General features: G+C 41.0%; 1 protein-coding gene across 1 annotated transcript; it reads right to left on the bottom strand.

The window, feature by feature from the left end:
• Positions 1-43,251: 43,251 nt before the first annotated feature.
• SLC35F1 (solute carrier family 35 member F1) lies at positions 43,252-267,741 on the bottom strand (the record flags this gene model as incomplete). The annotated part of the gene is made up of 8 exons (XM_084201618.1): positions 43,252-43,476; positions 61,006-61,160; positions 65,668-65,720; positions 69,920-70,076; positions 75,347-75,506; positions 88,120-88,247; positions 136,108-136,283; positions 267,539-267,741. 8 exons carry the CDS (start codon positions 267,739-267,741, stop codon positions 43,252-43,254), a joined length of 1,257 nt encoding a protein of 418 aa, XP_084057744.1.
• Positions 267,742-274,706: the final 6,965 nt, after the last annotated feature.

Here is a 274,706-nt window from a genome sequence, read left to right as displayed (position 1 = left end):
TCTCTTCCTGGCCTTATGTTTTGGGTGTTTTTTTTCTTAAATCGAGGCCTTGATATTAAAAATAATATTTCTGTATGATAAAAGGATTTTAGAGCAGCATTTTCTGATGCTTTTTTAGATAGATGTGCCTGTTAGCCATCTTGGATGCTGATTGTAGATATCACAGGTAGGTATGTTTAAAGACTAAGCACGGAATTGTAGGCAGAAGTCTCCCTGCTGCATGGAATACTGCAGGTCAGAACGGCCCAGCACAACCAAGCAGCATTGACTTCCATGTCAAGTTACTCTGAGGAAAAGTCAAAAGGTAAGGATTTTGGTCAATCTGACAGGAATCTTCACAAGTGTAGAGGGAAGTGGGGTCACCCAAAAAGGGTTTTTTTCTGGCAGTTCCCTGTGATAAGCCTGTTTGAAGCATCAGGTGCTGAATGAGCTTTGCATGTGGAGTGGTCGCCTCCTCCCTTCCTCACCTCCATCGTGCAGAACACAAAAGCTGGCACTAGCTTTTCTTTCCAAAGGCACTGAGAAATGCACTCCAGATAGGTAATGCATTCTAGATGGTAGGCATCACTTGCTTTTCTCCAGCATTGTGACTGAGGGTTGCACGATGGGTTTCTAACTCAATTAAAAACATCCTGTGCCCTGTGTAAATACGTGTAACAGGCTGCACAGATGCCAGCTTTTTGCAGATTGCTGAGGGTGGCCTTTTGTGAGCTGCTGCTCAAAGTCGGGTTTTGTTTCAAGGTACAACAACTAAAGCACTGCTAGCAACAGTAGAGGTAGAAAATGTCCTGTTGCCTTTTATTCCACAAACAAAATACAACTCCACATGTGGGTAAAAATGAAGCCTTAAACAATAACGCTGCAAATAACACTGCAGCATCTTGAATGAGGACAATTTGCTACAGGTAAATGTGTGCTACATTGCCTTCCTTATGCAAATTAACTCTGCATGCCGGGTCGTTTGTTTTGTAAATGAATGGGTTCAGTATGTTGGAAAATTTCCAAGTGGCAAGATATGAACGACGTTTTTTAATTACATTTTAGTACGTGCATATTTCTTTTCCAGCTTTGTGTCAGTTACTCCCCCTTTGGGGGCAGCTGCTGCTTTTCTCCTCCTTTTCTTGGTGTCACAGGTTTGAATTTCATGGAGATAAAGGCACACTTCAAGTCATGGAGTTGGAGCCTGACTGTGGAAAACCTGATAGGTTCAGCTCATGTTTCGAGGTGCTTTGATGAGCAGTTTGGCAGCACTCCTGAAGAATGCAACCTGTAGGTATTAATAGACCAGAAAATGGATTTAATGGCCTGTGTGCCTGCGAAAGCATTTGCCTGAAGGAAGGCAGAAGGAAGCCATTGTATAGCTCTGGTTGGGAAAAATGGTGTCTCCTGCTGAGACAGAATTGTAACGCTAAAGGTGATTGTAAGAGAGTTTTCTGGCTGAAAACCCCTCCTTATTTGGGACCTGAATAGAATTTAGTATCAAAAAAGCTTGTCTCCCCTGCTTTAAAACATGGGAATACAGGTAGCCCCTGACTGCAGCCAGGGAGATGCCAAATCCCCTGCCAGACCACTTGGGTTGTACTGAGCTTTGAGGTGGCCCCAGGTGCCGAAGGAGGGAATTTCTGAGCCCTGCTGCTGCCAGCCTGTGTGTGCTGGGCTGGGCAGCCATAGCCTGTCCCAGTGCTGGGCCAGCTCGCTGCCAGCCCGGCTCCCAGGGCCAGCTGTCCCTGGGGAGCAGCAGGAGCTGCTCCCAGCCCCAGAGCCGGGCACAGCTTCAGTGTGCACTGGGCAGGAGCTGGATTTCCTGGTGTCTCAGGCAGCCCCCTCACCCTCTGCAGCCCTGCTGAGATGCATTCGCAGGAGCCAGGCGGTGGGGACAATAGGACTTAATGGACCGATGCAGTTTTTAACCTTCTGCTATTTTTGATCTCATAATAGTTAAATGAGATGATGCCTAATTTATGGTAAGTTAATTGGGGGCAATCCAGCAACAGGGAGGAAGAGAGCTCTAATCAGAGTGAGTGATGACACAAACTTAAAGATGATCTATCTTCCCTCTACACAGAGACACTTGTGCTGTTCAAAAGCTGTTTTAAGGTGGCCTGAAAGTAATGCCTGGGGCAAGTCCAGACCTGCATGGCAGCCTGCAGCAGGACAAGATGGGCTGGTGAGGACCCTCTGTCCTGCTGCAAACACATCCTGGCTGTGAGATGGGCCCTGGAGTCTGACACACCCCACACTGGTCCTTGAGAGCCCCACGCAGGTGCTGTGGTGGTCATCGTGCTTTGAGCCCAACCAAGTCTGCATTCAGCTGAGCTGCTTGAAAGCTCCCATGGGATTTTCAAACTGAGCTTTCTCCTCAGGAAGCTCAGGTGTGCCACACCGAGTTAATGGCTGTCACCCTCCTGTTCGTCTGGACAGTGCCTGGTTATCCTCTGCATCAGAGCTGGGGTGGCAGGACCCAGTTTCTGGAACCTCCTTTGCTCAGTAGCTTTTTCAATAAATGGTTTACTGGCAAGTTAAAGCTGCAAAGCAGCCACCTCCCAGAAAAATCACCCCTGGAACACTACAACCATGTGTAGAAAATCATCCCAGTTTTCATCCCAGCTTCTGCACCCCTCGTGGGAGCTCCTCACTTTGGGGAGAGACAATAAAGGTCACAGCTGGGAGGGGGCTGGCACAGGCATACACTGTCCTGCTGAGAGCTCTTCTGGAGGAGGGAACACTGCAAAGGGCCTTGATGGATGGCATAATCCCATCAGCCCCCAGACACACCTCATTATACAAGCCAGTGACAATCAGGTCATTAGTTACATTATCACCCACTGCCTTGGTGCCTGGGAAGTAGCGAAGATAAGTAATGGGATATTTTTAGTTTAAATTGTGGTTTGAATATTTTAATTAAAATCCTATTATCATCAATCTGTTTCTAACATCCTTTCCCTCGCCCTCATTCATAAAAATTAATTATCACCATGGAAGGCCAGTGAGTGCATATATCCTGCTCCTGGCCAGCAGCAGCTTCAGAGCCTGAGTTTGCCACTGCCTGGGTGGCTTTGTGCACTGAGCCAGCCCAAATTGTGTGCAGTCACCAGGCAGTTCACCAGCCCAGTGCTGGCCCAGTATGGGGGGTGTTGCTAGTTTGCTAAGCAAAAGTGATGATCTGCTCAGACCTGGCTCTCTCAGACATCCATTTGTATCTCAGAGCTGAGCAGAGCTGAAAACACCTAGACTTTTAAAAAGAAAACTGTCTTCTCAAAAGGCTAGCATTTTTAAAATATCCCAAATCTTCCCCAAAGTTCTGATGCAGTGGTTATAAAGGTCAGCACAAAAAATGACCCCCCCAAATGGCTGAGGGAGCAGTTTCATGCCTTGGGTACCAGGCAGATTAACACTATGTATTTGCAGTGTCACTCCAAAATACACTGAGAGTGTAAGAATACGTACATAATTGTTAATTTAAAAAAAAAACCAAACTAAAACATTTTACCAGACTTTGCCTTGACCTTCTCAAGGCTCATCACTGTTCCCAGCCTTTATAAACAAAAGGAGACTTAGGCCTTTAGACACCTCATTTGGGCATTAAACTTTTTCCAGCAGCTCTGGAGCTCAGAGCAGAAAAGCTTCCCCTGCCAAAGAAAAATCACCAATTTTAACCGAGGACTTTTCTTAATTGTTAAAAAAACCAGTATAAAAAGAGTGTAATTCTAGTGGCATCATCTCCTGGGAAATCCACACAGTGTGGTGTATCTATCAGCAGGGCTCATACATTGCAAACTGTACTGTTTTCTGAAGGCCCAGTAGATTGGTTTGTGCAATGTAGAGTCGGCCACAAACTATTTGCACAAATTAAATAAAATCGGGTTGTTTGTAACATACATTGCAAGTGGTGACTTTGCAAAGCAAAAGAGTAAATCAAAGACCTTGATCACATAAAGTAAGAACATCTAGTTTGGTAGAGAAATACAGTCTCTTCTCCAGTAAGAAAACAACTACACTGTTACAGGCTTCCAGATAAATTAACCAACAGCTGCAATAGGATCCATAATTCATCAGTTTGTCCATGAGGATGTTACAGTGCTGGAAGGCTTCCTAAGCTCAAGGTGATATCATCCACTGCTCTCCTCTTCTCCACCAAGCAAATAATTTTGTTGTTTTGTCATCTGTCAGGTCAGTCACACATGGTTTCCCCTTCATAAATCCATGCTGATTACTCCAAATCACTGGTCTTTAATGTGTTCAGAAACAGCTTTCAGCATAATTTGTTCCATCCCCTTCCTAGGGATCAAGGTGAGACTGACCAGGCTGTAGTTCCCTGAAACCCTCTTTCTTGCCCTCCTTGCAGATGCCAATGACATTTTCTTTCTTCCAGTCTTCAGGATCCTCAGTGTACAAAGATTACCAGGAGTGGCCTTGCAGTGACACCAGGCAGCTCCCTCAGCACTCCTGAGTATTTCCCATTGGACCCAAAGGTTTGTTTAAACACCCAACCTGTGCCTCCTCCACAGTGGGTAAATCTTCATTGCTCCACAAATCCAAATCTGGGAAATGGGCTAATTTCTGCTGGCTACACCTTTCATTTACTCACATGTAAGAGTCTTTCCCCAGCTCCTGAGCAGGCACTCCTCACTCGGTTAAGGGGGTTTGATTTAGCAAGTGATGATGCTAACCTGATTTTTTTCCATCTTTCAAACAACCTGACCCCCAAAAGTGAATTACAACACTCTGAAGTTCACTGTTATTCTGAACTGAAACATATGTCAAGCAAAAAAGCTGTTAAATTTGTAGAGCTGTGGAGGGTGGATATGCCATTTCTGCACCTACTCACTTTTCCCTCCCCATTTTGCCAGCTCCCTGTTCACCCCTCAGTTCACTGCTCAACACTGGAGCAAAGCCTGTCTGAACCTTTGAAGGAGGCACGCCGTGTCGTGGGGCACTCCTGACAGGATTTTGAACAACTGTGTTTCTCCAAGGAACTTTTCTTCCTTCTTTTTAGGGATGGGAGTTGTGCTTATGAGGCACTACAAAAACCAAACCCCAGTGCCACCTTCCGCTGCTGGGTGCTCACAGGAGGCAGCCCAGCCTGCTAGGTTGGATATACAGGAAAAAGGTGAATTGTTGCTTCTCTCCCCCAGCCAGGGGTGGAGTGATTAAGGAAGCAGTGAATCAAGTGCTCCAAGCACATTTGATTGCTTGTCATGGCCTTGTTACACAGGTCCTTTTGGAACATGGCTTGATGGCTAGAAGTCACACACAGATATAAACACACCCACAGTGCCTGCTTTGCAGCTGGCATCCCTACAGTGATCACATTATTTGCATTTTGGTGGTGCTTAAGTAACGTTTCTCCCTGGTCATCTGTGGCAGGCTGATCCCTCTTGCTGTGTGGCAGGGAACAGGAGGCTTGGATGGATGCTGGAAACAGAGCCAGGGGAGCACAGAGGGTCCTTACCCAAGGAGAAAAGGGACAGGGAGAAGTCTTCACCCATGATAGATGGGTTCCATGAGAAGAGCATGGCGAGAAGTCAAAGCCGAGCCCTGCCTTGGATATTTGGAAACAAATCATTTATGTGACAAGTCAGTCTCAAATGATTAAAATGGGGATAAAAGGAGTTCTCATGGAGAAGTCATCTGAGGCAGCAGTAGTGACATTTTCTGTGTCTTAGGTCTAGGGTTTCATACAGATGTCCAGAAAGAATATCTAAAAATATCACACCAGCACAGTGCAATAATTTATGTGCACATTAATATGGAACACAACACGGTCCCTGTCTAATTAAAGCAAAAAAATCTATTACATAAACTGACCTTCAAATAAAAAGAAATTTATTAGCTCTGCACTTACATATTCTAAATCTGACTCTGGAATGCTTTGAATTGTTTCAGTGTACACAGTGAAGAAATTGTTTCTTCTTGACACAAACTAACAAATCTTACATCTGTGGCATGCCTGAAATGTATTTCAGAGGCACCACGTCCTGGAAAATAGGCACAAAATGTGCAAATGCAGTTCTGGCTGTTCTGGTTGGGCTGAGCTGGACAGTTTTGGGCAAGTAGCTCCTGTCAGTGCCTGAGTGTATGTCAAGTGGCAATAACACAGCTTCCCCTGGAAAGCACCTTGACAGCCCTGGATGAAAACTTCCATGAGAACTAGACAGCATCTCCACTAATGAGCATTCACACGCTTGTCTGGGCGAATGAAATACTAAAAAATTAGATGCTAAAAAAATTAGTGGTTTTCAACCTGACCACAAAACTGAGATGCTACGCCTCCTGTCTTGAGTCCCCTACCACTCCATCTGGGTAATCCAGGAAAACTATCCCACTTCCAGAGCTGAGATTACTGGAGTTGCACAAAACTAAACCCATTCCTCATACAATGAATGGGAGGAAAAAAACCCAGGCTTTAAAAACATTCCTGACTAGTACCCAAAAAACTTGTCATTTTGTTTTGATATTTTCATGATTTTCCTGAATCCACAGGTTGCTTTGCAAGAAGACCTGGGATTTTTTATTTCCTCCTGCTGTAGAGATAGCACAATACTCAGGTTTTCTTTCATCAACTACCGGAGCAGCCTGTTAGCCATTAAAATCTCTGCAGGATTCCCCTCATTAGAGTCTGCTAAACCGTGCTTTGGAGATTGCCACCTGTGCTGGTGCATCATGGTGGAGTGTTGCTGCCCCAAGGGTCTGCAGAGTCATGGCCAAGGGAGTGGAAAAAACTCGTGCTTTGTCCAGGCATCTGGCTTTTTTGGGAACTGGGAAGGGAGCATTGAGGGAGAGCATCACTCAGCATCTCGGGGCTGTGTTACAGGGATTTGCCTCCTGCCCACTGCAGGCAGCTGACACTGCCTTGCCCACCCTCCCTTTCTCTCCATCCACCCCTGAATTCAGAGAGCAGCAGCTCCCAGCACCCCTTCCCAGCTGCACCACCACGGTGCTTTTCCTCCCCAGTGCCAGTGGTCAGGGAGAGAGCCGGGAGCTCCAGCACAGCCATGGCTGCTGCTGCCCGCTGGGGCTCTCTGGGATTCAATTCTCCTGATGGAAAGGCCCCTGCTCGCGTGTTCCGTGCTCTGGCAGTGCTTCAGGCTGTGTGTGTGTAAATGGAAAATGAACTACAAGATAGAATGCACAACTTCAAAACAAAAGGGACCTCCTTGAGATGTCCTCTGTCATTCCGGGAGTTGTCACCTGCAAATGAACACACTTCAGGAGAGGAAGGGAGATTAAACAAAGGGAGGAAAACCCCAAAACACCAAGAAGAACCTTCAAAAATTTAAAAAGTGGATATTATGGGTCTGGTGTTTGGAAAACCTCCGACTAAGGCTGAATGTGTGTGCGTGTGTGTAGCTTCCTTTCTGCCTGGCATTTTTCTCTGAGTACCCACTAAAACTGTTCAGAGGCTGCACTTTGCAGTAAGAAAAAGAGGGATTGGATCATCACAGTGGCTTTTATTGTTTTTGCTTAGTTTTAATTGTCTCTTTTTCATTTTTAGAATTTCATTTTTTCAATTCCTTCTCCTGTCTCTTTGTTTACATTTCTTCCCTGATTTTGGAATTTTAGTGGGAATAATTTTGGCAACTTTCAATCCTTTTCACTGCACCTCATTTCATTTCAGTACATTTGGTTGCAGTCAGTCCATTTGCAAATTTTCTGGGTTTTTTCAACTGAATTTTATTTGACCATATCTCCTTGCCAGAGTTCCACTTTGTTGTCACTTTGTCCAATTTGGAAGAATTTCCTTTCAGGAAAGGGAACACAATCTTGCCATTTCAATGAGGATCAGTTGGATCACCTTTTGTCTTGGGTGAGCATTTCTCTTCATTAGGGATTTATCACCAGTCACTGTTTAATCATGAACAACATTTACCCTAGCAATGGGCGCATCAGTTACTTCATTAATGTGGGAAGAAATTTGGTTCCCCCACCCGCTATTATGTTTCTCTTGCAATGACAAGAAAAAAAGTTTTTATACCCAGTCTTTTGTCTTTATTTATCTCCATAAAAACAGCTGGGAACTTATTTATCCTGGCAGCAGAGTGGGGTGCAGCTGGCCAGGCTGGTGTGCCCCACGCAGCTCGCAGGCCCCTGCTGGTGTCTGGTGCAGAGAAGGGATACACAACTAAAGCTTTTTCATTATGACAGCAAATCAGCACTTCAGGCTGGGAATTTCTCATGGTTGAAGGTGGGCAACACAAGAAGTTGACATATTTCACTGGATCATATATAGGAGAATGGTCCCATCTCAGTTCTCCACGAGGAGGTGCAGTAGCTTGGCAACTTGCTCGAGAAGTTTGGCACCAACCACCATCCTTTCCCACCACACACCACAACCTCTTTTCTGCAAGCTCCTTCAGGGACTGCTATTGTTTAGCAGTGCTGTAAAACAATCCACATTTAATTGCAGCAGGCTATTTATAGACCTGTGCTTTCAAAGGCAGGTGTGCAGCAAAACAAATGATGACTTGTTGCTGGGAGGGTTCAGTCCCTCCTACCTTACACTTGTGCAGACAAATATTTGGAAAGAAAGCCACACCAGCCTCCAGAGACCTTGGAGGGCCAGGAGCTGAACATCCCACCTGTGGCTTGTGCAGATTCTCTTCATGCTGCCCTGTTCCCCAGTGTCCCAGCCCTCCTGCCCACCCCTGGGCTGAAGGGCAGGGCCCAAGTCCCCATCACTGCAACCACACCACCTGGCCCTGGACACAGCCTGCCTTTTGGGCTTTGTCAGGAGGGACTGGGAGGAAGAGAAGAGAAGCAGCTTGTGAGGAGTAGGCACAGCTCATACACATCTGTATAGCAAACACTGCTTTTCCCTCACTCAATTTTTGACCCCTCTGATGAGGCAGGGGATGAAGAAGGATGGTGAAGGACAGAAAGTTCTGTTCCTCCCATGGGGGCAAGCACAGTGCTTTCTCCAAAAAAATAAAAAAAAAAAAGAAAAAAAAAAGAAAAGAAATTCAACATTTGTGCAGGATGACCCAAATTTCTCTCTTTTAAAATATGCATGAAGCTTTTATCTTGTTCTTTCCCCTGACATATCATTTAAATTCAGAGCAATGAAGGTGTCTATATCCTGGCAGACACTCAGCCCATTTCATTTCAGGTATTCATAAAATATTTCACACACTAAGGATGTCTGACACTACAAAGAGCAATTCCCACATAACTGTAGAAGGTATTATGATAGCATTGACATTTGTATATTATTTGGCAATATTTTTTTTTTACTGCCAGGGCAGAAGATGATAAAAGGAAAAAAAAATAGTATTGAACACGAGTACAAACAAGTTCACGTGAAGTGCCTAAGCCTTCGCCCCGTAAGCTACTGACAAAATATAATCTCTTTGCTCTACACATTCATGACTGACATTTCTCTTTTTCAGGCACCACTTGACTAGCCCTCCTGGGGTTGCAGTAGCCCACTCTGCCTGTCTCAAAGCACTGCCAAGGCCACAGAAAGAGCTTACCATAGGATAAACCACCCCAGTGGGACCATGAGATAAGCACGGAAGGGGGGAATTTGTAAGAGGAAGGAGCTGATTCCAGGCCTGATGGTGAGATCTGAGGGGACCACATGAGGCTCTCCATCACTCCTCGTAGCTTTCAGGAACTCTTACATTTCTCCACCTACTACACACATTAGCTGGGCAGCACCCAGGTTTTTAAAGCGGAGGAGAGAGGAGCTCTGAACTGGTAAGACTGTCTTGACCAGTCTAAGTCCAGCCCATCTAACCCCCATAACCATGATCAAAAAGGCATCTTAAATCCATTAATTGAAAATCTGCTCTCTTGCCTCAGTGTCATTGAAATGCAAATCTCAGCAAAAGGTGGAGGCTAAACTGATGATTTCCCCTTTCAATCACACAATGATGCCATTCTTAGAGAACATTTTGTTTGACACAAAGCACCCAGGCTCTGGAGACTTCAAAATCTACCAGCACTTAAGCTTATGAATGCTAAAATTGTCACATCAAAACATGAGAAATTAATTGCTGCTAACTGCAGGACTTGTCTGATGCACTCAATTTAAATATCATTAATTGCTCATTTAATAGAGTTTTACATGGGGCACCCTTGTAGCAACATCTTTATGACAGCAAATATTTGCAGGAGCTTCAATAAAAAACACACCACTGCTGAAATAATGTTTGGGACAGCACAGAATTCATGAGATGGGATAATTTTAAACTAAATTTCCAGTCTAAACAGACCTAGAAAGAGCCAGCTATTTCATTTTTCAACACATAACACGCAAAACCTGAAGTGTCTGAATTGCTATATATCAATATTTCAAAAAGTCCCCTGCATATAAGAATAAAAAATCTGCCATAAATAATACAATTGTAAGATATCATGTATAAATATATAACATAAGTGCATGTATATGTACACGTATATATACGTAATTATGTAGGCACAAAAATGTCTAATCAAACAAAAAACCAAACCAACAAACCAACCACTTGGGACATGATCTAGAGATTCCTGGCAAAAAATACAAAGATGTTTAAGTACTACACAAAAAGCACATTCCAGTTTGATTTTTGATCGTTCTGTATTTGTTATCTATATACTTATATCTAATAGAGTTTTTCTTATTTTAAGGACAGCACTTCTATAGCTCTTGAGTTTCTCCAGTGCGAGTTCTTTGTACTTGAATCTTTGTTCTCAGTTTTTAGATTCATGTGGTACAAAGTCCCTAACCCAGATTGCTTCTTATCACTGTGGGCCTTGGAGTTCCAATAAGCTATTACAGTGTTAGGAAGCAGCACAAATGTGTCCCACAGGCAGGCTGAATGCTGGACCTAATGCTCATCGTCCCTTTTGTGAGGACAGGGATGAAGCAAACAGATAGCAGTAATTCCAACCTTCCAGAAACAACCTGCCACAACAACAGAAAGCTTCTGGGTGGAACTGTGACAGTGCTAAAGAAATACAGAACAAGACCAGTGAAAAGTTGCCATAGAGTTCCCAGCCAATGCCACCTCTGTTCCCAGAAAAATAGGACAGCTGTCAATCTCTGACTGATGACATCTCACATCAGAGGGACAGTGTAATTCTTTAAATTCTACTTCAAAACTTCTGGGACTTTTTTTGACTTCTGAAAAGCAGGAAGTAGATCAGGGCAAATTCACCTATGGCGTAAACCTATTTATTTCACTCGATTTAGATTAGATATGAAATTGGTTCCTACCAGGATTTTAAATTATGATTAGATTTGAAATGTCACTATCAGGCCTCAGAAAAGCGAGGAGAAAGGAAGTGGTGCTGAGCCACCTGGAGAGCAGCCATCCATCTTCCTGAAAGAAAATCATTAAATTCTTCGACCAGAAACCTATCAAGGTAGAAGACTTCTAACAGAAGGGCTTCTAAACTTCTGGGTGTCATACTTTCTCTCCTTGAGGGTGTCAGGACTTGCCAAATTTCATTCTGGCCGGGATACAAAAGTTGGACCGTGTGCCCAAAGATCTGTGGCATCTGTAGGAGACCTGTAACAGCCGCTGCTCAGAGCAGGGCAGTAATTTCTCTGTTCAGTGCTGCAGCTGGCTGACGAGCTTGTGACACCATTCCAGCTCTTCAGCAGCTCTCCAGGGAGTATAAAATGTGAAGAGGTTCTTGTGGCTTGAACATCTTGAGCCCTGACACCAACCTTTGTCTAGTCTCAGCCAGGTAGCTCTCACCACTTCAGTGGTGCTCATCAGTGGCACCAGGGGGAAGGAAATGCAATTTTGACTTATTTAGAGAGTTGCTCAGCATGATCTAGACTGAAGCATCCTTCTTTGCATTGTAAATGAATCATTGTGGGGGGAGGAAAATGGTAAGACCTAGCGACTGCCTCCCTGTACCCCTGAACCTTGTCTGCAAACATGTTCTACTCTAACAGCACACAGAAACAATGATAAATCTTTATAAATTTGATAAAACTCCTACCCTTAAAGCCCTATGAAACCACTACACACCCTAAGCTTTTCTGACAGGCAGTATTGGAAACTTGGTTTCAGCAACTCCTTTGACAAAAATCAAAATTAATTGCCTTTCTTGTGCCAGCAAACTGCTACATTTACTTCCCACACTGAGCAAAGCTTAGAAGTGCTTTGGTGTGGACACCTTTCCCCAGGTGATGCCATTGTGGATTTGTGCTAAGCTGCATGTTTCATTACCAGTGTCCAGCCTCACCTGCAGTGCAAAGTACGCAAGTGCCCAGCCATGCTCCACCTTCCCTTTCCGACAAAACAGCAGCAGGTGCTGCACAGCGGCTCAATGAACTGTGGATTCACATCTAAGCTTACTCACAGCTGGCTTGTGGGCAACAACAGAGATGTTTTTCTTGCCTGAACTCTATTTTAACCTTGCAGAGTGCTGTTTGGTGGGTGCATCTCCTCCGAGCGCTGGGTGGATGGTAATGAAATGGGTGGATGGTAATGAAATGTTCTGCAGGCACAACTGCCCCAGAAGGCCCCAAGGGCAAAATGGATTGTCTGGGAAAGAGTGCAAAGTGGGCACGTGGGAATTCTGGGGGAATGGCAGTAAAAGGGGAAACACTGTTCCATCAAAGTTTGGGTGAGTAAGTTTTCAAAACATATTTAGGGAGTGACAAATTATAGGATCAATATTTGGGCTAGATGTTTTTTAAAATTCCTTCAAAATTTTTCCAATTTGGCCCTCATAAAAATGAAAGCTTTCCCATAATCCATGATAGGAGAAAATTTTGAGGTTAGTGCTTAGTGATGTTTTGAAACAGTCCAGCAGCAATGTCTAGTACACTGAAACAGTATTATCACACTCTCTCAAAGAGAGAGTTATGAGGTAGGTAAAAGCAGGGATAAATTCATATCTGGAGTCATGTGCGGCTTTCCAGGGTGGCAAGGAGAGCAGTGGAAAAGTTAAAATCAAATCCACAGACAAAAGGCAATACCATTCTACCTCATTACATTTAAATTTAAAGGATTAGAATAAAGATATTCACCTAAAGCGTCAATATTGTAGGGAAAATAAAAAACCTTATCCTCTCCTCTAGGCATCTGCTCCTAAAAGCAGGAAACCTGGCTATGTGTGACTTTGTTCTGGCTAAGAAAAGCCTCTCTGATTAGTCTAGCAAACAGGAAGTGAAGGACAGACCTGTCCTAAGAGGAAAATTAGAAGATGCTAGGTCAAGTTAAAGAAATCTTTTATCAAAGTGCAAGACAGCAGTTCCTATTGTAGCTGTGTATGAAATACCATGTAGGCAGTTTCTGCTGGCTTTTAATCTGATCCATTTTCATCTTTCACTTTGGAGTCTCAAACCCATCACTAAATTTCAGACAGGGTGCAAATCACTGGAATGAGGCACCTGTAAGCTTTTTTTCCCAAAAGAGATCAGAAACAAGCACAGAGAAGGCTAGAAGTTGAGATGTGTTAATTAGTCCTTCCAGTGGCAACCTTATCCAGAAGATGTCACCAAAGCACAAGTAGTGCTCATAGTCCCTAGAACAATGAACATAAATGGAAGAACTTCAGATTTGTACAAAAACCACTGAAAAATCAAGAAGAATGCTGAGAAAACGCTTCAAAATGTGTGATAGGTGACCCCAAGCCACAGCAAAAACCAGGTGGCTGGGCAAGGTGAAACCAGTGCCTGGAGCAAAGGCTCTCAGTGCTTTAGAGAGCTTGGTCTAGCATGGCAGCAATGTGGACACTGCTGCAACCACAAGCAGATCAGCAATTACCAGATGATATCTGAGAGGTTTAACATCATTTCACTTCTTTGTGACAGCTGAGTGCAGGTATGAGCCAGCATGACTCATCCTGATTAATGCACTGTGGTTCAGAGCAGATCCTACTGCGGGAAAAAGTTCGACGTGAAGAACACAGACCAGGACATCAGCCAGCAGGAATTGTCCTGAGTCTTGAGCCTCGTGTTTAGGGGTTTTCTTGACCCTCTCTGGCAGCCCCATTCCATCATGTTTATTGTTCTCTAAGAAGAAACCAAAACAAATCCACCTGATAATGGTGAAATCCGCAGCTGCTCTAGGACTGACAATGTGTTAGTGTGCATCACCACCTGAGTACCTCTCTCCTCCCTGACAAACGTGATCTAGGAGCAATTAGAGCATGAATAACAAAGCTTTTAAACTCAACAGACTTTTATTCAGATCTTGTTTACACCATTTTTGAGCAGAGGGTTAAAAGTAAGACTTGCCTCAGTGGTATTTGTGCTATTATAGGAAAAGACTTTGTAAGAGGTACTCCTAGGAAATGGTGCATAATAGTTACATAATATGAGAAATCACATTCTCATATCATTTGGCTGGTTTTGCCTTATTTCTAGGAAACAGGCTAATGGAAATGGTGTCCTTTCAGATTCTGTATTAATCAAAACAATGTAATGAGACCAGGTCTAAACTAAAAAGTAATCTGAAGGTATATATATATGGATTTCCAGTGTTCTGAAGCAAACTGTAGTCTAAATAAATTTTGTTATATTATATATATACACACACACTATTAGGAACAATCCATATCCATAATTAGATTTTCAATCTACCCAATGCTGTAAGGAAGTCTTCCATAAAAATTAATGCTACTTTAAAGTCTGTACATCTAGCACCTGCAACCAAAACATTTTTCAGTTTCTAAAAATTTACAAAGAATAATTCAACAAGTAATGAGGTAAAAAAATAACTTCTTTAAAGGCAAAATTAATTTGGGTTTCAAAAAATGAATAGCATGCTTCTTGGCTGAAGAAATTCAAATTACAGACAGGGGTCTAAAAAAAAAAATCAATTTGTGGCACCTAGCCTTGCTGCTCATGTCTGAACAATCAAGCCCCTGCTTTGTTTCAGATAAAAAGAAACAGTTTCCTTAGCAATCTCAGAGAGTTAAAAAACACAGCAACAGAAGAAGAGGCTTAGCTGCATGCACATGCTTAAAGCAGTAACAAAACTGCTGTTCTACTACCTTGTCAGATCCCAAGTAATGCCAAACAGACAGAATCAGCATCTTAGACACCACATAGTCCTGAAGTGCCCTACAGGGTGTAGGCTCAACAAGGTAAGAGGGTCAGGAAGTTAAAAGCACTCCTTTGGAGAAGTCAGTTCTCTGGTAATTCTCCAGTCTTGTGATAAGGACCTGCCTGCTTCAGAGAATCCTTTCCAGAAAGCTCCTCTGATTTGCCTCTCTCTGTAAAAAAGGGATTTGCTTTCTATTTCTCTAAGTGAGAATAAGCAGAAGTGGAAGGAGTGGAGGATTTTTTTAGCATAAGCTAAAACTGGACATCAGGTCCAGTTATGAACAAAGATCCTTCTCTTTGTCACACATTAAGTACGTCATAAAGCTTTGCTTAAGGGTAAATTGACATCAAAAGCTAATGCCTGATTAGGCATATTTTGGGAGATTAGGCAATGTAAAGAGGCATCCAGCCTTTCTGTGTAGAGCAAAATGAAAATTTCAGCCTCTGGGAATGGCTGTCTGCAGGTCTACCAGCCAATAAATCACTGGAAATGCACAGGCTTTTTTTATGACAACAATCCTCCTCCATTACATAAACTCATTTGTTGCTCTCTTTGTCATAAACTAAAAGAGCATGCTTGACAATAAACACTCAATTCTCATTAATTTGTTGCTGTTTGTGCAAAACCTCCCTGGTTACACACAGACCTGGACAACCAGGATGATTAGGAAGTAAGATTATATTAACCAGACAGAATCACAACAGTTCAACTAGGTGACTGAAGAGATATTTACAGCTTTCAATGTGAATAAGATTTCATTGTATACTTCTGTGAGCAAAGATACTTACAGAGGAATTAAAACCAGTCAAGTGATGCTAAAACCCACTTTTCCCTCTTTTGGTAATTTGCAAGTAGATCCAAATTCTAGTCTGTGTAGACATCACAGTTGGCCTTGATGGTAGACCCCAAGACTAACTTTTTAAGTACTTCCAAATGCAACTGGTAGCTACTGTAAGCTATGAAACTGTCTGCAATTGAAAAGTCCCATTTTATTTCACATGCTGATCAATTACTCTACTGTATTTTCAACCTGTGCTTAGCAAAGTTTGCAGGTTGTCATAGCATTTAAAAAGAAGTCCTAATGAAGAGAACATTACTAGTTCTTTACACCCAGTTTTATATTCTGTTCTGTGCTGTTGTCTATTTTTCCAGAGGATACAATGTTACATACTGCTCCTTTATGATGTTTTATCATACATAGCTGCCTGTTCAGATTTCTCATACTCTAAGGAGTTACAGTCCTGGAGTTTCTGTAGCTGATGTACTCACAGGGCAGCTTAAAAATGGCAAGGAAAATGTAAGTAAATCAGTGTACCTTGAATTTAACTCAGAGCCCTCCTTCTTGAGGAGGATACATTAGCTGACCTCGGTTTCTTTTCTGAGTGCAATTGAAATCTCATTGCAGGCAACAAGAGAGACACTTTAGTTCAGAGCCACACTATCGTGGTGATGGTGATCTACCGCCAAATTTGGCACCAGTGCCAGGAACAGAGATTTGAGCTGACACTGCCACAATCCCTTTTAAATTAATTTGCCATCTAACATCAGAAAGGTTTGTCATCACTTTCCTGTAACATGAGTACAGCAATCTGACAGACACAGTAAAGGCTGTGGCATTTTTCTCTGTCAGCCTGGCTTCTCAGTGTTCATTTTTCAAGCATACCTCCATTATCTATGTTGCTCTGTTGGAGCTCTTGGAGGGTGCAGAGACAGCTCCTACTCAAAGCAGAGTGGGTATGAGGCTGGGTGGGTGAGTTCTGCCTCCTGGTCCTGGCTGTACAGTTTGCTCCCTTAGCTGAGACATCATAGCAGTGATCAGAAATAGCAGAATTGAGGGTGATATGAGAAGAATCTTTCACTGGAGAAGAATATTGGCAGTGTCTCTGATGAGATGTGGCTTTGACAATTGTCACCTTAACAGCAGCTGTACTTCTTTCTCCAGACTTTTGCCCCTAAATCAGGAATTTCTCTGGGACAGGTAGGTGTTTTCTCTCAAAGTGCAGTGAGGAAAAAGAATTCTGTGCAGCACCATAACTAATTAGAGACTACTATTAGGAAAAATAGAAAAGAAGGTTAACTGAGGTCCTGTGACCATTCAGATGCTTAAGGACTGGTAATTAGGATAGGCTGTGGATAACTCACAGGCTTAACCTGAGGAATATAGTTAAGTACATGACTGCATGGAAACCTGCATTGTCAGCCATGGAGACACTGGAGCATTCTAGTATTTAAAACATTTTGTGGTACAGAATCCTCTCTACTAAAAACTGGAGTTTTTATAGGTCTGAACCTGTAATTTGCTCTATAAGCAAATCAATGAAGAAATTTAGACTTCATCATTTTCTCTTAGCACGTGTGTAGGATGCTTTGAAATAGATCACAGTAAGCAGGAACATACTAGACAACCTTTAGACTTTGACATCTCAACTTACACATCTGTCTTAAAAAAAAAACAAACAACGAAGCAGAAATATGCATGATTGTTACTTTTTAATTTGGTAAATGACAGCATCATTTCATATAAAACAGAAAAAGAACCATGCTGATCAGCCACCCACACACTTTCTTTAAAGCTCTCATGAATTGGATCAACATTTAGAAAGCACAGCAAGTACTGGCATTTAAGGGATATTATAAAAACAGTCAAGCTGTGATAGTGAAGGCCTATCCAGCCTTTGTACATTGGCTTCCCTACGCGCACACAATGTTATGAAACACTGCTCAGAAATACAGGAATATGATTTTCATGGGAATTTCACAATTAGAAATCACCTCTTCCTTTACATACATGAGCAAGACAGTTAAGCTCCCCCTCTCCCCAGCAGCAGCTATTCATGGAGCTGCTCCTTCCTCCTGTCTCTGATTACACAGTTGTGCTTCGAGCCCAGCATCTGCATCTTCTAACACAAAAGGCTGGCCCCAAGCTCCTGTGCACAGTCTACTTGGTCCTCCCACACCTGAATTGAAACTGAATTTAATCCTGACATAACTTAGGAACAGCTAAAGCTATTGCCATGCTGCATCCCTGCCTCTGCCAAGGTTCTTTTCTTTTTAGGTGATGTCCTCTGCTTACAGAAAATGACAAATTAAGTACTATAAATACTTTGCAGGATTTGCTCAGCACCAAAACATACAGTTGCCATTTCATCCTTTTTCATTTAAAAGGCAGCTGCATGAAAACAAGCTTGGGTTGGTTTTGTATTCTGGGTACCTTCAGAGCCACTGTTGTGGTTTCTCATTCTGAGCTCTGGCTCTTATTTAAAATTTATGTAGTGTTTACATTCTTCTACACTGATTTTTTAATGTAGCTTTATCTTGAAACACATACATACACACACTCAGACTCAGCTTTTAGGCTGGTTGAGATGCATTGTTATCCTTTGAAAGAACACCAAGTGTTTAATATTTACCCTTTTTATTCCTAGTCCCTCTTTAGCACCAGTCTGATCTTCTCCATTCAGTGGGATGTTGGGGATGTGAAGGGGAGGAGGTTTTGCCCTGACTTTTCAATAGAGATTAAATTCAGTAAGTTATTGTGACACCGTTACTGGTCCAGCTGGACCTCTCTGAACCAGCGTGGGTAACCCTTGTGAGATGCATTGCCCAGGGGTGTGAGCTGGCTTGCCTGCTTCTGAGGCACCTCAAGGAGGGCACAATCTTCCCAAGAAGCCACCTCATGCCGGGCATAAAACCTGAGCAGGAAAGCTTAACACACACAGCAGCATTAGCATATGCAATCAACTTGAGTCTTCAGCTCACTCATATTTCAAAGCTGGGATACTCATCTTAAAAAATGACCTACTGCAATTGTTTGGGTGGTCAGCTTCCCACTGACATCCCTGTGCTCCCTTCTGGAGCACACTGGCTCCTAATGTGAGGTAATGATCAGGCTTTTCAGTGAAATCAACCTTACCTTCAGTTTGCATCCCAGTGTCATTAGCATCAGAGCTGTTGTTGAGCTGTAATTCTGATTTCTTTGATCTGTATTGTTTGCCTGCATAATCGAGAGACAGGTAAACACATGCTTGGTGAATGAGCAATTGCAACATACAACCATTTTTTTATTTTGCCAGGGAATGCCGTGGCATGAAGCAAGGTCTTTGTAGCCCCTCCAGGATGTGGGAGTAGCACACCCTTGGCTGGCTGAGGAAGGAAGAGGAACCCACCTGATGCTGAGGCTGGGAGGAGAATGCCCAGGACTGCAAGGCTTCCCAGGGGGCAGAAAGGAACCCCCTCTTCCCACTCCCCAAGGGTGGCCAGCGGGTCTGGGTGAGAACATTTTTCCTCCACCATCCTAAGAGGTGCACAAAGGCTTATGTGTCTTATAAAGCACATCTCATGGGAGTTTGGGAATGGCTGTGGCCATGGCACATTCTCTCTTTACACAGAAGTGGTGATGCCTTCAGTGGGACACCAGATCCTATCATCTGCACTCAGGGCAACATCCATCCACCCATTAGGTGACCCAACAGGTTTGATCTACTTGGGCTGAGCAGGGACCGTGCAATTCCTTTTGCTCAGAAGCAGAATTTAAAGCAGTTTAAAATTGCAGACCCAGAAAATTGATCTTAAAAAACCACTCAGCTCTGTGAAGAGCTCATAAACCTAAAATTAAAGCTTTAAAATAAATGCAAAAGCCATCATCTACCGCATTATGTTTCTCAGTTATACCAATTTAAAATTTTCACACCGAGATAATCCAAGTAGCCCAATTCCATGTCAGTAATATCACCTACACTAACACCCTGCAAGCACAGCAGCAAACTCTCCCAGGCAGGAGGCCAGCTGCCAGCACCAGCCACTGAACTTGAAATCAATTTTGTCTCTCAAGTGTAACTTTATTCTTGTATTCTATGAATATATCACTGTGTACAGGGACAGCTATACACATACTTTCCAGAGATAAGTAAGATGAAACCACAGACTTAATAAATTCATTTTTATAGATGTACCGTAGTTCTGTGCAGCTGTGTAATATGGAGTGGGACTCAACCAAAGTACTGCAAAGCAGGAAGAAAGAAAAGATGAGGAGATCTTTAAGATCTTTTAGAGCTTCTTTCTCTGAAATGGAAATCTCATTTCTGTCATGTGAGCTTTATTATCTCATTGAGAGGTTGCTTTGAGAGTTTTAACCAGTGCTGCCTGAAGGGGGTGGCTTCAGGCTTCACTTGTCATCTGTCCCCTTTGCAGGCAAACCATTATTTGCATCCCCAGTTCATCCACGTCACCAAAATTTAGATTTACCTGGTCTTCAAAGTGTCTCAAGATAAGCTGAACTTGGAATACTCTTTGCACCTTCCACAAACAGGGCAAATTACATTATCCTCCTCTGAGTTAATAGATGCAACTAATTGTTTCCATATTGAACAATGGCATATAAATTCACTGAAATATTTACTTGGAACTGAAAAAGAAGACAATAAGGAATCAAAACAATTTTGAGAATAAAGATAGCTGACTGCAGAAGCCAGAAGGTACTACTCAGGTGGGAGCAGGCTGAGGTATCTGCATTTATTCTAAAAAAGTGGGAACTGCAAGTCTAACATAGCACTGAAGTAGTAGAAAATGCCCTCTTATCGCCTTCTGTTTACAATCACACTGTTAACAATCTGAACACCTCTTTTTCACCCATATTAGACATTTTCTAATTCCCCACAAGAGTAGGTTAATGTCTCCCTCTAACCCTGGGGTCACACATCCCAGCTTGAGATCACACTTTCAGCGGAGGCATCCCTCACAGGAGGCAGATCCCTCAGCATTTGCTGGGACCATTTGATACTTTTGGAGCAAGCAGAGGCGTTGTTCAGGCAGAGGTGCTGTGGTCGTCCTGCTCTAATGGCGCTCTTATCTGGCACCGTGCCTGGCATCTTTTGATGCGTCGTTATCTTGTAAAAGCAGAGCAGACGCACACGTGGTGCAGTTTTTCCAACGAGCAAGTCACAAGACTTTCAGAGGTACAACTCGTGAAATGCTGTTGAAATGCTCTTAGAATTATAATGACAACTTATCAATGCTTGGAACAAAATCATCCTTTTACTGATTAATTTGCCGGCTCCAGGAAGAATGTTTGCTTGTGAAATCTCTTCTGCCTTTTTAGTGTCATTTCTTCTTTATTTTCTACTGGTGATCTCTGAAAGAATAATCTTAATAACAGCAGAGTGCAGACTCTTCTCAGTTTAGCTTGTTATCAGATAGCTTTCTTGGGAGACTAACAGATAAGAGCAAAGCGTGACTTTTCTCACCAAATAACAACTGCTTTGACATGCACAGTTTGAGAGATAAGCTGCCTGTGCTCATCATCTGCAGACCTGTGATCTTTCTACTACAACTCTGCTGCCCGCTGGGTAGCCAAGTCTAAAATGTGGGCGTCAGCCCCCCTATGACCATGCAGAAAAGGAAGCTCTTTATGTATCTTCAGCTGAGTAGAGATTTCCTCATGTGAGAGCTGGTAATAAAGGAGAGCTCCAGATAAAACTGCACCCAGGTTTTATCCACAAGGAATAGGGAGAGTCTGTATTTCAACCAGCAGCCATCAATTAGAGATCTCTTACTCAGTGCACTCAACCGCAGGAAAAAATTAAGGTCTGACCTGTGCTTCTTGTTGGCAGATACTCAGCTGATGGACTACTGCCTTTAAAAATTACATTCCAAACAAAAAGACATGATGAATAAAGGACACTCAATATTAGATAAATTTACATAAGAACTTTTCTGACAGGCTTGAGTCACACTGTCCGAGGACAAACAACTCCCCATCTTTCCCAAGTAAGCTGCAACACAGCTTGCTTCAAGCAGAGGAATGACACAGAGGGTGCCACTGTCACCACGTCTGGTTGTGAATCCTTCAGAAGTCACAGTGACACCCTCCCTGGCTTTGAACTCTGGATGTTGAAAGCCAGAACGAACTTCACACTTCAGGGTGCTGGACAGCAGGTGATTTTCATATGTATTTAACCCGAGAGGTACAACAATGGGGTTTATATATGGTAATTAAAAGGTGCTCCGTGGTAAACCAAAAAGTGCCCAGAAACCACCCCTCTCTGTTCAAAACCCCAGGACAGGGGGTTGTTGCAGATTAACTCCCTCATTAAAAAAGTCCTGCATGCTGAGACCTGGCCAGTGCCCAGGCTTGTTCTGTTTGCAAACCAACCATTGACAGAAGAAAAGGACACAGTAACATGTTTCTTGGAAGTCAGATTAGAGGCTAGGAGCACTGAACCAACATTTGTCTTGGCTGGAAGAGGAGGTGTGCCCTACATACAAGTGCCAAGTTTTATCTGTGGCACTTGTATCCTGCTAGGGGAAGACCCTCAGGCCCACACTATGTGATGACACCACGGTGGCCACCAGGTTATCAGAAATTTCTTGTTTTCAGGAATGCTTTTCTCTCCAGGTCTGGCTACAAGGCAGGGTGAAGGCTGGCAAGACATCACAGCATCTAGAGGAACTGACCTCTTTGAGGAAAGAAGGCCAGTACACAGTTTGTCGGCCTTTTGAAGATACATTTCTAGAGGGGCACAGAAAGCACTTTGCACTGTCTTCCTAGGACAGGGATGAGCATTTCTCAGTGTTGAAATCTTTGCATCACTCACTGCTCTGGTTACAACCTTCCACCTTTTACCGTAGCTGAATCTGAAATCATCTACCATCTTCACTTGTCCTTCCAGTTACAAATACTGAGCTTTATATTTTGGTTTCTTTGCAGAATACCCTCTGCTTACTGACCATTATTTATCAGTGGTAAATTGTCTGCAGATGCCCAGTATGAGATTATGAAAGATTAAGCAGTGTGGACACAGCTTGCAGAATCCCAAATGCCAGTGATGACGATGCACCCAGTCGTGGGTTTATCATTGAAGAGGGCACATCAGTAATGCAGCTGGTACTGCAACTCAAAAATTCTCTGGTTATTAAAAAATCCTGGAAGTATCTTGGAAGTTTTGGGAATGAAAAAAACCTGTAAAAATATTTCTTGATGATACCATTCCCTAAATTTAAAGGTTTCTTTAATTTCTAAATTCCCACTAATCTTAAATAAAACCAATGTCTTTCTCAAAATCCAAACCATGTCCCCAAAAATTGAGTAACATTCTCAAAAAAAAAAAATTTCCCACTCATATATAAGAAATAAGTAAGCAAACTGTTGTCCCATCTCTAGGATGAAGGAGAGGAGTTTCTCCCTAACTGGTTGGATCATTATCTTTCCTGGCAGCCCGGTAACATGGGAAGCACAATCAGTGCTGCTTTGTGCTGAGTTCTGCAGCAGATGATTGTTGACTCACTGCTCACCTTCCACTGGTTTCTTTGACATTTTGGCCAAGTGGATTTTATGGAGTTGTCTGCAGCTTTTCTGTTTATTTTGGGTTTTTTTGTTTTTGTTTTTGTTTTTGCCTCCCTTCTCCTTAACCTTCCTTATGCAGCCTTTGAAAAGGCTATGATAGAATGATGCCACACTGGTAACAACCATTCTGTGGTTGTTATCTGTAGTGAGCTCTTTCATCTCAAACCTGTTTCCAAGAACTGAGGTACATATTGATTAAGAACATAAATTGTACACTCTCATTTGAACACTGACTGTGCAGTTGAGAAGACAAAGGAGGTACTTTATATAGTGAAGATTGATTTTGTTTGCTCACACTGCAAAATACTTTACTCTAAAGGATGTCTTGCCGGTACCCATAGGATACTTAGGCTTTTAGTCCCATTAGATCAGGCACTGGCTTCTTTCTAAAGAGATAGTGTTGGAAGAGTCCAGAATGAAAGACTCAGTGTGTAGTTCCAGAAGCAGCTCCACATGTTGGACAGATGCTCACTAGAGTCTAAGCCTTTTTTTTCTTTTTAGCAATAATTGACCTCAATTAACTGCAGGAGTTTTCCAGCTTGGTAAAACCCAGAAATAGTGAGGTGGCATTACTAATACACAAAGGCAAATATTATATTAGGATATGAAATACAGTGAGCACTGTGCACATAATCTGAAAATCACAGCTCAGCGCTGACTTCTAATGAGATTTTGCAATTGTGCCAGAAGAGGCTTCCCCAACAAGGGAGTAAAAACCTGAGCTGTTTATCATTTACTAATGCATACTACAACTGTTAGAGACAGCTTCTTCAAAATCTAATATTGCCATATCTATTTTGACAGCTGTAATCTTGGGTAAACAACACTGAACATAATGTGATTAGCAGTTATAATTTCCGTTTGATGTGAATGTAATAACCTTAATTCAAATCTAAACCAGAAAATTAGGAACTGTGAAATTTTTACCCTGACAGCCCTGGAAATAAAGTTAAAGAGACAACCCATCTCCATGGTGGGAACAGTCTAGGGCTCTTGAGACTGGATCACTTGAACCTCAAGAAATACTTCTTCCAATAAAGCCAATATAAGCATCTAACATGAATTTGACTGTAAATTACAAAGGGCACATGTGTTAACTGAATAATGAATTTTTTTACACTGCACTAATTAGCATAGGAAGAACTGCATTTCCCGAGTAACAAATGTGTTATTATTGCCAAACACCACTCTTGGAAATCAGAAACAACAGGTAGGTTATTGACAATGTGGTCTAATCAAAGAGAGTTTTTTATTGTATCTTTTATTCCAATTTCTATTTTTGGTAGTTTTTCTTGTGTTGCTTTAAACAACCTTCCTAAGTAATGCAGCTTCTTCAGCATGTTTCAGGAAACCATTCTAATTTGATAGGTAATAATCACAAATCTAGCTGCAGGCTAATTTTTTTGCAAATTAGTTTAATGCTACTGATTTCAGAATCTCTCCCTTCCTTGACAGTCAAGCATTTCAGACACAGTTATGGGTAGAAAATGGAATATTACCTCCTTGTAGAAAGACTTTTTTTTTCACAGAAGCAATCTCTCCGCATTTCAGACATTCCTGATAATCCCTCAGAACTCTTACCCTTCCTGCAATTACACAACTTTTCCAGAGCCAGTTATTTGTAAGTCAGAGATCAGAGCCCAGTCTTAGTGCAGTAGTACATAAACCAGCCCTGGCTGAACTCTTCTTAATCACAGAAGGCAGCACACATCTGAGGAAGACAAAAACCTTTACAGAGATTTTTTTGTTAGTATTCTTTTTCCAAAGTGAATAACATTTTTGCCCTCCCTAGTTTTTCACACAATCTGAAATTAAAGAGCAAATTTACTCCTAGAAAGCTGTAGTTGCTATTGGAGAGTAAAATAAAATAAGCCACAAAACTGAGGGGTGTATCCTGGAAAAGAAGATAAAAAGTACGTGCAGAGGTTTTTCCAGTGGTCTTATATGATTCATTATGCATGTAATATAAGATTGCAGATAGAAGTTCAACCCTCAACCTCAGAGGTCCTGTGAGAGCATCAGCAAAAGATAACTCCTCCACGTTCTGAATATGCACTGTGGGAAAGTGACAGTAATGGCTATGACAAATTGTTATCTAAGGAGACTGTAAAAAACCCTGACTCAGGACCAAAGCCCCACACAACCCTGCAAGATACTCTGTACACATAGGCTAAATTAATCTTTATTTAATAAAGTCAAGCAGACAGCTCCACTAACACCTCATTCCTATGTGTCAGTCATTAACCTTTGCAGCAAGCCAGAAGCATGGTTAATTAAAAGAAAAAGAGCAGCATAAGAATTTAGGAAGAATTCCACTGAGCTGTTCGGGTAGCAGATGTGATCTAGCTCCTGCCACCATTCCCACAACACATATCAGATATCTCTTGCTAACAGTGGTGTGCATGTGCCTACAACTTCTGCATTGCACATTGTGTCCAGTCCCTTCTCTTGCTTGTAGGGGCTCATTGTGCTGTGTTTTGTGTATCCCATTCCTTGTGATCCACGAGCACTTGGGGAATGATTTGTGGAAATCACAGCCAGAGAAGACTGGTGCATCCCACACCTTATATTGGTGTGAGGTTGATGTGTAGGAAGGGCACAAATGCAGCCAAAGCCCTTCTGGCTCCCAGGTCAGGGGTAGCCTCCATACCTTCCACAGTGTCCTGGTTTGAAAAGGAAGCAGGTTTTTGGGATGCTGTGGTGAAACCAATAGGTGCTCAGGTTTGAATATTGGCACCTGGTGTGGCCACTGAGGACATGGATACGCCTCTGAGAACACAGGGGGTTAAAAGCTGAGAACTCCCAGGGGAAAACTCTCTTGGTTCGGGTAGTGGAAGAGCTCAGAGCTGCCCTGCCCGGCTCCGGGCTGGGTGAGGGAGGGGAGGCCATGGGGGTGGCTGAGGTAGGCCGGGGCCTGGACAGAGAGGGGAGGAGAAGGCCCTGCAGGATGGAAGGGTGGAGGAACCCGGAGAGACATCGGGCAGCACCCCCCGGAGGGGAGAGAGAGAGCGAGAGTGAGCTGGTGTCTGTGCCTGTGCCACCTTGAGATTTGATAGCACGGCCAGCGAGAAGGAGAAGGGGGGGAGTACGGGGAGAAGGGCCCGGCAGGGCAGCCGTGGGAGTTCTGGACAGGCCGAGCCTGAGACTTTTAACCCTTTTCTTGGATGATGGGAACCTTACAAATGCTGATTCCTCCTGGAGTTGAATGAGAAGAGAGATGGAGATGGAATAGCAGGAAATAGGCAAGTGTGATGAAAGTCCGTGCAAGTGAAAGATGTCAGAAGAGTTGAGAAGAATCCTAGGTGGGAGGAGATGATGGAGTGGCCTCTGGCTGGACTTTTCTGGTATAGCCATGGACAGAACCATTTTTCCTGTGCCACAGAGACTGCATTAGGGGGAGGCAATGGCTTGGAGCCAAGAGAGTGCAGTGATGTGATGTGAAGGAGTGGTGTGAACAGAGACAACGGGTGAGGAGGGTGGTGGTGGTGCCCTCCGTCTTCAGGGAAGAAGGAAGATCTCTGTTCTCGAGACCCCTCGGCCCCAGAGGGTGAAAACTGGGGGGGACAGGTGTTCCAAAAGTGAGAGACTGTGCTTTTTTTGGAACTGGGCAAAGCATCCTTAAAAGGAAAACCCTAGAAGCAGCTCTGGTCCATGGGCAGTGGTGAGAGCACTGGGCATGGAAGGAAGATGTCAGGATGGCAGATGATCTCCAGGCGATGCCGTGTGTGACAGGGAAACACAAGAGGTCTCAACTGTGTTTCCAGGGGAAGCCTGTGGTACAAGAGGGACTCCTCTCTCCTTGATGAACTGAGAATTGATTATCTGAAGGGTGGTGATGGACTGAGAGTTGGTTATCTGAGGGGTGGTAACTGAATTGAGAATCCACATTTTTGTCCTACTGTGGTGTATTGGGAATTTGGTGGGAGGAGGAGGAATGTTTTTGGAAGGTTTTCATTCTGAGTTCTGTGTATGTTTCTTTTTCTTAAGTATAGTTGTAGATTAATAAAGGGTTTTTTCCCCTTTATTCCTAAGTTGGAGCCTGCTTTGCTCTATTCCTGGTCACATCTCACAGTAGACACTAGGGAGAAAGTATTTTCATGGGAGCACTAGCATTGCACCAGGGTCAAACCATGACACACAACTTCTTCCCTTCCATCTCTTTTTCCAAGGCATGCACCCCTTCCCTCCTCCTGTTGTTGCTCCTTCCCCTTCATAAACAGCTGTGAGGTGTTTAAAGTGTCCAATTTGAGTGTGTGGGCTGCTACACATCCTTGCATGACAGCAGTGAAGGAAGGGAGATCCAGATACACACACCCTTTTGTGTGAAGAATATACTTGGCTTATCCTATAAGAACCAGGTAAAAAGCTGAGCAAGAGATGTTGCATCATATATGAATGCAAGAGGCTACGTTTTCAAGAGGTGCTGTGTAGGTCTCAGGTTTTCATACATATGTAACACTTAAAGTCAGACAGAAAAACTTTTCTTCTGACACTTTTCAAATGTCAATCATCAGAAAGGCTCTAGCCAGAAATGATTCTGCGCCTCAGTATTTCAGTTTTCTGCTGCATTTCTATTAAAACCAAGTCATGTCTATAGGGCACGAAGGCACTCATTCATGAACTTCTTAAGGAACAAATCCTCTGTTTGAATAATTGCAAATGAAAAGTTAAATCCTGAAATTCAATTGCAATCTGAGTTTTCACTGCAGGCCACAATGTCCTAATAACCTAAACATTAGAAAAATGAAAAATCTACATAGCAATATAATCTCCATGGAGAAAGAAAATTCCAGATTGAGAACAAGTGCTTTTCTCTTAATATTGGGCACATCTTATTGGAATTTGTAATCCCCCATCGTAACCTTCTGTTAACTATTTTGACAGAATGAATAGTGTTTTCAAGCCATATAATTTTGACATCAAAACAAGACTATTCAAAACTGCAACAAAGAGAAAGCAGATGAAAAGCCACCATTTGATCTCGTAGTGAAGAATGGTGTGCTCTTAGCTGGTAAAGAATTAGAAGTGAACAGAGATAAATTAGATTTAACCCTCACTTGTCTGCCTTTAATCACAGGCAAGGTGGAAATGTTTCAGGCTGAACAGCTGATGGACAGAAGATTACAGAATTCTTTCATTAACCCACAACAATGTCCTCAAACTACATCTTTTCCCAAAGTCAGGTAAGGAAACAAATAGATATTACAGTAAGAGAGCTGAAAGCTATTGTTTAGTAGCAGGAGCAGGAAAAGTGTTTTGGATGGAGTAACTGCAAGAAATTTAAAAAATCTAAAAACTCAGCGTTGCTGTATAAAATAGCCAAAGAGTAAATACACAGTAACAATCCCACACATCATGGTAATTTATCCTTTTGGTTTGGTTTGGTTTGGTTTGGTTTTGGTTTTGGTTTCTTTTTTTTTTTGTTTTTTCTTTTGTTTTTTTTTTTCTGTTTGTTTGCTTTTTTAACCCCCAAGCAGATAGTTTGGGTGGAAATAGGGAGTTCTGGAAAGAGAGGTAAACATGTAGAGATTTCCTGTATTAATGACTTTTGCTTTTAAACTGTTGGAGTGAAAAATGAAGATGTTTTACTGCTGTTGGGACTGGAGTCCAATTCTTTCATTGTTTCAAAAACAATACAGATAGTTGTGAGTTTGTTCATTTGTTTGAATTTGTAACCCTCAAATCAGTCTAGTGAAAAGGGGCAGAGAGTACTCTAAACTGATTAGGTGAAGGTATAAAGGACTTGTGATGCAAGAGACCTTAAATGCTTATGCTTTTAATACTTCACTTATTTTTTGCTGTTGTGTTTAATAGCTGGAACTTCAGGTTTGCACTTTAGTACAAGGGAAGGGTAAAAAAATCAGGTATTAAGACTCATGCAAACAAAATTCTTCTGCATCTTGGAACATTTAGAGCTAAGGCACACAGGAATGAGGGCTTTAAATGATCTTTCAGTCCCTGCTTTTCATATCTAAAGAGCAATATTAGAAGTTTTGTGTCTGAGAGGAAGACTGTACTGTCCTTGCAGAAGTACAGCTTAAGGAAGCCAAGCTGGAGAGAGACCTAGAATATATATTTTCCACCAAAAGCAGTAATCAAATTATTTGTTTGTTGTGGAAAATAATGTCAGAACCAGACTTTCTTTGTTGGAGGGAATGAGGGAGTAACCCTGCACAGGACAGGACACTAGGTAAGGAATATCTTCCTCTTTGCCACACATGAATGAATGCCTGTGGTACACAGGTCTCTTTTTGGTGGCAGTTACTTCATCTATTTCAAACAATACAGCCAAAAACTTAATCTATTTGAAACAAAACAGCCAAAAAAACCAGTTCTTTGGGGACCCATGCCCTGCTCAGCGCTGAGTATGGTCCTCTTCTCCAGGCAGGCTCAGTGCTGTGCAACTCCTGCACACAGACAATTGCAACTGACCTGCTCCCAAGGGATACCAAGCGGTTCATTTCCAAACTAGCTATCTACAGAAATGTCTCTCTGCTTTTATATTTCAGGAAAGAAAAAAAAAATAGTTGTATTGGAAAATTGTGAAACAAATGTTATAATTATTTCTGCTCAAGAAATAACTTCCAGCATTTCAAGTTTCTTTGCTGTGGTGATTTGTTTTGTGTTCATGTTGCCATCTTCAAATTTTTAATAGGTCCTTGCAACAGAAGAAGTACAACCCAGTCATGTAAAAACCCAAACAGAACTGAAACCCTGTACATCTGGTTAGTGTCCTGTAGTTTAAATATTCACATACCAGCAGAAGGCTAAATGACCAAAATAAATCACCATAATTGCAAAATTCAGCTCTATTTCTCCTGTTAGACTTTAGGAACAGAAATAATTGTAGCAGAAATACCAAGATTTTTCTGAATTTGTTAGCCCATGTGAGGGCACCAGAAGAAAATGAAGGGTTAAACCAATAGGACATAGCATTCAATAACCAAGTACACAGACACACACAGAGCAGTCAGCCTTGTAAACACAGAGAAATTTGTTGCTGTTGGGACACAGGTCTTCTCATCTAGGTATAAACAAGATGATGTCAACAAGGCTGCATCACATGTGCCATTCTCACCCCTCTCACACAACCAGAAATCAAGTTGCAGCCAGAAAGACAACCAAAATGAGGAAATAAAGGCAATGGGTAGCAAAAGTGCCTAAGAATAATGGAAAAAAAGATAAACAAGGTTCAGAGGAAAAAGATCATCCTGTAGTCATTGTTGAGTTCTCAGAGCCACATCAAGTCTATCCAGAAATGAGTTTTCTTTTCCAAGAGCCCTGTGAAATCCTAGTTTTTGGTGTTCTTCAGTTATGTTTGTGGGAAGCTTGTGAACATCTGGTGTGAATAAGTGCAGCCCACGAGACAGTGAGTGGGACTGGTGACAGTTGTTATTTAAGGTATATCTTTCCCTTTCTGTACAGTCTTACACAGACTTCTCTTCCATTAATTTACTACAGGATTTCAGGTACTAGGGGATTTCTCTATTTGAAAGGAAATAAGTGACTAGCTTCCTTTAAAAAGAACCCCAAAACAACATCCATTTGTCTGGTGCCAGTTGAATACACAACACTTCAGTGATACACAGCGAAGAGCCTCTGCTGCTGGAGACATTTGTGCTAATTACTTTCCCACTTCTTATCTGCAGTGGAAGTGAAAAAGAAGTGGAATTGATCTCTTAAGTGCTGTGCCCAAAGAACAACCTTTAAGGAGAAACTACCTTAATTAAAACAAGATGAGCAGCAGCACTTCAGGACAAAACTGCACAGCCATCAAACAGAGCAGTGGCTTCAGGACTGCAGAGTTCACAGTAATTAAGAACAGTGATGAGCAGCTCCGGTGGCAAGAGCCTGAGCAAGGCTTTAGTCACGTTGTCACCCACTAAATGATGTTAGTGAGACACACAGACAGTTTAGTCTGGACAAACAAAGCTGATCAGCACTTGAGAGAAAGGACTGGGAGTATTAACTTGGCAGACAGTATATGAACAAGTTTAGTAATGGATAAGCTACAGAAGGAAGAGAGAAAGTGACCAAGAATTTAAATTCTCTAAGATTTAGAGGAGAGCTGGAGGCAGCACAATTAAGAGCATTCAGAGGATAAGTTGTAAAGCTGAGAAGGGCCAAACCAGAAAGACAGATTTCTAGATCTCAGGGGAGGATACAAATGCCAGACTGACAGATTTTCAAGGTGTTCGCCAGTTAAATGAAGGGGGTAGGTGCAGCATCAGAGATGTGTTCAGAAAGATCTCCCCAAGGGCTGAGCAGGAGCCATCCTGAAGCTTCAGCAACATCTGGCAGCTGGGAAGAAGGCAAGGGGATTTGCTACTGCCCACTAAACATTTGCACACCATGCCTCCAGAAAAGGTCAGCATTTGAAGCTGTTATTGAGTAGTTTCCTGTAGGAGTTTTTTCAGGTGTACAGATGCCTGAAGGCATCGTCCATCAGGGGATTGAAATGGGATGGAAACATCCAAAATGAGAGAGCTCATTTACAGAGAAACATCACTTGACAGCTCAAGAGAGAAATGCATTTCAAGAATAATTTGTCTGTGCATATTTGCCACAGTTCTGTTTCCTGCTAAAATGCAAAATCTATCTGGTTGCTCCTATTTTTAAATACAATACATAGAACATCATACATTCATTGGAGAAACTGGTGTAAATGTGGAAACGTCAGTAAGAGCAATACAGCACTTTGGCATTAGTTTGTACCTCAACAGCATGTTTAAATTTTAAAACCTATGTCATGTAAAATAAGGAAAAGGACAAACATATTTCAAATACTTACTCCCTTTGACATTTTCAATTGTGTCCTCTAGGGGCTTTTAAAAGTGTAGGACTTTTACATCTCAAGTATATTCCAAGCAGAGATGTAAATATACAGAAAAAAAAGTGGTTGTTAAATCATGGCAGGTTAAATTATTAAATCACCAAAGTGACAACACCCAGAAACAAGACTTGGCCCTGCCATCACCCAGAATTAGAACTGATCACTTCCATCAGCAAAAAGATGTATGAAGGCCAAATGGGCACACTACAAATGCCACCCAAAAGATACGTGGAGTGGCACTTTATATACAGTTCTGCAAGCATAATAGAAGCATTCAGTTATATGTTTCTCCATGTGAAAATTCAAAGTCAGTCTTTATAAGAAACAAAATCTCTCTCTGGAAGCCCTGCTGGAAAGCCCAAACATCTGCAGAATGCAAATGAGCACCACCTGCTGTGGCCTCAACAGGCTGAAAAAAATTCTGCTTGCCTCTAGATAATATAAATACAAATAGTTGCATGTTAAATTGCTAAAGTGAAAATCACTTTTTCATATAGAAAAGCCAGGTTCAGCTGTAAGCAAGACCCCTACAGAAAGATTTGTTCTGTGAGGCTGTGGATAAATGCCATTGCCTCAAACTGCAGCAGCTCCCAAGGAAGATGTGTTATCCTGAGGACAGTTCTGCATAAACATCTTCCATTTGGGGATTACACCTTCTGCCCTCTTCAGTGGATGGCAAGATCATCTGGGTCATTTTCTGTGCACAACACCTTTCATTTTAATGGAAATCAGAATGCTGAGCATTTCAGCTCTGCTGTTTGTTCAAAATGCATTTAGTGACATTTGCTGATTGGAGTAGTTCTTGGTCAGTGACTAAAAGCTTTTGTTCAGTGTGCTCTAATATGTTCTGCTTCACTCTTTTTTCTTTATTTGCTTTATCATATATGAGCACCCTTAGGTCTGGTGTTAAACACTCTGATGCATCACTAGGCAAATGGAGAGGAAAAGATCAGAGGAATTGAGGCTTTACTGCTTTATGAACTCACAATTATAGAGGTTAAGCCATCACACAAGATGTCCAGCAGTTTTTTTGCCTTTATTTCTCTCCCCCCATCTTTTCTCCTTCCTGATAACTGAGCAGGGGAAGAAGTGACATGCTTATTTCCTGGCTCTGATGCAAGCCAAGTATGAGGCAAGCAGAGGAGTAAATGTTGAGCATAAGATCTGGGAGTTGTTTTTGTCCAGAAATGTTGATATAACAAGACTGATTTATTTTATAAGTCTTAAAATTGTTCCAAACAAAATATTTTGAAATAACCAACAGAAGGTCCCTGGCATTTCTCATTAGATTAAACTGTCAGTGGCAAACTCCAGACACTGCTCTTACAGTGCCTCAGACACACTTACCAATTGCCATTCAGCTTGTGCAGAGAACAGTCAGAACACAGCCAGTACCAGCACTGGGAAATACAGAAAAAACAAACTAGGATGGGTTATATCTCTCTGCTCAGACAAATTACCCATCTTTCATGCTCAGAGATTGCAAACACCCCATGCAGCAATAATTCTCCCTCATACACTGATAGACTTTTTACAAGTCAGTGTGGGGTCGTGGCTATTTGGAGGAAAAAAAACCCAAACCAAAAAGCAAGACAACAGCAATATCTTGTCTGACAATCCAAATGAAGCCCTTTTTTTTCACACTATCCTTCTTGCTTGAGGAGTTTTTCTTCCATGTTGAATATGTGGGAATGGTTGTTCATTAATGGGCTTCAGCAGTGTCTGCTCTACGTTCACACACATCCCACAACAGCACCCCAAGGTGCAGCTCCGAAGGAGAAGGCACCAATTCTATTTTCATTGTGCTGTCAGAGCACGTCTTCCTTGCAGATCCTGCTGATCAGGAGGAGAGCTAAAGCCTTGGACTTGGTAGTGTTTTGGCAGCAGGTGAGGTGATGAGCCCCTCTCCCACCCCTCTCTGACCTCTTAAATAACCCGGGGTCCAGGCCATGGTCCCTCTATCCCAGCCTGCCTTTCCTTCACAACTCTTGTTACTTCTCCAACCCTTCTCCATCCCAAGAGACTCTCCTCTCTTTCTCTCCCTCTGTCCAAAATCACCACTTTCCTCTCTTTCCCACTGCCACATCTTTACCTTTCACAGCTGTGAGTCTCCTCCTTCACTATCACAGGGGGATCCAGGAGAGTGGAGCTGGCTTGCAGACACCTTCTTGTTTAGAACACGTCCATGTGAGCAGGGTGCAAGGTGAATTTCATGTGACTGAAAATCTCTTGGGCTGCCAAAGCCTTTTTTTGGCATTTCTGTATCTGCATTTTGCTCCAAGGCTCAAATTCTGGTGTGGAAGAAGTGTCTTGGCACCATGTGAGGTCAAAAAGAATGGAAAACCCACAAGGAAAAAGCACAAGCTAAAATGGGAGTGCTAGGGTATTATTTTAATGAATGTGTAACTTCTCCCTGGTATTTCATGATATGTGTATCATGAATGTAGTCCACAGACTGAAGTCCATCAGTATTCCCTTGCCATAATGAAACTCCCGTGCTGGAGGTGGCAGGGATGTTTACCCCTCTACAGCAGCAGAGAGAAGCCTGTACCAGTGCAGCTGCTGCAATTACTTTCTTCAGATCAGCAGCTTAGCACAGTCACTCCAGTTAAAGCAGACCTGTGGCAGGTGTCAGGCTGCTGGCTCTGCAGAGCACGGCCCTGGATCTAGCAACTAATCTGAGCTCAAGTAGCTGGACAAGCTTTCTCGTGCTGTCTTGAGCACACATCCTTCCTCCTACACCCAGGGGAAATAAAAGGAGCTCAGCTGGATCTCTCCATCATCTCACAGAAATGAAAGTCTGTGGTAGAGGTGAAGGTTGATGTTTGGGGCTGAGGACTCACAGTCATCCTCTCAGCCTGTGAAGACAAATGCCAGCTCAGCCACTGTTCATGTTTGCACCAAATGTAGTTCAAAGCAGGCATTTGTACAAGGAGGTAGAGAAGCAGTTATACCTTGGATAAACCCTTCCCTTTATTTTTCTCTCTTTTCTTATATTTTTAGTGGAATTAATAATTTCCTTGGTCAGACCAGAGGCAGAGAAACTGTAAAGGAAAACAAGAGCTGCAGAGAGGAAGCCAATCTCTATATATGTAAATAGATCATCAATGCCATCTCTGTTAATAATTTAAATAATTACAAGCTGGAGACACATGTTGCTTTTTTTGTTTGTCTTTTCCATGGGGACAGAATGATGTGGAATACCCTCCCTTGCTCAGTTCAAATAGTAGAACCATTTTTGTTGCTGACTTGTTAGAGCCAATGACCTGAACAGTACCTGTACCTCATCCTCCATCAGCCACTCTTCTTTCACCTTCATTGTAAATCAAATGACAAAATGTGTTTTGAATGTCCTGTGACTGGTTTCAAACCATACTAGTATGCCATTGCCTGAATATCATATAGTAGAAGAGCAGGGATTTTATTATTTTTTTTTTTAATATGTCCAGTTGCAATGGTTGCAACGGAGTGAGGCTGGAATCTGACATTTGTACTGAAACTCCTGTTCAAATATTCTGTGGCAAGTAGCCTCTGTGTTGAGGCCAGGAGCCCCTTTGGCTGGACTACACCAGCAATAAAGCAACAAGATGTTTGTATGCAAGGCCAGTGAGGAGGCAGAAGACCATACTATGGGCCAGACTGGGAGGGAGAGGCAGGGTAGCTAAGGACCTTGAAGCTGTGAATGAGTTCATTTAGGTCAGTAATTCAGAAGGCAGTGTGAGTAACTTAGACCAAAAAGGTGAAGATGATCTTAGTAGTTGTTTTGGTCACATGAAGATTGGTGGATGGTGACTTGGGGAAAAAGACTGTCAGGCAAACTGGATGACAGAGGAGTAGGAAGCTAAGTGCCGTCCTGCTCTTTTAATATGTGCCTGTTTCACTTTAAATCCGTGTTTGCTTTTGTTGTATGTTGCATTAAAGCTCAAGGCTAAAATAAAAACGCAAATTTTGCATTTTTCAAATGCTTTTCTGGCTGTTGTAGCAGTACACATCATCCAAAGTGGTGGTGGTGGATGCATCCACCTGAGGATGCAAAGTCAAAGCAGGTCCTGCAGCACCAATGTTCCTTGTCAACTTAGTCATTAAATCAATCCTGCTGCAACAGTTTTAAATCAACAAAAATGTTGTGTACAGTTTTGTGGGTGGTCTCCCTTCTGTTTAATTACAGTGTAGGCTCACAAACAGTGTATGGGGACACAAAGACTCATAAAATATGTGGCTGCATGCATGTGCGACCTATTTAGCATCCAGAAATCTCTTTAATGCCAAGATCTGCATTAGATAGTTCAAGCCACTGTTCACAGTGAGTCATATAATGAGGTTCTTCAGATTATTGTTGTCATTAGTCCATTCCCTTCCCCCTTCTCTCTTAGGAAGTTCATTTAGGCAAGCAGTCATTTTAAGAACATGCAAATGCTGATTGCTGATTTCTATGGATCTGGCAAGCAGCCAGGCTTCTGTGATGCTGGCTACTATAGGCAGTGGGAAGTTAAATATGCATGACCTCCCATAATGTTGATCCATGGGCTTGCAGGCATTCTGCACTTGTAAAAATCCCAGCTGTTCTGCATGCAAAGTGTCTCTGGTGTTGTCATTGAATCACTTTGTGCTTCAGTGCTCAGTGCTCAGGTAAACTCAGCACATGTTCATTATCTTTCTCTGCTTTGGTAAGGTCTAGAATAAAAAAAGTCATTATTTAATCATGGTAAATCCAATGTTTTGCTCCTGACAAGGATGTACATATTGCACATGGGAAGGAGGAGCTGAATTCATACTGACAACTTTGCAGTTACGTTAAAATCTGATGAGTTCGCTGCTATCAAGATGTGGGGAATAAAATGCAGTAGTTAATATAAATAATTTATTTAGCAGTAAGGAATTAATAATGCATTATTAAGATCAGGGTCGCACTAGGAAATTGCCTGAAGACATCGTACACAAAAAAAGTCAACTATAGCTCAAGGTTATAAATCAGAATCTAAGTAGAATAAAATTCAAAAATCTAATAAAATCAGGTTCACCTAGTCTCAACCTACAAATATTTGTATAGCATCTACGACTGACAATATCTGTGTTCTTAAAGAGATTCCATACATTAGACTATTAATAAAGGGCCAAATTTTGACATCATGAATACCAGAGGAACTTGGGGCATAATTTCCAATTAAAAGTGGAACTTCTAGGATAAGGGGGAAAAAATATCCCCAAAAAATAGCAAATGTATGGTTTTTACAGCAGATAGGACAGTACAGAGTGCTGACTTTTCACTTCAGACCTCAAGATTTACTTTGAGCCAGTTTATTTCCTCCACCTGGTTGCTGCATCATAGAAATGGAAGCAGGGGCTCTTCCTCATGGAGGGACATTCCTCTGTGAGAGGCAGCACAATGGTAGTGGTTCCTCCCTGCACCCAGCCAAGCGCCATCACTGGGATCACAGGGCACCTGTGGTGCTTTCTAAGGCTGTGGAGGGTGCTCTGAGCATCAGAGTGATGTGGTCTGAAGAAACACTGTGGGCCTTTAAGTGAAACTGAAATAACAGTAGTGCAAGTTATCTGAGGGTCACCACTGGCTTTTTGTGGCCAATCTGTAGGGTTTTGTCTCCTGGTGGTGGCTCACAGCCAGTCTGATCACTGATTAGTGATCCCAGCCCTGTAGAATTAGTATTTTCCATACAGCAGGATTTTTGTTAATAAATACCACAGTGCATGAGCCTACACTTCAGACAGGAGGAGGAAGATGACAAGGACAATGCTCTACTGCAATATTGTCATGATTGCTGCATCGCTGGCATTTGGTATCCACTTTGCAATTGCTGAGGGAACAGGTCAATGGCTGCACGAGCAGAGGTGCTCTCTTTCACAAGGGTTTGGCTTAGTTACTATTTATGTGACAGTTACTATGTTTATAATTGCAGAGCAAACATAACAAAACTTTTCTAACTGTAAAAGCACTGCTTCCTTGTTTGTATTCCAGGACATATTGCTGCTAAGCATTCAGCTTTGGGTTTGTAATGTTTTGGAGAACAAGTTCTAAATAAACAAAAACAAAGGGAGACCAGAAGCTTTAAGCTGATTGAGTGTCCTTCAGTGATAAAATGTGTTTTATTTAAGAACAGAAAGATTCATTAATGCCTATTTATGATCTATTTTTAGGGTAATTCATGCAATTACTATTCATATGACTCAAGAACCCAGGCTGAATTTTAGCCAGGCAATAAAAGGATAATTTTGAAATGCCAGTCTCTTGAGAAGATTTGGAGGAAAATGCAAATCAACGGTTAGTGTGATCAAGCTGTGGACACTAACTCAGTTTCTGGAGCTCTGTATAACTTAGGACACATTCACAGTGGAATATCAGACATCAACCAGCACGTGGGTGCAGCACTGCCGGCTTTGTAACATCTGGGCTCTGTGCAGTTGCAGTGCAGGGAGTGGCTGGAAATGAGCTCACCATTCTCCATTCCCTTTTATACTCCCAGCAATGAAGTATGTGAGAAATACTAATGCAAAGTTTCCCAGGGAGACATCAGAGAAAGAGGGATGGAGAGGTGCATATGCTGGCAAACACTCTTAGAAGTGAATGAATACATGTTTATAAAATGCCTTGCTCTCACACACTAAAGATCTTCCTTTCCGGTCCCTGTGAACTTTCAATGAGTCAAAGTTACTCTGCTCCTCCTGACACTCCTTTTCCTCCAATATCTAAACTTTGTCTCCATCCTTTCTTTCCAGGATGCAGCTGGGTGTAGTGTTGCAGTGTAGGGCAGCCTGGGAGGGAGAGCTGGGAAAGGCAGCTACAGGCACTCCATAACCTCTACCAGAGAAGCCCTTCAATACACTTGACAGATTAATTCTACACCGATTAATTTCCCCAGATTAATTCTAGACTAATCAATAATTTCTGGAAGGCAGTGGAGAGAGTGTTTCTGTCTCCAAATGAGGGCAGTGACTATCAGGATACCTGAGCTAGCCCCAGGGAAATGGCAGGTTAAGACAGAGGGTATGCGGGAGTACTCTTATCCTTCTGGACGAGCGCTCTGGTGCCAGGCAAGATACTTGAGGATGCCTGATGGCATTTATTCTTAGACACCTTGGAAAGAGTCCTGGGTTAACACCTCACAAGGGGAAGAAGCCCTGAGCACAGTGAAAAACTATTCCCTGCAATTCAAGATTTACACTTCTGAAAAATCGTTTTAAGGCTAAGACAGCAGAAAGGAAACAGTCAAGAAACCACTAACCCCGCTTTCATAAAGCATTTATTTTTTTATTTGAAAACATTATACAGGCATTACATTGCCACAGCCAGTCCATATAGGTGCATGCAAATATCAAAATGGAGAAAGATTTATTCAGCTTCTCAATGCAGGATTTGGGGTTGGGATTTTGTTTGCCTGGTTTTGGTTTTGGTTCATACTTCCATCTGCGGTGTCAAGATTAGTGTGCTTTATTATGGCATTTAACAATAAAATCCTACCCATGGGGTAAAATTTATATTTGTAGCTAGCTCAGGAATACTAAATGGTTTTCAAAAAAAAAAAAAAAAAAGAAAGGAAACGATACTACACGCTTGTCAAAATGTTAATAGCACAAGTTAGCAATCTCTACACTATACATTGAAACTTCTTCTTATGACACAGTGGTGCAAAATTTTCAATTGCTTGGTCTATCGTTGTGTGTTTTGAAACTTTATAGCTGGAACAAAGACCAGGTCTGTCTCCCAGTGAGGGTTTTCATCTGGTATCAGAAAATTCCATCAGTCTTGCTAAGGGCTGCCCAGGACCAGCAGAATCAGAGAGTTCCAGTTTGTTCAGGCAAGGAGCTATGCAGAGAGCTAGAGGCGTCCTATGCGCACGGAGAGTAGCTGCCGTTAGATAGCTGAGCCTTTGCTGGTGCACACTGAGGGCTCCAACTGCAGAACACAAGCAGGCAGAAGGAACATTTTCCTCCAGTAGACCTCAGTTTTTCAGTCAACACAGTTCTTTGTAAAGCTATACTACTGTTTTCCTTCGAGGTCCATCCAGGACTAGCGCACTGGCACTAATCCAAGCATCCACCTTGTTTATGGGGTAACACAGACAGCGAAGCAGCCCTGCTTTGCACATCAAACTGCTCCTGCACCAGAAGCACAGGCATGGTGGCTGGCTGCAGAGCGCTCACTGAAACATCCATAACTAATTCCTGTACAACAGAGCCTTTCAGAATAGCCTGGTGGCACCTCTCAGCCACCCATGGATCGCAACCCTTCGTAAGAAAAATCTCCCAGCCTCGTGACCTGGCTGGGAGCTGCCTCCTGCCCAGCTGTTTCACAGAAGACTCTAACAAACGTCTACAAGTTAGTGTCAGAAAAATGAGGAGGGGGAGGCTGAAGGACTACAAACATTTGGCTTAAAAATAAATACTAATAAGGAAATTAATCAAAACAGTTATGCAAAAGGAAGGAACTGTAAACATGAAACACACACGCACACAACCCTCAAGGTTCTCAGACCAACACGGGGACTAATGCTCAGAGAAAGGTATTTAATTGGTACAAAAGGTAGCAAAAAAGACTGAGATGACAGGTGCCCACCAGTGTGCCTCTGGGTACCTGAGGGAGCCATGATTGTAATCAGACCCCTTCTCCTGGAGAATGTACAAAATCCACCTTAAGTCGAAGCTCTCACAGTGCTTGACCCAAGGATCTTACCCTGAAGTGTCAGGTACTCTTTCTTCTGTGTTTTTTATTTTTTTCATTTAGACTTTCCTTAATATCCCCAGAATACAGACTCTGTTTTTCTGCAGGAATCTAATGCGTTTTTTTCATTTGTTTTTTTAATCCTCAATAGTTTAAGAAAAAAAATGTTCAGATACATGAGTGCTAAAAAGATTAAAAAAACAAAATGCAGGGAAAAAAAAATCATACTTTTGTTAGTTTAGTGCCAAAGCATCTTAACCACAACTTTTGGGCTAGTTTTGGGCATGATTTGGCAATACTGCAGAACTGTCCCTTAGGTGCAGCAGGGTTGTGGCAGACAGCCTAAACACAGTGGGAAAGAAATGACCTCTTCTCCACAGTAAGAATAAGATACAGCATACTTCTGCTGTTCAAGAGCATTTTAACATTTGCCACTTCATGTCTGTTGTGCATATATAAACTTCCCTCAGTCTGCTTCAAGGAAGTTCCTTCTGTATTAAAGCAGAACAAGGCTATAAAAAATGAATGTTACCTCAGCAGAAGTTCATCCTGCTTAGTTGAACTGTGTGACCTTTCCAATATCCAATGTATAGATTGACATTTTTCTTCTTTTTTATATAGAAATAGGTAATTTGTATTTTTCAAACATGAAGGCCTACATTTTTGCTTGAAACAGTCTTTTTCAGGAGAATAACATTCAAATCAAATTCACCTTCTATGCCCACAAGCAAAATATTCATCAACCATGCCATAAACTCCATTTTCAAATACGATGAATGTATACAGACTTTTACAGCACTGTTATGTGCTTCTTAAACTCCTTCCTTCTGAAGATCCTGAAGTGTTTTAAAATAACTTGGTCCCATAGAACCTCTGTGAGGTAGGTAAAATTTCATTATTTCCATATATACTGATTGGGAAACTCAACCACACAGAAGGTAAGTCATGCCCAAGGATTCATGTAAAGATGTGGCAGATTGGTGAATAAAAGATCTCTCCTAGATTCCTCACTTATTGTTAGACACAGGAACACCTCGTCTTCCTTAATTTTAAATTACAAATAGATAAAGGATATTGAAATAATGATTTCCTTGTACTGGGCTCTCAGAGGAGCAAACATACAGGCAAAGATGGATTTTTCATGGTGGCGACTAAGGTTTTCCCCATTCTGGTAAGGCTCCTGAGGCAGAAGTACAGTTGTATACAGAAGTGTGGAGCACACCCTTACTATTTTCACACATCCCCAGGAATATAAGAAAACTGCTGAATTCTTCTGCTTGCTTCACAGCTAATGAAAAATAATTGGCTGCACCCTGCCAGTAAAATGCCTTTGTGCTACTGCAGCAACACCAGCAGATGGTCCAGTCTTTCTGCTCATGAATTCCTCCCTTAATCTTCCTGATTTTTACAATCTGTGGGTTTTGGTGAAAAACTGACACATTTCTAAATAGCTATTGTTAGAACAATGAACCATGGGAGACTAAGCAAACTGGAAGAGCAGAAGGCACCCTTGATGCGCTGAGTATCTAAAATAAGTGCCCTGATCCACATGATATGTCATCTTTCCGTGGAGAGGTACAATACATAGGAAACTAGAAAATGTATTTTTCTTTCTACAGGTTAAAATTTTAAAAGTAAGAAATCTGTGTTGAGTCACGACTACAGAGAAATTGACTCCCTGTCACCTGATGCAGAACCTTGGCCATCAGGAAATCTGCCATGGATCATAGAGAGGTCAATGCTTGAGTACTTCACTTCTGCAAATATAGAAAGGCTAAAATGCTCGCCTTATACCTATTCCTAGAATAGAGACGGATATTCTAAGTTGTCCCTTCTCTGGATTCATGGATCAGATTACCTAGAAAGGGCAACTAGACAGAGAGCACAGAAGAACTCATTGTATTTCCCTCACCAAATCCAAGGTACTAGCAAAAATGTGTCAGGGGGTTGTTACCACGACTAACCCATCTGTTTTGCGCAAACAAACAAATTTTAGAGAGAAATTAACAGTGACTGCACAAAGTGTATTTGCTGTAAAAAGGCATTTTTCCACAGCTGGTGTGGCTTAGGCATAACATCACTCCGTGTGTGTAAAACACCCTTCTATTAATTCCTTTTTTTTTCGTAATTTCATCTTACGTATTGAATATCTTTCACAGGTAGTTTGGCATTAACTGATTCCTACACAGCAGTTTGTATGGCAAACGTGCTGCTCATTCCGTAAACGAGGGACCGGCATCTCCTTGCAAGGAACACCCTGGAACAATTAATTTGTGTTTGCATGAGCTTTCCTTATTTGCTACCTTGCAGCTCACCAGTGTAACTGCACCTGGTAAATACCTTTCTCTATGTACAATACAGAGATAATGGATATACGAGCTCCACTGTCAGGTGATCAACAGCCCTGGGTTTAAGCAACTCTAACGTGAGGCTCCTCTTCTGTCTCCTGCCCCAGGCTGGTGTATGTCACCGAGGGCTCCATCTGGCTGCTGGCTGGCAGGTCTACAACAGGTCCGGAGGGGTTTCGGAACTGCTTGTACACCCGAGGATCCTGGGCTACGTAGGTGGATGTGGAGGAGTAGAGCATCAGCCCAACAAGGATCGTGAAGAATGACAACAAGTAAAGTCCTGAAAACTGAGCAGAAATAACAGCAGAGTCATTAGACACAGCCCCAATTACCCTGAGTTCATGAAGGCACAGATCCTTGTTTTGGCATCTGCTGCACAGAACAAACTCCCTATCATTTGGATGTTGAATTTTTATGGAAATGACTCTTTGAAAGTTAATTTACTCCCCCCAATTCCCCTGTCCTCCATAAACAAGAGCTAACTAGCTAACAAGAGTTAGCTAGTTAACAACTAGCTAACTTCCCCTGGGCCAGGCATGTTAAGTATTGACTGTCTGGGACTTGGGAAAGCTGAATTTTGGTCACAGATCCAAAGCTGATTTTTTTCATGCTTTTAGACAAGCCAGCTACTTTTGTGAGTCCAAGTTTCTCCAGCTCCAGTGTGAGGTACCATCATTTACAGTTGTCAGACTGGCAGTGGACAAATCGGAAGCCAGTTACAACTAAACCACATCTGTGAAGTTAACATGCTGTTAGAAATATAAAAATACAATTAAATAATAATTTCAATAAGAATTTTAAATATATACACACACACACATATATATACATACATATATATATATACACATACATACATATATATGTATAAATAAAGGCACTTAAAAATTACCCTGTCTGCAGTATCTCTTGCTTGTGAATAGAAAGCAGGTGCTAGAAGATCTAATGTGAGTTTGGACAGGATGAACTTCAGCTGTGAAACGTGCTCTGGGTCAACATCATGAGGTTTGAAAGTACACATGGAAGGCAGTTAACTGAAAGCTCAAGTACACATATTTTGGCACAAGGCTTCACTAGATCAGAGGTCAGCCTGAATTTTTTGACATATACAGACTTGTGTCTGAACTAAAAATACAACACAAAGAACCTTTCTGGCAATTCTACAGCCCTTGCAGATAAAGCTAAAGGCAAAGACAGGGTTTCAAAAGCACAGACCATTGGGTACTAGCTTCACATACTGGGGTCTGGCTACAGGGGACACAAAAATGGCTTTAAGCCCATATGACTTGTCTGCTGATCCTAGACTATAAGTTATTCCTTCATGCAAGCTGTGTGTGAGAAACCATGAAGGACAAATTGCACAGCCACCTTGTTGAGGATATAAATGATTTGTATTCAGTGGAACTTCCAGAAGTGCCTGTATTCTGCAGCTGTCAGGAATCTGTACCTGAACGCCATCAACTACTTGCAACCTGCTATTAGCTGCTCCATGAGGTACTTCAGGATTTTATGTAAAGGTGTCTGCAACTCTGTTTGTTAATCCTGCCTGACTCTGCTTTGATGGATACCCATCCTCTGGATCACCTTGGCACAGCACAAAATAGACAGAACGGACTATATTGTCTTGGAATTTTTTGAGCAATTCTGCTTTTTATGCTTAAAGGAGTTATCATTGTGGAGAAAACAAATTTTACTTAAACTAAATTTGTAATGATGTTAATTTGTTTCTGTTTCATAAACCCACAAAACCTCCATCCAGCCTCCTGCCTGAGGAAGCATTTGGACTTTTTACAGAACCCTCAGTATCTCTGAAAGCTTTGCTCATATAACCCATGGTGATATGTCTGAGTCTGTGTTTCCCACATCCAGTGGGCATGTTTGACAGGGAAAATACCATAACAGGGAAAGTTTTTAAAGCATGTGAGAAGGATTGGAGGGTAGGAAGAGTTTTGCTTTTCATCAGCTTTTGTTTTTTAACATGTATGCCACCAGGCCCTCACATGTTGTCTGGCAGCACAATTTGATGAAACCACCCAGCTGTCACAGAGCCACAGAGACACTGTTGAACTGTTGAGCCTCACCCAGCATCTTCTGAAGGATTTCTTCCATGTGACACAGCTCTGACCGGACTGTTTAAGCTTAGATCTCCCCCACGTGGCAATCAAACACAAGTCAATAATTTCAAACTTCTGGTTGATTTCTCCCCCTCCATTTTCAGTACAATTTTATTCCCAGCACTTTCTTCCCCTCTTTCACTTTGTATTTGAACTTGAGCATCACTTGGCAGCAGTGAAGCTGACTAAGATCAAGGAGATCTCAGGAGCCAAATGCATGTAGTTTCCCATCCCTAGTTTCCCACTGTCCCTTATTCCCACCTTATGCTTGAATTTCTCACCCCAGCCAGCCAGTTGGCTTGGCCCACTGCATAGCCAGAGTGCCAGCCAGATCTGTGATTGCCTCTTGTCCTGCTGTGAGGAATCTGTGGGGCTTCCAGCAGCTAAATGTGCTTTTTTTCTTGTTCTAGGAGCTGTCCAGACAAAGTCAATTCATTTTTGCTTTGGTTCATGGCTCCAGCTCTACCATATCCCCTTTCTCCTGGCCATACCTCTCATTCCTCTCTCAGGGGCTCCCTGCCAGTGGGTTCTTTTGGCTGACAATATTCTTTCCATGGTAGTGTCCTCCCTCATGGCAGCTCTCCAGCCTGGGGGAAAGGTTTGTGCAAGCTGGGGAAATCTAAACAAAGATCTGTGAAACATTTCTCTCTGGAATCTGTGCACAGCTACTTCAAAGAGACCTGGACTCTGACAGTCCTATGACAATTCCTTCCTTTTTACTATCCTTACAAACAAGTTCAGGCTGAATTCAGGCTGCTGTTTGTGCAGCAGGTCTCTGCAACACTGAAGTAGAAAGGTAGATAGTGAGGTTAATATAGGAATATATACTGAAGTACATGGCAAATTTCTGGTTTTTTGTCAATACCCTGTCAGACTGATCCAAACCCCTTTGAAATAAATGGGTACTTCCTCCTATTAAAACAGCAGTGAATCCATCAGTGCAATGGAAAGATGCAGACCTAGTCCCCAAAACAAAAATTTGTTGTTCACTGTACTATGCTACTCTGCCCCAGCTGAAATCTGCAATTTATGGAAGACAAGATTTCTAGGCACAGTCTACTACTATGTAGGTTTTGGAGGTTTTTCTAATATTCATCTGCAAACCTCATCTACTGAGATTTGCTATTAATAGGCAGGAAAAAGAAACACATTTAAAAGCAGAAGAAAAAGCCATTCCTAAGAAATGAAGTGAGGGAGGATCACTTTTCATTGCCACTCTCTATGCAACTGCAGTACCAAACTGTAGGTTCTTGGTAAATGTGTAAGTCCTCTCTCTGCCTAAAAAGCTACTTGAGAATGATACTGTGCTTCATTTTATTGACTTATCCCTTCCTACAGAAACATATTTCCTCTAAGAAAAAATATTTTTAAAATATTCAGATCCTCTCCAAATCCTTCCCTCCGTGCTAAGCAGGATAACTGCACATGGTGAAGAGAAACTGGTTAGCTCAAATTAGCTAATGAGTGTCACACACCCTAAACAGACTAAAAGTCAACTCATGTTTCTGTATCATTATACAGTTTTACTGTGGATTTTGTATCTATGTTTATAGGTACATATGTATTACATATGTAAACTTGCTCATCCATGAAGCTTATTGAGAGACCAGATGGCTTTGTGGTGGGGTCGATGATCTAATAGTGTTGAGTCCCTGGATTTGATTTTCAACCTGTGAATTTATTTTGTGAATCACAATGATTTTAGATGATCCTCAGTTTCTTACCCATTTGAAAGAGATAATAAGACTTAGTTACTGAATAAAGATGAGTTTACAGAATAAAAATGGGGAATAGGGATCCTCTGAGGAGAAGGCAGAGAGCTCCTTTGCAGGGAGAGTGCTTTACTTACAACATTTCAGATTTCATCACTGACATGAAAAGCATGTGCCAAGGCTTTTTTTCCAGTCAAATCAAATAGTTAAATCAGCTCTACAGATCTGATCATGTCTGCTCTCCCCTGACATCTGTGTGTCTATAAATGCTTCCCCAATCAATAGTATTCTATATCGATCATACAATAATATTCATAAATGTTAAAAAATTATGAAAACACCAAAAAGTATCTTCTCTAGACACCATTTAGTACCTGTGGTAAAAATAGCCTACATTAAACCAACATTACCTTTCAGCATGTAAAAGGCACATCTTTGGTGCCTGTCAATTTGGAGATAAACACAGAAGACAAAACCTAGACAAATATGACAAGATAACATGCTTAACAAGATTTGGTCAGCCTATCAAAACAAGCTCAGATTCTGGTGAGACGACATTTCTGGTATTTATCTGAGTTGTTCCTTAGGAACGCAGTACTCGACTGGGTCTGCTCAGTCAGGTTCAGCAGATGAGCTCATGGAAGCACATGGTTTGGCTGCAGGAATAGGGGCATCACTCCAGAGTGGGCAACTGCAGAACCCCACCAGGAAAACCACTGCAGCAGCAAGCTCCAGCTGATCACAGCAAATGTAAGGTGAAATTACTCCTTCTGTTATCTATGCACAAAGTCTTTGATTCTAAAAATGAAAAGAACCCAAACGTATCTGCAGTGCTACATACACGTGTAGATGAAGTTCACAGAACAAAATTTAGCTTATATATATAGCATTTTTGTGGCAAGAGAATCAAAACTATGAGTAAGTCAAGCATCAGAAGGTTCCTAAAATAAAGAAGATGAGTATAAAGGCACCTGAAAATTTAGTATTTTTAAAAATCCAGAATAAACTATTAAACCTTTCAAAATTTACTCCCTACTGGTTTTTATCCTCTACTTTTTACTGTCTGTCCATGTGAAACTTGTCTTTCATTTATCCTGAAATAACTACAGTAAAATGCTTCTACTATTTCTTCTTGAGGCTCTTATACTTCAAAGCAATCCACTTGGAAAAGTGGGAGAAAAGGAAGCTTCTTAATGGGCAAATGAGTGCATCTGATTTCATTGTCTTGAACAGTGATTAGACAGTAACAGGAGAAGAAAAAAATGGAAAGAAAAACAATTTAGAAGCTGGCAGATTCATGCCTTGGTCTGGAGAGAATGAGCAGTTCTTCAGTACACAGGTCATGTATTTAGAAAAGAAAGCCCAAAGAAACATGCATGGAAAGATCACATGGAAAAATCACATCTAGGAAAAGCTGTACTGACTGACTCCTGCAGAGGGAATCTGCAGACAAGTAGTTCTGGCTGTCACAGATGTCCATGTCCATGTTACCACTGACACCATGGCAAAGCAGTATCCAGAGTGACAAAATGAGACAGATGTGAGCCTGCAGAAAAGCCCACGCAGACAAAGGAAATTCAATGATTTGCTAATTTTGGGTTTTCGCTCAGCCATCATGATAATGATCTTGAACATTATTGCAATGGTTATGAAAATGCTAATTCTGTTTTACTCAGTCCATTGAACTGGAAATAGTTGCAGGAACAGACTATTTGAGCTGCAGCACTCCAGTGCTCCATTTGTATTTCAAAACAGCAGCCACACACTGAATCTTTTGGTAGGTAGTATGAACTCCAGCTCCTAGCCTATGGCAACTCAACTGTGCTTTTCAAGTCTTTAAAAAGGTTTTTTTGCTATTAAAGTACTAACTGAAAATTTATAATTATCATGTTTCACATATTCAGTGATAAAGTATGAAATGGAATAACTACCTTTTTCTCTACCTCATCTGACAGTTCTCCACATTTTGGCATAAATGAATAAAGAAATCAGGTCCATTAATTCAAGTTTTAAATCTCAGAGCAAAGTGACCTCCTCAGAATTACACTGATGAAGAGGGGTAAAAATGTACATATCAGGTGAAATTAATCTACTTCCATATTTCTGCTGGCACCATCCATGCTCTCCAGTTCCACCAGCTTCTTCCTTCCCATCAATGGGTCTGTGCAGTGCAGTGAACTCTGCTTTCCAGATTGATTCAGTTTGTAGCATACGCTGCACAGCCCATCAAAGCTGAGGCCAATAGGTGTTCTTTCACTGACTTATGGCTTTTTCCCCTGGGTAATTTCACACATGAATACCTGAGCAGGCTGAGTGAAGGGAGTTAAAACCAAATTTCTCTCATTATCTTTTATATAGCAAACAGACATTTCCACTCTGTTTGATAAATTGATCGAGAGGCTGAGCTTCTTTCCACAATTTTCTATTTTCGCCTCCAACATAGCAAATGAAGCTCACCGTGACCAAGTGCAGAAGTTGCTCTGTGGGATGCACACACTCTCCAGCCAGCAGCAGCACCAGAAGGCTGAGGGCTCTGAGAGCTAGGAATTCACACAGTGCTTTCACTTGCGTGGCTGGATGCTGCAGCCATATTACTTTATTAATAGTAACAGGAGCCAGCATCCCAGTCATAGCTCACAGCGCTCTTTGGCGACCGCCTTGGATCACACCCAGGAGGATCTGACTGAGTCTGTCTTGGATCAGCACTGTGACTTAAACTACTGCTGACTATTTTTGTCCCAGCCTATGAGGAAGATACCTCTTTGGGATTCAGAGCTTGAGCTGCTCGTCAACAGAAACTGAAGCAACCCCCAACAGCGAAACACCGTATTTTGTAACCCCAAATGGCACCACACACCAGAAGGGTTGCTGTGAGTTTTCCAGACTGCACTGAAATGGAAAAAACAAACCCACCTGAACCTTTATGTGTCCTACCAGTTTTTAAGAAATCTCCAAAGGGACCCAAACCACTGAGATATGGTTTAAAGCGCCTTCCCTGCTCACCAACTGCAGAAGCTGGAATGTCTGAGCAGAAATGCTGGTTCTCTTGCTGACAAGGGCACCAAGGAGAGCTGGACAGCTTCAGTAATGATGATAACTTAGGGACAGCAAGTCTGTCCACTACCAGCAGGATTGCCTTATCTTCACACTTAAATGACCTCCAGCTACTTCTTAAGCAAACCATGAGGATAAAGTCTTAAGTGATGACTTAAAGTCCTATCTTGCTCTCTGAACACAGCTGGGATGAAAAGTGGAGTGTGTAGCTAGGTACTCCACATCTTTGATCATCCCTGAATGACAGAGGTTTGTCTCAACACATCACTCATGCCAGCAGAACCCAAAGCAAGAAGCTTCTGGTTTGCCTGAACGACAGTGAAAACCTGACACTGCCCTTGTTGCCATTTAGTGAAAACAAAGAAGCCAAAGGAAGATATCCCTGTCATTTCATGCAGGGCAGAAAGGCCATACTTCTCAATTCCTGATGCTTGTTTTCACCCTCAATATGATCTAACTCAGATGAAATGCTGTCCATTACCACGGCTTATGCTGAATTGCAAATGTTGCATAGAAACCGTGATGACAAGGAGCCAGTTGACACATTTTCTGTATTTTCCAGTTGATTCTATTCTACTTCTTGCATGTTTTACTCCATGTAAAAGATACTGATCTGTGCTTTCTGTAACACAGCAGCACACTCTTTTTCTTCCTTGAATGATATTTGCTGGTGGGCACAGTTTAACTGGTAAGGCAGTGGTCAGTGGGAAACACATAAGCTTTCTTACCTTTTAGATGCTGAGGTTATCTACAAGGGAAAAAAATTAGGAGGGTTTACTGGAAAACTGTCACCACAAATTCTATTAAAATTTAGGAAACTTAATAGATTTCCTGGAATTCATTGGTGGAATGAAACAAACTTATGGAGAAAACTAATAGCATTTTGGGGAAAATCTCTGAGCTTGACATAGGGAGCTGTAAGGCAAATACTGATTTTGCACAAAGCTGCACAATTTCATGCTTCTCAAATGGCATCCTCAGAAAAAAATAATAATAACCTGTCATTTCTAAATACATGCCTGATAGGGCAAAATGTTTGTGTGAAATGGCTTATCTTCATTTCCTGAGTGCCAGGAGAGATGGGAACACTGCTTTCTCTTCTCTTTCCCTTTGTTGCCTCTGACATCAGACGTGGAGAAAAAAGGAGCCTGTGTTCAGTACCCCTGCGGTACCAGCAGTCTGTCTAATTAAAAAGTGCAAGGTAGAATGAGTCCTGCAATCTGTTTTAATCTTATCTATGTAGGAAGGAGATTTTTATGTGTAGTTAAAACACTTCTATTACATTTCTCTAATTTCCTGTGAGCATCCTTACTATGGCATAAGGGGGCTTCATTTCTGGGTTTTTTATATCAATTACTTGGCAAAAATGTGGTAAAGGACCTATCCTTTCAGATGTTCTTATTACAAAAAGGAGAAGCACAACAGAATAGCCTATAAAATCAATTTTCCCTCCCCACTTTTACCTTTCAGTATTCTTTGTTGGCTTTCTCTATCAGCTGCCAGTTGCCATGTGTCTTTTTGGGTTTGTGTGCAAGTATTTAATATAGCAGCAGCTGTCTGCTGTAATGATTCTCAATTACTGTACATGAGGCTAATTGTGCTCAGTGCATTCAAAACCACAGTTACAATAGCTGATTCATCTTGGATTCTTTGTTTATATTTTTCTGCTGAATCTAACAATACATTCCTGTAGAAATTCCTTCCCAAAAGGTCTTCTTTTCTCCTGGCAATGCAAATGGAGGGCACTCCTGCCCTGACAAACAAGGGCTATGCAGCTGCAGTTACTCTTAGGATGAGTGACCACGCCAGCTGTCTGGAGGGAGTGTGACATGGCTGTTTCATGTCAGGGTTCTCTGCAGTGTGACACATTTGCTGCTGGCAACGAGAGGCCAAACTGCAGGAGCTCCAAGAGCTCTCACTTGGGTTGACTCTCAAGGCAGGTGCATGAGGGAATCAGAGTGGAGGGCATGTCCTAAGCTGTCGAATCCAAACCCCCATTACTGCTTACAATCAGATGACATATTCCATCTGGTAAATCCTTCTCATGCAAGCATTATTAGGGATTTTTTTCACTTCCCACTAACCTATTTGAAATTATCGTGGGACCTCCCTGCTATGATAGCAAAATAATCGTCCTAATTTCTATACAGTCTCAGTTTCCACCCATATGTTGTTGCATCATTAGATCAAATAATTCTCATTTTCTCCCTGTGAATTTATAGATTAATTCATATATGTTGAGGTTCCATAGTCCCTCCCAACCCATCAAAGCTATGTTACATACAACAAAGATTTTTTTAGGGATCTGCATATTCAGTACATTGTTAGGGGCCATATGGTTACTCTGTCAAGGCTCTGGAGCAGATAAGAGAAAAGCTGTGTTTGCAGTCTTGAGCTGACAGAAAAAAACTCTAGAGCTACAGCTAGAAAAGTGCTGTCCCTGAGATGGTAAGTTGTCCTGTCCTATGGCATTAGCACTTCTCCATCAATACCAGAAATACCTAGACAGACTCATTTGGAAACAGCTTTGTCACGACCATGCTCAAATTCTTCCCATCTGTTGCCACAGACACTGCCTCGCACTTTGTGCTTCACAGCATTTCTCAATGTCAGCCAGTTCCAGTTGCCTGATTATTATAATTCTTCTTCCTACTGAGGGTGCCAAATCTATTACTACAGTCACTACACAAGGCTGGTCTTCAGACCAACTCTTTGGGACCTCCATCAGCGAGTTCCTTCGAGCATGCTGTTTCTCTCTCAGCACATTGCCTTGTCCTTTATCCTCATTAGCCAGTTTCTCACCTGGCTTCCAATCTTTACATCAATAATCCTCTTCTTTAGCTGATCATTTTCTGTGCTGCACTGTTCAAAAGCCTTGCACATTAGATCTACCATTTGACTTTTCCCTATAAAAATCTGTTAAATTATCGGACAGACATCAGATTTAGACAGGATTATCTGTCTTGTGTGAATAAGCTTGCATTTCATCCAATTTTCCATTTATCTCCACGTTCCTAATTATGTCTACTTTTGATTTTATTGTCTACTTCATATCAAATTTGAAGCATTCAGATTATTGTGTTCTGTTTCTACTTCTGACATAGTAATTTCTATTTCTGTTAAAGATGGTGCATTGTCTTCACATTAAACTCTCATCCTTACTGAATATGACAGAAGGTCCCAATTTTGTTTTGGAGCCAAGTGAAAGGTTGTTTAATTTCTGCCTCCACTGTCCTTGCACAGCAAAACTATTTCTTCTCTTAATATACAAGAACTATTTACTGCTTGTTTCACTTTCTTCTTCATTGCCAAGTTTGGTTTATCTTTTACAGTAACTAGACTTCACTCATTCTCTTTTTTACCGGCACAGTATTAGTTTTCTTTTGTGATTCCTTGTTTTCTGTTTATTTCTAACAGTTTTTTAAACAGTGTTTTTGTCCAGTTGCATTTGGAGTTCTCCCTTACAAATTTTCCTCTTGTCTTTAAAATATAAAATTCATATTACTGTAAGTTAAAGCTATTAAAAATCTTCTTCAGATCCATTATGAGCCTTTTTAACAATGTTCGTTGCTAAACTTAATTCATGCAGGTGGTGGGACTAATTCCAGAAGTTCAGTCTAGCAAATAAAATTGCTTGTCAGCTGATGTCAAGCATCTATCCCATAGCATGGGTTTGAAAGCTTCCAGTTTAGTGGGAAGGGGCAGTTTAGACAAAAGAAGATGTTTTTGTAGATGTTATAGAAGCTAATAAAATACTCCACTGCTTAGATTGAAAGCATGTAAAAGTGATGTTTTCTAACTGATTTTTTTTTGGTGTGTTGATCCATTCCTCCATTCTGGTAGGAAAGAGAAGGTGATGTGGATGTTTTAGCCCTGTATGCCAGTAGCACTCACTGATTTGGCTGGTAGGATGCACAACTGGAATAAGCTCTTCAATTCCAGTTGTATACCAAAACAGATTTTATGTATGTTCCTTCCTGGCAGCTCATAGACCATGGCATAACTTGTAGGCCACACATAATTCTTTGTACACTTACTAAATATTCTACCTTATTTTCTGGTCACTTCTTGAAATGGAGTTTACTCAGTTTCATAACAAATTTACAATGAAATTATTGCATTTAACCCTTAGCATTTTCTTTTAAAGATGATTCTGTCTACATCTCTGAGGAACTTCTAGTCTTTGTTTCCCTATGCAAAGGTGAAAGTAGCATCCAATTCAAAGAATCATAATTTCAAAATCTTGTAGATTTTCAGTAGCTGAACCTTGTTTAAGCTTTTGAATGCAACTGCTGCCTTGCTAATTCATTACTTTTTTATTTTTGGCTTTCTCTCCCGGGTTGAAAATTATTGCTGAGATATGTAACTCAACACATTCATTGTACTCCCTTGTCTTCAAAACATGCTTGTCTTGGGAAATGCTGAGATTTTTATTTATACTGATTTTTTCCTCCACAAGTAATTATGAAACTTAGCCTCTTGGTCTTTGCTTTCATATTCATTGAGCATCATTTAGAAAAAGCATGTTGTCAGTAAGATCCATCTTTTTAGACAGGATGGCTTCATTACATTTTTTCTGTCTGCATTTTTTCTTGTGATAAAGAAAAAGATAGTTATTTGCTACAGTATATTTTGCTCTCTGCAGTTTGCAATCCATTTGCTGGTTCTTTGATATTATGCATCTTTATTGCTGTGATCCCCCAGCTTTCCTTTTCCAACCCATATTCACCAGCACCTTTAAAATCAATATGGTTTTGTTGAAGATTTATCATCCAAGAGTTAATTCCAGTAACAGGAAGAGTTCCTCTAATATGTTTGAGGTAGGAATTAAAAGCTACTTACTTCCTTCAGATTGTAACAACTATACTTCACAATGTACTCTGGTTGTATGCTTAAGAGATCTCTGAACAATTCCAAAATAATTTCTTCACTAATTCCATAAATTTTACATTTTAACACTTGAGGTATGCAGGAAGGTGTGACAGAGATAGAAAGACGTGATTCAGAAGCTACCCAAAATAAAAAGGGGGTGGGCGTGGTGTTTGCTTTGGAGTATTCTAAGATCAAGACTCAAGTTCACTTAGCGTTTCTGTTTTGATAATTAGGCATTTTCAACAAAAATGCATTTTTCTAGAAAGCTTCAAATAATTTCTTTTGTATGCAGTCTTTTAACATAAGACCAAATGAAAAAATCCCAAGATAAAAGCACTGAAAACAAGCTAAAAAACTTTACATTTAGATGGGCTAGTGTCTGAAATATATATTTGAAATCAAAGCTTTTATCATAACTTCTGCAATATGAATGTCACATCATTTACACCCTTCTTGATGCCTTCCAAAGAGGGAGTATCCACGTTTCACTATTCATGCTTTGCAACTAATGAATCTATTGCAAGATAGCACTGTGAAAAAAAGACAGTATTTTGAAAAAGCTTCCATATCCGTGCTGTGCTGTTAAAAATCTGTCAGGCTGTGCAACATCTTAGTGGAAGACACTTTGTTTTCCAGCTTCTGCTCTCTTCTGTCAGTTTACTTCATAGCTTTTTTTATTGTATGCCATCCTGCACCATCACAAAAAGGGGAGTGGATGGGGCCCTTTCTGTCACAGGAATTTGTGTGACCAAAGACACATTTAACTCCTTTCCACCTCAAGGCAGCTCTTTAAATAGAGACACCTAACTATTTTCTAATTGACTAGAATTTGGAGGAGGAAATTCAAATAGCTAACCAATGAAATAAATACATTTAAAGAAATCTGAAAATGCTACTTAGATGAAAGGCATGTAGACAGTAGAGCTTCAAGGGAGCAGAGCTGTTGAGAGGGACTCCCACTGTAAGAAATTTAGTACTTTGGAAAATAAAAGGAAACATGAACATAGTTTTTTTGCACATTACCAATGACATAAAGAATTAACTAGTAATATGACTTACCCTCATTATTACCGCAGGCTTAGAAGTATTCACAAGGATAAAACCCCTGTGCGATTAAATGACATTAAAACAGAAAGTTTATGGATCAGCAGCCTGCATACCCAACTTCATCCTGAAAATACCTTTAAGTATATGACTGAGAAAGTGATAGTGTCAAAAACAGCTTTTTAGCCTGCACTGCCTGCTTCCCTAGAAATAATGATGCACCACTGACAACACCACTGTCAAAGTTTAAAATAGGTAGGTGTTATTTCCCTAACAAGTGGAAGCAAAGAATAGGATCTTACTGACTTCAGCTTATACTTTCAGGGAAGTTAAAAAAAAAAAAAAAAAAAGGTGAGAACATAAACTGAAGTATTTCTCATTTAGGTCAGAGGTCTCAGAAAAGTCTCTCAGATGTTTATGGATGGCTGCCAACTAAAAATCAAAGTAATAAACAATTGTCCCCCAAACCTAACCAATTCTATTTAACTCCTGCTGTCAAACCACAGACTTTGTATCCACCCTGTTCCAAGAAAATCCAGGACTGCCTAAAGCATATAGAGTCAAGGTCAAAATAAGGTTTCATCTGCATAGTCATGAAACTGTGAATTTTTTTAAAGATTATTCCTTGAGTGGCAGGCTTTCCTAATTTAGGAAAATGAACTGAGGTGCACCAAAGACAGCAGAAAAACTCACACTTGCTTCAATACATATTTCTAGCAAGGGTAAAATTTTCACTACATTGAAGACTATGTAAATCCCAAATTCACATGCATTGCTCAAGATCTGTGCTGAACAAAAAAAAACCAGGAACCCCATTCCCCCAATCTTCACCCTCTCTTCTCCATCTGGAAAAACTCCAGTCTTCATGGCTTGCTTCTTGATGTAAGGGGAAGATTGTCTTCCCATTGCATGGATACTGTTAGAATTAGCATTGAAAAGTAATTTTTAGAAACACGACTTAGTATCAGCAAAGGAGGTCTCAACTAGCATAATATCAGATTTCTGGTCCCAGAAGGTTTTGAGTATCATTTTTATCTGCCTATTCAAGTCCTTCGTCACAGATACTCTCTGAGATTCTAAATCAAGATATATGAATTGCTACTATATGCAGAAATTGGGAATTTTTATAGCTGCATCTTGGATAAAGTCATGAATGAATTTGCAAAGGAATAATATAATTGATTGTGCTTGGCTTGCTAGGTAATGATATAATATAGTGCAACTCAACCTGCTGGTCCAGAACACAATCAGTATTCATGCTCTAGCTGCTGGAAAATATAAAATAAACTGCTTAGATTATTTAGTGAGAATCTAATTTGCTTAGAATGACTAAAGACAACATAGAGCTTGCCAAGGAAGCTAACAGAAAAAAGCTAACAAAAGAGCTAAGGCTGAGATTAAAATGTGAAAGAGTACTCCTACATAAAAATGCCCCCATATTTGTATAAAAGTTCTAACTCTGTGCACCCAGAGAGGTGGCTCTGAATTTTTTAGCATCACTGGTGTCCATGTATCCATAACAAAGAATGGCCAAGGACAATCCTGTTACTTGTGCTAAAGAAGGTAAAATGAGAACAGACCAGCTAGAAAGGTTTTGAACATAAAAATTGTATAACATATCTCAATATGGTGAGAAATAAAAAAGAAAAATAAATTGAAGATATGGTGTTGTATACGCTAGGGCAATGATGGATATTCAGCTACCAAAGAGGCCAGACACATTTCTCCATCCACTGGAATATTTGAAATCAATTTTTGATTACAGAAGAACTAAAAAGACATCTTTTATTTGGGGGATGCAAGAACTTTTAGGAATGATGCATTACAATCTAGTAATCTATTTCCAATTGAAAGCTACATATTTTTACATTTTAATACGATAAAATCTTGAAAAATTAACATCTTGAATTACACATATATCACCAGAATTGTGTCAAGTTAACAGGCTGAATTTCCAGCTTCCATGGGCCTGGGAAGTGTTCAGTGTGCTAAGAAGATGCGTGCATGTGGGGTAAGACTAGAGATGCAGCTGTTTATAAACTCACTCGTGTCCTGCATGCAATGATGTTGCAAGGCTGTATTATGTAAAAATGAAATGCTAATGAATCAAAACACTTCAAAGACAATCTTCTCTTCAGTTTGGTTTCAAAAGCTCTAAAGCTCAGTTAAACTAATTTTCTGCATTTTCCATGGATTTTCATAGATCTGCTGCTATAGGTGCAATAAACCTGTCTGGTGATAAAAATAACAGCAGAGGGAAAAATCACAACTGTTTCTTGAAAGCCTCATAAAATTATATTCTGCAAGGGACACTAAACCACTCCGTTGATCCTACTTGAACATAAACCCATTTGCTTCCCAGTGAAGAGGGGCTGTGCCCATTGGCCAGGGCAGAAAAAAGCAGAAGGAGCTGCAGGAGATGTACAGCTGGGCTAGGAACAAAACAGCTCTTTAAAAGCTAGGAGACAACCAAGTGTACACAGTCCTAGGAGGGAAATTAATTTGGATCACTTCATGACAACATATTAGACGTCATTATTGAGTGCAAGTCACACATTTCACAGTTCCACTTCCTCAGATAAAATGATACCTGATAGCAAACCATAAAGAAAAGAAGGAGGTCATCTGACTATGAATAAAAATGTGATAACTAAAGAAGAACCTAAATAACTAAGTGGACTTTTAAATCTACATGATCTTTGCATATAACCTCTCTCTTCAAATTTCGTCTGCAATGTAAGTTTGAAGGGTGTGAAAGGAGACACTGATAGCTGGAGAAATTGATGCTGCACTTCAAGTAAAGGTCCTTTCAAAAAGCCCTGTTAAAGGTCTTCTCCTTTTTAACACTTCAGCTGGGAAGAAGAAAGGAGAGACAAGTGAGTTATATGGAGTGCAGGATGAGGATAAATTACCAAAGAAATGCAGTGATGAAAAATGCCAGTGCTGGCTTGCTATCTATGGGGTAACTGGCTTCCTGGAGAAACAGAGTAAAAAGCATTGCAGCAGGTGCTGGAGGGACCAGGACCTTGAGCTGAAGGGGCTGTCTCAGGGAGGATGAAATCCAACCAGGGGAGGTGCAGAGAAGGGCTTCCCCTGATTATTGAAGGCTGAGAGACAATATGATTCCTCTCTACTGTTGTACCAATGGGGTAAAATGCCATGGAGATGGCCATTCTTGCTGCTAGTGTCTACTCCTGGTAGAAAGATCAATGGACCAAAACCAGGCACAAGTAAATTTATGCTGGAAGTAAGGGGGTTTATAACTGTTGGAGAAGTAATGTTCTGAAGGTCTTCCAAGGACAGCAGTGGAGGTAAAAAACCTGGATAGGTTTAAGTAATTAGGTAAGTGTTTATGAAAGCAACAGCATGACATACAATAACCATAGGAGGATGAGACTTTCAGTTTTCTAATAATTAGAGCAAGGGGCAGAGGAGACCATCAATTACTTCAGATGTGGAACTCAACCAGTTTACCAGGACAGGTGTTGAGATGGATGCTTTCAACCAGAAAACCTCCCCATTCTGAGCCTTCTACTCTTGAACACTTTTTCCATACAGGTCTTGAAGGGAGACCAAGATGCCATTATGGATGGCGGCTGACATGCACTTACTATAGAAAGATGGGGATCAGTAAAGCTGAAAATTCTGCCTTCCTGGCTCTGCTAATGTATCCATCAGACACAAGGAAGAAATTAAACCTTTAACTCACCTTTCAAGTGTCTGAACTTTGAAGTTTGTGTTTGCAAAATTGCCTTTTTTGTCAGGTTTGAGCAATGCTGAGCACAGACCTGTTCACCCTCTGCTGCCTTTTGAGTCTTTCCCTCTCTTGGAGTTTGATTTTGGTAGTACACCATCACCACCACTGTTTTCAGAATAACATTTGTCTTTCATTGTGTAATTTAGTAATTTTTCTCAGAAACAGTGCACTAACACCACTAAATATATTTGTCTATGTGTATCAAGTAATACACACAGTTTTCAGATAACACCTAATATCAAACACTTGGGGTTTGAAGCACGAGGCAGAAAAAAGGAGAAATTATATCACCATGAGACAGAGCTGCAAAGCAGCAGGAAACCCCTACAGTGTGTTTTCAGTCAAATTTTTGTTTCTATTCTTTCTTTTCTTGTGCCTGCAAAATTGTCAAAGCCACAAAACCAAAATAAAAGACAAACAATTTTGTGTTGAACTCTGAAGATTTGAACTTTCACTGTCACATTCAGATTAATTCAGGTACTATTACTACCACAAAATCTGATTTAAGTTGATTAAACACTCAGAATTTTAAGGCTTTCTTTTGCCTAACACTTCTAACACAATTTAGCCATCAAGTAACCTCCCTCCAATGAATAAATGATGGTAGAAAGCAATTGCTTCCAGCACTGCAATTTTATTTTCACAGGATGGAAACTGGTGGGGAATACTTGTGAATAATGAGGTGCCATTCCTCGTAACTGGAGGTCAAATGTGGTCCTGTACCACATGGTGTTTTAAATATTAGGGGACCTGGGAAGTCAAAGTTTCTCTTCAACACAAATATGCTGCACATTTTGGCATTTACAGTAAGAGGCAAGCCACTGGTATGGCCAAGAGAAAGGTGTAATTTATGAACAATTTAGTTATGAATTCAGAATCAGTATGAACAAAACAACCTTGTTCCCAGGCAAAAAAAAGTCTATGGGAATTTTGGAAGAGTCCCTCCCTTCATGCTGCTACCTTAAGTCTGCTCAGTTGAAAGTAACCTTTGATAAAAACATGAAATTAATGATACAGTGGCTGATGAACAGGTACTCAAATCTTAAAACTTGTAACAAAAAGACTAAAGGAGAGCTCTCTTAGAAAAAAATCATAAAATAAAATTTGTTTTAGTGTAGGAAACCTGAAGTAAAAAAAAATCAACTTCCACTTGAACTGTTTAGATCTAGCAAAGCTTGGAGGCTTCTTTTGCTTCCTTGTCCTTAACTGATGTTTCTTGAGGCATACTGCTATTACCCAAACACATCCCTCATTTCCACGTACCTTGTAGTGGAAGAGGAACAATCCACAGAAGAGGCTGTACAGGTCAGCCGTGAGCAGGGAGAGGTTGACGGCAGTAGCACTGGTTTTCTTGATGACCACTGGCATGAAGCTGTAGAGGCCAAACATACAGGCACTAAAGCCAACGTACAGCAAGCCTGCAGAAGAGAAACAAGAGGAAAAGTGACCTCACAGCCTGCAGAAATGACTTTGTTGGGAGGAAGAGGGTTGTGCTTTTAGGAAAAGAAAAAAATAATGCTTTTTCAAAGAAAAATTCAAATTAATAAGGTACACATATATAGAGAGTGAAAACCATATCAACACTGGACATAAGGTCCTTTGGAATCTTCATAATAGCAGAGTTGTTTCAAATTGTTGTCTTATACTACCAGGGACTACCTCATGTCCTAATTTGGACACAATGATGCATTTGAACACATCAAGTCCAGTCTCGGTGGGAGATGAATGTCCCCAGCACCAAGGGAGTTCAGCTGAGTTGGATGGAGCACACAACGTTTTCTGGGAATGGACCCAAAATATGAACACAATATATTTGCAGAGGAGTTAATGGGCAAATGGATGAATGCATGAGGGCAGCACTCAAGCCTCAGAGGTCCTAGACCTATTTTGCCACCAAAACTGACAAATCACTTCACAGTTTTGCACCTCTGCTCCTCTACTCCTTTTTTTCTGCCTTCCTCAATAAAACTATGGTGAGCTGAGACTCTTTCCTGCTACATATTTACAGAGTGCCTCGCACAAATTAAATTGTTAGACGCTAATATAATAAAAATACATTACAGTAAAAATCTAAATTAATTTAAAAACCTAAATAACTTACTGGGAAAGAATTCATTGCTTCAGTTATTACTTGATAAATCCCAAAGCAAATTAATCAATATGAAGTTAAAAAAACAGCGAACACTTTACTCATCTGCTCTCATGCAAATGATATTTCTTAGGCTGCCGTATGCTGCAGAATTCCCAGCTGACATGTGCATAAACCTAAATTTAGACTCATGCCAGCTCTTTCAGAACATGTTATTGACTAAAAGTTGTAGAAAATCTGATTGCCAAAGTCCTGAAAGGGATTAGAAAGGATAAAATAAACAAAAGGGCATATAATGGCCATATATCTGCATGTGGATCCATTTAGTTAAAAATTCTTTAGAAAAGCTGTCTAAAGGACAAAATCAGCTGTGACAGATCAAGTCCTCTGGAAGCACATGAACTGAAGTGTACATTCAACTGAAACAAACACAGCAGACACAAACTATCAGTGTCCATACATGTTATGGCATGCTAAGGAATTTGAATTTATAATCAGAATATGGACAATCGTGGCAAAACCGATTTTACCCATAGGTAACAAATTTATAAGGGGTGCATTGTATACTGGTAACAGAATTAAGTTTTAGGCAGGGCTTGAAAGCTGCTTTATTTAAACTCTGTGACTCTTCTGTAGCAGGCAAATAAGTGCACCATATGGAGTGCAGTTTTGGTCAATGGGAAATTGTTTTGCATACAGGAGCATTAAGCCAGCTTTTCTTCCAGGCTTAAGAAGAACAGGTCAGGCACCAAAGCCATTCTGGATCAGAAGTCAGCATTGTCAAAGTACAGTCTGCAAATCACCAGCTGGTCCACCAAGTCTCTGGCTGTCTGGATTTAACACAGCTTTGCTGGTTTATGCACTCAACTTACAGTATAATTTTATGGTACTGCCTTGGTGTTCACATTATTTGACAGCCAGCTTCACAGGTTGTTTTTCCAAAGGGCATTTCAGTTCCAGTGGAAAATTGCTTAAACTGTAGCTGTCCTAGCAGAGGTGAATATAAAGTGGCATTTCATTTACAGCTTCAAAATATATGTAATATCCACCAGTTGGGTGGCATTTAGTAGTGACAATAAACAAGTGAAATTAACATCATATGATTTTCAGATATATATGCTTTTTAGAGGGCCAATTTTGAGACTGAAAATATGACTTAAGTCAACAGCTTGAAGCCTCAGCCTCCTCAGGTACCCATGCAGCACAAATAGCAGCTTTGGGAATTGCCTCTAGTGCTGCAGTCCCAGCAGACTCCAGAACCTCTCTGGGCAACCTGCTCTGCTGCCTGCCTGCCCTCAATGTGAAGGTGATTTTCCTCACATCCAGTCTGAATCTGCCACTTGAGCTTTTGGCTATTGTCTCTCATCCTCCTGCCATGCACCTCTGACAGTGCCATGCACCAGCTCTGTCCTTTTGATGACCTCCTTGCAGGCAACTTCTCTTCCAAGGCTGAACGAGCCCTAGTCCCTCAGTATTTCTGCATTTCTCTTTACACTTGGTGTCTTCACACAAATAGGCAGGATCTGTCCCTGGAGACCACTCTGATACAGCCCAAGTAGGACAGAGAACAACATGACTTGAGAACTTCTGATCTTGTTCCTGAGCACGGTGGTTGAATGTTGCATGGTGCCATGATGTACAAATGTTGCTTTTGTGCTTTTACTCCAAAAGAAAATGTTTAATTTCAGTTATGATCTTCCATCCTGCCTTGTAACAAAGACCATTCCGAAATATTCAAACCCCCGGTAACAAAGGACACCTCCTTGGAGCTACAAACTGGCTTTTCTCTTAAATAAAACTGATGTTAGTTTATTTGTTAGTATTTCCTCTATCACTATAAAACTTGTCATGCTCATGTGAAACCACTCTCTCAAAACTGCAAAATCATCCTCCTTTCAGTCTGGTTGTCTGCAAGTATTAATACTTAAATCTTCAAGGATACAAACAGAGCTACAGTGATTCACACTAAGTGTGAAGATGAGATATGTATCAGGGCAATTTCCAAAATTAACACCAGGAGGGACACAGCCTGTTTTAAACATGATAGACATAACAGATTGGCTTTAGATCTTTATATTCAAAAGTCATTTGCATCAGTTAAAAGGCAGCTCATTTGGTCTTAAAAGCACAATTATGGCAGATGGCAACAGGCCACCTTGATTTATTTGTTAGGTTGCCTGCTGTGACTTTATCACCACCATTCGGAAGGCTGATGATTTAACTCTGCTGGACCGCAGGTTTGAGCCTGTCACAGGGGATAACTACCCAGGACAAGGCTGTGAACTCCCTGATACAGATTTGTCAATCACTTTTTGACAATCTTGTATCACTGCCAATGCAATGGAAAGTACACCAGGTGCAGCAGAAGCCAGGGAAGAACTACAGAACTGTCACCATTTAATCCATGTTCAGCTACACCACATTTCCAACTATTGCTCTAACAAAACAAGTACGTATCTATGATGCTTTTGCTAAGATGATCTCAGCCTTGTGAAGCACAAGGACTCTTCAGAATTAGTAATCAACTTTCAGGGACATTTTGGCAGCATCACAGATGAAGTAAGACCTTATTTTAATAGCACATTTCACCGATACTGAGTTTGAACAGAAATCTCACGGAAGTATATATGACATTTACATGGACAGTAGATTAATTCACTATGACCACTGGTACCATCAGTACCAGATTAATTATGTCCCTAAGCTCCTTCTCATGAAATATAAACAAACACTGATGCAATTATGCTAACTATGTCAGATTAAAGAAGGCCAATACACTTATAGTACACAGTTGAGTGTGTTTCTCCATGGATACTTTAAATTGATTTGTCACTTAGTTTTACAGCTCAACCATCAAATTTCCAAGATTTCTCTGTGCAATATTTTGTGAAAAATGTGCTGTAATTATCAAGGTTTAAGATGATGAAAGGAAATTGCAAACCAAGTTTAAAGAAACCAACTGTATTCCACAGTTTGTATCCCCTCCCCTCAGGGATTCCCCACATAATCAGTTGTTTTTGCACACTTCTGAGTTGTCATTTTGATGTTCAGTCTGAAAGTAGGTAAAGAGCTGCTGTCAATGGATTGCCATGGAGCTTGAATCCTCTGCAATCGATCAGCTCTGTGCTACAAGTATTCTTTTATTTCTTCTATTGTCATAAACAGTGAAGGAGTGATTATAGGGACTCTCCTAAATATTGATTTAAACCAAATAATTCATTGGACTAATTAGAACGGAGTCATAAACTCAGCTTCCAAACTGAAATGGGAAAATGCAATCCCCTGCTTGGCAGAACACCATAACTGCTTCATTTGGCATGATGCTCCCAAAACTTGTCTAAAAGGACACATCTGCTTTATTTCACCAAAACTATTTGGAAAGCAATTAAAACACTTCCATACAGAAATGCTCCTCCTGGAAGTGAATTTATGAGGCTGTAATATGCACTGTGAGTACTTTTTTAGGTTATTTTGTGAGGTTCCATTTTCTTTCCTTGGCTTTCATTGAAAAGGTTTGGCTCTTAATGACTGCCTCATTTATTGCCCCAGTGTTGCATTGAATGTTAGAACTGGAACCCACTATTGTTTTACTTCACACTGTCTGAATGGTTCTCTTACAGCATTCATATGCTTAACCCAATTGTGCAAGGAAGGCATAACACAGCAATGGAGGACAGATCATTTAAGAACAGTTATGAGGCTCAACCTTTGGTAGTAACCAGTGGAAAAGTCACAAACATTGGCTCCCCTCAAACTCTGCACCCGCCTCCCCAAACGCTGGCTGTCTCCACAACTCCTTCAGCAACCCTCTCCCATGAGGTGAAGTGTGTTCTTACCTATCTGCCAATCCCAGGGGACTTTCAACAGCTCTTTGTGTTCCATGATTGCACTAGAAGAGAAGAGAAGAGAAGGCAAAATTCGATGTAAGAGAACAGAAGTTAAATTACTTCCACTCATTGAATTCAAATGCTGGACAAAACAACACAAATAACTTTATAACAAAAAATCTCTGTAGGAACCAAATGCAATCAAGAGTTTACTAATCTACTCTGGCATTATCCCTGTGCCTGTGTATTTGAAAGATCTTCAGGGCAGTAATCAGATGTGATAGCATACAATTTCTCCTGCTTTATTTCCAGCTCTCTATATACCTGCTCTACATGCCCATTCCCCTAAATGTTCAATACTCTTGTACTTTTCTGACTTAATATTCTGAAGCCTTTTGAATGTTAATTATTAATAATATATCTATCTGAGTTATTCACACTTCAGAGTAGCTCTGCAGTGTAAAATAAATGGATATCACAGGCTGGTTTTGGAAGCATACCGTGATTTGTTACACACTGAGAGAAACCAAATAGTCACAGCAGTGAAAGTCAGGATAATAAGAAAAGGATGGGCAAACCTGCTAAAGTCCACTCTCAGCATCTTGTAAATCTTGCACTGTACATTGATATCAACGTCACAGATCCATAAAATTCTAATGTGGCAAACAAAGTCAGCTCTTCCCAATCCAGGCAAACAGACCCTCTGGAGATAAGATAGCTCTCAAGCTAGGTCTTCGCTCAGCTAACTGCTTTCCCTGTCTGTGTGATTTCCACATAAATCCAGCTGTGCAGAACTCTGCATGCTGGTCTGGACCCTATTTTAAACAAGTATAAAACATGGAATTATAGAGATTGAAAAACAAAGTAGCTGGTAGGAAAGGTGGCATGTGGAAGACCAAATCTAATAGTAAAACTACAGGAGCTCAGCACCTTCCAGATTAATCTAGTCTAAAGAGTTGCATCCTGGAAATTTTAATTTGCTTGCTGCTGATGTGAGGCAAATCTAATACTGTGTACAGAATAATAAGACTATATTCTCTGCAAAATAACTAAATTATAGGTGTCTTTGCATGCATAAGATATATGTCTTTTTTATCAGTAATTCCTGAAGAAAATAATGAAAACAAACTGCAGCGTCACTTGGTCTGGAAAAAAAAAATCACATAACTTAAACGTAAGAACATTGCATTCATATTATTGCTTAGCCAATACAAAAGATACATAAAACAATATGCTATGGCTTGTGAATCCTTATGATCTGTGAAAAAAGAGGGGTGAGAGAAACTTTGTCAGAAATGGCCATTTAGTGATGCCAGAGGCGCTGAAGAATCAGAATCACAATGATTTTGAAAGGTTGTGGGAGTTGGAGGAGGTCCCTGGTGATTGAAAAGAGACAAATGCAACGTTCAGTTTAACACAGAACAAAAAGCATAGCCTGGCCAGCCTTATGCTAACCTTTGAGAAGATTATGGAACAAATCTACCCAGAAGCCATTGGCAGGAAATCGAGAAGATGGTTCCAGTGGGAAGAGCCAGCACAGTGCTCTCAAGAGCACTGCCTTCTATGATGAGGTGACTGGACCAGTAAATAAAGGAGAGGGAATGTATGAGAGTATGTGGTGTAACCTACTGTTACTTTAGCAAGGTTTCCAACATGATTTCCTTAAAGATCTTCAGAGACTCAAGAGGTATGGACTAGATGGGTGGACTATGTACAATGTTGGCTAAAGAAAAGGGTGAGAAGAAACTTCTGAGGTTCAAGACAAGCAAGTATTAACTCCTGCACTTGGGGTGGAGTGACACTGTGAAACAGTACAGGCTGGGAGCTGACTGGATTGAAATTGTATTCCAGAAATAAACCTTAGAGTCCTGGTGGACATCAGCCTGGACCCAAGTCAGCAATGTGTCCCTGGAGCAGAGGAGGGAAACAGCATCCTGAGCTGTATCAGTAAAAGTCCGGCCAGAAATCTGAAGGATGTGATTTGTGAGACAGCAGCTGGAGTCCTGTATCCAATTATGGGCTGTCCAGAACAAGACAGACAATAACAAATTGAAGGGAGTACAGTGGAATTCCATCACAATGGTCAGGCAGGTTGTAAGAGGAGATGCTGAAACAGCAGGGTTTGCTTAGCATGAAGAGGAGAAGGCTAAGCTGGGAGAAAGGAGGATGCAACAATAAATTTTCCATCTTTACTATGCAGTGAGTAGTTACAGACAAGGTAGTCATACTTTTCTTGGAGTGCACAACAAAAGGATGAATGACAATGGACAGAAATTGCAATGTGGAAAAATGATTAAATATCACGAGGAAAAAAATTGTCAAACACTGGAACAGGTTGTCCAGCATGACTGGCAGTTCCATTCTTGGAGATACCAAGAAATCACTGAACAAGTTCCTAAGCAACCTGAAGTAACTTTGGAGCTAGCTTTGAGTAGGAGCTTGAACCAGATGACCTTCAGGGGGCCATTAGAAAATAGGCCATGTTATGATTATGTGATTCCATCAGATAACCTTATCTCCATTCGCTGAGTAATTGTGATATCTCCAGCTCTCATAAACTAATCTCTTATTCTTCCTCCCTGCTTTAATCATACTCAACATACTAAACTCTTTCCACCATGTCTGGGTAATCAGCCAACTCATTAATTCACGTTTCCCCTGACAGCTTAGCTCTTCCTCCTTTGCTGCACAACAGGCATTATGTGTGTTTATTTTATGTTACAGTCTAAGACTCCTTCAGTTTAGAAGATCTAAGGGTGCTATATTGCACCAAAGTGGACAGTAGTTTTTCAAAGAAAGAGCCTGCAAATTTAACATGAGGAATTGGCCTCTCTTTGAAGTAAGTGTTATATCTAGTTAGATTAAATCTCTGTGACTTCTGCTATTCATTACAGATAAAGGTAAGAAAAAGGCACAGGTATGAACTAAGTGTGGTTGGGTCTCAAAGGTGTCCAAAAAGCACCATCAGCAAAAAGCTGCAGAGGCTGGTGGAGAAAAACCTGGGCCAAAGTTTGAATAGAAAAACCTTAGGGCTTCTTATTGTTTCTTTCCAGTTGTGTCTTCTTTATACAAAGATGCCTTATTCCAAAACCAGATTCTCACCAGCAGAACAGCTCACAGACCCTGAGTTGTGACTAAGTGCTTGGGTTAAGAAGGAGGAATGGCACAACAACTGAATTCTGGAATAAGAGACATTTACATGACAGTTTACACACACAGAGCAAGACAAGGGCACTGCTTTGATGTCCTCAGAATGTTAGTATTACTTAATCACAAGCATATAAAAAATGCTTTAGCCAAAGATACTAGGCACATTTACATGCTCTTAAATTCCATATTTTTTAAAAGGGGAACTTCTTGTATGGCAACAAGTTAATATAAATAATTTAAAGACACTTGTTCAGATCCCTTATAAATATATTAAGCTTTCTAGCTAAAAAAAAAATAGAACTATTGAAATAGGAATTGATGGGCTGTGGTTTTTTTGATCAGTCCCTGTTCTTAGAAGCAGAGTAGCTTAGATCTGTAGAGAAGCAACTTGTTGTGGACTAATAATCAAAAGTCATTCTGTGTTACAATCATCAGAGACAAAGTGCACAAAATGCAGCAATCTTGCAGGGCTACTCTTACATCAGTCCCAGTACTGCAACACTGGAAGCCACCTTCCAACTATTAGGCTTGCAGTTGAGATGCTCACTAGCTACATGTAGGTATACACCAGACTCTGTAGATCCTGAAATCCATGCAACAATATCCTATGTGCTAAGTATTTTTGAAGTGAAAAGGCCATTTTCTTAAAGGCTTTTTCATTATTTCCTCCATATCATAATGCAGTTACACAGAACGAGCAAACCAGTAAAACACTTTCTGACCGGATGAGTTTTCTACCTCTTAAGAAATCAAAGCAACTTTTTAAAATACAAAATAGAACCAGAAGAAGCTGTAGATTTTGTTATTCACAGTTCAGAAAAGCACATGAAGCATCCACTTGTCCTCCAGCAGCAAGATGGTGCGACATGTCTTCTCCCTCTTTATGTGACTACTCAAGGACAATGGTCCTTGAATTAGAGTACTTGGCTAAAAATTTGTGTCATTATTCAAATCACCAATTTGGAATATGAAAACCAATGCAAATTCCAAGATTAGAGGACACCTGCTTTTCACAGGAAAGGGCTAATTTTGAAGGGGTGGTTAGTGTATCTCAATGGAGGCCACAGCTGCACTTATCTGAGCCTGAGTGAGCTCCAACCTGCCCACTTACAGCTGAATTCCGCTGAAGAAGGAGCCGAAGAGCCCGATCATGCCCAGGAATTCCACTCGGCTCAGGTTGCGGACGATGTACTCCTCACAGACGTTGGAGATGCCGTACAGCGTCGCTCCGCCAAGCACTAGGAGGTCCCCTATCAGCTTATTTTCACCTAGGGATAAATAAAAAAAAATAAATCAGAATGCCTCAAAACAGCCATCTTCTGTCCAAAACCACTGCATGTTCTTCCCTAGAGATTTCATTCCTCGGTCACTATGTAGCCCTTATCTGGGGTAATAAAATGAATGTAAATATTCTGTCATTTGAACGGTTTTCATTCAATACACCAGCCTCAGTCAGACAGAGGGAGAGCATATTCATTTCTGTGGAAAGAAGAAGCCAAAAAATTCTGAAAAACTTGTAGAAAAAAAGTATAGAATCCAAGTGGGGCTCTTCAGAGACTGATCCTTTAATTTTATTATTACTACCTTCTTTTTTCTTTGCAGAGAGAATGTGACTCAACTCTATAAAGCAGTTTGCATCTCATCTTGAAATTTAACCAGTCTACAACATGTTCAGTACTTAGATCTGAGGACAACTGAAAAATTCTGTGTACCTGTGAAATGAGTGAAGAAATCATTACAACCCAATATTGACCTCATTCTCACATGGAGCTGTTTGACAAGAAAGGGAGGAGGAAGGATGGGGTGTAGACAGGGTGATGATAAGGACAGACTTCTAAAAGAGGTTCAATTAACATAGCAGTACCTAATGCATGCAAAGAACAAGAAGATGTATTTTCAATACCTCCAGGTATACAGAATTACTAAAACATTTTGTTATCAAAGACTGCTTGAAATCTTTTTAAGTCTTGGAAGATTTTATTATTGGGTGTTGGGGAGAGCTGCAGTGACATTTGATCAAGATCAAGTTCCAGCTTGAAAACTGAGGCCCTAGTCTTTGCAAACTGGTGCATGCAATTCCCTCTGCACATATGGCTTGTTAAATTATTTCTACAAGAGCTACAGCTTCACAAAGCTGTCAGATATCGCTGCAGAACCATATTCTGAAATGCTGGATTATAATGGATTTTTCTTTGAAAAGTTTCAGCAGAAATGCTGAAGTACTACACAGTATTTTTTAAAAAAGAAATCCCATTTTCTTTTAAAATACCATGATTTATTTTTTGTGTCCCTGTCTTTCAAAGTTTTGTTTCAAATGATTTGCAAAATATACACTGCAGTAAATAAAAATGGAAACCAAACATTCTAATTGGTTCAAAATTATCTTTTCAACATTTTTCTTTGAGGAGTTCTTTTAAGCCTTCAGTTATGTTTCCAAAATGTAGTGCTGAAATTTCTGTGGGGAAGGAACTTATGATAATTAAAACTGTCATAAGAGGACAGACCAAGGGTTCATTAATCCTGTCTCCAACACTGGTTATAAGTACCAGAAAAGTATAAATTGTTTAAGGACAATAGGAATGGAGTAAAGTTTAAAATATTTCCAGTAATACTCTCTAAGTTTCCAACATTTTTCAGTTCAGATGAGATGTGGCTTCTGTGTATTTAGCCAATACTACAACAATTGTTTTTCATGTATTCATCCAGCCTTTCACTGAATTTCTTGACTGGCAACATGTTTATATCTGACCATTTATCTCTTTAGGATTTGGTTGTTTTGTTGTTTCTTGGGGTTTTTTTCTTCCTTTATTTTAGTCTTCTTTTGCAATCAGTAATGGAAGATGTTCTTAATTTAAAATAGCCATCACAACTTTACAAAACTTCTTCATACCCCTGGTGCATTTCATATTTCACAATGGCTCCATTGATTCCTCACTGAGCTCACTTTTTTGGTATTTATTGCAGCTACTCACTGACACTTTAGGGAAGTATTGCTGAAAAAGCTTTTGACCTTAGAGCTCCTGCTGGGACAAAAATATCATCCTTTTGCATCTGTGAAACAAAAGCAGCTCAGAGGCTGAGCATTTTCACACAGATGGGATGGCCTCAAGCATCACACCCTGATAGCTCTTCCCAAAGTGCTTTCATGCTGAGTGTGAGCCTCAGCCTCCAGGGCCCTCCCAGAAGAGGGAGCCAAGATCTGTTCAGAGCACCAGAATGACACTGGAACCTCCTCTGGTACTCAGCAGCACAGGGTGGCTGAGGAGAGCACAAACAAACAGGGAAGTACAGAGGGACTGCTATCAGCCAGTTCTCAGTAGATCAGGCATTTTCTGAGACAGAAGTTGCATTAGACCATCACATTTAATAAAGCTTGAGGGATTCTTCATCAATTTGTGTAAAAACCATATAGTTTTGGCCTCCTATTAAGAACTTCATGCTTTTAACTTTTATTCTGAATACCTCAAAATCATATTAGTCATTTCATAATTTTCTGAGAAATATTTAAAAATCACTCTGTGTTGACTCTCTCCATATCACTGCAGACTTCATATACCTTTACAGGTCTCTTTCTTGCCTTTTCTGAGAGATGGAATGTCCCAGTCTGGCTACAGTCTTTTCATCTGAGTCCATTTTATGTCCTTGAACAGCTTGCTCACCTTTCTCCATAGCTTATACAGGCTTATTTTCTGGTGACTTCTTTTTGAGATTCAGTGACTAGAGTAGTACATGGTACCCACGGAATTAGTGCACCAAAACTTTATATGCTGGTGTAAAAATGTTGTAAAATATGTATTTGCTTTCTTTCTTAGCCATTACTATTCTGGTTGTCAACTGCCTTATCTTTGCTTCCTCGAGAGGCTGAGACTTTGGAACTTTCCCCCAAGACTGACATATCCCTATAGACTTATTTTCATGCATGCAATATCCACATGCATCTACTGGTTTCATGGCTAAGGAATCATGTGTCAACTAACTAGAGGCATTCTAAAGACTTTTAAAGTTGTATTTCACCAATTAAATGGTGTAGGTCATTCTTCAGAAGACACACAAGGCACAGCCTGGCAAAACGAGCTTTACATTAATGACTGCTACCATATTTAATATTCTGTGGAGAAGTCATATGGTCCAGAGCAGAGCTAGTGTTTTGGGAACTATTTATAGCCTTATGGTGTAACACAAATCTTTTAAATGGGAATTGTGTTCTGGCACAATTTCTTTTCACACTCCCAATAGACCTCTTTGTCACATTTTTGCCCTAGCCCCTGCCATTAAGAGGCGTTTCTCTTTGCTTTTGATTATAGTTACTGATGAACATGATACCTAAAAATCTCTTTCCATGGGAGACTCTCAATGTGTCCCACTTTAAATGGAACACTGATATATGTGTTAGCAGGATTGATGGGACTGGTTCCAGAGACTGTTGTAAGTTAAAGCAAGGAAGTGCTTTGAAAAACCCGGATGAAACACTGACCTGTGTGGTTGAACCTGTGCATGGCAGGAGCCAAAGTATGAAAGTAACTCATAGTTCAGAATAATGTTTTTTTCAGGTATGCTTGGCATGTAAGATGATAGAGCTCTAAACACCTAATAGTATTGTTTTCCCATCGAGTAATGTGCAAAATATCAGTGAGGATACAACTGAAAATTGAAAGCATGTGTGCACATTATACCTAATTCCTGCAGACAGTTTGGAAAATACCTATTAATCTCTCAGTGATACATTTTAAATTCATGTTCCCTTACTGTAAGAGTTGGCAGGCTAAATTGCCTTATGCTGTGGGTACCTAGCAGAGCCTTATGGCTCTTCTAATACGGGAAGCACTGTGGTCAACAGGGGCACACAGGTATCAACAGTTCTTGTCCCCTAATATATAAATAAACAGAGACATTTACTGAGGACTAATGAAGTGTCATTGCTTTTGGTGTCTTCCTTACTTTAGTCTGTCCCGTCCTACGAAACATCCTATAAACAGTGTACAAGCTCTTAATGAGAAGTTTCAATAATTTTCTTCTTTTCTTCCTGCCATTAATTCTTTTTTTATTTGTACATTTTAATGTGCAGTTTTAGCCTTTCAAAGAAATTAAACTAGATGATCTATTTTTCTCTGTTAAAGACAGAATCATTAATAACATCATTATGCCACTAAAAAAAATTTTAAAAGCTGCAGTCTCTCTGCATAGCAATAAGCATGGACACAGTTTTTCATGTGTAGGTCCAATTTAAAAGGCAATAATGCATGTTAACAGATTTTTCTGGACAAATTTACTTAACAGCTATACCCATGCTTCAATAATGAACATGGCAGATAACATCTAATTACTGCATTTGGATGGCAAAGTGTCAGTGCTATTCAATCTGCTCCTTGTCTGCTTGCCCTGCCCCACATGCTCCTGCTGGTCCACAGCTCACCCGCTCAAGCATGTTACTCTCTGGACTGCTGGGACACAGGATGTTTCTTCTGGAACCCTGGTTTGAAATCTCAATCCCTCTGAAATCAGCCATTCCCAACACAGCCTTGGCTGGCTGGTTACATAGTACAGAGTATATTATTTCATTTTTAGCTGGGGAAGGCTACTTCTGGAGAAGACCAGTAACTGAAAGTCTCCTTTCAGGATTAAGTACAGAGATAAAAGGGGGTAGGGAGATATGGTGAGCACTGTCACAAACTTCATTGTTTTATTTAGTAGCATTCTGGCAAATGCAGTTTTTACAGAACTTGCATTTGTATTCAGAAAGCTGAGTCAAGAATTTTAAATCCCAGTGTATTATGCTCTGCTCACAATTCAGTGCTTTTAATTAAGAATGAAAACTGTGCCTAATTGACAATCTTTGAAAAGAATTTCCAGCCTTCCCACATCATTTGGCTTGGCACTAGAGAAATCAATGTGACAGGGGAAGTTGATCGATGAAATCTAACTCTGTCTAGTCTGCATTAATAGATACACACACATTATTCATATGATGCCACACAGGAAAAAAGAACATTTTACACACAAGGAGGTTCTTTTCAAAAACGTTACAGTCAAGTCCCAAAGCTTTAGGACAAGACTGTGTGCAAAACCCAACTGGTAGTATACAGGTTCAGTGTGCTTTAGCACCTACCAAGTGACCCCACCTCTGTAGAAAAACAAGCCAAGATAAGGAGAAGTAAGAGGACACAGTGGATGTGAGATGTGAGAGGTGCTTACGACTCAGAAATGTATCTAACTTGGAAAGGAAGCTGTTGAGGTTTGCAGTCCAACAGCTAAGCCAAAATAGAACAAAACTACAAATATTTAGCTTGTCCCCCCAGCTTGCAGAGAGTTGTAAGACAGAGGGCCCAATAAACCTGTTTGCAGCACTGCTGACTTGTAAGTGGTGACCCCTTTCTGCCCTTCTGACAGAGACAACTCTGAATAGTGCAGTGCTTTGGATACATGAAGGTACAGAGTTTCTTGCCAAATTCCCCCTTTTTTTTGGCCCCAGTCTGACACACACTGGTCAATGGCTTCTCTGAACAGAACTTGGCCACACAACCCATTCATTCTTACTTACCTGCTCCTTGCTGTCTCCCAACGAGGACATCTGCTCCTGCCATGCAGCCCATGCCCAGAATGCAGACCACAATCCCAATGAAATGAACTGCCTTGTATCGTACCAGCAAGAAGAACCAGGAGAGGAGTATCACCACTGGGATCACAAAACAGTCTAGGAGCTGTCAAAAAAGAAGAAAAATCAAGAACTCATCAACCTGCAAATACTTAGCCCTGAAGTACTAGGATAGATTCCAGCTGAGGGAAGCAGGGTTATTCAGTGTGTGACAGCACTTTCTACCAAGAGAAAGTGTATTGAAGTGGCTCTTCATATATCAGACACAGGGTAAGACTGTCCATGCCAATTCCACGAATTCAGGAGAGCTGTGCTCTATGATAACACTCAAACACACTGCTCTTGGATTCAGATGCATATTTCAAAGCCATGGGAAGAAAATCTGGGCCAAAAGAGAGTCACACCTCTCCATCTGGTCCTCACCTCCAGCGATTAATAGACAAGGACTGAAGGTAGTTTTCCTGCAGTCTAGACATACACTTTAATTCAGTCATTTCAGGTCAAGATATGAGGAATGTTCATAACACACAAGTTGACTGGATTTATTAAATTTGTCTATATAAATCAGGGGTTTTCTGCGTGCAGAATGCTTATGAAAAATCTGGCCCCTGTGGCCACTGCTACCTCTGTGAAAATAAAGTTCCATACGCCTTTGAAGGAAAAAAAAACCAAACTCCATCTTGCATGTGGTGCAAGAAACTCACTCTTCTTGTCAATATACACTTGGAAAGAGCTTTCTCAAAGAAATGTGAAGTGCAATTTTTAATGGTTTGGTTTTTTTCAGAGACATCAAGCAATAGGTCCAGAGAAGATGTGATAAAAAAAGAAATGCACCAAATGTTTGTGAGAGGACCATCAAGTTTGCAAACTAAAATATATTTTAGAAACCAAACTGCAAGTCACCAGGAAAGAAGAATCCTCTGTAAGAAACACCCAAAGAAACTTGACTTTGATCATACTTCCTAAAAGGATACAGGTAACGAAGAGTTGCAATTCTGAGGACTAATGATGGGATTTAACAGATTGTGAAGGATACACTACTGTTCATTGCCAATTGATACAGCATGCACCAAAGCTATATGACATGCATTTTCTTAATGAAAATGTCTGGAACAACCAAAGAAGGAGAACTATGAACTGTGTCCATGGCTCTGGAAAAAACACTCCAGATATTGTTACCTTTATTTTAGGTGATGTTGTTTGATTTTTCCTCCCTTTGAAGCCATCACATGTTACTTGCTTTCTCAGTGTGATTTAGCACTAAGGACACTGTTATCAAATAAAGATCAAACCCCTTTTAACTTCTTTGTCCTTCCATGTGTTATTTGAAGAAAAAAGATTTTTGGATTATTCCAAGAATTTTACTGCTTAGAAAAGTATTTTTTGTATATGGGGTACCTATGCAATAAACATTCTATTTGTGGGAACCAATTTTTGGACTGAGAATAATTTCCCTGAAACTTCCTTTGAAAAACAGGAGCATGCAGTAAAAACCCTTCCATTTCAAGATTTCCCAGACAGTGAGACACAAAAGGCTTCAGAGGAAAGCCAGTGTATCAGTAGGACCATGCTTCTCTTGGCAGGCTTAAACAGTCCCAAAGAGCCGCAGAACAGACGAGGGAAATTACAAATGGGACAGTTGATGCTAAAAGCAGGTTCTGCATTTCAAATGAGAGCTCATCATTTAAAAGTCATGGTCAGGCCTCTCTACAGTGCAAACGTTCTGCAGCAGTCCTCCATCCTTTACTGACAGAACACAAAAAGGGACAAAGTCTGAAAGAACTGGAACAAGCTTCTCTGCCTGCCCCGTAGCACGCCCGGCGCGTACCCAGCTCACACAGGGCAGCTGGGCTGGGCAGAGACACGAGCAACACTCCACATCCACAGCAACAGCTCCAGAAGCTGTGCTGCTGGGAGCAGCCAGCTCCTGGGCCAGGGAGGGCTGCTGGCAGGAGCACTGAGCACACACATCACATTCTGGGCACCTGAGGGAAGGGCAGCCTTGGGTGTAACCTACGGGCACTGCTCAGCAGCTCCTGTCTCGCTCCACACTCACTCACTGTGCTGCACTTCGTGGGTGTCTGTCCTTCAGCAGCTGCACTGGCACACACTACTCCCATCTCCTCTGCCAAAGGTGGCACCAAGCAGCAAGGAGGCAGGCACTTCTCTTGCTCACAGCTCTCCCTGAAGGTTTGAAGGCCTCTCCCACATTCCCTCCTAGAGCAGCATTGAACAGGTGAATTTAATTTACCATTTTCTGACCTCACCACAGATTTCCATCACTTAATGTGTGGCTACAAAGAAGATGGAGGCTCTTTCTTTAACAGAAATCACATGGAGAATTATAGAATCACAAAATTATAGAAGGATTTGGGTTGGAAGGGACCTTTAAGATGACCTGGTTCCAAGCCCCCTGCCATGAGCAGAAGCGGCTTCCACTAGACCAGGTTGTGCAAAGCTCCATGCAACCTGGCCTGGAACACTTCCAGGGATGGAGCATCCATAGCTTCTCTGGGCAACCTGCCTCACCACTCTCCCAGGTGGTAAGATCTGTCTACTGCCTGACCTAATCCTGCACTCCTCCAGTTTAAAGCCCTTACCCCTTGTCCTGTCACTACATGCCCTTATGAAAAGCCCCTCTCCAGCTCTCCTGCAGACCTCTTTAGGCACTGAAATGCTGCTACAAGGTCACCCCAGAGCTTTCTCTTTTCCATTCTGAGCAATCCAAATTTTCTCAGCCTTTCTTCAGAGGAGAGGTGTTTCATGCCTCTAATCATCTTTGTGGCCTCCTCTGGACTTGCTTCAATAATTCTATGGACTTCTGCAACGGGGGCCCCAGAGCTGGATGCAGTATTCCAGGTGGTGTCTCATCAGAGGGGAGTAGAGGGAAGACAAGGGGCCAGGAGCACAAGTTACACTGGGAAAGATTTCATCTCAATAAAGAGAGAATTTTTTTTACAGTGGGAACAAACTCCACAGAGACATGGTAGGGTCACCAGAGATTTTCAAGATGTGGCTGGGTGCTAAATAATCTCATCTAGGCTCCCTTCCCACAAAAGGCTGGACCAGTTTGGAGGGCTCTCCTTAGCTGGGCTGTTCTGAGTCTAAATTGTTCTGTGAGTTTAAAAATTGCTCGTACCTGCTGCATGTGTACTTCAACATGCAAATTCCCACTAACAGTCATCTAGAGGAAGATTTTAGAAATTCCTCTCGTTCCATAAATATTTAAACATACCTATGCTTTCAAGTATGTGAATAAGTGTCTTTTAAGCAGTAACATGAAAGGACGCGTGAACAGAACCTTTCACAAATAAACAGTGCTGATAACAGCCAGAAAATGCCTCCTTGGGCTGGCAATCCAAAGTCTAATTCACAAATTGTTATTTGGAATGCTGCAGAATCAATAGATACAAACATGAAATGTAGGTAATGTTCACTGACATGATGCAGTTCTTAAATTGTGCTTAGTTTATACCTTTAATTAAAGAATAAGGTAGACAGAAATAAATTAGGTTACTAGAATGTAAGCAATAGGATAACCTAGAAAATATTATTAACTTATTAACTTTTTTTCAGGGATTGCTTTGAATTTCACTTCTCCAGGACTAAATTCACCCTGCCTTTCTTTTTTTCCTCAGATAAATCTGTCTAGTAGAAGAAAAAATGCATATTTATTCCACAGACATAGGATGTGAGATTGAGGATTACCTCATCTGCAACAGGGCTTTTGTATTGATGGGGTTTTTGCCTTTTTTTCTTTCTTTGTTTGTTATTAATTATTTCAGCTATTAAGAAAAAATATTACACCTAATTGCAATTTTTCTGTCTATAAAGCTTTTACAGTAACAAAGACAGATTATGATTAGCTGAATTTCATTTATAGCACATAAAGTTCAGTTGCTTATCAATATTTCTCAAATAATTATCTCCAATATTTTCCTTCCTTTTAATTGTTTATTTAAAAGGTATTACCTATACCCTGTCGTTACGGCAATTTAATGAGTGGTCTGATTTTAATCAACATTCCTGTTAATCATAGCAGTTGTTATATCTCACTACCCTAAAAGAAAACATATTTCCTGCATTGCCATGGGGTGGTGCAGACCACGTTCTTTGACATTGCTGTGTTTGTCTGTGGCTTTCTTCAGTCACAGGTATGGGGCTGCTTTAGAAGGCAGGATACAAAAATATGTAATCTATTGATATACTGTCCAATAGAAACTTCTTTTTACTATAAGAATGTTATGTTGTTGTAAAAATTGAAGGTTATTATTTGACTCTAAAAGATACCACACTGCATCTAAGTCTGTTGATGAAACACAGTGCTGAAATCTATTTCCTTTGATTACTTGTTTGTTAAATTATTATCCTTGTGAATCAAAGACAAATACTCTCTTGCTAACAGTAAAAATCCAGTCTCTGGGCTCACAAATTCAGCATGTCTCTGCATATCTACAGCAAGAATGTTCTGTCAAATCATTGGAAGGGAGAGCTGGCAAGCTTTAGAAGAGAGGTCTGTAGTACAGTGAACTGCTGATCTGCAGTGATATCAAAAAGAAAAAAGCTGGTCAGCAAACTCCCTATGGGAACAGCTGAGCTGAATCTTCCTTTTTAAACATTCATTGGATTTTTTCCCCCCCAGAAAAAAAGCCCTTTTTTTCACATTAGGGGTTTCTCATTAGTGCTGCCCTCCAGCAAATCATGCGGAGAATCAGCGGCAGCCTCTACTTGCCCTGCTCTCCAGAGGGATCAGTAAAACCAGTGTCACATCCATCAAACACTGCATGGTCAAGCACACATGATGGCCACAGAACTTCAGCATGTGACCTGGAAATTTTAATACAACAGCCAGTGCTATAGCCAGGGAGAGACACAGCTTCTGTTATTTTGGGTTTTTTTCCAAAGGAAAAAAGGGTTTGCTGCCTGTTCAAGTGCTTTTTATCCTCCAGTTTTCAGACCACCTTCACAATATTGCACAAAAGCAGATGAGATGTGAACCCTCACAGAGCTGGATGCCAGCTGTCAGGGAATTGCAATTGTGCTGCCCTGCAACCAAAACCTTCTGCAGGAAAGGTGTGGATGCTGGCAGCATCTCTGACAGGGTAATTTCAAACAATTCAAATAAAAAAAGGAGCACTGTTTTTTTCTTTCATGTTTCTATTTGATACATCATCACAACTTCACCGCTTTCTTGCAGGCCTTTTATTTAATCACAAAATTAATGTGAAACCATTAACTTTTCATTCAGTCAAAATATAAAGTACTTCAGGTATGGAGACTGGTGAAAGAACCAGTGATGTAATTTGTTTTCCAAAAATGTGAAAATGTGTATTTCCATGATGTGGAAAAAACAAAAGCCAGAAGAGTGCTCCCAGTCTTCTCCACTTTGCCCACAAAATCTCCAATTTTTTTCTTAATGCTTCTAGAATTTTTCCTATCAGTTTCTTTAATCTTTAATTCTTTAATCTGTTCTCAGTGGTTTCTTTTTCCCTGTGGACACAGAAACTCACTTAAAACTTTGACTAATGAAAGACCTTTACCTCTATTTGACTTGTATGTATCAAAACCCGAGATGAGGAATCTCACAGCTTCAGCTTTCTGCGCACATAGAAGGAGTTTAGGGGTTTCTTGAAGTTACATTAAATGAAAGGTGGTGGTCACTCCCAACCCACAATTCCTCTGCTCTAAACTCTCTACACAAGGACATGCCTTACTGCCAACATGAATAATCACATTGTGACTCCTTTAAAAAAATACCTCTTCATCATTCTGTACATGAACTCCAGGTGTGCTCATACAGATCTACAGAGCCCCAAGATCGTGCTCTGAGCAGCAAGGGAAGGGAAAATAGATGTCCATGACATTTTAGATTTGTAGACCATGGAAGTGGTCTTTCCTTTAATTGACTTCTTCCTCTGATTCTATATACCATTGTCAGAAAAAGATCATTGTAAGAGTTCTGCCAGCAGGCATGTGTTTCTGCAGAATCACCCCTCACCCACTTTTTCTGTTTAGCTTCTCTCTAAGTAAGCTGACTGGAGAAGAGCTGGGCAGATCATTTTCTCAAGGTTACTCGTTAGAAACTTCTCCATGTCACCACCTCCTTTACCCATGTGAGGCATGAGATCCCGGCCTAAGAAAATTCATGGATCCCTCCTACAGGAAAACCTCTGCTTTTGCATGTCACCTGCCAGACTATGCAAAATGGGCACAGGAGGCCAAAACCTCTGCCACTGTAATGGGCACAGCTACACTGAATTTAATGAGATTTTGCATATTTATGTTAGTAAAAAGTTTGGCTCTGGGTGAATTTTGCCAGTAGAGGCAGGAGCTCTGGATACTGAGAGCTCTGTTGACTTCAAACCCACATACAGAGACTGTGGATACTGTAGGACCTGGTTTGCACACCACAGATATGTAATAAGTTAAAAGACAGAAGAGTAACTGAAATGCTGATAATAAATCAGATACAAGATAGCCTCTCACAGTATAAATGTGCAGTATGCAACATTTCCACAAAATGCTGATCTGCAAACCTTATTAACATTGCTCTATTTCCTCACTGCCCTGAAGCAGAACAGGAAAGTATGGTCAATCTCGCATTCATAGGATGGGAGGAGGAAGGGAAAGAGTGGAATTTATCTCCTGCTTTTGGGATAATTCACATTAGCAGCCACCAGAAAAAGTGGATCAACAACTTCAGCATTGCACATCCCCTGCTCCCTGCCTCCCAGATTTGCTTCAAACCCGTCTCAAACCTTCTGCCTCAATGTACTTTGAGTCCACAGGGACCAAGAACAAAGTAAAGACTATTGCCATCCAGCTCTCCTATAATAAGCACTTACTGCTGACTCCTTTCCTTTTCTGGTGGCTGTTGTTGAGATATGAAAACTGCCAGAGGTAATTGGAAGTGTGATGTACTGCTCAGCCTCACAGTGATCTAAGAGTTGAGAACATCAGCATCACAGCTTTATAGCCTGTCTCCTGGTGTCTATAAATCCCAGCTTTTACTACCTTTGTTTTCATCATGCCAATCAAAGGCTTGATTGCCCAAGGAATAAATTACCAGATAAATCGCTATATGGAAACATCTCTCTCTCCTTGACAGTGCCTCTCTTCTTATGACATTGTATGTATGCTCTGCAGTACTATTATGCAAGGTGTTGCAGAAATAATCCAGATTTCTGTGTGATGTCATAATACAGAAAAAGGATAACCTCCAGAAAGTGCAACATGAGTGTAATATGGAGATGGAGCAAGGAGAGCTAATTAATTTGTGGTGAGGGTGAAGGAGGAGGGCAGCCTGCCTCCTAACACAGCTTGATATGATGAGAAAGCAACTACTGGCAGAAAAGATTGCAAATTTTAGTATATAACAGGCTTAGTGGAAGACGTTATGGATTTGGGAGGATGTGTGTGTGCGGTACACTGTAAATGCAGTACAGGTAAGTTGAGGTTAAAACACAATTTCAAGGAAATTCAATATCTAGATCTAAGTAACTGCAATAACTTCTAAATCTTTTAATTCCCTATGGGGGACACAATTTTATCTGCTGTGTAAAACTATCTCTAACAGTATTTAAAACATCCTTCTTGAATAGTTATTAAACCTTCCACAGGCCTACACCAGGGCTGTTTTAAAACCCATCAGGATAAATACGACACACATTACCACAGGCAGTCTGAAAGGTAAGTACTTCGCTTTTAAAACAAGTCCACGGGGCCAGGTGCTGGTGTCCAAGGGAGTGCTTAGTGTACCTTCTGTATCTGGTACAGCTGGCATGCAAGAAGGCTGCAAAATGTTCTGCAAGTCAGAGTAAGACAAGAAACAGAATTTCACAAGTTTGGGCCATCTGGGAATCAACACACGTATGTCTGGTAACATTAAGTGTGACTGATCTCTGGTACTTCTTGAAATAGGTGGGTTTGGATAGCAAATTGATCCACTTATAAACTCCTGTGTCTTTCACTTGACTCAGTTTTTTAAGAGTACCCTCTGGGGAACAGTTTTCACGTACTAGCCTGAGCATTTTCATGGAGATGAAAGCTTGAGTTGCCATGCCCTCAGCTGAGATGGGGTTGAGTCAAGCCCTTTCTGTGGGCCACTGCTTTGAAAGCTATGACTTAATGAAAAAGGTGGCTCCACACTTACAATTTGGAAAGCACTCCAGGCTTTCTGCAAGCACTTGAGGCGTGCTAAGATCATATCTAACAAATTGAGTTCCTTAGGATGCTTTGATGCAGCAATACTTAGCTTTCAGGGTTTTTAGTAGGGGCAGGTATTCAGGCTTCTCTCTGCATCAATACAGAATCACTCTGGGCATGCAAAGAACTAGAGCTTAAAGTTACCAGAGAAGAAGCAACCTGATAGGCTAGAACATGTTTTCATGCCCCAAGATCGTGCTCTGAGCAGCAAGGGAAGGGATAATAGATGTCCACAACATCTTAGATTTGTAGACAGTTAGATGTGAGTTTCTTGCATTGTTCCATTGAACCGAGTCTTTGAATTGCACTGCTGGTGCTTAAAAGGGGTAACTTGGACTTTATCCTTAGCAAATGACCTGCACTGAAATGACTGAAACATAAATAGTGCATTGATTTTCAATCTAAATTCTATGTCACCTAATTTGTAAGGGAGGCATTTTAGTTGTTTGTTGGGGTTTTTTTAAAGAGGAAAATTATGTGTTTCTGGGCTTCACAGTACTTTGCTTTCATCTTATGATGAAACTGACTGCCACATTCTCTGATAGTAATTATAGAGTACATGAGGATTTGAAATAATCAGAAGCATGTCCAAAAGTAAAGGTTAGGTACCACATTCATTTCTGATTTGTGCCTACGTGTTCTCATTCACTGTGATTCTGAAGGCATTTGGAGAAAGATATGTAGGAAGGTTTAATGGAAAATCCTGTTTTCCCAGATCAAAGCCAAAAGAGAATCTCAAAATATAGGAAAATTTGGATGCGAAACACTGAACAAAAGTAGGACACCATTTTCAGTCTTTTAGTGGAACCACGATGAAATAGTACCGAATATTAAAAACCAAAAGGACAGAGTAAAAACTAGAAAGTCTGACAGTCCTAAGAGTTTAAAGCTACTTTGCAAACAAAACTGTTGAATGCTACGAGTTTTTTGGTGAAGCTGAAATCAAAGCATTTGGAATAAAGGTGTATTTTTACTGTTAATCTTTGGCTTTCTGCTGAGACCAGTGTAATGTATTTTTTGCCTAAAAGCACCACAAGCACTGCACACTTGCATGTTAGTTTTGCATGACGGAGCAGAGATGTCATGTGGAAAAAAGGATATGCAGTAAAACTGACATCGTACCAAAATGGTCCATGTACCACCACTATAAAAATACTGCAAAATTTCTCATTTATTCCAGTGACAATTTTCAAAAACTCTTACATTTTCTCCATCAAAAAAGCCTTGATGTACTCAACATTATCCTGTTGAGTATAAAGTCTATAAAATGGAATTGACCTGAAGAGCTCAATTCTCAGCCCAATGTGTACACAGGCATAGCTCCCACAGCCTTCAGGCAGACATGCTGATTTGTGGCAGGTAGCAATAGCTTCTTGGGTCTCAGTTCTGAAAGAATTTGAACATTTTTTGCTATGTGCCAGCAAGAATTTATGGCCTTACAGGTAGAGCTCCTGCAGGATCAGGCCTTCCAGGACAGAGAGTTCCTTTCTCTTGAGCGTTGTTCCCTTCTTGAAAAATCAGATTCTAGGTAAAGTTATCTTTTCTTCATCTTCTATTGTCCATTTTTTCAGTCCTCATTTCATACAACGAGACACTTAGACCAATGCTGAATAATTCCCTGAGCTGCTTCTGTTTCATCTTTAAATGAAATAGGGTGTTTGGCCACATTTCAGAAAATGTGTCATTTGATTCAACATCTTAATGCATTACCTCATACTTGACCCATTCTCATTGTATCTTTGGGCTCGTCACTTAGAAGCTCATTCCTATTGGGGCATGAAGTTTATTTAAAATGCAGCAGGTATTCCCAGTCACTCCATATGTATCCCAGCAAATAAGGACACCTATGGGAAAAGGTGACCCTGTATTCCCTCCGTGCCTGGAAAAAAAGCTTGACAATGTTTGAGTTCCTACCTGTTCCTTTTTTCAAGCTACACAGGAAAGAAACCTGAGCTCTGCTGTAATTTTGATGTGGAAGAGGTCTAAAAATGGACATGACATTGTCTGTGCCCTCTGACAGCTCTCCTGATCCACCACTCCTCTCTCTCCCCCTCAGTTTAAAAGGAGAACATGGATGATTTCAGCTAACAAATTCTCTGTTGAGGCACAGGCAATGCTCTTGAACTCTCCTGCCTGCTTCCCTATCACACTGTAACTTTTGATCTGTTGACATAATACACTAAAGGCCATGCTCATTGCATGGCTGGCTCCAGGATCTGCATCCTCTGGAAGTGGGGGGTCACAGGTCTGGCCAGATGAACCTTTGATACGTGCTTGTTGGTGGCTTTGGGAGATGGGATTTAATGACCCAAGTCATCCTGCTCAGTCCTCTATTTATACTTGTTGAGAGTGAATCACACAAAAGAAGCAATTCAGTTTGCTTTTCTCTTTGAGGCTTTTAGTGGCTGTAAAATCAGAGAATATGAGATTTATGTGGATTTAAGCTTTATTCTATACTAAGTAATCAGATTTGGAAAAGTGTTAAAAACAATATTACATTGTCTGGGCATGATTCAATGAATCCTCAAACCCGGATTCTGATGCCAGAGGCACTTGTGAATATTTAGCATAAACCTCATTCAGATTCCTTGAATTCATAGTTTTCTTCTATATTCGCTTCTTATTCAGCTAAAGAAGCTCAAGATTTTCCAATACTGCTTTTCAGCTATGGAAGAAATATACTCTTAATTAGCTTTGATCCTGCAAAACATTAACTGGCGCTCCTTTATTTTATTAACTCTATTGCAAACTTCAGGTAAGTAAGGTGTAAAATGCATTGAACACTACCTACGGTTACTCAGTTATTTAAAAATAATGTAAAGAGGCACTAGGCTTGTTTTAGAACAAGTAGCAATTAAGTATTCAATGATTTCCCAAGACAGACAATTTCCAGAAGCTTAAAAATGTTTCTCTTATTCACTTTTCCACTTAAATTGAAGGAGCCTGATTCTTTGTGGTTTTATATATAAAATATCCAGATTGTATCTTTGAAGAAATCGGTACCCTAGCTTTTGCACATATAATTTTTTAGCAGGGACTATACTTTTTGATAGCTGCAGTTGAGCTGTTATATAACACATCTAAAAGCTTGCACTGAAGTCTGACTTCTTCATAAAAAACTGCATTCATTTTCCTTAATGACAGCTCTGGCACTCTGATCTAATTACAGGATCCTAAGCATCCTCTAGCTGGTTTGCTTGGCAAGGCTGTGACAGCAGTGGGGGCTGCAGGGGTGGCTTCTCTGAGAAGCAGCCAGAAGTTGACAGAGCCAATGGCAGCTGTCTCCAAGATGAACCCGCTGCTGCCCAAGGCTGAGCCCATCACTGGCAGTGGTAGCACCTCTGGGATGACACAGGTAAGCAGGGAGGGAAAAAAGCAACCCTGTGCAACAGAGATTGGAGCTGGAGAGAGGAGTGAGAACATGGGAGAGCAGCAACTCTGCAGACACCAAGAGCAGCGCAGAAGGAAAGGGAGGAGGTGCTTCATGTGCCAGAGCAGAGATTCCCCTGCAGATCATGATGAGACAGAAGGGCCCTCTGCAGCCCATGGAGGTTCACAGTGGAGCAGAGATTCACCTTCAGGCTGTGCAGAACCCCGAGCTGGAGCACTGCCCAAAGGAGGCTGTGATCCCATAGAAGCCCTGTGTTAGAGCAGGCTGCTGCCAGGACCTGTGGACCCATGGAAAAAGACTCCCGTGCTGGAGCAGGTTTGCTGGCATGACTTATAACCCCAGAGGGGACCCACTCTGAAGCTGCTGGTTCCTGAAGGGCTGCACCTGTGAAAGGGACCCGTGCTGGGCAGTTTGTGAAGAACCACAGCCTGTAGAAATGACTTGCAGAGGACAAGTTGGTGGAGAAGCGTCCCACACTGAAGGAGACGTGGAGAAGGGATCCCACACTGAAGTAGGGGAAGAATGTGAGTGATTTGACTGGTAATAAATTAAACTAATTTTCCCAAGTTGAGTCTGTTTTGCTTGTGATGGTAACTGGTGAGTGATCTGTCCCTGTCCTTATCATGACCCACAAAACTTCCCTTATATTCCCTTTCCCCTGGTCCAGCTGTGGAGGAGAATAACACAGTGGCTTTGGTGGACACCTGGTGTCCTGGCAGGATCAGCCCACCCTGGACCTTTAGAAACTCAGATCTAATTAAGGAATCCTAAAGGAAGTGCTTGCATTTTCTACAAGTATAACATAAAGTGAGAAAAACATTTCAGCCAATCTGAAAATATTTCCTCAAAGGATTAAATTATGCAGATAATGACAAAAACGTGGTTATGAATGGTTTAGCACAGTGAAATAAAATGAAAGAATATTTTTGTACAGTTTGGAAAATATTGGGTAATAAAAATAGTCCAATATGAAAAAATGTGTCTTACAAGTCAGCATTAAAAAGTACAAAGAAGTCAGAGGCAGTAATTAGCTATTGGTTCACTGAAGCCAATGGATACTGCACCCCTGACCCCACTGAACCTATTATCTTACCTCAAAAGAGGAAATCCTTTGAGTCCTTACCTGTACACTGGTAAGAGTTGTGTATTGATAAGCTTTGACTACCAGGTAGTTGGCTTCTATATCTATTATCCCCAGGATCATGTACTTCCACCATCTCCTCTTCAAAATTGCCAGCAAGTTTTCTTCTCCTGTGGTAGCAAATAAGAACAATTATGTAAGAGTTAGGTTTACATACCCCAAATACCTTCCTGTCCAGAAAAATTATCTAGATCTCTCGAGTTTACACTAAGCAGTTGAAAGCCACCATGTACAAAGAGGTACTGCAAGGAAGTGAAAACTAACACACCTCTAGCAGATATTAAACGAGCCAGCTTGGCAAAGTAATATATACACATATATGTGCACATATAAAGTGCTAAAGAATAGAATAGACTAGTTATGCTTTATATACTTTACATTTATATACTTTATATACTTTACATTTATACTTTATACTTTACATTTATACTTTCCATACACTCTGATAAAATGTTGTATGCTGCTCATATGATGCAACAGGTTTTTGCCAGGGTGGGAGATTATCAGTATTTTTAACTATGATGGAATATTAGAGCAGGAGAGTAACAGCATCACATTGGGGCATAGGACAGATCCGGTTCCAAGGACGGTTATTCTGATCCTAGAGGTTCAAAGTATCAGACTTGTTTTGAGAAAGGCTGCACTGAGACATATTTTGGGTGGCAGTTGCTCTGCTCCCAGAATCTTTTTTTCTAAAGCAGGCAGGTTTGCTGCCTTCTATGGGAACCCTGTCAATCACCCAGTATTTAATCTTCACCACTTGAAAACTGACACGACAATACAGCCTGCAGATCAAACCCACAACTTTCAAAAGGTCAAAGCATTCCTCATGGTAGACTAGGGATTATTGTTCTCCATTCAAAAGCAAACAGCTCATTAATTAGGGTGGGCAAACCTGTGACTTATTTGCATTACAGTAAGTTCCACACATGATGAGACTTCACTGTGAAAGGGGGCAGACTGTGACTGAACACTGTAGGACTGGAGGTCTTTCAGAGTCTGTAGCTTAGAAAGGAATCTAAGTGGGGTTTACTTGTACTGCCAAAGTACTAAAGATGGTATTTGAACTGTCTTGAAACTTTCAAAGCAAGCCCCACTATTCTGAGATTTTTCATATTGCTGTAGCTTTTCTAAGTGCCTGTGATCATGAAAACGGGTGATGGAAAACACAAAAGAAAAGGATCATTATTGCCACCAAAGGATCATTATTGCCACCAACACTTGCTCAGGGTTCCCAATTCTCCTTCATAGTTTTCCTTCATCACAAGGGTGTTCACTGTCTGGTTCAAATGGAACTGGTGATATATGGGCTGCTATACCATGGCAGAAACAGCAGACTCTCTATAGCACAGGCACCTCAGATCTTATAAGACTCAAACACAGCAAAGCAGATAACTTCTTCAAAAGTTAATTCAAAAATCATAGCTGCTAAAGCTTGGCCCTGATGAGTGACTTGAATGGGTGTTTACCTGAATGAAGCATCTGAATAATTTCATGTTTGTTCATTAACAGATGCTCACACATACACTCTTTCAGTGGGATATTATTAGGTAATAGCCTAATTATTTGTTACAGTGATAATGACATTGAGTGCAAATCTGTAAATGCCTAAAGTTTTCTTTCCCTTTCCTTCCTCCTTCCTTGCCTCCCTCCTTTCTCCTCTTTCCCTCTTTCTTTCAGTAAGCAGCAGAAAAATAGCAGAAACAAGGTGGTGAGTAGAGCAGTACTTAAGACAACGAATAATGAATAAATACATTTAACCATACCACACTTCCCTGTTACACTTCAGACATAATTATGACTACATTTATGTACTTCTATGATGATTTGAGCATGTAGAATTATTTCCATTATTTAAAAAATATATTTAGGGGGAGGTTTTTAAAGGGAATTTAATGAATTAGGTGTCCTAATTCATACTGAAATCAGCATAAACCACACTAAGTCCTTTACAAGTATTGTAAGATAAATCCTTTACAGGTACTGAAACTGTATCTCAAGATTTTATGCTGCCCAGACAATGCCTCTAAAGCATCAGCTGGAAAACAACAATGCAATGGAAAGATGCGGTTAAAGTTGCAGAGTGATTTTTCATTTTAATTGTAAAGATAAAGCCAAAAAAATCGAAGAGATCAAGCTGCAGTCTATTCCAACAGTGGAAATCCCACCTGAATCCCTTTTTGTTACAATGGGACCTCGATGGTACCTACAAAAGCAGAGAGAAGCAGCAGGCTCAAGAACTGCACTGGCAGTAGTTGCCTGAGCCAGGACTATGGACACAATTTAAGGCCTCTTGGTGCCTTTGGCTTGCCAGTGCTTTCTTCAATTTCCAGCCACAGGTCACTGTATTGCTCAGATGTGGCCTACTAAGTCAGCTTTCAAAATAAATGTATGGCTATGACTTCTGGCTACTGGGTAAAGTTAGAGTTTCCAGTGATGGGAATCAACTCTTCTACAATTTAAACTGGCACACAGTTCTCTCTTTTTGCTTTCTTGATTCTTTCTTCGCCCTTGATGAAAATAAGAAAAATACTTGATATATGGTAACCTATCTTTGACTTAGATCTCTGAGATACTCCAAACTGCAAAAGAGCAGTTTCTGCTGAGAATGCTGGGCAGAGCAAAAAGCTCAGGAATCACTTCCAAAGTGGGAGACCTTTTGGGGAGATAGGCAGTAGGAAGATGATCATCTGCAGTGACTGTCAGTGCAGTGCTATGGACAGATCAAGGCAGAGGCAGTGGAGTCCTGGTTTAGACAGGCGGCTGAAATGCAGTCACCATACTGAAATGTCCCAGTTTAGCAAAAAACACCCAATAAAAGGCAACAGTGGAAGATAACCTGGAGAAGGTGTGGGGCTGCCAGCAGTACAGGACCTCTGAACAGCAATCACAGATTGCAAACTCAGTGAATTCAGAAAAAAAAGAGAATGGAAATGGGAGTCAAGGAGATAAGTGGGAAGCCTTGACTTGTGAAGACTAAAAGGAGAAGCAGAGATAATCAAGAATTTTATTCTAAGACTCACATTCTGAATAGAAATAAACATTGCCTTTGTGTAAAAACAATGATGGGAACACAACCATCACACTTTATTAAAAACAAAGCAAAAAGAGAGAATCTGAGTTTTTAAAAATATATTTCCCTTGATGACAACTCAAAGCAAACTAATTATTCATGTTTTTTGAGTTGTAAGCGCAGTAGACCAGAAGGACTAAATGTAGATGCCTACACCTGAACCAACTGGTAAAGAATTTTAAAGGGGTTTTTTCATCTTTTTAAAAAATATGATTTGATTAGAATGAGATACAGTAGGAAGAGAGATTATTTCAGATCGTGTCTTTTTGTTATTACTGCAATACATCTGTGACTAGGAGTTTCAGCCAGTCATATAAACAAATATTAAACCATAAAGTGTGCAGGTTAGCTTAAGGGCAACATTTCCCATGAGACAAAGCACATATTGGTGCCAGTGAACATGCATTTATGTAAGTGCACACAGTAATGCTGTCTTTAGAGACTGCCTTCTTTTGATGAAGGTCCTCCTTCAAAAAACAACCCCCAACTTCTTTCAGCATTTGAGCTTCTGAAAATGTAAGTCTTCATATTCAGTCTAATCCAAATGTAATGCAGATTTAAAGGTAAGTTGCCTGTTAAGAATGTTTCAAGATTCAGAAGTCCACCATAGTCTTATTGCAGAGAAATAAAAACCTTATCTTCTTGCTCTTTCTAGAATTATATTTTAAGTTTTTAATTTTTTTACTAATTTTGCAGTGAGACACACTTGACAGCTATATATACAAAGAAGGTCTTAATGTTTGGAAAAAAGCTACAGCTTCACATCTGCTGGCTTGAATTAAGAATCAACAAATAAGCTGCTTTGTAGAAGAGATGGTTTTATATCTTGTAATAAGGATTTACCCCTGGGGGGGGGTTACAAAATTAAAAATAAATTAGAGAGCAAATTGAAAGAGGTTTTAGCTGTGCAGTGTCTACCAAATATACAAATACACATGTACAAAACCCTTTTTACATTCATCCACACAGCCACGGAGGTACAATTAAAAAACCCAACAACAATTAAGACAGCAAATTCCCAATTATTTGTGTATGGGCTTGGGACACAGGTAGAATAACAGCACTGCTAGACCAGAAAATCAGCATATTGCTTCTCTTTCATCCACTGCAGTCTCTCTCTTTTACTTTAGATGACAACTTGCTTTTTAGATCAAGATCATCAAAGGAGCTGTGCTCTCCTTCTTTCTTACAGAGTTTAGCAGAGAGATCTAAATGAGTGCAGGAGACTTGCAAGGGGGAAGGCAGACTGGGGAGGGCTGCCAGGCACTCTGCTCCTCCCCTGCCTCTCACAAGACTGCCAGAGTCAAGTGCTGCGTGGTAAAGAAGGAAAAGTCTCACAAAGGATCAAGATTACACCAGGATTTACTTATTACCTCGCTGTTTGAAAAACAACCTCAATTACAAATCAAAATTACAGGATAATTGTTTCTTTTGAATTTTTGCCCATTATAGCCAATCTTGCAGACACAGAACCTCTTCAGTACAAATGTTATTTCTCTATAGACTTTGTAGACATCCAGCCCTGCCCAGGACAGGGGGATGGAGGCAGTCAAATAGGGTTACACTGTCTAGGGGTAACACAGATTTTTTTACAAAGCCAAAAGGCTCCCATGCATGAACAATAAAACTTTGCTTGTCTTCTGCTTGGTCAAGTAGCTGGTTCAGGAGGCTGAAGGCCTGCTGTAGGAGACTTTAACCTCTGCACAAAAGCTCAAAAGAACTGTTCCTCTCCTGTGTGACTTTACATCCTCTGATCCAAAAAGGTTTCTTATTTCCTCCTATCCACTTGTGTTACTGATGACTACTTCATGGGAATACAGATGCCTAAAGTCAAAACATCAACACTGCTAAATTATTTACACAACAGAGAAAATACACTCTTACAGGAATACTTCACTAGTCTGGCTCCCCAAAGCCCCTGAAAACATTCTGTTCCCCTCACAGATGACTGCTTGCAGGCTGCACTGCTTTTGTCCCACACCACGTTTTCAGCAAGCCTTTGGGAGACTAGATGGCATCATTTCCCTTCGCCTCCTCAGAACATCTGATCTTATCCAACCTGTTCTTATTCACAGCTCCCTCCTGCTTCCTCTCTCACAGTGGGAAAACTGCGTTGGTGTAACAGCCCTGAGCTGCTGCTGCTGCAACTGGCTCTCACATGTTCCTGCTCCTTGTCCTGTGCCAGCCGGTGCTCCTGGGGCTGTGCAGCAAGCTAGGGCAGAGACTTGCCTAAAACCAAAGATTTGGGATTTTCAGATTCATTTTCAGACTGTGTCCTGAGCCACCTGTGACCAAATCCATATTACTCTTGTGGGAGGTGAGCGCCAAGTTAGCAGACCCAGGCAAGGGACAAGTTTCTCCTTCTCTGATACAGGGCTTAGCCTATTAACATGACACAACACAGCATTCCCTTTACTGAACTACAAGCTCGTCTGAAGTGTTTTGACTTGTTATTTCCTTTTGGAGATTTTGCAGAACAGTCTGTTTTGACTGTGGATGTAGATCATAATAGTTGAAGTCAGATCCAGGAATTTGAACGCGCATTTTCATAAAACATGAAAGGATCAATTTTTGGTGCCTTGATTTTGATCCAGCCTAAGCTCTGTTGTTAGATCTTATAATCTTCAGATATTTTATTTAATGAGGTTACTGGTTGTTACTTTAAGGGGTAAATTACAATTTAAGCTACACAAATAAAGTAGCTGATCGTGCCTCAGTTTCCTCTCCTCCTGCCCACACACTAGACTACATATGGTTTTCCCTTTGGTGGCACACACAATGCTTGGTGTCAATACCACAGGTTACTGCAAAGACCTGTCCATGTCCAGAACCATGAAGGATCTGAAGAAAGCTTGGAACAGTTCACTGTTTCAAAAAAAACCCCACCTGCTAAACTCCCAGCCTTTTAATGTGTCAAGATAAAAACCACTATGCTATTTCTAATACAGAATTTTTTTATTCAAGCTGGCTTATCCCCTAGCCTAACTTAGGTAAGCATTTTCCCTGAAACGGCAGAATGTGTCTCATTCTGTAATGCAGAGGGACATGAACACACTGAGAAGCTGCAGCCTTCCCCCAAACCTAAGAGTTGATTATATCTTTCTGAATGAAATCTTCAATATTGATTTCTGATCTACAATACTCTCAGTCTTAAGTTACATCTGAGCTAACACTGTAGTCTGTCAGCTTTTGGCTCATTTTCACACAGAACTACTTCAAAACAGGCTGCTGGACAGATGATCATCATAGATCCCTTCCAACTGTAATCCCTTCCCTTCCCTTCCCTTCCCTTCCCTTCCCTTCCCTTCCCTTCCCTTCCCTTCCCTTCCCTTCCCTTCCCTTCCCTTCCCTTCCCTTCCCTTCCCTTCCCTTCCCTTCCCTTCCCTTCCCTTCCCTTCCCTTCCCTTCCCTTCCCTTCCCTTCCCTTCCCTTCCCTTCCCTTCCCTTCCCTTCCCTTCTCCCTACTCCTGCTCCTTTACACTCTAAGCTCTGAAGTCAGGCCTTTTTTCATTGCTCATCCTCTTGTATCTACTATGAAACTACTTACAGCAATACAAAGGTTTTCAGAAGAAAAAAACCCCTTCATTTTCAAACTTACTAGGGTGTAAGCCAAATGCTCAAATGAAAGAAATCTGTATATATAGCTCTGCATATCATTAATAGAGGTATCATTTGCATTAATAATTTATCATTCTGGATAAACTTGGGCATCTTAATAATATTCACAAGAGTAATTAAAGTCAAATAATCTTAAAAGAAATAATATTCATTGTTTAAGGCAGAGGAGTCAGTTAGAATGCATGACTTCCTTTTCCCCACCTTAGGAGTCAGTTAGAATGCATGACTTTCTTTTCCCCACCTTTCATAGACTCATTACACAATGTTGGTCCAGCCACCTACCCACTCTGTGACATTTTTTCCCAGCAGACAGATATGAATAATGAATTACCTACTTGTTATTCATCATTCCTACAAATCTTATTTCCCAAAGCATGAGATTTGACTGAGATAGTAAAAAAAAAAGACCCAATGCAAATTTTCGTTACTATTAACCATTCATAGATCAAGCAGACCCAACTGAAATTTAATATGTACCCTTTCTTTACAAGACAGTAGGATAAGAATAAGGAAGTCAAGGAGTGTGTATCTTTCTCCATTCTCCATCAGTAATGTCTGAACACACTGATCCAATTTAAATCTAATCTGACAGAGAGTGCGAGGACATTACTCCCCACAGATTTTATAGTTAACTGAGCAGAAGAAAGAAAAACAAACATTGCCACCACTCTGTACAGGCTTGGAGGTACTCACTCTACTCACTAGGCACCAAAGTTGGGAGTCTGCATCTTCTCACACCCCAGCTACAAACCCCTAAGAGATCAGGGAATGCCCCTTCCGGGGATCACCAAATTGCTGCCTAGTAGCAGGCACTGGCATGAAATATGACCAAGGACTGTATACAGGATATGGCACACATGAAGGAGAAACAGGTATTTTTACAGGCTATGAAGCCTAGAGGTATCTAATGAAAAAGAAACCTCTCTGCTGATGACTACCAAGAGGCCAGTACTGTTAAGAGACTTACTATCAATAAGGCTATTGGTGAACATTGAAAAAAGGATTGTTTTTTCTTGTGGTACATACACACGTCAACCGTGAAAATTCTTTTTATTTTTGCAACAAATTAATTGACATTGAAAGGAGCATTTCCAAGTAGAATAGGATGGGAAGATGATGATAAAGAAGCAATGCTGGCAGAAATAAAACTTCATTGGGAGTCAATAGTTTTAACCAAAAATATGTAAAATCCTAATAGCCAGCACTGTTTGATGCCATTACCCTGGGCCAAAGGGAGAACTGAAGAGTTCAGAATACATTATGGCTGCCTGGCTCTAGGCATATATGGCTTTATAGATGCATCATGATCAATAGAAATATTCCAGCATTCTTCTGCATTACAAGTCTGCAAACAGACACTCTCCGCTTGGAGAATTTATTTGTGGTACAGCATCTAGGATAATTATCCCCCTTCTGGAACTTTCCTGACACCACTGTTGGTGAACTGGAATAAAGTTTGCTAAACTTCCAAACTGCATATTAAATATTATCCCTGGAGGAATATAGAAGCTTTGGGAACTTCTCATTGCCATGGGTAAAACCCTCACTTTAGAACAACCACAGATTATTCAAGAAGCACCACTAATTACACACGAAGCAGAAAATGCAGGAGCTGCCACTAGTTAAAGCAATTGTGAGGCCAGTCCAGGTCTCCAAGGTGACCAGCAGCAGAGGCCCAGGAGAAGCATGCAAGACACACCAATCCATTGTGGCTCCTTCATTGTTGGCCACAGCATGAGCACCTTGTTTTATGCGTGGCAGTAATTCCAAAAGGCTTATTCAAAATGAGTAAACCCAGTTAAGTAGAGAAAATGCAGGCATGAGCATAAAGAAATATGTGAAATACAATGGCTTCATACGACAGTGAGAGCCAGTGCATTTATTTGCCTGTGCCATGATACTTCCAGGAGTCATACACACCAGAAATCTCAATGTTCCATCTGTAATGACCAAAACTACTAAAAAGCCCCATTGTTCATATCCTTTGCAGCATGACTAGTGAAGTAGGATACCAAAAGCATGAAACATCACTGAACCATGCTAATTAATTGGCATAAAGCATCACATTGCCGCCATGACAACTTGACATCTACAGGCAATTCTGCTGAAGAAACTTGCTATTCTTTATCACAAAATCCTGAATGAGTTCTCAGAATTACCATTAAGACTAGATATGAAGCCAGATATATTTTTAGATGACATTTAGGTGAAATTTTGTTGCATACCTGTTATGAACCTAAATCAACAGGGTCTTGATGTGACCCTTGAAGATTTAGCAATATCAGTATCAGATAAACAAATCAGAATTATACATCCATACATCTACGTAAAGGAGAAAGAGATGTGGGAGACAACAGGAACCACAGAGAGCAGCCCTCCATCCTGCACTCCTTGCCTGCTGAGCTGGCAGAACCAGACTAGAAAAACTTTACAATGGGATCAGGACTGTAACGTTTCTCACAAGAAAAATACAAATTTTCCACAATTCAAACTCTACAAAATGACAACTTAGTAGCTTTACTAAGTTGAAAGGTAAGAGGTGCATAATCTTTAAGAGGTTCATAACCAGAGTAGTCAACTTTTGTGTATTTTTTGCCATCTTTCACAAGCATGGTGGTCATGACCAGCATGTAAGTGCAATCATACCCAGTAGGTGGTGAAAGTTGATGCAATACAGTTCAGGCATTGTTTTGCTCCAGCTAGAGCACTAAATGTTAATTGAACAACCAGTGTGTACTAGTTGACCTTCACTAAATTGGTCAAAGCATCTCTGTGTCAGGGATCAAAACATACCTGCTCCTGGTCTTGAATAAAATAATGGCTGGAATACAAAGCAAAACCCAAATCTACAGACAAAAGAAGTGTTGTGCCCCTGCTTAGTGCAGTCTTGAAGTCTGAAAAATACAGAATCTAAATCACTGTAGCTGTGCTACTGAAACAATGAAGAGTTTGAGAGTGAGACTGATAAGATGATGCACTAGCAAGCTGGAGGTCTGCAGTCCTCTAAAGTCTGACAAAAGAGTACCTGCAGTGTGATGTGCAAACTGAGAGATATTCCATCAGTGCTACTATAAAGTGAACTATGCATCTGATAGTGATATTGATAACTGGAGATTGTGCTGATGCTTAAGGTATCAAAACAGTAATTAACTGAAGATAACATGCATTATCTTTCCGTGGAAGAAAGTGATAGCCAACAAAAGTATGACAGGGAAATCCAGGATCTCATAAAATATGTACCATAAAGTTGTGTAGTTTGGATCCAGGTGTCATAGACTAGGAGAGCTAATGCCAGTATGCTGCTGCTTAATCAGCAAAAGACTAGTATTACATCTGGCACTTGTTATCCTACTGCAATAAGAGAAGCTCCACTAATTCGTCCAGAAACTGAGCTGTGCATCTTGGAAAAGCCAAGCATGGTTTTAGGAAGAGCTTGTTCTAGGGGCAGAATCTGGAGCCAGCACATAAGCTGCTACTTCCCCAAATGATGGTTTGGTGCCCATTGGGGTTCTGATCCAGGAAAACAAGCAGTTCTGGGAGGACAAAAAGAGATCAGTGTGGGAGGCAGCTACTGGAAGATGCAGCCAATACCCCCATTTTGGTTTCAGAATAAATGCAAGTAGATCACCATGGTATTAAGAACACTCTGAAATAATCAGCTCTTGGTGTCTGTCATCCCTGGAAATCGCAGTCACTTTCTGCACACTCTTCCCTAATGTGTGTTACTGAATCATGCAGTGCTCAGCAGGGTGCACTGAAAATTAAACATCTCCCACTCCTCCTCACCAAGAATTCAAGAGAATGTGCATCTGAAAACACTGCTGAGAAGTATAGAAACTTAACACAGCAGCTGTGAGGAGTGATTGCGCCTCTCTTGATTCCAGCTGATTGCCACAAAGTTCAAAAAATCTCCAGTAATAAAAAAGCAGTGATACAATGAAGAAACTTATAAAAAACTGTTTCCTTTACCTGAATCCTGATTTATAAGCAAATTGCTGAATGTCCCACTAGCACTTATCCTTTCTTGCCTGTGTTTTACAGGTATTGACCCTGTAGCCATTCCCCACTAATGAGAAGTAACACCTAACGAGAAATATGTCCAATTCATTTATTGGAGAGGAAATATTAATGTGCTAGGAAGATATTCTGGCTGATAAGAGCAACATGAAATTCTATAATGTGAAATTCAGGGTTAGAATAAAAGGAACTTGCATCCTGTGCAATTAACATCCAAGCAGAAATTCATCAACTGATGAGGTAGCCAACCATTAATGTGTGAATTATGGCCAGGTATCACAAGTAAGGGATGCCCCCTCACACTTCCAGCTGCTCACTTACACACCAACAGAACGTTTGATCTTGTCATCTATCAGTTCATTCAGGAGCACATCTTTCTATGCTTACAAGCATGCATATCTGACTCAGACACGTCTTTTGGTATCAATCCAGTTGTGCAAGAATCATGATTTTTCTTCATTTCTCTGTTCCACAGCTGAGGCCCAGTGGCAGTTCCATCACACAACAACTGTTCAGCACATGCAAGAAGGGAGTCAATGCACCTTCCTTGCACGAGCTGCTAATAAAAGTAACAGAGTGCTGAGGGCTGGGAAGCACAGACAGAGCATTAGCTCAGTTGGTTGGAGCTTGGTGCCAGTAATTCCAGGGTTCTGGCTTTGGTCCCTGTAAGGACCATTCATTTAAGAGCTGGACTCAATAATCCTTCCAGCTTGAAATATTCTGTGTCTGACTTTTTATATTCTATAAATGAGAGCGATGCATCCAATGCTGAGAAATGCATAAGCAAAATGATTCAAGAGAAGGAAACCATTCCAGATGCAGCGGTCACCTTAGCAATCCCATTTCTCAGAAAACCCATCAGCACAGGCAGAATGAAGGTATAGCACACAAGATCAGGGAGCCTGAAAGGGTGAACAGGCTGTCTGACCCTCTCAGAGAAAAGACGTGTCAGTGTGGAAGACTCAAACTTCGTCATAAAGGCCATGACAGGTAAGTAAGAAATCTCATTTGTCAGCAACAGTAAAACATCTCCTGTGAGAAAAGTAGAATAATAACATTTCAGGAAATGCAGTTAATAAAATAATTCCCATAAAACACTGGGTGGCATCTAGCGTCAAGAAAAGCTTCTTGTAAGAACAAATGGATGGAACTTTTTTGTGAAAGAATATTTAAAGCTGAGAGTTCTGTAACCCATCAAACAAGAGTGAAGGTGCCATTAAACATCCCATAACTATTCCTCTTCTTTGATACTCAAATATGCATTCACATTTTTTTTAAAATCATGGCCCTTATTTTCTGCAGCCTTGCGCCCAGGGAGTGTAATATGGTGAGGATGAGTTACATCTGCTTTGTTCAGTGTGGCAATGGCTCCACAAAGAAATGTTGTGCAGAAATTTCTGCACAACAGCAGGGCTGGGGCCTTCTGTGATGTGGGAGCAGTGCTGGGTGTCCCCAGTTTACACCTTCTACACTGAAATGCATTCCTATGTGAAGGCTCAGCCCTTTCAGCCAACTTTACCACTGACAGTAAGACAAGCCATATACAGGAAATGTGAGCAGGGGTTTCAGGGGAAATTTGTGCAGGGCAGCCCCGGTGAATTAGATCACCTGAGTTTTTCACACATTTGTGTGTTTTTAGTTGCAAACACCAGGCTGAGCTCGTATGAAACTCTGAAGAAGCAATTAATGTTTGAAGGCATAAAATTCGAGATGCCAGCCAGATGGCAAAGGAAGAGGGAGAGAATGAAGGTAGCATGTGGACATAACTGTGCTGCTTGGACACATGCCTTCACCTGTTAAAACTATACATTCAGTATCTGCATAGGAATGGTGGCTTATCTACTTTGCTGGAGCTGATATGAGGCTAATGGAAGTAGAAACATCCCCAAAAGATCTGGGAGCCACCAGAATTTATTGGCTGGTCATGAGATCTCTGCTGATCTCCCAGCAAGTACTGTTGCCAACTATAACCACAAGTGCACCCAGTAGGAGGTCAAAAAGCCCTTCTTTTTATTTTGTTTTCTTGCTCTCTGTTTCTCTCTCTCTCCCTCTTAAGACTTTCATGGGAAACCACACAGCCTTTCCATGGTCTGATGGAATGTATCAATTTATTCTCCAGATCTTTACCGTCTTCCATTCATGTGTAGTAACACTCACATATTCCAAATAATTTCATCCTGGTAATATTCAGCTTTTGCATAGAAGATCTTTGCTACTCCTAAGTGAGCTAGAAGACAACTCCAATGGGATGATTTAGGTTGTTAATAACAATTTGGTTTGGTTTTAGGCATATAGATTTAAATTTGTTTTCTAGATAGGGAAAAGTAACAAGCCATTTTTAGTTCAGAAAACAGAAACCATCAGTGCTATCTTGTGTTGTGACAGCAAAAGACTGCAGAGCTCTCCTGACAACCTCTCTATTTTTTGGTCTTTTCTTATGCCTTGCTCTATGTAATATTGCTGAAGAGGAATGCATAATATCTGATCATAAAAAATACAAAATTTCTCCTTTAGGAGAAAGAATGGGCTAATATAGTTCATTTGTATGATATGTACGTCATCCTTACAGTTGCATCCAAGACAGAAAACATCCAGGAAAAATAGCTTTAAATAAACAAAGAAACAAACAAAATCCTTCAATATGTAGGTCCAGGAAAGCATATGCTTCAGCATATGTGTAGTCAAGATATTGAACTACATAGGCTCATTTACTGCCAAATTCCGAGTTTCTTAAATGCACAAGATCCATAATAACTATTCAGGTCTGCCATGATCTGTCTTATGCATCTCCTCTAAAAAATTCCTTCTTTAAAATAAATGACTGTATTTCTAACTGCTTTCTTGTTTACATAATTTGCAAATAGGAAAGGCTAAAAAAAAATCTTCCTGGGATTCAGACTTCTCCATCAATTTCACCAGTAAAAACCCAATAAAATTTGCTTAGATAAAATGAACATATTTTTGTGAAAATTGATTACAATGGCCAGTGAGAAGAATGTGTAAGCATTTTTGCATTAGAATTCTCATTTATTTGTTTAATAAGTTTGGGGGTTCATTTTGATTTTTAGTTGATTGATTTTGTACGGTTTTATTTTATTTACATAGCTTTTAATAATTTCAGAGAGGGTCAGGAGAAGCAATGTGGACTCATGTCCACATGTGATGGACTCACGGTCTGATATTTGTAACATAAAACCTGTCAGAAGAATAGTTGAAATACTTCGGATTTTTATCACGTTATTTTATTAAACCATATAATAAATAGAGATTCATTGACTTCAAAAAGACGGTAAGATGTCTCAAAATAAATAATATTGCAACTAATCACTAGTCAGAATATATACAGAATATATCCTGAGATGTGGCTTCATGTTCTCTGTTCTTGCTTCAAACCTTTTGCCCTCTGGCATGCAGGCAGATGGATGGCTTCATCCGGGCAGGAAGCATATAATTCATGCACTATTCTTTATCATCTTATAGATATCATTGCAGGTACAGTGTTAGGTAGAGAATTTACACTAAGTATTGGAATGGAGTCTCTTTTGAAGGAGAGTTTGATACCAACAGGCCTTTAATAGCAATCAGTATTTTGTGAGCTGGAAACACATGCAGATGCTTCCAAGTTTTGGTTTGATCTGCGGTCTGAAAAACTCCAGCATTCAAATGCAAAATACTCCCCAAAATAATTATGTTCTCTCCTTCTTTTTCCAGTTCACCTTGCATATTACTCCCCCATTTGTACCTTTTTTCCCTACACGCCCACTGCAGCTTTACCTTTGCTTTTTCAAACTATTTTGCTACATTCAAATATGAATGTATCCCACATTCACACGCCTACCCTTGTGGTTTGCCTGCAGCAACCGAGGCTTACACCTTCCACCAAACCACCATTTGATTGTTTGGCAAGGGGCATCAGCCTTGAGCCTGCTATTTCACCTTCTGTGTCAGGAGCTGGCACATGCCTTCATAGTCCTGCTCACCAACTCAGCAGTTTTACCTGCCCCCAAGAGAAAAGAGCTGTGCCCAACTTCTACAAGAGAGCAGCAAATCCCCTCTCCTCTGACAGTTTAATTGAGAAGCATCTAGGACCCTTTCCAACAATTATATAAAAATAAAGTTTTCCAGCCAGCAGAAGTTATGTGGGCATGTCTCTGAGCAACTTGATCAAGCTGAAGATGTCCCTGATCATTGCAGGGGAGTTGGACTAGATGGACCTTTAAGGTCCCTTCCAGCCTGGACTGTTTGATGGGTCTATGGTTCCAAATGACTCAGCTGTTCACAATTTCCTCAGCACCTGGAGCATGCAAAGGCTCTGGCTACCTCTTGCCACCCCCACCTTCCTCACCAATGCTGCTGCTCTCAAAAGCCAAGAGAAAGCTGCTCAGCCCCAGCAACCAACACACCATAAGAATTAGCATTTTGGTACGTAATTTTAAAAGCTGCTTTACTGAACACGAGTTAACACTCACCTCACTGCAAAATACCAGTAGGTGCTCAAAGAGCAAGACAAAGGACCAGACAATATCCTTTCCATCACGAGCCCTTGTCTGTCACAAAGAAAACGTATGCTGAGAAAGAAACTGCAAGACCAAGGAGTTGCAGTTGGGACTGGACTTGGAAAGCACTAAGGGGGAAGGAAAGTTCCTGCACAACTACAGGACTACTGAAATCCTAATCTGGCATGCCTTCAGTATTTTTATTCTTTACATTTCTATTCCAGGTAAAGATAGCGGGTTTTCCTTTTCCCTTAATCGTTGCTTCATGCTGTAACAAGAAAATCTGGAAACCTGGGGTTTTGCACATAAACTTACTTTAGATGGGAGTGAAAAGAAGTGAAGGGTACTGCCTGTGATCTGAAAGGTGAGTGGAGTGGTAATTATACAGAGAGAACTGAAGAACCACATATTAAACACCACAGTGCATTAGTACCGCTACCTTCAGCTGAACCACTCTATAATTTCATCACATGAGATGAATGCAAGCTTTCCTATGCAGCTATTCCTGTTTTGCAATCCTGTTTTCTTTGAGGCTGGTCTGGTTATGAGGAAATCAAGCAAGGGGGAGACCAAATTCCCAGGCTTCTGGACTAAAAAGGAAAGATTGCTCGTTATATGGGTTACATAGGAAATCCTGATTGGGAATATGCAGGTAATGAATGTCTTGCCAGGTGAATTTCTCAGGTCATCAGTCTTCTAAATATGTGAAAAAAACACATTTCAATTTCCCCTTTGTATCTCCTTGCACAACAGCCCTTCCTGTGGAATTGTGTCATTCCTGACTTCCCAGCAGTGCCTGTATGAAAAGGCCATCGAGGCCCAAAGGCTTGCACCCGCCCAGGGTTTGAAAGGCTCTTCTGCTATTTCCTGCAGGAGGTGGAACTTCTACACTAGGCTGTCAGCCTAGTGTGTACTCTGACAGGGTTTGCTCTGCAAAGTCTCCTGCTCTTCCTCCACACCTGTGCCACTGTCACCTGTCTGCTGGAGCTGCCTGGCTCCATGCCCTGCAAAACACCACTCCTGACAACTGCCCCATCCAACCCTTCCCTGATTTTATAAATGACGCCTCAAAAAATGCCCCCTGCTCATATTCATGTTTAATTCCTCCTCCTTAGACAAGCCAGGCAGCTCATGGGAGCTCCCACTGACATCCCCTGAGCTCTCAATTCTCATCCACTACATGTCTAGCACTTCAGCACAAGGCAGAGGCTGAGAAAAGGAAGAAGTGTCTGCCCAAATATTGCTATGCCTCCTTTATAGTTTTACTTTCTATGTATCTGCTTGACCATCAGCCTGAGCAGCAAGGTGCAATTTAAATGAACTGTTGTCATTTATACATGAGCTGCCATTTAGCTGCTCATTAGAGGAACACAGCTTTAAAAGATTGTGATGAGTCTGTTAGCTTCCCTTAATGACATCTTTCAAAACCAGCAGTGATATTGTTCTAAAAAAAACCCTTTTGTACTTCAAATTCTCATCAACTCTATCAGTTCTAAGAGCATTAGCCAAGGTTTGAGCAGTTCATCATCTCTATTACATTCATTTACATGCTATTGTGCTTGACACTGGATAATAAGAGCTTATTCAGCAATACTTCATTTTTTGATCTGGTAAATTTACTAGAGGCCTTATTCTCTAAATTGATTTTATTTTATGCTTATTTTTTTCCCATCACTTGCCTTCTTTTCTTGCAGCTTACAGCAGCACAGGCCTTTGAATACAAAATAGCAGGGGTAACATTGATCTTCTGGTTATTATACTTCCTGCTCTGGTTCTCTTGACCAAAGGCTCCCACTCCAATAGCAAAAGGACCTTCTGTTTCCTTCAGACATGGTGTGAAAGCTTTTATACATAGGCACCATTTACTGGATGACAGACATCAATCATATTTCTAGTGTTGGGTCTATTGCCACCAAACACAGAAAAATAGCAGTGGGACAGGAAAAGATAATGTTTTCCCACTGAGATTCACATCCATGTATGGTCCAATTTAGCAGCATGAACTTGCCATGACACATGGGTCCCCTCTGGAAAATGTTCATCTGAACCCTTGGAAATGTTTGTGATCTGCTTGTTGTTTAGCAGCTGCCTGCACTGTGGCCATCACTAGCCTTTGGGGGCACTACAGGCAATTGCTTTGGCTCTGAAAATGAATTTGGTAGAAATTTGGTTTAGGCATATGGCTGATATTCTCTTCTCCTCTCAAGATAAATAAGAGATATTTATCTTTATTATAAGATAAATAACTATGCAAAAGGCAGTTAAGAGCTTCCCTTTGGGTTTTATGGAAAACAAACCTATTTTAACATCACCATAATCATGGTAAAACCTTTCCATAAAATGCACACCAGTGTATTTAATTACAACAGGTCATTTGTCTAGCTATATTTGCAAAATTCAAGTGCTAGCTTCTCCAGAGTAAATATATACAGAAACACTGAGCCTGGGTAGGGGCAGTAATTATTTTTTCTGACATTAGTCTGCAGAGCCATGCATGTGACCAAGAAGTGGCTTTTGAGGCACCTTCATCCTCTTTCCCTACAGGTATGTTTGAAGGAAATGGGAGTGATCCCACACTCATTACATGCTAGAATATGAGATTGAACGGGGAAGAAAATTACCTGGTCTTTATGATTACCTCTTCTTTCACAGCCAAGAATTAAAAATACATCTAGATTACTTCACATTTGGAACGGTCCTGCTACAGAAAATAAAGGCAAGCGGATTGCATCTGCTAGGTCAAGCTTCCCATCCCCCATCCCTGAAAATCACCAGCCCAAATGTCACTTGTCTGTGCTGGCTCTCACAGAAGGCAAACCGTATGCTCCATTCCCAGTGTCCGTACCCTTCTGCAGCTCCCAAACAGCCGACTCCCCCCAACGGCTGCTGGCCAGACTTTGGTTCTCTTCCAGCACTGAAAGGCAGAGAGGGTAGGAGATGTCCTGCTGCTACTCTCCTTTCATTTAGAAAATGGAGAGGCTGTCTGGCTGCCAACTTGTCAGTGCAAATAAGTCCCCTCTGCAGACTTTATCAGATGAATCTCAATGTGAAAACTTTTTACATATGAATTGCTTTGCAAGGAAGGCTCCACTCTTTTCAGAACAAATAAGGAAAAGAACAACACAAAGGAAGTGAAAAAGTAAAGAACCTGCACTGAAAGGTCACTTCAAAGGAACAAAAGTCCACATGGCTTCTTTCTCCTGTTTTCTTTCTTTTTTTTTTCTCCACTGTTGGCTCTCCAGCATCTACATGCTGCTCCCCTAACTGCAGCACCTTAGTCACCACAAGCCTCATCAGTGTACAATTAATTACTCCTGCTAATCAAAGCTGAAAGGCTGAAGGAACTACAGTGCCCAGCAGATCAGTACTGGCCAGAAGCCCACTGACAGACCACTAGGTGAGCAAAGACAAGAAAAGCTCATAGCTATCCAGTTTTCAGCAGCCTAGGCAGAATGGCCAGCTGAAAGGAGTACCAATCTGTAAAAGACAAACACTTGTCCTGGAAAATCACCAGCAAATGGTAGCCAGGACTGTGGTTATATTAAATCAATATTGTCAGTTACATTATTAAATATTAATCTAAGATATTAAAAAAGGGAGCATTCCTCTGCCTCTGCCAGAGACAGCTTGTGCAATCACATGCAAATCACTTCATTTCAGTTCCTCTCAAATTCCCATCTGTAAAAGAGATAATAATGTTTTCAACCACTTTAAGCAAGCTCATCTCTCTGGGCAGGCTCCCTGGCCACCTCTCATAATGCACATGCACATCCTCACAGGGACAGGCACCTCCAGAAGCCACTGCCATGCTACAGAAGAGACACAGCACTGAAGCTCCAGGGTCTCACAAGGGGAAGAGCTTGGGCTAAAGAGCAAAAGGGTAGATTGGAGTGCTTTAGGTAAATTTTTTTGTCTTAAAATAATCTGACTCCAAAAAGCACTGTCCTCAGCTACTGAAAACAGCTGTTGAGACAGACACTGAAGTGTTATTAGCTCTCTTGGAGGATTCACAGCACTCAGGGAATGCAATGCAACAATGGGTGACAGTGACACAGAGTTGTCCAAAAAAACCCCATGCAGGAGTACACTTATTTCTATCACAGAAAAAGGAGTGTTAAGGACAGGAGAGAGGCACCAGATATCACATTTAGAGGTTCCCTGCTCAAGCAGGGGCTTGCTAGACCATGTTGCCCAGACTGCATCTAGATGGCTCTTGGGTGATATTCTGGTCTAACAACAGTTATATATGAGAGAACATAGAGAACAAGTGCAAGTAAACCACAAAAATACCATCTCAGCATATACATCCTATTTCTGCCACAGTTATTTTAGCACCCCAGAATACTGCTGAAGCCTAAAGTCCTTATTAAAGTTAAGGACTTGCCTAAATTGCCTGCTGAATTGAGATGAGCTGATAAAATGTGATCCCAGAATATAATAACTGAAGAACAAGGAAATTTTGAGCCTAGACAGTCATGAAGAAATAATGTTCTTTATGCTCTTAAGAAATTCCTCTACCATATTTATTTCTGTCTTCCTAAGAACATGCTGTGGATGGAAAGCCAGGTGAAGTGACAGTGGCTCAGCAGGAGGACACTAGGTGAGGGGGTGCCCAGGCGTGACTGCACATGACCCAAGCAGAGTCAAGCTTGGATATCAATGCACAGAGTAACTCTACAATAATGCCTGTTTGTGGTGATAATTACAATCCTCTAGGACAGGAGTCTGTGTTTTCCAAGATTTTGTGACTTTATGGTGGATTCTTACCCATATATTAAGAATTTGTCAAGAAAGAAAACATGAGGAAAAAGGGACACTGTTGATGGTTTACTGCTTCTTTCTTTACTATGGCTGATCCTGTTCATCAAAGTAAACCTGAAGCTGAACAAAAACAAGCAAGATAATGCCTGTAATACAGTAATTGCCAGCAGGGCATCTACTTCATAAATCAGCATGTGAGGATCTAAATCATAAAAGACAGATTAGTTTTCACTACTTCCCTCCTAACCTGACAATTTCAATGGCCAGTTATTTTCTAACGAGTTTGCCATAGGCATTGCACAGAATTTATGTCACTTCTTTAAGCCAAGACTCTCACAAACACAGATGTCAAGGTTTGTACATGTTACTGCGTCTCATCTGAAGGCCAGGATCAGTAAGAATAAAGCTTTCAGAAATAGCTATTTATGTGGGCTGCTAAAGCAAAAATAAAGAGGTGCATAGTTGCAGGTCAGTGAAAGAAAATTTTGGCCACTGAAACAATTAGTTGAACAAAAAGGCCTGAGTGCAAGATCTGAACTTCAACTGGAAAGTCTCAGCTATTAATGATTCCACATCAGACAGGGTCAGACTGGTCTCAGTCTCTCCTAGGGGGAGAATGGACTTCTCTTCTTTGGGGGGCCTCCGTAAAGGACATGTGGGAAGTGCAGGACTGATCTCCCACCCTGGGGAAAGACAGCAGGAATGAGAAGGGCTGTGGGATGCCTACTCTGCTTTGAAGCTATGGATCTGGTATTCCAAGCCATGGTGCCGACACTAACTGGGAAAACACTTGTGCCACTGTCTTCAGAGGTGGGCTGTGTCATAAGGATACAGCACCCTCCAGCAAAGGGCAGCTCAGCTGGTGCTGCCCAAACACAGCTGCTTACAGGGCTCTGCACCCCTGCTGCCACTCAGGCTGAGGTGAGACTCTCATGGCTTCTGGGACACAACAGCAGGAAAACAAAGGAGAAGAAAACAAATTTTCTTTTGAGAGGGATTGGCTGGAGAACTAGAGAGGAAGAGAGCAGGGAGCACCAGCTGAAACACCTTCACATGCAGACATCAGCTAGCAGCCAGCCAGATTCTGCTCTGGTTTTGCGAGTAGACCTCGCCACAGTTGCTCCATCTGTACTTCTTTCACTGCCCATTTGGCTGATCCCAGCATCGCTTCCCGGGCTTGCTGCCCATCACTGAGGCCCAAGGGCTGTGATGGGAAAGCACCAGCCTAAAGGGGTTTTATTGAATTGAATAGAATTACAATGGAGGTTCCAGAGGTGAGTAAGGTGGCTCTTATTTCTGCCATTTACTGTGTTTTATTTTTTCAGTTCGCCTCTGTCCTACCTGTAACTGTACTATTAAGATACACCTACAAATGCTGGCCCAGACTTTCAGTGAGCCCTTTAAGACCTAAAGGATTATTCCAACCTAATAAAATCCTCCTTTCTCTGCAGAAAATGACAACCTTCTACCTGCTCACCTGACAGTGGCACCATAAGCCACTGTAATCAAAGTCCAGGAGCAAGCCAGACAGGGAGATTGGGGGTTTTTTCTTTGCTGCTCTCTATCAAAACAAACAACAGAACCAGAGACAGATTTTGCTGCTAAGAACTAATGTCATTTATCCACAGCTTCCTTTGTTCTGTTCAGTGCTATGTTTCCTAAACCTATATTAAATTGTTCAACAGACTTCTGACTTTGAGAGGCATCTGGTAGGTGACTCCTGCCCAGACCAAACTTCTCTACAGCCCATAATGACAGCATATCATTGGTTCTAGTACCCAAAACAGGTAAATTTCTGAAATTAGGGAAACCTTATGAATGTTCTGCATTGAAATTAAGTGGTGAGATCCAGCAACTACTGTGCAGTTTTTCCTTCCACCATCTCTGGGTTATCCCCAGCCTGGAATGCTATGAAAGGCAATGGCCAAATTGGTCTCCTGTGGGACTGCAGTCTTTCTTGGGAATGGGACTGATTTCCCTCATGGCTGCTCTCAGAGGAGGGAAAGCCCCAATTCAATTCCTGCTTTTCCCCAAGGGAGCAAAAAAAAGAAGGGAGCCAGGGTAAACAATAGCTTCAATCAGCCCCACACACATGAAACAAAGGGAATTTTTTTTGCTGCACAGCCAGAAGAGGAGGGGCCTGACTGGCATTCAGACTTTGCAGCATCTCACTGTGGGAGAGAGGTCTTCTGCAGTCATTACTCTCCTACGGTGCTTGTTATTGACAGCGCTTTCGGCTGACTCTGGCAGAGAATAAAAGTACCCCTCTCAATAATATCATTCACTTTCCCTGCTTGCTTTCCCCCTCTCTGTGCCTCTTCCAGAGCACATGTGCAGCTGACACTGAGTGAACATGGTGACCCCCTCTGAATATGCATAAATGCTAAGGATTGTCTGATTTTTTTCTCTGCTGCCATGGCTGGCTGAAGCAATAGCCTGGCCAGCATTTTGCTGATGAAAGAATGCACCCGTTTGCAACTGTTAGCCCACAGATGGCCAACTCCTAAGTCTGGCATCCAGGCTTGTATTTAGTCTCATAAGCAATTTAGAAAGCATCTAGTTAAAACTGATGAGACATTGATGGTCAAATAATGTGCATCTACTTTTATTTTCTTAAAACCGTTGATAGATACATCAATGCGCTGAGCATGGACTAGATAGCAGGGAGAAGAAAATTAATGTTACCAAATAATTTTTTAGAATTTAGCTCTGTAGTGCTTGGCAGTCAGAGTGGGCATGACTGAAGTGTACTGGATGCAATTGCAGATTAAAGAACAGGCTTTATTCCCACTGGAGCTATGCAGATCCAACACTGCTGAACTTCTGTTAGGTTATACATACGAAAAAGGCAGATTCACCGTGTCCATTCCTTTAAAACCAAAATTTGGGTGTCCTCACAATGATGAGAGCAAACATAATTAATTTTGCTCTTGATTGTTGAGCACAATGCTCGTTAGTTGCTTTCTGCTTTTTAGCACTTCAGATTTTTATCTTAAAGCATTATCTTTACCCATGAAAAGTTAAAGGCTCACTTTTTAGTTTTAATAGAAAATGATTATTATATTATTTACACTTTAAGACCAGAATATCTAAAACAAACATAAAACTGATTAAAATACCAGAAGAAACAGTACTGAGGTCTGCTGAGGCTTATTTGTTCTTCTGATAGTCATTGCCATGAGGAAGACAAAGAAAATGAACAGTGCCATTGTCTGATGAGTGCACTTACACTGAATTTGCTTCAAGGACTTAATAGCACAAAAGTAAGGGTTCAATTAATCACAGACAAAATTTTAAGAAATCAATAAGTCAGTGAAGTATTTGGGGTTGTCACTGTGCATTCATTACTCATGGTCTGCCTCCCTTGTAGGATAAAGTAATTCTTAAGTCACCTTTATATTGCCTTCCTCCTACTTTTATCAGTGAAACTTGAACAGCTCTTATATTCCTTTCATTTGTGCTTATATTCCTACTAGTAGGCTCACACAACCTGTTTGCCACTGACTCCTTGGCTGTTCCAGCTGTAATAATACTTCCAAATGACTGCAATCCCCAGTGCACCAGCAAAGAGACCTGCAACAACTTCACTCTTCTTGGGCCTGTGATGCCTATCACTTGCAACAGGTCTCCTGTAAACCCCACCAAACACCCAATTCTCATCTGATACAAACTTGTAGCTAAATTAGAGTAACTGCTGATTTATACCATGTAATTCATATCTGTCCTTAAATCCTGAACACAAATCTTGTAAGCAGCCAGAGTAATAACAAAACTTTCCTTGCAGAAGCTTTAAAATAATCCAGGTTTCCATTGTAGGTTGCTTGTCATTACTGTTGATTAAAGTCTTTCGTAACAAGAAGGTAGTTTAACAGAGTCAGAGTCAAACACAAGAATATCATGGCAGGGATGAAGGATCAGAAATCATCTCTGGTGGTCAGTATTACTGCTAATAACTGCCATGTCTTAAGCCAATGAAAATAACTCATTTGCCCAGTAAGAGAAAGCAGATAAAGCAGGCAGGTGGAGAATGGGAGGAAAAGAGGCAAAAAGAGCATTTATAAGGACTTGTGGCAGGAAACAGAGGTAAGGAATTCATCAGCACTGAGGTTTTTAGTGAGCTTTCAGCAAACTTGCTATTATACCATATCTAGTTAGATAAAGCAAAAAAAAAACCCAGCTGAAAATACCCACCAAGTTTGTTTGTTCTACTAACAGTACAGTGAGAGAAGAGTCACTGGCACAGATTTGTTGTCCAGGAAGAAGTGAGCATCTGAAATGCTGCTATGACCCCAAGAGACACTTGTCCTCTTAGAATCTGCACTGCAAAGTCCAGATAAGATGCCTGAAGTGTTAGCCATGAAAGAAAGAAAAAAAAGATTGAAAGGCTGGGGAGCTTGGAAAGAAAGAAAAAAACAACCCTCTAATAAAACTAAATTAAAAGTAACAGTCAAAATCTGATCAGAGTGCTCATTACCAAGGGTAAAATTTATTGAAAACTGTAATAGATAATTAGCATGTAATCTTTTTTAACTGTTAAGCTGCCTTAAAAATTTGTGTGGCATAGCAGCTATGTAGAATTCCTCTGTTTTGTGGCAAATACAGACAAAAAGTGCTAGTGACAAGTTCTGTAAATAATCCTTGAGTAGTGGTAAGAAATTAAATATGTCATGCTTTATTCCACAATTAGATATGTAATCCAAGGGCATGGGATGTTACACCATGCATGGCTGCATAGTATGTGACTTGAAAGAACCAACTTATTTTGATGTAAAAATTACGTAGTGCAATTCACATACAAACCCAAACAGTTTCATTTTGGAAAATATTGAAAGGGTAATCTTGGACTTTTAAATAATGAAACAGTGTGAAACATTAGAGAAAAAGAACAAGTTCCTAAAAACATTTCACTGCTGCTGATCAATATTTCCTTTGTAAAACAGTGCATGCACAAAGCCATCCCTTAATTTTACTTACAGTATCTGATATTTTCCTCAACATTCAGTTTTTGGCATAAATTAGTTTTACTATTACTGGAACCTCTATCAAAACTGGACCCAAGACTTCACTTCATCAATATTTGAAAATGTGGCTTATATATATCATAAAAGTTAAAACTTGTCATGAGTGAAAAGTTATCATTTTTCTTATTCGTATCTTGTTCCTAGAATTATTCTTTTTTAATTTGATTTTATTTTTTTTAAGATCAGTTTCACAGTGTTTGAGAACTTCAGGCTGAAAGATCTGGTACCATAAACACAAAAGAAATACCAATCCTGTTTCCTTGGGCTATAAATAAGAATTACCCTGAAATTTGTAAGAGAAACAAAAAGAAGCATTGCTTTCCTAGAAATCATGTCATTTGGGAACACTGAGGATTATCATTAACATACTGACAAACTTTCTGTACAGTAAGAATATTTTCAGGGGAAATAAACTCTGTTCAAACCCAAATACCTTTGAACTGAGGCAAAGCTAAAGTTCAGAGTTTGTTTTTCAATTCATATTTTAATTAAAGGACTCAACAAAATATAGAGAAATTCAAAACAATTTATATTTTTAGCAATAACATTTGAAAAAAAAAATCTTGCAAGCAGCCAGAGTAATAACAAAATTTTCCTTGCAAAAACTTAAAAATAATCTAGGTTAAAAGTAACCTAGTAAACAATACAAATCAACCAGATCTATAAAATACATCTTCTCCTACAGAATTGCAAAGGCAATTCCGGGTTTCATGAGAGGAAGATGAAGGACCTGCTATTCAACACACCTGCTTATATCTTCAAGTGCAATTTTTCATTTGAATTGTTTTTAGTAACAGCTGATTGTACTCAAGCACACAGCAGTAAATTAAACAGGTGAAAAGAAGTAACCGAGCCTTCAAAAATCAGTATGTGCAAATTGTCCTTTTAATTAGTGTCAACTGAAGACAAAAAGAGAAGGTTGGCTGAGGTTGATTTTTAAATCAAGGGTCAAATCTAGTTGTTGCCCAATGACAAAACAATCCTTATAGGATAACTGTTATCACTTCATCATGAACATGTCTAAGCCAAAACCCTGAGTGATCTCTGTGGACAGAGCAACTGCAGAAAACTGGTATTAGTAATAGTTTTTAATGAGTGATAGCTTTTAATGTTTGGTAAAAATCCCAAGCAAACAAATGTAATGTTCTTTTGTTTTCTTTCATTTCCTAAAAGGGACAGTTTTCTCTGCTGAACAGGTGATTAATAGGTGATTAATGCACTCACACTAGAAGGCAAAGGATGCATTTTGACAAAGGATTTGCAAACCTGGCCTGGTCCCAGCCTGGGGCTGTCTCCCCTGCTTCCACACTGCAGGATCCTGCTCACACATATATCAGATAGAAGATGAAGCTTCTTCTTGATAAGAATAACCTTAGCTGATCCCAGACTTCATGTAGGAATAAAAGTGCAAGAAAAAGGAAAGATCGAGCAATACTGAATCTGAGGTGGGACAGATTATTCTGCAAGGAAGGCACCTTTCTGTCCTCTTATGCTGGGAAGCAGTAGGTACTGCTAGAAAGCTCTGGAAAACTCCTTTAATGTGAAATTATGGATTCAAACATCTACAGCCTTAAAACCCTCTTATTGAACACTATTTTGCCTGATTGGTGTTATGTGTTTTATAGCTCAGGAAGTGAAGGACTATATTGTGCATGATTTCCTTACATAATTACATTATATAAATCTGCACTGCACTAACACAGAAGTCAAATGGTTTTACAGTGTTATTTGAATAGGCCTCTTTGTATTTCAGACATACTTTCATTCCTTGTCTGTGAGATTACGACACAATAATCTATTTTTAATAGGGGAGTTCCAGTTTCTTGGTCAAAAAAGCACTTTTAACATCCATTACATAAATAAATGCACTTTAAAAACAAATTTAGTATTTATCTTTTGGTAGGCAACATTTCTTAGCTGCCTATGTTCTAAATTTTAAATGAGGATAGTAATTTTTATTGCTTTCATCTCAAAGAGCTTTAACTGATGAGACAGCTGTGAATGGAAACCTACCCATGGAACCTTATGTTGAGCCAAGTATGTCCAACAATCCACTACACAGATGAACAGAAAATGCTTCTTCTCTCTCCTCATAAAAAATTCATTGTATATTGAGCAGCTATTCTACAACCAAACTCCAAAAAGAAGCTGCCAAACTGCAAACCCCCGATAAACCTCAAGGAAAGTTTCAGAATATTCTTTGCAATGCAGATGTGGATGAACCATGTAAGTCTCAATTACAGCAATTGCTTTCACAGAATACCTGTCTGAGAAACTTGGCCAGTTTTAATAAGTATTTTGTCCTGGAAAACCTCAGTGGGCTGCTCAGTTTTGTTCTTTGTTTAATTTCCTCTCCTACATTTTAATCTCTCAGCGTAACTGCATCACAAAAGAACCTCATAGGCAGAAGTGACTCTCTCTCAACCACAATTTGTTGACTTTTGTATTGGAGCACACCAGGAATCCACTCAAGATGTTCTTAAAAGCAATTAGGGTATTGGCTATATTGGGAGGCCCTCAGGGTTTACAAGCTCTCTTAGCATGAGACCAATTTATGGATGCTTAAGTTGTAATGAAGCAGAAAAAAGCATAGAAAAATAAACAATTTAAAAATATTTAAGTCTCTGGAGCATGCTTCTGACATATTTTCGAAGTAGCAGAGTACTCTATGATTTAATAATAGTATTTTTTCTTGAGAAAAAAACTAAAAACTTCTTTAAAATTAAACAGTAGCATGTAAAAGCTGAAAAGGCATTATGATATTAAGAGGAAACAGCAAGGGACTTGACCCTTCATCCAGCCCAGAAGCAATAATCCATAAATGCTAAGAAACTCTGTGTAATAGAGATGAAGTCCAAAATTTGATCTTTAGAGAAGCTGTCAAACAAAATCTCATTAGATGCACAAACACTGAAAGTTCTTGAATAGTAGACATGATGCTATAATTTCAAGCATTCCAAAAATGTGATGAAGTCAAAAGTTCAACTTTTCCTTACAAATTGTGCTGTGATAACTCTGATTATGGTGCTCAGAAGAATAGCAGTTTTGTGGGCAAATATATTTATGTTTTTAATTCAGCTTTCTAATTTTTTTTTTTTACAAGGGCAAATTGTGAAGACATGATGCTTTTAAAAAACATCCATTAGTAGTTTCATGTACCAGAACAACAGACTGGGGAGTTATAAAAAAAGCCTCAAGAATGGAAGATATTGGGCACAAGAAGTGTTGAGAAAGCACTTACGTAACTAAGCTGTAACCCTGGAGTCAGAAATCTTAAAGGTAGTAACTATGTTCTTTGGTATTAATGTTTATCACAGCTTCGTGAAAAATGCTGCAAAGGTGGCACTAATAATTATAACAGAAATTGAATTCTCACACAGATATGATTTGGTTTGGAGTCTTTTTCTGGAAGATATAGAAGCAGTCCAGAGGGGACTATGATGAAAACTGCTAAAAAGATGACCAAAGACAAAAGCCAGCTGCTGGGGCAGTGCTGTCACCTGAGATGCAGCAGGGGTTGCTGTCAGGGTTGGTGCAACAGGCTGGGTCATTCCCTGCCTCTCACCTTCTACTTTGTTTAAAACATGCTTTTAAATTCCTTTTTGAATTGAGTGATCAGTACCGACTTCTTTTCCCTCTCTAGTGCATTTATATTATTAATGTGGGAAGAATGCCCAAGACTGATACACAGTCATTGTAGGCCACTTAATTAAATTTCATTTTATTCTGGTTGGATGATGAGTATTGACCAATTTGCTTGCAGTTAGCTCCCGGCCTATTTGGTTCCTTTCAAAATCCTGCTCACCAGCACAGTGAATCTCCTTCTGGCTATTAACACTATAAGGAAATATCCCATTTTGGTTTTGTGAACAGTATTCTCACCAGAGTCAGACTGCAGAATTGAAGTTATACCAGCTGACTTGCACTAGAGATACAGCAGAAATATCATTAGATGGTGGTATAGGCCAGCTGGGAGGGAAGCTGGAGATGTGGAGTGATGCACAACAGGAACAGCCACCCAGTCTCCTTTACAGGGCACAGAACAAACCTGGCAGCAAGTTGCAAAGCCAAATGGACTATGCTTTCTACTCAAGAAGGTACTATAAATTCAAAGTTGCATCTTCTCCAAAATACTGCCCTATTTATAGACTAATATTAATTCTATAAACCAGCACAAGCCACAAGACAGGAAGAAGCTCATTTGAATAACCTACTATTGAGAACACCGTAATGCACCTCTGATTTGCTGAAATGGTCCCCAAACTCTTTGAATCCAGTTCTTTCTTCCTATCTATTGCCTACTTTGCAGCTAGCACAGCAATCAGCAGAGTCAGATTACTGAAAAGAACAGAAGTTTTACAATTTTATTTTGCACTAGAGAACCCTCTAAAGAGAGCATGGAAACAAGTAACCACAGGAGAGGAAAAGGAGTGGGATCCCCTACTTATGTTCACAAAGAGGACTCACTAGAGAGACTAAAATGCTTGTGTTTATGCAGTGCCCTTAAGTGTTATTACTTATTACCATTTATGTGATTACAGGCTGTGTTCATAGCAATAAAATAAGGCTAGGCTTGGGTAGTACTAATAGCCCAACTAATTACACTGCTATAAAACGTTTATGGGTGGTATAAATTTCAATATTATTACTGCCACGGCATGACATTCACAGGCTTTGTCTAAAGGAAGGTGTTGGAAAGCCAATCTCCATGTGCCCTATTTTTACTTTAATTCATAAGCAGTTAGTGAAGACACCAGGATACAGGACCATTCCACCTGGCTGTAGGACCAGCTTCAGTCATGTCTAATCCCACAGCTACAGTTGAAAAGCATTATCACTATGGATTCCTGTTTAGAGATGGAAAAGATCAAAAGGGGTTTTTTTCTCATTTCTATGGTCATTTAAAATGCCAGCAGTGTTCCTTTAGCTGTGCCCAACCTTGTCAGACATCAAGAGCAATCTGCCATATTCAACTGGAAAATTAAAAACTCTCTCATCTTCTACTTTGTGAATTTGCTCTTATTAATAAAGAGACATGACCCTACTTTTATCTACACTCAGAAATGGCAGAAAATCTGTTTAGGAAGGATACACACCACCTTTAATGATATTGCTTTGTAGAACACTTCACAGGTTCTAAGTCATATTACAGATAAATTCAAAAGTGTCAAATAATGCTATTTGGTGTTAGAAAGCAAAGAAACTTTCCCAGAGATTATTTCAACTCCTTGAGTAAAAGTAGGCGGTTGAAGGCAGAAAATAAATCGTGGGACTCCAAATTTCTATAGGGTAGAAGAAAGAAGACCCTGAATTCATTCTACACTGACACAAGACAGCTAGAGCTGCCAGTGGGGCATTTGAACCAAGCAGGAGGTGTGAAAAGGAAGCACAGGAAAGCATCTCAATCAGGTGGCTTTTCTTGCATGCCACCACATAAATTGAGCTTTCTAATATGATGGATTTAACTAGGCAACTGGGAACAGCAGGGAAGGAGGAGCTGCTCACTTACTGGAGCCAGAAGACAAAAAGCAGTCTGCCAAGGCCAGACAAAAAAATATTGACAGTGATCATCCAGAGTCAGGAAATGAGGATTCACTGTTACTGGAAGGAACACACTGCCACATACAGTTGCTGAGTGGGAGGGTGAGATGGCAAAGTCATTACAGCTGGTTTTAGAATGAACAACTAGGGCCACTGCTGAGGCATCAGGCCACCAAGACTGAGAAAGATCTTATAAATTGGACTGGAAATGCATGTCACCCAGTAGATACCTGTACCTACATCACCCTTTGCAAGAACTGCAGGATATTCCAATACTGGATTCCAGCTGCAATGCCTTGGGACCCACAGTGGGCACGTAGGTAAACATAATTGCTTCAGTACATCCCTAAGAGCTCATTCTACAAGATAACTGTCAAAAATGGCAAATAGCATCTTGTCCTCCTTCACAAGCTGTACCTGCTGCCAGTAGATTTTCTTCCTTTTACAAGCAGAGGGAGCAGGCAGCCATCCTAACAACACTTCAGCAGGCCGTGTGCTTTTGGAGGCATGGGACACTTCTGCACTCCGTGAAGGCTCCTCTACACTCTATTATCCTTCTAAAAGCTTGGATCAGTGGAAAAACTGCATGCATGGGGCATAACACCAGCAGCACTGTTCAGTCTTTTCACTTGTTTGCCATTATTTTACCTTTCTCTGGCCAAAAAGTGCACAGGCACCCGTAGTCTCCTTTTCAGAGTGCCAGCTACCAAACCTATCAACCAGGCAGGCATCCTTCTCGGTACAGTCAACCACAAACACGCAAAAATTTCTTCAAATGAAATATCTCATTCAAAATATGAGAGAGAGCTTACAGAATCTCACTATGCTAAACATCATAAACTCGATGTTATAAGAAGGAATTGACATTCCATGTTTGAAAACTTTTCTTTGCTACCATGTAAGAAAAATAGTTCTTATGAAACTCAGAGGAGGTATTTTCAGTTGACAAAACTAAACAAGGGGTTTTAAGAAAAAAACCCGACATATTTATTACCATGAATCTCTTACAAGAGTGTTCTATAAAAGCTGGCAGCACTGCTCTGTACAAAGCACAATGTTTGGCAGCTCGCTTCACTGCTTCTGCTGATTTTCTTTCCTGTTCACAGCAGAGAAACAAGAATAAGATTATACTTGAAACAACTTGTTCAGTGTTATACACCGAATCAAAGCTAGAAATAGAATTTTGACACTTTAAATGTGTTGTGTAATGCATCTGAACATATGGCATGTAGAATAAAACATCTTTTAAAGGCATTCAGCAACCACAGTAATGGACGGATGGACAGAGATAATCTGTGTGCTTCTGGTGTGATTTACTGCCTTGTAGGAACCTGTGCTGTACAGAACTGAATCTGCAAATTCCTAAAGACCATGCTTGACTGAACTCTAACCACAAGGGGCACACCTTTCAAACATAACTTTATTGGTTTTATTTCCATGGCAGCAGCTGTGAAAAGGTTATCCTGCTCAGATTAAGTGCACCAGTATTTGTGATGAAATGTTTAATCATCAAATCCCTATCAGATACTATTCATATTTACTATATTTCAAAAAGATAGAAATGCAAATTTGTCTGTGTTACTAGAGCATATAGCTCAAAAGCTGATTGGACTCTTCTGTGTTAATAAAACGCCTGACTTCAAAATAGTCTATTTTTCCTCAAAAGTCATCTATATGAAAAATTCTCATTACAGCTTATACATAAATCAAATCCTTGTGAAATTTCATTCAATTTCTGTCCTTTTTTTGGATATGGATGCTATCTATTACTGACATAGTGAAAATGCAACTCTGTGACAGAGAAAACATTCTAAAAGGCAGGTACTTTCCTTTTTTCTCTTGCTCTGTGGTACATATTTCACCTTTATACATTCGATTATTTCAGACAAAGGCCCTGAGAAATTACCTCATAATTTGGTCGTATTGTATCATTTATTTTGATAACAGCATGCCTTGTACGACCTGATATTGGTGCTTTGATGCTCATTTCATTTCTCCTCCTAAAAATAGTAAACAAATTTTATCCACATGAAACTGCATTGGAATAAAAATTGTTCCTAACATATTAATGTGAAGTAAGTACAAAAGAAGCTAATGCCTCATTCAGAATCAAATGTATTGTCTGAGGATAATTTCAAAGATGTGATCAGTTAAGAAGCAATTCCCATCCATAGGTACTATTTGGAATAAATTACAAAAATGCTTATAGGATGAAGACAGGGAAGCAGGGAGTGGACTCTAACACAAATGAAAGGACTCTAAAAGACAAAATCAAAACTAAGAAGAGAAATAAAGCTTTGGATGGCACTGACAGTAGGACAAGCAGCACAAAAATTATTTTGGTACGGCAGGGATAAATGGAGTCAGCAGGGAATTCCTCTGATCACAGATGCAACACAAATTACACAGAGGATGTGAACTGCTGATCTCCAGGCATGCTGACTCACTCAGCTTTCTGCAAGCCTACATCACTGTTTTGGTCTCAGCTCCCACCGCTCTTTAGAGCTTTGTTTCCTTGATTTACATGTCTGTTGTCTGTTCAGGCAACCTCTTCACAGATTTCCTTGTATGCAACCTCCAAAATTTTCCAGAAGGCTACAGAAAGATCATAATGTATCTACGTTCTGAAGTTAAAATGAAAAATTCCCTTCTGCTGCACTTTGCTTTTTGCCAGGTTCAACCAAATTCTAAACATAGATTCCATGTTCAGTCTTGTGGCTATCTCTATTTCAGCATCAAGGTCATTCTGTCTTTTCAACCAGAACTGGACAAGATCAAAAGACAATTTTTCTCTGAACAATTATTCCCTGAGGGAGTCAAGGACTTAGAAAGGGGGTACCATCAACTCTCGTCCATAAACAGCCAAACCCCCCACAGATTTGCAATTTGGATATGGTTGGTCTGGTTAGTAATAAAACTCAAACCTGATTACCCAAACAGCCAGCCACCATGCAACCATCTGTGCCATCTGCAATTTCAGGCACCGAGAGCATTTGGTTGTGCAGCCTGCGCCTGCTTTTGAGTTTGACAGAGGCAAACCACAGATTTCTATTTCCACATGCAGGAACCAAAATCCCTTTTGCTGCTCCCAGTCGTCTCACCACTGGAAACAGGGCAGTTTGAGCATTTACATGAGATGATCACTGAGCAATATCACTTTGTGAGTCCAGGGCTGCTCAGAGATGGGTAATCAGAGATCAGTTCTTCAGGAAATAGTCCTTGAGAAACTGTTCTGTTTATGTGCTCCTGTCTGCAGACCCTTTGCCCAGCAGTTCCCTCACAGAGCCCTTTTGTCAATCAAAGCAGCAAAGCCAGAGTTCCAGCAGTGATATTTCAAATCCTTTCTGCAGTGACACACGGCTAATTGAGCACCACTTTCCCACGCTGGGAACACTTGACCACCGGAGGGGAAGGATGACCTAGGCAGGTCTCAGGGAGGAATCTGGGCAATGCTAGTGGAAACACTCCTGTGTATTCTCTACTGAGAGGAAAAGGCTGACTGCAATCTTTGGAGGGTCTGTTTGGTGACTGCACAGTTCTGCCACACACCCACTGCCTCGGTGCTTAGGGCATAATGAATGGACCAATACAACAAAAATAATCCTCTTGCTAAGGATGCTGCTGGGCTGCAAGGGTGGCTTCCAGAGCAAATATCTGTGTTTTCTGAGCTTTCCTACCTTGCAGATGTTTGACAATGCTCCTAAGAACTTCTTCTCTCATCATGTCTCCCTGAAGCCTCACCAAACTTAATTTCTCATGTTAATATTTTCCTTTCCTACTGGATGGTACCCACAGTTGAGAGTGCATTGGTTGTGCTTGGCAAAAGATTTCCAGAAATATAAAGCTCATAACTGAAATCCTTGCAACATGATTTCTTGTATCTATATATTATCTCTAGAAGATATGTTTCTAATACTGGTTCTTAAATTTAGTAGGTGATTGCTATGCAGTGCGTGGTTCAACTGGGTCACAAAATCTCCTCTGCAAATTTAACTTAGGAGGTCTTAGTACTTTTTATGATCATATAATCATCACTAGGCAACATAATTTTGGAAGAAAGTGAATAAAAAACCTCTGAAATACTTATTACCAGTGTATCTATTAAAATACTTATTGTCCTTGCTTTGAATGTTAATAGGTAATAAAATTAAGTTGTAATGAAGAAATTAAGTTTACTAAATTCCTTGAAGGGAAATCCTTTATTCCTGAATGGCACTGTTGATATGGGATCTGATTTTCAGTGTAAAATCACTATCAGTAATTTCTTCATAAGTCTTCACTGAAGATATAAATTTTGGCTCCTACAACTAATTAATTCCAATTAACAAATATTAATCTTTGTCTGTAAGACTGCAATAGGCAATGGCAGACATCACTGCTATTGATTCCATCTCCTGCTACTTCCTTAGTTCTACAGCTTTTTATACCTGCCAATAATCTCTCTCAATACCCAGAGAGATTATTTTTTCAGTGAAAAATTCTGCTTAAGTGTTGCTTACATCTATTACCAATAATTGGTAAAGTCCATTAAATACACCTCTGTACATAACAGATGAAATCCATAAAACATTAAACATAGCTCATGAAAGTACAAAATAGAATAAAAAACAGTGGAAAATATTAATAGTATGATAGATAATTTTTGAAAAAACATACTCAAGCAGTTTATCTCTCAATATTGTCATTAACAGAAGATAGACTGTTCCCTCCCCAAAGCAGAATTCATTGAAATTATGGAAATAAACAAAAGCTTCACCAAATGCATATGAAGAAATGTCTCTGTAATGCACACAGGGACAGCTGACAATGAGTTTCCATTTTTATATCACTGTTCAAAATATTAAGAAAAAAGAGATGCTATTTTGTCAGGTTACTGATAAAATCTGAAATATTGGACTAAAAAACCTGACTCTTTTGTGAAATGATAGAGAAGGAATGTTGACAGAACCTGAAAATTTGCAGTAAGCAGCTTCCAATCCAGAATGAGTTGCTGTGGTACTATCAGGTGGGCATGTAAAAAAAAATTAAGGTAATGGTGGAAATTTCAAGCAGAAACATCCTGTGTAAATTTGAAGATGGTATTTTCCTTCTTGTCGCAGTTGGCTTGGGTTTATTTGACTGTTGGAGTTGGGCTTGGGCTTAGTTGACTGTTTTGAGTTTCTGGTGCACATATTTAGAAATTATTTTTAAAGTACTTGCTTAAAAATACCTATTGATAGAAAACACCTTGTGCTTTTCCACACAAGTTCATTGACACAGCACCTCTACATTTTAGACTCCCTCCTTTCTCTACAAAGAGGGCTATCACTGTCTCCACTGCTTGACAACTGAAACAAGTACCTTGCTTTTAAATCAAGATTGTTTTTACAAAGATGGTTTCAAAGAGAGAATAATCAGCAATAAAGATGACATGTCTTCATTCAGCTTTAGGCTTGGATACAATCCTCACAGAGACACTGAAATACAGCCTATGTATGAAATGAGTCAGCCCTGCTAAAAATGTTTCTATCATCGAGGCATAGCAACAGTGCAACTCTTCCACAGACACTCTGGAAACTCTTCCTTGCAATCACACCCTTTTGTTAATAGAAAAGTAAATGTATACAAGGAGAAGTATATACATGCACATGCCCAAACTTCTGTGTTGCCTTGTATTTTATGTTTATTTCAACAGGCTCCCGAAAAGATCTTGGTGAGTGTGCTCTCTATTTTGAAAAAGGATTCTATTGAGCAGTCATTATATTACCAGCAAGAAATACTATCATAAATACCCCCATCACTTGTCTTCTTAAAGGCAGGTTGTTCTGAGATATGACTTGAGTTCTCTCACCTTGAAGCAGCAACACATTTCTTTTCTGCAGCCTGTCGTATCCTTCAAAGAAAAAAAACCCCTACTTTCTTTATTATTGGTTTTATTTTACTCCATGCTTCAGAGAAATAGTCTTCTGATAAAAACAGACCATTTTATATTTTCTAGGCAAACAATAGAAGAAACACATCCAATACCCTTGCTAAATGAAAAGTGGCTGGATTCCCACATTTCTAATACTCCATTCCCCAGAGAAAAAGTAGGTGGGTTTGAGTGCACAGGCCTCAGACAATCACGCCCTGCAGACTCACAAGCATTCCCAAGTATTATTATCCATGCAATTTCAGTGTTACAGCTGCAGTGGGGAGAAATGTGAAATTTTAGTCTTCTTTCTGCTCAGTAACTTCTAATGATTATTACTTTCCCTACATATCCTCAGTAGAGCGCTTTTCCAGAGAGAGAGGCAGTCTGCCATAGGTATAAAACACCAGTGGGAAGAGGAACATGGCACTTGGGATGTGACAATGGTATGTGCCAATCGGGCTATCATCAAAAGAGGAGCTAAATTATCAGGGCATACGCTTTTTGATGCAACACCCTTGGCAGGGTTTCTCCACCTTGCCCATCTGACATGCTGTGGTTCCTCACACAACATGTCCAACATCCTCTTAAAATTCACTCAGACTTCCTACTGTGAAGCTGTTTCTGTGACTTCAGCTCCTGCCAGCCTACCCCTCCCTGAGCTACCTGGTTTTCTTAGAAAGCACTCAAGCCAAGGATCTCAACCCAGTGACTGCTGGCTACCTGACTCAACAGCAAGTTCATGCAGACCTCTCATCTCCAGCTTTAGCACAAAAAGTATTTCTACATCAGGTTTGACTCAGTCATGAGAGTGTCAGTAGTTCATTGGAGTCCTTCAAGTTATTTTGATGCATTCTTCAGCTTTGGAACACAATCTTAACACAAGACATTTTGTCTTAAGACAAAATTTAACCCAATTTAGTTTTCAGCACACTGTTGCAAAAGATTCCATAGGGTCCTTCACCAGCATCCATGCATTCTGGAATTTCCATCCATGGCTGGGAAGAGCTCGCTGGTGACTTGGTTTAGCCATAGAAAGCTTGGCAACTGGCAAGTTTCTGTTCCCCTTGTGGCATTTCATCTCCTTGAATTGCTATAAAAGCTGTGAGTGGACACTAAATGTTCCTAGTCATGCTGTGGCCTGTTTCTTATCATATGCCTGCCCAACGGTGCATGAAGCCTAGCTCAAGAAAACATGAAATTCTGGGATCTTGAGATGCTAAGCAATAAAAAATAATTCTAAAAATAAATCCTACCAAAAATACATACTTTGAGGTTTTTCATATGTACACATGCATATAATTAGACATGTGTGCATGGAAAAACTCCATCAATATAAACCACCTCAGATCCTTTTAAATGAAAACAAATCTCTTACGTGCCAAACTTAATAAATAAGGGCACTAGTTTTTCCTTTTCCTACACCAAGCTGTTGAAATCTTAATAGGACACTTGAAAGCACATTCAAACCAAAGATTCCAACTAGCAATGAAAACAAACATCATATATAAAAATTATGTTGATGAACATGCCACTCCCTCCCTTATGTCATCAATGATGCAAATCAGTGCGGATTCATTTTATTAAAATAGTGACAGTCCACCTCTACTCTGGAGTATTAAAACCTCCTTCAGAATTAGGCAAAACAAAACCAAGTATCAGATCACACACAGATAATCAGAGCAGCATGGACAAGTGATATTGTGAAAACATTCTAGTGGTTGCACAGGAGCAAGTTCATTAATATTTAACTCAGAAAAGGCATAGATGCATAATTTTCCTTTGAAACTTTATTTGCTATATTTCTGTTACAAAAATATCCCTGTGAATTAACTGTCACTGGGAAATAACTGAAAGCTAGGGGGTAAGTGCTCCTTTGAGACATGCACATGGCCTCTGCCTCCCCTGTGTATCTGGAGCACTCACTACTGCTGTCAGCAAAGCTCCCACCTTTACCTCAAAGTTCCCTCCTCTCATCAGGGAAATGTGTGCAAGAAGTGGAGGAGGCTGACAGACAGCATACATTATCCCTCTCCTTTTCTCTTTAATGATAAATCAGGATAATGTAGGGGGAGGTTCTAAGAGAGTTGGTTCCAAATGACCTTGAGCTGCTCTGTTCTGTAGTGAATTGGGTCTAAAGCATCCTCAAGGTTTGTGAGCAGTGCTGCAGCCAAAGGGACTAAGAGCTGAGTCCCCAGGTCCCTGCATCCCTAGCACCTTCCAGAAGTGACCTGGTGTCCTGTGACCTGTGCTTGGCAGCTCATGAGCAGAGGGGAGAGACAGCACAACTGCAACTTGAATACTGAGTGCTACATTTATAAACATTCCTTCAGACAAAGCTGCAATTATTATTATAGCACTATCACCCAGAAATATAATAGGATATCAAAGCGACCAGACGCCAATGGCTAACAGTTCAGCCAAACACAAAAGAAAAAAATGCTTATGAAGTGGTAGATAAACTTACAGGATATTTGTACATTTTTGCCTCAAAGATGTATTTAGTTGTAAACATAAATATACGTATTACCATGGTAGTAAGGGACAGTAAAGACAATAAAATCACTGCTTGTGTTAGGACTAAGTATTATGTGTGAGGCAGAAGAATAAGTTGAGAATACAGATTTATCCTACTGACATAAATTTTTATTCCCTTGATTCATGCTGTCTTATAGTATTTATTTTAGAAAAGGTAGTACTTCCAAACCTTCAGAAAGGATGCGATCTTCACAGGGACTTTGCTGCAAGTCTTGTGTACAGTTTACGACTGGGCTCTGCAAAATGGGATGCTATTGAGTCTTTGATTTAATGAAAACTTAGGAAGTCAATTCAATTCACTGCAGGGACTGCTTTGTTCTTTCATTATGATTCCTTTTTAATGAGAAAGACGATGGCAAGGATAAACTCCATTCCTCGGAATTTTTACACTAATTACATACAAAGCACCATTCTGGCAGAACGGGACTTATCTCCTTCAGGCAATGCAGTTATCATCTTGTAACCACACTTCAGATCTCCCACATGAACGCTGGAGCTACATGTGCTGAATGTGGATCCTGCTACCCTGGCTAGCTGTTTGGCTTGATGAATGTTTAAATATTCCATAAATCACAGGGAAATACTGATACTGCATGAAGAGGCAGAGACAACCCTTGCATTCTGCTTACAGCTGTAGGATCAAGGGTGCACTATTTTATCAGAACCATTAACTTTCCTCATTGAAGTGGGAAGGGATGGTTGGTTTTGCAAACAGTACTTGAGATGTTTATGTATTAACAAGAGCCAGACACATATACTACCTCTACAAAGGACAGTTATCCCTTAATTCTACCAAAAAATCAAGTGTTTGTGATTCAGCTCACACCCTTATGAGACAATTTATTATTTGACATACTGTGAGGCAATCTGGGCTACATAGAGAGCTTCATTACCCTCAAATAAAATTACCGAGAGCAACATTCACCCCTCTGCAATACCCTGATACTGTGGAGTAAGTTTCAAAGCTCAATCTGTGCTCACGGCCACGCTATCTCAGCACTTCCAAGGCTGTGCTACCTTGCTTTCTACATGCTCAAAAGCCTTGATTTTTTCACCTACAACATCTGTGCCCCTCTTTGAGCCTGTGCTACAAAATACATGTAATACATCTGCAGAGAGGGAGACAAAAATCAAGCATCAAGATGCATGAGGGGTAGGTACAAACTGCACTTCCTCAGAGCCTCCTCGAGCCTGCCCACTCATCTTTCCAGAGATGAGGTTTATCTTAAACAGGAACTCACAGACTTGTGCTCAGATTGGCACTGTCTTCGAAGGACTGGCAGGGCTCCTGGAAAAGTAAGCAAGGAGGGAGCTTTCCAGGCTCAGCAACAAAATCTAAATCCTTATCCAAACATAAATGCTAGCAAATATATGTTGCAGATTTGCCTCTCAGACTTAGGTGCTGGCATCACTAAGAAAAGCATGACAGCATGAAATGCCACATTGTGATGATTTTTTGATTCTGCTAAATTCCACTAGCTACCTGTGATTTTGCAGCTGTGAGCTGAGTAACTGCAATGTTTCCCATTTTGTTGCATCTGTGGTTTCTTTTTATGGACTTACTGGCATGAAATGGCCACAGCTGGCTAAATGCTCCTAGAATGAATGTACATTTACCTCCAGGGTAAAACTGTCTTTTTCTCAAGTAGTATACTCAGTATAGACATTGCCTCACAGCAATGATGTAGCATCTTGATGGTTCATCACCCAGGACTTTGGCCAGCCTAAAGCTCAGCATCCCTTTCACGCTGGCTGCACTCAGTGCCTGTAAGGTTTGCTCTCATAAAATATGCACCAGTCTTTGAACCATGGTGCAAATCTGAATGCTGTGTCTGGAAGGTACTGGCTGAGGGCATAAACTTGGCAGCCAGAAAAATGACCAGGTCTGAGCTTCCCAAAGTGAGAGTGATCTGAACTGCCTGATTTGAATCTTCCAGGGACTTTTTTACAAGGAGAGGTACCCCTAGTGCAACTTTAGAACAAGTTCATTCTCTGTGTGCACAAGACCTCCCATTCCCTCATTTAGGTCAAGAGAATGGTTAGAGAAATCTCAGTTTTCCCTTGTGCTCTGGTCTGCATCACCAAGCACAGGAAAAATGAGGTGTTTCTATCCTTTCACACAACGCCCTCTCGCAGCTTTTGTCTCTGATGGCACAAAGGATGCTTCCTTGAGCACCAAAGCTATTTCAAAAGCAACCTGGTAACAAGAGGTCTCTCAGGGTTGAACGAGCTGCATCAGGGATCAAGGGATGCTACTGCAGAGAATGCTCCAGCAGGGATGCTTGATGAGGCCAGGCCTTTATTGCTTTGGGGTTATCATGATTGTATTAGTGATTGCATCATTAAACCAGGACATACAGTGCTCAAGCTTAACTGCTGCCACCTCCATCCAAGAGGAACAGTGCTTTCCAATTTCCAGCTTGTATGTGCTATGGGATGTACATGACTTATTCCAATGATACCATGCAGGAGCATATAATGTGCTGCTTTGGCTGGGATTAAAAAAAGGAAAGATATTTTGTAACACACGATGCATGCTGTGGGTTTGGACAGCAAGTACCTTTACCTAATGTTCAGGAGCACCTTATTGAGAGAAATAACTCTGGAAAGTAAAAGCAGAGGGGCTTTTTGAGCCTTTACCTGCCACTTTATTTGCCCTATGTTTGGGGCCAGCATTCCTCTCTGTAAGTGTTTATTTGTACCTTGCTAAACAGCTGCCAAAGCAAAGCACACATGATGGAAATGAAAATTGACTAAGCCCTGAGATGCCTGGTCCTTTGTGTGGGTGGAAAGGAGCAGCAGGGCCAAAGCAGAAGGCATCTGTTTGCTGGTCAGTGTAACAAAAACAGCTGCAAGTGAAAAAAAACCCTGAAGATTAAAAAATGCCATCCAACATCTCTGCTAGGAATAGCCAAACAAATCAGAACAAAAGACAGAGGTCAAGTCTATTGGTTTTAACCCTGTCTTTGTATCCCCAACATGGTCTTTTTTTTTTTTTTTTTACCCTGCCTTTCCAGCTATGTGGAACAATCATACTGTGCTGAAATTGCATCTGTTTTAGTATTACGGCTAAGAATGCAAGACGACTTCACTGGACTGGGAAGGGAAATTCTATGTTTAGAGCAACTATCACAAAGAAAAAATTCTCAAGGTTCTGTATGAAAACTTTACATACCTGAAAAGTTTGACACCTCACTGCATTGTTATCACCTACAGGGTAGAATAACGAAGGCTCATTCAGCAGCAGCAGCAGTCAACATTTTATAGCAGGAAATTTTAAAAACTCAATTGGAAGTAGAATGAAAATTCAAACACAATTATTATGTAAATAGAACTGAACAGAAATCTGGCTCTAGTCACACTGGTTTTTTTCCAGCGAGCTTGCTGTGGTGTCCATGATATGATAGGCAAATCCCAAATACATAACGTATCATAATCCTTGCTCCTCTGAGCATGCTATCCAAAACTGAAAATTGCACATTACAAAAAAAGATCTCTGCAATTTGAAGTGTCTGTAAATAGGCAGCATTCTAGTTTCATTTCTCCTAAAGTATAGAATTCCCTCTGAATATGAAAAGGGCTCTTCAGATCCCAAACAAAGGGACTATTTGGCTGACCATTTTCATAATAAACATATCCCACACGGTTTGGCATCCCTAATTAGAAGCCCAGAGTAATTAGGAGAAAGTACATTGCAGACAGCAACGTGTAACACAGCAGGGAGATTCTGCAGCACTGCTATGAGAATACCAAAGACCTGAAGGTCATTATTTTTCACTGGTTCCAAGCCACATTTGCTGCTGTGTTTCATTCTTACAACGCAGAATGATCACAGCCCTTTGCACTGGGAGGGCTGTGAGAATCATACAATCAGAGGATGGTTTGGGCTGGAAAAGACCTTGAAGACCATCCAGTTCCAACACCCCTGCCATGAACAAGGACACCTTCCACTAGACCAGGTTGCTCAGATCCCCATCCAGCCTAGCCTGGAACGCTTCCAGGGATGGGGCATCTAAACCTACTTTCAGTTTAAAGCCATTTCCCCGGCCCTATCTCTACATACCTTTGTCAAATGGAAGAGATGGGCCAGCTGGACTCGCCCTTGCCTGTGCTTCAATGTCACATCTTCTTGCAATGTCTGCCACGTGCTTGCAGGCCAGTGTGTGGGCTGAGTTGTTGCCTTGAGAATCCAAGGACCCCTTCCATCACAGCTAGATAGAGCAATAAAGCTGCTTGGCTTCAGCTTTGAACATTTTATTTGACTGGAGGGATACCAAGCTCTTTGTTTTACAGCATGGCATGAGCATGCTTAGGAAACTGAACAGTGATGAAATGGATCTTTTCTAATCAAAATCACTCCCTGTCATCCTCAGTGAAGAGGAAATGCTGACAGGATCAATGCCTTTCCAGAAGACATTTCACCTCAATGGTACGAGATATATTGTCCAAAGTACATGATATCTAATATAGTTTGATCAGCCTAAATAATACACTTTGTTTGTTTCCCAGACAAACAAGATTGTTCTTACTGGCAATAGACAAAAAGAAAGGTGTTGGTTTAAAAGAAATTCTGTTATGTCTACCTAAGTTAAGTGCATAACACTAGCTTTGTATTAGCATACCTTTACTAATAGAATGGAATTAAGTAAAAAGAGACATTTACCCTTTCTATCATTCAATAAATACCTGACAAGCACTGCAGTAAAAAAACCAACTCCTTTATGGTTCTCTATCTTCCTTAAATTAGCCAGTTTTGGTCAACTTTGGTGAAGTAGAAGCGATGCTGGGGAGGGGTGCCATTATCTAAATGGAAATACATATTTGGATAGCAGACACATCAGGAAATTACATATGGCTGAGATGCTAATGGCAGAAACCACCCTGAGATAGAAATGCTTTAAAAAGTGATATGCCAGTAAGAGGTCTGCAATTTTACCAGTCTCACAGGACTCTCTGGCTAACTCAGGGGCACAGATCACCTTTAATTATGTGTCAAATCTAAGACATTTCTGTAGGGAAAACTCTATTTCCATTGACAGATGATATAACCTCATCACTTGGCCTGGAAGCAGAATTCATCCAGACATACTGAGATTCATAAAAATGTTTTTGAACTAGCAAATTTTTGCCATCCCTTAGTACTGGTGGGGTGAAATTACTCAGTAACTTGTTGCACTAAAATGCAAGGAGCAGCTTGCAATGTGGAGCCCTACTCACGCAGGATCTGGGCCTCAAGGCTTTGTGGTTCCCGTCTGTTCAAAAGACACTTCCATTGTTCCTCATTTCTTGTTTTCCAGGATAACAAAAAAATAGCAGTTTCGGGTTTTTTTCCTGTTTTTAATGATGTCTAGTGGATGTGTTGTTTTCATTTGTAGCATATGTGACGTGGCTTTTAGAAGTAATTTATTTTTGGTGGCAAGCTGCTGATGCTTGCTCCCATGTTGGCTGTTAGCAATTAACACCTTCTGGTCCACTATGGACAATTTCCCACTCCCTGCTTTTTAAGGTGCTAAAACTAATCTCCACCAGCTCTGTCTCTCATAGCTCCATTTCACCCATTTGAGGCTCTTCTCACTGATAGCCAAGGTGGTTTTTTTCCTTCACTGATAATGACACAGGACTCAGAGGATATAGGGAAGTATCCCTACATGTTTTTGTTAAGCGGTGTCCTCTGCTAAGGAGGAGACTGAGGTGAAATAATATGTGTTAAAACCTTCTCAGAGGTGTTACCATGGACAAACACAAGTTCTGGCTGTGAAAACAACGGGAGTGAGAGGAAGATACCTCAAGAGAAGGAACTGAGAACGAACTCGTTACCTGTTATATGTTTGGCAGATTTATTTTCATCACAAAAATCCAAGTTTAGACAAATTCTTCCACTTTTTCATGACCTGTGCCTGAATGGTATCCATGTTTTAAGGCCCATAAGAAAATCTCAAAAGAACTGATCTCCTTCGATGCTTTTGTCACTTTTTATTTTGGGTCATGAGAACAAAGTTGCAATGATGATGAAATGCCTTACTTACATGCACTTCACTGCTTAAAACTATTGAGTCCACTTTTATTCCTTGAAACTTCTCTTTTTGGGGGATTTAGATTTGGTTTTTGGGTTTTGTTGGGGACTTTTTTTGGTTGTTTGTTTTTTTTTAATATGGAAATGAAGTTTTAAAAATTCAGAGATCCTGACACCTGCAGGTCTGTGCCTCTCCCCTATCTGATGATATGTTGATTCATTGCAGGCTGACAATCCTCATCTATGTCTCCATTACAGCGAGCGCTGTGGTAAAATTATTTTGGAAAACAATCTCAGCTCCCAATATAAAAATGTAGTGGACGTTGCTGATCCTGGGCTAACTTTAGCTGCTCAAAGCTGAGCATTCACTGCAGAAGGCTTTAGTCAGAAAAGCTCAGGAGCTTTAACAATCTGCTAATGATGATTTTCAGAGATCAGTGCAAATTCTACCTCTTTATTATCACTCAGGGGGTATATAAGAACAGCAAGGGACAGCTAATTCCAAGGGCATCCAGAGTAAATCAAAGTTTAGAAGAAGCCTCTAAAGAAAGAGGAACTCTTTGTGTCTTGAGAAATTATAGCTTTCAGTTCTAGAGTGACTTCAGAGGGTTTTTTTGGCTACCCCAAGTGACACCTCCTTAAACACTACATTTCTGTAGTTTAAAAAGAATTAACAAAGCAAGGAAAGTAAAATACAAAGGGATGCAATTATTGTTTGCTACAAATCAATTTATGATGGTTTGATTTCTGAAGGAGGAAGGGAATGATTTAAAAATTTTTCACAGAGAAGAACCATACTTGAAAAAAAAGTTTTTTGATGATGTCAGCACTCAGAACAGAATCATCATTAATATTATTATGTGATTTCCATCTGTGAATGAAGCCACATGATTAGAGTTGCTAGAGAAACTGCCTTAATGGAACAAACACAGATAATGGATTTGAATAAATACACAAGCAAAAAGACAATGTCAGGCTCAGTCAGCTGGCAACATTAAATGCTGAGTAAATAAATAGGCTGTGTAGTGCTGTACCGTCCAGCAGGAATGTTATGCTGAATGCCTGGATCACTGCTTTCATAGCTTCTGTAGCCAATTTTATTTTGGGGTTTTTTGGATGAAACCATCTTTTTGTTTTTTTTTTTTTTTTACAGCTCCTTTTCCAAACAATTCCATTGGTACCCTTTACATGTGCTCTAGTTGTTTGTATGGTCTGTAATCAACCACAGGCTTTTTAAAATACCTTCCCCAGGCCTTTTCACTTGTCCAGAAAACATTTTCCACATATTCCTATCACTTTACCACTTAGTTCCCAAACCTATCATATTGGCACAACAGATGTTTCTGACAAACTCCCTTTAGTCCACCTCTGTATTTTAAAACAGAGTCAGAAAAATATTTATAAAGTACCTTTTAAAATACATATTTATATATGAGTAAAGCAGAGTGCTTGACAGCATTTTTTTAGATGTCACTATACACCAGGCATCAAACTTTATTCCAAATTAGCCTCTGTAATGCACAGCAGAATGCAGTATCTATATGGGTATACCCTCTCACAAGCATTTTCAAAAAAGTATAATCTATTTAAGAGTCCATATAGGGACTTGCCTTCCACAGAATCTAAATCAGTCGAGAGGAGGACATTTCTGGGACAGAACTTGTGAACATCTAGGCAATCCTACACTCAGAATAATTATTTTTAAACACGGTTCTCCAGAAAGCTGCTACTAATAACACATTTTAAACCTTTGGCAGAGCAAAGTATGTGGTGATGTTTCCCCCTACACAAACTGAAATACCAAGACAGTGAAACAGTGCCTGAGCAATCTCTCCTTATATAAGAGTCAACATTTCCCTTGCACATTGGCTTTTAGCACCTCTGCAGAATGCCAGTGGGGACCAATATTTGTAAAACTTATGTTGTAATATGTTTAAGTGCTCTGTGCTGGAGTACAGAGGTATTTTTTTGACTGTTCATTTTTTGCATAGAAATTAAGTCCTTGCTCCTTTGGAACACTTTTAGCATTGTATCACAAGACTGTACTATGAGTGAAGAACTTAAGCTTCAGGGTTGTTCCCAAAACATTAAAAGATCAAAGACCAATCCAAAAATCATTGTTCCTGTAAGAAAACATGAGCTTTTACGTACGCTGATAAATGTACTACGGCCTAATACATTTTGTAGGTGTTATCCTTCACTGAGCCCTGCCCTCCTTATGTCAGGAGAACACATGATATTTTTTCCTCTTTTATTTAGCTTCTAATCTCCATGTTCTGTGAAGGTGAATGAATAAAATTATTACAAAAAAGAAGAGTGGCTGAGAAATGTACTTAAATGCATTCACTTCCCACACCTCATCTAGAAATGAAATCTCAAAGAAGGGAAGGGATGTGCAGGAAAGGCACAACTCCCATAATACATATAGGCTGTCAAAGAGAGCATCATTAGATAAACAGTACCAAAGCATACTGTAATGCATTTCTCATTTTGGAGGTCAGATTGGTTACACAGGCCCCATGGCAAAGCAGTGACAGGGCCATGGAGCTGCTCTGCCCAAACCTCCCCCCAGAGAGAGATCACCCTAAAATCTCTCCCTTCATCTCCTACTTCCCACTAGCTAAAAGTTGGCTGCTATTTCTTTCTGTCTAGTGAGTGAACTACTGAATTGCCATGGTCAGCATCTAGAACTAGCAAGCTCTTCTTTGCTTGCACCTGAGCTCTCCTTAGTCTACGTAAGATGTAAAGCATACCAGTATTTCCCAGCAAGGCAAGAATGTTTATTTTAGCTTTTAGGAAGTACCCCAGTCCTTGAGATCTAATGACTTGTTCTTTGCTAATGAAGATTTGTTGGTGCTTTTTTCAGCTCATCCAATATATATTTCTAGGCAATGTAATTATGGAGCAAATGTTAGTGTGATATGTGTCTAAATCATATTGTTGTTCTGCAGAAGCCTTTATCCCCACTGCTTTCTATAAAACCCTTTCAGAGAGACACTCACCTTGTCTGACAGCTAGTGTTGTCGTGTAGACCAAGAACAGAAGGATATAATTGAGGAAGCTCTGAAAAACAGGTGTGTTGGCATGGAAGTCTTCTGACAGATACTTGCTTGTGAGACCAATGCCACAGATAAGGAGGGAGAGTACCTGGCCAAGTGCCACAGACAGTAAGAGATCCCTGAAAGGAATGAGAATAACAGACATTAGACACTCAGCCTCCTCAGTAAGGAGGAAATGCTCATCCTCCTCCAGGAATCATGTTCAGCATTTCTGGGACATGGAAGAAACATGATGCTTCAGTCAACGAGGGGATCTGCTGGATATAGCCGACATAACATTTCCATTATTCCCACTCTTATCATGAGCATAAACATTGTGCCAACATAGTAGCTTTTATTCACATGTTAAACAACAGCAGATGGCACGTCCCTACATTGCATTTAATTTTGCATTTCACATTTCACAAAGGATAAATGATAGCTTAAATCAACCAAAACACTGTACTGCATCCTTTGAGCATCCTCCTTAAAAGAAAGACCCCAGGTTATCATTCAGACACAGTGGGAAACACAGCGCTTTCAGGACTTAGCAGCCAAAGAGAAAAAGAAGACAAAGGATCATGTTTCATCATCAAGATGAATATACATTTCATCATTTAAACTATTCTTTCCATCTCCTATGGATAAATATATTTATATTTTGTTTCACCTTTCCAACTGCTTACTTTCTCTTCTGCTTGATGGGAACAGGAGATTCCAATTTTCCCCTTTCTGTCTCCTTCTGGTTGATAGAAATACACTTTCTGGTTAGGATTTTTGCTTTAATCTGTTTTCCTTATTTTTCATCTCCAGTATCTTCTGCATTCTCCTATTACAACTCCATTCTCTTCCCCTCTCAAACAGTTTCTTCATTTGTGCATGTTCTCTGTCTTCCTATAATTTTCTCTTTACTTCAGAAATCTGTATCTGAAAGACTTTTTTGCTCCAAATACCTCCATCTCTTTTACTCTTCTTGTAGAGTTTATCATCTAACCACACAGCCCAGCTGAGTCCAAACAATCCTCCTTTTCCAAATTCTGGCACAGGATCTCCTATGCCCACAACACAGGAATATCTGTATTTTTTAAATTACCCTTAAGAGTTTTCCTAGGTCCCCCATGTGTCAGCACTCTCATGCTGACCAAGCCTGCCCTACAGCTACACCTTCCCATGCAGAAGAGCAAAATGCAAAAAGCGTTGGTCTGGTAGAGAAGCAAGCAAAAACAATGCCAGGGAGAGCAAAAGGGCATCCAAAGGGGACATCTAGTCTGAGCCCTGCCCACTGCTACTGCTGCAGAAAAGAGGGGCTGAGCTCCCTGGGGAAGACATGGAGGAGAGGAGCATGTTCTGCAATGTCTCATTTGAGCCTGGAATGAGGAAAGGGAACTAGGCACTCCTAAGGGAGTAGAGGAAGGAGGGCAGCACCCTGCTCAGCTCTAACAGTATTTCATGTGTGTTCTCTGCCAGACAGTTAAAAAAATATTGCTTCAAGGCTGCTTTGCTTTCCCTGACAGATTTCCCTGACCTCAGCTCTGAGTGTTTGGCAGTGATGAGCATCTGTGCTCCCACAACTTGGTAAACTCAAGTGTCAAGCTCGTTTCCCTTTTTCTCATAAACAATCCTCCCACTAATGTGTCGTGGCGTCAGTCATGGCATGATTTAACCAAAGAGACACTGGAATGCTTTTCCAGGAGGCTGGGTAGTCATACTCAACTAACATACCTCGCTGACAAACAGCCTGACACACAGAGTAAAGAACAAACTTTATCCTGCTAAACCCTGTGTTTTGATGGGAGACTGCTGGATAAGTAGCAAGTAGGACTCTACTACTGCTACCTCTGCTTTCACATTACCCACTCTACTGTGAAACACAACCAAGGGAAACAAACACACTCGACAGAGGTGACATCCAAGACCCTGATGCAGATGCTGCCCACACTATTGATCCTCAGTTCCTGCTGCTACCTGCTCTGCTGTTGACATGGAATAAGAAATTTGAATAGCGACTGCAATTTAAATCCACGTATTAATCTTGCACCCTTGTTTACAGTTCTTCATTTAGCTGGATATTGTTTCCTACATCCTTCTGTAATTAAGTTTCATGCAGGGTTGTCCTCTTGCCTACTGCCATTTCTATAGCTGTATTTCATTAGTAAATTACATGTTTGCAAATCCGCTGCCTGCTTTCCATGAAATGCAGGTGTGTCCCTGTATTTTGGCTGTGCCTGTGAGTGAAAGTTGTATTACATTCACTGGGGGACTGCACCTGCTCCGAAGAGAAGAATCTTGGATCCTGCTTAGATTTACATAAAGCTAAACACACCCTCTCTCAGGAAAGGATTCTCACAATAACATATTTCTGTCTCCCTAGGGCTGTTAGCTTTTGGGAACACTAATCAGCACATTTTTTTTGATTAATGGGAAGTTTGATGAGATCTTACAAAAGGCATATTTTTTAGCTCAGCTCTGTATATTCAGGTGTGACACCAGGACTAACCAGTGTCTACTGGCATTTGTATTAAAAATCCAACCAACAAAACCTGAAAAACACCAGGTAAATTTCAAAGATGTATTTGATAGCTGTGGTGAATGTTTTGATTCTCTCATTGCTATTTTGCTATTTATAAAACAACCATATTTTTTCATAGTTGGTTCTTTGCCAAGTCATTCGACCACATCTACAAGTGGCAGTTTTCCTAAAGAGAAAGGTCTTTAAGGATCTTTCAAGGTCTACAGCATATATACACACACACACATACAGCCTGCCCTCAGCTTCTGGATTTTACATTTCACAAACTTATAAACAAGAAGGTAATTCAAATTTTATGGTTGTATTCCTGAAAAGTCATTGAGAATACATTTCTATGTCTTCTGTCAATTTCAAAATGTGTCCAAAAATCCACTTGCTATCGTATTATTGAAGTCATCGAGGAACACAAAGGGTAATTGGAGTTCAGTTCATGGACAAAGAATCAAGGCTGTGAACCTGAACACCTCCTAGTCTGTAAGCAAAGGTTGAATCCATGTAATCTCTGTAATTTGAAAGCGCTTTTGAGTAAAAATTGTCTTTTAGAAAAAAGCTGAATTCAAAAACTGCAGAAAACCACTTTGTGGGAGTCCAAGTGCAAGTAGTACCATCAATATCACTATCTTTCAAAACACTGACTACATAAATGATACTGAGTACATACTCACTGCGTGTCTCTGATTTTTGCACACATATGGTATTTCTAATTATGTAAGAAAACTCATTCTGAAATCAAGCTGTTTTGCTTCTCTTCCAGTCAGGACTTAGTTAAACATTTCACAGTTGATGGATGACACAGAAAGATACAAATCTTTTATTCTTATTTCATCAGTGCAAAGAGTAGCATGTTAGATGTTTAAGCAGAACTAATTCAAGTGCCCATTAAATGCTCAGACTTGATGTAGTTTACAAAATTTAACTGTTCATGCCCACATTAAACTCTCCTGCCACACCTAGTAATATGCCCATTACAGACACAAATGACAAGCAGTGGAACAGAAGATTTTGTGTCCTCCCCTTCTCTCACCACTGTAGGCTCTGACACATTAATCATTATCATGGAAAACAGTAAGAAAATAAAAAGTAAGTAAGAGAAGGCAAATCACAAGATCAATAAAATGCTCGTTTTTGTCTTGGCTGAATGGAAGAGAACAACTCATCTCCCTCCAAACAGAAAAGTAGAAACAAATCTGAAATTGTTTAAATTGGTGACAATGTCAGCAGCAATATAGAAAAATATAATTTTTTATAAACCTAATAACCAATGTAAGATACCTGAATTTTACAAAACATGCTGGTAACATTGACTGTATTTAATTTTTTTTCCTGCAAACAATAATCTAATAATACAAGAGTTTTAGTGCCTGAGTCTTTAATACCTGGATAAGAATAATAACATTCTTTTTTTAAGAAGAAGCAGCAAGTAAACACTGAAAAGAAGATTTCAATAGCTGTGGAAAAGCTACTGTTTCCTTTAGACAAAGTAAAAAGACACGAACTCAGTGCTGTCATCTCTGGAACTCTTAAGTATCTTCCTCGAAAATCATAATACTGTTGAAATATGCAACATGGCTCCTATCTGCAACGCTTTCTGTGTTGCTTTTCATGTGCTCCACCACTCAGAGACTGGCACAAAGGATGATTTCTTCCCTAAGCCTTTGGTCTATCGTGCTGGCTTCAGTAGCACATTCATTCACTGAGGAAGCAACATTCATTCATATCTTGAAGAAAGGCTGTGTAGTTTGATGGCCTTCAAACAGTACACCAAAAAGAGAGTCTCACTACAAAAAGCTTTATAAAAGTGAGGGTTTCTGCCTTTCAGGATCCAATTTCTCTTTAGTTGAGTGCTATTCTATTTCTCTACTTGTATTCTATTTAAATCAAAACAAAGCAATTCTTCAAAAATCCCATTTTTCCCTCAGCAACACCAACAGTACTTTCTCAAACCAAGTTAAAACAGGGAAATATCTTCAGCTTGTAGTTAAACTTTGATCTCATAAACGCATAGAATCATTGAATCATTTAGCCTGGAAAAGGTCATTTTGTCCAACTATTAACCTAGGATCAGACTGGTATTTTTAAGTGAGAAGTAGGTCAGAATTACTCCTAAATCTCCAGGTGTCATGTTGCTAAGTAGGTTTTTCACAGCATACTAACAGAATTTTTAAAAGACTTCTTTTTTGTCTCTTTAGAAGTGGAGCCAGAAGACAAAGCTTCATCTTGATGTTGGGAGCCATTTAATTCTGTTTAAATGTCTGGGCCGGTAGCTGCTGTGCATGCTTTTTACTTGTTCCTTCATGCTTATGGAAATTTCTGTCACTTGAGTGTCTCCTTTATCAGCCATGACAAAGCCAAACTTCTGAAGGCAGACATTCTCATATCAAAGACCTCTGGAGCTAGTGCTTGGTTCCTTGCACATACATGCTGGTGCAATAAAGTGTCCTAAACAGCTATCTGCAGCTTATCCTGCAATTATTTTACAAGAAGTTAAAATATTTAGCTCTGAATACTACTTCATTCCCATATCCTCCCCAGAACATAGAGACACTCTTCACAACACAAAATCAAGGCAGTGCAACTTTGAGAAGGAGCTACACAATCACAGCTGCTGTATGCTGCAGAAACAGTGACGTGCAGAGGGTGCCCAAGTGATTTTAACATTCAGGCCTATTTAATTGACACTAAATCCTGTTTTAAAGCACTCTCTATGTCAGTTTAATTTAACTGCTTTCCCTCCTCTCTTTTGCACTTTATTTGGTATCTTTCCACTGGTAACTCCCCACTGCATCAGTTTTAGAGTATCTCAGATGGTAAAGAACAGAGGCTACCACTACTTTTAATCTCTAGCATGAGGTGTGTTAATCCTTCAGCACGCCACCGGCTCCAGCAGACAAGAGATTGGCAGTCTGTTTCCTGAGCCAAAATTTCACTAGAGGCACACATCTGTAAAGGCTGCTTTACAGCACTGTTAGAAAGGGCCTGCAGGCAGGATCCTGCTTTCTCCAGGGTGGTAATGACTGCAACACGGAGTTACCACTCCAAATGTTCCAAGTGTGTATTTAAAAAATAAAAAAGCAGATACGCTTCATTCAGAGACTGACGACTGCTATGCCATAGTGAAGTTGATGATGTCTGTCACAGCACTGTGATTCTGCCAAGCTTCTTCACTTGAGTGCATTTTACTGTGTTTCTATAAAAGCGTGAGGAGAAATAAAACAAGGTCTTAAAAACTTCACATTGATTCAAAGCGAGCTGAAGTTATGCCCCTGTATCCTGCAGAAATCCAGTCAAGTTTATTTAAATGCTTACAGGTGGATGTGGAATCTTATTTTGAAATTCTACTTATCTGGTAGAAATGTTGATGCATATTACCACAGAAAACACAGGAAAAGGACATGCCAAAATCACAAATACTAACTGCCATCACCAGCATGGAATGTGACTGTTTCCACTGCAGCTGAGTTCCTAAATTCCCACACCACCCCCCACTTGAATAGCTGCTTAATGAGGACACGGACATTACTTCCATATTTTGTGGTTCACACTTAACACCGACACAGGCAGCTTGTGAAAGAATAAATTAACAAGATTTGTTCTGGACAATCAACTGAGCTCTCTCTGAAAGCTAAAGCTGCAGATTTTCTAATAGCTTTGAAGCACATGAAGTCTCCTATTAGTCCTGCACTGCTCTGAAATTGATTGCATCTAGAGAACAAGATTCTACACTAATTTTGCATGGAAACTTATCTTTTCTTATTTTCCCCTTATTCTGACATGCCTGTTACGCAGGGGAGAAATTCTACAAGTTGGCACATGCAACCCTTCCCTCCTCTCTGCCCCTCTCAATAAAGTAAGGATTGCAGCAAGTATCTTCAGTTAATGCATCAAAGCTGCTGCACACTGCTTTAGAGCAATTTACAGAAGCGGTCCCAATCCTCTATAGCTAAATGTTCACAGCACTAACAGCAACCACATCACCCAACACATACACTGACAATAACATCATGGGCTGATGTGCCATGGTATTCTATTGGTCAACTACTCCCACAGTCTACATTCCCTGCAATCATTCTAGATGACATCTCAAAAAAATACAGTGGGTTTGTGGGTCTCAATAAAAGGCACTTTAATATTTCTGGTAAGGAAGAACAAACGGATGTAAAATATTTTCAGAATATAGGTATCAAGCCACTGCTGAACAGTGAAATACCAAAGTCTGGATCCCAACTAAAGCCACACACTGCATTAAAATACAAACAACACTAATATCAACCAACAAATCAGAGAGAGAAAGCCATGCAACACCAAGCCTATCCATCACTTAATTCCTACCAAGTCATTATTTTCAAATCTTTATTGCATTTATTTGTACAGGCTTTGTACTAGATCTCATCACAAAGGGTGGGTTTTCCACACAGAGAGTTGCAGACTACCTCAAGCTCCCACTGAGGCTCGAAAGAAATTCTCTGTGCCATAAGGTGGGGGTAGAAAGAGAGCTCTGCACATCCTTGTTCTCATCGCCCTCTCTTGCCACCTCCCCAGCAACTTGTCGCTTGCTCTGCAGCTCTGGATCAAGCTCCACAGCTTCCTTCCCCAGCAGGGCCCAGCACCTCATTGCAGCATCCAAGGGACAGCCCTGAGGGGCAGCAGAGGGACAGACAGACCTGGACAGACAGACAGCACTTCCCCTAAAGCTGAAGAAGCCCCAGCAGCCACTGCCTTGGCTGGAAGGACACCCTGGGCATGGGGAGAGCTGCTCAAGTTTCTTATCCCTTACTTTTTGGCTCTCCTAGTTGCCTTGAGGTTTTTCTATTCAAGACATTAAGGTTCTCATTTGTATTCAGATACGACCAGGCTTGATTTTAAGAGCCTTTTGGGGATATCACTTAAAATCAATGTGTAGGTACAGCTGCCTCAAAGCTGTGGCAGACTCAGGCTCTGCTGCTTTTCAGTGGTAGCTTGAGGGACCAGCCCAGATTGTTGACTTTGGATGAAAACAAAGCAGAATCACATTCAGCAAGCCTTGGGAGTCTCTGAAGCAGTTTCTTAAGATGAGCTTTTACCTAATAAATTTCCCAATTCTTGTATATTGCCAGTTACAGCAATTCTTGAAAATGGGTTTAACTTACCATACACTTATAACCCCAACTTCACACACATACACACAAACATGCTCATAGTTATTGTTTTACAACACTTTAGTAACTGAAAATTTTAAGACTATTCTTACACAGATAAAACATATCCCTGCACTTAATAGTTAACTATATGCTGTTGAGACACCTGCTGCACCGACTAAGTGCAAAGAAAGCACTCCTTCTTTAATTATTATTGTTGAATAACATATATATTTAAAGATAGCAAAGGAAAGTGTGGTGGCAAAACTTCCATGCTTGATGCAGCCCAGTGTTAAATCCTTACAAGCAAATTGGAGGCATGGGGTGTGTGTGTGTGTTGGTGCCATTTGCTTATAGTCATCTTCATCCTACCAGTGAGCTAACAAAGAAAATAAAACATGCTTATCCTAAAAACACACCTAGGTTTTCAAAAAGCCATCTGCCCTCAAATCAGTAATTTCCTGGTTCCTTTTTAGGTAAAAATCACCAGACTTGGAGCCCTAGAGGCTTTTACTCTTTAAGAATGATGGTGTCTCCATATACAGTTCTTGACAACTTCTCAGCTTATACTAGATAGACTGAAAATATTTCAATCTTTGTGATGAAATCAAAAATATAATTATAGATGACCATGAGATAAAAGAATTGTATTTCAGGTTATTTTGGTCAAATAAATTGACTGAAGCTATCTGCAGTCCATAAATTTTTATAAATTTCACTGTCTAGCCAAGTATAACTAGAGAAATTAAGGTATATAAATAAATGAATATGTAAATATTTTATCTAGATTGGAATAATAAATGACAGAATTAACTTTCCATACAAGAGCTTACAAAACTAGTTACAAACACCAACTGCTGAATATGGTACTTTTGAAAGACTAACTTCTTCAATCATTATCCAAAAATTAATTCAAAAGTGATATTTCCAGTCTTAGAAATAGAGTAAGAGTCTCAATTATGTATTAAGAGTGAGTTGTAATTTTTCAAGCTAGAAAACTATGTGACAACCACTGAAAATACCACATTTTTGCCAATGAAATCTAGGCAGTCATTGGGCTGCTGATCAGTTATTTTTATCATTCAAGAATAAAGCACACAAACAGATGTGGTTTTGAGATAGATATTTATCTTTACTCTCTTCCAAATGCACCAGTCTGAGCTTTCAGATGCTGAAAGTAATGAGGAGGTGGAAGGACTGATGGCTCTCTGTTTCTTGTAGAAAAGAAATTCACTGTCAAATTGCATTAGCTCATCTCACTTGCAGTGGTTTCTACGCCTAAGGCTCAGGACATTATAAATACAGTGACGAATATCTTTGGATGATATGAGAAAGAGTCATAAAGTTTCAGTTCAGTTAAGATCATCATCAGCTCCCAGTCTTCTCAGAGGAGCTGAAAGCCTACAGTAATAGACCTGGATGATTCCCAGCATCAAGAAAAATAGCTCACCAGTGCCCAAAGTAGTACAACATCACTTCTTACTGCTCTCTTGCCATTACTGTACAGTGCTAATACAGTTTAAACTGATGGGGGTTTATGGACTCTTACAGCTATTGAGAGACAGTTGATAAAGGAGGAGATGAAAAGCATTACAGCTCCCGCAATACCCCTGCCACTGATAAGCCAATCTTGATTGAACGGGCTGATGGAAAACAAGTTCATATGGCTCAAGATTCCTCAAGTGATAGATGCTACTGTGACTTAATTCAGTGTTGTCAGAAACACAGAAGTATGGGCTTGGAGTTCCTAGAAAACAGTATGTATGTGAGTCAGGATGATGGATGATTTCAGATTCTTCCTGATGCTCCCGAAAGTGGAAAAATTTGTTTCTGAATTTCTGTCCCCGTAAAATTCATAACTCCAAGCATATGCAAATGTGTGTACTGACTGTTCATCTACAATTAGGCAACTACTAAAATTATTGCTTACTTGTAAAACTGGAGGTCAAAAAACCACAAGTGTTAATATTGGAAATGCAAAAACGCATTTATGAATATCATGGCTTGCTTTTGGAGAACAAAAGCTACTAATTTAATTATTACATGAGGTAGAACTTTTTTCCTTTTTTTAATATCAGTGCCTTTGCAAAATAAATAACAATGATTTTTCATTCTAGAGAGCACTTAATATCTATTATAAATATTTAATTTTAAAATCAAATTTATCTGCCTGGATTATGCAAAATCTTTTTCTTGGATAAAACTAAGTATATTTAAAACTTCAGAACAAAACAGTTACTTTTTTTTCCCCTGCAACTATTGAAAATTGTTCCAGAATTCAAAAAACCGTGCTTCTGTGGGCGACATTTTCTCCCCAAGTAGGCATATGCAATTCCCATAAGTTTACATTGTTTTTACAGTGAGCTTCTACTCCATAATCTATATGCTTGAAGCATGTAAAAGAAACCTTAAAAAAATGTCCTTAAATTGGCCCCTGAATATTGGCCTCTTGATTGCACCCCTGCTACAGAAAGACAAAGGATGCTCACATTAGCATTTCATCAAGGACAGCACAAAGCCATTGCACACTTTTCCAAATCTCCATCTGCTTCAAAGGAGAGATGCTTGTGTGCCTGTGGCTCATTCTAACTTCAGCTCTTTAAGGCTCTGACCTTCTTTTGCTTTTTCCCATGTGTGGGTTGTATTGCTGCTACCTCATTTTGTAGCCCCTCAAGCAGGAGTAATGCTCAAAGTTGCTTGCTCATGGATATTATGACAAACACAAGGACATGAAAGTTTTATGCTTTTTTTTCCCCAACAGTTCTTTAATGCATGGAGGCCAGAATTTCCCCCTTTGTGTGAGTGACTTTCTCTATCCTATCCTTGCCTGTGAAGCTTGCATACTGAGTTTCAGGGTGGCACAACTTCATTATGGAAAGAATGAAAACACCCTCAATAGATCTACCTCTAATCTGGTGGTTGATACACCACAGGAGGCAGAATATGTGAGTGCAAGTCCTCAGAACAAGACCCCTGAAGCCACTTGGGCAAACAATTTAAGAGTTTGGTTGCTTTACTGAGCTGGGTGTCACCTTATGGAACAGAAGTTTGTGCTCTGGCTCTAGAGAAATTGCAGAGGCACAGCTGGAAAGTGGATTCCTGGTTGGGGTAACTAGCCCAGGGCTCCAGTAATGATGGGTTTCACCAGGCAACACCCTTCCTGGCCCAGCTGGACCAATTGTGAGTGCCCCACTTGCAGGACTTGAAAGGGGTTGAGTTTTCTTTGTCTGCTCCTGGTCCTTTCTGAAAGCAAGGTCCCTCTAAAGCATTTTGAGGTGGGTGCCCAGAACTGATTCAGCAATAACCCAGGGGTGCACTCACAGGTCCTCTCTGCCTTCCTACTTCTAAGATGCAGAAGTGTCTTGCAGGACAGGAAGCACTTGGTGAAAGGGGGCACAACAGAGAGGTGGAGTGCAAGTACTCCTCTTTTTCCTTCCTTTTGCTGTTTGTTCAGTACTCAGCAGTGATAAAATCATTACTCAGCCAAAACTACACAAGAGGTCCAAAGTTCTGCAGCTGTATTCTTCTGCATTCTGGTTACAATTCAAAAAGAAAAAAGCCATCTTAAGTGGAAATCACAACTGGTGAAAATTCAACTCCTGCTAAATGAAAAGTCCAACAACACTAAGTTCTTCATTTTTAGGAACGAGTGTGGTGGTTCTGGTTTACTGCTCTAGCCTTAGGCTCCAGTATAAATCTGTCCCTTCCTGTCTTCCCTTCAATTCAGTGAAACAGCACAACTGCCTCTGTCAACACTGTCAATTTACTACAGACCTGGCACACAATGATGGGGCAGGCTCAGCTGAAAAAACATAAGGCCACTAAACTAATTTCTCCTGTTTCATTAGAATTCAGAACTGCAAGGTGTCTGGAATAAATAAAAATAAACAAACTGTAAGTGCTCTGGGAAGTCGCCACCTGCAGATTTTGAGAGCCAAGACAGAGAAATTCCTGGCTTACAGGAACCTGCTGCAGTGCTGAATTTATGACCGAAGTCACTGATGACCTAAAGAAGGAGAGTGATGAATCATTTAAATGAAAATGAAAACTGTGAAAAAATGGGAGCTGTAAAGTCCTCTTGAAGGAAATAAACCAAGTGACATTTGCCAGAGCATTGCTCCCTGCCTTCCAGGTCGCTTTATTGCAATTTCTTCACAATAGTAGCATCTAAATTTCAGATATGCACAAAAAAGAAAAGAAAACTCAATAATGTCAAAGATTTTCTGAGTGGGTACAATTTTGCCTTGCCAGCACTGAACTGTAGAGTCATGCAAAGGCAATGAGCAGGTTGTAACCAGGCCACTGAGGGTGTCCTCAGTGTGTGCAGCTGATGTGCCATCTCCTTCCCATACACAGGGCAATAGCATGCCAAAACATACCCTGACCCAGGAGAACCAGAGGACCCAGAGGACCTTTTGCCTCCCAGCCGTATACAAGTGTGGTCACAACCTTCAGCTGGCAGGTTTATTTTATTTCCCCGCCCAGCGTGATTCACATCTGTGCTTGAGGCACAGAGAGCAGGGGGTCAATCAGACAGTTGAACAGTGTGAGGAAAAAATCAGGGATGAAATCATATTCTGTGTAAGCATGACATTTGTGACACTTTCCTTTAAAGCTTTAGACTGCTACTGCTACAAAAACACATGCATAAACCGATCATTAGCATTAAAAAGATTAGGAAGAATTTCCATGTTATTCAATAGCATTTGCTCTGCAGAAATCACCCTTCTGAAAGGCATCTGAGTAGTTATAACTGAAGGACAAAATCCCAGTCATAGCTCTCCGTTTCCTTGCCTTTTGGAATTGAAGTTAGCCATTAAATCGGATTTCACTGTAATGGTATGCATTATGTTTCCCACTGATGGCTTTTTATTCTTCCTAGCAAGAAATAAGACAAGTTGACAAAAGCCAGAGTGAAAAACTCTCATAGCTGCATGCGTGAATCAAGTGACACACCCACCATGTACAGTGCACAGCTGGGCTAAGTGCTTATGTTCATGTGGGCCATCCTGCAACATGACTGCAGATATCTCACATGTTGCTTTTGAGCAACATGCACTGCTTAATTTATGTGTGAAAGGGACTATCTGACAAGGGCCATGCAGGGCTGAAAAGTATCTAAATACCTCAGAGATGTAACATACTATCTTTTATTTTACTGCTTTCATTTACTTGTGGAATAAACCAAAATTTCACTCAGTCTGAATTAAATTAGTTTGTGTAAGTAAAATGCTCTTGTTTGTAAAGCCCAGTTTGAGCACGTGGATCATCCATGGTTATACCTGAGTCAAGCAGTGCAACAGCCCATGACAGGGCTTGCTGGAGTGAGGACTTTGGAGTGAGCTTTCCTAAGGCCACTGACCTCAGCCCTGTTTCCTCCATGAAAATTGTGCTGCAGGTCTAACATCCCAGTGGCCTGCCCAAGTGGGAACAGGGAAATCCAGACAAGACTGAAAAGCTGGTGATACTTGTGAAATACCGTACCATGATTTACCAAACATGATCTCATTCTGCTTCTTCCAGTTCTGTCTGAAAGGAATAAGATGTCTTTACAAAGAGACTGTGTGAATCTGCTTGTAGATAGGGCTGGGTACTTATAGAGAATAACAGAAGAAACTATTAGTTCTGGAAAATGTTACTAATCAACACGGACTGTTGCTCAGCCAAGGCCATGTTAAATCTCTGAACCTAGAGAAAAAGAACAAAGACTTACTAGAATTATGAATAGCTTCTTTCTTTTTTTCATTTAAAAGAGGGGGGCATATTAGAGGGGAGCACAGAGTAGGCAATTCGGGAAGTCTTTGCCTTCCGAGTACCTCACCCAAAGGGGAAAAGGAACAGGGTGATGGGGCTGGGAACGTAGGATGAAACCAGGGCTGTGTCACCCAACAATTTCAGAGATCTCATGACCTCTCCCTTTTTTCAAGTAAAGTTACAGGAGTCTTCTGTCTCCTTTTTGACATAAACTCTGGCATTGTGGATTATTTTTCCTAACATGTTCTTTGTCAAGATTTATTTTCTTGGGAAGACAGATGGAAAGGACATCATAGAAAACTGTTTGCAGATGCAAAAATATCTTTACCAACCAAAACCAAATTTGGCAGGACAATGGCCCTTCAAATGTTCAAATGAAATTGATGGGGATGATTCTTCTCCTAGTGAATATTTTCCATTGCTCCATAAGTCTGATTACTAGGCCAAGTGCCTGGACAGACATCAGAGGGCCTTACAGGGAAAATTACCTGAACAAAACAGTGGCAGTCAATGAGAAAATTTTGGTATCAAATCATGCCACATTGCTACTACAGCTTCCTTACTGCATGCACAGGTGGGTAGTATATGGCCTTTCAAACAGGACAGCAATCTGAGCCCAGACACTCTTTTTTGCTCACAGTTCACACTGTTGGGAAGTATCACACTTTACCTGTGTCCACTGTGTAACTACATGAGGTACAGAATATCATCAGTATCATGTTAAGGGTATATATAAATATAGTTATTAAAAATAATTTCAAGCTTAACTAACATGATAATGAATAGGCAGGAATATTTGAGAGATATCATGGGACAAGATAAGAATGGATTAATCTTGTAATTAATTGTGTGCTTGAATTTAATTTATATGCTTTTATTATTTAGTACCTGTGTCAACCACTTAATCTGCCTGCAAATCATTTCTTTATATAATATCAATGAAACATTCTATATTGAAATTCATCGAACTATGGAAATCAGATATTAGGAAGACTCATTATATCATCAATTTATCCTCTTCTAGTTTAAAACAGTTCAGGACCTGTGGCTCCAGAAACCACTCCTTCAAGAAGAGTATTTCAGTTCAAGAAAGAGCATTCATGGCAGAATGAACAATGTCTTCTCATAGTCAGAGATCAGAATTAAAAATCCAATTTACACTGTGGAACAAACTACAACAAGACTTTGAGAAGGAAGAAATAACAACAGTAACATTAATTTTAACACAAACCTTGTAGAAAAGTCATTGATTTTACAGCCCTGTACAGATGACATTCTGAGAAAATGAAGATACCACAGATTTATGCAATAAGAGACCTACTAATTTGTCTGCACAGCCTGCTCAAAACATTTCATGCCCAAAGATGGAGATGGGACTGCTTGGGGTGTTGAGGAGCTGCTGACTGAGCACAGGGAGAGATCAAATCAATGAGAAACATCAAAGTAATCACTTGTTTAATCTTTGCTAAATTGCTTGCTTAATCTGTGGGTTAGTCTAATGAATGTTTAGGGCATTCCTGAACTACTCAGCTGGGAGGGTGCACGGCTGTATTTCAGAAGAAATGTCTGGAAATGAGAATAGTTGGAAATTGGCACTGTTGTGAGAAGGAGAAGAAATAGCTAAGGTGAGAACAACCTCCCTACAGGGTCCCTGGGGGTCATCCTGGATCTGGCTTGGATCAATTACCTACCTTTGTCTCAACCCATGAATTTTTTATCTCACTCTCTCCCCTTGAACTGCTGAAAAGGAGTGAGAGAGCAGCTTGGTGGGCACCTGTCAGCCAGACAAGGTCAATCCACCCCAGGAGTGGAGAAGATCTTGTTGCACCTCTTGTCTCACCTTAAGACACTTCTGCCCTCCTTCAGCTTGTGCCCAACACAGGAACATGGAAGCTGTAGCAGCAGCAACGATGCTGAGGCCATGCTGCCTGCTGAGCTTGTTTCATATCAGAGTCAAGCAGCTAAAAAAACCAGCAACCCTGCACCTACTGACCCTGTGGCAAATACTTGTTAGACTTTCTATTGTGTCTGATTATTTCTGCAAGGTCAGACAGATGAAGCACTTCAGTAATCCAGGATGGCTTGTGGGATGGAAACTATGGTCCTTGGTCCAGAGGTCTTACCTACCCTTGCAGTGGGGATCAGGAAATGCAGGCAGAGGTATATAACTGGGGGATTTTTTCAGCACACCTAGTCCCAGTTCCACCACAGACCTCCCATGGATATCTTCAGCTCTCTCTGCCTCAATTTAATCTCCACTGTTGTGTCTGTTCAGGTCAAAAAATCTCTGGGAAAAGACCCCTTTCTATATTAAATGAGCCTACCAGAAAGCCTTTATGTAGGAAGCAGAATAGGGGCAGAGGAGCAACACAAAAATAGTCTCCACAAGAAAACTCAGTGGAAGATGCCTTCCAGTGTTGGAGGTTTCACCCCTTCTAACTCCTTGAAGGCAAGAACTTCTTATCCTATAAAAAGTATATTGTATTGTCTCTTTGTAACTGCAATTTATTTTTTACTTGGGAAAGCTGACGCCTTACACTTTCCTCTTTTCCATTTTCAGCAAACCTTTTGTTGTGTGACACCTTTTGGTTCTTTGTAATAAAAATGCTTTCATTGCCTGGATATATTGATTTTCAGTTTCCTGAAGCTTTGTGCTTTTCTTCTACAGTTTCGCTGACACAGCTTAGGCTGAACCTCACAATCCCATTCCCTCTTGCTCCAGACTGAAGAAACAATTCTCATCAAACTGGATGAAGATCTTCAGGCATTTAAAACTTATGTCCATTCAGCTCCACCTCCTCTTTTGTCCATTCTTTTAATCTCTTCCATCCTCCTCCCACTGTTGCAGGACAGAAATTGAATACAATTTAGACTGGTTTTGTTTCAAAAGGAGAAACCTTGCTATACTTCTTCTGCAGATAACTGGCCTGTTGAGACAGGACAATGGATAATGGTTTTAAACTAAAATGGGGACATCCAGACTAAATACTGGAACAGGCTGCCAGAAAGGTGGTACCAGCTTCATCCCTGGAAACATTCAAGATCAGGCTGGATGTGGCTCTGAGCAACCTGCTCTAGTTGAAGACTGCCCAGCTCACTGCAGGTGGGTTGGACTAGGTAAAATTTAAAGGTCACTTCCAACCCAAACTGTACTATGATTCTATTTTGGGATGCAAGTACAACAGTTAAAATTGTGATCTATACACATGGGATTTTATAGGCAATTTTTTTTTTCCTCACAAATATACAGGTACTGGAGTCAGAATATAATTTGTGGAAAATTCAGTGATGGCATGTCCATCTCACTAGAGGTGAACTTGATGTTATGTCTTTATTTCTTACTTCAATCAATTGAAAAAAGACACAGAGAAAACCAGATTCTTTAAAGTGAAATCTGAGTCAGGTTGAAGGTCTCAGCAGCCAAACATTTTTCTTGTCATTGTGAATACTCTGGAGAAAATGGAGACACAGACTGCCAGGGTAAGTGCTTTTTTGTTTCATTATCAAGCAAACAAAAATCAAGTGTAATTTCCTACCCAAAGTATGCAAGGTTCACAATTTGAGAAGAAACTCCCACAGATAAAAAAAGCTCTTCATACATCTGCTAACTCTAGAACTATTAATAAAAGCCAACACTTTCATATTTTCATATCTCAGAAGATTTCCCTGGCTACCTGCTAAGTGAATGTCTTCAAACTCACCTCACCCCACCTATTATCTCAGAACTTTTAATGTTCAATATTTAATGCTTGGATCACCTTAGAGAAGAGTCAACTGTCACAGTATAGATGTAGACAAGACAGAGGGCAACCTCCACTTTTTTTTTCATAAAAAGCTGTTTCCTCCTTAAGAAATCTGTTTGAGTTTCTGAATTTTTTCCAACAAAATTCTTTTGATCCCAGTTCTACAATTCAGGCAGTTTCACATCAAACAGTTAACTCGAGCAGTACAGGGTATTTAGAAAAATGCACAGCTTGGTACTTTACATGCTATGATATTATAATTAAAATGGAAACAATCCATTAATGCAATCTAACCTTGGGTATCACACACCAAAATATTACACAGAGCAACTCTAGAACTAAAATCAGCACTTCTGGAACAAAATCCTTTTTCAGAAAGACATCCAGTTTTGACTCCAGGGCATGGGAACCCATCAGATCCCCAATTTAGTTGTTTCAATGAAAGCTTATTTGAACCTTATTGAACCTAGCCTGAATTTTCATAGTTCAGCTTTCTACAGCCAGGTCATATTATGGCTTTTGTCAGCTACCTGCTGTATGAAAAGAAGTTAAAATGGGAAAAAGAAAAAAAATTATCCACAAACTACAAGTTTAGCTGATAAATCAGAAATAAAGTTCAAAATATATTGAATAAAATCACTTTATCAGAAGAGCTTTATGAGGGACCAGCAGCTGGCTGACCTTGTAACCAGTTGTACTTGGCATGACCTGGCATCCTGGCTAAGCTGCTTCTGGTTAGGAACCTACTGCAGAACAGTTTTTTGCAAATAAAGGTTTTTCCAGTGAAGCTGTCTGTTACAGTGACAGCTAACATGTTTGAAATGAAAATTAAAATTAATACAATTGCAGGTATTCTTTTTTTTTTTTTTTTTTTTTTTTTTTTTTTGCATTAGACTAGGTTGAGGTGTGTGTAAGTTCCAACAAAAGAACACAGATATAATAAGGTATAATGTCATCAGGGATCCATATGTCAATTTATTTTTACCTCCAGCATAAGACAGACCACAGCACATCTCAAAATTAATGCCTGTTTGAATCAGAGTATGTATTTTATAAAGGTATCCAATACTTTCCATTGTTCAGCAATGGAGAGACTTGAGAGTCTTGACAAATTGCTCCAGAGATTAATTACCTAACTACTAAAATCTGAGTCTATTATTTCAAAGAGGAATTTAGGTAGCATCAGCTTTCACTCTACTACTGCTTCCTGATGCTCTATTACCAATTCTATCAAGTCACTTTCTAATCTTATTTTTGTTTAATTATGCAGGCCAAGCCTTTCACTATAAAATGTTCTTTCTTTTAGCACTCTCATGGCTCTCACTTAAAACTTCTCTAGTTATCAGTATTCTTCAGTCTTGAACCATGCAATGGGACAGTGTCCCAAAGCCAGTCATACAATAACCAAGATCTCCTCAATATTCCCTTATTCACCTATCAAAAATCTCATTTTCCCTTTTGCATCACACACTCACAGTAGAGGTCATAGCCTGCTAATTCCACACACAGTGTCTCAGCTTTTTCTGATACTGCTTTCTAGGACAGAGAGAACAATTCTATCAGCATGGTCCACAGTATTTGCTCCTATATATAGTCCTTTTACTTGGCCTCATACAGACTCCTACTGCTTTCTTGCATTTTGTCCATAGCAATGAGAGCAGACCACGCTGCACAACAGCCTGTTCTGTTAACTGTTACTACACGCCCTTAACTTTGCATCATCTGCAAATTTTATGTGGAATGATTTTCTTTCTTCTTTCACATCTGCTGTTAATAGTGTAAGAGAGCATGCAATTCCTCATCCTCTGTGCTCGAGAAACACATCTAGGTTTAGAAACTGCCACTGTGCCAGTTTTAGCACCACCATTGTGTGTACAATGTTGATTTTGTATGGTTCGACTTTCTTAATCAAAACATTGTGTGTTAGCAAGTTGAAAAAGGCTGAGAGTTGAAATGATTATTTCAAGACTGTCCCTAAACTAGCAACAACCTCAGAAAAGGCACAAAGCTATTTTGACAAAAGATATTCACCATAAACCCACACTGATTGAAACTAATTACTTTAACCTTTCCTTTATATTTGATTAATCAGATGCCAGGTTTGCTGCAATGTCAGATCAGCGGCAAGGTGATAGGGCAATGAATATTTGAATCACCTCTTTGGTCTTTAATGAACCAGTAAATCATTTCCTCTCCTCTGGACCTCCTCACTGCCAGCCAGCACCAACAGCACAGAGCGCTCTTCTGGATGCAGATTGCACGATCTTGCTCTTGTTTTGTTGTTGCCATACAATACACCACCTGGATTTTTCAGAGAATCCTACTTCTTCAGTTTCTCTCCTGAAGCAAAAGGACCAAACAACTTCTCCCCTTCCCTGCAAAGACAGCACAGCCACCTACCCCCAAGCAAAGCACAATCACTTCTCCCCCTGCTTTCTGCCACTCCTAACCTCACAGGCTTCCTACAGTCCTCACCTTTGCTGCACATCTATTCCCATCTGCTCTCCTTTTCTTTCATTGGTTATACATTCTAAGTCTTTTTGTTCATTTTTTAATGTAGTCATGAAAGCACAACTGACTGGAAGGTAGAATATTTTGGGTGTTCTTTTAAGAAATGCAATGAAACACTTTTCAGAAAAACTAAAAAGAAGACATGAGAAATAGATAGAGAATGTGCTCAGTCAGAGAAATCCATTCAAATGCAGGTAATGTCAAGACTGGTGGCATTTCTCAGCTCCATCAAATGTTAGGAAATTTTCAACCCCAAGAAAACTTCACTGTAGTGCAAATCAAATTTGTTTTACTGTTCTACCTCTGTCACAATTTTTCACTATATGGACTGAATACTGTTTTCCAAAACATAATTTACATAGGGATGAATACTTTGCTATGCTGGCCCACGGAGACTGTGCTTTTATAGTTCAGACTTTGAAGTTTTTCAAGATAGGTAAGAATAACTCTTTTTAAATAATTCCCCACAGCAGGCAAAGAATGTTAGAACTGTGAGAAGGGTTATTAGAGTTACAGGAGTCTAACTGATCTGTCCTGGTAATAAAAGACTCATTTTCCTTTAGCAAACTAGAGATTTTGCACCTGAACATGTAAGAAGTCTATACTTTTTAAAATTTATTGCAAATTGTAAAAATGATCTTTAAAGAAAGAATGACCAAAATTAATTTGAAAATTCTGCTTGAGCCATCAGAGAAGGACTTAAAAGGAAATTAATTGCTGGAAAGTTCTTGTGAGGCTCTTCGTGCCACAGAATGAAATCTTGGTTTCCCTAAGATCAATAAGAGAGAGATCAATTCTGACTATTGAATCACAGGGTTTTAGCTCCTTATTATGGCCTTTTGAATTTCATTGTTACAACAGTTGGATTCAAATTAAAATCATTCTCCCTATTGCTCCACTGAAATAATAGTTATGGTGCTCTTTCTTCAGTGATCCAAGGGAACAAACCTTCTTGTCACTGTTAAAAATAATGGCACCTTACTAGTAAAAATGTGAGTTGATTCTGGTTTTTTTTTTCTCTGAAAATAATAGTTAATACTTTGATTTTGAGAAAGAGTGTGTAGTGAAAACAAAAGCCTAATTCATACATATTTCACTGAGAAAGCCACAGAATTGTAGAAATATTGATTCAAAGGGATGCCTGGATGTCATCTAGTCCGACTTTCTGCCCTATCACCACAGCTGACTAGATCAGACTTAGTTTTGCTTATCCTAGACTTAAAAAACTCCATGGATGGATAATCTATAACTTCCCGAGATAACCTGCTCCTGCACTACAGTACCCTCCTAGTGACGAATTTTTCTCAAGTCCAAACATGCCAAGCCACAATTTGTTCTACTGTGGCTTTTCTGTTGGATTCAATGTGCTGGAACCAAACATAAGGCCCAGTGTCGCAGGACGCTGCTTGCCATAGCCTCCCACATAAGTGAATGGGAATTAAAAAGCACTCAGGCTGTCAACAGAAAGTGGTTGGCTTCTCAGGGGCTTTTTCCATGATTCAGCAGAATGTATTTAACATGAATAATGCAAAGGCCATCGGTCCATATTTCCACAACAGCCAAGTCACAGCACTACATTCCCCTGTCAATGCAAGTCAAGGCTGCACTTTGGGCAGGGTGCAGGGCTGGGCTCTGTTTTTGTTCTAAAATGGCTCAAAAGGCTGACAGCTGTTTTCTTTTGTTCATACTTCCATAAATAATACCAATTATTTTCACATGCAAGGCGGAATGTTACAGATGAGTCATCTTTTGAAACACAGGTGTGCGCTGTTCATAGTTACAAATGCAACTTATATCTCACTTGCCCCACTCTTGTAAATAAATGCTCTTGATGCAAGTGAATAAATATGGCCTTATGTATGCCTTATTCTCTGCTTTCATCCCTCTTAGCTCAGTTTGCTGGCATGCACTAAAGGAAAGAAATAGTATGCCAAGATCTGGAAACCCATAATCGTGATAAAGAGGATGTTGTTCAGCTTCTATGGGAAGTTTAGCTGATGGAAAGAGATGAGAAAAAAGCTTCTTTATTCCCACTTTTTTTTTTTTTAAAGAACTGCGCCTGCTACATGAATATACAAGACTAACAGTAAAGAGAAAAAAAAAATAGAAAAAGAGCAAGGAGATGAAGCATGACCATGCAACTCTTATAGAGCTATCATTTAGAATGTAATTATTTGTATTCCTGATTTCAGCAGTCCCAGGAAGCAAATTTCCCCTCCTAACACCCTCAGCTTTTTGAAAGGCTACATAAACACCCAAAGAATGCATCACTGCATTCGAGGCCCTCCCCAGCCATTACTGTCTTTTGTCCTCCATTTGCACTCAGTGTGCTTATCTGGTCAGCTCTGAGCTGAACTACAGTCACAATACCAGATATGCTTGCAGGGCAACTTAAATAGATATTAAAGCTTTATTTCTCTTAGGAAAAGGTGCTGAAAATGAAGCCAGCAAACATTATGAAAGGGTATAAAAACAGATGTGATAAAAGGGGGATTCAATCATCTGTGCCTCATCACTTTCAGGAAACATCTCCAGCACTAGGGGAGAATGAAGCCTAAATGGGCACACCCCTATCCTCTTGAGTTATCATTTTTTTCAATTCACAGACTTTATCCTCCATTTCATGAGCATCACTGTGAAAGGGGCCACGATCCACATTTTTTAAAGACAAGTAACACAATCCTGCCTTTCTTTGTCCTCTTGACACTGCCTCTATTTCTAAAGGCAGACATGAGGTGGCTTAGCAGACATAGTGAAAAAGAAAATTGATTAACCATGTCCTGGATGAATTATCGGCAGCAATGAGTGAAACCCACCTGCATGTGAAAAGTCTATAACATTGCTGGACTTCTTAAGTGTGATTTGAATGGTGCCTAGGCTTGCTTTATTTATCTTTTCAAAAGGATGCTCTGGTCCGTCTTAGAAAAAGTGAACAAAGAATTTTGGAGAAGATTGCCAGTTGGCACCTTGTGAGAATATGATAATTAGTAAATGAAACTGAAATACTCCCTAAATGATGTGAATCCTACGCAGCCATAAAGTCCTCTTCTTTTGGGGAGCAACAATAGCTCTTTGTGTGGAATGCAGCAATATTTCAATGAACAAAACGATGAATTTTCCTTTTGCTCTTGGTGAAAGGTAATGATTTTCCTGGATGAATAAGCTTTTGACATTTTAATGCTTAAGAGAAGGAAGTATTTGCATATAGTGTTCTGCCCCCATTTTCTCCCTGGTTGATGCTAAGCTCTGGCTGTCCCACTCCCCAGGCTTTTCTCAGTGCTCTCCTCTTGCCTCACCAAAGTCAGTTTTCCTATGTTGTGATCAGCTCAAAGTGCAGCTTTCTGGTCTGAAAAGGAAATCTTTCCACTCTGGAAAAAGGATGGTAATTATGTTAAATGAATGTTAACGTCTTGCTAATGAATGCATTGCATCTCTCCTAAACATTTCTGGAAAAAGAGGCAAGCAAAGAAACAAAAAATAATCAGACAAGCCATTCAATTACCAGAAGTATTAATTACAAGTAATTAGAAAAAGTGACTCATTTTTGAAGTATACAAGATTCCTAAAAGGAAATACAAAGATTTGAGCAAGAGCTGAAGAGATATAGCTGTATCAAGTGGATAATCATGCGCAAAATTACAATATTACATACACAAAGGTTTTAATTTTGAAGGGAAAAAAATTCCAGTTATGACTTTAAAAATTCCCACTGATGGTAATTGATGGTTGCCACAAATTATTAGTATCAGATTCTTTTCACTGTCCAAGATTTGGTTTGCATTTACCTTGACTCATTTACTATTGAATCTTGTCCACCCTTGTTAGACTACAGATTTCTCCACTATTATTTCTAGCAATTTAGGTCTCCACTTACAGATAACTCTCCTAGGGGCTTTTCTCTCTAAGTCTTCTTCCTTCCAGCAAGCATCAGGAAGTACAGCAGTGAATTAAGAAAAAAGCTTTATTTTTTCCCCCTTTTTTTTCCCTGTTCAAAACTCACAGAATTTTAGAAACATCTTTTACATTGAGACTATGAATTTCTACAGTCATTGAATCTAGGTAGAAGTTAAACTGAATGGAACAAATTCATCAAACCTCTCCCTTTAATATTTTCCAGTCTCTCTTTTGATCCTTTTCTGAGTCACCTCCATGGTATCAAAAGCCTGGCTGAGCTGCGGCTCAGCTCCCAGCAGGTCAGGGAGGCTCTGGGACACACAGCCTGGCCTGTTTTACCAACACCATCATATGCCCAGGAAGATCCAGATCTGCCCATCCCCTATGGTGTCCAATCAGCAGGCACAACTCATCTCCTTTTTTTTACCACTGGATCTCCCTAATAATAAGGTCCACATAATTTCTCAGTTTGCAAGTATAACATTTTTTAATCCACTGGAACACCAAATACTTTCAGCAGATGAAAACATAAGTATATATTAATTACTTAATCTTGTTAAAACCCTTTCCCGTTAACTATCAATATTGTGAAAATTCACAGCAATTGAACAGCACTGGGCACCACTACAAAATCTGGCAGGAGAGAAGATGTCTGGCCATGCACAACAGGAACTATAGGGGAGAACTCAGCTGGAGAAGCTGCTGTGCAGGATGGGACATTGCTGCCTGCCTCAGCCCACGTGCCTTTTTCAGCAATAGAGGTGGGTGCAGCATCCCAAAATGTGGCACTGAGGTGCCCCTACTTAAACATTCCCATGAATGTTTAATGGCTAATCTCCCTTTACTGAATCTTTAATGCCACTATGTATACCATAAACCAGAGAGCAGGAGCAAAAACATCAGGTACTTTAATCTTTGCTGCATGTGAGTTTTTTCAATACCCACCAAAAAAAAAAAAAAGAGTTTATGTTCTGATACCATTGTACTTAAGTTTCTATCTGGAGGAGAGAAAAATAAATGAGGGTACTGGTGGGGGAAATGCAGTTACAAAACAAATTGGATACTCAATTATTTTGCTAAAATACATTGTTACAGCATCATTTTGCTCTGAATGTGATACCAACTGAAAAAATCACTGCCTGGCATTGCAAAGGGGAAAGGGGAGATCTTTTATGGATTCTGCATTTCCTTGGGGCTTTATTCACTGTGTGAAGGACATGACATGGGATCGCTCTTCTCCTCAGTGGTCCTGGCAGGAATAGTAAGGCTTTTTTTACAGAATTGCAGGATGAATTCCCAGAAGTGTTAGAGAGAGCTCAGAAAATGCAGTAGGGTTCCTAAAATACACATATAGCACGACTCTATACAGCAGTTCATTGTACATTCATATGCACAAACATGGAAATGTGGAAAATAGTGAATAATGTCAAATGCAAAAAGGAGAGAAATACAAAAATGAGTATTTCCTATCACTGCTATTTAGTTTAAGTTCAATATTTATTTCATAGAGATATTTTGTATTTTAAATCCAGCATGTTCTTCCAAACCAGATTAGATTCAGATGTATGAGAGCCAGCCAACCAGGTAACTGATAGTACTGCTGGACTTGGCACTGTGACTTCCATTTGGAAATCATTATTCTGCCATGACTGCTCAGACAGAATGGAAAGACATTATCTGACATGAAAAAATATATCTACATTTGATCCTCAATAAATTTGAAGGAATAGGGTTTCTCTTCATGGTTCATTGCCTTTATCTGGGAGGTTGATTTTCCTACATGCAGTTCTATTTGTTCAGCAGTTTAGGATGAAAGAAACATGTTAAACCATCACTAGAGAAGGATTGCACACAGACCCTGAAAGGCTTCTCCTGTCAAATGCTCTGTCCCAGAAGAGGAATGAAGTCTGCACAGTGATTATTTGCTTTTTGAGTCCCACTGCACACAGCAACTCTTCTTTGATAAGTTAAGGGTATCAAACTACATGCTTTAAAATAATTTCCAAAAACCACACATCTTTGGTGAGCAATCAAAACAAAAATACTTATTATTTTATTAATAAACTTGCTCCCATCTTCCTACAACCATCCCTATGTATTGCACAGGGATGGTGTTTTGAGATCGCACAAACATCCCTGGGCTTTTGTCAGCTAAACCACCACTGGTTCCCTACTTGTTTCTATCTTCTACCCCTCAGCTTACTTGTCTTCCCCACTATCAGTTACTGTCACAGCTTGGCTGCTTTGAAGTTCTGTACTCAAAAGCCTGGAGACATGAACTATATGCATATGCCATCAATAAAATTAAATTCTACCTTTTTGACCATTATTTGTCAAATTCTCTCTATTATGCTAACATAATCTCCCTGCTACTGTTGCTGTGAGGTTCTTTCCCCAATCTTTTACAATCTCTGGATTTGTTTGGTCATGTCTCTCTCTGCTTGATATCAAAAATAATATGTGTGTATTTCTATGCATATACATAAATCCAATTTATTTGCCCATGTTTTGCAGTCCAAATCTCATTATTAAAAAGAAACAAATCTCTATTCATACTGAGACCACAAAAAAGACACAAAACCAACTAAGCATAGAAGAAAAAATAACTCTTTGCTGAAACGTACCAATAGGCCAAACTATGATTTGAAAATTTCACCTTAAAAATTGGGACTATTTACAGACAAAAAAAAGTTAATTTCAGGCTCTGGAGAAAATGATCGTGGATACATCTTACGTGTAGTTCACACATTGAAAAAAATATTGCTTTTCTCCTTGGCACCCTCAGGACTGTTCAGAGATGGATTTCAATGGACAACTACAGTCTAAGGACATTTCAATGGACAGCAGCACTCATGTTGTTGGCTAGCACAGCTCTGAAAGATTTGGTGCTTTTTTCCACAATTTATAAACTCTAACACTGTAGGCCAAGCTGTTAAGCTTCATGTGTAAGTGATCCACTCCATTAGGTCCACTGAGATATCTCAATTTCAACCAACTTGAAAATTGTACTTTCTTACCTTTGTTGACATAGTAATTGACCTTGAGAGGCATCTTTTATACCCTGAGCACAGAACAGATGAGCATAATGACTCTTCTTTCACGCCCTGCAAATGAGTGTGCCCTGAAGGACTCTCAGGTGGCTCTGGACCTAAGCAAGTGTACATTTCCAGAGGTCCACATCCAATCTCCTATTTGTTAAGGACAACCTTTGTGTCTCTGGTGTCATCCACTCCTGTTAAAAATGGGAAAGCTTGAAGAAAACCAGAGATTGGGGTTGTTTTCTGTAAGAAGGGAGAACTATTTCCCTGGTGTTCTGTCCTATCAGCAAATGTGTTGAAAGTCTGCATTAAGCCACAGAGGCTCTGCTGTTCCCGTGGGGCAGACATTGTCTAACAAAGCAGGAGTAACACCCTCAGCAGGGCAGCTGAGGGCCTTGGGAGACCTGCTGGGGGTCAGAAAGTTTAAGGTGCTGGTGAATGCAGTAAGGACGCTGCAGAGCCTCTAGGTCAGCTCTAAGGAATACTATTTGTATGTCTAATAAGCAGGATAATTCAAAACTGTCTTATTCAACCTACTGAAGCCCTAGCCTACTTCCTGCTCCACTCACATGAAGTTGGTCACCCATGTCCTTGTCAGCCTTCATAGCTCTCTTAGGTAACCTGAGTTCTGCATTTAGGTATTCCCTGATTTACTAGTTGCTCACCTGCATTCTCAAAGCTAAAAGCTGCAACATGCACCTGTGATGTGACAGACTGGAGTATGATCCCTTATCAGCTTTGCTGAACCTTCTTTCCTGAGCATGGGCTTCTACTACGACCTGTTGATGCTGCAATCAAAAGCACACACAGTAAAAACTAGAGTGTGAATGGATGTTTGGGTATTCCTTTGGGTACATTAAAATTTCAGTCACACGCAGGGTGGGGGGATTACTAATTTCACATTTTTAAGATTCCCTGAAATGTGATCATTATCACTCTTTCTCTCCCCAGGTGGCATTGCATGTACTGCTCTGTTCTTAGCAAAAATATTTTTTTTCTCCTTCTTTGTAAATACATATCTCAACCTGACATACTGTGGTCAACAGAACTGCCTTTTTATTATCAAGCCTCCAAAACAATGTGCTTTCTCCTCCTTCTTACTAATGAATCTTGGAAATGAAGACTTAAGAGATTATATGGAAGAATAACATAAAAGAGGAATTGAATAGCAAGAGATTTAAGATTTTGTCACGTATAGCTGGTATATTACACAATAAATTCTATTTGCATATCCAGTGCACTACACTGAGTGACCCAAAAAAAATCTGCAGCTTGACATATACTTGAAAGGCAAAAAGTAAGATGAAACATTTGAAATTTAGTGTTCTGATTACAGTGCATAGCAGCCTCATGTAACTCACTTTTTAATTACCATTTTGAAGTCTCTGCCCTTTATTTTCAGTGAGTGGTCAGCCTGCTTTAGAAGAAGCTGAGCACCAACATTATTCTTTCCTCTATCCCTTTATACATCTAAAATTGAGAATTAATTCTGTGTCCATTCTGCTGCTTCTTTTGACTGATTCATAACTGATATAATTAAGCAATAATACATGGAAAAAATACCTGTATCAATACCATACCACAAGTAGCAGGATAAGATTTTAAATTTTAACCACCCAAGAATGGCTGCAAATGTCCAGAGACAGTTTGAATTTCCTGTGCTACTATTAAGAGGAATCTAACAAACATTGAAAAAACTAGGAAGACTGGAAGGTTTGTGTACTTTCACGATGAGTAGAGATGGCTGGGTCAGCTTTAATGGGAGGCAATGGGTGGTCTGCTTTTCAGCTGTGCCCAGCTTAGCCTCTCAGAAATCCCTGCTGAAATCCTCTGCTTCCACTTTCTCTGAGAAGCTTGCTAGAAAGCCTCAAACTGAGCAGATGAGGCTGAAGGCATCCACAAAGTCCAGCTCTAAACTCTGACCATCTCCTTCAGCGAGAGCATTAATGATGAGAAGTTAACAGCATCACAGCACACAGCGCTGCAGGTAACCTTTCGTTAAAGGTTCACCCCACTCTTCCCTCATTGTCCCAACAGCAGCTTTGCAGATTCATCACCAGACAACACTAAGGATGGATGCTGTGGGCACAGAGTCCTGGCTCACAGCCAAGGGACCATGAACTATTCAGCCAGGAATTGTTTGCAACCGTGCAGAGAAAACTAGCGGGGCTTGGATCCAAACTAAAGCACGTCAGTGCCGAACAGGAGCTCCACATGCACCTATGGACAGCCAGGCTTGTATTTCTGTGGGCTGCTGCCACGTGGGAGGGAGGATATGAGTGCTGCCCAGGGCACCAGAGGTCCCCAGAGGCAGAGGGCAGGCAGGCTGGTGTGTGGAGAAACAGGAGCATCCCTGCCTGTGGTGGGCTGCCAGGCAATTGTGGTGTTCACATGCCCTCTGAACAGAGAGAGATTTAGCTTTCTCAGCATTCTCCTGAGAAAGGCTGTGAAAGAAGCAGAGAAAAGAATGATCAAAACAATTCTTATCTCATTTGCTGCTCCTGTGTTTGTGCCCATGTGTAATGTGTTGTGGAGATTGTTTACCCGAGGTGATTGCTTGATTGGATTCTGGTGATGGTGTTTTGGATTCATGGACCAACTGGATCCACATCTGTATGTCAGGACTCTGGGGCAGAGAGTCACAGGTTTTCCAGTTAGTTAGTGATAGTTCTTGTTAGTGTAATATTCTGTAATATAGTTATAGTATAATATAGTATAATCAAGTAACTAATTAGCCTTCTGATATTATGGAGTTCTGCACATCATTCTTCTTGCCCATCAGGCATCTTAACACCAACAGGCAATGACACAACTTTATGAAAAGGAATTCAGGTGAGAAAATTTGCTTTTGGCCAGCCCATGGTGACAGCAAGCCCAGAGTGATTTGGCTTAAAGAAAGGGAAGAGGTGGGTGGGCAGGAGAAGAGGCCTGGGGTGCGTGGCCTGACCTCTGTCATTTGTAGGAGAGCAGATACTTGTTTCAGCTGATGAACTGATCTCATTTTCAGAGCACAACCATTGAGCAACCCTAAAACATGCCACTGTACAAGTAACTACTGAGAGCAGGCACCTGTCACTGGTCATTTATTTTATGACTAACTAAAACAGCAACAGCAGAGAAGCACAGGCACCAAATCTTTTCAGACCAAAATTCAGTCACATTTATTTTCATGCAAAACCCTTACTCCTCCCCTTGGCTGAAGTTTCTCCTGGAAGCTGCTCCTTTTCGCAAATACCACCCTACTTCTAGTTTAGCATTACAACAGGTTTTTTATTGCCCTTTAAACATATCTACTGTTAAATGTCTAAAGCCCAAACTATCCAAGGTTCTGAAATTCAAGGCCTATACACATTCAGAAAGAACTTCAAAAATAGCCCACTGCATTTATTTCTGTGGTTGTGTTGCACAGGTGTGCAATTAAAAGGGACTACTCCCCCACCCAGCATTTTTCTTCAATGCACCTACAGCAGCTCTGACACTTGCAACTTGACAGCTGCATCTACCCACCGAGACAGTTGGATTTTCTTTTTTCAAAAGAAAAATTTTGCACAGAAGATGGCATTTGTCAACACCAAGATAAAACATCCTGATGATGAGCCAGACTGTGCTCAAGCATTCACACTAACCAGAAGAAAAGAAATGGGGGGGAAAAAAAAAAAAAAACCACTCAAGAGACATTCTTTTTCAGGATCTCACAGCCAAAGCAACCCACAGTAGTCACCACTGCAGAAATGCCTGCTGTTGGCATGAAGGCAGGCATGGGCGAGGGCTCTGCCTTCTATTGAAAGTTCTAAAATAAACAACAAATACTACTTAACCACTAAACACAACAACTCCAGTTTTCAGTCTAGGGGGAATACACTGTACGTTCGTTCAAATTTAGGAAACAAAATTCATTTTTTCTCAAATACAATAGCAGTTGGCCAAATATACTTGAATGAAGACTACCAAGCTGATCATTTGCAACATGTGGACCAAAAGGAAACCTGAGCAGCTGTAGGCAAGCTAAGGTTTGTTTCAGCTGAATCCTGGAAACACATTTGCCATCCTTCCATATTACGTATAAGTTAACACAGTATACATGCCAAAACACACGCAATGCATGATATGTTATATTTGGCAATTTGGGCATAATTATCCCAGCACATAAAGAAAAGCTAGTAAGGGAAAAGAAAGAAGGAAAAATGCCGCCCTGGTTGGTTTTGCTCCACCAACATTTTCAACAGGGTTAGCAGGAGAGAAAAAGAAAGGGAAAATAAGGGTAAAACAAGAATAGGAAGAAGCCTTAAAAATGTGTCATGGTGTCTTCCCACTATTTTAGCAAGGATGCAAACAGTTCTGCTTCCAGCAGTAGCACAGCCCTATCTATGAGCCATGAAGCTGCAAGTTAGCTCTATAGCACTAAAGCAGCACCCAACAGAAGAGCAGATGTCATGTACAGTGTAAAAAATTCAACAGTCACCAACTGACAGAAAACAGCAGGAATACCATGTCTAGCACAGGGACAGGGAAGATGAACTGGAAAAGGAACAACCTGGGCTTCTGAAAGGGGATCAGTCCTAAATGACTGGACACACTGGTCCTGAGCATCATAGCAGGCTGTCACCAGGCACACCAAAAGCTATGATATTTGTAGGTGTATTGCCCTTGGCAGGTACCATCAGTCAAGTAAACAACAACAGAGACAAAGAAATCACAGGTGACAGCACAGCCATCAGGCACAGGGCACATCTCTAACAGAACTCCTGCTGTGCCATCACATGTTAGGGCTCTGTGGTTTCCTGACTGCAGTACAGCAGCCGAACCTTTCTTTCAAGACTGTACTGTGAACAGTGCACATGGCTGGCCTAATGAAAGGAGAATTGCATGAACTGTGCTTCTGTCCTGCCCTACCCTTCTAGCTAAATAACTGCTGAGTCAAGCTGCCATGCTCTTTGCTCCTACAGTGCTTCATAGGTCAGCTAGGGTCAGGCTAGTGATGCCTTCTCTGTTCTTAATTCAATCCAATCCACACAACAGCTACAGTATATTTGTGAGTAGACTCCTCACTATGCCTCTGGTGTCTTCATATTGCTCTGATGGTGACCAGGAACCATCTCTGCTGGAGCACTCCTTAAGAATAGACAATTTCTCTGCCCAGTGCTTCTCTACTGGCTCTTGACCTCCCCCTCAGTGTCAATACAGTGTTCAAACTCACTGGCTCTCCCCTCCTTTGCGTTGTTATCACATTGCTGTCTCTCCATTAATGCTGAAAGACTTTGCCCAAGTTTTCATAAACAAAAGCCAGAGGACAATTATATCACTTATGGATCAAGTATTAGAGAGCATAAATGGCATTATACATCCAACAATACTGGAGAAGTATCAGATTATGCTAACAGAGAATCTGGTTCTTCATATGAAATTTTCTCATAACTGTAACACATCTCATCTGTCCATATTTTTAGTAGGCTTTGATTTGGAGTTTCATTGCATCATAGAAACAGACAGCACTGTAATCTGCAATATCCTTAGACTTCAAATCCTAATTTTCAAGACACAGAAGATTAATTTCGCAGAAGTCAGAGAAATGTTTTGTCCTGACCACTTCTGTCTCACACCTTTCTTATTTTTTGGTTGTTACTTAAACAGCCATTTCATCTACCCTGATAACTGCAATGCATTTACAAAATGAAGAAGAGTACTAGGAAAAGTGATTAAAATAGCCAAGTAAGAAGGCATTTAAAAGGAAACCTAGAAGTCATCAGGCAATGCGCATTTGGAAAGACAATATAAATCTGTTGCATTTTACTACCCAAGAGGGGGTATTCTCCCGCCCCTCTCAGATTCCCTTGACATGTAGCCTGTTCTGTTAGATCCTATTTTCACAGCTCAGCAAGCACCTTTGACTTGAGCTGTGCCTTACCCTGCTGGTGCAGGGCACACTGCAGCCCTACCTTACATCTGCCCATCTCAGACCCACCAATGGCTGAGGCAGATGGAATAAAAAATTACCATAATTAGACTGCTTCCTTGTTGAAGCCATGAACAGGTTATTATTAAGAAAAGCATATTGGTTTGTTTTTTTTATGATGAAAACTTAGTTCATCTTACTTAGCGGGAGAAAATGTGTTTGTGGTAGACACAAGAAATGGAAAGGAGGTGCAGAATATGTGCAGTAACTGCTGCTTACACCTGGAGGCAGCAGGAAAAGTTTTGCACATAACAAATTTAGCATCCAGCACCATTAAGTTTTTTCATCCTAGCTAACTGCAGTCAAAAGCAATGTACAGGCAGCTGCAAATGCTTCAAGTACAGGCTTCAGATAGAAAAGATAGCTATGAAGTGAAGCTGTGCAAACTCTGAAAACAATTTCTCCAGGAGCTATTGATAACTGAGTTCTTGCAGCACTGTGGCTGTTTTTCTATCTGAGAAATTGAAGGATTTTACCTTTGATCTCAAGCAAAGCTTTAAAAAAAATTCAATTCACAACCACTGTAACTTTTAAAATTTGTTTCCACCAGATAAGCAACTGTGCAGCTAGTATCATCAAATATTTTTCCATCTTATAAATAAATACTTATTGTGTTGTTATTGCAACACCCAATCTGATGATAGCCAAAGGAATTATAAAGAACTCAAAAGAAATCCATCATTTACTAGAAAATCCTCTTTTCTTTTATTTTCTTTAAATAATCCTTTAATACAAAGACAAAGAAAGAAAATAAACTAGGTCTTATCTCCTCTGCTTCCAGAAGCAAAGCACACCTTCAAGTCCATCTTACCCAGCCTGGATGAAGAGGCACTTCCCAAATCACCCACCACATCACCACTCCACCTAGAAATTCTCCCCTGGATCACCTGTGATCAGATGAATGTGTACAGACAAGAGAAATCTTTAATTCTTGTGGGTAATCTTTAGAGTATTCTCTGTCTTGAGAAAAAAGATTCTTTGCTATATATTACAACCCAGGGAAATAACACTTTAAAAGCAATATTCACCTGAGCTCCAGTTTTTTTACTCCTGTCAGAAAGGAAGGAAGGCCATGTACATCAGGGTGGATGAAAAATGGATTTGTAGGAGCAGAGTGAAAGGGTCAGAAATGTTTAAGTAGCTTGGTAGATAAAGCAATATTTTGAAAACTAAGAGACATTTGGACAAGTCTTATCATGAAGAGTAAAGAATTCATTAAATTTCTAAAATAAAACTATCTAGCCAATTATTCCAATAGAATTAATGTACTGTTTTATGAGGTATGAAGCTACATTCTTATTATTCCCTTCCTCTGCAGTGTTAGGCAGCTCTGATTCTCATGCTTAAGAATCTTGAGCCTTCAGATCCAGAATCAATGGCATTGGAGGGCTTCATCCAGTACCTACAAGCTGTAAATGTGTGCTGATACAGAGGAAAGGAAAATGAATAAGGATGTGGTTGATTTTCCATGCTGCTAGGAGGGGACTTTGACTCCCACTTATTTAGGGCAAAATCCAAGAGTTTCCAGTACCTCCATTAGAGGATTTTCTTCATCCATTGTCATTAATGAGAGATCATTTAGAAACTGAAGGTTCCTAGGGTCAATGCTGCTTAGACCACTACAATGGAAGGATTGCCATTGACTTCAGTAACAGCAAAATTAAATCTTCCATTGATAAAAATGTATTTGTTCTACGGTAAACTTTTTATTTCAAATTTCTATCCTTATCTAGAGCCCTCACATACATTTTATATATGAAAAATCTCCCAATAACAAAACAGTTCTTGGTATTAATAAGATATGACCTGTACTTTGCTATGAAAATTCAACACAGCATACACACAACAGAGCACATGTGCCACATGTTTGCATGTATGTTTTTGCTGCTCAAAATGAGCACACAAGGTCCCTACACAAATAAACACTTTGTGACACTCATCAGGATTACTTCACCATGCAAGAACCAAAACATAACTCGAAATAGACTTTCACTTGTACCTAATAGTGACTCATCGAATTTCTTATTTGCATTACTGCCCTTTTTGGTGTCTGTTTGCTCAAGAGTACTGCCCCAGGACTGCTCATTGGCATTTTACATGCTGATTTTGTTTCTTGTATGTGAAAACAAAGAGCAGAATGTGGCATTGCACTGGCACCCACTGCATTTCAGTTCAAGAAGGCACAGCACGTGCTGCTGCTGTGACTGAGATTCTGGGTGCCTGGACATTTATCCCCTGTCAGTTCAAACACCTACGAATTCTTTGGCTCATCAGCAGCTCCTGCCACCAGGAACACTGACAATATCCACTCTTCTCTGTACATGCCTGAACTAGATGATTTTTTTTTTTTTTTAACCCTACACCAGAATCTTGCATTTGGATGACTGAGTGCTCATAAGTAAAAGACAACAGCAGCTTGTGCTGCTCTGAGCTGCCCTAAAACTTGAGGCCCCGTGCTCCACTCAGGAGAATAGAGCAGGAGAGGAACAGATACGCTCCCAGCTCCAGAGATTCCTCAAAAGGCAGCCTATAGTCCTTCCTCAGTGACACCCTGCTCGGCTGGGGGGCTGCTGGACATCTGTAATTCTGCCCACTGTGCACTAGATGCCACTGCACTGATTGTTTTTAGCAGGCAAAGAGGCATTGCCTTTCCTCTGGCTGCCACACTCCACCTATTAAGAGGCTACTGATTACCACCAGCTTGGAAATTTGACACAGTCCAGCAAAACTGCCAGCACTCAGGACAGGGCTGCCTTTGCTTTGCAGGTGACAAAATGGGGTACAGAGACCACAGCATGGGTTGGGTATGTGAGGCTGACAGTGCATGGACTGAGGCAGCAGCCACCTGCACTCACCACCAGACTGAAGTGCCAGAGAGATCAGAAATTTGCCTCTCCCCCTCGGCCATGCCTGAAGCCAGGTGCAGACAGAAGATCAACAAGGAGGCAGGGTGGAGCAGATGGAGAATAATGGTCACACAGCGGCACCAGCAATGTAACCAGCTAATTGCAAATAGATTCCACACTGCATAGAGGTTCCCACAGCCAATCTCAGTTTCTCAACCTCCAAGGGCCTGCTCAAACTCCTTGACATCTTCTCAGGAACCACCTCCACAGGTCTCACAGTCAGGCATCCTCTTGCCTCTGGGCACATCTCCATGTTCTTTCAACAGCAAAACTGTCTGGTGATGAGGAAGGAGAGGCATGAGGAGAGATTTCATGGGAAGGCTAGAAAATCTGCTTCAGTCAAGGTTTATAAGAGGGAGTTAAAAGCAGCAGAAGGTGGTGTTTCCAGATTGTGACACATTCCACAACCCTACCTCCCCACTCCCTCTCTTCTTCCCCCATTTCCAATGTCAAAGCAGCTCTATGGTCTGGGAGAGCTACTGCAACTGCTAGTGACTCCGCAAAGCAGCTGAGGTGCTGGGAACCTCTGCAGTACACGATCTCTTTCAGCCTCATTTCCCTTTGATTCTGAGGAGGGACAAACAGATCATGAAGAGACATCAGTTGTTCCTCCTCTACAGATTTCCTGACAGGACACTGTCTGACCCAGATATGGCAGCAGCTCACAGATGCCACACAGCAATCCCAGATGCCCTCCGCACTCTCTCTCCCACCTGCCACATTGGGCTTTTACATGAACCTACTCAGGAAAGATAAAATAAGCCTTGTGAACCTCCTTGTCCAATGCCTGACACAGACAGTGATGGAGCATGTTCACCACCTGCTAAAGGCTGTGCAACATCTAATGAATAACCTGTCACATAGCTCACTGGAAACAGCTGTTTACAGCTGTGGTCACAGGGTGCCACTGGTATTTTGGGGGCATCTCCTGCAGCAAGAGTGGGTGAGCCCTGGTTGAAGGGGGCACAGCTTTCCAAATGTTAAATCCTGCCTTCTACTTTACCCCTCCCAAGACAAACTAAACTCTTGGTTTAGGGACAGGCCAGAAAACATGGCTGTGCATTACCTCAGTGCCAAGAAATACAGCAGCAGCCCAGCATCAGCTGAGAGCATTTGCACACCTGCTCTGCCAACTGAGTTCATTTGCAAATTCTCTTTCTACAGCACATTTTGCTATCTTGCAGGAGCTGAGCAAATGAAATGAAGCACTCTGATAGAAGCAGGTTTCATCTCTAGGCTAAGCTGTATGAAATAGGAAACAACCAAAGTCTATACTGAGGTCTTCCTCTAGGTCTAAATCAATTAACCACAAGATCTGTCAAACTTAGAGCTATATTTAAAAAGATTCCGCAATGATAAGTACTTGATTCAGCTCTTTCTTACCCAAAAAGTGAGTTTTTAAGATGTACTTTTATGGCCATGGTAATCTGCAGTTCTGTTTCTGTTCTTTTTTATTTCTGCTCAAGAGCTAAAAAAGTCTTGATTTTCTTTGTTGTGAGAATTTTAAAGTTTACCCTCTCTTGGGCAGCCACTGGGCAGGTCCCCATGGTGGAAAGAAGGCTGGTCCAAGAGGTTTCCAAAGGACAGTGTAACACAGCCATGCATGTTAGGCTGGACCTGGGCAGCCACAAGCTCAAGGACAGTACTGCAGGTGGGTGAACAAGCCTGGCTGCTAACGGGACTGGGTCCAGCAGCCCCTCCTTATGATGCCCATAGCTCTTCAGTGTGGTGCCATCAGTAACTCCCGCCACTGCACTGCCCTCACCACTGCATATCCCCACAGATCCTGCAGGTAGCTTCTCCCCATGGGGCCTCCCAAACCTCCCCCTTTCCCTCCTGAGCCCCCTGGAGCCAGCAGCCATGTGCTGGAGCCAAGCTGGCTGATGGGACATGTGCTCATCCAGGCTGCAAAAGACCTTTAAGATCACTAAGTCCAACTTTAAGTCAGCATTGCCAAGTCCACCACTAAACCATGTCCCTAAGCTCCATACATACATGTTTTTAAATGTCTTCAGGGAGGTACACTTGCCTGGGCAGCTTTTTCCAATGCTTGATAACTCTTTCCATGAAGAAATCTTTCCTAATATGCAATCTAAACTTTCCCTGGTGCAAGCTGAATTTCCTTTCAGGTAGCTGTACAGAGTGATAAGGTTGTCCTTTTCTTCAGACTAAACAAAACCAGCTCCCTCAGCTGCTTCTAAGACCAGGGCTCCAAACCCCTCACCAGCTCTGTTGCTCTTTTTTGGGCACTCTCAGTGTCTTCCTCATAGTAAGGGGCCAAAACCTCCCCACTGTTACAAGATACACATTTGCATTCTGGAATAACTACTGTGCAAAAGGTATTTTTTAAATGATGATTATTAAAGCTTTTACCTGGGTGATATTGGTTTGTTTTATGAATTAGCATATTTTGCACAGCTGATGTCAAGCATTGCTGTCACAGTTTTGCCAGCTATCACTTGCTGCCAGGTACATAATTCTGTAAATGAGATTTATATAAACTCTCCCACAGAGTAAGCCTATGCATGCAAGTGTCACTCCATGAAAGCTCTCTCTTGCACTTTGCTTGTAGGTAAAACTGTGTGCACACCCATCTGACATTCGGGCCATAAACAGCCCTTGCTGCTGAACAGGGAATTGTAGAAAAAAATACAAAGCAGCCTGCAGAAATGCATGTAGTATTTTGTAAATCTGTAGAAGAAAGAAGGCAAAGAAAAGTGAGAAAGCCTGCAGGCAAATATTCTTAAATGAAACAGAGAGAGAGAAAGTAGTTACTAGAACAATAAAACTTTTCTTATATTTCAACAGTATGTCCAACACCAGCATCCAAATTATGAATTTTACCACTCAAAACCAGAGAGACACATTTAGCGGCTCATTGCTTTGAGCCCTCTTGTAAAATTTACAATTCCAAACACAAATCACTCTCATCTTGCATTCCAGAGCTCAAAATTTATTGAATCCAAGATTTCCAATGGCAGTACACCAGCGCTGCCCTAAATATCTGACATGATTCAGTGTCTTTTGGTTGTTGTTGGTACTGCAACCAACTCTTACAGAAGTTTTGCTCCATGTTTTACTGCACTGCAATGCTTTAAGTCAATGTGTCTTATCCAAATGCTGGCATCAGCACATCAGCCACAATTGAAAAAAAAAAAAAAAACCCCACACTACAAAGGCCAACTAGGCTTCATAAAAACCTTTGGTTATGGGTTGTAATGTATTTTAGGCATGGAAATTATTTGGAGCCCAGACCAAACAGAAGAGCTTCCCATCTTTTTCTCAATCACCATTTCAACCACAGAGCAAGCACCAGAAAATGCTGGAAGCACTTCTCTGCTATTTCAAACCTGGCCCAACTTCCAACAGCTCAATTAGGACCAGAAAGCCAGTATCAAGCAACCAGAAGAAATGCCAGCATGGACTTTGATTGGTCCCTCCAGCAAGTCTCTGGTTTGTTGTACTTTGGTTTCTTCACATTCTGTAGTCCAGCTAGGGGATAGAAATAACCATGTATGAATCCATATGGACATGCAGGCTTGGGGTCACCTTCGAATATTTGTCTTTAGATTCTCATCCTGGTTTGGGGCAGAACAGGGTAATTTTTGCAGTGGCAAGGAGCAGGCATGGCCAGGTTACCCAATCACCTCATGTCATTGCCTGGGGCAGGGGAAAGAGACTCTTTTTGGGGAAGAAGGGTTTCCTCTCAGTTGAGTAGGTGTGGTGAAGGCACCCTGGACCAAGCATGAGTGTGATGCAGAAGAGAAGCAAAGTCCTCTCAGATAAGATATCTGTGGTGGCCAGATCACAGGGCAATGTGATCTGGCCACCACACTTCTGAACACTGCAAAAACACTTCTGAAAAAGAGACAAATTTTCTAAGCTACAGCCTGCAATGCCCACAGCTTCAACAGGACTTTTGAGGTACTGCAAGAACAGTTTTGACAATTCCATCACTCACTGTAATTTTATTCACGGACTGATCCATTTAGAGCCTAGAGTTACTTCTCTAAGGACTGGCTGTACTGTGGTCTTCTCTTTTTTAATATCTCTATAGATGCTTCTTGCTTTTTTTTCCTGTCATCATTTAAGTGAACACACCTGAAGAACAAGCCTTCTAGGCTGCTGACCATGAAGAAGCCTTTTGTATAATCATTTCACATAAAAGAAAGGAAGGCAAGGACTGACAACATTAAAAAAAACCCAAACCCATCATATACCAAGTAGAAAACCTGACACCTGATGACATCAGTGAAATCCAGCTGAGAGCTTTAAAAATCCTAGATGCCATCTGTCAGTGATCTTTTGAACTCAGGGCAACGCAGATGTGTATTATTAAAATGTGCCTGTTTTATTCACATGGGCCAAAAGTGAACTGGAAGTCTTCTCTCCAAAAAAGAAAATGTACAGGGGTACAGTCAGTCAGACAAAAAAAAAAAAATTAAGTTACATCAAAATTATATACATTGTAGAACAATTTCACTTCTGCCCTGTGAAATGCAATACAGCTTTTTTCTTCAGGCTAAGTATGTTGTGTAAAGAAGAAATACATGTCTGTATGTAGGCCCCAGTTCACCATGATATGCTAAAGAGATTATATTACATTAGAAAATCTCCTAATTAAGAGTTCAGAGGCTTCATGCAACCCAGCAGAAAACCAAACTAATATGTGTTATGAATGTACACGCACACACACAAACACAAATACTCTGTTAGTCGGTGGTCGCCTGCCAATGCTCTTTGCGCACCTAATTATACCATTAGTCATCTTAATGCTTTCATCACTCTTTCTAATGCACACTGGGCTGCAACCATCTAAGTCACACAGCTCCTATAGGAAAAACGTGTTTTATGGAACCACTGTCTCCAGTGTACAGTTTAATAATGTTAAAAAGATATCAACATAAAATTAATGACTGAATTTTTCATGAAGGGAGCATTACATTCCCACCTAATTGTGGTTTAAGCCGTTATTTCTCTATTATTACTATAGTGCTGAAACTAATGTTCAGTAGCCCATTGTATAATCCAATGGAGAATCCAAATTATTCTTGGTGCTAATGACAAATATCCTTAGAGAATAAATATCTTCTGGACACTGTGCCAGTTCTAATTTGACTGACTGCATTTCAGCTAGAGCAATGAGATCTTTTCTGCTGATGTTTGAAAAAAAAAATTTTAAATAAGACTTCAGTTACTTTTCTGTCAAAGGAAATATTTTCAGGCTCTGTAACTTCAAGTCACTACAAAGCAGAAACTTCCTAACTGGTGCTGGGTTTCAATGTCAACACACCTGGCATCAAAAATCCAGCACTGCAACTGCACTCATGCAACTGCACAAGCAGTCAAGAGCAGTGTGCTGCCATGAACCATGGCTGGCTTTGCTGGAGTTCTCCCTTCTCCCAAAGGGCAGAGCAGTCTGTTCTCAGCACAATACAGAAAAGCCAGAATGGTCTAAGCAAGAAAACAGTATTTTAACTTCTTCTGAAATGCACATGGCAAGTGTTCTACATTTCATCTGTGTTTAATCTAAAGAATTCAAAATTATTTCAGACATCCATATTACCTATGTTCTGCCATGCATAATCCAATAGTGAGTATTTGTTATACAAAGGGAGAAAACATTTTGCTTTTCTTTCTCTTGCCTCCCATTCCCTTCCATAAAGTGCAGGAAGAGTTGACCCAAAAGTCTGAAGAAACAAGTCTCACATCTCTCAAGAGGAGGCACAGCTTGGAGACCATTTGCACAGCCCCCTCCACACAGTCAGACCAGGGTGCTTCTGCTCCAGAGGGATGCAGTAACCCCTTTTCACCTCCTCATCCTTTCCCAGGAGAACAGTTTCCAACCGCCTTAGCCACTGAAGTTTCAGTTCCTCTACACATCCTGACCTATGTCTTATTTTTACTGATCATTCCTGTATGTCTAAAATCTACCCTTCCCTTCCTCCGTTGCTGACACAGCACAGGCTCCCATTTATGCCTCTTTCCAAATGTGACTTCTGTGACCTTGTAGCCTTTCTAATCCCGCACTTTACCTCAGTTATACATAAAAATAGATTTTCTTCATAGACATCTTACTAGCTGTCAAGGTTTGACGCTGGCACAATGCCAGTGCCCCACGAAAATATATTTTCTCTAGTGTCTGCTGTGAGATGTGACCAGGAATAGAGCAAAGCAGGCTCCAACTTAGGAATAAAGAAAAAAACCTTATTAAACTACAACTATATGTAAAAAGAAACATACACAGAACTCAGAATGAAAACCTTCCAAAAACATTCCTGCTCCCCACCAAATTCCCAATACATCACAGTAGGACAAAACCATGGATTCTCAATTCAGTTACCACCCCTCAGATAACCAACTCTCAGTCCATCCCCACCCTTCAGATAATCAATTCTTAGTTCATTAAGAAGAGAGGAGTCCCTCTTGTACCATGGGCTTCCCCAGGAAACACAGTTGAGACCTCTTGTGTTTCCATGTCACACATGGCATCGCCTGGAGATCATCTGCCATCCTGACATCTTCCTTCCATGCCCAGTGCTCTCACCACTGCCTATGGACCGGAGCTGCTTCTAGGGTTTTCCTTTTAAGGATGCTTTGCCCAGTTCCAAAAAAAGCACAGCCTCTCACCTTTGGAACACCTGTCCCCCTCAAATTTCACCCCCTGGGGCCGAGGGGTCTCGAGAACAGAGATCTTCCTTCTTCCCTGAAGACGGAGGGCACCACCACCACCCTCCTCACCCGTTGTCTCTGTTCCTGTCACTCCTTCACATCACATCACTGCACTCTCTTGGCTCCAAGCCATCGCCTCCCCCTAAATGAAGCCTCTGTGTCACAGGAAAAAAAAAATGGTTGTGTCCATGGCTACACAAGGAAAGTCCAGCCAAAGGCCACTCCATCATCTCCTCCCACCTAGGATTCTTCTCAGCTTCTCTCGGACATCTTTCACTTGCACAAACTTGCATCACACTTGCCTATTTCCTCCTATTTCATCTCTATCCCTCTTCTCATTCAGCTCCAGGAGGATCAGCATTTGTAAGGTTTCCATCATCCAAGAAAAGGGTTAAAATATCTGGCTCTGTCCAGAACTCCCACGACTGGGCACCTCCTCGCCACCCCCCCTTCTCCGTCTCCCCGTGCTGCCAGCACATGATATCAAATCTCAAGGTGGCACAGGCACAGACACCAGCTGGCTCTCTCTCTCTCCTCCGGGGGGTGCTGCCCGATGTCTCTCGGGGTTCCTCCACCCTTCCATCCTGCAGGGCCTTCTCCTCCCCTCTCTGTCCAGGCCCCCCGGCCTACCTCAGCCACCCCCATGGCCTCTCCTCCCTCACCCAGCCCGGAGCCGGGCAGGGCAGCTCTGAGCTCTTTCACCCACTGGAACCAAGAGAGTTTTCCCCTGGGAGCTCTCAGCTTTTAACCCCCTGTGCTCTCAGAGGCGTATCCATGTCCTCAGTGGCCACACCAGGTGCCAATATTCAAATCTGAGCACCTATTGGTTTGACCACAGCATCCCAAAAAACTCACTTCCTTTTCAAACCAGGATACTTGCCTTTTGCTGTGCTCACATTACCTCCTCCTTCTTCACTGGTAGCAGTCCTCACCTTAAAATAGTCTCCTTAAAATATTAAATATATCTTCTAAACACTCCTTTTTCCACAGAGGCTATTTTGTTCCCTGCCACACAGAGATAGATGCTGTCTTACAGCTTTGTTTTGCACATTTTCCCCACTGTAATCAGTGTCTTTGGTGCTGCACAAGTTACTTTAAGCCACTATCTCTTTTCTCCTAGAACTGCTCAACCTCCACCATCCCCAATGACTACAAAGTCCTAGGTGACTGGCAGATCAGTCATCCTGTTCTAGCTTCTCTAGGTCTAGTACAAGATAAAAATGCAGAAAAAAACTATTCCTATACATGAATTTGCAAAGATTTACCACCTAATTTACCAGGTACAAAGCCTGTGATTTCCCACCTAAATTTGTAAACCGCACAAATGTTTCTCAGGACAATACAACAAATATTTCTTACAAATTTGCATTGTGTATGATGACTTAGAGATGCTTTTGAACAGAGTGACACCTCCCACTCTTTTTGTTAAATATTTGCTTTTATGTGACTCATTTTTATTCATCACATCTCTCCACATTGATATTTACACATTTTCCATCACTGTCATATCACAATAATTTATTTCAAAGGTTTGGCCCAACTTAACATTGTCTGTGATCCAGTCCTTCAAGAATACAGAAAGCCTTTACCTGATGGGCTGCCCAGGGAGGTGGTGGAGTTATTGACCCTGGAGGTGTTTAAGAAAAGACTGGATGTGGCATTTAGTGCCATGGTCTGTTGACATGGTGTGTTAGGTCATAGGCTGGACTCTATGATCTCCAAGGCTTTCTAACCTAGTTAATTCTGTGATTTTTTTTTTTTTCCCCAAATGGGCAGAACTGTACCAATTTACAGCTACCCATTCATATAAGGATTTATGTACTTGTGTCATTAGGAACAAAACAGAATGTTTGTAACTGAATAAAATGAGCTGATTTATTTTATCAAAGTGCCAGAGTTAACACCAGCACCCTTAAATTGGCAAAGGGACACGCACTCTAACCATGTTCTGGAGAAACTGACAGAAAGAGCAAAAAGTTCTTTTCCCTGCAGTTCAAGTTGAACTCTTTCCACTGACTTGACTGTACTGGGCTGGACTGTACAGTTCTCTGTAGGCTGAAGAAAGAAGGTGTCTATCATGCCTGACATGTACAGTTTGAAACCTGAGGCGGGAAACAGGCAGTGATATTTTACTGAGTGTATGGTCCCCTTCAACAAATGGCCTGAAGTCTTGCTTCATATTTTTCACTTTTCAAAATTAACATTTTTATATAAGAACCCCCAAGGCACTGGAGAAATTAGCCATTGTTCATTTCTTTAAATTATATTAGAAAAACAAATAAAAATATTTTTGTGGCCAATTCAGGATGCTTCAGCCAGGTTGTAAAACAAAGGGTGCCCTGAGCTATTCCTTTGTCTAAGAAATCATTTGCATTGTGTACGATGCTTCTTTGCGTAGGGAGCTTGTAGCCCAGATACCCTTTAATTCTTCTTGACTTAACCCAAAGACAGAGCCACAGGAAGTAGAAATCACTGCAGAACACAAGTGACAATGATCTAGCAGCTTAGTTAGTGGTAGAAATGTCAAGCTGCAACCCACTCTCCAAATGTCCCTCTGCCACTTGCCATAAGCATGAAATAAAATCCGTAATAAAATCAAAGACTTTTAAGTTCCATCAGACACCACTAGGAAGGGTGGCAAAAGCTGGCAAACCATGCATGACTACCCACAAACTTTATGGGGTCCACAGGACAAATGACAGCTGCAAGGTGATAGCTAAAACATCAATAAGGAATAAGGACAAGGATTTACCCTGAAAATCAGATATACACACTGCCAGCCTGGTCTGAGCTCTGACTTAATGATCAGGTTTTTGGGAGTGGCTTAGGACCACAACACAGTTCTTCCACTGAGACAAAAGAACAAACTCTACAGCCATCAATGTTCCCACGCTACCGACCACAATGTTACTTAACTGCTGAGGACTTAAGGACTTAAGTGAAGTAGAATAAAAAAGCATCTTGGACTTCTGACAGACTTGTGCCCATGAATGCTGGAAACAGCTAAGCCATGGACCTTAAATCAAGCAAAATAAGAAAACAATAAATTAATGAAAGCCAGAGATGACACCTCTTCAACACCTCTTCTATCCATGGGGGAAGCAACCAAAAGATGTTAAAGGGTGTTTACTGACAGTATGAAGCAGCTCTGAATTTTAAAAAAATATACTTCTTTTTTTTAAATTCTCCCCAAACCTTAAACTGTCAAGACTTCCACGTATATTCCGGATATTGCAGGCAATTCAAAACACTTCCTACGTTTTCCATCACTCGAAGATTTCCCATCCAGTCCTCAGAGGATTGCAATAGGAAACCAGCACAGCCATATCCCCTGTCAGACTAAAAAGTATTTTCTTCCAAATCAGTCAGCAGCAGCCCTGGTGAGATTAGATTTACTCCATCTTATACCATACAATCTCTGCTCCTAGAAGTTCAGACAGCAACTGCAAATTTTCTTTGCCACACATCCTAGCAAGCCTCCACCAGCAATGCCTGTCTGATCCAAAAGGGTACCACAATTAATCAGAACAAAAGTATATCAGGCCAACTGACAGCAAGGCAGGAAGAAAGAGTAATGTCCCAAGCATGAAATAACGCAGCAACAAATTTTATGTATGGTTTCATTTGTTAAAGTCCCTTTTCTTGCTGACATTTAGACCTTTTTCTCTAGCTTAATTTCTTATAACATGAGAGTATGTATTGAAATTTCAAGGTCAAGTGCAGTTCCGTCTACACATATTCCTTGTGCTGGGTTCAACTTGCAAGATCTCTCTACTGAAAAATACAATTACACCAATATAAATTATCCCCTTTTTCTGCACACTAAAGTACATAACCCATTCTTTGAGTGGTGTAGCTAAACTCATGCAAAGGCAATAAAAAGATTTTAATCATATCCACAGTTGTTGTCATCTTATTGCAGGGGTCCCATACTGTTGTCTCCTTATTGCAAACGTTTCATACCTTCTTGTGTTTTCTCATGGGCAGCTCCTCAGAGCACTGACTCTTTCTCCTTCACACAGTAACCAACTGACTCCAGCTCCCCTCTCAACCAGCCAACCCACTCTTTTATAGCACTCTTCTTCTCCTTGGTTACAGCTGTGGCCTGGTAAAGTCAGGCCTGTCCCTAATCTTTGATAATTGGCCCAGCTGCAACTCCTTAGGGGTAAGATTACTTTCTACAGAATCTTTATTTTCTTATATTCTATCCACCTACACATATTACTGACATGAACTTAATTTTGTATTCACAATGTAAAAGAATAAATTGCAACTTTCTTTTAAAAACCAGAACTGTTTACATGGTTAGACAAAACCTCTCAAAGCAGTTAACTATATGGGAAAGAACTGGATTATTAGCCTAAAAAATACTTCCAAACCAAACAGTTGTGCACATTAACTTCTCTTCCAAAAGTATGAGAAAGATGGGAAAGGGAGGAGCTGGGTGGACACTGTTTCTAGACGTGGCTGGTCTCCTGTACTGCACCAGCCAAGCAAAAAATGAGCTTCAGAGAAGTGACATGGAAGAAAAATCATCCTTAGGCTTCCTGTTTCTAAGGGCCAAATAACACCAAATTTCCTATTGGGGGTAAGTCTGCTAAGTTCTGACACAGTTTTGCTCAAGGCCAAGTGTCTTTGTGCCCAGGAAGCACCAGCACCTCCTCTGCCCCTGCACCCCCACACACACACGTGGGGCCAGCGCTCCCAGCACCCCTCCTCTGCAGCCCCACAGCCAGACCCCACCAGGAACACAGGCCTCACATTTGTAAAATACATATCCTGATGTGATGCTAGGGCACTTAAAAGGTACCACACCCGAATTGCTATCCAGGGGATTTTTTTCTGAAGTTTTCCTTTTCTGCAAATAATGTCTTTGAGATTTTTATTTGTGCATGTCTTCATGCTGAAGTAATTTTCCTGTAGAACTGTGCCTGTTCACTCCTTGGTGATTTTTTTTTTTATATCTCAAGTTAATTGACTGCCAATTAACTGAAGCTATTTAGAAAAACAAGTCAGAACTCTCCCCAAACATTTGTAATGGACTGCAAATATTTGTAGTTTGGCTTAATCTGATCCCCAAGGTAAACTAGAAACGTTTGTAGTATATGTTTTAAGATTGCTATAATTCATGGTTGACAGACAGGTTTTCACTTTCTGGAGAAGCTCAGCATTGAGTTGGTTTGCCCTGCAGCTTTTTAAACTGCGGGGTTTTTTTGTAAAACCACCCGAAACAACTTCTGAAGCTCCAGCTCTGGGCTTACTTCTTTATTTATTCAGTTTCCTGGGATAAATTTTTCATTTAAAAACTTTTGGAATTTAACTACAATGGATCCCATAAAAACCCAAAGACAATTTTGAGTATTTTAAATTCTAAAAAAAAAAAGAATTTTAAAAAAAAGTGCACCTGAGTAGTATGAGATACAGGGAACAATTTTAGGATTACCCATAAACCAGAATATACTATGTATATAAGCAATCACACAAGTATTCTGTAACTTGTGTTACTTGATTATATGCAACCTCTAGTTGCATATAAGCTAGATTTTGAACCCACATCCCAGTGCTTTCTACAATTTATTAATGTCAAAGCATGGATATATGCAATCTCTTGTTTAACCAGCATAAATGTCTGTTTATGTGTATGTTCACTTACTTGATTGGAGAGGGACATCGTGCATGCTGCAGTAATCAACTTTTCTCAAGTTACAGACCAGAATTGCAAGAAATTCTTTCTCCATCCTCATATGAACAGACCCTTTTATCACAAGGTAAATCTAAAAGGGTTCATACCAATTTTTGTTTTCTTTCTTAAACAAAAGTCTCTCTCTTCAACTCTACCTAATGTATAAATGCTCCAGATTGCAAGGCAAGATGTATTCTATTGCCATCTGTTTGACAGTTTTCTGGTGTCAAGTGGGCAATTCTCCTTATCTCTCTTCCTGAGTGATCATAATCAACAGGGGGACATCTGCTGATAAGAGGCTATTGAATGTCACCACATGACTGATAAGAACTGTAACATCCCATTGTGAGATGCTCCGCCCAGAGGGAGGAGCCAAGCATTCCTACACAGATATAACCTGGAAGAGTCTGACACCCCACACAGCTCTTCTCCACTGGACTCCCCAGAGGAATGGCTGCTACTTCTACTTCCACGGATCTGCAGAGGAAGAATACACCCCTTTCCTACAGGACTGCCCTGCTCCAACAGAACCACGCCTGACACTCCAGGAGGACTGCAGCCCCTTTTCCAACCGGACTGCTACCAACACCCTGACCCACAGGGTGTCAGGTTGTGTTCTGATTCTGTCAGTGTTGTTCTAGTGTATTGCATTGTTTTATTTTACCCTTTTATTTTTTTCCCTTCCCTATTAAAGAACTGTTATTTCCTGCTCCCATATTTTTGCCTGAGAGCCTTATTTAAAATTCATAGCAATTCGGAGGGGTGGGGAGGGTTTGCATTCTCCATTTCAGGGGAGGCTCCTGTCTCCTTTAGCAGGCACCTGTCTTTCCAAACCAAGACAATAAAGTACCTTTTTTCAAACTGAGAAACACAAGTGCCTTCTTAAACACAGTAAGTGGCCAATAATAAGTTAACTGTGACTTCCCTATGTGGGTGGAATCTATCTTTATAATATCTAAATGTAGTAATTTAAAACTTTGGTACATCATCAAAGGTTGCTGCTTAAGCGCTTTCTCTTTCTATAGACACTCATGGATATCCCCATCCATACAAAGTAGTTGATGAGATGGATCATGAAGCAAATAGAGAAGAATTTTCTGAGAACAGATAGTTACTCATCTTTGCATATGGTTGTTTCCCTGAATCTCAAGACTGTGATGCACACTGTGATTAAATGAGGATTATTTCCAGTGACTTCCAAGGCAGTAATAAAGAAATCTCTATGTTTACACTGAAGTTCACCAAAATGCAGCTATATTTAATATACCATTTAAATTAACCTACTACTGTTGCTTTGAGCTGGTGAAGTGATAGAAACAAATAACACTAAGAATAGTATATATATGAATAATTAGACCAAGTTGCTTAATGGGTATAATCTAAGCATCTGCACTCCCAAATGTTTTGGTTTTAAATTTCCTACTAATTCTAGCCTTATGCTGTTACTGATATGCTCTTACACAGAATGATCAGAGGATATATTTAAAACATGAAAACTATTAGTAAAACATTAATTTCAAGCCCAATTAGTCTTCCCAACAAAAGATTATATATTTTCCCCTTACATTTCATTTACTGTAGTCACCTGACAATTAAATAATCCAAGCTCCTCAGGGCTGTTTAAGATTTACATTTATATGTATCTTATAAATGTGTTACCCATTTTAGCCAATAATGTACAGGAATGACTTTTCAGAGTCTGGAATATTTTCTTGCTGGCCCATCTGATAGCAGCAACCCATAACCAAAATTCTTACTTTCTGACAATCCAGGCTTCCTGTTAGCAAAGCCTTGGAGTTCCATTAAAAAACAGCCCCAGCAGCTATAGAATGCTGGTGGACTGTGCTTTCCACAAACCAAAAGACAAAGAAACCAGAAACCAGATGCCACAGCTGATGACAAGCATCTGCCTCTTACGACAAAATAACTGCTCGCTGTATTGCGTACGACCTTTAGAACTGTAGAAAGAACCTCAGAGATGGGTAGCTGGAAGAAACAGGCGGACTAAAGTGTTTAACACCTGCTACACAGGGGCATTTAATCCTACAATCCATCCTGGAAGATTTAGGCTATGTGTTTTTGGACCATGGCTTTGATGAGGCTGGTGCTGTGATAGGACAGTCTGTGGAGTTTTCAGGGTAGCACCCACAAGGCTGACAAGATCCCAGAATTCATAATCAAGTTCTTCCCTGTTGGCAGCTTAGACAATAATGACAGCAGTGGCTCTACCAACATGCACTCACACCTATTGTAGCAGCCATAGAACCTGAAAGCATTCATGGGGTCCTAAGACTTCTCCTGACTAACAAAGCTTTTTTGGCTCTGCAGAAAAAGTCATCAGAACCCATGGCAGAGAAGTTTACTTCAAGCTACTCAAGTATCTGGAAAGACCACAGCAGTCTCAGTTGAAAGTTGTAAAAGCAACAGAGACAAGCCATTTTTTTAAAGTGAGAACATCTGGAGATGTCCAATACAATTATGTTTTTCCTGGTGATGAAGCGTAAGGTTAAGTGGCACAGCTTCAACTGTAGATGTGAGCGATTCATGCAGCTTGTCAGAACTGTGCATCCAGTTGAACAATAGACAGTGGGTGGGGAAGGCTTCTTAAATGCCATTGTGAAACAAGTCAAATGTAAAAGGTGTATTTAGGAAGCAACCCCCAATTTTGTGCAACCCCCAAATGCTCTTCTCCCAGAAGGAGTCCATACCTCCAGAAGTGAACCTCAGCTGCTGGGTGAGAGGCTGTCCCATTGACTCCCAGTTCTGGGTGCGACCCCAGCAGCAAGCACACAAGCAAGGAAGTGCCATCCACCCTGAGTCAGTCACCAAAACAAAGAACAAACAGCAAGCAGCAAAATGAAGGAGCCGGCAGACCCACATCAGCTTTGTCAGGAAGGAGATGTGTGACAGTAGCTGTAGATGAACAATTTCTGTTCCTAAATCAGGGTGGAAAGATCCATTTTTGTGAACCCAGGAAGAGGAAACCCAATACAAAATATCTTATGGAAACCTGTAACAAATTTTGAGGGCACATGAGTTCATGATTCAAAAGAACTAAGCTCATTGAAAAAGAAAAAAAAAAGGCAGTTCATGAAAACACAAACACAGCTCCAATGAAAGAAACAGGTTGCACAGTCCATAACCCAAAAAAAAAAAAAAAAACAAAAAGCAAACAGAAGGGCTGTCAGCATGTCTAAGATATCAGCAGCTTGCCTTCATTAACTCTGATTGCTGTGCATTAGTGATTCTAGGTGATGCACAGATGATGGAGCTTTCAGTCAGGCTGGAGCAGAGGTGGGTTCCAGGCACATACCTAAACTCCCTTTGATCATTGTTAACATCAGCCTTACCCCGTACAAACCATCCTGGTGACAAATAAATAGAATTTCTGTGTGTTCTTTGAATTTTAAGATGCAAACACCCTTCACCAGTGCTTGGCCAATAGAGCAACTGGAGATGTTTTCACATCTGCTGCTGGTTGATAGTTCACAAATTTATCAGGTGAGTAGATGAGACAGCACTTCATTCTGAATTTGCAAGTATGGGATGGGTTTGAAGACTCTGCACACTCATGTACAGACAATACATTTACCTCTGAAATAGTATTAATGAACTTAGGTTAAGATATTTATCAGGAATCAACCCACACTAATGAACAACATACAGCAAAGAACTGCTTGTCTTAAATTTTGATTCTGCTCCTTTGTGCATCTGGAGAGTATTACTACAGGAAATTATTCCAGCACATGATTAAATCCCTCTGAAGTGAAAAGAATATAAGTGTAAGCTTAAAGTTAAGTGGATACTTATGTAGCCTTCCTAGACAAGGGAGTGCAATTAGGGCCACAGTCTTTAACTGTATATTACAATCCTGCGATCCTGTATTCCTCCAGTGTTATGACATTTCTTAAAGGCTGATAAGCATCTATATCACATGCACTCTTTGGCTGGAGTCAAGCATAATTCATGAAAGTAATCTTGTTTCACACTAAATTTTACTTGCAGGTCCTTCTCTAAATTAATAAAATTTAAAGTGTCAGTGCAGGTTGGTTGCACACAGAGCCCATTTTGGCTCATACCCCTGCATTATCATGGCTTTACAGAGAGGATTCTAAGACCTGTCTGGGGACCTGACCTGAACTGGGGAATTCTGCTGTCAAAAGACCTATGAAGTCCCAAAAGAAATGTCAACTTCTCCACACTGCAACAGCTTGTGTAGTACCAGTGCTTCTTCCCAGAGATTGCAAACATTTTTCTGTAACCTATCCTTTTTTCACACTAGTTTTTGATCACTGCTACCTCACCAATGGCACATATTTCTTCTGGCCTCTGTTTTAGAAAGCTGATTTCCATTCCCTTTCATCCCAACATCTGAATATTTCAGAATCAATGATCTTGCAAGACTTGCTGCAAGACTTGCATTCATACATATATGTACATGCGCTCACACATATATAACAAAAAAAAAATCATGGAAGAACCAGAACATGCCACTCAAATGGATCAGTGCTATTCTTGTATCTGCCTTTTGCACAGAAAGTTGATTCATTTCTATTTGTGGAATCAAAGCAACTGGCTGCTTAACAAAGAAACTCAGCACATTATGGGAAGAGGAAACCATACTAGTAAGTCCTTGAACTTGGCTTGCTGTTGTGATCAGCCAAGAAGAAGGGTGGGATGTTTCTAGGTCTACCCAGTGGTCACCAAGATATGTTCCACTGTCACTCAGATTGGAGGCAGCAGGATTGCCAAGCGTGGTATGGCTTTCAGGCCAGCATGAACAAGGATGCTTTCCCAGGAAGGCATACTGACCACTGGTGGGCTCACAAGCAAAGACACCTTTCTTGAGCATCTGACCTAATCTTAACTCCTTTGTCTGAAGCTATTTAAAGACCTAAGAAAGATGAGAAAAGAACATGCCCTGCCACCATTCATGGAGGCACTCCTACTCAGGAGCTACTATCAGGCTTAAGTAACAAGCATCATCAGCTCCAAACATTAACTTCTGTATCTTCCAGCAAGAGCTTTTAGCTGCTCATAAAATGGAGGCAGACTACAGGTTATTTGTAAAGAATCCTTCCCTTAGGCACCCCCTTCTCACCTCCAAGCAGGTCTTGGACCAGACCCAAGACCAGGACCAGTTTGGGGCTGCTCTTTTGTGCCGCAGTCATGCATGAATAGGGGCCATATACAAAGGCAGCATTGTATCAGCCCTGCTGAGGAGGTTGTAGCCTCGCTTTCCTCCTCCAAGTCATCCTCCCGAGGCAGGCAGCCCGCGTAGGAACACCGTGTTACGGATGGAGTATTTTTAAAGCTCCAAAAATAATTCCTGTGAAGAGTGAGAAATTGCCTTTGAATCCCGACAGAGCAAGAGACAGGCTGAAGCTGGATGGAGGACATGTAGATCAGAGACAGAGCAGTCACGACAATGCTACTGAATATCAGAGGACCCAGACAAGGTAGAATATCTGCAGTCTGGTGGAGAAGGAGGGTTTTTTTTTTTCCCTTTCTTTCTTTCCCACACAAGGCTAAAAAAGAGAAAAAAAAATAGCAGAGGAGTCTTGATAATCACAGATTTCTGAGTTATATCTGCACTGAAAACACACCGAACAAGTGCTAACTTTTTTGATGGAGTCTTCAAAGCCTAATTCTAAAGAGGCTTGAGGACAAAGAACACTGTGGTTAAATAAAAGGCAATGAAGCCTATCAGAGAGGCACACACAAGGCATTTCATATAAACATCCCAAAAGGCATCTACTCAAAACTTAAGAGATTACTTTGGACAATTTTTTAAAAATGTGACTCACTTGAGCAGATAAATAAGTGAGCTGCAGACCATGAGACCAAAGAGCTGCTAGGCTTAGATCTCCATTGCTGTCTCAAAAGTTGGTTGCAGCTTGGTAATGTTGACAGCAACTTCCCTCAAATTGCACGTTCTGGAGTTCATCCTCCTACTATATTTTCATTGCAGTGAAATTGAATTAAAACTGATCAAACAATAGCTGAGGATTACAGAATATTGTAAGAGGATGTTCTTTCACTTTGAGCTAAAATGAAACATTGCCAAGGGCTGGCAGGAAAACAGCAAAGGAACACGATTAAAAAGGAAAGCACTATTACAAAGACAAATGGCACATTCTGAACATTGGCTATTTAAGATAGAGCGTGTAAAAATAATACACTGAGCTACTGAAATGGTGGTTTTGGGCAGGCATATGAGATTACAAAAAGGCACTTGGGCTGTTAAAGTGGGAAAACCCTTCTCCTCTAGGCAAGGAAAATCAGAGAAAGGCTTTGTAACATGCACTGCTGCCAATCCATCAGGGCAGAGAAAGAAACCATCCCAAACAGCAGCTCTCACCAAGGTGTCAGGGGCAACATGTCTTCACGCTTCACTCCTCCTCTTAATTCTCACTGGCATGACCCATATGCTGAGTCCCCATCTGTGCTATACATGCAACATCCCGTTTCCCCTGTACTGGGTGGGAAGTGAAAAAAAAAGCAAGAGCTGGTCCAAAGGGCGAGAAACCTCTCTCACTACAAAAAGTAACGAGCAGAAGCAGCTTGTTTTATTTCCCTGCTTTTTTAAAGGGCTGTGAAAATTTGAAAAATGCATTTAAAAGAATATAGGATTTTCCATTAATCCTTTAAAATGTTCATTAACACCTTGACTAACAGCCATGCTCATGGGTTTTTTTTGGGAGTGACAAATTCTAACAGCATTAAAGAATGATTTGACCTTTGTTTTTTTGCTGTTTGTTGGTATATTTAAACTTGAAAGTCAGGGTGCCATTTGGATCAGGCAGTAGGCTTGGCAGAAAATTGTGGAACTAGGCTTACAGGAGAAAATTTTGCTGAGTGCACTCCGAGTGTTTCTAATGGGATATCCAGGTGGCAGCACTAACCTGCCCCTGAGGGGGGTGCCCAGGCAGGCAGTGCCACCTCAGCAACCAGCTGGGATGGATGGCAGAGAGCAGAGCTGGAAACCTCTGCACCACCATCCAGCACGGCTGTACTGTAGCCAACATCTCATCACTTATTAAGATAAAGAAAACCTATTTAGCTGACATTTGCTTTGTGTGCCATTAAGCCAGACTCTGCCTTTGCTCACACTTGCCCAGTTGGCACGTATGTTACTGCACAAAAGAGTACAGACAGGCACCCACACTGCAGCAGCCTTTCCTTTCAAAAAGGAGCTAGGCCTGGCACTGCCACCCCAGGTCCTGCTTTATTCCAACTGTAAATGGCTTGTGCAGTGTGCCCAACTGGCACGTCCTTTAAAGTTGCGACAGGGGGTGGGATGGGGGGTGCTGGCTTTCCTAACTGAATTAATCGGTTCTGAAGAAGCCAAATTTGCAATTCAGAGAGCCAGACTTGTGTTGAACTGCAGCCTGGACAAGGGAAGTAGGAGGAAAGCAGCCTTTCCCACACCTTCTCCCAGCACCCTTCGATGCAGGTGGAGGCATGAGGCCAGCCAGGGCAAACGCTGCTCCTGCCAGCCCAGGGGGCAGCTCAGCACCACCCAGGATAGCACTTTCTGTCACACATACAGCTCTCCTGGAGCAACCAGGCTGCTGTCACCTACTTGCTCACCACCAGACCTAACAGCTACCTAACAACAACCTTCGTTGCTCATTACTGCTTTAAACAAGGAATTCAGAGGAGGAGGACAGATTGAATTACTGCCTCCCTGAACTAGACTGCCTTCAACTAATATTGTTAAAGGCTTATGTGAAATAATACAGGATGAATTGTGAACCTCTTATTGGTTTCTGGGTAGACAGCTTTAAATGCTAATCATAGAGAATTAAATTACTTCATTTGCCTCTGCCAATGTGATAAGGTAACTTTGGAAGACAGTGCTCTTGGAGGCTGTGGCTCTTATACATTACACCAGGGCAATGTTAATCACCAGAAAATGTAATTACCTCATTGTTGCTATACTCATCTGTAAGAAATAAAAATGAACTCCAGCAACAGGAAGACATGAAATATCCAACTTCTTGAATATTTGTATCATCTATTTAATCTCCTCTGAACACTGAAATTGTGGTTAGTAGGTAAAGCTCGCTGCAGAAGAGAAACATGTTTAGAACCAAACTAATATTTAATATATTTATTAAGAAGTCTACCACACATCTCCACATTGCAGAGAAGTATCCAAGTGAACATTTGTTGTTGCCATCTCAAAATTTCAAAAGGTCCTTGCCAAGAACAAACATGAGCATGGAACTCCTCTCCACAAGATGACTTCTCACAAAATATTTTTCACATCTCTGTTCTGCATCTGGACAAGCTGAGGCAGAGACGTGAAATCCTTTCTCCATAGCTTTTGATAGAAAGGCTATCAGACTCTGGGCTGAGGTCTCTCATGAGATCTTGGGCCAGTTTTGCTTGCACCTTTCTTCCATATAACACTGCTTGCTTTCTGCTGGTCAACACCATGTTAAAGCCCGAAGGCTGCTGTCACTGGCCAGCTGAGCCTCTCAGTTGATTTTATCTCTTCTGCAATTGTGGGGCTGTCATTTGTGGGGGGCTACAAATGTGGGACAGCTGAAGCACCTCCACCACTACCACTCTGCATGGATACTGGTATGAAAATGTTTCTGAAAGTCTGCTGAAGTCAGAAGTAGGAGTCATGCACGTATCATTGGCCAAAAAGTGTAATTTGAAAACACCATGTGAATAGCCACTGAAATTCATTGCTCAATTTCCATCTCTGGCAACTGCCTGCTCAGGAAAACTCCTTTCCATTGCCACCTGGCACATTAACTGTACCAGTTATGAAAGCCCAACTTATTATTCACATAGCAGGGGGGTTCAGTCCATCCATCTCTGCCAGGGCCATCAGCAGCTCCCTAAGATTGCCTGCTTTCTCTCTTTACATTTTGCTTGGTTGGTTGGTTTGCGGTTTTGTTTAACGTGAGCGTTTCTTCACACTGCTCCCTTTTCCCAAAAGTGGAATTTTTTACTTAGTGGTTTTTAATTCAGCTGTCCTCTCATCTTCAACACACTGCTGAGTGTGACTACAGCTGGACTTGATGACTCTTTCTGTCTGTCCTGTGTCCATCACAATCACTCTCACCTTCACTTAATCTCACAGACCCTCTACAGCCCCACCTCTGCTAAACAACTGCCCATAATGTGAAACACTGAGGCCTCAAGCTCTGCAAATGAGGTTAGCACCTGTCCCTTCCCACACCAGCAGCAGGATTTGGGATGCTCTGACTCCATTTAAGAACATAATATAGAACCCTCCTGCTCCTTGCTCCTAACCCATCCAAATCCAGCATCTAATAACAGCTCTACATCACATGGCAGCTGGGACAAGAAGTGCAGACATCCAGGTAATTCAACATGGAGAGAACTTGTGCAGAAAACAATACTCAGTGAATGTAGAGGAAGCAACACCCTCCACTGGCACAGCCTGGGACTCTCACCAGTTACTGCACAGCAGTGGGGTTCTCTCATTGCCTGCAAGTGATGGCCTGGCAGTGACATTTCTGAAGCACATGAAAACACTATCCTCTGAAAGTGAAAATATATATGTGTGTGTGTATATATATGTGTATGTATGTATAATGCCTAGCTTTCCCTTTCAGCCATTTTAGGAGGGCATGGAATTTTCACAATACCTTTTGTGTGGAGACAAACAGGAAAAATGTTGCATAGTTGTTACTTTGTGGTATCTTATTAGCCAAGAATATAGCGAAAGAACCTCTTTCTGATAATATGTCACCACGAGGCACTTTTAATCAAGAGCAAACTGACTAAAATGTTCAGCCTGGATTAAAAAAATACTCTTTTGCCTTAAATATGCAATCAATCAAAGCGACACAATTACCTGGCCTGAATTAAAACACTTGGTGATTTGTACCTCAAACGCTGATAACTCCAGAAATACAATTATCCTGTTAATATTCAGAACTGAAGCAAAATGCTTCTGAACACTTAATAAATCTTCAGATGGAAAATTTAACATTCAGTAACACGTTTTATTGGTTTTGCTCCCAGATGTATAAGTACCAATTTCTCTTTTCAAAAAGAAAGGCAAGACTGACAGCATTTCTTAATCGAATTGGCAACTTTGCCAAAGGACTCCAGGCCACTTCTTGATACAGGGTGAGGGCAGGGAGGGGGAACCCTCTTCAAGCAGAAACGGTGGTGCCAGGCCAACTTTGAATGGACAGCCTGCACTGTAGAGGCCCTGGAGAAATCCCAAGCTCATCACAATTTGCAGAGGACAGAGCAAAGACTTGAAGATCTGGTGCCATTCTGTTTACATACAAAGATATTGGCCAAAGCAGAGTAAGGCACCTTGGCTTGTTTTTCAGTGATATTATCAAGCTGCAGAAGAGAGTTTCACCTATTAAGGTAATAATGAGATATATGCTAATTGTTTGAAATGTGGTACATAGCATTTTTCTCCATTATTTCTTCTTGTTATGCATTATAAAATACAGTAGGAACTGTTAGAAATTGTTGCAATTAGGGTAAAAAGACACATTCTTGCTTTCACCACTGAATCAACCACATGCTATCTCTCTGTCAACTAGAAATGAAAACACGATCATGCAGAGTATTAATCAGCATTAATAGAGAGATTAACTGTACTTAAATCACTAAGCTCAATATAAATGTTAACTTCAGTTGCGTGCCATGGACCATACATCACTGTCATAGGAAAACAGCCAGTTTGCAAGCTGCAGATTAGACAATAATGAACCAAATATTATTGTGATCAAATACAGCCCTCAGCCAGAACACAGCAATTTTAAATCAGCAATGAGGTTTTAACTGAGAGCATTTGAGCAACTTCTTTTCAAATTTCATAGAGTGATTTGGGTTGAAAAAGCCTTTAGAGATCATCTAGTTCCAATCTCCCTACCATGGGCAGGGATACCTTCCTTGTATTACATCCAAAAAAAGTGGCTCAAAGCCCCACCCAGTCTAGGTTGGGGGATCCACAGGGATGGGGCATCCACAGCTGCTCTGGGCACCCTGTTTAATTTGTAAAATAAAATTGTAATCCTTGACTGCAGCGGCAATCACGCGATGTCTACGCTTCTACAACAAGACTGTACTTCTGAGGGAATAACAATCCCAAACGACAAAACATCGAACTAAATTTGTCACATTTAAAAATATTCTTTAGAGTGAAATCTTAGCAGGAAGGGCTTTGTTCAGTGGGGAGTCCATCACCATGCTGCCTCTAATGACTGCACACAAATTCTCAAGTGGTGGCAGGCAGGCAAACCAAAAGGGAAAGCAGAGCATAACACACCTGTACATCACATTTGTACCAAACTATTTCTGAGTAAAAGCCAAAACCTCATTTCATTCGCTGCCAGTTCTAGAAAGTGAGAAAGGGGGTAAGAGTTTTTGCTGCAGATGAAAATGAGTCAACTCCATGCATCAGTCTCAGGGAGCTGGGGGCAGATGTCTGCTTCACCCTGAAGGGATCAAACAAGACACTAGGCCACTTTCTCACAGCAGCAATCCTGTCACATGATTTACACCATGATGCTGCAGCTGAGAGGAAAAACTGTCTCAGTACTAGGATGTCAGTCAAACCTAGTAAGCAGTAAAGAGATTTACAAAATGCAAAGCATTTGACAGAAGTTGACAGCAAGGATGTGGGGAAGGGGAATCCCAGACTAATTGAAAGTCTTTTTCTCTGAGTGTACAAAATTTCTAAATATCTGACAATATGATCAACATATCTTCCTTTAGAAGGATAAGTTGTCATACACTACACACCACAAAGTTTTACTGGACACTCTTAGTTCTTTTACACATTAAAATATGACTTTGGATTAGAGTTTAGCTTTGCAATTTGTAATTTTGCTGAACTGTAGAAAGCACGTGATCTTACAGGTCTTAGATAGTATCTTTAGAGCTGTAGCAAAGTCTTTTTGCACTAAGAGTTTTTGGTGTGTTGAAATAACATTTATCATGTAAAAAGCCGAATTGATAACCTTTGCAGAGGTATAGTCTATTTAATAAAATATGCTGTAATCCGGTGCTTTTGCAGCATACACTTACATAAAGTAATAATCCTCTCCAAATCTAATCCAGAATTATAATAATGTGATCTTTTAATTAATGGATCTGGGGAAAAAGAAATATTTGGCAGGTAGAAATGTGGAAATAGTAACTACCCAAGTCATTCAAGCGCTAAATAAATTTAAAAGAAAACCCCAAACAAACAGGAGATAAGATGAGAGAAGCCAGAGCCAGGGCTAAGCATGAGAGGAAAGGGTGATGGTGTGCATGCATCCTTGTGCTATGTGTCTTACAATCACAGAATGGTTTGGAAAGGACTTGAAGATGACCTATTCCTACCCCTCTGTCGCAGGCAGGGACACTTTTCACTAGACAGGCTGCTCAAAGCCCCATCCAACTTGGCCTGGAACACTCCCAGGGATGGGGCACCCACAGCTCCTCTGAGCAACCTGTTCTGGTGCTTCACCACCCTCACAGTCAAGAATTCCATTTTAGTATCTAACCTAAACCTTTCTTCTTTCAGTCTAAAGCCATTACCCCTTGTCACAAGCCCCTCTCTGCTCTCTTGCAGCCCCCTTTAGGTACTGCAAGGTTCTGTGAGGTCCCACCAGAGCCTTCTCTTTCCCAGGCTAAACAACCCCACTCTCTCAGGCTGTCTTCGTAGGAAAGGGGTTCCAGTCCTCTGATCATCATCATGGCTCTCCTCTGGGCTCACTACAACAGGCTCACATCCTTCTTTTTGTTGGGGGCCCCAGAGCTGGTTGCAGTACTCCACATGGGCTCCCACAAGAGCAGAAGAGAGGGGCAGAATCACCTCCCTCGACCTGCTGGCCATGTTTTCCTTGATACATTCCCTTGACCCCTTCTCCAAATACTCAGAAAGTGCAGAAAAGACTATCTAATAAGAAGCCAGTAAAAAGGCTGCAGAACTTGGAAAGCATCTCATTGTAAAAGTGTGATTGGTTTAGTATTAAAAATAACCTGATTATGCTCTATAAATGCTCTTATAAAAAGAGACTATTCCCTGGCAAAGTATTCTTTAATTAAGCTGAAAAAATGGGGAGAAAAGCCAGATAAATTGATCCTAGCTGCTGAGGCAAACAGCTGAGGAAGATGCCACATTTTCTGACAGCACTCTCTTCAAGGCAAAGCTGGGCACCCTTTCAGAAGGCACACCTGACTCCAAATCAAATTTGTGCTATCACAAAGGGAAAACACAGCAAAACTGTCTGAGTTTTCATCTCATGCTCATCAGCATGACTTTCTGGGTTGAGCACCTCTTCATCCATAGAGACACCACAGGACTGTCTTCTGAAGACTGGCAGTGCAGATTCCTCCTTGGCTCTCGCCCTTCTCATCAGCAAAAGCACAGAGCAGCCAAGATAGAGTGAAATGAATTAAACAGACTAAGAGAAAACAACCAGAAAACATCAGCTTTGTAACTTTTAAAATGAAAATTTCATTTTTTAGTGGCTATGGTACATCACCTTTCAGAGTAAAAAGAGAGAAGTCAAGTTCACAACACAAATTGGTCATAATAACAGACCAAGAACTTCTAAATCCCACTCTTGGACAAATTCACAGATTCAAAATTTAGCTCAGATACAGGCATCCTTCACATTTTCTGTATATTTTAATTATATCATGGGTATAGATTACCAAAGCTAGTCACAGTATGGAAAACATTTCCATTCAACTTTTTGAAAACATTAAAGCAAATTTCACCCTAAACACCTGAATACTTTTATCCAAAATTTTTCAGAATTTTTCTTCACAGTCTTCCTCTTACAATTATTTGACTTTTTTTAAAAAACTATCACCATTATTAATAATTACAATAATTTCTATGGATAAGGAAGGAGCTAGAAATCTTAGATTTTAGGCAAGGTAGTTTTTGTTCTGCATCAAAAATATTATACAGCAGTCTTATACTGCTGGTCTAATTGCCTTCACTCCTTTCTGTTCTGCTCTCTGCTATAATAGCTCTATGCTTCATTGACCTTCCCTTATTTTCATAAACTGTACCAGCCATTTACCTTTATTTGCTCCTCTATTGCTACATTAAAACAATTCAAGAAGATTAACTATCAAAGCACAGGCTGCCTTTGCAGAAGTCATGATATTTTGACCCCATCTTTTAATGATTTTCCAGCTGCTAGACAGCAGTATTTTCTTTTTCAGTTTAATCAGTTTGCCAGATAGTGAGACGGGACACATCAGTTTATGATAGTCTGGATCACCTTCAGCGCCTATAAAAATATAAACACAGTGTGCTCCTTGCCAGTGCTCCAACACACATTGTTTTAATTGGAAATAACACAATTTCATTAGTCAGCAGGAATGTTCCTCAAAGTGTGTTTTGCCAAATTCAGCACACAGGCCAGGCTGCTGCTGCTCTGTGTATCTGTAGCAAACAGTACATCAATAGTTGTGGCTACAGTGAAGAAACCAAGCCTGGTCCTGACAGAGCACCCAAATCAGGAGCTGGAGCACTGCAAACAGAGCTTGGGGAGGCACCTGCCTGTGGCTGACTGCACAAGCCCTCGGGGGACAGCTGGCATGATGCTGCTCTGTGTGGTCCAGAGAGTCACAGGAGTTGTTGCTGTCATGTTTCATAATGTACTTTTCTTTAGAACTGAGTAAGGAGTATGAGCTGCACATAACTGTGCAGGAGTCTTTGGACAGTGGTGCTGCCACACAGATCATGGAAACTTTAGTGTCTTATCAAAAGGCTGGCAGAAAACTCCTGTACTGCTTGCCATTTTTAGAAGCTTCTAAAAATAAGCTGTGGGTATTGATGAGTTGGGGATCTACAGAAAGAAGAGCTGCTTGTCAGTCACAACTGAGCCCAGCAGACACCACACCATGCATCAGCTCAGCCCTACCTGCAAAAGGCAACATGGTAACCTGGGCAATTAATACTTGCTCAGTTTGTAAGAGCTTGTCAAGAAAGTTAAAGGCATCTGCAAAAACAAAGAAAAAGCTACTACTCTTTTCAACATGAAAAAAAAAATACAGGTAAAGCATGGCAGGTTAAACTAAACATTTATCTAAAACCATTTTCTTTTCTAGTCTGGTAAGAACACAAAATATAATTCTGCAGCTGACCTGAAATATTATTGTTTCCAGTTGAGCAAGCTAACTCACAAAAAAATAAATTATTGATAGAGTATTATTTTGAAAAACTTGTGTGTGTGACAAACCTTGCCATGTTTCAAGTCTCTAGTCCAGATCTTAGAATTACAAGACATTTTAATATCTTTAATTTTTTTTTCCTAAATCTGTTATAATAAATAACTGAATGGCTTTTGTAGAAGTCAAGCAAGCAGATATGAACTCCCTCTTACACCCAGATTAAGCTCCCACTGACAGAGACAATCATATTGGAAAACTTCAGCCCACTTGGTCAGAAGTTACAGCCTAGCAGAGAAAACCAGCTTCAAACTGACACACTAGGTAATATCAGTGACAATTATGATGAACAGTGAGATATTGCACAAACCCACAATGTGCCCCAATGCACTGAGCAGCTGTAAGGGATCCCTCACCTGCCATACCTGTCACACAGTATTTCTGCAGCCATTAGAGACTGGCAGACTAGAAAATCATCCAAAGACTATTATAAGGCTGTGGCAAAAATATTTCTGAAAGCAGCTCTTCATAAAGTTACCAAGATAATAATTCTTAAATTCCAAAATCCCAAAGAATCTAAATCAACAGACAAACATTGTTCTTTCAGGGTACATTTCCAGACAGAAGCTATAGAGTCTATGCAAAAAACAACTAACTAATTATTATGGTTAATAAAATTTCTCATTTACTTTATATTCATAACTTTTAAAGATGGTCAAATTTACTCTTCCTTCACTTGCTCTTTTTTAAGACTCCAGAGTAAAATGCTGACCCCTAAGAGATGTGTCGTAGCAGGTTTGTTAACACTGTTCCTCATTAGGCCTGTGCAATGCCTGACTGATTTCAGCAGTGTGATGTGTATAACTAAACACACAACAGCTCTGTAAAACCAAATGACAAATAAATGCACATTTACACTGTCAGGTGTCTAATATATAAATGCATTTATTAACTGGACCCCATAATCTGCTAATAGTGTGCAGTCATTAATGATGCAATCACTGGGAAAAAATAGGCCTATGAATCCATTGGATAATAGTCTGTAAACTGATTAGCTGCTTCAGAGCATTTCAAATTACTGCACTCAAACTCCTTTAAAACCTTCCAAAAAAAACCCCAAAACAAAGAAAAAAACCACCAAAAACCAAACCAAAACAAAACCACAAACAAAACAAAACAAAAAACCCAAAACAAAACAAAAAACCCACCACAAAACCCAAACCTGATTCTCGATGTGCCTAAGAGCATATAAGCTTTATTTAATTGAAGCAATGAAGAGATATATTCATTCCATTGGAAAAACATACCAAATATCTTCCTCATCAACATTTTAAGATGACTGAAAAGTCTCATTTTGAAAGCATGGTTCTTCAGACACATTTTTTATCCACCGCTCTGGACCATTAGTAAGCTGCAGGTGTAAAGTGGTGCCATAGCAGCTATACAGACCTGGGAAGAACTGGTGACAAGGTGTTCAGCTGGGCTGATTTGAGCCTGCAATTTACACACCAAGTGTAAAGTATCTGTATCAGTAACAGGGCACAGGCTATGCCTATAGGCCTGTTTAAATGCCTGCCTACCCTGGAAAACCTTCCTTCCTATACTGCCTGGCTGTAAGGGAACAAAACCTCACCACACATCCACAACAAAGCAAGGCACAGAGCAGATATTGACCTGAACTGTCAAAAAATGGCACTGGTGAGGAGAGTGAAAAGGTCACTGGGGCATTACACCCTCTCCTTGTGGCTCTCCTAATCAATCCAATGGAAATACAGTATGGGCAAGTTCAGGATGTACATTTTTTCAAGGCAGCACCTGGAAAAGTGATGTAATTTTCTCTTTATAATTACAGCATCTGCACTGCAGACTGATACAAGTTACAACATCAAGTGTGGAACTACAGTGAACCTTGTGATTTATGTTCTCATCTGAGTACCAGAAACTGCACAAGCATGTAATTATTTGTCTGCATTGGAGAAACACTTGTCAGGGGGCAGGAGTGGAGAAATAAGCGGTTTTGGGGCAGAAGTGCACATCAACCATCAGAACCTTTCTCCTAGGAAGAGATAAACAAATTTGAGTGGTAATATCTGGAACATTAAAAAAATAAAAATCAGAATCTCCATCCTACAACTTGGATTTATCCTCTGTGGCTTATGCCAGCATCTCAGAAGACTGTACTTTGAAAACCTCCTTTGCCACTGCTTATATGAAAATTACTGTAAAGATGTTGTGTTCAAGAGACAGGTAAAGTTGTTTATTCTCATAACTTGTTTTTACTGCAAATGTTCTTGTTCTGTGCAGAGAACACATGGCTTTGTTTTTTTGTAGAGCTCAAGCTAATTTCTTGTACATGTTAAGAATCTGCTCCAAGGCAGGAATGCTTTCAGGTGGGCTATACAGGAAAGATGACAGAAGTCTCACGATACTGCAGACTGTATCAAATATTAGGTTTTAAAGCAAGAGTGTACTCCTGGCACTCTTTTATTTTGAGCTGGGAAAGTACCAGTATTCATCAAAACACAGCAGGAGTCAGTTCTGAAGCCAGGTGCCTGACATTTAAACTGCTAATAAAATGCTGCTGGTGCACAGTGTTTAGGGCAGCCAGGTTAGCCGATAAAGAGCCCTTTTCATCCTCTGCTGTCTGTAATTACTGCATTCCTGTCGGGAGCAAGCAGAGCAGCCCCTGTCCAGCACATGCAGCAGTGCAAATAGCACAGGGTAAATTTAGCAAAGAAAACCTAGTTTAAAAGGAATCACCTGCATCACAAAACCTATTAAGGAAAACAGGTTATTGCTACAGATCAACAAACATCACACCTACTTAAGTGCAACTTTTCATGGCCAGTAATTCAAATCTTTAGCAAAGCAGTTGCTTAATAGCACCTGCCAGCAGACATAGAAAAGGCAATGAGAAGGCAGAAAACAGCACACAGAGTCTGGCTATGCTCCAAATGTGGTGTATGAGGAGGATTCTGGATCTGCTTCCTGAGATGACCATTGCAGATCTCCTCCTGCTTTCTGCAGTGTACAAGGCTGGCTGCAGAAGCAAGCTTCATTGAGCCAAGACAAAGAGCAAGAGACTTAAAAAGAAAAGCACAGAGTATAGATTAAAAGGGGAAAAAAACCAAAGACACAACATTCAAGAATTTCATCAATCTTTTACAGCCCTGTCCTCTAAACACATGACAGACAGAATTAGTCTACTGAAACCAAGTGTAGAATAACCAAGTATGTCTAATATTAGTAATTTTTGGACCAATACAGGAGCTTTCAAGGACATAATGAAATGACAGCATTCAACTTATCCAGTGTTACTGCTCTTTGCAAGAGGGACCCAGAAATCTGCTTTTGAACTGTGCAGTAAAACATGAGTCACTTGAGATGCTAACATAAGAGCTCAAGGAGCTCTGGAGAAACTAGTCTGAAGCATTATAGGGCAGGCATCACCTTGCATAGGGGGCAGAAATCTATGGCACAAAAGCATGCAGAATGTGCCAGTAGTGAAAACCTGGTAAGCAAAAAGATCTAGCTCAGCAAACTAAAAACTGTCAGTTGATTCTCTTGTGAATCTTTTTAATAGAATACAAAGAAAACTCTTCATTCTATGCCCAGGGAAGGTGCTCCCACCCACAAGACTCACTAAAGCCATCTTCTATATTCTTTCCTACCACCCTCAAGCAAGTTTGAATTTTTGGGTCAGTAAGGCATTGTAGGTTTCAGTCTTGCAAGATGTTGTGGTAGAAGAGCTGTGCAGGCAGTATTAATCCCAGTCCTGAGAAAATTAGTTTACTAATTAACCTCTTTGACAGGCTGTCAAATTTCATTTTAAAACCAGCTAAATTTTTGTTTAGTCTAAGGATCTATTGAGCTCCTGGGACCTAATGCAGTTTGGTAGTCTGCAGGTAACTGAAGGCAGACTCCAGTGGAGGTGGAGACACCAATGTATCATCTACCATTTTTCATGAAGATGTGTATCAGAACTTCACCAATTTTGAATTCAAGGAAGACTGGGTAGTAGGAGAAGAAAAAGATGACCCAAGAAGGAAGGCAAGCATACAAAGAAATTAATAATTTAATTACAGAGAACATGTGCTCAAGTATCCTCACATCACATGAAAATTCTTTCTTCAATGTCCTCGTACGACTTTCATGAAAATTTGTTCTGCCTCTTAGTTACCATCCCAAGTAACAATCTGAACAGCAATCCCTGTAGGTTTTCCATCAAAGCACTACACTCAAGTATTTTTCCTCCAGTTGACAACATGAGTGACAAGAACAGTAGCAAGGCTCTGCATGTATCAGTAATTTGATTCCTGAGGAGCAGCAATCCATCACACAACGCTTTGGCTTAGCCCCCCCCCCCAAAAAAAAAAAGCTGCATAATCTATTTCTGTGACACCTCATGCTGAACAGCTTAGCACAGGTTCCAACACAGCACCAGTTGTCTTTGCCAACTTCCATCACACTTGGCATTTTATGGATGCTCCTCTGAAAATAATCAGTCAAAAAAAATGTGATAAATAGGTAAGGAATCTCAATACAGTAATCAGGGCCAAAAAAATTCATGTAAGTTGTACTTGTGGCCTTCAGGGAGATGTAGCTTCTCAAAAAAAGTTATTTTAAGTGTGTAGCCAGTGGGAGTCAGGAGCTTATAAGGTCATGCAGAATCTGCCACCAGCAGAATACAAGCTTTTATGCAAAGAAAAATTGATACTACCTCAGAATGCAATACATGAAAAAATTACTTGGTAATGGATGGGCCCTGAGAATGAGAAGGCAGAGCAAGAAATTTGTTGCCTGGAGGAGGCCAAAACTGGAAATGCTCTGCTGCTTTTAAAGAGAATGACAAATCTCTCAACAAGGACAAGCGCCATCACCTGCTCTAGCGCTCTGCTGTTCTTAACATGAAAACTAATTCTGCACTAGATCCACTGATAAAAAGAGTACCTTGCAAAGACATTATTCAACTCTTTCACATGCTTATTTACTTCTAGCTAGTCTACAGGAAAAACCATTATGAAGATGATAAATGAAAAGAAAAAAATTCAAAACTTAGGAAGGAGCAACATCGTGAGTTGGATACCGATCCTGTGCAACCTTAACAGTGGGTACTTTCTATTCTCAAGGATTTCACTATGGAAACTTGACATTTTCTTGATAAAGGAAAGAGGGTTTTTTTGGACTTTCCTTTCATTTCTTTACTATAGTAACGGAAATATAGACTACATATAGAAATAAGTGTTTTGAGAATGTCTTAGCAGAATCAGAACCTTGATTTCCACTTCTTTTTTAAGCACTATACCACTTTCCCTATATCATAGGCAAAAAGAACATTTTATATACAAGTAGTCAGGAGGATGCTTCTAAGTTGTCATTGGAGTTCCTCCATCATGATCCATCAGTTTTAGCAGATAATCTCTATTTCCATCACAGCTTCCCTGCAGCTTGGCTGATTTTGTCAGGCACGTAACAGAGACTTCATTTATGCACATTTGTATGTAAAGTGATATCTGTGTACCAATTTAAAGCTTGAGGAACAGAAGCGTCCTACAACTTAACAGGTAACAGTCCCACCATCTATGGCCACCCAGATGAAAGTGGGAATTCAAAACTACCTCTCTGATATAGTGTGAGAACAGAAGATTTCTGTTCCAACTGATCTATTGCTAATCTTTGTCTCTTTCAATTTCATCAGAGTGACTGGAATAAAAATGCAAATCAGACTTTCACTAATACTTTCAGTAGGCATGGCATTTACAAAGCAATTTCCATTAGGGGCTCCTAGTCATGTACTGATAATTTCAAAAATAAATCCATTCCAGATTTACAATTTCCATGGTCCATTTCTTCTCAGTGTTGTGTATTTTATTTAAAAAATCTGGAGAGAGAAACTGTACAGTTAAGAGGGTGGAGGTTTTTTCAAGCCTTTAATACTTGCTAAATAAATAACCATATTTTCAAGCTATGAGTCTTCTGACTTCTGATGCTTGGCATACTGAGGCTCTCTCCTCACAATCAAAGCTGTTAATCTTGCTACAGTCATTAAACTGAATGAAGGGCAGGAAGCATCCAGACATGCCCCTCTCCCTGTGCCCTGAGGCTTGCATTGCCTCCACACACCACTGCCAGCCCCTGCCCTACAGCAGTGTCATGGATCCATCTTCTGGTCCCACCCTGATAAAGATAAATTACTGCATCAAAGACCAACAACTGTACATTCAAAGAGTTCAAACATTCAAATCACTTGAAAGGATGTGCAAATTTTATCCCTAAATTAAGCTAATTAATAAAGAGTAAGGTTGCACCCTATTTTTTTTTCCAATATTCTACTTATCAAATGAGGAATTGACAACGTTGAGTTTGGGGTTTTTTACTGATTAGGAGTTAAATAGAAAAGGAGGTATTAATAGACTCCCATCAATAGACAGAAGTGTCAGTAAACTTTTAAACAACTGTTCCACAACTGATATTAATTCAGCTTTATTTTATATATTTAGCATTTTTTGTCTTGCTTTTCTCATTAACTATACATCTGAACATTGTACTGCATTTTACACTATTTAAAAATAAGTAAAATGAGACAATGTTAATCCTCTTAACACTGTTGCTAAACTCTACTTTCTGGTGTTTAGTGATCTGTGGTTTTGCCTCAGAGTTACATTTACAGTTTAATATCAGCACTGCTTTGACCCTGAGCAGGTCCACCTCCAGCACCTGTTTCTTATGGAAACAGTCTGATTTCTGATCATTACCTGACCCTGGGCCTTCCTGAGGGAATGCTCGGCCATCAGCACAAAACACCTTCAGCCCAGACTGTGAGGAAATGTACGCATCTAAATTTAAATGTATGTCTTGCCCTGGCACTCTCCTCATACAGGTAAACATATGAGAGATCAAGACCAAGAGCAGACAACCTCACTTCATTTTTGTGGAGAATCACAAGCTGACACCAGCATTAACTACTTCTTTCAAGATTTTTTCCAGTGAATGAGGAAGTAAGCAATGTTTTCACAAAATCCTTAACAGAGCCTTGTGGGAACCAATTTATATTTGAAATATGATTTTCTTATTATTTCCAATATATTTATTAAATTGATTTAAGAATACAGTTAAAACCTAAGCTTTTGAAAACATGCCACAGCAATAATTTGCAATCAAAAGAGTATGTCAGGCATAAAATGAGATTTATATGAAGTAGATGCATCAATTTTAGAAGAAATGTATAGATAAAGTAAAGGAGCACACAGTAGTGTTAGGACAGCATAAAATGCAAATGGTTTATAATGAAAATGTAGAATATAAACTATGTTTCTGAGATTGCACAAGGAAAAAGTCTACTGCATATAAGTGGCTAATGAAAAGAACAAAATCAAGACTATTTCAGATAATGGATTCAATTTTTATAGTCATCTGGTGCCCAGCCTACAGAAGTTGTGACATTTTACTTCAAAGCCTGCAAATCTTTTCATGGAAAAGATTCTTCTGGGAGGTATTGAAAAACACCTGGAAGACAAAAGAGCCATTGGTCACAGCCAGCACAATTTCATGACGGGAAGTCCTGCTCATCAAATCCAATTTCCTTCTATGACAGGGTAACTCATCTAGTTGATCACGGGAACCCAGCTGATGTAACCTTTTTGGACTTCAGTAAAGCTTTCAGTACTTTCTTTCACAGTACCCTTCTGGACAAAATGTCAGGCACACAGCTGGATAAACACATCATGTCATGGGTGAGCAACTGGCTCACCAGTCAGACACAAAGGGTTATAGGAATGGAGTGACATCCGACTGGTGACTGTCACTGATTGGTTTCCCACAGGGCTCCATCCTCAGCCCTGTGCTCTTCAACATCTTCACAAATGACTTGGTTACAGGACTGGAAGGGACCCTAAGTGTACTGATGACACTAAATTGGTAGGAGCTGTTGACTCCCTCAAAGGCAGAGAGGCCCTGCAGAGAGACCTCGACAAATCAGAGACCTGGGCAATCACCAACTGTGTGAAGTTTAAGATGGGCAAGTGATGGGTTCTGCACCTGGGATGAGGCAAACCTGACTGTGTGCACAGACCAGGGAACAGGATAAACTTTATAATGAGATGGATTCCTACTACCTGCAAACAACTTTGCTAGTAACATGCATCCCATTTTGAAGAGAGGAGACCAAGGAACAGCCACCAAAATGCAAACCAGAGAAACATCATAGAAGTAGTAGAATCCAGAAAAAAACCTTTCAATTGGTAATGCTGCCAATTAGTGTAAAAAGAGCAAGTCTTCCTCAGTATCCTAACAGAGATCCTAAGAGCAGTCTGCATCCTGAGCATGAAGTGAGGAGAGTGACAGTAAGACCAAAAAGGTGTAAAAGTTCAAAAAAAGTGCTCGGTGATTGACACTGGCTGTCAGTCAGGAAGAAGGAGCTTTGCCACTGTCACAATGGCAGAAAACCCTTCATGGAAAAGCTGTCCTGTATAAAGGAATCAGACTCTAAAGTAAGCCACTGCTGCCAGCAGAACAACAAAACCAAGAGCCCTCTTGTCATTCCTTGAAGATTTGCAACAAACATATGGACTCGCATTTGCTCACTTGTACTGCAAATCTTACTTGAATATGTAGATTGAGTGTCTCCAGATTTTTATGAAAGGCCATCATTTTAAGCCCAAGAATAAACAATCTGGGCTTTCTTCCAGAATATTTAAATTGTTTATTTTTCGCAAGAAGGAGAGCCTCCTTCAGTAGAAATCAGTCTCGGCCACCATATCCAGAGGCAAACCTTCTTAGAGGAGTTTATGCCAAGCCAAACAACTTTACCCACAATGGTTCCAGGTAATTTACCAGGGAAAATTAGATTTTTTCTGGAACTATATTTAATATCTTCACCGGCTAGAAATCATCCAACATTGAGCAGAGGTTAACGAAAACCAAATCTAAACTTCAATAAAACTTGTGAATCTCTATAAAAAGTGCAGCCATTCTCACCTGTGGCTGAATCTTTCCTCTCAAGGAAAGTGGTCTCAAGCAGATAACTCATGCCCCTGAACAGGGTTCAGGCTCAAGTCACTGTGTTTAGAACAAGACTTTTCCTTCTTTTCACATGAACTGTTTCAGCCTGACAGGCTTGCAGCCAGCCACACCACAGTGCTTCCTAACAAGAGGCCAGCCCGGCGAAGCACTGCATCCACGGCTGTTTGGTGCCATCAGCAGGGCTGGTGGCTGGAACCAAACTCTGGCCATTGAAATTGACACCTGCTTCTAAATTACAACCAGCAGGTCCATATGATGCGACTCGCTGAATACTTGCTAAGATATTATCAGCATTAATGAAAACCAGAGGTGGACACAGACACAGATCTAAGCATTGTGTGAGACCCAATTATCCTCTACACATAGTGGGGGGGGTAACTACTTGTAAGGCTACCCTTCCACTAGGCATCCTTCTTCACTCTGCCAATAAAAGTACTGAGTAATAAAGCTTCTGGAAACCTGCATGTTGCTTTTAGTCCCGTAAAATTTATTTTACTTTCAAAATCTGCATCATCTCCTTCTCTCTTTTAATTCTTTCCAGTATTGGAAAGGTACTTGACACTACAAGCTTTTAGCAATTTTGAAAGACTACTGGGAAACGCTATTTCATTATGTATTTCAGTGGCATTAACGTGAACAGTTTTACCAGTAGCCCAGTAAAATGCTTGAAAGCAAATTTTGGGGTTTGCATTTTGTTGGGGATTTTTTTTTTTTTCATTTAGACTTGTCCTCTTTTTTTGTTTTTGACACACAATCTAATCAACTATTGGTTTAATTATTTTGCCGATGTCTCCTCCCATAACTACTGATACTCTCTGACTTTGCCTACAAAAGCATGTTGCTAGCTTTCTGCATGTGAAAAAGTTAAAAGAAGAACATCTTTATTAAAAGGGGAGATAATTTACTCCTTCAGTGAAAGTAGAAAAAAAAAATAAAACCACTTTCCACAAAAAGTAATTGAGAACAGCATTAACACTTTGAGAAAACTTGAAGAAAGGTAAAGAAAAATGTATAAAAAAGGCCTGAGGATGGTAGAGAAAAATATATAAAGAAGGCCTGAAGATTAGAAGAAAATAACAAAAAAGTTATTTTCTTCTTTTTCTTCCTACTAATGTGTAGTACATGTATCATTAAGAGTAGTAGGTGCCTTATGATAAGAGTCCATGAATCTTGCACACAAGATACTCCAATATACAGAAAATAAAGAAATAATTTATTGTACTCATAGGAAAATGTGGAAAGTGACTGTGAGCCATGAGATTTTTGGGGGGAGCGATACGCTAACCCCTTTATTGACAACACAGTTATTGTATGAAAACATCTACACGAACTGCAATCATATTTCCAATAAACAGTTAGAAGACAGACATCACTGGGTCGAAGAGTATAAATTAGCTTTGCGCAGTCTAAGCTGTAAAGCTGAAAAGCCAAATGCTTAACATCATGTCTCCCCAAAGCGACATTTAGTTCATCGTTCCCATCCTCGTTTGCTAGCTCCATATGCTGGCTCTCACTTCCCAGATTTCTCACGTTCACCACTTCACGAGCAACGTCTATAAGCACGCACTAAAATCAAACTGAAGGAAAACCCTGAGTTGCTGCATTTATGGAGCTACTTCTGGCCAAATGGGAGACTAAGTGATGAAACTCAGGGATGCAACGGAAAGGCAGGAGAGCAGAGATGGGTGGCACTGCATTTAGGGAACAGAGGTCAGTGTCTACCTAGTGACAACACAGCGACTTCTTCCAAGGTACAAGGTCACCTTCCCAACCTTGCACCCTGCATGGTATGCGGGAGAAACCCCTGTCAGCTGCAAAGCTCATCCCTGGAAAAAAATACTTCCAAATCTGACAAAAAAAAGAAATGTAAAATTTCTACTAACTCAGATTTGGTGATTTTCAGAACCAATGAAAGCACAATAGTGAGGATATTTTAAAAGGTTGGTTTGTCACTAGTGTCTTTATTTTATTTGGAAACAAAAAGACACAAGGGTCTCCCCAGAGTTTTTGAGTCCATCTATGGAGTGACTTTCTGATTTTCATTGATGATCAGTTTCATCCAGGTTCCTGAATTATCTCCACAAGTTTAAGTGTACTCAGAAGGCAGAAAAGATTGTATCAATTGAGAAAGATTGTATCAATTTCAATAATCCCCCTTTTTTTTAGTTTCATTATAAATAAATAAGTCACTTTATGTTGAACAGGAAGATCCCAACTAAAATGAAGTCAAATCTGAGATTCTACAGCAAATAAGCCTGTCTAGTAGCTGCATGAAATAATATTGCATCCTGGATGGTTGGGTTTGCCTGATATTGGATTGCTTACAGAAGGACTCTTAGAAGCAGAGTGACATTGTTGTGATATAACACCTACCTGCCACTTTTCATTTAAAGAAAGTGATCAGACAAAAATTTCATACACCCAAAAGCTGCTTCAAAACTCATCACAATTTTACAAATGCTCTTTTTGCCTAATTCTAGCAATGTTCAACTTTATTATTCATGGGCATCAATGTTCTTTTCAAATGTTCTATCGATTGAAAGTCCAAGCTATCATAAAGGAAACTCTAATTTTGATTTGTGTGTTGTGGAAGTCACCAGTTTCCATTTTCATTTCAGCCCTTTGACTTAGTGACAAAAAAAGGCATCATTCTGTAGGCAATGCATTAAAATAAAACAAAAACTTGTTAAAAATGGCAAGACTCCAAATTCTGTGCCTGTTGTATACTACAGTAAAATGAAGGGATTGTAATGATGGGGGGCGGGGGGGGGGTGAACCCCACCACTAAATACACAGAGAAAAACAAAAAGCCAACTCCGTGTAAGAGAAGCAAACTTTGAGAAAAATGTTTTAGATCTGTACCATAAGATTAAAGATCTGCAGTGAACCTAATTGCCACAGCAATCACACGCACCAAATTGATGTACCACTCCAGGCAAAGGAGGACCAGTACTGCTATTTAAGCCCAGACAGCTGAACCCCAAAGGCCTGTATTCAAACAGTGTCTGTTGGGCTTCCTCATTTCCCTGGGGTACATATTCAGGGGTGTTTCAGCATGTTATGCAGCATCCTTTTCCAGCTCCGAGCCCTGCTAGAAAAGAGGAACGGGCAACCAGGGCTGCTGTTACAATCCAAGCAGTGCAATAACAAACCACCATGCTCCAGATCAGCATTGTTATGTGAAAGTTTACCAAATCTGACTCAGCTTTAAGGGCAGCCTTAGACCTAGGGTAAGTACAAAACTGTTTTCTCTAAATAACTCACCGCCCACCTCTACCTTTTTATTAGTTCCCTTTCATTAAATCTCTCTTCACAAGCTGTAGTTCCTGCTGCGTGAGCAAATATATCCAGTGTAATACTACACTTGGATGAGGGAGGCTACAGAGTCCTAGGGGCCCTTGGCTACAGCATCTTGCTTGAGGTACTGCTGTAGACAACCCTAAAGACTCAGGAGACTTGTTCAAACTGGTCCCAGTTGCACCAAGTAACATTATGGCTCATGTAGTAATTAAACAGAATGGAATTCAGTTCAGCAGGGATCTGAAATGCTCACAGTTCTGAAGATGTCCGTGCAAACACAAGCGTAACACGTGCACTGAACACATGCCAGGGAGAAGGGAAGGTCCCCCTTGGGTGGCCAGGGCAAAACTTGCACAGCTGCAAACCTGACAGTCACACCAGTACGAAGCCAAAGCAGCAGCACACTGATCAACCAGCAAAGTAAACTAAACTTTCCTTCCCCCAAAAACTTCAAGGGAGTGATGGAGCACTGCTGCAACCTTGGCTGGCTCTCCTAGAAAAACAAGCAGCAGCCTCCAGACATCCAGTAATGTGCTGGCAGCATCATGGGCACCAGCCAAATCAGCCTGAGAGGGAGGAGCCCCTGCCTGGGCACAGGATGGAGTGTGAGGGACCACTTTCTGTGCTCCCTTTCAGCACTAACTCACTTTGGAAATGGGAGTGAAGGGTATGCAGCATGTTGATAGCACAACTGAAAAGGTTCATCTAACAAGTACATGATATTCCCATTTCCAGCTTTTTTTCCTTTTTTTTTATCTTTCACAACAGCACAATCATCCTTAAGAATCTTTTGCCGTATGAACTCTACAAATTATTTTTAACACTTATTATCTACAAAAGCAAAATGATTCCTTCATGTCTATTTGCATACCCTTTTAAAGTGATAAAACCTTTCTTAACAGGCCTTCAAGACACAATAAATGGAAAAGACAGTCAGAGTTAAGCAGTAGCTATTACTCTTTCCTAAAGCATGTGGATCCTGTTTGTTAAAAAAAAAGTCATTCCAAGAAAGGGATTTGAGGGGGAACAACAAGGATCCCCAAAACATACATAAACACTACAATGCTTTTCGTTTGTTGAAAAATGAGAGGGGTAGCACAAGATCCAATTAGCTGTCCTGAGATCCCAGCTTTACTTCCCTTGGTTCTGAGAACATTTGGGTAGGCTTTTAAGGATTTTCCTCCAGGAGGCAAATCTTCCATATGAATATTGGACTCCTTATATCCCCACTGCTGAAGTAATAGAGAAAGGCATTGCAAGGTTCAATATGCCCTCCATGGCTGAGCTGAATTCCTATTAGATGCTTAAAAGAGAAAAACCAAGGGAATAAAATGAGGACATGTACTAACAATGCTAACAGGAGTCAGCAGATGGATTAGCTTCACAAGGTGGGACTAGTGTACAACAGTGAAAAATGAAACATGTTGTTCTCCAGCCTTGAAAATACCTTTCAAGATGACATGACAGGAACTGTAATAGTAGCTTCTCTTCTATATGTGTGTATATATGAATACAGGAAAAGCCAAAGGAACAGGGCTTTATAGATGACCTGAAAACATTTCCAAACCTTGTTCAGGAAAACAGCCTAAAAACAAAGCAAGAAATGGGGAACCAAGGAAAAACTGAAGGAGACAGCAATACAGGAAAGACAAAGAAAACAAAGTAGAAGTTGTTCTGCATTCTCTCAACCCTAAAAACCCATGTCATTTCTCAAGAATTTTAACATACCAGTATTTATTTCAAAATTATTTATATTGTGTCAAAACTATCTGTCTGCATCAGCTCCACTTATCTATATTTGTCAAGTTGAAAAACAGGGCTTGGTTCACTCAAATTGGCTGCTAAATTAAGAAGGCAGTCCCAAAACTGGCAACTAAAAGCTGCCCTCAGCAAGCACCTGGCTGGTGCTGCACCGCTGCCTCCCCACTCCTTGCACACAGCCTTGGCTTGGCAAGCAGCACTGGAAGCCAAGGTGGTGGCAGCACACCCTGCCTGACCTCCTGCCCACCCCTCCTTCACTCCAGGCAGCTTTGCCTCCTGACCCGACCCCAAACCTTGCCCCACTGTAAAAATTTTCACAGCAACTTAACTTCGACTGCAACCTTCTCCACATTAAGAGGCTGTGGCAGTAAATGAAAGGTTGTGCATGCTTGTGGTCCTATTACAGGCAGCTATACTCCACACCCAAGGAGAGGTTTGGGCTATAAAGAAACAACTACCTTTGATCATGCTGAATGACTCTCAGGATAATAAACAGAAGTCATTGCTAGAAATAGCAAAGGAACTTTCATAGGATTTACTGTGTGTATAAACGCGGAATGGAAACTGCTCCAAGACCAGGAGGATATTAAGGGCTTCTGCTGCAGAGACACAAAGTAAAAATTTTTTAAGAAGAAAGCCCCAAAGACAAAAGAAACAAATGTGAGAGAGAGACAAAGAGAAGGTCTTCCAAGGTTATTGGTGATGATTAGGATGAGCATTGTGATTAGGAAGAATAGTAGGTAGGTGAAGAACTTTGCGATGTATGGGTCTGAGGCTATTCAGAGCGAAACCTTAACTCAAAGCTGGACTTCACCCTATACTCCATGCAGCACAAGCGGGAGCTGCAGCCAGAAGGAGTGACTCTGCTCCTTCCTCTCACCCTCCTTCCTGCCCCTGGACCTGGCACTCTCACAGCCATGAAACAGCTCAGGGCCCACCAGCTGAGCCCTATGCAGCAAGACAGGGATCAGGTTTTTCTTCTTGGTCACCTGCGTGCTCCAAAATACTCTGCAATACACAGCTGCTAGATTTACAGTCTTTCACACCTAACAAAATATTTTTCTGTTAAGCGTTCAACATTTTTGTTAAGAAAATATCAGAGGAAGATATTTAAACAACTACTTGGTTTTGCTTTGAAATTAGAAACTTGAAAACAAATCTTCTCCCACAGTTTTGATTTCTGTGAATCAGCAATTTCAGACAGAAAAAAAAAACTCTGGCTGGAAAATTCCTGACAAAGTTTTTTTCAATTGTGCAGCCATGCAGTTAGCAGCTGCACCAATACTTTATCTGAACTGCAGCACCCGATTTGTTTTATAGTTTCTTCAGCCACATGCTGAGAGGTTTGATAATTTATTACTTGAGCAAAACCCTATTGACTTATGAGTAAGGATTAAGTGGTATTTCAGCATCCTTAGTTGCCAAGGTTACTGTTGTCTTAGCTGTCAGAACTGGAGAGCAGTTGAAGTAGTCTCTCCATCCCCCGAACCAATCCAAAACAAATCTTGCCAAATAAATGAAATGCATCAGTGATCCATGGATAAGCACATGCTTCTCCAATATAGAACCACCTCTTCAGTGCTCCTTGCCCCAGTATGAACAAATCTAATTCCAATCAAGTGCCAGTGTCATGAGGCAGCAGAACTTAGTCAAGCAATGAAGTGGAGAAAATTAGTTGTATTAACAACTAACGTACACATTCGTTTCATATAATCCTGCGCAAACTAGAACTGAAAGGGCGCTGGAGCAGAAATAACAATGCTGATGTCTGACCTAGCATATTTAAACAAAGGGAACTACTTTACTGATCCCCGTACTCTATTATTATTGCATTAAGAAGGTAGAGAAAAGCAAGCAAAAAAAAAAAGCATGAGGTAGAAAACAGTACCTCATATGGCATTTTTGTGTGCAAAGCCTTGAAAACTTCTAGTAAGATCACAAAATCAATATACTATTATTGACAGCATAGTATTGGCAGTTTTATGCTTGCCTATATCTTAAACATCCCAGATACTACCTACTACCTTTTATATTGTCTTGGCTGACATGTTCTGCAACAGTAAACAGAAATGGCAAGGCTCAGCAAGTCGACAGCTAATGACATACAAGGAAAATGCAAGAGAGAAGCAACACAATGTGCTTGTCTCCTGCCCCAGGAATGCCTGAAAGCAGAGCAGCAGCCCTCCCCACTCCCCAACCACACACCCTACTTGCACAGAGAAGAAAGTGAGCCATCAGGCGAGGTTGATGAGGCTCAGAGAAGGCACAGAACACAGCAACTTCTATGCAGCATGTGTGCAGCAACCCAAACTTGGAGAGAAACAGGAAGAGGGTTTCAACAATGAAAGAAACTAAGATAAATGTGGCAATCGAGTAGCTCTCTCCCAGCAGCTCTATGTAACTTTTGCATGTTGTTGTCTAAGCTAATCTTCTCTGTGATTGGTGCTTAAAACTGTTCTAGCATCACTTACACTGCTGTAATTAGGACTCCTTTTCCAGGTTATCATTTCTGCTCCTTCAGACTCAGCCAGATCCACTTACATCCACTTAGTAACATGTAACTTATGCCACTTCATCTGTCAGCTCTGAATCCTGCACAGTAACCTGCCTGCTCGTGTATTTAAACTGTGCTTGGCCTTCAATTTTGCAGCGCAAGTAGCCACTTGTTCCTTGCTGTGGCTCACATATCTCTCATGTCTTCTTAGACTACAACAGCTTCAGCAAAACAATGTAAAAAGGCTTGATTTCAAGCACTCCAGGCAATGAGTATCTTCTACAGAGGAGCTCTAAAATAACACCACTGGACTAGAATAACACCACTTCCACATTAGGGCTAGCACAAAAAGCCTACTGTCAATGATTTAAATGTAATTAGTAGGAGCTCACAGCATTGCTCAAATCACTATTATTTAGAAGAGCCCTCTATACCTGCAGTTGGGCTTTCGACACGCTCTGAATTTGAGAATCAGCAGTGACCAAAGGAGGAGTGTCCCAGAGGAGCTCTCAAGCAGTGGATGAAATCAGAGGGATGTCATTAGCTGATCACACACCAGGCTTGCTGCTGCTGTGAGCTCTGGCAGCCAGCAAGGTATGTTTGTGACCTGGAGCTTTGTAGCACGCTGGGAGGGGAGGAGGGGGCAAGGGGAGCTGTGCTCTAAAGGAGTGCTGCAATTCCTGTTCCTGCTTTACACAGCTGTTGAAGAGGTGTTGCTCCACTGCCAGGCATCCCCAGTATGGGCTGGTACCAGGGCAGGTGTCAAATTCCTTCTGGGCCACCTGAGAAGAACACACACATCTCTGAGCAGGATTGCTGTTCTTTGTATCTTTTCCAATCTCCTGATTTTCTGTTTATTGTGATGAAAGCCACACATGCTGACAATCTTTCCGACAGTATTAATCAAAGGTGATAATTATAAAATCTTCAGGAAAAGTTCCTGAGCTAAAACTTGATGGTAACCCACAAAGATTCTGCATCCAGAGTTAATGGAAGGTAGAAAGAAAAATGAAAAAGAATAGTCTCCAGAGTAAACAAAAGAAGATTCCAGAAATTAGTCATGTAGGCAGACTCATTCTAGCATCTTATTAACCGCACACCTTTGGTAACACAAACACAAATCATAACTCTCAGTTGCCTTTAAAAGTGAGGTAAATACTAGATTTCTTTTATCTCTTCTTTCAATTTCTCTCGTCTGAATCTAATCTTATCATATTCAAAATGTGCCTCGTCATTCCAATATAGTGCTTCTGAACTGCCAATTACTCTAACATTGATTTTCTTTTTTTTTCCCCCCCACAAATCTAGGCTGGAATTTTACAAGCCTTTACTTGGTATACTCAATGCTACTTTGGTTTTTATCTTTCTGGCACATCAGCCTAGTTCTTTTACTTTACTAATTGATCTGCTTCTACTTTACATCACAGCATACATACATTAAAATAAACTCATAACTGAAAACAGAAATTTTGAGCACTTAGTCCTTACAAAGCAGCCTACAGAATAAAAACTCATGTCCTCTAAGGAATACAAGTCTGGCAGTTCTAGCACTATTTTGAATATTTTATTTCTTTTTTCTTCAGGGAGTTTATTTTCTATTCTCTTGATACCCTGCATACACCCCCAAAAAAGTCTTCCCTATTACCTTCAAAATTAGAATAAAAGAAATTATACTATTTCTTTGAGGTTTCTAACAACCTTTGATCCTGTTGATTATGCAATGTTCACATTTTACTCTTGCGGGATATACAGAATAAGAAATATTTCTGCACTCTGCCTGCTTTCCCCAAAGAAAGGATTCGGCACAATAAAAAGGTGGAACAGCAGGACAATGGGATGGCACCCACCAGACCCTCCTCTCTTTGCCACCTGCATCAGATCACAAGGGAAAAAAGTTAGGTTTAGAGCAATGAGCAATACATGTCCTTTTTTCATTAGAACTCGCTGCTTGACTTCCCAAATGTCTTCTTGGGGACCTTGGGTAACAGGCAGTTATGGGCTGAAGGGATAATGCACCAGGAGAAGGGGCATCTCAGTGGAAGAGGGAAACCAACATAAAACATTGCTGAAACAGAGAGGGCAAACTGTAAGCTTACAGGATTATTGAGTTTGAAATCCTGCTGGCTATCTCACTATTTCTAAATCTCCAAGCCACAGTGACAGTGTCCTTTTTTAAAAAATTTTATAACTGAGTAAATTTATTAAAATCTCCGGTTATCACAGCATTTGTAATAGCTCATGAAACGGAGCACTTGTACTGTTTTGGTCCTTCCTGTTCTGATGGATGGGTGGGAACAGTGTGTCAGGAAAGCACAATGAGTCTTTCCTGGATTTCCACACACCAAAATCCCAGGATGGGGGTGTAAATTCTGCAGTTCAAAAAACCTGGAGGCAAAATTGGTTTTAATTAAACTGACATATTTTAGACATTAATGCAAGATAAATCGAAACAGTTATGGGATTTCAAAAAAAGGCCTGCACTTCTTTACTTGAGGCAAATTTAACAGGAATGATTTTCATAGCACCCTGAAAGCTCAAACCACTGATAGGAAAGGTGGTTTTCTGGGAAATTGCATGCAAAAGGATAACTATATGACATCTCACCCAATAGGACCTTGAGATTCAGGAGCCATGAATCAGTTTAACACTGCCCTGTTCAGCATTCTTTTTAAAGTTCTTTCTGGTATGTCATATATGGAAAAATTGGCACCTGAACAAGCATCAAAGTCTCCCAAATTGGGGATTAGCGTGAGTTCATCCCATCATGGTAAGAACTAGTCTTTGTTCTCAGTGTGACATCTTGCATTAATAGAAGATCATTTTCTCACAATCACCACCATTCATCTGGAGTGCAATGGGGTCTGCACGGAACAACTCCTCATTGAATTGCAGAAAACAGGGAAATAACTGCCGAGCTTTCCCGGTTACGCTGCTGATATTTAAGTGCTGTTCTCTGTGGGGACGTAACAGCTTAACTCCAAAGAGGCTGTGACCTATTTCCATGATTACTGCTGCACTAATGAACAAATGGTTTCTAAAAGGATAGAGACACAACACAACACTCTGGAGAAAGATGGACACCCCCATTAACGGGGTGGGTTAGACAAAAAACGTAACTCAAAAAAAAGTGTTGCTTTTTTAAATCTGTACTGAACAACAAAGTAGATGTTTGTGTATACAACAACAAACAAATACTTTCATATTGATCCTGTGTTTTAGCTCTGAATCCTCTTGGCTTTGAAACTATTCTAGCAGCATCTTGGGTTTGGAGGAGATGAAAGGGTAAAGATCTGAAAACACATATATTGTCCACGTGCCCAGCACTACCATGGCTGTAGAGAGCAATAAAATAAGTCCCTACTAATGTCAAATATATCCTTGTCACATGACAATGTCTTCAGTGCTGCATCTGTTTCACTAATGAAAGCTTAAATCACAGACAAAACTCTCATTTTCATTGAGAATCTGGCTTTTCATACTATTTGGCACCAGAAATGTCAGGACTAAAAGGTCAACAAGATCATGGAAGCCTATGAATGAACTTAAAATAGCACTTGAGGTCATTCAGGCTCTGAGACCCTAGTTTTACATGAAACAAGCATCAAACTTGCTTTCTTCATGAAAGCACAGTTACATGATGCAGTTCTTCATCCCTACAGAAATCATGCTCAGTCTCTCAGGGCTGTGGATTGCATTTGAGCAGTACGAGGTGGGAACCCAGTTCAATCACGTATGTGAAAAGCCACTCTCTCTCTCTCTCAAGAGCATGCATATGGAAAAACTCTTCAAGTACTAAAAATTTCCACATTTTACTTGAGGGAGCAGAAGCCTCCGTGCTTCTAACCATGGGCTGAGATAAACAGGCGACAGGCAAGACATAGCCAGATGAAAAATTTGCTCAGAACACAGAAGTGGTTCTATGTCTGTATGTGACAGTAATTAAATGTTCTCCATACAGTCCTCAATGATCATTTGCCAGGTGAATGTCACAAAAGTCCAGCTGTGCCCTCCCTAGGGAGGGGAACACATGATCTTTAAGAAACTCACTGTATCCATTTCTTTCCTTTCCCTGTAATTTTTCCATGTAGTTTTCCAAAGCAATTTACATCCACAAAACATTTAAAGGAATAGACACTAACCATTTAAATACATGACAAAAAAAGAATTTGACCTTTCTGGCTTCAGCCCTGCAGAACTTAAATGTCTCACCTAAGAATTGCATCTGTGCATACCCTATAGTTCATGGATAAGACAGATATCCCCTGGGGGTTATTAATCTCATGTTTTGCACAGCTGCATCCACCACTACAGAGGAAAATCTTAGTTCCCCACAGATCTCATTGACTTGACCAGGTAGTCCATTGGACTTTAAAAGCCTTTCCTGGGGAAAGCATTACTAGGACTGCTGTGTTCCCCTAGATGCTGTGGTTCTCTTGAATCAGTACTTTCAAAGAAAAAGTAGTTTGTGAAAATATAAAACCAGCTCCCCTCACTTAGGCCTTTCTTGACAAGGAACTAAATCAGTAAACCTCTACAAATAGTTTTTTCAAGTAAAACAATTTTAAAGGGTATTAGCAGTTCAGAGAAAATTCCCTCTAGTCACAAATTTCAGCTTCCAGCCTGCATCCATTGCTGATCTTTTCTGCATCATAAACAAAAAAGCCTTGCTCAAAAGGCAGCAGCAACTCTTTGCAAAGTGGCCTGCAACAGTTCCCAGCCTGTGGATTTACATTTACAGGTTATTCTGCACAGCCAACCAAAATGCACCTTGAGTCATTTCCAGGCCAAAAGGTTGGAGAGTTTGGAAGCAAGTCCTTAGCAATTTTCTCTTGATGGTGATGAATTGGTTTCAAAGAAAAGCAAAGAATATGCAATTTCTATGTGAATTGGTGGAGATCTGTAGGTGGCAAACCCAGGAACAAGGTGTCCCAAGAAGCTGTGGATTCTCTTGCAGAGCTTTTGATGTGAACTACACCAGGCCATGAGCCACCCGCTGCAGCTTTGAAGTTAGGCTGACTTTGAGCAGGAGACTGGACTAAAGACAGAGATCCCTTTCAACACGATGTTTAAATGAGTTGTTCCAAAATGGGTTTATATTTTTTGATACACATTCACTGAACTGAGTTTGTCATGGTGGACGAAGCAGCTAACATTAAGTATAAAAGTACTTGCTTAAGCTAACTGCTTTGCCTTCATTTCTATTTACACTTAAAATTTTTCATTGCTACAGAGTGTGGGTGATATTATATAAAACAGCCTTTTAATATATGAGAATTGGAAATTTTAATATTTTTTTTAACCCATAGAACTTCATAAATATGCAAGAAAATGTATTTCTTTGAGTTTTTCTGTTTGAGTATAACATTCAACTCAAGGATAGAGAGCTTAAATAAGTAAATATACGTCTGAGAAATGTATATATACTGTAAATTTTCTGAGATAGGTCTGTTTTATCTTCATTTGTACTATAAAGCCCTGACTTTTCTGTGTCCTACAGGAGCTATTGTAACATAAGAGTTAGATAACATTCCAAGTATTCCACCCCGGTCACACTGAAGCCGACAGTTTTCAGCAAGGGTTGCAGAAAGCTTCAAGATTTCTGATTTGTAATAAGTCTTTTCAGAGTTTTGTATGATCTCGCCTCTTTGTGCTCTTTTTCTGCAATCAAGATAAAAAGCACAGCACATACCTGTTCTATAGCCTAGAATTAGTCAGTGAAGCTGAGCAGTTCAAGCTTTCTCCCCTGTTTTTAAGCAACCAAAAATCAACAGTTAGACATTGTTCCTGGGTACTCTTTCAGGCTCCTGTGTTCTGGGATGTTTCCTTGCTAAATATCAGACCAGGGATAGACAACTGCACGCAAGCTATTTTAAAACAACCTTAAAATTCAGTGGTGATAAAGAAATACTTTTAAGAAACAATTTATTAATGCTTTTTTCCTTCCCATCTGCAGTGGGTTGACAGTGGCTGGATGAAATGCATCAATCCCAGAGATGCCTTCTCTGCACTGACTATATGGAACACTCCACACAGGAGCTCAGGTTTAGGTGTCTACCTCCGTGCTGATCTTCCCCAGCACTTCTGCTAGTCTTAAACCACACATTACCCCTCCCAACAGATTTTTCTAATATATCAATGGTTTCTCAGCTCAGGAATGTGATGAAATAAGACCTTCCAAGTGTGGCTAGACAGAGACACTTTGGATGATTTTGTAGTATGCTGGCATACAAAAGTATGACTTTCCATATTTATTGACACTTATTCCCATGCTGCCTGAACTTGCAATTGATTGTACTTTCTAGAAATCATCTGCCACACAGAAGGAAAAGAAAGAAGAACTTGAAATCATAAATGGTTTGACAATACCGATGCCTCAATGTCATTAAATGGGAATCCCTTAAGCATTTTCTGACCTAGTTTTCTTATTTCTCTTGTGAATTACCAGACTGCAGACAACCTTTGTGACCCTGGACTCAGAATCAAGGGATAATCCCTAATGTTACCAAAAGACTGGTGCTTCTGGGTGTCCATCTTGACATATGGAAACAGGGACAGACTTTCATGAATCATAAAAATTGAGGTGTCTGAAATCACTGTTCTTTTTCTGAAATCTTAGAGCATACCCAGCTTACCTTCTTGGCACATTTGCATGACAAAATTTCCTCATTGAACCAAACAGAAAGTTATCTTGATTCTATTTTTGCCTCATTCATTCCCTTTTACATTTGTGTTCTGTGCTACAGCAGTGAAGTACAGCTAAGAGGACCACCACTATAGCAAAAAAACAAAAATACCCTTGCTGTTTCCTTTGATTCAACACCCCTGCTCTCAAAACATCACCACTCATCATGGGTTTGCTGAAAATCCATCCGTGGAGTTTGAAAAAAAGTTACAGCCACTTTCAGCACAGCACACAAACAAATTACACAAACAGATTACATATGTGTTCAAAATCCTGCAGTAACAAAACCCTTGGTGGCAGAGAAATTCTCCCTTCCAGACTAGATTTAACAGCCTGATGCAATTAAAGATTAAAAAAAGAACTATGTAGCAAGAAGAAAATAATTTCCACCTTTCTTAGTTCCGTCACAGTGCCAAGGTTTGTGTTATTCACCTCTGCCTCGAAGGCATCCCTGTCAGAGCAGAGGGATGCCTTTCCCTTGTCCTTTCTGGGCCCAGCCTCCTGAGACACAGACTTCAATAAAAGCTATTGATACTCAGCAGGAATGGACTTTTGTTAAGAAGTGGTGGAGAAACACAATCCTAAAACTAGTAACTTTGCTGCCAGCTAAGTGAAGGCATTAGCAGGCTGATTCAATATAACCAGGGGAGCTGCATTTAAAGTGCCAGTCTGCTGGGACCTCCTACCTGCCCCAAAACCCTGCATTTGATCCTAATCACCCTTCTTAGCCGCTTCTCAGATTCCTTCCTCCAGTCATTTGTAAGGTAAATTCAGCAGTGAAAAACTACATTTCACTCCTCGGATTTCATCTGCTGTTCCCAGCAATTTCATGGATGTCCCTTTTATTGGTTTTGCTGTCACTGAAGTCTCCAGCAATTCCTTCAAACTCAAGGCTTTGGCTTAGTCTCCATGTCCCTTGGCCCATTTATGACTTTCAACAGTTCCCACTGAACACAACATCCCAATTCACACCATCTACTCTCCTCCAGATACTTCGATGCCAGAGTCTTGTCTAATGATTCTTGGTACACTTCTCCCTAAAGCACCATGACTTCTCCATCGCTTCCTCCCTTTCCATTCACCTCAGTAAATCTGGGATGAATGTTATCAGTTCTATTTAGTTAGTTTCTCGAGGGAGTACATTATAAGGCTGCTCTGTTGTGTGCAAGTGGGATGCAGGAAGGGAGGGTCTCTGCCTGCCTGCTCCCAGCTGTGCATGCTGCTGGTGGTGGAAGTCACTAGTGGGAGGGGAAAACTTCCTTCCCCAAAGGCAGTGGGCTATGCTAACCTGGGAAAAACCTTCCAAACCACAGGGCATGCAAACAAAAGACACATGGGAAGGATGGAGGAAACCAGGAGAGCGTCCAAGAGCAGTGTTCAGCCTGGCCTTAAACACTTCCAGGGATGGGGCATGTACAGCTTCTCATGGCAACCTGTTCCACTGCCTCACCACCCTCCCACACATCTGGAACAGACTAGATTATGTCCTTCTATTTAATCTGCTCCTATTCAGAAGACTGTGTTAACAGAGGTAACCGTGCCTTGGTGACTTTCAACACCCCTCAGTCAGGATTTGGGAAACCTCTATGTTCTTGCTTTCCTGGACCCATTGCATGGAGGCTGAATCCAAACACTGCCCTATTTCTCTCTGAAAGATTAATTCTATCCATAGAGATCCTCTGACAGAAATTTCAGCAAATGCCACTCTCTCTCCTCGACTCCAGAGCCCTCTTCTGCCATGAATAAATTAAAATGTCACAGGTGTGATAACACACACGTACCCATCTCAATCCTTCCCTATGCTGCCCTGCCGACCTGAAGGTGAGCAGGCAGCAAGGCACTTGCATTTAGGGGTCTGTGCACAGGATGCTCCAACTGTGTAAACTACCATCATGATTCATGCAGATCCAGTCAACACAATCAGTGCACAATGATGCAATCAATGTTTAAGTCAATGCCAAAGGCACAGCTCACTTCTCACCAACACTGCACATAGACAAGTCACCAGCCACAATTGTCTAGTGTCATATTCCCTGGAATACCCCTCCTAGCTCCCAGCTGCTTGTCCAGAAGGGCATGGAGCAGGTCTCCTGCAAGCCTGTACAGCACCTACCTGTCCAAGAAGATGTCCAAGTCCTCTACAGCACATCTCAAATGGCCTCCTATGTTTAGGTAACTGAACTGAGCCCATCCTGGCAAACAGCTGAACCACTGTTCCCAAGACTTTGCTGACCACACAGGCTGAAAGCTCTGGCCCAGTACAAACTCTTAGACTCAGGGTGGGTGTCTTCACCTCAGCCCACAGCACACCTGCTGCATCCAGGATGCACCCAGCAGCGCTTGGTGCTTTGTGGCTGTCAGAGTAATTCAGCGAGTAACAACAGCAAAAAACATTTGCCCTTCTTTCATTTCACAATACAAATATTTACCTGCTAATCTAAAAATCGAGATGGACATTTTCTAAGGGTCCATCCCGTACCTTGCTCATTAGATGAACAGAATGTGGAGTTTTGCCCTCAATGGCAACAAACATCTGAAGCTGCCTGTAGAAAAGGAGAAATTCTTGCAAATCTAGCATGATAAATAAGTCACTTATCTTTCTTTGCATGAATGGATTCATTATGTGCAGATGTTCAGTGCACATCTACAAGGTTTTAGGGATGAAAAAGTCAGATCATTATTGTGTTATCTGACCAGAAATGAAGCACGGACTAATGCCATCAAGGAAGTAAATTAATTAATTAAAGCTTCCTGTGTTTTTGAGTTAGAACCCCAGGTGAATCTCAAAGATACATGCAAAATGAGCAAGAATATACCTGGAGATTCTAAATGACTCCTGTGATGAATAACAATTCATGAGAAAATAAAACTGAATTTTTCATCACACTGCTGTCTCTATAATATACTTTAATCTGCTTTGGCAATTTTACTACAACATCCAGAAAATCACTTTAAGCTGTACCCTAATACATCTTCTCCAAGACAAAGGGGAAAAAAAAACCAGCACAAACTATTTCATTATAGCAAACAAGGAAAGTAAGCATCCATGACAATTTTCTGATTTCATTTATGTCTTGGATTAAAAAAGGGACTCATGTGAGAACTTGCACTGGCAACTACAGGAAAAAAGCTAATTATAAATTGTGTCTCAATGCTTTTTTTGAGTTTTATGACAAAGAGCTCCTTATTTTCAAATCTTTTTGCAGTAGAATACAAAAGTTGTCTTTCAGATACTACTGACATCTGTGCAAGTTAGACAGAACAGTAGCTAAGAGGCATATCCATATACTAGCAAGGACTCAGACCACCACCACAACCATAAGTTTTCTAATTTCTTCAACAACAGGCATGGTCTAAATAACAAAATATTCCCTGGGGCAAAAAATACCTCAAACATTGCAAAAGTGGTGCTAGGGCAAGGTAACGAAAAAAGTGCTTTATGGCCTGTAAGACTAGTCAGTAAGTTGTTTCTTAGGAGAGTCATACTTCAGGGAATGCAGCAGCATGTTCTCCCCACTGTCATGGCACAGTGGGAGCCAGGACAACTGGGAATCCCCCACCAGGGCAGGGCTACTTTCCTCAGACTTTCTTTGCTTAGTCTATTATGCTAGTTCCTGTTGAAATACACCATTTCCAAGGGACAGTGGGTAGGAAATACTTTTTCTGCTAACAATAGACTCGACCTGGCAAAACTGGGAACTCCAGTCAAAAAAGGGTATATACAAAGAAAAAAAAAAAAAACCTAAAAAAAAAAAGCTTTAGTAAGAGTATAATGCGATATTATCACAATGGTAGAGTTAATTGTGTGCATCCTGTATCTGACACTTAGGTGCCTCAGCAAAAGACAAAGAACATAAATAGAAAAATACTCCATTAGAGGTACCCAGCTCTGGCTTGCAGTAGGGCATTTGGGTTTGCAATTCTTCTATTTCTTTGCTTATTTTGGCACGTGATTCATGGTCAGACTCAAAGCACAGGCATGGTGATGCTGCACAACAGGGTAAGGAAAGGTGCTGAGTGGTCAGCCTTCAACTACAGCACAGGACAAAGAGCCAGCAAATTTAGCCCCAAATCCATGCACACTGTACATGGCAAGTTAGCCATACCTACTCCCTGGCCACCCTGGTGTTGTACATGATTTGCAGGACTTGTTCATTCCAGAGATTGCCTCCCAATTGCACGCAGCAGGTACACTGCCCATCTACCCAAATACTCCAGCTAACCCAGGCTCAATCTAGGAAAGCACCAAAACAGTAATTCTACTGAAGGCAATAGACCCAGTAACAATGCTGAAAATTAAGATGGTGTCTAAAGGGCTTTTGGATTCCTTCCTATTAGAGCTTCCTATCATCAGCTAAAAAAAAAACCCTCAAACAAGTGCTAAATCAAAGCATCCAATGTGAACAGAATTCTACTACACAGTATTTTGTTTCCATAACACAAGCCATGGTTGAAAAAGATACTAATTACGGCACTAGTACAGCTGTATTAATTACAGCTGCATTAATTAGAGCAAATTCCTGTAATTTAACTAGGTTGGCACTTAGAAGTGCTTGTTCAATTATGATACATTTCAGACCTTTGTCCATTTTTTCTCAACATGTTGGTGAACTTTTAAGTTAGTGCTGTGGGGCTTACACAGGTACCCATTCCAAGGAGGTGATGTTTCAAAAATGTTATGTCTTCAGCTGCCTTTGAGTTATCAAGGGAGCTAATAAAACTGGATAGAGGGCAGAGCTCAACCTTTTTCTACCTATTATCTGCTGCAGCCCAGGATTTTGTCTCTCCTTTTGGGCCTGCCCTGACAAATGTCAGTCTACAACATTCTGAATTGCTAAAAAATCCTTTGAACTCAAAGTACTAATTTCAACAGCCACCAAAAAACCACAGAACTTCCCTTAGCAGGTTACATGAAAAAGGGTAGGAGAAAGAAAACCTCTGGGTCAAGATTTCTCAAATCCTCAGGATCCACCGAGCTTTGAATTAGGCAATGCTCTTTTCAGAAAAACTCAACACTGCAAGACATTTCCTATGCAAGAATGGGGTGAAGTGAGCATGAGCCACATCTCAGCACTTAGCTCCTTATCTACAGTCAGCATCTTTCTAATATACATGTTCCAGTATATTTGCCAGATGATCCCAGTTCTAAGCTAGCAAGCAGCTAACAGGCTCCTCTTAGCAATGGGAGACTTTGGTATATACCTGAAGCATTTAAGGTCTAGTAACACTCTGTATCTTAATCAGGAACTGCATATAACATCTTCATAAATATAATTAAAATTTTAAACCCTCTGAATGTATAACTAGATATGAATAACAACAGATGCAATCATACTGTTTTATTAGAATCAGAGTTGTACATAGGTGTATATTCTCAGATGAATTTTTAGCCAGACTACAATAACTCAAAAAGACAGAAATCTGAAGACACTCACTTTTAAATGGCATATAGCCATAACCTAATCTAACCAGATTTTGGGAAGCTGTGATGACTAATTAAGTGTCAGTGTCTACAAGAACATACATTAACAGAAAACTCTGTGCATGAATATATATGTATACGTGTCCATGTGGAATACCCCAATTCATTGAATGGATCTCTGCCAAATTCCTTTAATGGGTCTCTGCTAAAATACATCTCTACAAGAGAAAGCTTAGCAAAAATACAATCCCGGGCTTGACTCAAGAGGCAGCAAAGAGGCTAAAGCTGTAGAAATAAAATGACAACACAGTAAATTATTTTACCTCCAAGTAAGTAAATTGTCAAGCAAGGAAAAACTCACTAATAAATATTGTCACTGATAATACTAGACTAACTTTGCTTAACAAAATAATGACATAAATGTAAAGAAAAGTATGCTGTCTCAAGATACTACTGGCCCGAGAGAAAATATTGGTAGTAGGGAAGTTTGAGACATAAATTGCCCACATGTGGCACAGAGCCTACATGCAGATTAACCTCCTATTTAAAAAAATCCAAATATGCATTTCCTGCACTTCAGCCAAAATGCACATAACAGGACATTCAGAACAGCATCAGGGATCCAGACAACCATTTAAATGCATCCCAAGAGGCATTAGGTACCCTACTCCTTTAGGTTATAAACCACTCATAGCAATGTACATTAACTAGCGGACAACTTAACACAGACATCTGCCTACTGTACCCCTGATAGTCAGCTTAAAGCACAGCACTTAATATACCACAGATGATGTGCTGTCTGAGCCACCAAGAGCAGCTGTTAACTGCTGGCATGGCAATGAGGCAGCAGATATAGATATACCACCTGCTGGTCTGCTCCAGTTTAAACACAGGTAAAATTGTCATAATCTCCTGAAGAGTGACCCAGAGATATTATTCACCTGTGCTACCTGATAGCTTAACACTGCTTTAGATTTGAGCTGCATTGTACTTAAGAGAAGATAAGAATAGAACTCCCTATGCCACTAGATACAGGTAAAAACTAATCAGTAGTTTATACTATTGTAACCCACATAAGTTATGTGACCAGGCTCCCTACCAAAATTCACTTCTGGCATCTTCTGAATTGGCAGCACAAGCCACGTGTTTCTTCTATGCTGTAAATCACAGCCAACTACACAAAAGCCTTCAGGTCACTCCAGCTTGACCAAAACCCCACAAAACTTCAGCTATTATAACACTCTTCCCCTAACGAAGCCTAAATGTAGCACAGTCATTACTTAAAGCAGTAATGGGGCAAAATTAAATCGACCAGAATCTGTTCAGGGATAAAGTCTGTGCAAACAAGTATGATTAATGCTCTTCAATCTTAGTATAAATTGGAGGCCCTCAACTCCAGGAGCAAAAATAACCCATATTAACTGTTTGTAAAGGAGAGCTGGCTGGGTGATTTATCTTCTGTGATCAAAACAATACAATGACTTTTTGCTCTGTTATAATCATTAAGTTTCCCTCATTCAATATTCTGAACTGCCTAGTGCTAATTCTGCCCTTTCCCATGCATGTTAGCTCAGCAGCCACCTTCTTTTTTTCTAACCCTTACCTTGTGTTGCTGTTTCTCCTAGAGTCTTGACACACAGGGTCCCCATCAAACCTTTAGCTTCATAACATGTGGTTTGTATCTGGCTATTTTTCTGTTTCCCAGATGGACAGCAATCTCTACTGGTTACTCAAAATGAAATTTCTGCCCAGAACTGATGAAAAGAATGAAGCAGGTTTCAAAGTCCCTAGCTGGGAAATAGGAACAATCCTAGTGTTAAATTTCACCTGCATTCCTCTATGGAAAAAGCACACAGATGGTATTATGGTGGTGACGTTTTCTGCATCATAAAGGAACAAATCTTGGCAAAACAAACTCAGAGATTCAAGCAGAAGGGGTAGTGGCACCACCAATGCATGCTGCAGTCCCAAAATACAGCTAAGCTGCACACACAGCCCTACAGAGATTAAACCCCAAAGCAGAGACTGAAAGCTGCTGCTCATGAGCAGAGTCTCCAACTGACCAAAACTGCCCCTAGTAAAACAAGAGCAAATGTGAGGAAAAGATGAGGCTGACTCCAGTCAGGGAAGGAGTGAGGTCAGGTTGCTGTGGGTAAGGAGGTTTCAAGAAGCCAAAAAGAGGCATCTCTCAGACAACTGGGTGGCCTGAGTAATAATCACAGCACTTGGATTCTTGCTGAAAAAAAAAAAAAAAAAAAAAAAAAATCTGATGAACTGGAATTTATTTGCAACACAAGACCAGTCAGGTTTTTCATCTCATATCTAGATCTCATAAACTAACTATGGACACATTTTCATTTATTTATCCGTGTTGCCGGCACTTGTTGATTGATACAGAAAAAAAAGAATTGAATATTAGCACATGCTTGTCTCTCCCCTGCAAAAATGAGAAGAATTCAGCCCATTCCTGCTTCCTCAGAAAACCAGCAGCCACAGCACAAAATTACAGGTCAGTACAATGGAGCCTGCAAAAACTCTTTATAATCCTGCCACCAGTGAGACTCCAGAGAAATTGAATCTCAAAGTCTGAAGAACAGATAACCATAGACAGTCAGCTAACAAATAATTTCCTATCAGCATCACTGAAGTTAGTGCCTTGCATCCCAGACATTTGTTACCACATCAGAAAAGGAAAAACTAGCAGATTTGGGTTTTTAAATTTTTTTCTTTACTTCTGTAAACAGCACTAATTAAATGAAAATAGAAGAAAAGTTTTAAAGGATAATGTTCTCCTTTTTTGTCTTCAGTATAAATGCCAGCAATTCATTAAAGAACATGTGCAGGGAACCAGAGCCAAAGCATTCCTACAATGGGAGTAAGTGAACAGGAGCTAAGGTCTAGTAATTATATAGGACAAGGGACCCTTTCACCTTTCTATTTTATGGACCATTTTATGACTTTGACATTACATGGGATATTGCTAAAAGGAAAAGAGAAGTACACAATACTTCAGCCCTTATTTTCTCTCTGCTCATTATCCTCTGGCGACTAAAACTCTCCTGTTCAGAATTCCCCCCAGGGCGTTGGCATGAAGCTGTATACAGAAAAATTAAGCCACTCTATACTGCACAGTCTTCCAAGCAATACTAAGAGAGCACTTTATGAACTGTCGCTTCAGCTGCAAAAAATGGATAGGACACACTGAAAATTTCTAGGGACAGAAGACACGCACAGGTATTTTTTGTTGCTCCACAGACTAGCCTCAATTGTCCCAGCAAAAGCACCACCACGGAATATATATCAATGACATTTGATTTTATACTGCTACATGCCTAAAAAAGACCCCAAAAAGTTAGTTCTGACCAGTGTAACACCATAACTGATGGAACTGAATAAACTCAATATAACCAGAGATGCACCACTGAAAAACTATGACTATCAAAGTAATAAATATCAGAGGAGACAACCCTTTGGTAGTTCAGACATAGCTTTCAACCACGTTTCAGTAGATGACATCAAGCTCATTGTCCAAACTGCTGTTTCACACCACACTGGATGTCTGAAAATTTCATTGTTAAAAACTGCCCACTGGAAAAACCAAGAGCTGTAGCACTAACTGTTATTAAAAGTTATTGTTATTGAAGGCATGATGTTGATTTTCACAGATGAAAATTTTATTTTGCTTGCCCCACATTTTGGAAGCTTGTTAGTTGAAGCCAAGCCCAAATCAGGAGCCAAGATGACACCAAGGATCCATGGTCTGTTATCCATATTACAAGAGCAACTCAGAATAAGGTGATGTAGTTTATGATGTTCCTGCTCATTACAGGTGGGTTGGACCAGATGTTGCCTTTTAGAGACCCCTTCTGACCCAAACTATTCTTTGAAAATGCAACCTTGTATATAGTAAGTTGTTATTTAGATAGGGATTAAGTACACTAATTTATAACCTTCCAAAACTTTATGACCTGTATAAACTTTATGACAAATTAACATGCCCTGAATTAAGAGGTCAAAGTTCAAATGAAAGCTACAAACTTTAGGAAGTTATCTTTTCTTGTCCCTTGCAGGAAAACTGAAAGACTATTTCTCTGCAAGAACATGACCTTTGACTAAAAAGTAAAATTTTCAAAGTCAGAAAAGACATCAAGATGCCTGACTCTCAGCGTAAGTCAATAGGAACTCAGTGCCAGACTGTCATTTATATTTTATTCTAATGAAAAGCAAGACCTTAATTATAGGCCATCATGGAGCATCCTCAACATTCAAACTAACTTTAATGAGAGGAAGAGGAGAACAGGGTGGTTGGGCTTTTTTGTTGGAATTGCCACGCCCAAAACAAAACAAAACAAAAAAACACCCCGCAAAGTGTTGTGTACAATGCAAACAAATTGCTTTCATGGGAAATTTAATTATTGTGACCCCAATTGGTAACAGTTGCCACTGATCAGAGGGACTCTGCCCTCCCCAAATCGATTGAGCCCATGGACGCTAAATTGAATTCTAGCAGCAGTAGCGTGCAGCTGATCTCCCACTCATCAGGAATCGTGCTATAACCAAGTGTCTGCAGTTAAGAGCTGCTGAGAGAGTATCAAAGTCCTATATTCACAGGAAAAAACATATTACTGAACTTGGTTTTCAACACCCACTGCCTCTCCCTGCAAGCAAGCAAGTAAAAGTGGGCAACATCAGACCTTTGTCACTCTCTTTTCTTTTTTCTGACATGCTATGAGCAAACCACAAAGCCTGAGTTCCTGCACTAACACAGAGCTGGCAGCACCAGCTCTCAACTCCAGTCAATAGGCAGGCAGGCTGCTCTGAAGTCCCCACACCAACCAATTTGAGATGCATGAGCTCCTGGCAGCAAAATAATTATTTCCTCAGAGGTTCTTATTGTCTCCAGCACGCCATGAATTCTGTTCAAGTTCAATGTCAATTTATCACTCTACATTACTAGCAGCAGCTGACATCATGGGTGCAATTGTTAAAGAAAAGGGAAATTATTTCTGCCCTCATACATTTAGATTCCCTTCCCCTCAATAAGTGCAGTGAAGGGAAAAAGCTTTGAGCAATCTGAAATCGCAGAATGACTCTTTCTATAAAAGCATTGCACTTGTCCAGCAAACCTCTCTATATACTACCACTGAATAATATCAGGTACCAGAGAGACCTGAAAGGGAATAGGGAGAGGAAATATGACCTGCAAAAAGGCAGTATTTTTAGAGTACAATGTAGTTTTTCCCCCTCTAATATGCAGCACATTCTTGGCTCAAATACAGCGGGGTGCTGAGTGTCTGGCCTCTCAAGCAAAGCATGGCAGTGTGTGCTACTTACTAATCACAGGCTGGCACAAAACAAAGTGCTCTGCTGAGGGAAGACCTAAGTGCCAGCACCTCACAGGTTGGAGCCCACCTGCCTTCATGTCATGACCCCGATGCACTGCATGACACATGATTTTGCTTGGAATTTTATTTTTTTTAATTAAGCAGAGTAGTAGTTGCCTTAAAGTTAATGAGATCTTCACAAAAAAGAAACCCAAGATTTCATACACAGGATGTGTTAACCTGTGTCAGTACAAAATTATTTTACTTTTGTGCACCATCCATATTCAACTCCAAAAAGCAATTCAGAAAGCCACCATTTCAACAGAAGACTACAACACTGAAAGACAGGACTCCTTTAAAACAGGAATTCTGGAAGTCAGTATTACTATATTTTTTTTTCCAAAGGAATCAAGTAACTTTTCAGATGTTCGGATGAAACAAGTATCAAACCAGCGCCTTTGCAAGAAATCCAAAAATCCTGTACCTGCCCTTGAAATCTTGTCACCTGTTTGACAATATGGAAACTTTTCCAAATGGTGTAAGCATTCCCTGACAACACAGGAGATGTAGGGAAGTTAAAAGAGACAAGACTAGACCTGAATCACCACTGAGAGGGGAAACAGTTAAATTCAGTTATTAAATTCAGTGTGCTGAAACCTGCAGTGTGAATGGCACAATCCCCCTGGCAAGCAGCTGCAGCCCACCTCTTCTCCCTGGTGCTCACTGGCAGGACAAGAGGTACTGAAACACCTTAAGACAACTTTACTGCAAGAGAAGTCAAACACTGGAATAGGTTGCCCAGAGAGGTCCTGGAGACCTGACAGTATAACAGGCTTATGTGCCTACCCACAGTATTATTAAAATTTGATCAAAGGATAAAAAGTTCTCTTAAAAGTTATCTTGCAATACCAGATATTGTCACAAGAGGCACAGAAAGTCTCTTCTGTTAGGAAATTCACCTCCATGGTTTTAGGAAATTTAAAGATGTTCATTATCAATTGCCTAAGCTTACTTTCCATGTCTTTAAGGCACTTTTTTCATGTTCACTCTGGCCAGATTCTCAAGCAGCAGCTTTGCCTGAACACAGAAAGTTTTGATAGCCTAACAGATGTCCACCCTGACTCTGTATTTAACATTACAAGCTAAAACACTAAATCCATAAGTACTTGAATGCTTGTCACTTTGAATCCTGCATGACTCATCCTTCAAGGCAGCCTATGGCAGTCCAAACTGTCAAAGTATTCCTCTGCCACCCTGAAACTCCCTCCTTTGCTGCATGTTTTCCAGTTTCTGATCCTTGGACTGGGTTGAAAAGGCAGCAGCCATCACAGAGCTCTAGCACAGTACCCAAACTGGTCCTGAGTAAATCCTTCTGCTTACTTACAGGGTAGGGAATTTGCAGCACATGCCTGTATTATCAGAAGCTCTGCTCTAGAAAGGGGAAGAAAATTCAGCACTTACAGGTCACTCATTCTGGCAACTGAGATATCCTTCATACGTAACCCTAACGTGTCAAGTTCTCTCTCCATGTGAGTGTTTGCAATTAATGATTTAGATTTCCAATAACAAATTTCAAAGCCAAAATTACCTCACTGACCATCCTGCTATGCTGCTGAGATTCACTGGCACAGTGGGAACTTACTCATCTGCCCTCTGGGCTAATGAAATTACTGCAATTGTTGTCATTCTCGTGGTGGATCACCACTGCAAAAAGGAGACACTCTCTGCCATGAGATTTCAAGTTAGATGGAAGCTCAGCAGCAATGAGATCCCAAAAAATCATGTCCTCTTCCAGACCTGGATTAAAGTACTGCCATGCCAATCAATGTGTGCTTACTGCCCACATCTGGAAAACACAACTCCTCCTACACTCTTGCCTTTGCCCAGTCTCCATCTCCTCCTTCCCACTGTGGGATCGCTCTCCTTTCCCATGCCCACCCGTATTTTCTGATTTCTCATTTTCACACAAATCTCCCTGACAAATTACCATCCTTGAGCAGTATAGTCTGTCTCAGACTTGCCCTCATCCTCCAATAAACCAGCTTCTTCCAGCCCTCTGCATCACATCCTCTCTACATGTGAAGGGGGTGCTGGGAAAGATGACACCTCAGGGCAAAACGAGCATCATGCCAAGGGGGACAGGGCAGCAGCCCCAACCAACACACCTTCAGAATCATTCCAATGTTCCTTCAGCCTCGTGGGAGCTGTGCCTGCTAAAAAACACCCTTATCTTCCCCTTTTCTTCCTTTTCACGCTCTGTGCTAGACAGAGCTTGAGTTGCAGGAGCGGAGCAGAGTTCAAATATTATGGGCATCCATGGGAAGAGTGGGATGGGGAGTTAAAGCACAGCCTTAAGGTCAAGGATTCTTAGGTACACCTGGTGGCATCATAAAGGAGATTTGCCTGCATTTCTAAAAGCAAATGGATAATCCCTTACTATGAAGGGGGGTGCTATGTACTCATCAAAACCAGACCAGGATTTTGTATTGCTATAGAAAAGCAAACCAATCCCTTCATATTTTTTCTTTTCAGTATTTACATAATTAGCCATTAGTACTACAGTTGACTAAAAACAACCAGTAAAATGAAATGCAGACAAAACCAAAATTCATACATGCTGTTGTAGTACTTATGCTTGAAGTAGTTAGTGGGGCCATTTCTCAATTTACATAAAGAAGCTTGGAAATACCCAAATTCCCACAACATCAAGGCTTTTTCTGCATCATTTTAGTTTAGTCATAGTCAAGCCTAAAATTTGCAAAGAGATAACCATATAACAAAGCAAATGTATGTCACAGGTAAATTAATTTGTAGTTTCATGTTATGGAAGAATTTTATCCTGCAGATGAAAATAAAATTACAAATACATCAGCATTCTGAGTCAGCAAGACCTTATGAAAGAAAAGACAATCCAAGTATTTAGATAGAAAACTAGCTGTTTTCTGAAGAATAAAAATTGTACTTCTACTACATTTTAAAAAAATTGATGACTTAAAAAAGTTTATTTGAAGATTTAAGGCTTGACCTAAGGGCTGTTCTTGCTGTTTGTAAAGCCAGGGCAATGCAATGGTACAAAGGTGACTCCACTGCAGAGAAAAGAAGCTAAATTGGTTCTCCATCAAATACTGACTTTTGTCTCTGTTATGTTATATATACACACACACTGCAGTTCTCCAGCTTTTTTTCATCTAAATAAGCCTAAAACAGATAGGAAAAAATATAATACAGGATATACAATAAATTCCCATAACTGCAAGATGGAAGATGTATAAACCTGTAACCCTGCAAAATCTATTGTTTCTCCTTCTCACCACAGTCTTTGACAGAAAGTTGATGTGCATTTGAAACATGCATCAGTGAAACATCTTGGTAGTAAAAGGAAAAGTCAAACCAAAGGAAACACTGTGGGAATACACACTTAATACACCATTTTCACCTCCAGGTTAAAAATAACGCCAGAGGTTCACAAGCAGCTTGTATCAATGTAAAATCAGCTTTGCATTGTGGTTCATGCAACACTTGAGTGTGTATTTGGGGCAAAAAATCCAATTATTTCTACCACATAGTCCCTAAAACAGAGTTTAAGACAGTTAGGAGATTAAAGACACTGAAGTCTTTTCATATGCTACTGACAGGTGGTGTTTTGGTTTTGTTTGTGCTTTTTTTAATGTGCAGAAAAACCCTCCAGCCAGCAAGGCATCCAGCAGCTGGAAAGGCTGCATTCTTCTGAGCTGGATTATGTGACAGTTGGTTACACCTATTTCTAACAGTTGCCTCCGAGATAAAATGCAAATACAAAATCTCCCGATCACTTATGATCATTAAAGAAACCATACAATTCTGGGCTTTAGTAGTCTATTGGCTTGGAGTCCTGGCCAAAATCCAGCATCAGTAAGTACATTGAGATGCATCCTGTTACCCTTGAGCTGCATTCAGCAATATTAACTTGTTTTCATTTTCCTTCCTACAGTTACAGAGAAAATGATGGTAATGCTGTGTGTCTGAGCACTGTGGAGAGAATTTTAGTGAAGTTCTGCACATGTTTGGAGAGACCCTCCTTCAGAAACCTTTCCATCAAATCCATAAATCACAAACAATAAAATCTTGAGTAACCCTACTTCATATCAATGATTAAAAATATAATCAGTCTTTAACACAGCAAAGGAACACAAGCTGGGAGACAGCTGTAGCTCCTGCTGGTGGCCTCCAAATTCTCCCAAATGGACAGCAATTATATTTATCACCAGGATAAATGAAAAAAATAATTTATTGTTCTCACCTGCTGAGTTAGAAGCTACATCCTTCAAAACAGAAAGTGTAGCTTAGAATATCTCTGTATGCATTTTAAATGCACTGAAGTCAAGGGAAATCTGCGAGACTGATTGTTCTTTGGTTTTTATTTAGAAATTATTGTTATTCTTCTTCAAACAGCTTGGTTTTGGTAAAATAAAGAGACATATAGTAGTATGAGAGCAAAAAGATATGAGAAACTCATTAATTGAGAGGAGAGAAGCATGAAGATAGCAAGGTGATCAAAAAGCGGGACAGAGGGGATCAGAGAACCTAGGAAGAGGTAGAAAGCCGGGCACAAAGACAGAGAAAAAAAATACACACACAGAAAGCAGGTCAGGCCAGGAGTTCATGAGGCAACCAAAAGGTACAACATTTGAAAGAAAATCAGAGATGGAACATGATGCCCCATATAAGTTCACCCTACTGCTGAGCAGGGAGGAACCCCAGGGAATGTTCTCCTCACCAAGCACTAGAAAATGTTCTCTCTCAGCAGGTGGGGTTTTCTCTGACAAAGCAAGAGTCTGAGTGACTGACCCACTCTTATTTATTAGCATCCTGACAAAGGGACATCCAGCACTGCAACATGTCCTGACTAGATGCTGGGCACAGGATAATTTCTTCTTATGCTTCTATGCCCACCACTGAAAGCAAATGACACTGTACCTGACCCCAATCCCACTAAAGCCAAGGAAAAGGCTGCTGCTTCAAATGGCAATTAATAAAATCTGAAATGCACAAAGGAACACAAGATACTGACTCAGACCCTGCCCTGGGCTACTGTCCAGGTGATGGGACCTGCACCCCTTCACAGCTGCCTGCCCCACAGCACAGGCTGTGCTGCCTCTGCAAGTCTCTGCAGGTCTCTCAAGTGTCTTCTTAAACTAAGAGCATTTTAAACTCTTACCTTGCACAAAAAAATAAGACATAAATACTTTAAATTCATTTTGCTTTAAAAGAGAACTGCAGGGCATCTTATAATTAGCTACTAACCCAGGGAGCCGATGCTGCTGTGTATCTAGACATTTTTATGAAATGGCTAACTATTTGGGAAAGGGATCAATGAGAATAAATCACTGTTTCCCATTGGTGCAGGCTGACTTTCCTGATGCCCCAAGATTTATAGCAGCCTGAAGACCTGCATTAGCTATGGACCAACCAACCTCAATGCCCAGCAATTTTAATTCCAAATAAGAACATTCAGCATCACTTCAGCCACAGCAAAATTTGCGTTTGGAGAACTCACTGGACAAACTAGTGGAACTAGTGGAATGATACTGGAGAGGCAAGGAGCATCCAGTTGATAAAGGTTTCTAGGAATACTGTATTTATTACTGACAACTACTGCAATATGGCAAATGCTTCCTGCACACATGATCCTTGCTTACAAAGCTCAAACTCTGTATTCTCTTTTACAAAACACATAATTGAACATAAAATTAAACACAAGAAGAAACAACAAGGGGAAGAAAATTGTTCTTTCAGATCACAGGTTTTGATGTGGTCATCTGTTGCATTTTAATAGCATCAAAGTGAGTAAATCACTTCTATAAAAAAAATCCACAAAGCTATTCTTTGGGGTCTGTAATATTTCTTGGAAGTATTATTTGTTTTTTTATTCCTCTGTCAGCATGCATATCACTTCACCAGCCTCCCTCCCATTTCCTTTCTCTCTGGAAAAGAACACTTCCTGCCTTGCCCTAGAAAGTATGAAACCTTTGGAAAAGAAAAGCTCATTTTTCCACTTCATCAGATGCTGCCCCTGTTCAAACTCATCTCAAGAAATACTGCCTGTGTTAGCGGTCTGCACACTCTCTTATTTTCCCATGCCAAGAAGTCAGCTAATAATGCCAGAGACAGAATTTCTTCCTGCTTCTGTCCAGTTCACGTGAAAGTCAGCTGTGGTTGCTGTATAAAATCACGTAGAAAAGCAAGGGGAAAAGGGTGATGCCAACTTCAGTAAAAAGAATCTCTGTTCTCCTATGCAGCCCTTTGAGATTTAAAAAGAAAAAAAAAAGAAGAAGAAGAAGAAGAAGAAAAAAGCAACTGTAGCAAGATTATTTTAAATTGAAAGCACAAATCAGATTTGGAATCCAATATAGCCCATAGCCCATCTGTGTCTAACATCAGAGGCTCAGGCCACTCAGTTATTTTTCTGCTTTTGCTAGGGATGCTGCCCACATCACTTTCCCAGGTGCCCACCACTGGTCTGGTTTGCCCTATCAGTACCAGGCCTGCTCACATGCCAGCATGAACCCCTGGCTGCTGCTGCAGGTACCAGCACTGACAGCTCTCCTCAACCGCGCTGGAGGGAGGATTTGGTTGGCAGGAATTGGACCTCATACACCAGCACTGAAGCCTGGCAGAGTGGGACTCCCAAACTCTAAGCCATGTGTTGATTCACAAGAGTCAAAACCAAGGACAGAAAGAGCAGGGGAGGAGTTCAAAGCCACATCTGGCTGCCACTTGGAGAGATCAGCCTGGAGAAGGCACTCCAAAACACATGGAGTGCAGATGGAAGCAGCAGCCAGTTTCATCTTGCAAAACCTCCTCTGGGGAATGCTGATCCCCAAAATGACACAGTGAATTATTTAGGTTCGCTGTGTGATCTTTACAGTACCCAAAATTTGTATGCAGGCACACAGAGACCTGTTTAGTCACGCACTCAGTACATCCAGGTGTCTACAGTTCACTAGTTACTCCCTTCAGAGAAATGTGTTTGTAATAAATGACAACTTCCCTTTCAGTAAGATTTACACCATATGATCTGTATTCAGTGGAGAAGAGCCAACAAGTGGGTTGAGTTACAGTTCCCCTCTTCGGGGGAGGAGCGTAGGGGGGAAATCACAACTTCTTAGTTCGAACATTTCGAAAACGTAGAAAATAGCCTGATCTGTTATCCCCCTCTTCCCAAAACATGCAACAAGCACCCCACATTAGAGAAGTTGCAAGGAAAGGTTTCAAAGCTGTTGGTAGCAGCATGCCCCTCTGGAGACTAAACAGTATTCAATTTTGTTAAAGATAGAAACTGCTGCTCTAAATATTCCGCAGGGTAACAACTACATTTTACAGGACCACTGTGAAATCCTTAAACGAGGCTTTAAAATTCCTCATTGAATTTCATGTTTGGGGTTTTTTTAGCATTTTCATTTCTGTGGCTGGTTGGTGTTTGGTTTTATTTTAAGACAATGATTAAATAAAATCCCATTTGTAAACCGGGAAAACTTGTAATGGGACATAATAATTCCAGAGGATACAAAATTTCTCAAGATCTAAAAGGAGCATCATTACCAACCCACAGCTCAGTTTTTGCACTGTTGTTGGGGGGGTTTTTAGCTATCAGCATTTACAACTACTACAGTGGCAGAGAGCAGGAGACCCAACCCCTCTCTACAACTGACAGGATTAATTTGATTAACTTATTGATTGGATGCTTTATATTCTTCAGAGATTGTGGATATTCTTTTTTTTCTTGTAGGGACATTAAACTATTAGAAAAATCTTTTGCTAAACGTATTTGGCGAGATAACAAACCATTATTAGAATTAGCTACATTATTGCAGCTAAAGACAAGGGAGATCTTTCCTCTCCCAAATTTATAGTTTTATAATTGAGTATGTCAATTAAGATCTAACCAAGATTTAGCAGGCAGTAGCTTAGGGTAATTACTGCAAAGTCATTGAGGTAAAGATATGTGCCTTATTTTTCTAGTTGCTGAATTAATTTTATCTAGCCATTTTGCACAGCACCCATCTTCTTTATGCCACTTTGCAAGATACTAGAATTTACATTAGCAGGCCAGAGGATGGAACTTTCACATTATGGAAAATTTTATCATATGTGTTGTTAAAAATCAGCCCCTTTTATTTACCTATGGGAAATCTGAATGTATTTTCCTTTTTGCACTCTCATGATGTTATTTATGGTACCATGATTCCAAGTAGAAGTTACTAGATAGACACTGAAGTCTGGCATGGTGTCAGACACAAGCTGTATTAATGCACATCTCATTCTGTGGTTTTTTAGACATGTGAATCTTGGCCAAATTAGAGCAAGTTTTCACCAAAAAAAAGTGGCTGGTGTCACTCAGCCTCCACACCAACTCAGTATTAAGGTCTCACTGAAAACTCTAAAAAGGGCTCTGTTGATGGGAGATCCACATTAAAACTACAAGAATTATTAAGTGACATAAGTCTAATACTCACTGCTTCTTCTCCATAACAGTCACCTAAGCTTACCTAAAATTGATAGAAATTAAATCTGAAGGAGCACATTACCTATTAGCAACAAGGATTAGGTCTGCCAGCTTTCCCCAGTAACTCACTCACCAGCACAGGAAAGATCCTCATCTGTCTCCAAGTATGAGGCAAAACATGGGTTTATTTTTGCTGTTCAGAGCAGTAAGATTGTATTAGCTGTAAAACAGCCCAATATTATCACCCAGCAAGGCAGCATGAAATATAGCAGAAGTACAGGGGCTGAAAGAAGGAAATCAATGGGTATTTAAAACACCATTTAGTTGATTTACCTATGGCATGAAGCACTGTCGTTTAAAAATCACTCATGGAGATGTCTCTTCTCCAAATAAATGCCTGTACTGAGGAGATTATTTACTAAAATGCTTTTAAATGCTGCCATTAAAAGCAACACATTAAAATCAATTAAAAGGTTTTATAAAAACACCAATCTTCTTTTTCATTTCCTATGCTCTTGCCAGCATCATTTCACCCTTTCATACTCCTGCTAAAGCCAACAAGGTGCTCTTTCCCAATTCAAATAGCACAGAAGGAACCATATTCTAGCTATTACAACAAATCCTTGTTCTAGGCACAATTCAGTTGTTCCCAGATAGGGGGTGGGAAGGTTGTGTCTGGGGGCATTTTCATTTAACTTTAAGGCTCTTCTGCATAACACAAGTTTACCTTGTGTATGTGTTGGGAAGGAAGTAGATGGGCAATCATCAAGTAGAATTTGTCAAAGATTTTTTATTCCTCCCAAAAGACAAAAGCAACCTATTAATTTGGAAGTGAAATTCATCCCATCTAACTTAAGCCATTAAAAAAAAAAAACACTTCTCAGGTCACTTCTCATTCTTCCACAAAGAAGAGGGAAGGCACATGTGTTTATTAAAAATGCCCCTAAAGTCAGAGCTTAGGGTACATAAATTGAAAATAAAAAACAGAAAACAAAAACAAAAAATCACACTGGCAATTCATGAATGAAAATCATTCAGCTGTCAGCACTTCCCTGCTTACAGGAATAACTCATGTTCCTGATTGTGACACGTATCCTTCAGGTAGCTGAGCTTGCTTTGGTGAAAAACACAACATTTGCACCAAGAAGAAAGGATGGTAAAACCACAGCTGGCATCTTGAGATAGCAATAAAAAACAGACCTTCCTTTACATTTAATTCTTCTCCACCTTTTTTCACTTTGGCTAATCTTTGGGGAACTAAAGTGCTCCTCCTTTCTTCCAGCATGAAGATGTATACTCTACACAGCAATTCTATATCTACAACAACAGAAATATGTCTACAAGGAAAACTTCCCACACCTCCTCTATCCATCAGCACCGTGAGGCTGAAGGTCAAAGCATCATGGATTCAGGCCCTACAACAGTGGGGGGAAAAAAAGAAAGAACAAAAAGGGAAGGAAAAGAAAAAAAGGTGCAAGCTCCGCATTATTTTTCTGCTTAGCGCATGAAAAAGAAGCAGCCAGAGGAGGCTCAAAGGAATAAAATTTAAAATTCCATTTAAATCTCAAACTAATTTAAGAGCTCCACTTGTAAATCTCAGAAAATCATCATGTGCTGAGAGCTGGTGTGGTAATTTGGAAGACATGCAATTCTCCATTCATAGCCAAGCAGTTGGATTATCTGCTTTGGAAGAAAAATTCCGCTCATTCACAGCCTTGGAGCACAACTGGGGCTTCCATAAGAAATAATAATTAGAGTGGGGAAAGTGAGACCTCAAGACAGTGCTTCTCTGCTAATTCGGTCAAATTTCACCCATTTGTTCTAGATGCAATATTTGCTCTCAGGCTGGTAGGCAAAGAAACACATCCCTCACACTGTTCATTTATTGTTTGGCTACTAGGACATGGCCATTGTTTCACATTTGTGTTTGGGGGTAAAAAAAAAAAACAAACAGCACGCTACTTTTTGTCTGGTAGGTTTCTGGGGTCTTTTTTAATCTTTCAAGGCAGCCATAAAATGCTGTTTCACTTCTTCATTCAGCAGGTCTCTGCTATGTTTCTGCTTCCCAATGCTCCCAACTCAGTGGAAAAGTCCTCAAGGGTCCCTGAGTTCATGCAGTGTTTTGTTGGTTACATTACTTTAACACAAGAGATTTAAAACCTGTGAAAAACGCCAATCACTTGGTTTTTTAAATTTTTTAAAGTTTAATGATAATAAAATGGTTATAAAAATATTAATACGATTAGAGTAATAATAATTTGGACAATTTGAATTAGGACAATATGAGACAATAGAAACAAAGGGTTACAGACAGCCGGGTACCTTTTTCTGGGCAGCATAAGCCCAAAAAAGGACACACATTAACAGAGGATTAACCCTTTAAAAAAAATAGCTTCTTGCATAGTCATACATCTCATACATGATGTACAAATTCCATTCAAACACAGGATTCTGTCTGGTCATGGTCAGCTTCTTCCTCTGAATTCTAACTGCGTCTTCAGGCCTGAGCAAGGCAGGAAGAAGTTTGTTTCTTCTGATAAGAGAGCAATAAATTCTTTCTCTCTCAAAGATTTAGGTGCACTGCGGCTGCTATCTCTCTGAAAGTCCTTTCTTAAAAAAAAAAAAAAAGGCATCTCACATAGCGTAGCTTCTATTTTAACATTTTGTTATAACCTAAAACTATATTTAACACATACCTAAGAAAATTAATACAGCATCACTTTCTAACACAGCACACATAACATTCATTTTGATATTTGCGAAAAGCCGATATAAACCCCGCATTTTTCACAAAACCCAAAGCGAGTCCGCAGAGGCGCCTTCCCGGCGGCGGAGGGCCGGCCAGCGCGGTTTGCCGGCGGGCAGCGCGCCGCAGCGCCCGGAGAGCGCTCGCACAAAGAAAGGCACCACCGCGGCTCCTCCAGGCGGGCATTTCTCAATGAACCCGGCGCGTTCAGGCGCCGCTCCCCGCCTTGCCGGGCCGAGGGGCGCTGGCTGAGGCTCTCAGGTGCCGCCCAGGAGGGGACCGGGGCACCGCGCCGCTCCGAGCGGCCCGGCAGCGCTTCACAGAGGGGCACTGCAGCACCGCCCGCCTGCGAAATAAACGGTGGGAAATGCGTCGTGTATGATCGGCTTTGCGCAAATATATTAAAATGAATATAATGTGCGTCGTGTTAGAGAGTTATGCTGTATTAATTTTCTTAGGGAGTGTGTTAAATATAGTTTTGGCTTATAACAAAATGTTAAAATAGAAACTATGCGATGTAAGATACTTTTTTTTAAGAAAGGACTCGCAGAGAGATAGCAGCCACAGGACACCTAAATCTTTCTGAGAAAAATAATTTATTGCGCTCTTACCAGAAGAAACAAACTTCTTCCCGCCTCGCTCAGGCATAACGATGCCGTTAGGATTAAGACGAAGAAGTTGACGATGACCAGACAGAATCCTGTGTTTGAATGGAATTTATGCATCATGTATGAGATGAATGAATATGCAACAGGTTATTGTTTTTAAGGGTTAATCCTCTGTGTCCTTTTCTAGGCTTATGCTGCCTAGAAAAAGGTACCTGGATGTCTGTAACTCTTTGTTTCTATTGTCTCATGTTGTCCTAATTCAAATTGTCCAAATTATTATTACTCTAATTGTATTACTATTTTTATAACCAATTTATTACTATTAAACTTTTAAAAATTTTAAAAAGAAGTGATTGGCATTTTTCACATAAACCGTTAAAAATAAACATATTTTTATGTTTAAAAATATTAAAATATTTTAAGATGCCTGTGTTCAGTACTCAGCACGTACCTGTGTTTTGATACTCCTCAATATGTAATATTTTAAATAAGTATCTCTTTGTATGCAACAGAAGGAGTTAACACATAAACCAGAAAGATGTAACTGAAGAGAATAAGGCTTAAACTGACTGATACTGAACTTCGAAGCACCAACTGTCCCAAGTTCCCACTTTGCGGACTAATGGCTAGGTGGTGAGATAGACACTTACATAACCTTGCTCCCATGTATGAAAAATTTGGGACAGACGTGGCCATGTGCGCTCTCCCGGCCGGCAGCCCCGCTGTGCCCCCCGGCACGGCAGAGCCCTGCGGGGAAGGGCAGCCCGGGCTGGGAGGACACCCCGGTCACCATCGCTGCTCCGGGGGGAGAGGGGACAACCAGAGCCCGCAGCTCAGGGTCTTGCGCCTGCCTGTGCACAGGGGGACAAACTACACTCCTGTGCCACGGGAAACAGAGAATGCCACAGCCACATTTACACCTGATGCTCCTTCTGCAGATCCTTCATCCCTCTCTAATAACCCTAAAATGTCAGTTTTGACAAAGAGCTATCGATATCAGAGCTACAAAGGATGTGTTATATCATCTGTACCTCTCTCTTCCTCCCATCAGCAGAGAATTATTTCCTCCAAATGGGTTTGGGAGGGCTTTCTGTGATTTAGTTTGGATGATGCCTCTTCTTCTGAAAGATTAGTCCACATACAAATAGATACCTCCATCGAATCCTCCTTTCTACTACCTAGTTTTTGTATCTATCCTACTAGTTCTAATTATGTCTTTTTTGAAATGCCCCAAAAGCCTTCTGCTACAGCACAGAAAGAAGTAAGACTTTCAGATTTTGTCCCTTAAAAATAAAAATAAGTAGCACATAAGGTCAGTTAGTACATGTTCTTTTGCATCCTTCAGCATCCCTACCAGAAAATAAATATAACCTTTTTTTTCTAAGAGCACACAGAGCTAGGGCTTCACAGAAAAAGATGATATCATAAAAACTTCTAGTGAAGGGAGCAAGGAGAAAAGTTAATTAAAAACTAAGGAGCTTTGGGGGGCTAAATCAATCTTTGACATACTGGTGGGTACAAATCTCCTTCAATGCATTTTGGGGATAATTTTTATTCTAGATCAGCCACCAAAATTCAACTCAAAATATATAGAAGTAATATTTTATTTAGGAAGCTAATAAATCTTGTGTTAAGCTTATTACTATAGCACATGGTGAACAGGCAAATTTTGTGGTGAAGCTAGTATGCCACGCCACCTCACACAGAAACCAAGATACTTGGGAATTGTATTCTGATTTTTTACCTTCTTCAGACACCACATCAGATGGAAGTGTTGATTTTTGCAAGCTCTGTAGGGCCAGACACTGGAAGGTTCACTACAAAACACATATTTTTTCTAACACGCTCCAGACTGATCTTTATTTTCTATATGCTGAAGACAACCTTCTTCAAATATTTAAAACTAAAATTTCAGGGTCATTAACTGCAGTTAACATGAATTTGCCAACTCTTGTCTTTTTGTTCAAACAACAGTCTGCAGAAAATTTCTGTAACCTGAAATCTGAATCCCAATCTAGTTCATCTGGGCTTATGAATACACATATTAGTCTATCATATCAGAGCCAGACCACTGCATTTGTAGATGGCTATTTCCCTCTGACAAGGGAGAAAATTGTGTTCCATCTCTAAAGCAGTAATGATAACAATGCCTCAGAGATGTGGAGCTGAGGCATGGAACGGAGGCTTCCACAACTTAAGGAGGATGTGGATGTGTTGCAAAGTAGGCAAAAAAATGCTCTTGCAGACACATCTGGATCAGAGGCTGGACAAAAACCTTCTGCCCGGGTTTGTGTCACTGTTACCGGGTCAACTTCAAAATGTAAGAGCTCTAGAAGCCCAATGTTTATAGAATATTCTCAATTTTAATTCTGTTGAGAGGTTGCCTTCTACTTAAAACCGTGGGGGTCATTGTGGCAAGCAATTCCCGTGGTAAGGAAACTGCAGGAAGGCAGTGAAGCTGTCAGCAGAATAGCTTTTCCCAGTTTTGGGTGGAACCACGTGCATTTATGTGGTCAGTTAAAGCAATGAATATTTCACATGAAATCCTACAATACCTACCCAGATGAGCCCACTACTAATTTAAAAAGTCATAGCAGTCAAGGGATAATTGTATATAATCAGGCCATGCAAGCAAACAAGGAGGCAGCTTATTTACAGAGACTATTCTGCTGGCAAGAAAGAAAGCATTACCAAAATTAAACTGATAGAGAACTTGATGCCAGTATTATACATAATTCAACAGCAGCCCAATTACATTGCCCTTTCATGTTTTTCTGAGCTTGCAGTGAGAGATAGAAGAGACTCTTCCATATCTGTGCCATGGCCTTTCTAGCCTCTTGCTCTCCTTGCCAGCCAGTATTTACAATACAAATTAGAAGCATCTATAAATATCTTTCCTTTTTTTTTTTTTCATTAAACAGTCCAAGTCTCCTGATGAAGGGCAAGTGTTTGCATCCCAGGGGGAAAACCAGAAGCAAACCTGGAAAATGCCTTGCTCAAAAGGCGGGGACTGCATGTCAGAACATGGGTTAAAACTAAAGCAGCTTTATTTCTTTGTTCATACTTCTGCATTGTAATTATCCCATTACAGCATTAATCTTTCCAGCTACAAGTAGCTGATTTTATATATGCCCTTGCTATGTTAAAACTGCTCTTCCACAAGAGGAGATGCTGTGCCTCACCTGATTTTCTCTGCAGCTGGAAGATCCATAGCCCTGAGCAGACGAAGCCAGAACAGGAGTGCAAAGCTCTGCAGGTGATGACAAGTGAGCCTGCTGCCACACAGACATAATTTGCAATCCAATGGTTGCCACATCAGACAATTTCAATTGCAAAAAAATCAAATCTTAACGTAAGTTTGCTTTTATTTTTAATTAGACACGTTGCTTTTACAGGACATTCTAAACAGATTAAAGGCACGGGAAAACAGACTCAGCTCACTTCAGCTTTTCAGAGCCCCTTCAAGCCTACACATTTAAGTAGGGCCAAACAACTCCACGAGAGCCCAAAGAAGTTGGGGGGCAGATCACAGGCTAGTCACTCCTCCCAGCAGGCACCAAAAGCCACTGTGCTATTTCTGTCTGAGAACCCTGAAGTACTTTCCCCAAGAGACCTGAGCATCTGACCCTTGCCTAAGAATATCTTCCTCTGTGAGAAGGGCAAGAAAAAGAGGCAGCCAGGCTGGGGAGAAGAAAGAAGGGGAAGCTGCAGGTGAAGGGGTGAAGGGAACAGCAGCCACACAGGGAGCAGGGGAAAAGGGACAACTAACTAGCGCTTCAGAAAAGACAAAGAATTAAAAGGACAAAGATAAAATTGTTTCCCAGGGCAGATGGAGCTGGCACAATGCTGCAGGGCTCTGTGCTAAAGCCACCCTGCAGGAGCAGAGCAGGGCCATGGCTGGCAGCAGGGACACAAGTGGCAGCAGCAGCTCTTGCCAGGCACCACGGTGGCTCCTGCCAGACATCTGGTGGCCCTAAAGTGTCAAGAGCCCAGGGGTTTTTGTAGTGAGAACTCAGGGGGTATCAAACAAGAGCAAGTTTCTTCTTGCACTGCCAGCAGAGGTAAAGAAGCTGCTATCTGTCATTCTGCTTGGCTTCAAGGTCCTGCAGCTGGAGAGCACTCTCAGCTCTCTGCTGTGGCAGCAAGCTATCCCCTCCCAGCCTCCAGGTACAGTCCCACAGGGACCTGGAGGAATGTCACCCAAGAAAAGCCCCGAGACCCTGGCCCACCACTTCCACAAAGGGGAGTCCTGGCACTGCAGGAGATGCAGGAGGAGGAAAAGAAGTTTCAGGACTTCTGTAAGGATGCACAGTGATGGCTGAACAGGATGCACTGCACAACAGCAGGGCCTGTGAAATCACAGTGATGTATTCAAGGCAAGCACTGCTCACATACACAGGGCTGCCTGAAGCAAGAGCCCCATTGTACTATTACACTGCATTAAAGGGCAAAAAACCCAAATAAACACATTGTACTGGAAAAAAATTCAAAGATACTGGCTTGAACAGTTTCATGGGGAAAATGGAGCAAGAGGCTAATAGTTTAATAGCACTGCCAGCAGTATGGGCGTGGGCATAGACAAGTTCAGGTCTTGGTCTGGATCACAATCATCACAATGCAGAGCCACTACACATATGGCAGGAACTGAAACCTGGTCTGTCTCACATCCCCTGCAAGATACCAAGATGGGGCTCTGCCTGTCAATGGCAAGGCAAGGCCAGAGGATGTTATTGTTATTTTTTTCTCTGAATAGCACCTCCAGGGCTATTAGTAAGCTGAACAGGTACTCCCTCAAAAACACCACCTTGGGGCCTTTCACAGTCCTTGGCTGACCAGGCAGAATGCAGTCTTGAGAAAGGCTACCATGGGCACCATGAAAAGGAAGGAAGGGAGTATACCGCTATTTAACTGGTTCTTGTTCTTCCACACAGGAAAGCTGATCCTGGAGGATATAAACTGAATAAACAAGACCTTAGCCTGCAGGCCTTGAGCAGCAATCCTGTACACTTCCAGTTTAAAACTCTCTGATAAGAGAAAGAAGTAATGGCTGTAGAGCCATGGACTGGGGGCGGGTCCATTTTGATTGTTTCTCCTGTAGCTGCTCCAGCTTGACCAATTCTGAAAGATCATACATATTTGCCATACACAAGATGGAACACAACTATTTCTTCAGCCACGGCCTAATTATCAACAGTAGTACCTGATAGTCCTCAAGTACTGAAATTACAAATGGAAAGCAAGCCAATATTATACACCTATGATGGCAGATGGCACATTCATGTTTCTGTGACCAGTGGGACAAAATCAGTCACCCAAAACTAGGATACATAGCATGCACTGAGTGCACACAGCTATTTACATTTCTGATAATCAAAGTGACCTAATCTATTTTAGCACATTAGACTCTGATATGACATACCAAACAACGTCAACATCTTGCCCACTGTCTCCAGTAAAAGTTATTTTAAGTTTCCTCAGACATATGTTGTATATACGAATGTGTTTGTATCAAGGTGACATTCATTTTAAAAAGAGAGACTGTGCTGAATTGCACCTCTCCTTTTGTTTAAGGTTAAGAGAGAATATTGTGCATTTGATAACTTATCCCTTTAAACTTGTTTCCCTTTATGGGGTTTGGTTTTGGTGGTTTTTTTCTTCCTCAAGTAGCAATATTGAAGGTAACAGAGACTTTAGTGCCTTCAAGGAAGAAAAAAAAACTACTCAAACTTCTGGACATATTTTTCCAACTATTCTAATAATGTACTGAGGGAGTTAGGCCTGCCTTTCCAATGAACAGGGCTTTAACCTACAGGAAGACTTTTAAGAATATTTGCTTTCACTGCTGTTCAGGTTTCTGGACTAATGACATGGGAAACATCTATTTCTCTCCCCTTACCTTGGCAAACAGGCAAATACAGAGTACAGTCTTGCTGTAGGTCGAGACACCACAGTAATTCCCTGTTGCTCTTTTTTAAGGCACAAAGAAAAGCCAAAGACATATACATTAATTGCCTAGTGCAAACCTTCCAGTACAAACAAACAAACAAACAAACACAAAAGAGTCCATGCACACCTCTTGAAGACTATCCTACTTACATTTCCCAGGCACGCACAATCTGCTGGTCACATGAAGATTACATGCACAGAGCTGGAAGGCACCACATCCCTGTCTATTTTACAGATGTTCTTCAGAAAAAAAAATCATGTTTCATCATGCTCAGGAAAGTGAAAGCCAGTCTAAAAGCCTATACCAAGTTACTCTGGCTTTTTTTACAAGTAGGAAGCAGAAAACCTCTCCATCCCATCTTTTGGGGGTAAAAGCAAATAAAGCTGCCCGGGGAGCAGCTTTAACTAGTCTTTCAGGCAATTTACAGGGATCTGTAGTCGGCACCAGCCCTTAAAAGACGCGATTAATTGTCATAGCAACCAGGGCATGGAACCACACGCACTTGGGCTGGGATACAGGGACAGCAGTGTGCCCTCTTACCCACACACGCATCTCAAAAGGGTACCGGGCTCCTCGAGGGGCTTCATTGTTTGGGCACAGTTAATCCTCTATAATAGACCCTCTTAACCAGGCATGGGGGACTCTCTCTCCCCTTACTCCCCCTTTCTTTACAGGAAATACTGAAACCATGGTGCTGCTGTGGCTGTGGAGGGAGGCTGCATGTCGGGGGAGGAAAGAGAGAGCCGGACAGGCAAAGGAAACAAAACTGGGGATTATCAGGTACTGTGGGGTCTGGCTAGGAGTTCATCTCCAGAACTGACATACCACTTTTTCCTGCATTGATGATGGATTTTCTTTACTCACACCATAAGTCTTTCATCTTTTTTCCCTCTTTCAGGACAACACCATCACTGAGTTTATAAAAACAGCCTGTGTTATCCCACAGCTCACCTGCAAGCTAGTTCATTGTCTATCTCTGCCTACCTATGATCAGAGCCATGGTCATCAGGAGACACCAAAACAGCAAGAAGCAGGTCCTTCCCTACATGATAATTTATTTTTATGCCACAGAAGCATACCTGAACACAGACAAAATAAGTTTTCATTGTGTTGCATTTCTCCACTCCCAACAAATGGGATTCAAACACTGGCAGAATTTGTCTGAAATCTTCTTCCCTAGCTTCCTGCACATTCATTTTGGTGTCAAAATACAAACAGCTGTATAATGCCCCATAGCAAGGTTGCTGGGTTTGGTGGTATTTCTTTGTGTGGTTTCACTTTTTGGGGTTAGGCTTTTTTTTCCTGGGGATGAGAAGGGTGATGTGTTGTTATTTTGTTTTCTTTAAAAATCAACAGAGCCTGTACTCCTACTAATAAACACCTTCCCAGTCTGAAGATGATCACTCCCTTTTCCTCCTTACCTGTGCTTTTGGTGCTCTAAATACAAAAAAAGCTTTGCTTGCTGCAGGAGAGAAGAAGTTGTTGTGAACTGATACTTTTGAATTGTGCAGCACCTCTATACAACAGTACTGCAAGTAAAATACAACAGCTAGGAGGATACAGGATCAATTGGGGAAACAGGACTAACATGTTGAGAGATGCTTCCAGAAAACTATCCATGTCAGTACAATCATGTGACCATTCCCAAGCTGGCCAAATTGGTGGATATTTTGCTCTTAAAGAATTATTTTGGTAACTGAAGTTACGGGATTGCAGATCAGAGGCAGTTTTGGGAAAGCTTGTGCATGGCTGCTGGCTCCAGCAAGAAAGAGGTCAGGGGATGGCAATAAGCCTCCAAGATCACATCAGCCAAATAAAAACAGCAATTCACACTGGACTATAGGAGAATGCTATAATACATCACATGTCATCATGGAAAGGGAGACAATCCAGTTCAGTGGCCACCAATTTTGGCCACTGCTGATTGGGCTATTTTTCTAGTCAGCCACAGCAAAGAAGTTACTGCAGACCTTGGCAGGGAGGCAGAAGTGAGTCACAAAGCACACAGGAGCACTGCTGCACACCAGATATAATGACTTTAGACCTGCTGAACATGTGCCTGCTTTTTTATTTACTGTGAAAAAGAACCTGTTTCATGGATAAGGCTCCCCTTCCATTTTCTATCAACAGGGAAACATGCTTACACTAAGGTTTTTCACAAATGCCTATCCTCACTGGACTCAGGCTTGCCTAAAAACAAATAAATTTAACCTGTAACAAAAAAGACTAGTGTCAATTTAGGGCTGCATCTCACCTCCAACAGCAAGTACTTACAGGTCTAACAGCACACATTTTTCCACCACCCCCATTCAGAATCACACTACCTGGTCTCTGGCAACCTTCTTTGTGCTCTCTGCGTACACTCACACTTCTGCCCCCCTGCCTGAGGGAGGAATTGGCTACAGCTGATTGTTTACCAGCTGTCAACAGCCAACAGGTCTCACATGTGCTCATTTCATCAGGAACATCACACCAAGGTTTGTAACAAGAAGGCAGGAGGAAGCTTAGGACTTTGGCAGTGAGTAGTTAGCTCAGGCATGGTATTACAATACAAATGAGCCAAATAAAAAGCTTGAGATCATAGAAAGATATACTTTCCCTTCCTTCTTTCCAGTTTCTTTTACCTCCCATCTCTGTTTTCCTCACTTCCTCTGCCCTTGCTCCTCTCGTCTCCCTGCTCACAGCCTCCTTCCTTTCATCATCAGTCCAGGCACTAGTTTAATCAAATGTTAGCTAAAAACCCATCTACAACAGCAACTTCTTTCAGCTGGGTTAATGATCTGTGATTTTAGTGATCTGCCTGTGACAGAAACCAGACCTGGCTTAGCAAAAGCAGGAGGAGTAAGTTGGCCAGGAGCAGGGAAGAGACAGAAGTGCAACCTTCTCATGGCAGTTCATGATATTCTGTTATGAACAAACTCATTCCTCAGGCTCAGCTCATGTTCATCTTGCCTGGCTCTGAAAAATGTCTGAGAAGTTGAAACTTCACATGAGGTAACTTGTGACCTTCTCTTAATAACTTCTAGGTATCAGTGAAGGAGTGATGGATTTGGACATGATTTGTTCCCTCTACCACTGCTTCTATTTCTTTTTAACAGTCTCCTATTAAACCAAATCAATGTGTATGCATGTGCATTATTCATATAGTGCACATATTCATATTGTAAATATCTCAAGTAATAGTCAAGATGCAAATCTCAGAAATTATTACAAGCTAGTCTCTAGCACATTCTTAGCTCCACCCGTTTTGTTAGCAGAGTTTCACACACACTACGATGAGCTTCAACCAGGAACAGCTCTTCACCAAATGGTGGCTCTCTGCTGCCATACACATCTCCAATGAAATCAGTGTAACTTCTCTTTGGAGGCAGGAAAAAGGGTGGGGGCAACACCTTTTGTGTCTGGGTAACATGGCTTCTGGGACCAACTCCAGTGTCAGGAGAATTACACCTGCCCCAGACTCCTCAGAGCCCGTGTGTGTGTAGCCACATGATAAACTACACTGAAGAGAAGATCCACCTGGAAATACAAGCCAACAATGGCAGAAACTTTTCCCCATTTTTATCCCATTTTTTTCCCCATCTGAATCAAACCACCAACCTGTTTTTCAATGGTACTGTGCAAACAGTTCCATCAGAAAAACAAAGGGGGAAGAAGCTGGGCAGGGTCAAGAATAAGAACAAGAAGATAGGAGTTAAGCAAGGAGCTCTTCTGCCACCTGCCAGAGCCTCATTTTGCAGCCCCAAATTCACCTGACACTTCTTTCAGTCCCAGGCCACTTCAGGTGCTCTTGGGAAACCTCTTGTATTTTGAGAGAATGTACCTGAGGAAAGTTAGGTGCTTTGGAAAAGTTGTCTGTTCCTCATCTCCCAATGCCTAGGTGTATTGCACACATTAATCATTTTGTTTCTTGGCAAAGTTTGCCCATAAAGTTTCAGAGAAGCACTACAGTAACTGCAAACCAGATGTTTCTGAGTACTATGCTCTGTTTTATAGCACTGTGTAGCTTTTCACAAGCATTAACTAATCAACAACTCTTCCGGGTAGTTAAGTTTAATTGTCCCCATTTTACAGGTGCTGAACCAGGCCCAGCAAGGTTGAGAGATTCACCTAGGGCCAAAAAAACCAACTGGTGTCCAATTCTGGACTGTAAATCAGAAGCTACTGTATGTAACTTCTCTCCAAGACCTTTAAAACAGTATTTCCCTCATCTTCTGCTGCAAGACAGCTTCTCCTGAAAACAAAACAGGCAAAAGCCTACCCCTCCCTGTCCTGCACTGCACACCTTGGTAAAGCTGCATTTTGTCCACCAGCTGTCCTGTAACTTTCAGTCTTGCACAGTCAGGATGACACAAATCATCCTGCTCTGGCTTTGGTCCCAAACCCCACAGCTGGGTCAGGCAGACAATATTCATGGGGCAACTCACCACTTTTTTGACTCTGATGCCTACTTATACGATATTTTTGGAGGTGATTTTTCCCCCTTTATCACCTGGCTGATCCTTTTGTGCATGCTGTATTTCCTTTATCAGGCCTGAGGTTTTAATGCCCAGTAACTGCAGTGGTGCACATGCAGCAGCTACAGTTAAATACAAGCCAAAAATTGGTCAGATAAGAAGCCTACTCAGTGAATACAGCAACTTTTACTGGAAAAGAAAGACTGTCTGGAGAAGAGTGAGTTTTACAGAGTTTCACCTCACAGATCACTGGATGAAACATTATCTCTGTGCATATGCAGCTGCTGGAGATTTCTCCACATAAATGTCTGGTGAGCTGCTTAGAATTGCATTAAAGGCTGGGCTGAGACCAAACAGTCTCTGCAACTCTCTTCCTGAGAGTTGCAGAACACTTCTGGTCCGTCCAGAGGAAGGAAGGACATTATCCCCAAGCACCACTGGAGCTGTGATGGGAATGGAAATGGCAGTGTTAGGACTGCCTGAAGACTCGTCTCTCCCTGCCATCAGCGCTGTCGACCAGTCCTGAATTGCAGCAGAGGCAGAAGTGATCAAACAGCTTTCTTACCCCATATTTCTTCTGGACCCCACTTCTTTTACTTCCCACCACGAGCTTTCAACAGCTCAGGCTCTGGAAGCAAGTGAATGAGCTCCACATCAGTCACCCATTTCAGCTGGTCTTTGCAACTGCTCCTCAGCCAAACACTGCTGCTTCTGAAAGATAAATGCACGCATGGCCGCTGCTCAAAGGGAAACATGCAAATACAGCACATTTGGCAGGCAACTTAGGAGAAGTTACATTTGTACCTTTGTTCCCTCTCCCTCTTTGGGCCTGCCACACGGAACTGCAGCCAAAACCCATCGCAAAGATTAGGTCTGGTCTCAGAGCCCTGGTTTTGCACACCTAAGTCACTGCTAGACCCAGTGACTGGAGTATGATCGTGACTTATTTGAAGCTTGATGCTTGGCATTTTGTTCAAACAAGCGCCCAGATAAGTGGAAAAAATAATCATTAAAGGACAAAGAAAAAAAGACAAATTTAAATTTGTTGGAGTGTAGTGCTTCACAATAAATGGCAGCTAAATACTCTTGAGTGTAACAGTGTTTTGGATGTTAGTAAGAACATTCATAAATGAGGAAAGAAATTGGTATTGATCCTGTGGGCTCATGTCTCAATACATCTATAGGTTGTAATGTAGGGATAAATCTTATAAATTAATCTAGCTGAGTAATAATAAGTTCCATTAACACAGTAATGCATACCAAATCAATACTTATGGACAATTTCAGACATCAAATTTAACAGAAATTCTTCTACAAGTTGGAATGAGCTAGAATTTATTTATTTATAATGGGAAGTTGATTTTAAGTAACTAAAAGATATCACATGCCTACACACAGTCACAGACAGAATTTTGCAAGTGAATAACTAGGAATTACCTGGTGTCTTAAACTCAAGTAACCTCTCTAGAGCAGCTCTGAACCCCAGAGATTTTGCTTGGTTAACACAAATCCAACTATTTCATTTCTGGCAACCCTTCAATCACCATCATGGCACTGCATCCTACCTTGGCCACTCTGCCTCAGTCCTTGAGTGCATTTCTGCTACTGCACAGTTGTTCTGCTGTCACCACTATGTTTAAATGAGAGAAAACTTGGAATTCTCCTCTTCAGTGCCAGTAAGAGGAGCCTTCATACATGTATGATAACCATCACACCACCTTGCCCCTGTGCTTCTAGATTAAATCCTCCAAATGTTCTGGAATCTACTGAATGTTATTGAAGGCATGATTCCCCCACCACAGAATGGACCCAAAAAGAAACCCCTTAAGTATGCTGTCAAAAATTGCTGGTGAGCACCAGTGAAAAGCAGCTTTGGCAGAAGAATGTGAGGAGGCAGCAATGGAACAAGGTCTCCAGTGCTACCCACAGGTGCTGCCTGCTCTGGCACAAGTTGGACAGCACCTCTGCACATGCTGAAAGTCCTTTTTCTGCAGTGTCCCACTCAGCACATCAGGCACCTGACAGCAGAGGTCAGGTATCAAAATCTGACTGGAAGTTACCTGTGCATGTCTGGCAGGTTGTGCAGGAAAAGGAGTGTCCTGGGGTGACTTTTTGATGCTGGATTGTATCCCCATTCATCTGTTTAGCCCAGAAATAAGTTGTGTGCCTTTAAAACTAGATCTGAGAGTGAAGGGGGGGAGAAGAAAAAGAGGTGGTATTTTTTCATGATGTTTTCAAAAACACAGAGATAAGAGCTTCAGCTTTCCTTCTCAAGGACTGTGTTGTCTGCAGCACGGACAGACAGCAGGAGAGAGCTCTCCTTTGCTTTTAGTTAGTTTTTTTTAGCTAGCTGAAGCAGAAAAGTTCCCTGGGCTGTGGCTTTTTCTTTTCCTGGAACTGTTCAAACCTGGTTTGGACCAAAAATCCAGAAAACACACTGGGAGCTCACACCAGTGTCTGGGGCCCAGGACAATGAATTCCAGCACCAAAGGGACTGAGAGACACTCAGAGAGCCAAGAAACACCCACAGAGCACTCTCTCTGAACAGCAGAAGGACTTTCTGAATTTGCCATCTCTTCAGAACAGTGAGAGGTTTTATTGTTCAATATTATTCATTTATTATGCTTGTGAGTATTTTGCTTGTTAAATAAACAATTTTTTTCAGCTTTTCTCCTGAACAAGTTGGGGGAAGGGCCGCTGAATTTTGCCCTTTAGGGAATCATCCCTTTGGAAGTTCCCTTCCAAATTTGTCCCAAACCAGGACAAGGAGGCACTTCAGTTGATCATAACTTATATTTGGGTGATGGCTTTTCCCTCACTATATGGGATGAAGCTTGGAAACTTTTTCTGCCTAAAGGTACTTAATCCTCATACCCAGCCTGATGAAAATTATATCTACAACATTAAAGTTTTACTTCCTTCAAGTATCAAATCCCATACCCATTAAAATATTTTGCAGCTCACTGCTCAACTTTACCCATCTTACTTGCTATTTTCTGCCCTTTCTCACTTTCAATCTACCCAGGACAATCCCTACAGACCTCAATATACTGGCAGGAGGGAGTTAAAAAAAATATTCAAAAGCATTTCATGTCTGTAGCAGCAGCAGCAGCAGAGAGAGAAAAGGAAAACAGCAACAGGAAAGAAACCCTTAGTTTCATGACAGCACTCAGCTTCAAGTAGGAAGAGATTTTGGAAGGCAAATGGTCCAAATCACACTGCAGAAGCCGCCAGAAATACCAAGCTGTTTAAACTCAAAAAAAATACCAGAACTTAAAATAATCACAAGGTAATAATTTAATTTAATAAGTATTTTCTAGCATTTGTCTTGCCATCATAGGGCAAAAAAAAACCCCCAAAAGATCCATGCAGAATAATATTGCACCCTGGGAAAGCCACAGAGGCACCTGGGCAGACAAAGACTGCAATCTTGGTAAAAACCAGAAAGCGTCGTACAGAGTACAGCTGATGCCTTATCCCTCCTCGGAGCGTTTGGCCCCTGCCTTTCACTGACTCACTTCAGGCCTCCTCTGGAAGAGTTAGACATCTACCTCCTCTCTTCTACAAGGAGAGAGCATTCCCCCCACTTCTACCTTGCAGCCACCACTCTTATTCAGCCCAGCCTGGCTCCCTCAAACTCCCCCTTTCCCCAAAAAGCTCTGAGACAGCCACCTCAAGGCTGCATTAAGGACCAGAATTTCAGTTATTAGACTGCAGAGATCCAGGAGTGGAGCTGTGGAGCTCTCTTCTGCTTTGAGAGTTGATAAAGAGGTATCAGAGCAGGAACAGATTCTGGCATCTCCCTCCCACAATGTCAACAACTTCTTCTCTCTTTCACCAAAGAGGGGGAAAGATTTACACCCCTCTTCACTCATATTCCATTTCTACCAAATGGAAAGCAGGAAAAGCCAACTCCCATCAAAAAACACTTGCCAGATGAGAAAACTAACGAGAATAAATGTGGCCCAGAAGACAGCACCATTTCAAAACCAGTGCAGCTGAATTACATACTTCTGGACACACACACCACAGCTCCTTTGACAGATGAACGCCAAAGAGGACTAATTAAACTAATGGCCATCACTAAAAATGTTTCAAATTTTGTTTTCATTCCATTATCAGCTAATACTGGCTTACAGGTTGAAATTAACACTAGGGTTATGGTCTTGTTATTGGACATAAATTACTTCATTTATCTGTATTAGAGATGCAGCAATCTGTTTCAAGCATAGCGTGCTTTTGTAAATGAGCACCTTGAAGCCTGAAATGCCTTGGAAGATGAGCTTGGGGGGGTGGGGGGGAAAGCATCTTCTAGTTGTAAACTTTTAATTTCCAAAATTTCTCATGTTTTGCATCAAGACAAAACCATGACCTTTTGGGGTTCTTCATCCCAAGGGAACCTCACAGCTGCCTTCAGGGATGCAGCAAAGCAGAGTTAATTATGGTCTCCTACACAAGTACTCCCGCCACCAGATCACCATGAAGTCTTGCTCTCCAACCAAAAAAATCTAGTCTGGACATAAGAAACCTCACTAAACACAGTCTCGAGAAAGACCAATCCTTCTTGAGAAGGTTTTGACTTGTCTACATTTTCTGTTAGGAAAAAAAGTTACAGCAAAAGAGAAGATTCACCATCCAGCTCCAAAGTTCCTACAGGTTGCCATAGGTCAGATCCATCTGAGTGTGACCTCCCATATTACATGGGGAACAGGCAGTGTAAGGAAGCAAAGGTGACCACCACACCAAAGGGAACCTGAAATTATGGACTGAAGTTACTGTATCAGCTATAAACAGAAGACTGGCTTAATAAGCATCCCTATTTTTTACTGTGGAGCCTGCATGGCATCATTTGTGGACAGACCATTCTGGTGAGATCAAGGGTCCCCCACCTCCTTTAGGAAATTATTTGGTGATCCCCGTGTGCCATGGCACTTCCCAAAAAGCCGGCACACTCCCTGCTGTATGGGTGTGCTCCCCCAGCACGGCCAGGCTGTGGGGATGCTCCCTCCTGCACTGAGGAAAAGGTGGTGCATGGGAGTCAAACCTGCTGCCTCAGTCGTTTGGTGTCTTAGAGAAAAATGACTCAGAGTGAATATGTATTACGAAATGTTTTCTTAAATCACGAGAGAAACCAAGTCAGAGAAAGCTGAAAGACGAACTTGAGAACTTTAAGTGTTTTCAGTAAAAATCTCAGCTAGATGGATGACAGACATAAATAAGCACAGACAGGTAAAGTAGGCAGTTCACAACATGAATCTCAGAACTACCAATACTTACACACTTTACAGTCATAGCAATTTATGAGTCCCCATACGGCTGTTCTTGCAACAGGTGATTTCAGCTGAGTTTGAGCTCTGCTCACAAGCCTTTGAGCATGAGACTTCTGTTGTTGTTGGGCTTGGGAGCTAATTTTTGTAGTTTTTCATGTCAAGCTTCTTCAGCAACTTCTTTTTCCTCAGCTTTCCTGGTAATTAGCCCTAATCAGTATTCAAGTGCTAATCCGTACGTAAGGCTATCTGCTGACTTAAAGGAAGGGAACACCTCACTAATAGCCCCAGTGTTTCCCTCTGCCTGCAGAAACAACTCCGATAAGGACAGAGACTCCAGCCATCTCCAAAGAGACAGAGCCACAAAGAGCCCTTCTGATCGCTGCTGGCATCTGGCCTTCCCCTCATTAGCACATTAAAGCTGCTCTGTCCATCCCATAAGAGCCACTCTGTCCATTCCTCCCGCTTTCTCTATGGAGCCATTTATGGTGCTGCTCCTTTGAAACCCCCCTAGTTCAAGAGGCAGTAACCCCTTCCCAAGGCCCACAGCACAGCCAGTGTCAAAAATTCCCACTTACAGACAGGCACGCAGTAAGGAGTGGCATTTTGAATGTCATAGGTAGACAGAAGACACCCATCTATTCTGCCTTGCTGAATTGCCCCTCCTAGGGAAATCCTTTCCCACTCAGTATGGAGGCTGTTGGGTTTGGATTACAGTGCACTTAGGGTATCACATCACTTCAAACAACTCCTACTTCAGAGCAGGACCAGCAAGGCTTGTATCTCCTAAAGTGCAAATTCTCCGGAGCAAAAAAAAGGCAAGAGGGACAAAGCTTCCCAATCCTGGCTTCTAAACCTGTTAGGAAATGACACTCAGACACTTTGAAACCAAACTTGGACAGATTTCCAGTGCATGCTACATCAAAAACATGGAAGCCTTTTGTACTTCAGCTGATCTTCACTCCTAAATCAAAGCATTTTGGGTGTGCTATGACATGCCAATAAGTAAGTGTGCATTCACTGGAATAAGTTGTTTGGAGAAGAGGAAGAGCATCTTTTGCTCCCATTTCCCTTATACACCCTAATCATTAGGAACACAGCTAGTTTGCAGAAGTTGTTTGCTTACAAAATGGTGATTACAAGTTGACTAATGAGGAAAGGAAAGAATGGACAATTTTCATCACTTCATTTCTTTATCCTCTGCCAGGATGCTTTCCTACGGGCAGATATGACCTTCCCACTTCCTCAACCAAAAAGAATAATACTAACAGGCACAAGAAAGCCAACCTAGTTGCTTTATTTATGCTCTGATCTCATTTTCTTTGACTTACCTCAGAATGGTATAAATATTTTTACCTAAAAGCAGAACTGTGGCTATCTGAATTGAGCTCAAGCTCATTTTTCTACAGTCACTGTTATTCTGGGTGGACTTTGAGGAGCTATTTCTACTTTTTAAGAATAAAAATCCCAAAGGAAGCAAATTCTTTTGTTTTGAAGAAGAAAGCAAAGTAACTGAAGGTCATGAATACTCACTCTTTTTTGGATTCATAAATGAAATGTTTGATCCTTGACTTGCTTTTCATTAAGGAAAAATGCCATAAATTATTTGCTTTGTTTGCCTCTCTGATCAGTCAACTGAAAGACATTTTTGCTTTGGGGCAATGAAACATATAATCTCAATTTTATTATTATTCAGCTCCAAGTTCCTTTTAGTACATAAAATCCCTGTGTGTGATTTATTATGCAGGTGCATGTTATTAGGAAAAAAAACCACATTGGGTTATAGCTTTCAATGCTTGCAGTGCCATTTAAACAGCTCCCATCCCTGAAGAGTTAGTAGCTTTGACACACAGGTCAAGTTCAAAGTTAGTCAGCTAGTGGGCCAAGCTTCCTCAGCTCCAGTATCAGGGAGGAATTGGGCCTGTGACACACTAAAAAATCAAAAGTTTTACTCAGACTGAACCCAAACAGCCGAGCTTTCTTTCAAAAAGAATCTAAATTGCTTTTTTTTCATATAATTTTGTTCAATACATCACTGCCTAATTTAATGAATTATACTTATTAGAAACACTTTTTTCTTCCTTTTCCTAAGACAGGAATTAGACCATGCAATGGCTTTTACATAAGGCTGAAATTTGCTTGACAAAGTAAATAAGTGAGCAAAGAAGCAGAGAAAGTCACACTGTTCCATAGATAACTTTTGCAATTCACTAGTGCAGAGAACAAAGCTATTTTAAAGATGAGATGGGACTGAATGGCTGAAATAACTCTTATTCCATTTTCTGATTCAAGTTGAGTATGTCTCTAATATTCTGATATGATTTTTAGGAAACTTCTGAGAAATACAAAGTGCCATTCAGCAACTGCCAGCAAGAAAAAGCCCATGAAGACAACCTTGAAACAGCAAGATAAGGCACAGCCAGACTTTATAACTCGTATTCCTTAAGGAACCTCTAACAGATAGAAGTGGGTAAACCCAGAAAAATGCATGTGCCATCCAGCTGTCTATAAAAGTCCTTGTCAAGGAAAGCAATACAATAGCAGTGCCTTAGACATGTCTCTGGAGACCTGAGTCCATCGACATGGCTATGGGATTTTTTGTTTCCAGGAATAATCTCATTTACTTAGCTAAAACAACTTTGTCATAGTACCTAAAGATTTTAAGTCATTTTGCTTGCAGAAACTTCATTTCCTCCCCTGTCCTGCTGCCCATGTATAAGCAGGTCTCTTGCTTGTTGGCTTTCATTTAGAGACAATTTGCAAGAATCCCCCAGAGAGATTACTTGGCAACCTGCTCCCCCTGTGTTTCAGCAATGTTTGTTGTCTGTCCAGTTCCTCTCAAGAGATGATAACCACACTTCCCAATGTGAGACCAACCTGTAAATTAGTTCAAAAGGTTTCAGGGGCCACAGGAGAATCTGCCAGGTGAGTCTCTGCCATTCAGATCACCCAGGGAGTGCAAGAAAAGGGACACTAGCTGCCTCTTGTGCTGGAATACAGCCAGATGGAGCAAGCTGGGACCCACCAACAGGTATCTGAAATCCATAGGTGCTTGCTGGGGCAGAGGCACAGACAACCATAGAATTCCAAACCACATCATTTATCTTCTATCTCCCCACTAGAGGTGGGAGTCAATGAGGAGCAAGTAAGTCACTGCTTATTAAGTGGTCCTCCACAAGCAGGCAGCGTTTGTGGAGTCCAATTTTGGCTGCACAGAAATTTGGGGAAGCAAGTAATCAAGCAATCAAGCAGCCATCATTATTCCTTGCTCTTCCCTGCAGCATAGCAGGGCACAGTCAGTCAGGGACACCTGCTCAGCAAATGTCACAAGGCAGGTACCAGGCAGGGCCCTGCAGATGGGATTTATGGGCCATGGGTGTGAGTCACAGGTCCAGGAGCATATCTGCAGCACAACATTTCCCCTCTCCCAACTCAGAACCATAGATTCATTAAGGTTGGAAAAGACCTCCAGCAGCGGGTCCACCATTAGCAGTCCAACCAGCACTAGCAGGTCCACCACCAAACCCCATCCCTAAGCACCACAACTACTTCAAGGACAACAGCAAGTTTGATCCTGTTGCAGCAGGTCCTGTTCACCATCACTGGCAGCCCAGAACTTATGCACAAACTATTCCAGAAAATCCCATAATTGTGCTGAGCATCTCCAGCCCTTCATAATTCTAACCATTCATTTTTCTGTTTGAATTACTTTCTTGTTATGGACAACTTTTTTCAGAGTGCAGTGTTTGCTGTTCATCACTGAAACTGATTTTTACAAGCAACCAGCTCTGCTTTCAGTGTGTTCTCTCCCAAATACCCTGCAGGGGTTGTTTCAGTGTTTCTCTATTACTTTGGGATCTACTGAGTGAACAGAAAGGAGAGGTTGGAAGGCGAAGTTAAAATAAGCTTCCATAGCTTGTAGTACCATTTTAATTGGTTTTAATAGTTTAATTTTAATTCCTGAATTGCCATGGAAGGCAATTCAGGAATCAGCAAGTGCCTGGGTAACTGAACTGCTACAAAGAAAGTGAGCAAGAAACAATGATCAGTTTCTGCCAGTGGCTGTGTCCTTTCTCCTGATGTCTTGTTTCCTCCTTGACCACACCAGTCTGTCCCCTCCCTGGGCACAGACTTCTTAGCAGAGCCTCTTGTGACAGGACAAGAGCTTTAAATTAAAAGATTAGATATAAGGAAGAATTTTTTTATTATGAGGTTGGTGAAACTCTGAAAGAGGCTGCCCAGAAATGTGGTAGATGCCACATGCCTGGAAACAATCAGGGTGAGGTTGGATGTGGCTCTGAACAGCCTGATCTAGTTGAAGATGTTCCTGCTGATGGCAGCAGGGGTTGGATTAGGTGACTTTTAAAGGTCCCTTCCAACCCAAACTATTCTGTGATTCCACCAGCCTAAGCAGGTTTCTGGAAGCCCCAGTTGTTGTCAACCTTTTTATTCGGATTCTGCCAGAAGATCCCCTACTTTGTGCAGCAGAAAACAGAAGCACAATGAATCAGTCGGGAACCATCCACTAATGGGTGTCAAGCAAATGGTGCACACAAAGTATAGATAGCACAGAGAAAGTGTTACCCTCTTCCAGGGGAAAAACAATTGGAAAAGCCAATGTTTGGTTTCTTGGGGTCTCCTACTTCTTTAGGGATATGGCATACATATTTCTTTCTTTCCCACATGTATTTTCAGACTATTGTTTCCATAGAAAATGAAAATATAAACATTCTGTCAGAATTCATTTCATTGTATCAACAGAAATACTGATGAAAGCTGTGATATTACATGGAGACATCAATTCCCATTAAAGAAACTTAAGGAAATCTAACTTTTGAAAAAATTCCGTTGATACACAATGTGGGACTGTCTAAAAATTAAAACACCTCAGTAACACGTCTTCCCCTTCTCTATAAACCCCATAAATTTGGAAAAATTTTACTCTTATTTCATGTTTGAGGAGGAGGTAAGAACATAATGACAAAAAAGGGACTGACTCCTGTTCCTCAGGCTGCTCTTCTGGGCTATGTAAGATCTCATTTCTAGGTTCAAGTTTATGAATCAGAACAGATTTGAACTTGGTCACCAGAGCAAATATCTACGCTTCCCCTCCTTAAAAAAAAAGAAAAAAAAAAAAAAGAAGGAAAAAACCCCCAACCAAACAAAACAAAACCCCACCACAACCCAGGTACCTAGGTATTCTCATTTCAATCATACAATCATACATAAAGAACAACAAATACTGGTTTGACATTTTATCTACAGCTCAGTCGTATACACATGCATAAGCATGAATTACTGTATGAATTAATCCAACACTTCCATGAAAACTGTGGCCAATTTGATGACTCCCCAGAGGTCATTATTACCACCCTTGCACAGGAGAGCCTATTGCTTTTGTATCTGACCTCTTCTCCACATCCTCCTGTTTCTCTTGGTGCCCCGGGGAAAACATCTTTTCTGTAGTGTGTTGTTTCAGGACTGACACACACCTCAGGATGACCAAGCAGAAGGAGGGCGGGATCTTGCAAGCACAGGACGCCTAAGATGACACGGACTGTCGGGATGAGGAATTGAGCCAATCTTTCAATAGGGAGAGTTGCAAAATGCATGCGGAAAAGAAAATGTAACTGAGTTGAAGCAGCTCTTACTTGTTTCAACTTCTTTTCAACCCTTGTCATGCTCAAATAACAAGGATAAGTATTTCCTCTGTCACTGAAGCTTTGGGGAATTCTCCTGGAATGGTAACAGTTAATTAACTGCGTGTAATAGGGATGTTCTGAGAGCAAATAGCTTTACGTATTTTTAACAATGTAACACTTGTAGGAATTGCAATTTTTTAACATTTAAAAGCTTCAGCTTCAAACCTAATACACCGGTTTATAATAGCTGTGTTCAGTAGCTCGTCCATGTTACATGAATCTGAAACTAAAGCCGGGACAATGAGGCCAAGGCTGGTACGCACCATCCCATTGCTGCAACCGCTCTCTTCAGCACGTAAGAGTCATTAGGCAGAAGTGATGGCTCCAGCTGCCTTTTCAGACAGGAGCCCCTTCTGGAGAAGAGCAACCAGTTAGGCACTGGATGGACTCTGTTTCGTAGTAAAACCCTCTGCCCTAATCAAATGCAATGCAAAAGTAACAACCGGCAGAGAGGGGAGCGTAAAGGATTAACTAAGATGGTTCCAGCGTTTTCTTGCGCCTTCGCTGAAATAATTTACTCCGAGTACCCCGCAGTTTTCCCATCTTTGCACTGACCGCTCTGAGCCACACGCAGGGGCGAACCGAGCGGCTCGCCTCTCGCCAGCAGCCCCAGCGTGCTGCTCCGGGGGCACCCGAGCTGCTCGGAACCGGGCAGAGATCCCACACGACGCCACCCGGCACCCCGGAGCATCAGGCCGCGCCCGGCCGCCGCTGGCGGACCCCGGCCGAGAGCCCCAGGGGCCGCCCCTTCCCCGCCGCCCTCTCGCCCGCCGCCCGCGCTCCAACTTCCCCGGCGGCGCCCCCGCCACCGGCCGGGCTGCGGCAACGGCGATGTCTGCTGCCTGCTCCCGCCGCCCGTGCCTGTCCGTGACCGGCCGGGAAAGCCGGAGCCGGCGGGAGGCGCGGGAGCTCCGCTGCGGAGGCTGTGCCTGTGGGCACGGCAGGTGCCATCGGCACCGGCACCGGCGGGGAGGGCGCGGGCTGGCGGCTCACGCCGCCGCCTCGGAGGCAACAATGGGCCGGGGGAGGCACCGCGCCGTCGCTCCCTGCCCGCCCGGGGCTTCTGTGGGAAAAGGCGCTGCCAGCCCAGCCCAGCCCAGCCCGGCGGAGCCGAACCGAGCCGAGCCGAGCCGGGCCGGGCCGGGTCGGGGCCCCTCCGACGGCGGCCCTCGGGACCTGCGCGCCCCAGGGCGAGCGGCACCGTGCCGTGTAGCCAGAGCCCCGCTCCATCCTCTGGCCTCACCTGTTCAGCACTTTCCTGATCCTCTGGCGCACGCTGGAGGAGGGCGCGGAGATGCCGCTCCTGCCGCCGCCACTGCCGCCCTCCGCCGGCAGGTTCTCGATGGTGGCCACGACATGGCTGGGCTGCGGCGAGTGGTGCGGCGGCGGCGGCGGCTGCGGCGGCGGGGGGTGGCGGTGGTGGCGGTGGCGCTCGGGGGAGAGCATCGCGGCGGGGCTGCGCCTCAGCGGAGAGCGGGGCGCATCCCGGCGGGAGGGCGGCGGGCGCTGCTGCCGCCGGCGCTGGCTCCCTCGGCTTCCGGGCAGCTCCAGACCCTCGCCCGCTCCTCCCTCACTGGGCTGCCATGCAGCGAGGGGCGGGATGCTGCCGCCGCCGCCAGCGAGTGCCGCTCACGGCCGACGAAGTGGCAGCAGTTTGGCGACCCTCCTCCTCCTCCTCCCACACCCCCCGCGCCCAGCCGGTGCCTCCCCCCGGCGGAGCCGCCGCCGCTGCGCCGCCTCGATCCCCTTTGTTCCCGCTCGCCACCGCCCCGCTCTCCCCTGACGCGCGGCTGCTGCCGCGGCCCGGCCCGGCACGGCACGGCACGGCACAGCACGGCACGGCCCGGCGCGGAGCACCCCGGAGCCCCCCGGAGCCCCCGGAGCCCTGCGCGCCGCGGGGCCGCCGCTGAGCGCGGCCGGGGCCGCCAGGGGGAGCCCGCGGAGGCGGCAGCGCCCCCGGGCCAGCGCGCCGGGACCCCGGGACAGCGCGGCCGGGGCCGGACCCGCGGGGACCCGCCCGTCCCGAGAGCTCCGCCGGCCTCCGGCTGAGCTCCGCGCTGCGGGCAGAGGGGGAGCCGCGCCGGCGGGGCCCCGAGCTTTGCCCCATTAAACCCTCATCGGTTTTCTTGGGGGTGTTTAGTTGTCTTTTTGGGGTGGGTTTTTGGGGGGTGTTGTTTCTTTGGGTTGGGGATGCTCACGGCTGGGCGGCACGGCACTTCCTCCCTGGCCGGTGCTGTGTGAACACACGGGAGTTGCCGTACACTTGTCTTCTGAAAGACTGGCACGGCCGGTGTCGCCTTCAGCCAACTGGGAAAAGTGTAAAGAAAAAATCGCCTCTGAACAACGCCCTGGCTCTCACACTGCCAGAGGCACGTAAGGGACCGAGGGAGGCATGGCAGCCGCTGTAAAGTTCAGAGCTCCATACATTTTTCATAGAGACAGTGCGCTTGAAGTTCATGCCTGGGCGAGGCTTGGTAAAGTGTTGTTTCAAATACGTTCAAATACGTTCAAATACTGGGACACTTCCCCCCCCAAAGAGAAATGGAATGAACGTTGGTTCAATATTTCTTACTCAAAACATAAAGATCTTTCACTTCAAAAATTGAATTAGGCTCTTTAGGAGTCTTTTTAATTGATCATGTCTCTCTGAAACATATTACATGATAATTTTGCTAAGTCCTTTAAGTGACATACATATAAAATTTCACCTTCTTCATTCTATTGTTCCCCTCTACTTATTTTTGTCAAGGTTTCTTTCCCTGTATTTCTGTTTGTGTGAACCTTACACAAAGCTATGAAGATGAGATAAGATGAGATGAACATTCATGGTAAGCAGGGAAATGTAACCACAATGTAAAGCCATGCAGTGTCTCTCAGGGAAATCAGATAGATGTGATACCCAAAATTATATTTGCTTTTTTTCTTTTTTTTTTTTTTTTTAATTTTTAGGTTTCAGGTCGGTTTATAGGAGCTCTTCCTTTTGCCAATATCAATGTTTAATGTGTCGGTTTACTCTGAGTTCCTGAGCAGCCTCCGTCTAACAGGTCTTCAGATGAGATCCGGTGGAGCATGTTGCTTTACCAGAGGAATGCTTTTGAAGATGGGGCTCGCTCACTCGAAATCCTGTAAAGTTCATTCTCTGTTCTGGGCAAACAGCCAGCTGTTTTCAGCGCGAGCCGAATCTCAGTTGAATCGGATTAAGCTACTAAGAGATTCTCCTCTCTCCCATTCCCCCCATGGCAACCACATGCTTCCATAAGTGGAGAGAAGATGAGGTTCATTCTCCCTGGCAGCTCTTGGAAGTGGAAGGGACAGAGGCTGGGAAGCTGCCGTGGCCCGCAGCCGGGCGGTGCGAGGTTGGTGAGCTGCGGGGCTGGCAGCCCCGCGCTGTGCCGAGAGCCGGCGCCGCCTGGCTCCAGCTGCAGCATCCCCCGGCTCGCACACTCCTCTGTGTCCTACGCACCGCTCGCACCTGTTTGTTAATGTTTCCATGCCCTTTGTTAAACAGGCTGTCTCTCCACGCTGCGGCTGGATGAGTACTCTGGAAGCGCTCGCTGTGAGGGTGGGAGAGGGTTTAGGTCAGAGACGTGTTTGCTTCTGGGTGCTCAGTGGCCATTTCAGACTAATCCGACAGCTGAGCAGATCAGAACAACAGTGTTTGTGTAACTTTATTCCCGCTGATTAAACCAAATGAATGCATACCTGAAGTCCAATTTGGGACGTGCCCATAAACGGGGGGGGCCGTAGGGAGGTCCTGTCCTCAGAGCAGCCCCCTTATTTAGCAGCCTCCTTTTTGGCAATGCAGAGAAAAACTGTAGGTCTGTGCAGACAGCCCTGCTGCCATTGTGACAAATGGATTTCTTGCACACGCAGGTCCATCATAAATACAAAATACTTTTGCTGTGTCCAATGAAATTGTTTCCAGTTACTTTTCACTTTGTCTCACTGCCACACCATACCACACACAGAGCATTACACCATCCCATGGCTTCATGCTTTTGATATTGCAGCTTAGCCATGCAGGGTTTTTTCCACAGTTAGACAAAAGTACTGGGAGGAGCAATTATACAGGATGCATTCTGTTTAGTAATATCAGCAGTGGACTGCATCATGCAATCAGTAGGCACTCATTGGGAGCAGCATTATTTAATATTTTAATAATTGCTCAAGGTGCTGTTCCTGTGGCTCAGTATCCCTCAGTCCTGGCATTCCTGGCCTGATTTCAAACTAAGTGCTAAGCATGCTCTGCTCCCTTGTAACTGTTACTTTCCATGTTGACATTCAACTATGGCACCTCTGACATTTTTATTTATGTAATACCCAACTGGGGTCATTTTACCAGAATATAAGCATAGAATCTGTATGATTGTGAAAATTTTTTCTTGTTAAGCATTTCACCCCCCAGGTGAACATGCTAGAGGTTTTTCATCGTTTACCCTGAAGAAGCAGTTCACCTTCCAGCAATTGAATCTGGTTTCGAGTGTAGGTTTTCCAATATTGTCACATGAGCTTAAACCCAGGCTCTCAAAGGCACTGAACTGCTTCAGCCTTTTTGTTCTCCAACAGTCTCCATGAATAAAGGAAAAAACTCTCCATGGCCACCAGAGTTCACAGGGGATCAAGTCCTTTTAACTTTTGAGTTTCTGTCAATAAAGATGTACAAAGCTGTTAAAACAGCAACCTCAGTGACTGCCTAACACACTGCCCAGGAGTCTGGCCTAAGCCTAAATCCTTGTGCCTGAAGCACAATCCTTAAACTAGATGGGGAAGTCCTCTCCTGGGGCTCCAATCTTGCAGCTGTGCTCTGATCCCACTTGAGACCTGGAATGACTTGTGGCAGGACCAGAGGCTAACCAGTGACCAGAGGGACCACACAGTACCAGCAGAACTTGTAAGTAGGGCAGCAGTACTAACAAAGAATAAATTTTTATAAAGGCATGCCCCTATACCTACAAATAGGTTTCCCTGGATCTGAGGACTTGGGCTCTCACCTCTGTTTAGTCAAATTTTAGAGATTTTAAACTCGATTTTTCCTTTTCCAGCTGAGTCTCCTAGAATTGCTGAAGTTGCTTTTTCTGTTGGCACCCCTTGGTTCCCAGCTCCAAGAAAAGAACCCCACATTTCAATGGTTGCAGTTCTGTGGAAAAGCTCTGGGTGCTGTACTCTCAAGGCTGTTTCACTTATTGTGGGGATTCAGCCAGACAAAGTAGACTTTACCATCACATTTTTTCAAGGATGGGAAAACTGAGTACTGAAGCAGCTCAAGCCAAGACAGGACATGAATTGTCATTTCTCAATCAACCAGCAAGGATGCCAAGAGGAAGAATCATGATCGCTTTTTCATCCTTCTGAATGACTATTATATATTTCCTGTTTGATTTGTATAGAATATATATATATTTTATGTTGATATGTAAATTTTAATATTTGATATAATATTTTGTTTATCTTAAACCTTTTTATTTTATTAAAACATTGCTTGATTATGACTAAGAAATCAAATATTACTTTTTTTTTCTTTATCCCTGGAATGAAATAGTTGCAGCTGGAGGGAATGAGATCTTTCATTAACACACTCTGCTGCAACACCAGATGGATCAGCATTAGCTCATCCCACTTATTCCTGCATGGTGCTCCAGAGAGGGTTTAGTCATACTTCTGGTGAGTTTGGGTTGAGCACTATCCTGAAGCTGCAGTGCTTCTGTCTAGCTTATTTGAAAGAAACCCTGATATCTCTAAAGTCAGAGCTGCATTGGGAAATGCTGACAGCCTTTTTTATGGTGCTTTGGGGGACAAGCAACAGCCATAGAGGCACAGTCCTTTGCTGAAAATCCTTCCCAGCCTCTTCTTGGGCAGAGTTTATTAGGAGAGTCCAACTACTCCAACCACCTCCCAACACACATGAGAAAGATTCACAGAAGTGACAGATTTCCAGCATGGGAGGTAGGCTATGACAGGAAAAAGGAAGTGTAGAGCACAGCAGCACAACCTTCATGTTGTTCCTCAGCCTCCATGCGCCACTGTCCCATTTTGGCACCATTGTTCCAGGCAATCATGGCCTCACAAGACGAGGAGTTACAAGATGAGAAGTCATCAGTCACAAATCACGAGTGTAGTGCGTCTATTCATACACGTTAGTGGATCTATGGACATGTTAGAACATCTTTGGAAAGGCAACATAGCGGTGGGGAATGTCAGCACACAACTCACATGCAGTACCCAGCCAAGAACTCTGCATCTCATGAAACAAGAGGGGAGGAGCATGGAGGCACTGACAGAGCTGCTCTCCCCACTGGTTCTCCCTTCCTTGCATGTGATGTGAGACACCCCACCTGCATGGCAGAGGAAGGTTGTGGGTGGTGATGTCTATTATTCACATCCATCATAAAAATACTTTATATTTTTCATTAGCTGCCGAAGGGAATATAACAACTGACTAATAATTTTCTTTCTTGTAGTGGAATATTCACACACAGGCAGAGGCAGGGAGAATTGCATTGCAATGCCTTTGGAGCCTGAGACTAAGCAGCTGCATCCATATAAAGATAGATTATACAATACAGAAAAGGTAGAATTAAATAGAATTTATTCAATTCCATCACCTTCGGTGAGCAGCAAAGGCACAATAAAAAGTACAATAAATAATCTGCGAATGCCTGAGCTTACAATAGTACAAGGTTCACAAGCAGTTCAGAAGCAGAACATCTGGAATAGCTCTGTTTCTCTGAGGAGGAGAATGGGGAGAGCTCCTGCCTCACATGTGATTGCCTCTTCTTTGAGATTTCCTTGCTTCACTGCTGCAGCAATCATTTCAGCACTTTGTCACAGCCGTGCAATCACCGGCAGCTTTTTGACAGTTGCAGACGTTTACCTACTTGTCCTCTTCCTAATTTGCATAAACATAAACGAATCCTGCAGAGATTAATTAAGAAGAGTATTAACTTTCCTGCTTTGCTTGTAGCATAGGTCACTCACAGACTCAAAACCTCAGACTGGAAAGAGAGCCGAATCTCTGAAGCAACAGCTCATCAGCTCATCAGCTCAGGAAGCTGTGGGGAGGCAGACTGATATTTCCCTTGCTGATATTCAGTACTGAAAAAGCAAGCAGGAAGAAGTCCCTAACCTGGTACCAAAGGAGAAATTAACTTATAATAAATCATGTATTGCCAGTTTTGTGCAGCTCAGTAGCATTTTCAATCTACTTGTTCTTTTTACAAAAACACATTAAGATTAATTTCTTTGATTGTGTGATTCTTGTCCTTCCTCATTGCACTATTAAATGTTCGCCTACAGCATGCCCTGATTTAAGCATCTATACTTGTCCAGAAATAAGAAGTGTTTTAAATAATCCTGTTCTTCTATGGAAAAACAACAACTCTTTTCAATGTTACTGTTCGGCAATCAGAAAATGTGATACACAGATGAGAAAAATCAAACCAATTTGTTTTGATTTTGAGGAAGCAAGTCTTGAAAAGTCTGTTTCAGGAGAAATATGACAATTTGATATTGTTTTATTTCCTTACTTATCTATACTTTATAGAAAACTCCCCAATCCTGCAGGATCTTCTCTGCCTGGGGGATTCAGTGGGCAGGCTGGAGGCATGCTTCGACACAAACTTGGGAAATATTTTTGGAAATGACACACTTCACAGCAGAGGTGGTTTATTAGTCCATTTTCAAGCCAGATAATTTTCAATCTGTCGAGGAGGGGCCTGGGTTTCCAAGAATGAAGCTGCCCTTGGACTGAGAGGCATTGCACTGCCCAGGTTTCAGCATACCATCTCCATACAGCAGTGCTCAGTGGAATGAGAAGGCCTGTGATGTACATGAGATCATTTAAGGTCATCTTGATGCCCTCCTGGCCATGCCCTCTCTGTGTAAGCAATGTCCAAACAAAAACTCAGGGTGAGAGGTGAGAGATGCAGAATGACAGAATCATTTCAGTCGGAAAGGACCTTGAAGATCACCAAGTCCAGCCCTTAACCAGTGCTGCCAAGGCCACCACTAAACCGTGACTTCAAACACCACATGTATATGTTTTTTAAATTCCTCCACGGCTGGTAACTCAACCACTTCCGTGGGCAACCTCTTTCAATGCTGAACAGCCCTTTTGGTGCAACTTGTCCTGTCAGCCTGGTGCTTATTCTGTGTGAGAAGAGACCAACTCCCACCTCACTGCAACCTCCTTTCAGGCAGCTATACACAGCAATAAGGTCCCTCCTGAGCCTCCTCTTGTCCAGGCTAAACAACCCCAGCTCCCTTTGTTGTTCCTTGTAAGACTTGTTCTCCAGACCCTTCACCATCTCCACTGCCCTTCTCTGGCCATGCCCCAGCACCTCAATGTCTCTCTATACTAGTGAGGGACCCATAACTGGGCACAGAATTCGAGGTGTGGCCTCACCAGGGCCAGG

Source organism: Fringilla coelebs, assembly GCF_963513975.1.
Source record: "Fringilla coelebs genome assembly, chromosome: 3".
NCBI lineage: Eukaryota > Metazoa > Chordata > Aves > Passeriformes > Fringillidae > Fringilla > Fringilla coelebs.
The sequence above is the reverse complement of the archived record's forward strand: the minus strand, read 5'-3'. Positions and strand labels throughout refer to the sequence as shown.